Source organism: Scyliorhinus torazame, chromosome 17, assembly GCF_047496885.1.
Source record: "Scyliorhinus torazame isolate Kashiwa2021f chromosome 17, sScyTor2.1, whole genome shotgun sequence".
NCBI classification, from domain to species: domain Eukaryota; kingdom Metazoa; phylum Chordata; class Chondrichthyes; order Carcharhiniformes; family Scyliorhinidae; genus Scyliorhinus; species Scyliorhinus torazame.
In genome coordinates, this window is record NC_092723.1 from 7559555 (window position 1) to 7822684 (window position 263130).

At 45.2% G+C, this 263130-nt stretch overlaps 1 protein-coding gene and 1 long non-coding RNA gene across 6 annotated transcripts; one reads left to right on the top strand and one right to left on the bottom strand.

Annotated features, from left to right (window-relative positions):
- The first annotated feature begins 41714 nt into the window (after positions 1-41714).
- On the top strand, positions 41715-224204 carry LOC140393675 (plasma membrane calcium-transporting ATPase 1-like). Of its 5 annotated transcripts, none has more exons than XM_072479964.1 (22): positions 41715-41898; positions 51702-52166; positions 121541-121738; positions 122789-123043; positions 127022-127147; positions 128523-128648; positions 135645-135680; positions 142874-143035; positions 145962-146176; positions 158244-158486; positions 159046-159287; positions 162877-163105; positions 170772-170951; positions 176444-176531; positions 181226-181332; positions 194781-194972; positions 196655-196868; positions 201170-201381; positions 209751-209858; positions 210291-210473; positions 211202-211288; positions 223190-224204. In XM_072479964.1, the coding sequence occupies exons 2-22, from the start codon at positions 51971-51973 to the stop codon at positions 223493-223495; spliced, it is 3705 nt and encodes a 1234-aa protein (XP_072336065.1). In that variant the 5' UTR covers positions 41715-41898; positions 51702-51970; the 3' UTR covers positions 223496-224204. The 5 variants fall into 5 exon arrangements, with proteins under 5 accessions (XP_072336065.1, XP_072336064.1, XP_072336062.1 ...); XM_072479962.1 differs by having other exon boundaries at positions 41720-41898; positions 211202-211370; positions 223190-223373; XM_072479963.1 differs by lacking the exon at positions 135645-135680 and having other exon boundaries at positions 41718-41898; positions 211202-211370; positions 223190-223373.
- On the bottom strand, positions 213470-214901 carry LOC140393678 (uncharacterized). The gene is made up of 2 exons (XR_011935712.1): positions 214096-214901; positions 213470-213901 (listed from the first exon to the last, which is right to left on the bottom strand). It is a non-coding gene; the product is annotated as an uncharacterized lncRNA (long non-coding RNA).
- Positions 224205-263130: the final 38926 nt, after the last annotated feature.

Below are 263130 nucleotides of genomic sequence, written 5' to 3' on the forward strand. Positions count from 1 at the left end.
TGCAGTCATTCAGTTCTTGCTGCAGATGTATACGTCCTCTTCTCTTTCAACCCTTGGAACGGCCAGCAAGCTGTAGCGCAAATTGAAAGGGTAATTGTAATGCACTTGCCATGTTGCTGTTGTGCATCAAGAAATAGAAACACAAAATGCTGTAGATTGTGGGGATAGGGGAATGGATGAAGTCGGGAAAGCAGAAGTTATAGACCTAAGACCATTAGATATAGAGGCAGAATTAGGCCATTCGGCCCATCGAGTCTACTCCGCCGTTCGATCATGGCTGATATGTTCCTCATGCCCATTCTCCTGCCTTCTCCCTTTAAGCCCTGATCGATCCCATTACTAATCAAGAAATCCCCTTATAAATCAGGATTATTGCTCACACGTGATGCTGCTCCAGACAAACATGTCTGAGTAACTCATGATGATATACTGATCTTAGTCAAAAATGTGCTAGACATTTCAGGACATGATTCAGCTTCAACCATGGCGCACTGGTAACATTCTCACTATTAAGTCAAAGCCTTTCCTTGGTTAAGTGAACTCTGAAGCCAGGAGGAAAGCCCAGCATTTCACTGGGCAGCTCTGGTAAAAAACTGGGCGGCATGGACTGGTTGGGCCGAAGGGCCTGTTTCCATGCTGTAAACTTCTATGATTCTATGATTCTATGTTGATTTCAACTTTGATGCATCACAACTCTTTTAAAAAAGAAAATTAAATTTTTTTTTTTTAACTGCCACTTGAAATCTGAATGAAAAGCAGGAAAAAGACTGAAGATAGATACTCTGTTGGCATTTTGAAAGGAACACACATTTTATCTATAGACTATCAGAACCAATTCTCATGGAATTGCACCCGGAATGTTTCCCACCCAAGGTTGCTGGTATATCTATTCCTAAACAGGAGACTGGCCTCAGTCAGAATGAACCTAGGAGTAGTTTTTATTATTCCAAATTTGATGGAATTCCTGGTCTTGCATACCAATCACTTTCAGCAGGATATGCCACACTGGTGTTTGATAGCATGATCCATGACAATCTGGTGTCATCACCTCTGTTTTCTATATACCTGGGCAGGTATGATAGCACAGTGGTTATCACTGTGGCTTTACAGCGCCAGGGTTCCTTGTTCGATTCCCGGCTTGGGTCACTGTCTGTACGGAGTCTGCACGTTCTCCCTGTGTCTGCGTGGGTTTCCTCCGGGTGCTCCAGTTTCCTCCCACAAGTCCCGAAAGAAATGCTGTTGGGTGAATTGGACATTCTGAATTCTCCCTCAGTGTACTCGAACAGGCGCCGAAGTGTGGCGACCAGGGAATTTAAACAATATCTTCATTGCAGTGCTAATGTAAGGGTACTTGTGACAATAAAGATGATTATTATTAGAAAGAGCAGCAAAGTGCATATAGATACACTGTAACAGCATCCCTGGGCGCAGTTTATGATATTCGAGGTAAAGGATTTGTTAACGGAACTCTTTCACGATTCCAGTCAATCGCAATATTAATCGACTGAGAGTAATGACTTGAAAATGTTAATGCAAGCAGTTGTATTCTTCAGCTACTGTCAATAATCTGCCCTAAAAGCCTGTTAGTTTCTTCTGCCTCAAGTAATTGTTAGCATCTGGTTGAACTGCAAAGAATGTCAGTCCTCTGCTCTCTTTCCCCCCCCCCCCCCCCCCCCTGAAGAATTCATTGCAGCAAGCGCACAGCTCTGAACTGGAATCGCATTCCTATTTAAAAGCGGCACTTGTAAGAATTCTCTTTTTAGTATTCTCCAAAAACGTACTGAAGATCTATTTCTCCTCGTCACCAGTTTGCCTGATCTGACAATGGAAAATTTCCCTGTTTCGAGATGAAGGGCCCCTATGTCCAGAACTACGCCTTCTCAGTGCCGGCATGCAGGAAACCAAAACTAGTCGCTTACTTGAAAGATTAAATACAATTGCTCGGGAAACCAGCCTTCTGGGAGTGGGGGTGCAAGGGGTGGAATCTCTTCACATTAGTGACTTTGTAGGAAATCCACCCACACCTAACCACACGGGTGCCTCCCAGTATCGGAAAGAGAGAGAGCTATTCATTAAAGAGCCCAATGTTCCTATTCCACAGATCGCAATCACTACTGTTGCTTGGCGGGTTTTCCAGAACATATGTTTAACATTCCTTGCGACGTAGCACAACTTAACCCAGTCATCAACCTTCTAATGGCCATAATGTGACAATTATTGCTCTTGCTGACCAATTTTAGTCTCTGTGGTTGTTTGAAGAGGATATTTGGCCGCTCTTCTCACTGAAGTGTAAGCTCTGTGTGCATTGGGGAAAATTGTATCAAATCGGATAAAAGCTTGAAGCATTGCAGATAGCATTCACTTAATCCAGAAATTCCAGTTCCTGCTCACGTTGTCGTCCGTCATAAATTTATTGACTTTTGAAGTTTGTTCCAAAGGCTGGTGATCCAAAATATGTGAGTGTTTAATAGTTTGTAAAGGGATTTCTCGAACTGCCTTAACTGTTAATCAAAGATTCCGTTTTAGATCTCTGAGAAGCATCTGGGTACTTCAATGCTGAGGCAAATTCAAAAATGGCTAAATTGATCTGAGCATCAATATATTAATTAGATGGTTAGTTTTCTTTCAAGAAACTTTTGAAACTGAGAAGTGGTTAGTTAACAATGCTGGTGTATAGAATGCAGTTTATATTCTGATGACTTGACTGAATTGGCTGCTGGTTTTAATTCCATTGTACATTATAATCCAGATTCGGTTGACCCTTCTGGTCGAGGTATGGTTGGATTGAGTAAATTGCTGTGGGCTTAAATCATGCATTTCCATTTGAATATAAAGTTTTCCGTGAAAGCAACAGATGTTTAAATAAGCCATTTTACGTGCATTTCAGTTTCTAGATGATTTTGACACTGTCTGGATCTAAAACTGCTGGTACATTGCAGTTGGGGGAAATGATCATGACTCCTTTATCAGGACACTGGTCATAACCACTTAATGCAGAGCCCTTTGCTGTGAATCATAATGCTTGACCTGGTAATTAGTTATTCATTTTAGTAGTGAAGTGGTGGCATGTGTTTATATAAAGTTACTGACTTTTGAACCGCAGATAGGGACTCTTGTGTTTTTGTTCTTTCCCACTCTCGTCACCATCACCTTGGCCTGCCTTGATTTATCTTGTTAGATGAGCTGATTATGTATTATCTGGAACGGGAAGTCCTGCAACTTGGCACACCATCTCCTACTTTATTGGTTTAAAGCATAAAAATCTCAATTCCGTTACGTGTGCACGATGTCCAACCAAGTAGGTTCAGAAGCCTGTTTTGCAGCGTTCAATTTTAATGCATTTTAAAAGCTAAAAATTAGGCCAGCACGGTGGCGCAGTGGTTAGCACTGTTGCTTCGGTGCTGAGGATCCGGGTTCGACCCATTGGGGTCCCGCAGAGATCCGTGTTTGGGGCCCTTGCTGTTTGTGGTTTATGTAACTGATTTAGACATGTATGTAGGAGGGTTGATCAGAAAGTTTGTGGATTTTATGAAAATTGGTGGAGAGGATAGCCAAAGTTTACAGGAGGATATAGATGGGCTGGTCAGTGGCAAATGGAATCCAATCTGGATAAATGTGAGGTGATGAAGTTGGGCAGGAGAAACAAGGTAAGGGAATACATGATAAATAGCAGGACCCTGGGAACACCGAGGATCAGAGGGACCTTGGTGTGCATATACACCTGTCCCTTAAAGGTAACAGGCAGGTGGATACAATGGTTAAGAAGGCATATTTAGATTTATTGTCACATGTACCATGGCACATGAAAAGTATTGTTCTGCATAACATCCAGGCAGATCATTCCACACATGAAGCACATAGGATACAAGATAATACACAATGTAAATATATAGACATGGGCATCGGCTGAAGCATGCAAAGTATAGTACGGTGTACTTGCCTTTAGTAGCTGAGGCACAGGGTTTAAGTGCAGAGAGGTTATGCTGGAATTGTATAAAACGCTGGCTAGGCCATGATTAGAATATTGTGTGCAGTTCTGGTAGCACTGGAAAGGGTGCAGAGAAGATTTACCAGATGTTGCCTGGGCTGGAAGAGAGGTTGGATAGGCTGGGGTTGTTTTCCATGGAGCAGACGAGACTGAGGGGTGACATGATTGAGATGTATAAAATTATGAAGAGCATAGATAGAGTAGACAGGAAGAAACGGTTCCACTTGATGGAGGGGTTGATGACCAGGGGGCATAGATTGGAGGTAAGGGGTAGGAGGTTTGGGGGGGGGGGGGGGGGAAACCTTTTTACCCAGAGGGTGGTGGGAGTTTGGAACTCGCTGCCTGAAAGGATGGTGGAGGCAGAGACCCTCAGAATATTTGAAGTATTTAGATGTGCACTTGCGATGTCAAATCATACAAGGATATTGGCCAAGTGCTGGGAAATGGGATTAGAATAGTTGTGTTTGTTCTTAACCTACGCAGACCTGATGGGTCAATGGGCCTTTTCTGTGCTCTGGACCCCAATGATTCAGATCTAGATTTTTAGTGACGCAAGTTTTTTAAAAAAGGCATTGTGGACAGGGTGGTTACGTACATCGCTATGATGTGGACATGGGAAGTGACGTGTCAGTAGCGTGGGAGTTCTTTAGCATTGGCAGACAAACGCATGTAAGAGCCGCTAAGATTGTTGAATAAACCGTTCCCTTGTCGTCAACCTACACAACCTAGCAATCTCTACAGGTCCCTCTCGAATAGTCAAGAGGCACAGCCTTTCAAACATCAAAAGATGAGAAATCTGGTACTTTCATACAACCTATTTTATCTGTTGGGAGCATTGTTTCCTCAAACTGATTAGGTGGCTCCACAGAAGTTGGATGTAGCCTGCCCACCATTCCTATGGTGTAATATTAATCCAAGAATCATGCCAGGATTTTTTTTTTTTTTTTTTTGCAGTGGTTAATCTAGGATTGATTGCAGTGTAATGGAGTTCGAGATGTGAAATGTCCTCTGCTTGATGGACACCTGTGCCTTTTTATTCTGCTTTGTGATCTACATCGAATGAACATTACCTAGCTTCAACTTTTCCTACAGTATTGCCCTTGCACAAGCTGAATTGCTGCAGGACAGAATGAAGAGGAGCACATCTCGAGCCTAACAAAAACGTCAACCTGCGTGTCTCCTGAATCGTTTGAATGCATCCTATTTGGGAGACATAATATAATGTGAATTGTGTAAACTTTTAATACGCGGCTATGAATTCATTGAACAAAGAACAATACAACACAGGAACAGGCCCTTCGGCCCTCCAAGCCTGCGCTGACCATAGTACCTGCCTAAACTAAAACTGTCTGCACTTACGAAGTCCGTATCCTTCCATCCCACCTTATTCGCATATTTGTCTAGATGTCCCTTAAATGCCGCTATCGGACCACCTCCCCAGGCAGCGCGTTCATATATTTATCACCCCCTGTGTAAAAAGACTTGCCTCGCACATCAGTTCTAAACTTTTCCCTACGCACTTTAAACCTATGTCCCCTAGTACTTAACTCTCCTACACAAGGAAAGAGCATCTGACTATCCACTCTGTCCATGCCACTCATAATCTTGTAGACCTCTATCAGGTCGCCTCTCAACTTCCGTCGTTCCAGTGAAAACCGACCAAGTTTATCTAACCTCTCCTCATAGCTAATTCCAACCATACCAGGCAACATCCTAGTAAACCGCTTCTGTACCCTCTCCAAAGCATCCACATCCTTCTGGTAGTGTGGCGACCAGAATTATACACAATATTCCAAATGAGGCCTAACTAAGGCATACAGCTGCAACATGACTTGCCAATTTTTATATTCAATACCCTGACCGATGAAGGCCAGCATGATGTATGCCTTCTTGACCACCTTCTCCACATGCGTTGCCACTTTCAGTGATTGGTGGACATGCACACCCAGATCTCTCTGCCTCTCGGTACTCGCAAGAGTTCTACCATTTATTGTGTAATTCCTACATGCATTGGACCTTCCAAAGTGCATTGCCTCACACTTGTCCGGATTAAACTCCCATCTGCCATTTCTCCGCCCAAGACTCCAACCAGTTTGTATCCTGCTGTACCCTCTGACAGTCCCCTTCACTATCCACAACTCCACCAATTTTTGTGTTGTCTGCGAACTTACTAATCAGACCAGCTAGATTTTCTTTCAAATCATTTATATACACGCTTTTATTCCATTGCCTTGTCAACTAAAGTCAGCCGTGAGACATGGCCGTAGCAGAATTTTAAAATTGAAATTCTATGACAAAAGATTCATTGTATATGTCTGCAGTCTTTGTAGGCTTTGCCTGCTCAAATCTAATTGCTACTTATGAATATAACTAAAATAAATTGAAGTTGAGACGAATAAATGGTACAATTCTAAATGGTGCAAGAGTGGAGACCTAGGTGTGTAGACACAAGTCTTTTGAAGGCAGGAAGGGAAGTCAGAAGGCAGTTAAAAGGCACACAAGACCCATGGCTTTGTGATTAGAGGCCAAAGTTACAATAACCATGGGAGTTATGACAAAGGTAGCACAGTGATTAGCACTGTTGCTTCACAGCTCCAGGGCCCCCAGTTCGATTCCCGCTTGGGTCACAGTCTGTGCGGAGTCTGCACGGTCTCCCCGTGCCTGCGTGGGTTTCCTCCGGGTACTCCGGTTTCCTCCCACAAGTCCCGAAAGACGTGCTGCTAGGTAATTTGGACATTCTGAATTCTCCCTCTGTGTACCCAAACAGGCAGCGGGAGTGTGGCGACTAGGAGCTTTTCACAGTAACTTCATTGCAGTGTTAATGTAAGCCTATTGTGACAATAAAGATTATTATTGTCATTATTATTATTAATAAGCACTGGTTAGGCCTCAGCTTGTAGTATTTTAGCCAATATGCAAAGGCCTCCCGGAGTAGAGGAGACTTGGAATGGTGCCAGGCTAAGGGGTGGCGGCTACATGGAGAGAATAGAGAAAGTAGGGTGGCTCTCTTTTGGGAGTAAAGCAGATTAAGGGGTGATTTGATAGTTGTTCAGATCTTGAAACACTTTTTTTGCACAGTGACCTGGAATGAACTGTCTGAAAGGGTAGAAAAGAGAATTAGCCAACTGCTCGAAAAGGAAAACATTTACTGGGCTATGGGGAAAGGCAGGGGGTTGGAATTAATTAGATATGTTTCAAATAGCTGGCAACAATGCAATAGGCCAAGTGGACACCTGTGCTGTGCTTATTCTGTGATTCTATGAATTGGTGCAATGGGTTTTAAATACCTGACCTTGTGTTGCGTTCCCAGGGTATGTGATGATCAGCAGAGGTGGCCAAGCTTAATCTTGAGCTCGGAGGTGTAGAATATTTGTTTTGATCCGTTTCCCTGCGTAGATCTCTCCTCTCAGCACAGCATGTCACGGGCCAACCGGTCAAGATTTCAGCCATCTTATGAAAACACAAGAAACATTTTGTCCCCCACGTATGTCATGCATTGAACCGCTGCAGCGGCGTTGTGTGAAATGTGTGTCTGCGTGTTTGCACTACCCTCTGCTAAGCGGGGGAGTACTCAAACTCTTGTGACCAGGAATTCATGTTTTGCTGAGGTTCCGATCGCTTTGAATCAATGATCAAAATGGGTGTTTCCACTTTAGCAGCATGTTTTCCCACATCCGTATGGAGATAGATATAACGTATACCGTGACTAATTCCAGACGGACCAAATACTGGTCAGACCAATATATGTTTTTTTCATTTATGCGTATTTTAAAAGCTTTTAAGTTGTGTGAAACAGGTATGTATCCATCAATCTATATCACTCTAATTGAAAGTTTTCAGCTAAGCCGTTTTTTAGTGTGGAGGGTGATTTTATACCTTGTAACACAATGCGATAATCCATTTGCCAACTCGATTGCAGTGTCTGTCTGCTGATGGTGATACTCTAATATGGAACTGTACAACAGCCAGTGTTTCTGTGAATATTTATTCATAAAGACCTTCAGAGGTTGTGCCAAACAACCGTTAAGGGCCCACGGCCTGTTGTGTAGGATTTAAAGACCATTTGTTGTGAACCCTGGGAAGCGGAAGATTCTGGCAGTGTCTTGACAAGAGCAGTTTAGAATGGATTGGGAGGTGGTATGAGGCTGTAAGGTACAGCGACGAGACACCGAGCCACTAAGAAATGTCAATGTGTTTTCTCCATTTTCTCTGGACCCTTGCGGGCGTCTTCTCTAGACTTATGAATGTCATTGTGTAAGGACTGAACTGCTGTAACATCTCCAAATTGGCGCTTGAGAAGTGGAGAAGGGTGGTTTATCGGGCAGCTTGCTGTGCTGTAGAATGGTGGCATATTCTCAGTTGCAGAGCCCTTTTTGATCTGGACTCGTGATTCCGAGGCTTTGACTAATAATCTGGAGGTCTCCGTTCAAATCCCGCCACGGCAGCAAGAGAATTTGAATTTGGGTAACTGCCGCTTAATTCCAGATGTACTTCATTATCAGAAATGGTGACCACAAAACTACTGATGAATCCATTTGGTTCACAAATGTCCTTTTAGGGTTGTGCCAAACCTGAGGAAGGAGCAGAGCTCCGAAAGCTAGTGACATCGAAACAAACCTGTTGGACTCTAACCTGGTGTTGTAAGGCTTCGTACTGTGCTCACCCCAGTCCAACGCCGGCATCTCCACATCATGGTCCTTTAGGGTGGCAGTCTACATTGTGGGTGTTTCTACCATACACTGAGTACATTTTAACCAGTGGCAGCAATTAATAACTTCTTATGTCCATAACTTAAAGCACAATGATACTGATACTATGTTCAAGTTACACTGCCAGAAGTTTTGCTTTGTAGGTGATGATCGTAATATAGCTGGTAATCTTTTTTTTGTGGCAAGAATATTGTCCATTTAACTTCATACTTCCCTGGATCTTTAAACCATGTTCATTAAAGAAAATTCTCTGCATTTAAATCACCATAATGTTGCCTTTTTAAAATCGACCAGAACATGTTGATATCATTGAGTTCTGCAGAAGCTGGCTGCCGTTTCTCACTGAAACAGACTACGTAGCATCATAAGAATTGAAATGTGGATTGTTTTTTTGGAATAGGTGGCTGTGTGACAGCTGGAGGATTTTTACTTCCTAATCTGGAAAGATTCCCATGGTTGGAGCTCCTGAGCTCCTCTTCCTTCACTTGTGCGTGCACCTTTTTTTTCCGGGGCATTTTGCCAGCACAAGAAAAGCATTTGACGAAACATGGTTTTGTTCCCCACTGGTTTGTGGAGTAGTCATGAATTCTAATAACATCGTTATGAGGCTTTTTCCCAGGTTAGAGGGGTCAATTACTAGTGAGCATAGGTTTAAGGTGCGTGGGGCAAGGTTTAGAGGAGATGTAAGAGGCAAGTTTTTTTTACGCAGAGGGTAGTGGGTGCCTGGAACTCGCTGCCGGAGGAGGTGGTGGAAGCAGGGACGATAGTGACATTTACAGGGCATCTTGACAAATACATGAATAGGATGGGAATAGAGGGATATGGACCCAGGAAGTGTAGAAGATTTTAGTTTAGACGGGCAGCATCGTCGGCACGGGCTTGGAGGGCCGAAGGACCTGTTCCTGTGCTGTACTTTTCTTTGTTCTTTGCCGTCTACTGTTAACCCTGTTGCTGTCCTGTCCTGCATTGCAGCCAGGATGTTAACGGAAGCTAAAAGTACTGGCAACATTTATTGAAATGGGCAGTTGGTTCTGTAACCTAAGATGCCTTTCAATAGAATGTAACTTGTGAAGCTAGCTGTGCCCACAACCATTAGCACATCTGCTGTCATTTTCATATTCCGGTCTCTAGCATACGCACTGCAGCTGTGGCCTGAAGCAGTAGCTCTGTGGCTGGCTGTTGTGACTCAGTGGGCACTATTTTTTTTCTAAGTAATGGATGCAGTGGGCTATGTCTTACGGTGGCAAATGCAGTGAGCAGTGTCCTCCATCTGGTAATCACTGAAGCGAGTGGTGTTGCTGAAGCACTTCCTTCATTTCTGAATTATCCCGGGCATTTCCTTTTCTAGCCCGCCTGGTGAGAATCTTAAAAAAAAAATGCTGATTAGTTACCTTTAATTTAGAATACAAATGAGGAAGATCATTCTGAGCTTGCACAAGCGAAGATGCAGTCGGAGCACCGTCAGGTTTCATTGCTCCACATTAAGAAATATTAAAAGAATGGAAAAGGTGCAGGTTCGCTAAAATGTTCCCACGGGTGAAGGGTTGCAGCGATGACGAGGATCTTGGTAGACTTTGTTGTCACGAGCTAAGTTATTTTGATGGGTTGGAGTTCTTGAATGTTATAATCTAAATTGATAGCTTGTTTGTGCTGCTGGGTGAGATGGTAATAAGAGGGCACAAGTTTAAGATAATTAAAGTGGTGCTCAGAGGGGGTGGGGGGGAGAAAATCTCTGGAGTGGTTAGAGTGTGTAATTCTGTGTCAGAAACCAGTATTGAATCAGAGTCCTTAGGGGGTTGCATAGTTGCTTGAAAAAAAAAGGAATATTAAAGGCTCAAATGATTTGAGGAAGAGTAGAATTAGGTTGGACTGTTCATTTGGGGGGGAAACCGCATACCTGTCATGGATGAAATTATATGTTTCTGTATCTTTTGGTATTGTGATTCAGCTGTTTCAATGTCGTCGAAGGGGAACTTAATTTCCATGGCAGATGTAGTATTTGTTTTCTGAAACTGTTACCATTTAAATTATTTGAAGCAAAGCTGAATGTTAAATGGATAAACTGCAGTTGAATCCAGTTTTGTTTTTGAAAGAGGAAACTGTTGATTTAATGGGATTTGGACTCTTGCGAGGATTTAATATAAGAAGCTCGCTTTGGAATGTTGGGATTTTGCAATCTCATGAGTTGAGAGAATGTCTGTTTGCCGGGAGACCCCATTGCTGCTTATAATTTATGTACCATGACGTATTGATTTTAATTACAGTGTGTTCCAGCCCAGTGCATACAGACAGCTGCAAATGTTAATCTCCGATATAATCAAGCTAATTTTACAGCATCTGCACAAGCAGCAAATTGGCTGCTGACCTTGTCTGCTTTGTGTTATTTCTGCCTATTTATGACCTGCATGGTGGCTGGGCCCATACACATCTGCATAGTGTGTAAAGAGGAGGAACTGCACTCTGCCTTACAACCGTTTTAAAAGCTATTTGAATGTTGAATGTGTTGAGCGTAAAGACACCAACTGACCCCATCTTCAGTTATTTCAGTTTAATATTTATCAGTTTTTGTATTTTAAAAAAAATCCATTTTCTGGTGGCTGTTAGCCAGAGACTGGCTCTCTTCCTGCTTCCATGCTGTTACCTCTGGAGTCTCCCAAAGATCTAGCCATGCCCCCCCTCCTCTGAATTCCATCTGCCCGCTGAATCTTGCAGACATCTTGGAGATCAGGATGTCCGGGTCCACGTAGACTGAAGACAGCCAGCTCACCCACGCCACCACTTCTCTCAACCCCTCAGTCTCCGATTCATGATGCTGCATGACTGGCATTCAGCATTGGATGAGCAGAACTGTCCTCTCCGTTACGTATTGGGAGGATCAAAGCCATTGTTGGATAGAGCCCGAGGGTTAACCAGGCTGTAAACGAGGCTGTTCGCAACCTTGGTGTCCCATTTGATCCTGAGCAGACCATTAAACTCCTATCCTATCCATCCCCATCCCCAAGATTGTTTCTGTTCCTCTCCTTTGCACTATTCATAAGCTTTACTTCAACCCAAAACCTGGCTGCCAGTATCTTAACTCTCTCAAAGCCCAGTTCACCCATCGCCCTTGTGCTTGCTGACTTGCTGATTGGTGCTCCAGGTTTGGCAGTGTCTCCTTTCTAAGTTCTCGCCCTTGTTTTCCGGTCCCTTCATGGCCTCGTCTCTCCGTATCTCTGTGACCATCTCCAGCCCTTATACCCTTTTGAGATTTTGGTGTTCCATTTCAGGCCTCCTGCCAATCCCACCACTGACAGCCCTGAATTCTGGAAATTCCCTCCCCAAACCTTGTCTACCCCTCTCTCCTTTTAAGGTGCTCCTTTCTAAAAGCGGACTCTTTTCGACCAAGGTTCTTGTCTATTTCCTTCTGTGTCTTGGTGTCACGTTTTGTTTGATTAACATTCCAGTGAAGCACCATGGGATGTTTTGTGACATTAAACAGTGATGTGGATACAAGTGGTAGTCGGTGGTAGGCACAGAACAGTTTGAAGATAATATAGCATAAGTTCTGGAATTGGAGGTTTAAGATTTGTTTTTTTTTAAAGTAGCTGTTACACCATCCTGTAAAACAGGCGTTGCATTTTATTTCATAGACATAGACATAGAATTTACAGTGCAGAAGGAGGCCATTCGGCCCATCGAGTCTGCACCGGCTCTTGGAAAGAGCACCCTACCGAAGGTCCAAACCTCCACCCTATCCCCATAACCCAGTAACCCCACCTAATCCCCATAACCCAGTAACCCCACCCTATGGGCAATTTTGGACACTATGGGCTATTTAGCATGGCCAATCCACCTAACCCGCACATCTTTGGACTGTGGGAGGAAACCGGAGAACCCGGAGGAAACCCACGCACACACTGGGAGAACGTGCAAACTTTTCCACAACTGTCTGAGCTGGTTTAATTGAGTGGCTATCCTATGATCCATGCGTAAATTGGAACAGGTTTTTTTTTAGTATACACTAATTCATTATTCTTACTCTACAAATCCCCATGGCGGTTTCCATTTAAATATTTGGGATACCAGCAGCATACAGGTGTCATCATTTAACCTGTCAATGTAGAAGGAAAAAATCCTACAAATCTTTGCCTCTGGGTATTGCAGCCTGAGCTTATCTGGAAGACTGGCATTCCTAACGCACAAGGGTCTTAATTCATCCTTTAAAACATTAACAATGAGGTGGGTGTAATTTTTGTGTGGTAAACTCTTCCATTTGATCATCAAATCTTTATCTGCTCTATAGAGCATTCTAATCAATGAGGCAGTGATGGTGGGGAAACTATTGATCATCAACGTTGCCCAAAAGAAACATTTGCTGTTTAATTTTTTTAAGATCTACTTTCTTTTTGGCAATCGATCACGAACAGTGGCAGCCGTGTGGACCATCTACAAGGTGCACTGCAGTAACTCACCAAGGTTCCTTCGACAGTACCTTCCAAACCCACGACCACTAACATCTGGAAAGACAAGAGCAGCAGATGCCTTGCAACCCCACCACCTGGAGGTTCCCCTCCAAGTCACTCACCATCCTGACTTGGAAATATATCGCCGTTCCTTCGCTGTCGCTGGATCAAAATCCTAACTTCCTCCCTCCCTAACAGCACAGTGGGTGGACCTACACCTGAAGGACTGCAGTGGTTCAAGAAGGCCACTCGCCACCACTTTCTGAAGGGCAACTAGGGGTGGACAATAAATGCAGGGCTAACCAGCGACACCTACATCCTATAAATGAATTTTTTAAAGTTGAGCCTTTGGCACGTACCCACTGCTAATTTATTTGACGATGCAGAATTCAGCACCTGAGGGAATTGGGCGTGTTTTTGTTTATGGGTACAACAATTTTCTCATCTTACAATTTTATGACACTTCCTGTGAATTACTTGGCAACTCCACAAATTTGGGGTTCTGCCGAATATGAATTTACTGTGGTTTGATAAAATGTCCAAGTCATGCCCTAGTTTGACTTCAAGACTTTGACTCCCTGCTGACCGTCTGTTTATGTGGGCTTTCCTGCCATAACACGGGAGCATTCTGTTTTAACTTGGTTATTGGCAATACTGTATTCTGAAGTTTTGGTAGGAAGAAAAATAATATATTCTTTGCCCTCCCAGGAGAATAAAAGAATCCAAAAATAGTTAGCTAGCACTGCTACCTGACAAAGACAGCTGATTCCAGCTCTGATAAAGAGACCAATATCCATGGCCATCAGTATAGAAACAGCTTTCTTCATCTGACTGATCTGGACTTAGACATCGAAATGTCTTCAGCACTTCTCGTACCGTTGCTTTTGGAGACTTAATTTGAACCGCAAAACTGAAAGTAGCAAGCAGTCCTACCATAATAAAACCTATTTTGGATTAGATTAGTTTTCACTTGTGAGCCATTCACTAATTTAAACATCAATGCTACATACAAGGCTAGGAATCTTGGGAAAAGTATTGCAGGTTTTTAAAACTTACTATGTTGACATTTTTAAGGTATACATGAGATTTAATGTCTTTAAAGTAGAACTTTAATATATTAGTTCTCTGGTATTTCTCGACTCTGATTTTCACAGATGTGCGGTGTACATCTTTTTGTGCATTTTTGTTCAGGTGGTTGAAGGGTGGGGGTGTTGGGAATTCTTTTAATAGTCTTGTCGACTATATTGGTACTCGTGGAAAATTGAAACGGCCGCCTTCTATTTTTAAAGTTAATTCTACTTTGGGAGGTTTTATCTGGTTCTGTACTGCCACATTAAGGATTCATGTTCTGTTTTGGAATATGGTTGCAGACGTTGGCTTTTAATTTTAGTGTAGCTTAACCACTTTCCCGGATCCTTCCCGTAAATTAGTGTCTCAAGATTTAGAGTCTGTAAATGGGTTTCAGTGTATTTCGACGCAGCATGTGCTTCCAATTTAGCTTCTTTAGATCTTGACTGGCCTATAGGTTATCACTTTGAGCTCATTACCATTGCCTGTCTGGTACAGAATTGAACCTATTAAATGTTTTTGAATGTTGACCTGCGGTTAAGATATTGGTGTTCCCAACAAGACCCATGTGAAGGATAACTGGAGAGCGCTCAACTTAGGAGCTAGTTTTCTCCAAGAATTCTATTTTGCGTCACAGTCTTTGATACTAAGTTTGGTTCTGAGTGCCTGGAACACGTTGCCAGGGGAGGTTGTGGAAGCAGATACATTAACGGCATTCAAAGGGCGTCTCGACAAATACTTGGATAGGATGGGTTTAGAGGGATACGGCACTAAGAAGTACTGAGGGTTTTGGCCAAGGGTGGTATCAGGCTTGGAGGGCCGAAGGGCCTGTTCCTGTACTGCATTGTTCTTTGTTCTATTTGAAAATGAAATGAAAATTGCTTATTGTCATAAGTAGGCTTCAAATGAAGTTACAGTGAAAAGCCCCTAGTCACCACATTCTGGTGCCTGTTCGGGGAGGCTGGTACGGCTATTGAACCATGCTGCTGGCCTGCCTCTACTTTAAAAGCCAGCGATTTAGCTTGTTGTGGAGGTTTGAGGATAGAATTGATCGAATTCAAAATTAAAAGTCTTAGAAAGAATAATGCTGCAGGAAGTTAAACCTGTGTCATGAGAAATGTCACTTTAAGAAATGTTTGGCTGCTCATGTTACTGCACTGATGTCAGAGTGTGGGTGGAGCTGAGCTCTGGTTCGGTTCTGCTTTTTAGTTTCACTTTGAGAAGCTGGGTGTGTCTGTTTTTTTTGGTTTGGTTTTTCAGTGTGTTGCAGCTGAAGTCAGAAAAAACAGCTGTACTGTTGAGCTCTCTGCCATGAAAGACAATCTCTGGATCATTTGGTGAATTCAGAATTATAAATGTTCTCAGTAGTGAATGTAAACCCTGATGTGCTTCTGTTTAAAGGTTTGTTAAGTCTTCTGGGTGTTAAAAGGACAGCTTACAGATTACTTTGTTGTATTATTTGGGGGGTGTATTTGATTTACTGGTTGCTAAGATGTTCACTGTTTGTTTTAGAAAGGTTAACTTGAGTTCATAGAATAAACATTGTTTTGCTGTTTTTAAAAAATACGTGTCCATTTCTGCTGTACCACACATGTAGAGTGGGCCGTGTGCTCCCCATACCACAATCTATTAAAGGTTGTGGGTCAGGTGAACTCCATGATACACTTTGTGATTCTCTAAACCCTGGCCCATAACAATTGGGGGCTCTTCCGGGATAAAAGTCTATCTATTGGATTGGCTTAGTGAACTTAAAGACAGTGAGGGGTGAGCATATTGTGGTTACTTTTCAGGTGTGGTATTCTAGTCAGTAGGGAGTGTGTTGTGGACAATGGCTCTTTCAGAGGCTCTGACGTTTTTGGGGGTGGAGACGGTCACACGCAGTACCTTACGGACAGAGACTAAAAGCAGACTGTTAGATTTGGCAAAAACATTGCAATTAATATTACCTGACAAAATGCGAAAAGATGAGGTAATTATGGCGGTGGCTAAGCATTTAAAGTTGCCTGAGATACAGTTTGACTCATTTGAAATGGCAAAAATTCAGTTACAACTTAAACAAATGGAACATGAGAAAGAATTAAAGCAGCTTGAATACGAAAGAGAGGAAAAAGAGAGCGAAGAAAGGAGAAAAGAAAGAATGGCCCTAGCAGAACAAAAAGAAAGAGAAAGGGAGATACAGATCAGAGAAAAAGATACAGCGAGAATTTGAACTTCAGAAAATGGCCATGAAACATAACAGTCAGTTAAAATTGGCAGATGTAAAGGGAAACGTACAGTTGGATGATAGTGATGAGGATAGTGTTAAGAGCGTCAAAGTCGAAGGCGTGGTGGGGATCTATTTAAATATGTCCAAGCCATTGCCACGGTTTGACGAGAAGGAGGTAGAAGCCTTTTTCATTTTATTTGAGAAGATGGCTAAACAAATGAAATGGCCACAGGACATGTGGGTATTATTGATTCAAACAAAGCTGATAGGTAAGGCTAGTGAAGTGTTTGCATCACTACCGGAGGAGGTATTTGAGACGTATGAGGAGGTGGAAAAAATCCATCTTAGGTGCATATGAACTAGTGCCTGGAGCTTGCAGACAAAGGTTTAGAAATTTAAGGAAAGAATTTGGTCAAACATACATGGAGTTTGAAAGGCTCAAACAGAGTAATTTTGATAGGTGGATAAGGGCTTTGAAAATAGGTCTTTGAAAATAGACCAAACGTATGAAGCTCTCCGAGAAATTATACTTTTGGAGGAGTTAAAAAATTCAATTCCTGATGTAGTGAGAACTCGTTTGGAAGAGCAGAGGGTTAAAACTGCAAGATTAGCAGCAGAAATGGCAGATTATGAATTAGTTCATAAATCAAAGCTTGGTTTCCGACATCAGTTTCGGCCTGTGAGGGATAGAAACTGGGGACATGCGAAATACTCAAGTTGTAAAGGTGATCTGATGGGAGATAATAAGGAGAGGGTATCTCAGATTAAAAAAGAAATCCAGGAGGGTGGAAAAGAAATGAAAAGTTTCAAATGTTTTCACTGTAATAAACTAGGCCATGTAAAGTCACAGTGTTGGTGGTTGAAGAAAAGGCTGATGTGGTAAAACAGGATAAGACTGGGGTTTGTTAAAGTGGTAAAGGAAAGCCAAGTGAAGCGAAGGAAGTGCTGAAGATTTTACAGCCTGTTCAAGTGGTGATTGATAAGAAGGTGCCAGATCTCTTTAAAGAATTTACTTGTGTGGATAAAGTTTACTCGTGTATCAGGAGGAGCAGGTAAAGAAGTCACAATTTTAAGAGATACGGGAGCTAGTCAATCTTTAATGGTAAGAGATGAGTGGTAATATGTGGAATTCAGGGTGAGAGGAGTAGCGTTCCATTATATAAGGTATGGTTGGAAAGTCCAGTGAAGAGTGGTGAAGTGGTGGTAAGAGTAATAGAGAAACTTTCTTGTCCAGGAATACAGGCAATGATATAGCTGGATCGCAGGTGGTAGTGATGCCTACTGTGGTTGATAAGCCAGTGGAAAATCAGACAACTGAAGTGTTTGTTTTTTAAAAAATAATTTTTATTAAAGTTTTCACAAAATATCAACAACCAAATGTAAAAGGAACCCAATAGAATTAAATACAAAGCAACCCAGTGCCCCCTCCCCCCCTATACATAAAGAATATATTAACACCCGCCGAAACACATAGCAAACATAGCAAATATATCCACCCCTTCAGATTCCCCAGTATAGACAAACAAAAATAAAACAGAACCCCCCCCCCTCCCCCCCCCCGGGTTGCTGCTGCTGCTGACCATTGTCTACCGTTCTGCCAGGAAGCCCAAGAACGGTTGCCACCGCCTGAAGAACCCTTGCACCGATCCCCTTCAGGCAAATTTCACCCTCTCCAATTTAATAAACCCCACCATATCGTTGATCCAGGATTCCACGCTTGGGGCCTTGCATCCTTCCACTGAAGAAGAATCCTTCGCCAGGCTACCAGGGACTCAAAGGCCAGAATACCGGCCTCTTTCGCCTCCTGCATTCCCGGCTCCTCTGCAACGCCAAATATTGCGAGCCCCCAGAGCGGTTTGACCCTGGTTCCTACCACCCTCGACACAGTCCTCGCTACGCCCTTCCAAAATTCCTCCAGCGCTGGGCATGCCCAGAACATATGGGTGTGGTTTGCTGGGCTCTCTGAGCACCTAGCACACCTCCACTGCGCCTCCGCCTTCCTGGTGGTCAACAGGTCAAATTCAGCCTGGCGGCTTCGCCTCTCCCTCAAATGTCCCTCCTCCGGCACCTCCGCATACCTCCTGTCTACCCTCACCAGCTCCCCCACCAGCCTCTCGCTCTCTCCTTGTGGGCCCTAATGGAAATCAGCTCTCCCCTAACCACCGCCTTCAGCGCCTCCCAGACCATCCCCACTCGGACCTCCCCGTTATCATTGGCCTCCAGGCATCTCTCAATGCTTCTTCGGACCCGCTCGCTCACCTCCTCGTCTGCCAACAGCCCCACCTCCAAGCGCCACAACGGGCGCTGTTCCCTCTCCTCCCCCAGCTCTAGGTCTACCCAATGCGGGGCGTGATCCGAAATGGCTATCGCCGAGTACTCTGTATCCTCTACTTTCGCAATCAGCGCCCTGCTCATAACAAAAAAGTCGAGCCGGGAATAGGCCTTATGAACGTGCGAGAAGAATGAAAATTCCCTAGCCCCCGGCCTTGCAAATCTCCAAGGGTCCACCTCTCCCATCTGGTCCATAAACCCCCTCAGCACTTTAGCTGCCGCCGGCCTCCTACCCGTCCTAGACCTGGAGCGGTCCAGTGCCGGATCCAACACCGTGTTAAAGGCCGTCCCCCCCCCCCCCCATTATCAGGCCCCCCACTTCCAAGTCCGGGATCCGACCCAACATGCGCCGCATAAAACCCGCATTGTCCCAGTTCGGGGCGTACACGTTGACCAGCACCACCCTCTCCCCTTGCAGCTTACCACTTACCATTACGTACCTGCCACCATTGCCTGTCACAATGCTCGACGCCTCGAACGACACCCTCTTTCCCACCAAGATCGCCACCCCCCGATTTTTGGCATCTAGCCCTGAGTGAAACACCTGGCCTACCCACCCCTTCCTCAATTTACCTGGTCTGCCACCTTCAGGTGTGTCTCCTGGAGCATGACCACATCCGCCTTCAGCCCCTTCAAGTGCGCGAACACCCGGGCCCGCTTAACCGGCCCGTTCAGCCCCCTTACGTTCCAGGTTATCAGCCGGATCAGGGGGCTACCCACCCCCCTCCCCTGCCGACTAGCCATAACCCCTCCTCGGCCAGCCACGCGCCCACGCCCCACGCCCGGCCCATTCCCCACAGCGGCAGACCCCCGTCCCAACACCCTCTACTCGCTCCAGCTCCCCATTGACCATACCAGCAGCAACCAGCCCCCCCTCCCCAAGCTAGGACCCCTCCTAGCTGCATTGCTCCCCCCATGGCACTCCCGCAAGTCAGCTGACCCCGGCTGCTCCCGCCTCTCCTTCGACTCCTCCCATTGTGGGACTTCCCCTTCCCCTCCATTACCCACCAGCAGGCTCTACGCCTCCCCCTCCCATCCCAAGCGCGGGGAAAAAACCCTCGCTTCCCCGCCCCGGCCCTGCCCCCTCCAGTCTTCAGCGTGGGAAAAAGCCCGCACTTTCCACCTGCCCGGCCCCGCCTCCTCTGTCGCAGCTCCTTTTACAGGCCCAGTCCCCTCACCCCCGACTCGGGCCTCCCCCTCCCCCGCGGGACCCCATCTCTCCCCCCCCCCCCACCGGCCATCCACCCCCTACTCCGTTTACTTGCGCCCCTCCAAGAGCCCACCCGAAAGTCCCAACCAAAACGGTGCCCAACCCACCCTAACCACCCACACCGAACCAAAACTGAACAAGAACAAAGAACCCCCCCCTCAAAATGTAACACAATAACAGCAATCCCCGACCATCCCCACGCCCGACCCCCCCCCCCCCCCCCCCCCCATCCCGACCCTCAGTTTGTGTCCAGCTTCTCGGCCTGAACAAAGGCCCAAGCCTCCTCCGGGGACTCAGAATAATGGTGCCGGTCCTTGTAGGTGACCCACAGACGCGCCGGCTGCAAAATGCCAAACTTCACCCCCTTCCTGTGCAGCAGCGCCTTCGCCCGGTTGTACCCGGCCCTCTTCTTCGCCACCTCCGCACTCCAGTCCTGATATACTCGAACCTCCGCATTCTCCCACCTTCTGCTTCTCTCTTTCTTGGCCCACCTGAGTACACACTCCCGATCAGCGAACCGATGAAACCGCACCAGCACCGCCCATGGCGGCTCGTTAGCCTTGGGCCTCCTCGCCAGCACTCTATGGGCCCCTTCCAGCTCCAGGGGCCCTTGAAGGACCCCGCTACCATCAGCGAGTTTAACATGGTGACCACATAGGCCCCCACGTCCGACCCCTCCAGCCCCTCCGGGAGGCCCAGGATCCGCAGATTCTTCCGCCTCGACCAATTCTCCATCCTCGAACCGTTCCTGCCATTTCTTGTGGAGCGCCTCGTGCGCCTCCACCTTTACCGCTATGGCCCAAGATCTCGTCCTCGTTATCTGAGATCTTTTGTTGGACCTCGCGGATCGCCACCCCCTGGGCCGTCTGGGTCTCCAGCAGCTTATCAATAGAAGCCTTCATCGGCTCCAGCGGGTCCGCTTTGAGCTCCCTGAAGCACCGCTGGATAACCTCCTGCTGCTCCTGTGCCCACTGCATCCACGCTGCCTGGTCCCCGCCTGCTGCCATCTTGCTCTTCTTCCCTCGCACTTTCTTTGGCTTCACCACCACTTTTTTAGTCGTCCTGCTCCTGGTCCAAGCCATACACTGTCGGGGGAATGTTGCAGTCTTCTTCCCACACCGGGAAATGTCGCAAAATTCCGTTGGGAGCCTTGAAAAGAGTCCAAAAGTCCGTTCCAAGCGGGAGCTGCCGAACGTGCAACTTAGCTCTGCATAGCCGCAACCAGAGGTCGACAACTGAAGTGTTGAAGGACGAATATCCTGGGATTTTTCCGGATTGTGTAGTAACAAGGTCGCAAAGTCACAGGTTAAGACAAGAGGAGAAATCAAAGACTGAAGATGAAGTTAGAAGTGCAATTATCAGAAACAATTTTTGCTCAGATGGTTGAAAAAGAACAGGTGGAGAATGAGGCGGATATTTTTAGTTCAGGAAAATTGGGGGAGTTACAACAGAAAGACGTAGAAATAAAACGGATGTATCAGAAAGCATACAGGGAAGAGGAATCTGAGTGTATACCGGAGTGTTATTACTGTAAATGTGATGTCTTGATGAGTAAATGGAGACCTTTACATATGCAGACGGCTGAAAAGTGGGCAGAAGTTCATCAAGCAGTATTGCCGGTAGGGTATAGAAAGGAGGTGTTGCGAGTTGCACATGAGGTACCAGTGGGAGGTCATTTGGGAATAAGGAAAACTCAAGCTAAAATGCAGAAACATTTTTAATGGCCTGGACTACATAAAGATGTAGTTAAATTTTGTCAATCATGTCACACATGTCAAGTGATAGGGAAACCTCAAGCAGTGATAAAACCAGCGCCCTTAATACCCATTCCAGCATTTGAGGAACCTTTTCCAAGGGTCCTAATTGATTGCGTAGGACCGCTCCCTAAAACGAAAAGTGGGTATCATGGGGCGCGATTCTCCGCTCCCGCGCCGGTTGGGAGAATTGCCTGGCGCGCCATTTTTCCCCGCGACGCCGGTCCGACGCCCTCCCGCGATTCACCCAAGCAGCGAGAACGGCCCCGTCGAGCTCTGCACGGTGCAGGCCGGAGAATCGCCCGGGACACCCAAAATGGCGATTCTCCGCTACACTCGCTATTCTCCGGCCCGGATGGGCCGAGCGGCCTGCCCAAAATGACGACTTCCCGCCGGCGCCATCCACACCTGGTTTCTGCAGGCGGGAACAACGCGGGAACGCTGGGGGGGGGGGCCTGTGGGGGGGGGGGGTTTCTTTCACCGGGGTAGGACTGAAAAGGGGTCTGGCCCGCGATCGGTGCCCACCGATTGGCGGGCCGGCCTCTCTGAAGGAGGACCTCCTTTCCTCCGCGCCCCGCAAGATCCATCTGTCATCTTCTTGCGGGGCGGCCTCGGGGAGGACCGTCATGAACGTCGACGGTGTTCACGATGGCGTGGGCACTTAGTCGTGGGAGCGGAGAATCGCGCCCAATATCTTTGGACGATAATGGATGTGTCTGCTAGGTTTCCAGAGACCATTCCAGTACGTAATATTACAGCTAAAAAGATTGTGGAGGAGTTACTTAAATTCTTTACTAGATATGGACTACCCACAGAAATACAATCGGATCAAGGATCAAATTTTACCTCCAGGTTATTCAAAGAAGTTATGGATAGCTTAGGAATAAAACGATTTCAATCAACTGCGTACCATCCAGAATCGCAGGGAGCATTAGAAAGGTGGCATCAGACATTAAAGACAATTTTGAGGGCTTATTGTCAAGATTATCCAGAGGATTGGGGTAAAGGAATTCCATTCGTACTGTTTGCAATTAGGGATGCACCTAATGAGTCAACCAAATTTAGTCCTTTTGAACTAATTTTTGGTCATGTGGTAAGAGGACCACTTAAATTGATTAAGGAAAAATTGGTGAGTGAGAAATCGGAAATTACATTATTGGATTACGTGTCAAATTTAAGGGAACAATTAAATCGAGCAGGTGAATTTGGCTAGACAGCATTTAAAAGTTGCACAACATGTGATGAAATGGGTAGCGGACAAGAAATCTAAAGTTCGTAGTTTTGCCAGTGGGGATAAAGTTTTAGTGTTGTTACCAGTGGTAGGGGAACCTTTAAAAGCCAGGTTTTGTGGACCTTAACAAATTGAAAGGAAATTAAGTGAGGTGAATTATGTGGTAAAAACACGAGATAGAAGGAAGACTCACCGAGTGTGTCATGTGAATATGCTTAAAAGGTACTTTGAAAGGGAAGGAGAGAAAAAGGAGGTTTTAATGATTCTAACTCAGTGATGAACCAAATCCAGATGACTGTGAATTTGACATACCTCAAATTAAATTGGAAAATGAGGATGTTCTTAAAAATTGGGATAAATTGTTGAGTTATTTTCCAGAGGAAAAACGAACTGACCTGAAAGAGTTATTGATATCACATGGGCAAGTTTGTAGAGATAAATTGGGAAGTACTGGAATGGCTATACATGATGTAGATTTGCGAAATGCTGTTCCAATTAAACAATATCCATACAGACTTAACCCTTTAAAATTGGCACAGGTTAACAAAGAGATTGAGATTATGCTTAAAAATGGCATAATTGAAGTGGGTTGCAGTCAATGAAATGAAATGAAAATCGCTTATTGTCACAAGTAGGCTTCAATGAAGTTACTGTGACTGGAGCTCACCCACAGTGATGGTACCAAAACCAGACGGTACCCAATGGTTGTGTGTGGACTATGGAAAGGTTAATGCAGTTACAAGAATGGACTCTTATCCTATCCCACATTTGGAGGATTGCATTGAGAAAGTGGGACAATACGCTTTTATTTCCAAACTGGATTTACTTAAAGGTTACTGGCAGGTACCTTTATCCGAAAGGGCGAAGGAGATTTTAGCTTTGGTGACTCCAGATGGTATATACCAATTCAAAGTTATGCCATTTGGCATGAAAAACGCCCCAGCCACATTTCAACGGTTAACTAACAAAGTTGTTTCAGGATTGTGTTCAGCACCTATCAAGGTGTTACAGTTAAATGAAGGTAACTACAGGGGCATGAGGGAGGAACTGACGAAAATCGACTGGGAGCAGAGCCTAGTGGGAAAGACAGTAGAACAGCAATGGCAGGCGTTTTTGGGAGTAATTGAGGACATAGTACAGAGGTTCATCCCAAAGAAAAGAAAAGAAAGGTTATCAGAGGGGGGATTAGGCAGCCATGGCTGACAAAGGAAGTTAGGGAATGCATCAAAGCAAAAGAGAAAGCCTACAATGTGGCCAAGAGTAGTGGGAAGTCAGAAGATTGGGAAGGCTACAAAAACAAACAGGATAACAAAGAGAGAAATAAGGAAAGAGAGGATCAAATATGAAGGTAGGCTAGCCAGTAACATTAGGAATGATAGTAAAAGTTTCTTTAAATACATTAAAAACAAACGGGAGGCAAAAGTTGACATTGGGCCGCTCCAAAATGACGCTGGTAATTTTGTGATGGGAGACAAGGAAATAGCTGAGGAACTAAATAAGTACTTTGCGTCAGTCTTCACAGTAGAAGACATGAGTAATATCCCAACAATTCCGGAGAATCAGGGGGCAGAGTTGAATATGGTAGCCATCACAAAGGAGAAAGTGCTAGAGAAACTAAGAGGTCTAAAAATTGATAAATCTCCGGGCCCAGATGGACTACATCCTAGAGTTCTAAAGGAGATAGCTGAAGAAATAGTGGAGGCGTTAGTTATGATCTTTCAAAAGTCACTGGAGTCAGGGAAAGTCCCAGAGGATTGGAAAATCGCTGTTGTAACCCCCCTGTTCAAGAAGGGAACAAGGAAAAAGATGGAAAATTATAGGCCAATTAGCCTAACCTCAGTTGTTGGCAAGATTCTAGAATCCATTGTTAAGGATGAGATTTCTAAATTCTTGGAAGTGCAGGGTCAGATTAGGACAAGTCAGCATGGATTTAGTAAGGGGAGGTCGTGCCTGACAAACCTGTTAGAGTTCTTTGAAGAGATAACACATAGGTTAGACCAAGGAGAGCCAATGGATGTTATCTATCTTGACTTCCAAAAGGCCTTTGATAAGGTGCCTCACGGGAGACTGCTGAGTAAAATAAGGGCCCATGGTATTCGAGGCAAGGTACTAACATGGATTGACGATTGGCTGTCAGGCAGAAGGCAGAGAGTTGGGATAAAAGGTTATTTTTCGGAATGGCAACCGGTGACGAGTGGTGTCCCGCAGGGTTCAGTGTTGGGGCCACAGCTGTTCTCTTTATATATTAACGATCTAGATGACGGGACTGGGGGCATTCTGGCTAAGTTTGCCGATGATACAAAGATAGGTGGAGGGGCAGGTAGTATGGAGGAGGTGGGGAGGCTGCAGAAAGATTTAGACAGTTTAGGAGAGTGGTCCAAGAAATGGCTGATGAAATTCAACGTGGGCAAGTGCGAGGTCTTGCACTTTGGAAAAAAGAATAGAGGCATGGACTATTTTCTAAACGGTGACAAAATTCATAATGCTGAAGTGCAAAGGGACTTGGGAGTCCTAGTCCAGGATTCTCTAAAGGTAAACTTGCAGGTTGAGTCCGTAATTAAGAAAGCAAATGCAATGTTGTCATTCATCTCAAGAGGCTTGGAATATAAAAGCAGGGATGTACTTCTGAAGTTTTATAAAGCATTAGTTAGGCCCCATTTAGAATACTGTGAGCAATTTTGGGCCCCACACCTCAGGAAGGACATACTGGCACTGGAGCGGGTCCAGCGGAGATTCACATGGATGATCCCAGGAATGGTAGGCCTAACATACGATGAATGTCTGAGGATCCTGGGATTATATTCATTGGAGTTTAGGAGGTTGAGGGGAGATCTAATAGAAACTTACAAGATAATGAATGGCTTAGATAGGGTGGATGTAGGGAAGTTGTTTCCATTAGCAGGGGAGACTAGGACCCGGGGGCACAGCCTTAGAATAAAAGGGAGTCACTTTAGAACAGAGATGAGGAGAAATTTCTTCAGCCAGAGAGTGGTGGGTCTGTGGAATTCATTGCCACAGAGGGTGGTGGAGGCCGGGACGTGAGTGTCTTTAAGACAGAGGTTGATAAATTCTTGATTTCTCGAGGAATTAAGGGCTATGGAGAGAGAGCGGGTAAATGGAGTTGAAATCAGCCATGATTTGAATGGTGGAGTGGACTGATGGGCCGAATGGCCTTCCGCTCCTATGTCTTATGGTCTTATTACCCAATTGTGCGGTATACATCGACAATCTGGTAATTTTCAGCCAGACATGGAAACAACATTTAAAACATCTGATGGGAGTTATTCGATCGACTTCAGGAGGCGGGTTTGGTGAGAAACCTAGCCAAAAGTGAATTTGGAAAATCCCAAGTCACTTTCCTTGGCCATACAATCGGACAAGGTCGAATGGTCACACGGGATGTGAAACCAACAGTTATTGAGGAGTTTCCGATACCCTCAAGACGAAGGGAAATAATACGATTTCTTGGCATGAGTGGATTTGATCGAACATTTGTACAAATGTTTTGTAGCGTGATTGCTCCACTGATGGACTTGCTGAAGAAATGTCAAAAATTCCAATGGAAAGCAGAGTTTCAACAGGCATTTGACTGCCTGAAAGCTGTGATAACCAATGCTCCTGTGCTGGAGAATTGCAAGGGACTCTGTGACCAGATTGAACTAAAGTATCTGACTTTAAAGAGAAATGCCGAGGAGTAGAGCAATGGACAGATCGTGCAGAGACCTCCTTGTTCAAAGAGACTGTCAATCATGAAGGATTTCAGTTGGAGGAAGAAGAACAAAAAAAAGGACTATATTATTATACCTGTTTGCGCGTGTTATTTTTTTTGAAGCGATAAAGTATATTTACTGTGTGCATTTCTTAAAGGATGGTGAAAAGGTGAAAAATGAAACCATCTTGAAGTTGATTGTTTATTTTTTTCTTGGGGGCTAAGTGTCATGAAAATGTCACTTTCAGAAATGTTTGGCTGCTCATGTTACTGCAGTGATGTCAGTGTGGGTGAAGCTGAGCTCTGGTTCTGCTTTTTAGTTTCACTTTGAGAAAAGCTTGGGTGTATCTGTTTTTTTGGTTTCGTTTTTCAGTGTGTTGCAGCTGAAGTCAGACAAAGCAGCTGTACTGTTGAGCTCTCTTCCATGAAAGACTATCTCTGGATCATTTGGTGAATTCAGAATTATAAATGTTCTCAGTAGTGAATGTAAACCCTGATGTGCTTCTGTTAAAAGGTTTGTTAAGTCTTCTGGGTGTTAAAAGGACAGCATACAAATTACTTAGTGTTGTATTCTTTGGGGGGTGTATTTGATTTACTGGTTGCTAAGATGTTCACTGTTTTAGAAAGGTTAACTTGAGCTCATAGAATAAACATTTTTTGCTGTTTTAAAAAATACTTGTCCATTTCTGAAGTACCACATTTGTAGAGTGGGCCATGTGCTCCCCATAGTACAATCCATTAAAAGTTGTGGGTCAGGTGAACTCCATGATACACTTTGGGGTCGTTGAGGAGGGAGAGTTGTTGAGGAGTATAGTAGCTGTGGGGAAGAAGCTATTCCTATGTCTGGAGATGCGGGTCTTCAGACTTCTGTATCTTTTGCCTGATTGAAGGGTGTGGAAGAGGGCAAAGCCTGGGTGGGAGGGGTCTCTGATAATGCTGTCTACTCTCCTGAGGCAGCAGGAGGTGTAGACAGAATCAAACAGAGGAGGGTAAGCTTGTGTGATGTGTTGGGCTGAGTTCACCACACTGCAGTTTCTTGCGACCTCGGGCCGAGCAGTTGCCATATCAAGCTGTGATGCAGCCAGATAGAATCATAGAATTTACAGTGCAGAAGAGGCCATTCGGCCCATCAGGTCTGCACCGGCCCTTGGAAAGAGCACCCTACTTAAGCCCACGCCTCCACCCTATCCCCATAACCCCACCTAACCTTTTTTGGACACTTAAGGGCAATTTAGCATGGCCAATCCACCTATCCTGCACATCTTTGGACTGTGGGAGGAAACCGGAGCACCCGGAGGAAACCCACGCGCACACGGGGATGATGTGCAGACTCCACACAGACAGTGACCCAAGCCGGAATCGAACCTGGGACCCTGGAGGTGTGAAGCAACTGTGCTAACCACTGTGCTACCGTGCCGCCCACAGCACAGGACAGGATGCTCTCTATGGCACACCTGTAGAGGTTTGTGAGAATTCATGCAGACATGCCGCAATACTTTAGCTTCCGTACGAAGTAGAGACGTTGGGCTTTCCTGACTGTTGCATCAATGTGAGTGGACCAGGACAGGCTGTTTGTGATGGTGACCCACAGGAACTTAAAAACTATCGACCATCTCCACTTCGAAGCCATTGGTGTTGACAGGGGTGGGTGTCGTGCTACGCTTCCCGAAGTCGTTGATCAGTTCCTTGGCCTTTCCAACATTTAGAGAGAGGTTGTTTTCGGTACACCATGCAACCAAGTGATCTATGGCCGTTGGAAAATGCTTGGATTGAAAGTAACTTTAAAGTACTCATCTCTTCGCAGATAAATGGCGTGATATTTTACTTGTGGGCTGGGCCTCAGAATTTCAGGCTATATCTTGCGGCTTCATCGAGCAGACAATGTGATCCAAAATGTATTTTACTAAAAGCACTATGTATTGATCACTTGGGTGATCGATGAATTGGAGACAATTAATGTGTTGTGCCATTTGGTAATCATCGTCATCACATTTGGCACTTTGGTTTATGTTTTGGCTTCAGAGCAGTGCTTTTGTCTACTTTGTCAGAACGTCATTGAGTGAGAGGTCGCTGAAATACTAGGAAGGGGAATTTATTGGGCTGATGGGCTTGTAGGTTATCTGCTTTGGGCACCTTGTACACATTTTACATGTTTTTCTTCTCTGTTGTCAGACAGCAGGCCCCTGCTTTTTACTCCTTAAGTGAATGGGTTTTGAGTGCATTAAAATGCCACCGTAGGTGTATGTTAGTGGAGTGGTGGGCTTTTCTATTGAAGCATTCTGGTGCCCTGCTGGGATCAAATGTGCAATGAGTAATGGACTGACTGCATGGGAAGGCAGCACTGCAAATTCTTGAGCGGTCACATGCGGACTTTGGTCACCGTGGAAGGCGATGCGTTACTCTGCCCTGGCCAAGCAGGGCATCAGCCACTTGCTTCCTCATGCAGCTGTATACTGCAGGCTGTGGAGATGCCCCTGCAGCAGACTGAAAGGAGCTACTTTGAAGAAGGTGGTGACCCTGACTGCTCCTGACCTGCTGGCACGAGGCCTACAGCAGCCTGCCTGGGGAAGTGCAAGGCTCCTGACGCACTCCCCTTCAGACAGCTCCAAGAAAGTGATTGTTGGCCTGAACACTCTGTGCTCAGTATGTCTTGCTACAGGCAGCACCATTACCTGCTGTCTTTTAATCGGTTCAGCTGCTGCAGGTCCTGGTTGTTCAAGCTGCTGTTGCAATTCCTCCTTTTCAGTAACTGTTCCCCCCCTACAAATGAAAATGACAATAAATAGCACACATTACAAGCAGGTAAAAGCTTACCGAGGGTGACGAGGCAAAATCGAACGTGAAAGAGGCAATTTGGAAAGTAGAAGCTCCAATTATCTACAGGCAAGTGTCTCTTTGAATACTGCCTCGACATCTCTGAGGCACCGGTCAGACCGGGTTAAACTAGCTGGTTTTCCACTGGTTGAGCTTCTATCATTTATCCCTGACTGTTGTTATAGGTCCCCCCCGTCTGCCTGAGTTCCTCAGCGACCTCCAAAATATACATGGCTAAAGTGAGGCTGGGTGCAGGTTTTATCAGTGACACCAGTAAGGTACTAACATTAACGACCTGTCTGCTCTACCTTCCTGTACCAGCCTCCCCGAATAGGCGCCGGAATGTGGTGACTAGGGGCTTTTCACAGTAATTTCATTGAAGCCTACTTGTGACAATAAGCGATTATTATTATTTTGTTTGATGGTCAGGGTTAAAATTGTGCTTCTCATTTGTCTGCTCCTGTTCAAATAGAATTTTGGATAACTACCGGATGAAGCCTTTTATATCAATTGCCAAATCAACCTTGCCGCTTGCATTGCTGATGCAGCAGATTAAGCACATTGGTAGTTTTTAGCCATCCCAATAAGTGTGTTATACAAATGATTGTGGGCATACTTTATCAATATTTATAAACCAAAGGAAAATGAGAAGTTTATATAGCTGATTAAAAGCACATACGTCTTCTTGAAATCAAATTTGCCTTTCTCAATTTCCATCAGTATCCATTCTATTAATTGCAAAACAAAATGGAAAATGTTGGTTTGCAGGCAAGTTCTAGAACCAGCGTTAACCTTTGTACATTTAATATTTTGCTGTGTCTTATCCTTGACGATTTGGGGAAATGTGCCCTTACCTTTGTGTGGACCTCCTTCATTCTTTCAGGCACATGTACTGTTTGGATCTATGCAAGTAAATCCTCTTGATTTTATAAATTGTCATTTTGAAGGACGAAATTTAATCATGTGTTTGGAGATAGGATGTAGTTTATAAGTAGATCAGTGGAACAGGTATATGTGCAATTATGAAATCTCTGAACTGGTCTAACACTTTTATGCAAACCTTGCAACTTGTATCTTTAATGTAATAGAATGACTCATTCTAAAGCAAAATTCAACACTTAGTTACATGAGATATTGGAGAAGACCAAAAGTGTTGATTTTTAAGGAGTGTTTTAAATGAGAAAAGTGAGTTGGAAAGATGGGTAATCTTTATTATTGTCGCAAGTAGGCTTACATTAACACTGCAATGAAGTTACTGTGAAAAGCCCCTGGTTGCCACATTCAGACACCTGTTCGGGTACACAGAGGGAGAATTCAGAATGTCCAGAGAGTCGTGAACACAGCCCACTCCATCACACGAACCTGCCTTCCATCCATTGACTCCATCTACACCTCCCGCTGCCTGGGGAAAGTGGGCAATATAATCAAAGATCCCTCCCACCCGGCTCACTCACTCTTCCAACTTCTTCCATCGGGCAGGAGATACAGAAGTATGAGAACATGCACGAACAGACTCAAAAACAGCTTCTTCCCCGCTGTCACCAGACTCCTAAATGACCCTCTTATGGACTGATTTCATTAACACTACACCCTGTATGCTTCATCTGATGCCAGTGCCTTTGTAGTTACGTTGTATATGTTGTGTTGCCCTATTATGTATTTTCTTTTATTCCCTTTTCTTCTCATGTACTTAATGATCTGTTGAGCTGCTCGCAGAAAAATACTTTTCACTGTACCTCGGTACACGTGACCATAAACAAATCCAATCCAATCCAATTCTGCTAACAAGCACGTCTTTCGGGACTTGTGGGAGGAAACCGGAGCACCCGGAGGAAACCCGTGCAGGCACTGGGAGAATGTACAGACTCCGCACAGACAGTGACCCAAACCGGGAATCTAACCCGAGTCCCTGGCACTGCAAAGCGATGGTGCTAACCACTGTGCTACCGTTCCGCCCTGTCAAGATGGTATGGGTGGGAATTCCAGAGGGTTGCCAGTTCCACAGGCAACTGAAACATGGCCACCAATGGTAACGCAATTAAAATCGGGGATGCTCCCAAGAGGCCAGGACTGGAGGAGTGTGGTTATCTTGGAAAGATGCAGCATTGGAGCAGATTGCACAGATGGGAGTGGAGTTGCCTTGGAGGGATTTGAGAACAAGCTTGCGAATATTGAAATAAAAATGCTGCTTAACTAGGGATCAGTGTGGATCTGTGAGCACAGTGGTGATAAATGAATGGGACTTGGTGTAAGTCAGAATAAAGTCAAAATTTTGGATGAACTCAAATTTATGTCCGTGCGGCTTTCACAAGTTAGAGCTGAATTCATTAAACCAGTAGAGTAGGACAGCATGCCGATGATGAGTTGACTAGACTGAATTACTAGCAGGGCTTTTTATAAAGAATCTTTTTCTCAATTTTTGTAGCCGCGAAACACATGAATACTTTTCGTACATGGGTGGAATTCCAGGTTTTTGGACAGTTACATTTGGAAAGTCATAGCTGCTTTAGAAATATGAACAAATCTGCTACAGGGGTATTATCACCTAATGAAAAATACTTTGGTCACTTGCTGAAGTAAGACATTGATTGTGTGTCTCTCACCTCCAAATTCATGGTTCAAGACTACTGGTCATTTGTATCCATTATTCAGGTGGAATCTGTGGAAAGGCTCTGAGTTCATCTACTTCTACCAAGCCTGATGTTTCTATTGCCATCCCATGTCTGTGTTGTTTGTGGTTTTCCGTTCTAATTTGTGTAGAAGTTGTGGTGGTTGAACATGAGTTAATTGTTTTCAACATCATAATTCCTGGATTGTATCCATTTATAAATGCAAGTTTTTGACATTTTTATTTTAAACAAAGTTGGAATGGGCCTAGGTCGGGGAATTCCTCTGGCAAAGTCATGCTGACTATCCCTGATCAAACCTTGCCTGTCCAAGTGGAAATAGAGTCTCTCCTTCAGAATTTTCTCCAATAGTTTCCCTACCACTGATGTGAGACTCTCCTGGTCTGTAATTCCCTGGTTTACCTCTACCACCCTTTTTTTTTTTTTGTTGAAAAGAACCACATGAGCTGTCCTTCAATCCTCTGGCACCTCCCAGGTGACCAGAAAGGAATTAAAAATTTGCGTCAGAACCCCTGTAATTTCCTCATTTGCCTCCCAAAGCAGTCTGGGTGCAGCTCACCTGGACCTGCGATTTGTCAACTTTTAAGCCCGCCACAACGTTCAATCCTTCTTCACACTCTACTGGCTTTGAGAGGCAGGATTTACCTTTGGATATGATCCTGAAACACCTCTGGATGAGGTAAGGCACCATTTGGGATTGTTAAAAGTGGACATAAATGTGTGTAAAAAGTGCATAAAGGCATTGGAACTGTCTGGACTGCCAAAAACAACTGTCAAGCTGTCAAAACATTTAAACACCAGTTTTGAAGCGTTTTTTTTTAAATTGTGTGCCAGCTCACTGTCAATCTGTTGGCACAAGCCTACGGCCTATCATTACTGGATTTGTGCTGCATGACTGATTTTGCAAACTTCTGTTATCATAGTGGAATGCTTTTCATTTCACAGTTTGGAGATCCAAGTGACTCCTTGAAGTGGCCCGGTGAATTCCAATGCTTGTTTTCAAAAGGGATTAAGCATTTCAATTAAATATTTGTTCTTTCGTGTGGAGTTTGCACATTCTCCCCGTGTTTGCATGGCTATCACTCCCATCCGAAAGATGTGCAGGCCTTGCTAAATTGCCCCTTAATTGGACAAAAGAATTGGGTACACTAAATTTATTTTTAAAATATATTTGTTTTTGTATGGGATTATGTAGTTGAAGGAATATAAATGCAGTGAATGGGTTTTTAGGAAAGAGTTTTTTTAAAGTAGTCTGAAGTAGCTACTTTATTTTATTTAATCTCAGCATGGCTCCTGAGATCTTTCCATGTATACTGGGTGAGTTGTCATGAAAGATGCAAAAGCAAGGGGTGGTAAGTGGGCCATATGCATGCGTCATGTCCTGACTGTTGCTCTCTTAATCAGGGAATGATGATTTAGGCCAAAGGTTATGTCTGTGGGTTGGTTTAAATGGCATTTAAGCTTAATAATAGACTAAAGAAAATAATTTTCTTTTGGAAGAAACTTTGCGGTGTTGTGTCACTTGTAGTCCAAGATAAAAGCAGAGGAACGCGGCCCAGTTTTACTCCCAAATATCTAAGGCGTCGGAGGATTTGACCGGTTGTTTGGATTTTAAGCCTTTCCCTCATTTGTATTTGGAGTGTTGCTAGTAAGGCGAGCATTAATTGTCCATCTCAAACTCGCCTTGAGAATGTTGTGGTGAGCCATACACCTAAATTGCTGCTGTCCATGTGGTGCAGATACATCCAAAGTGCTATCAGAAAGTAAAATGCCAGGATATTGATCCAGTGACTGAGATGGAACCATAAAATGCTTCCAGGTCAAGCTAGTGTGTGTAACCTGGAGGTGATGGTGTTTACCGCAGTGTCAGCTACTCTCGTTATTCTTATATTCTTTGGGATGTGGATGTCGCTGGTATGGCCGCATCAAGCTGTGCTTAGATACTCAGTACCCAAACACCCAAGTGTCAGTACATGCTGAGATTCTACCTATCCTCGGTGTTGCACAGAATGGGCCTGGCCACATTGCCATGGAACATTTATTTGGACCATGCCATACCACCACATGGAAAAGGTTATGTAATGATATGTATACATGTATATAACTAAAGGGTTAATTATAGCATCTAATTGGAACACTACCACTGGGCACCACTAGATCCCACTATAAGTATGAGCTCGCAGAGGATCTTGGTCTCTTTCAACCCAGGAGTGACTAGACCGCAGTAGTGTATGAGAGATAGATCACACCATAGCTATTACTTGTGGTTTTGAATCAGTTAATACATTAATATTTAATTACTTGATTTTTAGTGATAGTTCTGTAGAGTGTCGAACTCAAATATAATTAATCGTTACTTAATAAATTAGTTTACTTTAAGTTGAAGACTCGTGGTTTCTCCAGGATCACACCATCAGCCCATCTGCATCAACAGCAACTAGTAACCATACATATTACTAGACCCAGTAATATAACCGGTTATGCAGAAAAAATCTTTCATCACAAGTCCATCAGGCAGTGATCTGTACGTAATGTTCTAGAGGCTCAGTGTCAAAAGGAGGTGGTGAGTCAGATGATTCCCTGAGCAGATGAGTTATTTAGTATAATGTCTCATCGCCAGAACTTTCAAACCAGCACCAAGGTGTAGCGTGGCTGGTGGTGAGAAAGACTCTTCCTGTTAGGTGCTTCTTACATGCCCAGAGTCTTATCCCCCTCTGCATATTGCCTTTGAGGTGTCTGGTGTTGAAGAAACTGTTGGCCGCCTCCTCTGGAACATGCCTTTGCAAATAAGGTCTGTAGAACGAGACGCAGTAGCTTTTGGGATTCATCCCGAGCAGCCATGTGACGCAGAGCTCTGTGCCCTACGGGCTGTTCCTGGGGACGCGCATGAGATGAAGATCAACTGCGGGAGGAGGATAATCCGCTCAAGAGAAAAATGCTCTTCGGTCTGCCTGAAACCTGCTGGTCTTCTACTGCAAAGAGTTATCCTTGACTGGCACATTCCAAGGTCCAGGACAATGTGCTGAGGGACACACTTAAGCCTTGGGGCAGCCACTACCGAGACACAATGGGGAAGGTCACAGTCGAAGCCCTTTCAGCCATGTACACAGAGGCGAGAATCCGTGTAGGCCCCTTGACCGCATGGAGGCCTGTCAAGGAATATGTATTGTAAATATCAAGATGATGACAATTATTGAAGGCACCTTGGGAGTTGTACATGCTGTCTGGAGATGAGTTGAATCTTATTGAACTTGCTATAATTTCCAAATCCGTGTTTTGTGTGTACTGTTGATAAAGTCTCTGAGTAAAGCATATTTCTGAAAAATTGTTGCCCATCCCTAATAATCCCTTGAACTGAGTCTTGCCAGGCCTTTGCAAAGCGAATTTAAAAGTCAACCACATTGCCCTGGATCCGGAGTCACATGCAAGGATGGCAGATTTTCTTCCCTGAAGGACGTTGGTAAACCAGGCGGGTTTTAAGGCAATCGATCGTTTTATGGTCCCTACAACTGAGACTAGCTTTATATTCCAGATTTATTAATTCAATTAAACTTCCACCAGCTGCTGTGGTGGGATTTGAACCTGTGTCCCTGAAGCGTTATTCTGGGCCTCTGTCATACCACTGTGCCACCTTCTCCAATACCACTCTTCTAGGTGGTGGAAGTAGCAGGTTTGCAAGGTGTTGTCGACCAGTCCACTATGTGTTGCCGCAGTGCATTTTGTCGATGGGTGTCGCTGCTGGTGGTGTTGGGCGTGAATGTTTAAGTGAATGGATGCTGATCAAGCGGGGCTGCTTTGTTCTGGGTGATGTCTCACGCCTATCGAATGTTGGAGCTGCACTCATCCAGGTGATGGCAGAATGTTCCATCACACTTCTGACTTGTGCCTTGTGGATGGTGGAGCTGCAGGTTTTGGGAATCAGGAGGTGAGTTACTCTCCACTGAATTCCCAGCTTCAGATCTGCTCCCCTCGCCACCGTATTTATAGGGCTGGTCCAGCTCAATTCCTGGTCAAAGGTAACCAGCAGGATGTTGAAAGTGGGGGATTCAGTAATGGTATTGCCGTCAAGCATCAAGGGTAGACGTTGAGATTTTGTCTGGTTGCAGATGGTAGTTTCTTGGTGCTCGTGTGGCATGAATGTTACTTGCCGCTTAACCAACCTAACCCTGCATGTTGACCAGGCCTTGCTGCACATGGAAACAAGCTCTGTCAGTATCTGAGACATTATGATTTGCTCTGAACAGTCTTGCGTAATCATCAAATAAACATTTCCCTTTCTGACCATAAGATGGGAGGAAGGTCATTGATGAAGCAGCGGAGGGCGACTGGGCCTAGCGCACTACCCCACAGGACCTCCTGCAGAGCTGTCTTGGGGCTGAGATGTTTTCACTTGCTGCTGCTCCTGCGAACTGCACAAGTGTCATGCGTGATGACTTGTTTCCAATGGCATGTCTGTTCATTGCTCTTCAGCTTCTGAAGTTTAAAATGAGTTTATGTTCTTTGATCAGTCTACAGCAGCGCACGTTCAGAAGCGTGAGAATTTAATTCCTGCCGGTCTAGCTGTCAGGCTGAGGATATGGATCGTTTAGCTCAGGATCCATTTTTTCTAGATCGATCGAGAACGATCAACATCTGTCGGATCAATTTTTAATTTGAGTATTCCCATATGGATTTTTTTTAAAAGTTGCAGTTAGTGGATTCCATTAACATTAGTTTGGCGGATACCTGCAGGATAACTACCCCTCGCACACGCTAGGTATTGAAAATTCAGAAGTTGCGTTGGTCGCTCGGCAAAAAGTGTGTTCCAGAAATAGAGTAGAATGGTTATCTGAGAGCAATTGGCGAGAAAGTAATCTAATCCATCAGTTCAGATGGCATTATAAACTGCAAGAATGAAGGTCAAGCAGTGTGTAACTATTATCTGAATGGCAAGTAAACACTGCAGCCTTGAAATAACTTTAATTTCATAGGGAAGGGTTTTGGGTAACTCTCTCAATGCAGTCAGTCACTACAGCTACAGTGATTTTTTAAAAAAGCCAATGTTTGAGAAATGTGCAGCTGATTCCGAGGAGTCGTGCTCAGCAATAAACGCTGTGTCGGAGAAGCCGTCCAGTGTGTTGACGATGATTGTTCCTTCAAACAATTCAGTGCTTCTTTTCCCCGCTTTCTTCTCATTCGCCCCCCCGCCCCACACCACTAAGTTGATTTTTAGTCTTGATATGTTGAGGTTTGTCCAGTATCACCACTATACATTTCAAAGAAACTCTTGAGTTGAGTGAATGTTTGTAACTTGCAGTTCAGCTTTTGCATATTTTAAACACCTGAACGTGGGGTGGCACGGTAGCACAGTGGTTAGCACTGTTGCTTCACAGCGCTAGGGACCCGGGTTCGATTCCCAGCTTGGGTCACCGTCTGTGCAGAGTCTGCACGTTCTCTCCGTGTCTGCGTGGGTTTCCTCCGGGTGCTCCGGTTTCCTCCCACAAGTCCCGAAAGTCGTGCTGTTAGGTGAATTGGACATTCTGAATTCTCCCTCGGTGTACCCGAACAGGCACCGGAATGTGGCGACTAGGGGCTTTTCACAGTAACTTCATTGCAGTGCTAGTGTAAGGCTATTTGTGACAATAAAGATCATTATTATTAAATATGTGATTTCCATCAATGTTCGCGTTTTGTTAAAAGATGAATTTCGGAAATATTAAAGTATTTAACCAAAATGAATAGTTCTTTTTGAATGTATTGATCTCATTATGTAAGTGACAAGTGTCACTTGTAAATGGTTATGCATTAATTCTTTATTTGTTTCAAAGTTTCTATTCAAAACATCAGGGCTCTTTGAAATGCAAACTACTGGATAAGGACAAGAATGGTCGTTGAGTGAGGGTACTAAATTGGGGGAAAGAATTTTGCAAGATCTGGAGAATGTGGGTTGGGAGCAGCTCTTTGAAGGTAAATCCACATTTGATATGTGGGAGTCTCTTAAAGACCAGTTGATTAGTGTGCAGGACAGGCATGTCCCTGTGAAAATGAAAGACAGAACTAGCAGGATTAGGGAACCATGGATGATGGGAGAAATTGTGAGAATAGTCAAAAAGAAACAGGAAGTATGCATAAAATCTAGACATCTCAAAGCTTTTGAAGGATAAAGGGAAAGTAGGAACACACTCAAACGGGGAGTTAGGGCCAGAGGAGGCCATGAAATGTCATTGGCATGCAGGGTCAAGGAAAATCCCAAGGCCTGGTAGCTGGGGAAAGAGTAGGCCCATTCAAGGACAAAGGAGGGAAGTTATCCATGGAGTCAGAAAATGGGTGAGATCCTTAATGACTACTTTGCATCGGTATTTATCAAGGAGAGGGACTCGACGGATGTTGAGGTTAGGGACACGACGGATGTTGGGGATGGGCATGTGAACACTCTGAACATGTCAGCATAATTAGGAAGGAAGTGTTCGTTATCTTAAAATGCATTAAGGTAGACAAGTCCCCTGGTCCAGATGGGATATACCCCAGGTTAATGTGAGAGGCAAGAGAGGAAATAGCTGGGGACATAACAGACATCTTTGCATCACCTTTGACCACAGGTGAGATTCCAGAGGACTGGAGAATAGCCAATGTTGTCCCTTTGTTTAAGAAGGCAAGTGGGGATAATCCAGGTAATTATAGGCCGGTGAGTCTGACGTCAGTGTGGGGAAGCTGTTGGAGAAAATACTGAGGGACAGGATTTATTCACACTTGGAAGCAAATGGACTTGTTAGTGATAGGCAACATGGTCATGTCTCACCAACTTGATAGAGTTTTTTGAGGAGGTGCCAAAATTATTTGATGAGTGAAAGGCTGTGGATGTCGTCTACATGGACTTTAATAAGGCGTTTGACAAGGTCCCTCATGGCAGACTGATGCAAAAGGAAAAGCCGCTTGGGATTCGGCGTGTGCTAGCTAGATGGATAAAGAACTGGCTTAGCAACAGGAGACAGAGTAACAGTGGAAGGGAATTTTTCAGAATGGAGATCTGTAACTAGTGATGTTCCCCAGGGATCAATGCTGGGACCACTGTTGTTTGTAATATCATAGAATATTTCTTTTTAGAATTTACAGTGCAGAAGTATATATAAATGAACTGGAGGAAAATGTAGATGGTCTGATTAGCAAGTTTGCAGATGACACGAAGATAAGTGGAGTTTCAGATAGTGCAGGGGACTGTCAGAGAATACAGCAGAATATAGTTAAATTGGAGAGTTGGACAGAGAATTTACAGATGGAGTTCAAACTGGACAAATGTGAGGTGATGCACTTTGGAAGATCAAATTCACGTGTGAATTATCCAGTAAATGGCAGAACCCTTAAGAGCATTGACATACAGAGGGATCTGGGCATTCAGGTCAATTGTTCCATGAAAGTGGCAATGCAGGTGGATAAGATGGTCAAGAAGACATGGCATGCTTGCTTTTATCAGCTGGGGCATTGAGTACAAGAGTTGGCAGGTCATGTTACAGTTGTATAAAACTTTATTTAGTTAGGCCACATTTGGAATATTGCGTGCAGTTCTGGTCACCACACTACCAGAAGGAAGTGCATGCTTTGGGGAGAATGCAAAAAGGTTTACCAGGATGTTGCCTGGTCTGGAGAGTGTTAGCTAATAATAATAATAATAATAATAATAATAATAATAATAATAATAATAATAATCGCTTATTGTCACAAATCAGCTTCAATAAAGTTAATATGAAAAGCCCCTAGTTGACATATTCCGGTGTCTGTTCAGGGAGGCCGGTACGGGAATTGAACCCGTGCTACTGGCATTGTTCTGCATTACAAGCCAGCTGTTTAGGCCACTGTACTAAACCAGCCCCTGTATGAGGAGAGGATCAATTTACTCTGATTGTTTTCGTGGGAAGATGGAGGCTAAAGGGAGACCTGATTGAGGTCTACAAAATTACGAGACATTGAATAGTCAGTAGCTTTTTCCCAGGGTGGAAGAGGGCACATGGCCAAGGTGAGAGGGGGAAAGTTTAGGGGAGATGTGCGGGGAATGTTGTTCACTCAGAGGGTGGTGAGTGCCAGGAACACGTTGCCAGTGGAGGTGGTGGAGGCAGGCACGATAGCAACTTTTGAGATGTATCTTGATCAACACATGAACGGGCGGGGAATGGAGGGATACAGATCGTCTGGGCAATAAGTAGTAGGTCTAAATCAGAATCTGTATCGGCACAGGCTTGGTGGACTGAAGGGCCTGTTACTGTACTCCAATACTCTTTATTCTTTATCTTCAGCTGTGTAGGCCCCACGCTCTGGAATCCCCTCCCTACACCTCGCCATCTCTTTAACTCTCTTTCCTCATTTAAGCCACCACTTAAAATCTGCCTCTTTAACCAAGCTTCTAGTCATCTGATCTAATATCTCCTTAATGTAGCTCAAAGTTATACTTTGTTTTATAATCCTGTGAGTGAGTGCCTTGGCAGGTTTCATTATTAAAGGCGCTATATGCAAGTTGTTGTCTATGCTGCACCCATGATTGTAGCTGTGGCAGTCGAAACAGCAGTCACTTTAATTTGGAGGATCTCAGTTGCTGCTGTATAGTTGCGGAGGGCGTCCCACTACTAAAGTAACGCAGTAGCGTCAGCAGTAGAATGGTAAGACTGTCACCTCGAGCTATGGTTCAGATCAGGGTTGTGACTGACCTTGAATCCGACTTGTCGTCAGTGGGTGTGTTTTTCTAGTTCTGGAGCCTGGCTGCCAGATGGAACACTTCATTTCAGCCAGAGAGGGAGGGAAAGGGGAGATTATGCCAACCGAAATAGATTTCCTGCTTGACCACAGAATGTAATTGATAGTAAACAGAGGAGAAATCCGGCTGTCGTCTCTTGAACCGGTGTGGCAGGCGGCATTGGGGTTGACAAACTAAATTTTACTGCATAAGTGTTTAAAATATAGAGGCTTTGAGATCAGGTTTGATGGGGGAGGGACAGTGAAGAAGGTGGAGGGAAGGAATGCAAGAAAGCAAACAATTGCAGCCAGCATATCTATTTGCTTTCAGTATTGAATAGCGATTCGCAATGACGAGATGCTGACTTTGAGCATTTCTGAACATTAATTGATGTCGTCATTCATCTCAGCGCGCATCAGCTGTCAGCATGTTAATTGAGTTTCTTCTAATATTTGGCTGCATATGTCCTCTGAGCAATCTTTTACTGCCCCCCCCCCCCATTCCGCCTGGAAACAGGGCTCACTATTTAACTAGTTAAAGTGGGATCAGATCAAACAAAACTGAAGGATATTATTTAGTTCTTTGCAACTGACCTTTCAAAATAGGTATTGAAATTCTTTAGCCCATTTTAAGGAGTGCTAACATTATCCTTGATCTTCTTAACTGTGTGAATAACTGTTCTACTCGGTGTGTCTTTTAAGAGCCAAACAGAGCAGTGACCGGGAAAGGAGGATGTTGAATGGTTTCAATGGCCCTTCCTTTATTAGAACGTCAAGTATTTTCTACGGAATTGCCTGTGCTTGAATTGCAGCCATGCCTTGCTCGCCCCACACTGCGGAGTGATGCTTGCTAGATTTTTCCAGGCTGCTCACATTACACGGAACAAAATGATTTTTCTCTGGCCCACGGCTGACTCACTTTTTCATCCAAACATAAACAAACCCCATCAGGAGTAGGGAGTGGGCGATGTGGGACTCGAGCTCATCATGACTGGCCTCTGGGCCTTTGTCATTGACGGTGGAGGTGAAGAATGAGCACTTATCACTCGGGAACAGCAAATGTTCTGTCAGTGGATCGTGATTTATTGATTTGAGGCAGGTGCTGGCAGGTAATTTTTAATTGCTTACTATTAAATTTGTTGAATGGATGGAGATTACTGTTGTGTCTATTTCATTGTGTAACATTTCCTGTTTCCAGTCCTCCACAAGAGTACTGTGTGTTAAATAGAGAAACCTTGCTAAATGTCCTGTCCCATTCCTGTCCTTTATATTGCATATATTTTTTTTTAATGTTTCAATTTTCTGTTGTGTATGGCCGTAGTTTTAAATAAAAAGACATGGTTGTCATTCTCAGAACATTTTTGGTCAAAATCCTTGGCGAGGTTGCATTGAGGACAATAGCAAGTATTTTTTTGTTTTCTATTCAGGTGGCTTGCCTGTGCTTCAGTAGAGATGTCACGCTGCAACATAGCATCGAGTTTAAATTCAACAGATCTTTGTGTTTTTGGAAATGGGGCTTCTGAACAGCACGTGTGTGTGTGTGCGAAAGTTGCTTACTCAAACATATAGTTACCGTATATACACACACACAGGCTAGCTCCATGTTTATTCAACAAATGCAAGCCAGGCGCTTGTGCAAGATGTCAAACCTTTTGGCGCTGGAAGGGTTACAGGAGCTGTTATAAAAGTGACGAACAGGTGGCTTGATAGCTGCTACACCAGCCTGTTTGCAGATTCTCAGATGAGTGACTCAGCTTTGAATTCTGGTTACGATTTACTGTTTGCAGTTGTCCTCTTGGGGAGTGGGGGGGGGAAAGAATTATTGACAAGTGTGCCAATTTGGCCAGGTGTCTGAGGCAAGGGAGGGAGACCAGGCTATTAAGGGCTGCTGACTATGCAGTGCTCATGTGTGTGTGCCACCTGTTGGCTGGGCCAAGCAACTGTGTTGACATGTCCCTGAAGGGGGGGGTGTGGGGGGAGATTGCGTAGGCCTCAGTTATCAATTGGTGAAGGAGCAGGACTTTGCCACAAATGTGTTTCAGAATTAAAACTTTATTAATTCTATATATTCTATATACAAACCTAACGTGTTATTGCTCCGTTCATCCAGGAACATTTGCTCGTTAAACCTTTTTAAAATGGTGTCTCCCTTGCTCATTGGATGAAAATATATTGCCATTTCTGCATTAAATGCTGAAGCTCACATGAAGGAGCGTATTTTCGTGCATTGCCCTGGTTTGAAATTTGTCTCTCTGAAAATACTGAAACCAAATTGAACTTCGTTGGCGTTAGAATTATTAATGTTGCCCTGGCGGCCCCTGTATTTGCACAAGGATAAAATCAGACCGGATCAGAATGGGAAAGTCCATTGTTTAGAAACTCGCACTTGCTTTTGTTCAAAATTATTATTTTTTACACTTCACAGAATTAACTCTGTGGTTTCTGCCTCGGGATCTTAATTTAGGAGCAATGACCTTTGGGATTAAATGATGTTAGCTTCTGTGTTGAAAAAGATGGGGAATGTACTGAGTGAAGTGTGGGATGGAGAGACTAGATTGAATACTGCTTCCTTTCATTGGTCTGTTCAATGACGAGAGGTGGGCAGGGCCTCTGGCTCCTGGGAAGTATTGCTGCCAACCTCTGGGTGGCACGGTAGCATAGTGGTTAGCACTGTTGCTTCACAGCGGCAGGGTACCAGGTTCGAATCCTGGCTTGGGTCTCTGTTTGTGCAGAGTCTGCTCATCCTCCCCGTGTCAGCGTGGGTTTCCTCCAGGTGCTCCGGTTTCCTCCCACAAGTCCCGAAAGATGTGCTGTTAGGTGAATTGGACATTCTGAATTCTCCCTCCGTATACCAGAATGTGGCGACGAGGGGCTTTTCACAGTAACTTCATTGCAGTGTTAATGTAAGCCTGCCTGTGACAATAATAAATAATATTATTAATTTGGCTTTGCAAACCAGAACTTCAGTTGACAAAACGATGAGTATTACTGATCATGCCTTAATCCAGTGCTCTGTAATTATGAAATTGAGGAAATGTTTGGATGTGGGCGTTGATGGTAGGGCTAGCATTTATTACTTATTCCCTGCAAATTTAATAAATTTGTATTCCAGCCTCGACTTCAGAATACAGTGAAGTATGTCCAAATCTGGTCCTCATTTGCTGCATGCATTTGGGGCCAAGGTCTCCATAATGTGAGGAAAGGTCAGGGAGTGATACTGCTTCATTACAAGCCTGTCCAATTCCATCTGGTGGATCAACTCGCTGATCCCAATGATGGGTGGGATGTGTGTGGCTGCATATTAGTAATTGGCATTTTTCAAACCAGCTTTGCACTGGCATAAATAGTGTTGTGAAAAATATTGAAATAATTCAGTTGACTTGGCAATAGAGTTTCTTTTCAACTCGTTTAAAGGAACAGTGTTTCCTTTCCAAAAAAAATGTTTTATTAAAATTTGCAATAATTCAAAAACAATTTTGGAAATATTGAGTTTTTAAACATTTTATACACAAGTAACAGTCAAACAATAAAGCATGCATCAACAACGTCAACAACCATCCCAAACAAAATCAACCCACCCCCAAACCAATTATAACTTCCTGCCCCCCTCCAAATGGAACAGCCCCCTCCCCAAAACAGCTAACAGTGACCAGATATAAACGGATGCCATCTACAATAGAACCCGTGAATGATTCCCACATCGTAAACTTAATCTTCTCGAGATGCAAAAGCTCCAAGTCACCCAGTCGTACAAATCCACCACTGGGCCATCAAGAAGGCAAAAACCAACGCATCCACCATCACACCCATCCTCGATTCCGGCTGGTCCGACACCCCGAATATTGCAGCTAATGGACAGGGCTCCAAATACACATTTAACATTGACGTTGTGGTGTTTAAAAACAAAAATGACCCCCAAAAACCCACCAACTTGGGGCAAGGCCAGATCGTGTGCGCATGGTTTGCCAGCCCCCCGAGCACCGCTCACACCTATCCGCAACCCCCTCAAAAAAGCGACTCAGTCTGGCCTTGCTGAGATGGGCCCTCAACATTACCTTGAGTTGGATCACACTTAACCTCGCACAGGATGACGTGGCATTCCCCCTATGGGGAGCCTCACCCCCCGTCACCACCTCTAAAATGGGACCCAGTTCTTCCTCCCACCTAGCCTTCAGCTCCTCCACAGAGACCTGCTTCTTCCCCATGATCCGTCCGTATATCCCGGACATGCTGCCCTCCTCCGAACACGCACTGGAAACTATCCTTTCCAGATAAGTGAACGGCGGTCTCCAGGCAGGACCTGTAACATGACCCTTCCTTGCCCAGACAACATCCTGATCCCCGAACCATCCCAACACCTTCTCCGCATTGGCTGTCCAATAGGAAAACAACAGGTTTGGCAGTGCCAACCCCCCACCCCTCCCTCTGTAAGACCCCCCTCCGAAACCAAGGTGGGAACCCCGCCCATATGAATCCCGTTTATAAGCCATTTCAGCCCCCAGAACAATGCTTGAGGCAGGGAGACCAGAAGACACTGGAATAAGAACATATATCTTAGTAGTATATTCATCTTAATTGCCTGCACCCGACCCATCAGAGACGATGGTGGGCTGTCCCAGCTCTGCAAATCCACCATCACCCTACTCGCCAAACTAGTGAAGTTCAACTTGCGAAGCTGCACCCTATCCCGTGCCACCTGGACACCCAGATAGCGCAAGCTAGTCGCGGCTCAGAAAAAAGGCAGGCCCCCCCCCCCCCCCCCCCCAACCGAGGGACCAACCACCAAATACTCACTCTTCCCAACATTCAACATATACCCCAAAAAGAACCATACCTCTCCAATATCCCATAATATCACTGTCCCCTACATACAACAAGAGAACCAGAGGACACCATCCCAGAACCTTTAATACTGAGATGAGGAGGAATTTGTGGAACTCTTTACCGCAGAAGGCTGTGGAGGCCAAATCACTGAGTGTCTTTAAGACCGAGATAGATAGGTTCTTGATTAATAGGGGGATCAGGGGTTATGGGGAGGAGGCTGGAGAATGGGGATGAGAAAATATCAGCCATGATTGAATGGCGGAGCAGACTCGATGGGCCGAGTGGCCTAATTCTGCTCCTGTGTCTTATGGTCTTATCATCCGAGTACAAAGATACCCTGTCCTCCTCCACTTGTCCAAGACCCTCCAGGCAATTGCCAATGGCTCAATGCCAACACGAACAATAATGGAGACATAGACCCTCTATACAACCTAAAGGGCCCCGAACTCATGGTGTTAGTTTACACACTAGCTGACAGTGCCGCGTACAGCAGTCGTACCCAGGACCAAATCCAAACTTTCCCAGAATCGTAAACAACTAATCCCATTCACCTCTGGGTGCTCCGGTTCCCCCTCACAGTGGTTAGCGCTGTTGCTTCACAGCGCCAGGGACCCGGGTTCGACTCCCGGCCTTCGGCCACTGTCTGTGCGGAGTCTGCACGTTCTCACCGTGTCTGCGTGGGTTTCCTCCGGGTGCTCCGGTTTCCTCCCACAAGTCCTGAAAGACGTGCAGGTTAGGTGGGTTGGCCATGCTAAATTGCCCTTGGTGTCTAAAAATGTTGGATGGGTTTACTGGGTTATGGGGAAAGGGTGGAGGTGTGGCCTTAAGTAGGGTGCTCGTTCCAAGGGCCAGTGCAGACTCAATGGGCTGAATGGCCTCCTTCTGCACTTTAAATTCTATGAAACCCTATCAAAGGCCTTTTCAGCATCTAACGACACAATTATCTCTTGTTCTGGCCCCAGCACCGGAGCAAGAACCACATTAAGTAGCTGCCTCACATTAGACAGCAGCTTCCTGCCCTTTACAATGCCTGTCTGGCCCTCGCCCACCACCTCAAGACACTGCTCCAATCTTAATGTCAACACCTTCACTAGGAGTTTTGCATTCACATTAAGCAGAGAAATCGGCTGATACGACCGGCACTCTGTGGGATCTTATCCTTCTTTAGAAGGAGGATGATAGTATCCAGAAGAGAACCTCGTGTCAGTGAATCATTAAACATCTCTAACACCAATGGAGCCAACTGATCCACAAACATGTTATGAAATTCTACTGAGAGCCCACCTGGCCCCGGCACCTTCCCAGCCTGCATCTTCCCCAAAGTCGTACGCACCTCCTCCGACCCCAACGGTGCCTTCAATTCCTCCCTTAACTCTCCCACCTGCGGAAACTCCAACCCCTCTTAAAAACCCTAACATCCCCTGTCCTACATCGGCCGCTCTGACTTATAAAGCTCCTCATAGAAGGACCAAAACACTCCATTGATCTTTTCTGGGGAAGACACCAATTTCCTCCCCGGACCCCTGCACCTGCACAATTTCTCTAGCAGCTTCTTCCCGTCTCAACTGATGGACACAAAGATGACGAGCCTTCTCCCCATACTCGTGCACCGCCCCCTTTACTTGATTCACCACCCGGCCCGTGGACAACAGGTCAAACTGCATTTGCAGCTTTTTCCTGCATTCCTGAAGCTCTGGCATAGGATCACTCGCATACTCCCTATCCACCACCAAAATCTCATCCACCAGCTCCTGGCTCTCCTGCCTGGCCTCCTTATCCATTTCAGCCTTATACGAAATGACCACGCCCCTGATCACCGCCTTTAATGCCTGCCACCACGTGGAGGGCGAGACTGTCTCTTCATCATTCCCTGCCACCTAGTCCCCTTTGACCCTCGGAATCCACATCCAACTCCCCAGTTCACAAACTGCCACAGATCCACCCCTCCTGCCTTGTCCATAAATGCAGACAAAACCTTCGCAACCCCCGAAATAACCAGCGACTTTGGCCTGGAACGGTCTAACTTTGGGTCTAAAACACACTTTTAAAATCATCCCCCCCCCCCCCCCTAAAATCAGCTGGTATGTATCCAACTCCAGTATGGCAGCCAACAACCATTCTATAAACTTAATACCGTCCCAGTTTGGGGCATATGTGTTCACTCGCATCACTGCCTTCCCCCCCCCCCCCCCCCTCCCCCCAGTGCACCTGTAACCATCACATTACCACCCTCTTGGTCCGCCACCATCATCCCCGCCTGTCAACCCCCCCCCCCCCCCCCCCCCCCCCATGTGGAAAAACCCTGGCTCGCCCAAACCTTCCGCAACCTGATCTGGTCCCGTGGCTGAAGAGGAATCTCTCGCAGGAAAACCACAATGGGGAAAACACCCTTGCCCACGTTCCAGGTAATCAGCCTTGTCGAGGGTCTCTCGCCCCGCCCTCCCCCTCGGGTCACCCATCACAGCACCATGAGTTAAAGTTCCTGCCCAAATTCCCGGATCCCAGGCCCAGTTAAGATGGCTGCCCACCCTACTACCACCCCTAAGGTGAGACAAAGCAAAGCCTTTAGACGCTGTTAGCACTCACCTCCCCTGCCAGGCCCGCAGACTGCCTGCCGGCCCAAATCATCCACCCCCCCCCCCCATTCCCCACCACACAAACAGTTACGCCCATTGTAACCATCCCAACAGACCACAGCTGGTCTTCTTTGACAATATTTTCGACTTGACTTCGCCGAGGAACGGTTCTCTAACCCCATGCCGGGCGTGAGGTCATCAACGTTCCCGAAAAGACGGGTAAGTGGGATCAAAAACAAAGACCCAGCCGGGAGCCACTTTCCGTGTGTTTTGCTCTTGCATGACGTCACCGGAAGTCCAACAGTTCAAATTTCACGTTACCTGCGGCGTAATACAGATGCATTTCTTTTGGCGCATTACATGAGGTGCGTCATTGCACTTTCCGTTTTACGCATTTAAAGAAACTGTTCATTTATTTTTGAAGTAACTGAGATTTAATTAGACAATGATCAAAAATAATAAACTTGGGGGCTTTTAAGGGGTGGAGGGAATGGTACCGTCGGGTAGGACTGTGTTTGTCAGTGAGATGAAACAGGATACAAAGTTTACACTAACCGGAGAGATGCTAATTACTTAATAGCGGGAGTGCCCTGAGGTTGCTGAGTGCATTGGAGCTGAAGTGTTATGATTCTACTTGTATTTTCTAGTCTCCATGCATGGACATTGCATACAGCCCCGTGTTTGAAGTAGAAGGCCGAACTGGAAGGTTTGCAGTAAAAGTTTGCAGTAAAAGTAGTGGTATTTTGATTATAGAATCACATGTGGTTTTTGTATAGCTCTTGATTGGTGAGCATGTATAATTTAAGATATCAAATTTGCCTCCTTGATGCACTGGAGGACCATATTTGCTTGTGCATGTATATATACAAAGAACAAAGAACAAAGAACAAAGAAATGTACAGCACAGGAACAGGCCCTTCGGCCCTCCAAGCCCGTGCCGACCATACTGCCCGACTAAACTACAATCTTCTACACTTCCTGGGTCCGTATCCTTCTATTCCCATCCTATTCATATATTTGTCAAGATGCCCCTTAAATGTCCCTATCGTCCCTGCTTCCACTCCCTCCTCCGGTAGCGAGTTCCAGGTACCCACTACCCTCTGCGTAAAAAAACTTGCCTCGTACATCTACTCTAAACCTTGCCCCTCTCACCTTAAACCTATGCCCCTTGTAATTGACCCCTCTACCCTGGGGAAAAGCCTCTGACTATCCACTCTGTCTATGCCCCTCATAATTTTGTATACCTCTATCAGGTCGCCCCTCAACCTCCTTCGTTCCAGTGAGAACAAACCGAGTTTATTCAATCGCTCCTCATAGCTTATGCCCTCCATACCAGGCAACATTCTGGTAAATCTCTTCTGCACCCTCTCTAAAGCCTCCACATCCTTCTGGTAGTGTGGCGACCAGAATTGAACACTATACTCCAAGTGTGGCCTAACTAAGGTTCTATACAGCTGCAACATGACTTGCCAATTCTTATACTCAATGCCCCGGCCAATGAAGGCAAGCATGCCGTATGCCTTCTTGACTACCTTCTCCACCTGTGTTGCCCCTTTCAATGACCTGTGGACCTGTACTCCTAGATCTCTTTGACTTTCAATACTCTTGCGGGTTCTACCATTCACTGTATATTCCCTACCTGCATTAGACCTTCCAAAATGCATTACCTCACATTTGTCCGGATTAAACTCCATCTGCCATCTCTCCGCCCAAGTCTCCAGACAATCTAAATCCTGCTGTATCCTCAGACAGTCCTCATCGCTATCCGCAATTCCACCAACCTTTGTGTCGTCTGCAAACTTACTAATCAGACCAGTTACATTTTCCTCCAAATCATTTATATATACTACAAAGAGCAAATGTCCCAGCACTGATCCCTGTGGAACACCACTGGTCACAGCCCTCCAATTAGAAAAGCATCCCTCCATTGCTACCCTCTGCCTTCTATGGCCTAGCCAGTTCTGTATCCACCTTGCCAGTTCACCCCTGATCCCGTGTGACTTCACCTTTTGTACTAGTCTACCATGAGGGACCTTGTCAAAGGCCTTACTGAAGTCCATATAGACAACATCTACTGGCCTACCTGCATCAATCATCTTAGTGACCTCCTCGAAAAACTCTATCAAGTTAGTGAGACACGACCTCCCCTTCACAAAACCGTGCTGCCTCTCACTAATATGTCCATTTGCTTCCAAATGGGAGTAGATCCTGTCTCGAAGAATCCTCTCCAGTAATTTCCCTACCACTGAAGTAAGGCTCACCGGCCTGTAGTTCCCGGGATTATCCTTGCTACCCTTCTTAAACAGAGGAACAACATTGGCTATTCTCCAGTCCTCCGGGACATCCCCTGAAGACAGCGAGGATCCAAAGATTTCTGTCAAGGCCTCAGCAATTTCCTCTCCAGCCTCCTTCAGTATTCTGAGGTAGATCCCATCAGGCCCTGGGGACTTATCTACCTTAATATTTTTTAAGACACCCAACACCTCGTCTTTTTGGATCACAATGTGACCCAGGCTATCTACACCCCCTTCTCCAGACTCAACATCTACCAATTCCTTCTCTTTGGTGAATACTGATGCAAAGTATTCATTTAGTACCGCGCCCATTTCCTCTGGCTCCACACATAGATTCCCTTGCCTATCCTTCAGTGGGCCAACCCTTTCCCTGGCTACCCTCTTGCTTTTTATGTACGTGTAAAAAGCCTTGGGATTTTCCTTAACCCTATTTGCCAATATGCACTGCTTCAGGTATTTATAACCGAAAGATGCAGTTTATTGGGGAGTGGAGGGCTGACCGAGAGCGGGTGGCAGCAGTACCAGTGGTGAAACTGGCGCAGGTCGAACACCCTTTAATTGTACATCTGAAAACCGAACACATCCAAAAAGAGAACCTTTTTTTGAATGGCCATGCAGTTAAAGCAACGTAATCTCATATTGCGGGTGTAATAAGTGCTAGCAGGTAAGAAGTACGGGTGGTGGAGAGTTGGGAAATGGAGAAACAACCTATATTTGTAGGCCATAGCTCGCCTAGGCATAGGCTATTGTCATGTGAGAAGGCCTAATGTATACCTTATATTTGGTAGATCTAAAAATATCTGCATACCAAAACACTATCAATCCCAAGGGTTTGGGATGAAGGATATGTGACCTTTAGTACAATTGTTTGTGGCAGAAATATTGATATTCTGACCCGCGTCGGACATTATAGGTTTGCATAGTTTTATATCTTGAAGTAAGGTATGTTAATATTATTCGGTTTCAAATGTTTGACTTCCGCGATTTATCTTTTGTACAATTAACATTTTTTCCAACACCAAAACTAAGAATGGGAACGGTGAGCAGTGATGTGGAGTGTTATTTCGAAGTTCCAAAACTTTCTATGCATTGCACCACAAGTGTGAAATTCTTGATTAAGCTCACTTTGGTTTGTAAAAGTTGTTTGCGGTTTTTAAAAAGTTGTGTGTCGAGTATCAGTCAAATCATCTGCTAACACGTTTTCCCCTTCTCTTTCAGACTTTCTCAGCAGCTTGCTGGCTGCAAGAGATGCAAGAGCAGAGGTTAAGCTGTGGGTGCTAGGCTGCTGCTACAGTAGTATGCACTTCCTCACGACACCTTGACCTGGAGAAGTTGGACTCTTGCTGATGTTCGCGTCACTGCCACGAGAGTTCAAAACCAATTTGGAATTTGCAGACACCCGCCAGCGCTGCCAGTAGGACTGCCGTGTCTGGTGTGGATCCTTCCAACTTTTAGCTGCAAACTTTTTCATTTCCAAGGGGGAAAAAATGACTAGCAACACAACAGGTCACCATCCTGGCAACTCTGTTGCAGAGGGCAATCATGAGGGCGAGTTTGGCTGCACTGTCGGGGATCTGCGCACCCTTATGGAACTGCGATCTGGTGAAGCAGTCAGTAAAATACATGAAACTTATGGTGATGTTCAGGATATCTGTAGAAGATTAAAAACTTCTCCTGTCGAAGGTAGGTTCTGTGTGTGTGCGTGTGTGTAAACTAAGTATGTATTTTTAATGTGGTCTGAATTTGAACATTCTGCGACGTGTAGAATAGCGGGCTCCATGGTGAGGATTCCCGAAAGGAGGCTTTATAGATACAAAAGGTCTTGGCAACTGACTGTCCCATCAAACCAAGAAGGTCTTTTTCCAGCATCCCATGTGCCAACTGTGTGTACATTTCTGCAGTGTTTCCGCTCTATTGTTTATCACTAAACTACTTCTGCAGCTGACCAACCAGTGAACTCAGACACTTTGGGGTGTAAACGTTTTGCCTGCAGGCAAATAGCTATTGCATGTTGCACCATTTTCCTTGAGTAAAATGTATATATTCTGGGTTCTGAAAAAACATCTTCCAAAGCATCTACTTTAGGACGATGCCACCACAATTATTCTTCCCAATCATTATGATCGGAGCACGCACAACAGTCTTCAGTCGTGTCTCTGTGGATCACATTCTGGTCAACCTGATGGGGTTAAAAATTGCCTCGTGTCATAGAGCTTGACTGGTTTACCACTGGAAGCCATCTATGAGAGTTGGTGCTGATCAGATTCTCAGTGCATTGTTCAATGCTGCAACAAAACCAATATAGCTACTTTAACATAGAAAATATATATCCTAAAGCATTTAAATAATTGATTAAATGCCACCTTTCCTAAAAGTAATTGAAACAGCACATAAGTTAACGACAGTCAATTGCCACCTGGCATGTGTGCAGTTTTATTTGCAAGTAATGGTAATTTTTCTTTTCGAATGATCGGTCTTTGTTTAGTGATAGCCTCTTGCCTCCAAATTAAAAGGCTGTGGGTTCTAACCTCAGGCCAGAATGCTAGTGCACAACCAAGGCTGTCCACATCTGTACAATCCTCAGGTAGTGCTGCTTTGTTGGTAGTGCTGTTTTTCAAGTGATGCATTGCCCCATCTGCCTGTTTTTCCCGAGCATTTAAAGTGCATGACGTGGACCGAAGGTTTAAAGCCTATGTATGAACTGCCTGTCACCAACATTCTGAGTTTAATTTGGTGATCTACCTGTCCAAGATCTGCCTGGTCCAACTTCAATTGCTACCATTAAATTCTGGATAGATTTGACATTTGCGATGTTTCAGGGTTTTTTCCCCCCCCCTGAGTAGGAGTTAGATAATATCAAATGAGCTGTAATTTAAATGGTCCATCACTAATTGATGAAATGATGCTGACCATAATCCTGGCAAAAGTCCAGCCCGTGGGCGTATAATGCAAAATACAGGATGGCTAGCTTACCCAAGTGTTCTACAAACCAGTTTTAATATCTGCTTGCATTTCCTGTAATAAAAGAAAGGAAATGCACAACATGTCAATCAGCATTTAGTCATAAAAAATAGATTAGCAATTCGATTGACCTTTGATGAGACTGGAAAGCTCTAATGTTACAGGTCCTGTTCCCGGACTAGGTTGGCTGGGAGGGGTGGAAAGGATGAAAGTTAGGTAATTTCACTTCAACTTATTTTTTCTGGAGCATCAGTGATGTGAGCTTGCTTTTTAAATTTACATTGAAACAGGGCGGAACGGCGGCACAGTGGTTAGCACTGCTGCCTCACAGCTCCAGGGTCCCGGGTTCAATTCTGGCCTCGGGTGACTGTGTGGAGTTTGCACGTTCTCCCCGTGTCTTTGTGGGTTTCCTCCGGGTGCTCCGGTTTCCTCCCACAGTCCAAAGATGTGCGGGTTAGGTGGATTGGCCATGCTAAATTGCCCTTTGTGTCCAAAAGTTCAGGTTGGGTTGGGCAGCACGGTGGCGCAGTGGGTTAGCCCGGCTGCCTCACGGCGCCGAGGTCCCAGGATCGATCCCGGCTCTGGGCCACTGTCTGTGAGGAGTTTGCACATTCTCCCCGTGTCTGCGTGGGTTTCACCCCCACAATTCAAAGATGAGCAGGGTAGGTGGATTGGCCACGCTAAATTACCCCTTAATTAGAAAAAATTAATTGGGTACGCTAAAAAAATTTTTTTAAAGTTCAGGTTGGGTTACGGTGATAGGGCAGAGGCGTGGGCTTGGGTAGGGTGCTCTTTCCAAGGGCCGGTGCATGCTCGATGGGCCGAATAGACTCCTCCTGCACTGTTAATTTTATGATTGAGCCGAAACATTTTCGCTGAGATATAATTTGGCACTTTCAAAACTTCAGAGAAAGCAACTCCGACTTTGAACAGTTCTCATTTATCCTTCCCTTTGTTTTACATAGCAAAATCTTTTGTCTAAACTTGCATATCAACGTATAATAGTGCTGCAGGCACAAATCAAGTGCGTTTCATTGATCTAAAATTGAGATCCCCCTGTCTCCCGGGACCTCCCAGTGTAATGCAGTGGAAACCCGAAAAGGAAATGCCAGATCCCACTTCACAGTGACACTTGCGTTCAAGGAACATGGGCTTTGTCCTTGAGAAGAAGGTGGTGAGCTGACACCTTTTTAAAAAATGAATTTAGAGTACCCAATTCATTTTTTACAATTAAGAGGTGTTCGTGGACATCTTTAACCTGTCCCTACTCCACTCCGAGGTTCCCACCTGCTTCAAGAAGACCACCATCATACCGGTGCCAAAGAAGAACCAGGCAACGTGCCTCAATGATTACCATCCGATGGCCCTGACTTCAATCGTAATGAAGTGCTTCGAGAGGTTGATGATGAAACGCATCACCTCCATACTCCTAGAACGCCTTGATCCACTGCAATTCGCATACCGTCGCAACCGGTCCACAGCAGGCGCCATTTTCCTGGCCCTACACTCATCCCTAGAGCATCTCGACAACAAGGCCTCCTACATCAGACTCCTATTTATTGACTACAGCTCCGCCTTCAGCACCATAATCCCAGCCAAGCTCATATCAAAGCTCAAAAACCTAAGACCTGGCTCCCCACTCTGCAACTGGATCCTCGATTTTCTGACCAACAGACCACAATCAGTAAGAATGAAGAACAACACCTCCTCCACAATAGTCCTCAACACCGGGTCCCCGCAAGACTGCGTACTTAGCCCCCTACTCTACTCCCTGTGCACACACGACTGCGTGGCAAAATTTGGTTCCAACTCCTACAAGTTTGCTGACGATACAACCATAGTGGGCCGGATCTCAAATAACGCTGAGTCAGAATACAGGACGGAGATAGAGAACCTAGTGAAGTGGTGCAGCAACAACAATCTCGCCCTCAATGCCAGCAAAACTAAAGAGCTGGTCATTGACTTCAGGAAGCAAAGTACTGTGCACACCCCTGTCAGCATCAATGGGTCCGAGGTGGAGATGGTTAGCAGTTTCAAATTCCTATGAGTGCACATCTCCAAAAATCTGTCCTGGTCCACCCACGTCGACGCTACCACCAAGAAAGCACAACAGCGCCTATACTTCCTCAGGAAACTAAGGAAATTCGGCATGTCCACATTAATCCTTACCAACTTTTACAGATGCCCCATAGAAAGCATCCTATCGGGCTGCATCACAGCCTGGTATGGGAACTGTTCGGCCCAGGACTGAAGAAACGTCAGTGAGTCGTGAACACCGCCCAGTCCATCACCCGAACCTGCCTCCCATCCATTGGCTCCATCTACACCTCCCGCTGCTTGTGGAAAGCGGGCAGCATAATCAAAGACTCCTCCCACAAGGCTTGCTCACTCTTCCAACTTCTTCCATCGGGCAGGAGGTACAGAAGTCTGAGAACACGCACGAACAGACTCAAAAACAGCTTCTTCCCCGCTGTTACCAGACTCCTAAATGACCCTCTTATGGACTGACCTCATTAACACTACACCCTGTATGCTTCACCCGATGCTTTTGTAGTTACATTGTATATGTTGTGTTGCCCTATTATGTATTTTTTTTATTCCCTTTTCTTCCCATGTGTTTAATGAACTGTTGAGCTGCTCGCAGAAAAATACTTTTCACTGTACCTCGGTACACGTGACAATAAACAAATCCAATCCAATCTAGCGTGGCCAATCCATCTACCCTGCACATCTTTGGATTGTGGGGAACACGGGGAGAATGTGCAAACTCCACACGGACAGTGACCCAGGGCCAGGATCGAACCTGGGACCTCGGCGCCATGAGGCAGCAGTGCTAACCATTGGGCCACCGTGCTGCCAAGCTGGCACCTTCTTGATTTAATTCAGCAAGTTGGGGGGCAATCCATCATGACTGCAGAAAAATGTTTTCGGTGCGCCAAAATGAGTAATTTGCTAACCAGTGTAACAAATATACAAACAATAGAAATTTTGAGGATCTTATCATAGAATTTACAGTGCAGAAGGAGGCCATTCGGCCCAACGAGCCTGCACCGGCTCTTGGAAAGAGCACCCTACCCAAGGTTAACACCTCCACCCTTTCCCCATAACCCAGTACCCCACCCAACACTAAGGGCAATTTTGGACACTAAGGGCAATTTATCATGGCCAATCCACCTAACCTGCACATCTTTGGACTGTGGGAGGAAACCGGAGCACCTGGAGGAAACCCACGCAGACACGGGGAGGATGTGCAGACTCCGCACAGACAGTGACCCAAGCCGGAATCGAACCTGGGACCCTGGAGCTGTGAAGCAATTGTGCTATCCACAATGCTACCGTGCTGCCCTCTTGGTTTTCTCGGGATCTCTTTCGAAGATACCAGCTGGATGATCTGGTTTTGATGTGGTTGATGGCTATATTATGTTTAAAGGGATTTTGGTTACTACTCAAAATAAGTTGGTTCTTTAAAACTATTTTGTCTGTGCATTGAGTATGGAGGGGCGAGCGGAATAAAAGAAACTGGATTTTGAAAGGGTGTATTATTTTGAACCACCTCCATTTTTTTCCCCTTCCCTCAAATCTCCGTTCCATTTATAGAAACAGCAGTCAATGGGAAAGATACTTTTTTTGGTTTTCAAGAAACAGGATTATTGACATTATCGCATTTCTGGTTTGGTACCCCAACCGTTCCTTCTTGAAAATTCCTACTTCCTGTCAGAGTGAAACTTTCTTTCCTGCTCTTTCAATTATAAAGGGGGGCGAATGAATGGAATCAAAGGCCAGAGATGGTTAAACAATGGATGATTGTTGGTCCTGATTCCTGTACCTCCTTTATAAGCTGTGCATTTGTAATACAACCAATGTTGATCCTGTATTTCTCCCTCGGGCGCTGTCTGACATGCTGCCTGTATTTCTGATTTTTGAGCACATGTACAATGTGGTATGGGGGAGGAATTAGTGGACTGGAAGATATGCACTTTATATTTGGGGTGTATTTTGCAATCGGGTGCATGGTGATAGTGTTCAGTCAGTGTGTAGATGTAAATCAGGTTTACTAAAAATCTAGATGCCTATTAAAACCAAAATAAGTATCGAACTTTGCTTGGGTGAGGCAATGTTTTGGATATTCATAGAATCCCTACAGTGCAAAAGGAGACCATTTGGCCCATCGACTCTGCGCCGACCCTCTGAAAGACCCTACCTAGGACCACGCCCCTCCCTATAACCATAAGCCCACCCAGCCTTTTGGACACTAAGGGGAAATTTAGCATTGCCAATCCACCTAGCCTGCACATCTTTGGATTGTGGAAGGAAACCTGAGCACCCAGAGGAAACCCACGCAGACACGGGGAGAACGTGCAAACTCCACGCAGACAGTCACCACGGGCCGAAATTGAACCTGGGCCCCTGAAGCTGTGAGGCAGCAGTGCTAACCAATCAGATGACATTTCAGGCTTCATATTATAATTTAATTCATTGGTGAGACACACGACAATAATAATAATAATCGCTTATTGTCACAAAGTAGGCTTCAATGAAGTTACTGTGAAAAGCCCCTAGTCACCACATGGCGGCACCTGTTCGGGGAGGCCGGCACGGGAATTGAACCCGCGCTGCTGGCATTGTTCTGCATTGCAAGCCAGCTGTTTAGCCCACAGATGACAGCAGTAAAGCTAATAGGAGATAATATGTGGGGATTATAATCCAGCCTTTTGAAATGCTGGGCATGGGGCTGGTTTAGCACACTGGGCTAAATAGCTGGCTTTGAAAGCAGACCAAGGCAGGCCAGCAGCACGGTTCAATTCCCGTTCCAGCTTCCCCGAACAGGCGCCGGAATGTGGCGACTAGAGGCTTTTCACAGTAACTTCATTTGAAGCCTACTTGTGACAATAAGTGATTTTCATTTCTTTTTCATTTTTTTCATTTCATTGTAACTCGCCACCCGTGTCAGTTGTGGCTCAGTTGGTAGCAACCCCCCCCAGAACCACAAGTTCCTGCGTTCAAGGCCCGCTTCAGGGTCTGAGCTCGTAAAAATGAAGGCTGGCATTTCAGTGCAATACTGAGGGGGTCATTGCATCACCAGAGGTCCATTAGCCTTTTCCAGGTAGATGTGATGGATATAGTGGCACTATTGTGAAGACGTGCAAGGGGTGCTATCCACGTTGTCCTGGCAATAACTACCCCTCAATCAACAGCATCACAAAAGCAGATGATCTGGTCATTATCACATTGCTATCCACATTCATAATTTTAAAAAATGTTGGGGCAATCCGGATGTCAATCTGTGATGCCAACACAGACAGAGCAGAAGTCATAAACAGCTTGTTAAATTTCAAATTTGATTGTAAATCTGAAAGACAAATTTTTAAAAATTAGCAAGCCTCTTCAGGGCTCATTAGGATTTTCTTTTCCTTTCCCACTGGGCAGAGAGATGTCATATTCTATTAGCTATAACTTTATACAAAGCTGAACAAATGGCGGCTAATAGTGGCATTGAAGATTGTAAGGATGAGCCCAGATATCGTGTTGTGCTGTTGCAGCAATCAATGATATGTTCAAAGGCAGGTGACTCTTGGGCAGGCACAGGGACAGCAGTAAATTGAAGGGGTGTAGGTTAGGTTGATCTTCGATGAGGATAAATGGTCGGTACAACATCGTGGGCTGAAGGGCCTGTACTGTGCTGTACTGTTCTATGTTCTATTCCAGTGGAAGAACAGAAGTGGAAACATCGCATTTTAGTTTTGTTTATCCCCTGTTTGGGAGAAATATGGGTTTGTTTTCTTGACTTTTGGTCTGTAGTTGGGCTAGTCCTTCAGAATCTTGAGAGGTTGGGCCAATACCATGATAGAAGATTGCACAGGGTTAAAGGATGTTTTTTTGTGGCTTCCTCCTTGTAACGCACAGATTCTTAAAGGGGGGGGCACCAAAATGAAAGTTTCTTGCACGATAGATGAGATGTGTTGTGTGTCAGATTGCAGAGCAGACTGTTTACTGCCTGAATACAAAGCTTCCTTGCAACACTGAATTTTGATGAATCTTGGCCGTATATTTCATTAATCCCAAAGTGGCTTTTACCGTTGCTCCATCCCCTAATCTGGAGCATCAGTAATCAACAATGATTGCATTTAGCTAACTCTTTAAATGTACTGCACCATCCCAAGGCACTTCCAGGAGTGTTATTAAATAAGACATTGACACTATAAGACACAAGTATTAGGACAGAAAAGCGAGCTCCGATGTAGTTCAAAGAGCTTTTGGAGCTTGGGGCATGGACACGGCCAACAATCATTGAGAAATTTAACGACACAAATGTGGAAGAGGTCTGATTTGAAGGAGAGGCGAGATCTCACTGGGTTGTCGATCTGGAGGATGTTGGACACGAGGAGGGGGCAAGGCCATTGGAGGAGTTTGAAAACCAAGATGAGAATTTTCAAATCGGGTGATTGCAGGACTAGGGGCCAGTGAACACGTTTGGAATAGTACCTGGGAGTATGATGTTATTGCTATTACTGAGACTTGGTTGAGGGAAGGGCATGATTAGCAACTAAATATCCCAGGATATCGATGCTTCAGGCGGGATAGAGAGGGAGGTAAAAGGGGTGGAGGAGTTGCATTACTGATCAGAGAGGATATCACAGCTGGACTGAAGGAGGGCACTATGGAGGATTCGAGCAGCGAGGCGATATGGGCAGAGCTCAGAAATAGGGAGGGTGCGGTAACAATGTTGGGGCTGTACTACAGACCTCCCAACAGCGAGTGTGAAGTAGAGGTACAAATATGTAAACAGATTATGGAAGATGTAGGAGCAACAGGGTGGTGGTGATAGGAGATTTTAATTTTCCCAACATTGACTGGGATACACTTAGTGTCAGAGGTCTAGATGGAGCAGAATTTGTAAGGAGCATCCAGGAGGGTTTTCTAGAGCAGTATGTAAATAGTCCAACTCGGGAAGGGGCCATACTGGACCTGGTGTTGGGGAATGAGCCCGGCCAGGTGGTTGAAGTTTCAGTCGGGGATTACTTTGGGAATAGTGATCACAATTCCGTAAGTTTTAGAATACTCATGGACAAAGACGAGAGTGGTCCTAAAGGAAGAGTGTTAAATTGGGGGAAGGCCAACTATACCAAAATTCAGCAGGATCTGGGGAATGTGGATTGAGAGCAGCTGTTTGAAGGTAAATCCACATTTGATATGTGGGAGGCTTTTAAAGAGAGGTTGATTAGAGTGCAGGACAGACATGTCCCTGTGAAAATGAGCGATAGAAATGACAAGATTAAGGAACCATGGATGACAGGTGAAATTGTGAGACGAGCTAAGAGGAAAAAGGAAGCATACATCAGGTCTGGGCATCTGAAGACAGACGAAGCTTTGGAACAATATCGGGAATGTAGGACCAATCTGAAACGAGGAATCAAGAGGGCTAAAAGGGGTCATGAAATATCTTTAGCAAACAGGGTTAAGGAAAATCCCAAAGCCTTTTATTCATATATAAGGAGCAAGAGGATAACTAGAGAAAGGATTGGCCCACTCAAGGACAAAGGAGGAAAGTTATGCGTGGAGTCCGAGAAAATGGGTGAGATTCTTAACAAGTACTTTGCATCAGTATTCACCGAGGAGAGGGACATGACAGATGTTGAGTTAGGGATAGATGTTTGATTACTCTAGGTCAAGTCGGCATGAGGAGGGAGGATGTGTTGGGTATTCTAAAAGGCATTAAGGTGGACAAGTCCCCAGGTCCGGATGGGATCTATCCCAGGTTACTGAGGGAAGTCAGAGAGGAAATAGCTGGGACCTTAACAGATATCTTTGCAGCATCCTTGAACACAGGTGAGGTACCGGAGGACTGGAGAATTGCTAATGTTGTCCCCTTGTTTAAGAAGGGTAGCAGGGATAATCCAGGGAATTATAGACCGGTGAGCCTGACGTCAGTGATATGGAAGCTGTTGGAGAAGATACTGAGGGATAGGATCTATTCCCATTTGGAAGAAATGGGTGTATCAGTGATGGGCAACATGGTTTTGTGCAGGGAAGGTCATGTCTTGCCAACTTAATAGAATTCTTTGAGGAGGTGACAAAGTTGATTGATGAGGGAAGGGCTGTAGATGTCATATACATGGACTTCAGTAAGGCATTTGATAAGGTTCCCCCCCATAGTAGGCTGATTGAGAAAGTGAAGTCTCATTGGGCCGAGGGTGTACCAGCTAGGTGGATAAAGAACTGGCTGGGCAACAGGAGACAGAGAGTACTAGTGGAAGGGAGTTTCTCAAAATGGAGAACTGTGACCAGTGGTGTTCCACAGGGATCCGTGCTGGGACCACTGTTGTTTGTGATATACATAAATGATCTGGAGGAAGGTATAGTTGGTCTGATTAGAAAGTTTGCAGATGACACTAAGATTGGTGGAGTAGCAGATAGTGAAGGGGACTGTCAGAGAATACAGCAGAATATAGATGGATTGGAGAGTTGGGCGGAGAAATGGCAGATGGAGTTCAATCAGGGCAAATGCGAGGTGATGCATTTTGGAAGATCCAATTCAAGAGCGAACTATACGGTAAATGAAAAAACCCTGGGGAAAATTGATGTACAGAGAGATCTGGATGTTCAGGTCCATTGTAACTTGAAGGTGGCTACGCAGGTCGATAGAATGGTCAAGAAGGCAGACGGCATGTTTTCCTTCATCGGAAGGGGTATTGAGTACAAGAATTGGCAGGTCATGTTACAGTTGTATAAGACTTTGGTTTGGCCACATTTGGAATACTGCGTACAGTTCTGGTCGCCACATTGCGAAAAGGATGTGGATGCTTTGGAGAAGGTGCAGAGGAGGTTCACCAGGATGTTGCCTGGTATGGAGGGCACTAGCTATGAAGAGAGGTTGAGTAGATTAGAATTATTTCCATTAGAAAGACAGAGGTTGAGGGGGGACCTCATTGAGGTCTACAAAATCATGAGAGGTATAGACAGGATGGATAACAAGAAGCTTTTTCCAAGAGTGGGGGACTCAATTGCTAGGGGTCACGAGTTCAAGGTGAGAGGGGAAAAGTTTAAGGGAGATATGTGTGGAAAGTTATTTACACAGAGGGTGGTGGGTGCCTGGAACGCATTGTCGGCGGAGGTGGTAGAGGCGGGCACGATAGTGTCATTTAAGATGTATCTAGACAGATACATGAATGGGCAGGGAGCAGAGGGATACAGATCCTTAGAAAATAGGCAACAGTTTCAGATAGAGGATCTGGATAGGCGCAGGCTTGGAGGGCCGAAAGGCCTGTTCCTGTGCTGTAATGTTTCTTTGTTCTTTGAATGGAACTTGATACGAGCGGAGCCAAGTCCAACTAAAATTTTCACCCTTGAGAGTGGCTACTTGGAACAAAGAACAAAGAAATGTACAGCACAGGAACAGGCCCTTCGGCCCTCCAAGCCCGTGCCGACCATGCTACCCGACTAAACTACAATCTTCTACACTTCCTGGGCCCGTATCCCTCTATTCCCATCCTATTCATGTATTTGTCAAGATGCCCCTTAAATGTCACTATCGTCCCTGCTTCCACCACCTCCTCCGGTAGCGAGTTCCAGGCACCCACTACCCTCTGCGTAAAAAACTTGCCTCGTACATCTACTCTAAACCTTGCCCCTCTCACCTTAAACCTATGCCCCCTAGTAATTGACCCCTCTACCCTGGGGAAAAGCCTCTGACTATCCACTCTATCTATGCCCCTCATAATTTTGTAGACCTCTATCAGGTCTCCCCTCAACCTCCTTCGTTCCAGTGAGAACAAACCGAGTTTATTCAACCACTCCTCATAGCTAATGCCCTCCATACCAGGTAACATTCTGGTAAATCTCTTCTGCACCCTCTCTAAAGCCTCCACATCCTTCTGGTAGTGTGGCAACCAGAATTGAACACTATACTCCAAGTGTGGCCTAACTAAGGTTCTATACAGCTGCAACATGACTTGCCAATTCTTATACTCAATGCCCCGGCCAATGAAGGCAAGCATGCCGTATGCCTTCTTGACTACCTTCTCCACCTGTGTTGCCCCTTTCAATGACCTGTGGACCTGTACTCCTAGATCTCTTTGACTTTCAATACTCTTGAGGGTTCTACCATTCACTGTATATTCCCTGCCTGCATTAGACCTTCCAAAATGCATTACCTCACATTTGTCCGGATTAAACTCCATCTGCCATCTCTCTGCCCAAGTCTCCAAGCAATCTAAATCCTGCTGTATCCTCCGACAGTCCTCATCGCTATCCGCAATTCCACCAACCTTTGTGTCGTCTGCAAACTTACTAATCAGACCAGTTACATTTTCCTCCAAATCATTTATATATACTACAAAGAGCAAAGGTCCCAGCACTGATCCCTGTGGAACACCACTGGTCACAGCCCTCCAATGAGAAAAGCATCCTTCCATTGCTACTCTCTGCCTTCTATGGCCTAGCCAGTTTCTGTATCCACCTTGCCAGCTCACCCCTGATCCCGTGTGACTTCACCTTTTGTACTAGTCTACCATGAGGGACCTTGTCAAAGGCCTTACTGAAGTCCATATAGACAACATCCACTGCCCTACCTGCATCAATCATCTTAGTGACCTCCTCGAAAAACTCTATCAAGTTAGTGAGACACGACCTCCCCTTCACAAAACCGTGCTGCCTCTCACTAATACGTCCATTTGCTTCCAAATGGGAGTAGATCCTGTCTCGAAGAATTCTCTCCAGTAGTTTCCCTACCACTGAAGTAAGGCTCACCGGCCTGTAGTTCCCGGGATTATCCTTGCTACCCTTCTTAAACAGAGGAACAACATTGGCTATTCTCCAGTCCTCCGGGACATCCCCTGGAGACAGTGAGGATCCAAAGATTTCTGTTAAGGCCCCAGCAATTTCCTCTCCAGCCTCCTTCAGTATTCTGGGGTAGATTCCATCAGGCCCTGGGGACTTATCTACCTTAATATTTTTTAAGACACCCAACACCTCATCTTTTTGGATCTCAATGTGACCCAGGCTATCTACACACCCTTCTCCAGACTCAACATCTACCAATTTCTTCTCTTTGGTGAATACTGATGCAAAGTATTCATTTAGTACCTCGCCCATTTCCTCTGGCTCCACACATAGATTCCCTTGCCTATCCTTCAGTGGGCCAACCCTTTCCCTGGCTACCCTCTTGCTTTTTATGTACGTGTAAAAAGCCTTGGGATTTTCCTTAACCCTATTTGCCAATGACTTTTCGTGACCCCTTCTAGCCCTCCTGACTCCTTGCTTAAGTTCCTTCCTACTTTCCTTATATTCCTCGCAGGCTTCGTCTGTTCCCAGCCTTTTAGCCCTGACAAATGCCTCCTTTTTCTTTTTGACGAGGCCTACAATATCTCTCGTCATCCATGGTTCCCGAAAATCGCCGTATTTATCCTTCTTCCTCACAGGAACATGCCGGTCCTGAATTCCTTTCAACTGCCACTTGAAAGCCTCACACATGTCAGATGTTGATTTGCCCTCAAACATCCGCCCCCAATCTATGTTCTTCAGTTCCCGCCTAATATTGTTATAATTAGCCTTCCCCCATAAGGGCAATAATTTTTCAGTCCTCCTTTGACTCTCCTGCCAGAGGGCTTGGGAAGTTGCATAGTGTTCATAAAGGTTGTAAAGATAAGCCCAGCAACTACAGACCAGTCACTTCTGGAAAAACATTTGGGACAAAATTAATCGTTGCATGCACAAATGGAGGATAATGAAGGAAGGTCAGCATGGATTTCTTAAGGGGGAATTCCTGTTTGACTAACTTGCTGGAGTCTTTTCATCATAGAATCATCATAGAATCCCTACAGTGCAGAGGAAGGCCATTTGGGGCAGCACGGTAGCATTGTGGATAGCACAATTGCTTCACAGCTCCAGGGTCCCAGGTTCGATTCCGGCTTGGGTCACTGTCTGTGCGGAGTCTGCACATCCTCCCCGTGTGTGCGTGGGTTTCCTCCGGGTGCTCCGGTTTCCTCCCACAGTCCAAAGATGTACAGGTTAGGTGGACTGGCCATGGTAAATTGCCCTTAGTGTCCAAAATTGCCCTTCGTGTTGGGTGGGGTTACTGGGTTATGGGAATAGGGTGTAAATGTTGTCCTTGGGTAGGGTGCTCTTTCCAAGAGCCGGTGCAGACTCGATGAGCCGAATGGCCTCCTTCTGCACTGTAAATTCTATGATTCGGCCCATCGAGTGCACCATCCCTCTGAAAGAGCACCCTAACCTAGGCCCACTCCCCCTGCCCTCGCTCTGTAACCCATTAACCTAACAAACACATCTTTTTTGGCACTTGAGGGGCGGTTTAGCATGGCCAGTCCACCTAACCTGCACATCCTTGGACTGGGGGAGGAAACCGGAGCACCCGGAGGAAACCCGCGCTGCCAAGAGGCGACAGTGCAAACTCCACACACCGTCACCTGAGGCCGGAATCGAACCGGGTCCCTGGAGCTGTGGGGCAGCAGTGCTAACCACTGTGCCACCGTACCACCCAAAGCGATAACAGAAACAGTTGATCAAGGCAATGCTGCTAATGTAGTTTATATGGACTTCCAAAGGGCATTTGACACAGTGCTGCGTGGTTAACCTGTGAGCAACGTTACAGCATATGGAATAACATGGAGAATGGCTGAGTGACAGAAGTAGTGATTAATGGCTGTTTTTCAGGCTCAAAGAGATTTGTGATGGAGTTCCCCGGGGTCAAATGTTGGGACTTCGCTTTACGTGATATTTATTTCAAGCGTAGATCTTGGTGTGTAGGGCACAACTTCAACATTTGCTGATGCTACAAAACCTGGGAGCATTGTGAACTGTGAGGAGGAAAGTGTCGAGCTTCAAAGGGACAGAGGAAGTTTGGCGGAATAGGCAGACAGGTGGCAGATCGAATTCAATGTGGAGAAATGTGAAATAATTTGTTTTGGTAGGAAGAACATGGAAAGAGAATAAAAGGCACAGTTCTAAAGGCAGTGCTGGAGCAGCGGAACATGTTTATATACGTACATAATTTATTGAAGTGGCAGGGCAGGTTGAGAGAGCAATTATTAAAACATACTCTTACGATCCCGGTTGATATAACTGGATGGGAAGATCCCAGAATAGATCCCTGGTTCAAAAGACTGTAAAAATAAACCATGGAGGAATGGAGCCAATGGGCCACTAATTAATTTTAACAATAAGATAAGAACATTTATTTAGCATGAAAAAATTGGATTACGATACAATATGCCTTTACTCCACCCCTTCGTTTAACAATTACAGAGAGCTTTCAGTATTAACACTGATTACAAAGTATACCTTAATCGATAATGGCCTCATTAACACAGTCACTTTAGAAAATGTTTAAAACATTTATTAAAGTTTTCACAAAATATCAACAACAAAATGTAAAAGGAACCCAATAGACTTAAATACAAAACAACCCTGTGCCCCCTCCCCCTATACATAAATAATATATTAACACCCGCCGAAACACATAGCAAATATATACAACCTCTCAGATCCCCCAGTATAGACAAACAAAAATAAAATAGAACACCCCCCCCCCCCCCCCCCCCCCCCCCCATTGTCTACAGTTCTGCCAGGAAGTCCAAGAACGGTTGCCACCACCTGAAGAACCCTTGCACCGATCCCCTTAAGGCAAATTTCACCCTCTCCAATTTAATAAACCCCGCCATATCGTTGATCCAGGATTCCACGCTTGGGGGCCTCGCATCCTTCCACTGAAGAAGAATCCTTCGCCGGGCTACCAGGGACGCAAATGCCAGAATACCGGCCTCTTTCGCCTCCTGCACTCCCGGCTCCCCTGCAACCCCAAATATTGCGAGCCCCCAGCCCGGTTTGACCCTGGATCCTACCACCCTCGACACTGACATCGCTACGCCCTTCCAAAATTCCTCCAGCGCTGGGCATGCCCAGAACATATGGGTGTGGTTTGCTGGGCTCCCTGAGCACCTAACACACCTGTCCTCACCCCCACAAAACTGGCTCATCCTTGTCCCGGTCATGTGTGCCCTGTGCAGCACCTTAAACTGTATGAGGCTGAGCCTCGCGCACGAAGAGGAAGAGTTCACCCTCCCAAGGGCATCTGCCCACGTCCCCTCATTCGCGTTCAACTGCCTCCCCTTCACAAACTCTGTCTGGTCTTCGTGGATGACCTGCAGCACACAATCCTCAATTCTTGTCGCTAAGACCTTCGCCAGCTCCTTGGCATCTACATTTAACAATGAAATCGGCCTGTAAGACCCACACTGCAGGGGATCGTTGTCCCGCTTCAGGATCAAGGGAATCAGTGCCCGGGACATCGCCGGGGGCAAAGCCCCCCCCTCCCTTGCCTCATTGAAGGTCCTAACCAGCAACGGGCCCAACAGGTCCACATATTTTTTGTAATATTCGACCGGGAAACCGTCCGGCCCCGGTGCCTTCCCTGCCTGCATGCTCCCTATCCCGTTGGCCAGCTCCGCCAACCCAATTGGGGCCCCTAATCCCGCCACCAGTCCCTCCTCCACCTTCGGGAACTTCAGTTGTTCCACCCATCCCTCCCTCCTCCAGTGGGGGCTCTGACTGATACAGTTCCTCATAAAAGTCCCTGAAGACCCCATTGATGCCAACCCCACTCCGCACCCGCCCCCATCCTTAATTCCCCCAATCTCCCTAGCTGCATCCCGCTTCCGACTTGCCTTTTCCCCATATTCATAAATCGCCCCCAGGGCCTTCCTCCACTGCGCCTCCGCCTTCCTGGTGGTCAACAGGTCAAATTTGGCCTGGAGGCTACGCTGCTCCCTCAACAGTCCCTCCTCCGACACCTCCACATACCTCCTGTCTTCTCTCACCATCTCCCCCACCAGCCTCTCCCTCTCCCTCTGCTCTCTCCTCTCCTTGTGGGCCCTAATGGAGATCAGCTCTCCCCTAACCACCGCCTTCAGTGCCTCCCAGACCATCCCCACTCGGACCTCCCCGTTATCAAAGGCCTCCAGGTATCGCTCTATGCTTCTTCGGACCCGCACCTCCTCGTCTGCCAACAGCTCCACCTCCAAGCGCCACAATGGGTGCTGGTCCCTCTCCTGCCCCAGCTCTAGGTCTGCCCAATGCGGGACGTGATCCGAAATGGCTATCGCCGAGTACTCGGTATCCTCTACTATCGCTATCAGTGCCCTGCTCATAACAAAAAAGTCGATCCGGGAATAGGCCTTATGAGCGTGCGAAAAGAATGAAAATTCCCTCGCCCACTTTGCAAATCTCCAAGGCCCACCCCTCCCATCTGGTCCATAAACCCCCTCAGCACTTTAGCCGCCGCCGGCCTCCTACCCGTCCTAGACCTGGAGCGATCCAGTGCCGGATCCAACACCGTGTTAAAGTCTCTTTCTGCCCCCCCCCCCCGCCGACTAGCCATAACCCCTTCTCGGCCAGCCACGTGCCTGCGCCCCACGCCCGGCCCGTTCCCCACGGCGGCAGACTCCCATCCCAACCCCCTCTACTCGCTCCAGCTCCCCCTTGACCATACCAGCAGCAACCCAGTTCCCCACCCCCCTCCCAGCTAGGATCCTTCCTAGCTGCATTGCACTCCCGCAAGTCAGCTGAGGGTCACCTGGCCACTCCTGCCTCTCCTTCGACTCCTCCCATTGTGGGACTTCCCTTCCCCTCCATTACCCACCAGCAGGCTCTCCGCCTCCCCCGTCCATCCCAAGCGCGGGAAAAAAAAACCGCGCTTCCCAGCCCTGCCCCCTCCAGCCATCAGCGTGGGAAAAAGCCCGCACTTTCCACCTACCCGGCCCCGCCTCCTCTGTCGCAGCCCCTTTTACAGGCCCAGTCCCCTCACCCGCGTCTAGGGCCTCACCCTCCCCACGGGGCCCCATCCCCCTACCGGCCACCCACCCCCTACTCCGTTTACTTGCCCCCCTCCAAGAGGCCACCCGACAGTCCCAACCAAAACAGTGCCCAACCCACCTTAACCACCCACACCGAACCAAAACTGAACAAGAACAAAGAACCCCCCCCTCAAAATGTAACACAACATCAGCAATCCCCGACCATCCCCACGCCTGACCCCCCCCCCCCCCCCCCCCCCCCCCCCCCCCCATCCCGACCCTCAGTTTGCGTCCAGCTTCTCGGCCTGAACAAAGGCCCAAGCCTCCTCCGGGGACTCAGAATAATGGTGCCGGTCCTTGTAGGTGACCCACACTCACGCCGGCTGCAACATGCCAAACATCACCCCCTTCCTGTGCAGCAGCGCCTTCGCCCGGTTGTACCAGGCCCTCTTCTTCGCCACCTCCGCGCTCCAGTCCTGATATACTAGAACCTCCGCATGCTCCCACCTGCTGCTCCTCTCTTTCTTGGCCCACCTGAGTACGCACTCCCGATCAGCGAATTGATGAAACTGCACCAGCACCGCCTGCGGCGGCTCGTTAGCCTTGGGCCTCCTCGCCAGCACTCTATGGGCCCCTTCCAGCTCCAGGGGCCCCTGGAAGGACCCCGCTCCCATCAGCCAATTTAACATGGTGACCACATAGCCCCCCACGTCCGACCCCTCCTGGGTGGCCCATGATCCGCAGATTCTTCCGCCTCGACCGGTTCTCCATCTCCTCGAACCGTACCTGCCATTTCTTGTGGAGCGCCTCATGTGCCTCCACCTTTACCGCTAGGCCCAAGATCTTGTCCTCGTTATCTGAGATCTTTTGTCGGACCTCGCCGATCGCCACCCCCTGGACCATCTGGGTCTCCAGCAGCTTATCAATAGAAGCCTTTATCGGCTCCCTGAAGCAGCGCTGGATAACCTCCTGCTGCTCCTGCGCCCACTGCATCCACGCTGCCTGGTCACCGCCCGCCGTCATCTTGCTCTTCTTCCCTCGCACTTTCTTTGGCTTCACCACCACCTTTTTAGTTGCCCCGCTCCTTGTCCAAGCCATACACTGTCGGGGGAATGCTACAGTCTTCTTCCCACACCGGGAAATGTCGATAAAATGCCATTGGGGGCCCTGAAAAGAGCCCAAAAGTCCGTTCCAAGTGGGACTTAGCTCAGCATAGCCGCAACCGGAAGTAACACAGTCCCTTTTAAGCACACAAGATGACTGTGGTCAAATACATGCACTCCACAAGTTAGTGACTGTGGATTTCTTCTCCAAATCCCCCCAGATGGTTGCCGTGTGAGCTTTTCAAAACTTCCATTCCCAAAAGCACACTCTTTAAAATCTTCTCTCAGAAATGGGCAGCACGGTAGCATGGTGGTTAGCACAATTGCTTCATAGCTCCAGGGTCCCAGGCTCGATTCCCCGCTGGATCACTGTCTGTGCGGAGTTTGCACGTTCTCCCCGTGTGTGCATGGGTTTCCTTCAGGTGCTCCGGTTTCCTCCCACAGTCCAAAGATGTGCAGGTTAGGTGGATTGACCATGCTAAATTGCCCATAGTGACCAAAATTGCCCTTAGTGTTGGGTGGGGTTACTGGGTTATGGGGATAGGGTGGAGGTGTGGACTTGGGTAGGGTGCCCTTTCCAAGAGCCGGTGCAGACTCGATGGGCTGAATGGCCTCCTTCTGCACTGTAAATTCTATGTCTATGTAAAATTATGCTTTTCCTTTGGTTTGCATTCCGAAATCCAGACCAGGTTTTCCAAATTACACTTTTTTTTTGGTTAAACAAAGCTGCACTTTTATCATGATGGGTGTGAACAAAGTAGACGGGGAGAAATGGTTCCCATGTGAAAGCCGAGAACGAGAGAGCACAATTTTAGATAATAGGTAAGCAAAAGCGATATGAGAAGAGCTTTTTCACGCACCGAGTGGTAAAGGTCTGGAATGAACTGCCTCGAGTGTGGTGGAGGCAGGTCAAATTGAGGTGTTTTAGGCTGTTATTTGAAAAGGGGAGAGTGTTAGGGAGAGAATGGCACTCGATAATTGCACATTCCAAGAACCGGTGCCGACACGAGTGATCCAAATGGGCGCCTCCTGCGCGGTTACAATTCTCTGATCAAACAATATTTGTTTTCAGTGTTCCTTTTTGATTATACATCCTCTGCCATTCTTCATCTCCTGGACTAAATTTGTGATTGAGCAGACTTAATGTTGCTTGAAAGAATTGTATTTTATCCTGATTTACGCTAATGAAAAACTTGCACTCACTCACTCCCCCTTTCCTTCACTCATCCAACATTCTCATTTTCTACTTGGGCGCCACATTGAAATGTGGTAATACTAAGATAGGATGTTTCAAATTGATGTGACGTTAGATGCCATTAGATGGGCAGCACGGTCGCACAGCAGTTAGCACTGTTGCTTCACAGCGCCAGGGACCAGGATTTGATTCCCGACTTGGGTCACTGTCTGTGCAGAGCGGCACGTTCTCCCCGTGTCTGCGTGTTAGGTAAATTGGACATTCTTAATTCTCCCTCTATGTACCCGAACAGGCGCCGGAGTGTGGCGACTATGGGCTTTTCACAGGAACTTCATTGCAGTGTTAATGTAAGCCCACTTGTGACAATAACGATTATCATAGAATTTACAGTGCAGAAGGAGGCCATTAGACCCATCGAGTCTGCACTGGCTCTTAGAAAGAGCATCCTACCCAAGCCCACACCTCCACCCTATCCCCATAACCCAGTGACCCCACCCCACCTTTGTGGACACAAAGGGCAATTTAGCACGGCCAATCCACCTAACCTGCACATCTTTGGACTGTGGGAGGAAACCGCAGCACCCGGAGGAAACCCACGCAGATATTATTGTTTAACTGTATTAATAAGTGGCATTTGACCTGTGTGTGTGTGTGGATTTTGCTTAATTGGAAGTTTAGAACTAGATGGAAAAATAAGCTCAAAGACCTTTATTTTTTTAAAACTGATAATTGAAAAGCTGTCTTTGCTTGAATGTTAATGAGGTTAATCCTGTGTTAATTATAAAGTTTGTTTTAAACAAAAGATCCCTAGTTGTCAGCGGAATTACTCCTGGAGCGAGGAATCCTTCTCCCTCCGTTTACAAATTGAAAAATTCTTGGGGTCTCTTCTGGTTTCCTAATAAAAATTAGGGTCTGGTCTGGGCATCGTAACGCTGGGTAATAAAAGCTGACATTCCATTTCCACCATCTGCAGTAGTTTAAAAGCCAAATACTGTGGCTGTTGGAATCTGAAACTAAAACAGAAAATGTTGGAAAAACTCAGCGGATCTGGCCGCATCTCTGAAGAAGAGTCATACAAACTCTTTCCTCCATAGATGCTGCCAGACCTGCTGAGATTTTCCAACATTTTCTGTTCTGTTTTTTTATCTGCAGTTGTTTGTTCTTTGGTGTACCTGAGAGTTTATTCTTCCCTTTCACCACTTCTGGGGAATGCCTGGTGGTAATTCTTCATCGAGCTTGCTGCTTAGACACCTGGCTAATAGAACTACCACTAATATCATCCCAACCCAGAAGTTCCAAGGTTCAAGTCTCGCTTGAGATCTTGATGGCCATGGAAGGTGTGCTCTTAATGTGGTTGATCATCAGCCTCCAAATACTTCCCAATATGCCTGATGGCAGACAGTAAGAGTGGGAGAATTTCCTGGTTCGCCATATTGCAAAGGTCAGCAGCAAACCACTGAAGTACTTTGCCAAGCGTAATCCTGGACGAAGCCCATGGTGGCCAAAAACCTCTTTGTGCTTTGGAGCTGAACGAGGGGGAATGGAGCGGAATGGAAGTTAAAACTCTACGAGTTGAGTGAAAGTGTGGAACCTGTGATTGGACATTGTTACTAATAGATTGTACCTGAAAATATCTATCTCTCTTGCGTATTAAGCATTATCAGCTTGTAGTAATATCTGTTGAAGGCAGCGTTTCTATTTGGATATATGAAAGTTAAGTTCAATATTTGGTCTGCAAAAGTCAGTTGTACGTTTTACTTTGAGTTCTAGAGGCTTGTGGTTGAACAATAACTTTATTAGTAACACATAACTGTATCCATTTATATGTATAAACAGACAATCATGGACTAGGTGCTAGCTTCATGCCGCCTTCTATCAGTCTCACTACTACACTCTACTACTCCCATGTGATGCTCTACATCACAATGTGGGCAGTACTGTTTCTTAACCCTTACATTCCCAACACCCTATTACTACAAGAGCCTCCCTGCGAAGATGATGGCTGAGTTTTCTGACCCGGCCATGGTGGGATCTGCTGCTGGAGATGCAGCAGGCCAACCGGAGGTCCATTGACCTTTGGCAGTGTGGTGGTTTTTCAATGAAGCCATCAGGTCTCAAATGTTCAAACAAATGAAAAAGTCTATCCAGGAGATGCTAATACAGGTTGTGTTAGACTTCCCATTTGCCTGGGCAAACGGCCAAGATGAAGTAGCACGATCGGCCTCAAGTGCCCCTGCTCACCTGCAAGGTTGTTCGTGAGGAAATACCAAGAATGCACAACATTTGTCTCTCCCTTTTTTAAGTCAAAGGCTCCTGACAAAATAAACAGTTAACAATCAATCAGCGGCAAGAGTCAATGCACCCGGCGCTTTGGAGGTCATCATTCTCGGTGTGCTTATGGGTGAACCTCGATTGTCTGTCTTTTGGTGCTTACTGCAACCTCTGATGTCTTTGGCTTGGTTTGGACGTCGCCTGTGGTCACCTTAACCAGAGTCGGCGTAGTGTTCTGAGGTGACTCGGTGCCTGGTTCTCAACTTTCCCCAATTGGTTCAGATAAAGTGTCGGGTTCTCCGGAAGGTCCGGATTGTCTCTGGGCACAGCTGGATTTGGACTCCTGTCAGTCCTGTCTCTGATGGATTGGTTCTTGGCGCCAAATGTTAATCCGTATGTTTCCTCCGTATTATATCATCTTGGGTTTGTACAGTGCAGGAGACCGGTTCTGTCTGTGCCCACCTTTCACTTGTGCGTTGTCAGAACTTCTTGACCCTGTCACCTTGTTCTTCCACCGTATGACCTAATCCTGCTGTTTTTCTTTCCAGACAATTTCTTTTGTCTGGGATGCTTTTAACAAATCGAATTCAGTGTCCAGTTGACATCTAACCATTAGCAACACTGGAAAAATTTGGGTTGTTGAGTGCACCGTGTTCCTGTACGTTGAGCAGCAATTGACTCAAGTGTTTCGACAATGAACCTTGTTCTCTAGTTGCCTTCAACAAATGTTTCATCCTCTGTACAAAACGTTCTGTCAGCCCATTTGTAGCAGGCTGATAAGCAGTGGATCAGACATGTTGAATTCCATTCTCCAAGTGGTCTACAAATTCCTGCAAAATGAACTACGGCCCATTATCGCTAATCAATTGCTCATGGTAACAGAATCTCTGGAAGATTTCACCCAATCTCTCAATTGTTTTCTCCGATGATGTCTTCATGATGGCAACTCCAAGCCATTTCGAGTGAACATCGACTAGAATGAGAAACATACGCCCTTCAAGCAGTCTGGCGTAATCAACCTGCTGCCGGGCCTCTTCTGGCCATTCCCACTGGTGTAACGGGGCTGATGGCGGCAGGTTCTGCACTTTTGCACAAGACAATCACATTCCCGTCTTCTCCTCAATTTCGGCATCTAGCCCCGGCCACCGAAAATAACTTCTGGCTTTTTCCTTTATCCTTCCAATACGGTGGTGGCCTTCGTGTAATAGATTTCAGGCCCGTCTCCTTAGTAGTGGTGGAATGATGACTTTCATTCCCAGAGGAGAAAAGCTGCCTATCTGGATAATTCAAGTGGTCGAGTGGAATATGCCTTTAACTCGGGGCTTGCTCCTGAGGTCTTTCCTCGCAGCACCATGTCCATGACCTCTGACAGTACTGGATAATTTCTGGTACGCTTCTTAACATGGCCTGTGGTCTACTTGCTCGAAGCAGGAAATGTTTCCACACGAGCTGCTTATCGGTGAGCTATTTGGGTAAGTGTAGTCTGGAGAGTCCATCTGCGATCCCATGAAGGTTTGACTGACGATACTTGATCGTGTATGTGTGTGCTGACGAGCAAGGCCCACCTCTGTATCCTGCTCACTGTTATTGATAGAATCCTGGTATGCGCTGCAAAGATCATTGTTAGTGGATGATAGTCATCAGTAAAGCGAATTTCCTCCCTTACAGGAATTAGTAGAAGCATTTTATGCGAAAAATTATTCCCAGGTCTTCATTCAATACCTGTGCGTAATTGTTTTGGGCCTTATTCAAGGTCCTCAGTCTCAGTGTGAAGGCTATCAGCTTCTCTTTATATGGCAAATCACTGCCCCTAACCCCATAAAGTGATGTGTCACATGCCAGTTGCAGGGGTAAAATTTGATCCAATTGTGTCAGAGCATCTCATGTAAGGAGCGTCTCTTTGGCTCGCACAAAGGCTTTCTCACATTGATTCCCTCCCATTTCCCCTTTTTATTTTGACACAGTGTAAGAATAGTAGTCAGATTAGTGTTTCGTAATAATTTAGTAAACCTAAGAAAAGATCGAAGTTGGTTCACATTCTGTGGTGCAGGTGCCTCGGAAATGGCTTTGACTTTCGAAGGCGAGTTATGCAGTTGGTTGGCATCGATGACGTGACCCAGAAATTCAATTTAAGCTCGGAAAAATTCACCTTTGCCTTTTCGGACTCTTAATCCATAACCCTCTAATCGTGAGTGCGTTAACTCGATTGCCGAGGTGTTCTTCCTCATTCTTTCCAGTAACTAAGCTGCCATCTAAGTAACTCCGTCTAATTCGCTGAAGATTTGGCATGTAGCTCGTTGAAACAATGCTGGTGCAGAAGTGATGCCAAATGGTCATCTTTTGTATCAGAATAACCCTTTGTGTGTCAACAGTCAAGAACTGTTGGGAATCTGGAGCCACGTTCATTTGAAAATGCGCTCGACTGGTGTCAATTTTACTGAACTTTTAGTATCCAGTCTACCCAACGATAAGTCTTCAATCAAGGGCAGAGAGTACTGTTCTGCACACAGTACAGCATTAGTGACTTTAAAATCACCACAAATGTGTACAGACCCATTTTTTTTTTTCATCCCTGGTAAGGTCGATGTGGTCCAATCACTTGCATTAACAGGTTTAAGGACTCCCCTTCTGACCAGCTGTTCTCATTCTACCTCTACCTTGGAGGTAATAGAGGCACTGACTTAACCTTTAAGCATCTCTGTTGACTTCCTTCATTGTTCTTCAGCTTTACTGAGAGATCCTCCGTGCTTCCCAGCTCACCGTTGGAGACAATGGAATGTTTCTGCAAGATTTTGGGTAGACCTGATTCGGAATCTGTCACGAGCTTTACCTCGGCCCAATTTAATCTGATCTTTTCCAGCCAAGTTCTTCCCATTAGTGCCAGGTAATTTCTTTTGACTATGTGCATAGACAAATCTGCCACCTGTCCATTTAATTGCACTGTTAACAACAATAATGCCCCTCAATGGAACCACTCCCCTAGTATAGGTTTTTAACACTATCTTTTGAGGGTTTCAGAGCAATACATTGGAGTTTTTCTTGATAAACAGTTTCTGGTATCAACAAGACTGTTGCCCTCGTGTCCATCTCCATCTTCACCAGCTGACCGCCCAATAGTGGAGTGACCCAGTAATTACTTATTTCACCAGTAATAGCCAGTACCTTTAATGACAGTTCATCTTCGGACTGTGAATCGAGGTTTCTTCTCCTGTCCTTTTTGTACACTATTCCATTTCCCATTTGATTTATTTGGCTTTTGCCTTTTGCGACTTTTGCCTGAAACCTGTTTCTTTTTCCACCAAGCACGTTCAATTAAGTCCTTTCTGCCGCAATTCCTGCACATGGTGTCTTTTTGCCAACAATCTGCTGCCGAGTGCCCAGTTTTTACACCCCTTTGGCAAGTCTGACTGTGTTTGTGTTTGAATTTCGGCTGCCATCGTGTGAATTTGTGTGCTCAGCTGTTGAGCATCTTTGGTCGGGCTAATTCCATGGATACAACAACTTCCAAAGCTTCCTTTAAGGTCAGGTTGCTTTCGGTTAACAACCACCTTTGAAGATTTGCTCCTTAAACCACAAACTAATCTATCTCCGATAGTATCGTCTAACACATCCCCGAATTTGCAGTGTTCAGCCACTCTTTTCAGGGTAGCTACAGACTGTGCAATTGATTCTTCTTGGATGTGGTTATGAAATCTAAACCTTTCTGCGATGACAAAGGTTTCGGTGAACAGTGGCCCTTCAATATTTCCACTGTTTCATCTTGTGTTTTCGTCCCTGGCTTTTCTTGCTGTACCAGACTCCTCAGGAGGTTAAATGTTTTCCCTTCTATTATACTCCAGAATGCTATAACTTTTATATCTGCTGCTGTCTTGTTCGCTTGAACAAAATAGTCAAACCTCTCCTGTATATGAGCTCCATCGCTCTGCACTCTCATCAAACCGTCTCACGGTTCCAAAAGCTCCTACCATTTTTTCGCTATGTAAGGATGATGTGCCACGCATTTTTAGCACTGCTTTGCTTTCTTTTCCCCCCCAAAATGAGCCTGTTTTCCTTTTTTGCAACACCCCCAGCTCTAAATGTGTTTTTGCAGGACGCTTGCTGCCCATGGCTACCGGGCTCCTTCTGAGCCTGTGGCGAGCTCCTTTGCAAAGTTGCTTTCTTTGGATTCCTCAGTAATTTTTCTGTTCCTCCAGTGGATGTCACCGTTGTTTGGCCCAACCTTTGCCAATGTCGTGTAGTGACAATTTTGATTCTTTTTCAGTTGTCTTCAAACGCTGTTTGCCTGCCTCGGTGCCAGTTTTTAACGTGGTGGTTTTAAAGTCAGGCCCGCAGGCCTCCGAGGTTCAAATAAACAAAGAGCTTTATACAGGAGATGTTAACACTGCAGGCTGCTATGTTAGACTCCCCGTGCCTCTAGTAAGCTTCTAGTGAGGAGACGCTAGGAATACCATGAATACACGAGAGGCGGGGCCAGAAGATTCCAGCCCATAACTTCAATACAGAGCACTACTTTGTACACATGCCAGTGCACACCCTAAACCATTTGCCAGATCTGACAAAATGCCATAAACTTTTTAAAATCTGATCTAAAATGATTACCATTTTAGTTTTGTCCTATCACGGTTTCTTGGTGCATTGTTTGGTGTAAACATCACGGCAACTTGTGGGTTGTCAGGTTTTTAAATGAGCTCCTTTGCGGAGGACCATAGTATCTTCAATTTGCGCCAGTTCAAAGAGCCTTGATACAGAATTGGAATAAAGCGTTGTATTTAATTTTGATTCTGCGTAAGAATTTTAAGTTTATTTGGAGTCATCACAGCCTGCGTATTAGATTCTGCGCAGTTGCTTGTAAAGTTGCTTTTTTTTAGTCCAACTCTTTTATTGAATGGGTGCAGAGTTTCCAATTGTTTGCATAGTCAGCTGAAGAGTATGGCTACAGAATTCCACACCGTCACTCCAGGTGAATATTTCCGGTCACTGTAAAGGCTCCACGGAAGGTACTGTTACTCTGGCTGATGTAACGTTGTAACAGCAAGTGGCCAGTCCCACTATTTTTAGCAATTCTATATATACAGCTCCGGTCTAACTTGACTGCTTTCTGCTCGGGTCGGAATTTCTAAGAACAGAAGTTGCAAGGTTTTCAAAGCTGTGTTTGCACAGCCGCCCAAACAGAAATGAGCAGCTAAAAAAAACCAACCCCATCGGAAATGCCGGAAGTGCTCAGCAGGTCGGCCTGTTGTGGAGAGAACAGTGAAGTTAAAGTTTTGAATCGGGATTCTTGTCAACACTTTCCACAGGAGATGTTTAAAGCCAAGTAGAACCGTTCTAAATCTATTTTAAATATCACATTGCACAAGGTTGAAGTTCCTATGAATAGTCTTTTTGTAAACACTTGTTTTGTGATGGAACTAGTTTATTTATATTATTGACTTTTTTTTCCCACTCTTGATTGCTTAGTTGCTATCCCAGAGCGTTGGAAATTTTTCCAGTTGCTGTTTTAATGGTCACCCCTCCTCCTTCGCATGCTTGTTGGGTAGTAAATATGTAGTTGAAATGCATATGATTTTTTTAATTCTTGGGAATTCTTCATCCCCAGGAAACTTAGGAGGACGAATTCTTGAATATTTTCAAGGCTGAGACAGATAGGTTTTTAATCAGTGGGGGAGTTGAGGTTTACGGAGATAAGACTGGAAACTGGACTCAGTGAGGGTTACATCTTATTAAATGGTGGAGCAGGCTCGAAGGGCTGAATGGCCCACTCCTGATCCTATTTCTTATGGTGGTATTTAATTAAAAATCTTTCTACATATACTTGCAGTTCTAACGTTGGGTGGTGCATTGTCTAACGTTTAGCTCCTGAAAACTCTTTTGTGGAAGTGTATGCTCTTTCCAGATCCAATTTCTCTGCTGTTTTGTCGATCGAGCCTCAATGATGAAGCATGGTACGGTTCCTATTACATGACATTGTCTTGCTCACACTGCAAAGGGTTAAAAGTATTTCCCCCCTTGTCTGCACCGTTGCTGTTGCCCACGTGACAAGAGAACCGGGCAGAGGAAATCAAGTGCAGATCTTTCATCTCTTTGCCCCCATCTGGGGTTTCTCAACACACGAACCAGCAACAACGAGAAACAGTAAATGGTAGCGGCATTGTAAACGGGCAAATGTCAGGGAAGCTCTGAAAGTTCAAGCATTACATTGTGTCGAGAGACCAAATGATGGTTGGAGTTGTTTAATGCTAATTCCAGTAAAGACTGTATAGTATTTCTCACAAATCCAGACTCCATCCTGCTGTAAATAAGTTTCTCGGGTAACCTGGTATGGAAGGCCATTTGAATTCGAAGCAAGTTTTTGTTATGCAACCTTTGATCAAACGGCCAACTGACCTCGCTGTTTGGATACACTTAATCCAACATAAAACCAATTTGTTACGTGTAGCGGGGATGATGGTGAAGTGTTAATGATACTGGGTGAGCAATCCAGAGTCCAGGCTAATACTCTGTGGACATGGGTTCAAATTCCATCACTTCAGCTGTTGGGACTTAAATTCAATCAATAATCTGGAATTTAAAAATTAACTACATTGTTGATTGTTATAAAAATTCACCTGATTCACTTGTGCCCTTTTAAGGAAGAGCTCTGCTGACCTTGCCTGGTCTCACTGACATGTGGCTGTAGACTCAGCAAGCCGGTTAATTTTTAAATGCCTCAACGGATTACCCAGGTGTTTCAAAGGTAGTGAAACTGGACCGATCACTGCATTGGCCTATGCATCGGAAATGGCAATAGCAAATCCAGCCCTGTCAATGCTGCAAAAGTCCTCCTTACTAAATTGAGCTTGTGCCAAAATTCTGCCATGGACTAGTCAAGCCTGACGGAATCTCACTTTGCGCGAAATGTCGCAGACATCACCAACACTATCATGTCCGATTGGCAGGACGGACCCACCAGTGGTGACGAATCAATGTGGCGGGAGTCCTCAACATTGATTCCGAATTCTCATGTTGCCCGGTCAAACATGGGCAAGGAAACCTCCAGCTGGTTTCTTGTCCGCTTCAGCTGCTGGATCAGCACTGCTTTTTATGTTGAACATCACATGGAAGAAGAACTGATGGGGGATGGGAAGGGGAAAGAGGTGATGGGCAAGAGCATAGAATGGAGGGAATTCAATGTCCAACAGTAAGTGGCTCAGTAACACCATTGCTGACTGAGCTGGCAGAATCCAAGAGTCCAGCTGCCAGATTGGGTCTGCGGCTAGTGGTAAGGGAACCATCCAGAGGGGAAAACCTGCTTGACCTGTCCTCAACCAATCTACTTGCCGCAGATGCATATGTCCAAGGCGGTGTTGTGAATACTGTACAGTTCTTGTGGAGACTAAGTCCAATCTTCGCATGGATACCCTCTATCATGTTGTGTGGCACTACCACCGTGCTAAATAGACTTCAAGTAGATCTAGCAGCTCAAAACCAGGCATCCACGAGGCACTACTGGCCATCTGCAACAGCAGAATTTCTATAATTGTATGCAAATCAAAATCTCTAATGTCACGTCCCAGCACATCCTGCACTGTACCATCAACCGAGGATCAACCTCATTCAGTGAAGATCAGAGGACTGCATGCCGGGTGCAGAACCAGGCATGCCTAAAATTGAGGTGTCAATCTGGTGAAGCTACAACACGACTACATGCATGCCAAACAGCATAAGCAGTATGTAATAGACGGAGCTAAGCAACAGATCACTTGTAGACTTCAGTTGTGCCTATTGAATAAAACCCCAAAACGCCTGCCATTGCTGTTCCACTGTCTTCCCTGCTAAGCTCCTTTTCCAATCAACTCTGGCCAGCTCCTCCCTCATGTTTTTGTAGTTACCCTTATTTAATTGTAATACATCTGATTCCAGCTTCTCCCCCTCAAACTGCAGGGTAAATTATTCTGTCATATTGTGGTCACTGCTCCCTAAAGTTTCCTTCACCTTAAGTTCCCTAATAAAGTCTGCCTCATTACACATCACCAAATCCAGAATTGCCTGTTCTCTAGTAGGCTCTGCCATAAGCTGCTCCAAAAAAACATCCTCTTGGACACTGCACAAATTCCTTTTCTTGCAATCTACTACCAACCTGATTTTCCCACAATTCTCACAAATGTCCCCATTCTCAACGATGGAATAGAAAAGACCAAGCTGAAACATTTGCAGCCACCTTCAGCCAGAAATGCCGAGTGGATGATCCATTTCGGTCCCCCTCCGGAAGTCCCCAGTCTTCAGTCAATTCGGTGCACTCCATGTGATATCGAGGAATGGCTGAAGGCACTGGATACTGCAAAGGCCATAGGCCGGGGGAACGGTTTTGGTAATAGTACTGAAGACCTGTGCTGCTGAACTTCCCGCAACCCTAGCCAAGTTGTTCCAGTACAGCTACAACACTGGCATCTACCCAGCATTGTGGAAAAGTGCCCAGGTATATCCTATCCACAAAAAGCAGGACAAATCCACCCTGGCCAATTGCTGCCCATCTTGATCATCAGAAAAGTGATGGAAGGGGGTCATCAATAGTGGTATCAAGTGGCACTTAGTCAGCAATAACCCGCTCAATGAATGTCAGGGCCATTCGATTCCTGACCTCATTATAGCCTTGGTCCAAACGGGGACAAAAGAGTTGAGTTTGAGGAGAGTATTGAATACACCTCCTATGGGACTGTAACGATTGTGTGATTCTGATGAGTACGTGCCTTGATATCCAAGGGCGTTGAGCATCCTGCAGGTTTGCCATTGACCAGAAACTGAACCATTACCAGCCATATAAATACTGTGGCTACAAGAACGCATCAGAGACTTGGAATTCTGAGATGAGTCTCCCCTCCTGAATCCTCAAAGCCTGCCCACCTAATGCACAAGTCAAGAGTGTGATGGAATACTCTCTTGGATGAGTGCAGCTACAACAACATTCAAGAAATCCAGCATCATTCAGGACAAAGCAACCTAGTTGATTAGAACCCCACCCACCACCTTTAACAATCACTCCCTCCATCACCAAAGCACAGTAACAGTAGTGTGTGTACCATCGGCAAGTTGCAACGGAATCAACTTGCCAAGGCCTCTTCGACAGTATTTCCCAAATCTGCAACTCTACCACCTAGAAGGAAAAGGACAGCATATACATCGTAACATCACCGCCTGCAAGTTCCCCTCAAAGTCAAACACCATTTTGACTTTAAACCACATGGCTCTTCCTTCACAAGCGCTGAGTCAAAATCTTGGAACTCCCACCCTAGCAACACTGTGGGTGTATCAACAGTGCTATCAAGCAGCACTTACTCAGCAATAACCTGCTCACGGACACTCAGTTTGGGTTCCGCCAGGTTCACTCAGCTCCTGATCTCATTACAGCCTTGGTTCAGACATGGCAAAACAGCTGAATACCAGAGGGAAAAGTGACTGCCCTTGACATCAAGGCAACATTTGACCGATTATGGCATCATGGAGTCCTAGCAAAACTGGGGTCAATGGGAATCAGGGGGAAACTCTCCGCTGGTTGGAGTCATACCCGGCACAAAGACAGAGGGTTGTGGTGGTTGGAGGTCAATCGTCTCCGCTCCAGGACTTCACTGTAGGAGTTCCTCAGGATTGTGTCTGGGCAGCACGGTGGGGTGGCACAGTGGTTAACACTGCAGCCTTGGGCAGCACGGTGGCGTAGTGGTTAGCGTTGCTGCCTCGCGGCACCGAGGGCCCAGCTTCGATCCCGGTCCCAGGTCACTGTCCGTATGGAGTTTGCATATTCTCCCCGTATCTGCATGGGTCCCACCCAAAAAGATGTGCAGGATAGGTGAATTGGCCAAGCTAAATTTCCCCTTATTTGGGGGAAAAAAAGAACTGGGTATCTAAATTTTTAAAAAAGGAGAATGTCCTGGGCCCAACCACCTTCAGCTGCTTCATCAGTGACCTCACTTCCATCAGAATGTCAGAAGTGGGAATGTTTGTGGGTGACTGCACAATGTTCAACACCATTCTCAACGACTCAGATAATGAAGTAATTCATGTCCAAATGCAGCAAGACCTGGACAATATCCACGCTTGGGCTGACAAGTGGCAAGTTACATTCGCGCCACACAAGTGCCAGGCAATGACCATCTCCAACAAGAGAGAATCTAACCATCGCCCCTTGACATTCAATGGCATTACCATCGCTGAATCCCCCACAATCAACATCCTCGGGGTTACCATTGATCAGAAACTGAACTGGACTAGCCACATTAATAATTGTGGTTACCAGGGCAGGTCAAAGGCTAGGAATCCTGCGGCGAGTAACTCACTTCCTGACCCCTCAAAGCCTGTCCACTACCTACAAGGCACAAGTCAGGAGTGTGATGGACTGCTCCCGATTTGCCTGGAGGAGTGCAGCTCCAACAACGTTCAAGGAGCTGAACACCATCCAGGACAAAGCAGCCCCGCTTGATTGCTCCCCCTTCCATTAACATTCAAACCCTCCACCACCGACGAACAGTGGCAGCTGTGTGTACCATCTACAGTATACACTGCAGTAACTCACCAAGGTTCCTTAGACAGCACCTTCCAAACCCATGAGCACTACCATCTAGAAGGACAAGAGCAGCAGATACCTGGTAACCCCACCACCTGGAGGTTCCCCTCCAAGTCGCCCACGATCCTCGCTTGGAAATATAACGCCGCTCCTTCACTGTCGCTGGGGCAAAATTCTGGAACTCCCTCAATAACAGCACAGTGGGGGTGGGGGGGGGGGGACCTACACCTCGTGGAGCGCAGCAGTACAAGAAGACAGGTCACCACCACCTTCTGAAGGGCAACTAGGGTTGGGGGCCACGCCCACATCCCGTAAATTAATTTTTAAAAAATCTACACCCATTGCAATGGTTCAAGAAGGTGGTTCACCAGCACTTTCCTTCGTGCCTACCCCGGGGCAGCACGGTAGCATTGTGGATAGCACAATTGCTTCACAGCTCCAGGGTCCCAGGTTCGATTCCGGCTTGGGTCACTGTCTGTGCGGAGTCTACACATTCTCCCCGTGTCTGCGTGGGTTTCCTCCGGGTGCTCCGGTTTCCTCCCACAGTCCAAAGATGTGCAGGTTAGGTGGATTGGCCATGATAAATTGCCCTTAGTGTCCAGAATTGCCCTTAGTGTTGGGTGGGGTTACTGGGTGATGGGGTGGAGGTGTTGACCTTGGGTAGGGTGCTTTTTCCAAGAGCCGGTGCAGACTCGATGGCCGAATGGCCTCCTTCTGCACTGTAAATTCTATGATAATCTACCCAGTGAAGCCCCATCCCGTGAAAGAATACATTCAAAAACTCTGAAACCGGTATCCTGATCATAGAATCATAGGATTCACAGTGCAGAAGAAGGCTATTCGGCCCATTGAGTCTGCACCGGCTCTTGGAAAGAGCACCCTACCTGAGCCACACCTCCACCCTATCCCCATAACCCATCTAACCCAAGGGCAATTTATCACGGCCAATCCACCTAACCTGCACATCTTTGGACTGTGGGAGGAAACCGGAGGAAACCCACGCAGACACGGGGAGAAGGTGCAGAATCCGCACAGACAGTGACCCAAGCGGGAATCGAACCTGGGACCCTGGTGCTGTGAAACCATAGTGCTAACCACTGTGCTCCCCTGTTCCCCACAAGTGCTGATCTTTACCGTGCTGATCATTCTCTCTCTTTCCTGTAGACATTGAAAATTAATGGTGTCTTATGTTCTTTAATTATTAACATTTGGTGGGTGGTAGAAATAGTCTGGTAATGCTTATCTTGGTATCTAGAAGGTTGGGATTGCACAACCAAGGAATTTGGACCAAACAAATGACAAAGCGCCAAGCCATTGAAAGAGGACCTTTTGACAATTCAGCCAAAAAATTAACTTTCAAGATTGAGAGCAAGATAAGTTAACAAGGCCATAAAAGTTCAAACAAAGCACTGGAGTTAAAATTGAGAGGAACTTAATTGAAAAGCATAAAAGCGATGTTAAACCTGTATCGAACAGTGGTTAGATAACGCTTGGAGAACCGTATCCAGTTCAGATCTCCAGACTAAAAGGACGTGCAGGCAATGTAGAAGGCATAAAGATAGATAGAACAAAGAACAAAGAAAATTACAGCACAGGAACAGGCTCTTCGGCCCTCCCGGCCTGCGCCGATCCAGATCCTTTATCTAAACCTGTCTCCTATTTTCCAAGGATCTACTTCCCTCTGTTCCCCGCCCGTTCATATATCTGTCTAGATGCATCTTAAATGATGCTATCGTACCCGCCTCTACCACCTCCGCTGGCAAAGCGTTCCAGACACCCACCACCCTCTGCGTAAAAAAACTTTCCACGCACATCTCCCTTAAACTTTCCCCCTCTCACCTTGAAATCGTGACCCCTTGTAATCGACACCCCCACTCTTGGAAAAAGCTTGTTGCTATCCACCCTGTCCATACCTCTCATAATTTTGTAGACCTCAATCAGGTCCCCCCTCAACTTCCGTCTTTCCAACAAAAACAATCCTAATCTACTCCACCTTTCTTCATAGCTAGCACCCTCCTTACCAGGCAACATCCTGGTGAACCTCCTCTGCACCCTCTCTAAAGCATCCACATCCTTCTGGTAATGTGGCGACCAGAACTGCACATAGTATTCCAAATGTGGCCTAACCAAAGTCCTATACAACTGTACGATGACCTGCCGACTCTTGTACTCAATACCCCGTCCGATGAAGGCAAGCATGCTGTATGCCTTCTTGACCACTCTATCGACCTACAAGAAGATCAGAGGATTGGATAGGGGGGACAGTGAGAGCCTTTTTCCTCGGATGGTGATGTCTAGCATGAGGGGACATAGCTTTAAATTGAGGGAGATAGATATAAGACCGATGTCAGAGGTAGGTTCTTTACTCCGAGAGTAGTAAGGGCATGGAATGCCCTGCCTGCAACAGTAGTGGACTCGCCAACACTAAGGGCATTCAAATGGTCATTGGATAGACATGGACGATAAGGGAATAGTGTAGATGGGCTTTAGAGTGGTTTCACAGGTCAGCGCAACATCGAGGGCCGAAGGGTCTGTACTGCGCTGTTATGTTCTATGCGTTGCCACCTTCAGGGACGTGAACTCCCAGATCTATAAAGATATCGCCTAAACTGGTTGGTTACAACGAATTAGGAAGGATTGACCCGGTTTCGGTGTCTTTTATCCAGAAAAGAGAACTCTGAAGGATGACATAATCGATGATTTAAGATTATGAAATGGTGCGATAGAGTAGATAAGAGATAAGGGGCTGGATTCTCTGCCCCGCCGCCCCGCTTTTCTGCCTCGATCCGCCGGCGGGGTGCTCCGTTATGCCAGCCGGTCAATGGGGTTTCCCATTGTGGGGCAGCCCCGCGCCGTCAGGAAACCCCAGGAAGCTGGCAAAACGGAGCATCCCGACGGCGGAGAATCCCGCCCAAAGTTTCTTCTTTACCCACAAACTGGTGCGAATGTGGAATTGCTACCTCATTGAGTACCTGAGGCAATTTAGAATCTTAGAATCCGTACCAGTGCAGAAGGAGGCCATTCATCCATCAAGTCTACACCGACCTTTCAAATGAGCGCTCAACCCATGGAACATAGAACATACAGTGCAGAAGGAGGCCATTCGGCCCATCAAGTCTGCACCGGCCTACTCCACTTCCACCCTGTCCCTGTAACCCACTAACCCCTCCTAACCTTTTTGATCATTAAGGGCAATTTATCATGGCCAATCCACCTAACCTGCACATCTTTGGTCTGTGGGAGGAAACCTGAGCACCCGGAGGAAACCCACGCAGACACACTGAGAACATGCAGACTCCGCACAGACAGTGACGCAGTGGGGAATCGAACCCGGGACCCTGCCGCTGTGAAACCACAGTGCTATCCACTTGTGCTGCTATGCTACCATGCATACCCACTCTCTCTCACACACACACATCCCCACCTCTCTCCCCACCCCCCCCCTCCCACTTCCCCATTCCCATAACCTCACCTGGACACTAAGGGACATTTTATCATGACCAATCCACCTAAACTGCACATCTTTGGACTGTGGGAGGAAACCCACGCAGACACGGGGAGAACGTACAAAAGCCACAAAATCAGTGACCCAAGCGGGAATTGAACCCGGGTTCCAGGCACGGTGAGGCAGCAGTGCTAGCCGCTGTGCCACCGTGTCGCCCGCATTTAGCCTAGTTTTATTAAAGAAGGTGCTCGGTCTGTCCAGGAGGGGAAACAGGAATAGAAGGAAATGCAGATGGTGTTAAATCAAGAGGGTTGGGCGGAAACCTTTGTGGATCATAAATACCACAAGCATTATTTAGCTGAAAGCTGTCTTTGTGCTGCTAATTCGATGTAAAGGTCATAAATGCCGATTGGACAGCATTAAGCTGTTTCAAAGATATATTGAGGCCTTATATGCGATAATAAAGTTTTCCATTAGTTTGTTAGCGACCTCATGGACCTCCAGTAATTTCCTTACTCTGCACAGTATCACTACCCCCGAGGCGAGTGCGCGGTCAACTCCAGCCCCACTACGAGGCGGCATGGTGGCCCAGTGGATTAGCACTGCTGCCTACGGTGTTCGATCCCGTCTCTGGATCACTGTCCGTGTGGAGTCTGCACATTCTCCCCGTGTCTGCGTGGGTCTCTTTCCCCCCCCCCCCCCCCCCCCCCCCACCTGCCACAACCCAAAGATATGCAGGCTAGGTGGATTGGCCACGCTAAATTGCCCCTTAATTGGGAAATAAAATAACTGGGTACTCAAAATTTTGATGGAGCTCAATAAACTGCACTCACCAGGTTTGTAACTTTAACACAAGTAACCATTTATTAGGTACAGTATTATAATAAAATGTACAAATCTGTATTTGGAGGAAGTGTTCGCCAGTCTGGAGGAGCTAAGGGAGAGGGTAGAGCTGCCGAGGGGCAGTGAGTTCAGGTATCTGCAGGTTAGGGACGTTGCACAAAAGGTGGTCTGGAGGGGGTTCCCTAGGTTGCCGGGATACACCCTGCTGGAGTGAATGATGCTCCCGGATGCGGAAGGGGAGCGAAGAATTGGGGATAGATACAAGTGGCTTGGGGGGGGTGGGCAGGGAGACGAGCGAGTGGTGAAGATCAAGGCGAAATGGGAAGCGGAGTTGGGAGGGGAGATCAATTGGGGAGCATGGAGTGAGGCACTGCGAAGGGTAAACGGGACCTCCTCTTGTGCAAGGATGAGCCTGATACAGTTTAAGGCGGTGCACAGGGTGCATGTGACTCAGGCGAGAATGAGTGGGTTCTTTCAGGGGGTAGCAGATGAGTGAGAGAGGTGTGGGCAGGGTCAGCGAATCACGCGCACATGTTTTTGGGTTGTAAAAAATTGGGAAGATTCTGGGCAGGAGTGTTCGCAGTCTTAGCCAGGTTAGTGGAGGAGGGAGTGGACCGGGACCCTTTGGTGGTGATATTTGGGGTTTCACAGAAGCCGGAGCTCATGGAGACGAGGAAGGCCGATGTCATAGTCTTCGCCTCTCCGATTGCACGGTGGCGAATTTTGCTGGGGTGGCGGTCGGCATCGCCACCGGGGGTAGCAGCTTGGTGGGTGACCTGTACGACTTCCTGCGATTAGAGAAGATAAAGTATAAGTTAAGGGGCTCTTCAGTGGGTTTGAGGAAAGGTGGGGGATGTTTGTGACCGTGTTTGAGGGGCTGTACATCACGGGTGAGGGGGGGGTTGAAAAAAGAGGAAAACTCTGTACAGACTTTATAGTTGATTGTAGAGAAGCATGTTTCCCGGGGTGTTTGATCGCTGTAACTTGTTTTGATACATGTTTGGATACATTTTTTTTTAAGTAATAAAATGGACAGAAAATGTAACTATCTAATATTCCTTTCCAGCTCTCCCCATTCTCCCTCTCTCTCTCTCTCTCTCTCTCTCTCTCACACACACTCTCTCTCTCACTCTCTCTCTCTCTCTCTCTCTCTCTCTCTCTCTCTCTCTCTCTCCATATATATATATTTTATATATATATATATATATATATACACACACACACACACACAAACAATAGGGAAAGACAATATTAATAAAAATAAAATGATAGAGATCTTTGCACTGGGATTACTTCCGAGGACCCTGGGAACTCTTTCTGAGTTGAGCTTTCATTTTGATACTTCTTCCTTACAGGCTTGAGATGGTTTTCTCTTGCAAGGTTGTCTACCTTCTCTGCAGACTCCACATCAATTCAGGTTGCCAGCAAAGGATGTGCCTGGCACACTGCTCTGAGACCAATGAAGCATTTCTTTCTCTTCGGTAAGCAAGAGAGAGAGAGGAGGAGGTGTTCCTTTCACTTCCAAGCTCTAAATGCTTCTGCCCAGTTCTCTCCGAAAGCGTCACACAGGAGCCAGCCCTGACCATCCTCAGGCAGAACACTGTGCCTGGCCAACACACCGATCGTCAGTTAAGCAATCGATCTGGCTCCCTCCAAAACTGGTTCCTAAGATCCACTTGGTGCCAAGGAATATGGTTATAAACAAAACCTGAGAATCCTAGAATTTACAGTGCAGAAGGAGGCCGTTCGGCCCATCGAGTCTGCACCGACCCTTGAAAAGAGCACCCCACTGAAACTCACACCTCCACCCTATCCCCGCAACCCAGTAACCCCACCTATCCTTTTTGGACACTTAAGAGCAATTTATCATGGCCAATCCACCTCACCCGCACATCTTTGGACTGTGGGAGGAAACCGGAGCACCCGGAGGAAACCCACCCTGGCTGGGCGAGTTTGTCCCTGAATTGGTCTCTAAAATATTCTGGAATTACAGCAAAATACTGCTGATGTTGAAAACTTGAAATAAAAACAGGAAATGCTGGAAAAACTCAGCAGGTCAAGCAGCATCTGCGGAGAGCGGAAGAGAGTTGATGTTTTGAGTCCATATGACTCTTCCTCGGAACGTGTGAAGCCTCCTTTGACGGCACCTTCCTAACCCACGACCTCTGCCACCTCGATGGACAAGTAGGTCGAGTAGTACCACTACCTGCAAAATGCACACGATCCTGACTTGGAATTGTGTGGTTCCTTCACTGTTGCTGAATCAAAAACCTGGAAATTCCTCCCTACAGCACTGTGGGAGTACCTACACCACGGTAACTGTGCAGTGGCTTCAGTGAAAAAATGAAAATCGCTTATTTTCCCAAGTAAGCTTCAAATGAAGTTACTGTGAAAAGCCCCTAGTCGCCACATTCCGGCGCCTGTTCGGGGAGGCTGGTACGGGAATTGAACCGTGCTGCTGGCCTGCCTTGGTCTGCTTTAAAAGCCAGCGATTTAGCCCTGTGCTAAACCAGCCACTAGGGGCTGCCCAAAGGCAGGTCGAACCTACAGTGCCGTGATCTCCGCCTCGGTTAGCGTTGAGGAGGCAGATCCCGAATAGGTTGGAGATAGCAAAGCAAAATGAAGGATTAGCAGTAAGTTGACATCAGTCAGAAAGTAGATTGCGATGGAGGTTGGGCATCCTAAGTGAGTGCATTTTGCATTGATTTATTTTATGAGCTATTGCTGGAATTTGGTGTCCTTGTAGTTATCGTTGTCATTGCCTTTTGTGAATCGTTTGTTTCACTACCCCAGATCTAAAATGGAAACTAGCTGGTTTAGCACAGTGGGCTAAACAGTTGGCTTGTAATGCAGAACAATGCCAGCAGCGCAAGTTCAATTCCCCTACCGGCCTCCCCGAACAGGTGCCGGAATGTGGCGACTAGTGGCTTTTCACAGTAACTTCATTGAAGCCTACTTGTGACAATAAGCGATTATTCTTTTTTCTTTGTGTATTGTACAAAATTGTCAGTTGAGTGCAGTAAATGATTTATATCACAATGTTGGTAATTAGCCAAAATCCAATCCTTTTGAGAGCAAAAGGACAGTGATGTTTCTGTGCCCCTGCTTTGATATGTGTACTCGCATCAATATCACTGACCACTCACTGTATGGCCTATGCTCAAACAAGTCCATGAGTTTTAGCATGTTCCAATTTCTACCAACTGAAAATTGAAGCTGGGCATAGGGATGACTTGGAGAAATTAAGAATGACCAGAATCCTCCTCCCATCCCTTATAAGTTCTAGGAGCAGAATTAGTCTGCTCTGCCATTCAATCATGGCTGATCTCATCCTGGCCATAACTCCACCGTCCTGCCCATTCAACACCGGCGCCCCGCAAGGCTGCGTACTTAGCCCCCTACTCTACTCCCTGTACACACACGACTGCGTGGCAAAACTTGGTTCCAACTCCATCTACAAGTTTGCTGACGATACGACCATAGTGGGCCGGATCTCGAATAACGATGAGTCTGAATACAGGCGGGAGATAGAGAACCTAGTGGAGTGGTGTAGCGACAACAATCTCTCCCTCAATGCCAGCAAAACTAAAGAGCTGGTAGTTGACTTCAGGAAGCAAAGTACTGTACACACCCCTGTCAGCATCAACGGGGCCGAGGTGGAGATGGTTAGCAGTTTCAAATTCCTAGGGGTGCACGTCTCCCAAAATCTGTCCTGGTCCACCCACGTCGACGCTATCACCAAGAAAGCACAACAGCGCCTATACTTCCTCAGGAAACTAAGGAAATTCGGCATGTCCATGTTAACTCTTACCAACTTTTACAGATGCACCATAGAAAGCATCCTATCAGGCTGCATCACAGCCTGGTATGGCAACTGTTCGGCCCAGGACCGCAAGAAACTTCAGAGAGTCGTGAACACTGCCCAGTCCATCATACGAACCTGACTCCCATCCATTGACTCCATCTACACCTCCCGCTGCCTGGGGAAAGCGGGCAGTATAATCAAAGATCCCTCCCACCCGGCTTACTCACTCTTCCAACTTCTTCCATCGGGGAGGAGATACAGAAGTCTGAGAACACGCACGAACAGACTCAAAAACAGCTTCTTCCCCACTGTCACCAGACTCCTAAATGACCCCTTTATGGACTGATTTCATTAACACTACACCCTGTATGCTTCATCCGATGCCAGTGCTTTTGTAGTTACGTTGTATATGTTGTGTTGCCCTATTATGTATTTTCTTTTATTCCATTTTCTTCTCATGTACTTAATGATCTGTTGAGCTGCTCGCAGAAAAATACTTTTCACTGTACCTCGGTACACGTGACAATAAACAAATCCAATCCAATCCAATTCTCCATAACCCTTCAACCCATTACCAATCAAAAATCTGTCTAACTCCTCCGTAAATCTACTCCCTGTCCCAGCATCCACTGCACTCTGAGGTAGCCAATTCCACAGATTCACAACCCTTTGGGAGAAGTAGTTTCTTCTCAACTTCATTTTAAATTTGCTACCCCCTTATCCTAAGACTATGACCCTCCATTCTAGAATGCCCCACAAGAGGAAGCATCTACTTTATCCACACTTTTTACCATCTTGCATACCTCATTTTGATCTCCCGTCATTCTTCTAAACTCCAGAGTTATAGGCCTGTTCAAACTCTCTTCATACGACAAACCCCTCATCTCTGGAATCAATCTAGTGAACCTCCTCTGAATTGCCTCCAATGCCACTACATCTTTCCTCAAATAAGGGGACCAAAACTGTGCCCAATACTCCAGGTGTGGCCTCACCAATGCCTTGTATTGTTGCAACAACACTTCCTTACCTTTATACTCTATTCCTTTAGCTATAAATGCCAACATTTCATTCACTTTCTTTATTATCTGCTGTACCTGCATGCTCATTTTCTGTGACTCAGGAGCCAGGACCCCCAGATTCTTCTGCAACGTAGCACCCTGAAGTCTCTCCCCATTTAGATAAGTTGTTTTCCCATTTTTCTGACCAAAATGCATGATCTCCCACTTATCCACATTAATCTCCATCTGCCACATTTTGGCCCACTCTCCTAACTTATATGCATTTGTAAGGTTCTTATTTTCTCATTGCAACTTATTGTCCCACCTATTTTTCTGTCATCTGCAAATTTTGGTCTAGATCCTTCTATCCCTGTATCCAAGTCATTAATATAGATTATAAATATCTGGGGCCCAAGGACCGAACCCTGTGGAACCCCGGTAGTTACAGCTTGCCATCCAGAAAAAGACCCATTATCCCTTCTCCTGGTGTCTGCTGTTCCCCCCTGAAGGCGTGGCCTTTCGCATGTTTTTTTTTCTTTGTTCTTTCTTGGGACGTCCAGGCCAGCATTTGTTGCCCTTCCCTAAATGCCCTTGAACTGATTGTCTCGCTTTCAGCGGGCATATAAGAGTCAACCACATTGCTGTGGATCTGGAGTCACATGTAGGCCAGACCAGGTAAGGCTGGTGGATTTCCTTCCCTAAAAAGGACATTAGCGAACCAGATGGGTTTGTACAGTAATCAATGATAGTTTCATGGACATCATTACAGATTTATTCATTGAATTTGAATTCCACCAGCTGCCATGGTGGGATTGGAACCTGGGGCTCTGGGTTACTCGCCCAGTGATATCACCACTCTGCCACAATCAACCTGATGTGTATATTTTAAGTTGGCCCATTTGTTATCGCCGTTACAGTTGCAGGCGAGTGTCAGGCATCTCTGACATTTGCAACGGCATGGATATGGATGATTGTACAGCACTGCACAGATGGGTGAGCAGCACATGACAGTGGCCTTCGGGTTAAGCTTTTAAGATGATTTTCCGAATTCGACTGGGTTTTTAATCTAAGTAATTCATTGAAATCTGTTGTTGAACAGACTAAAGTGGCTGTATTTCAGGCCAGGCTTTCACAAACATGTATTGTATTGGAATGGTTGCTGCGGATAATCGAAGTCTCTGCTCCCCCTGATACTGAATTCATTTCTTCTGACCTGTGTTTTCAGCCAAGTAATTCTTCATGGGCTATATATTTCAAAGTCAATATGTGCATGTTGTTAAACTGTCTTGCTGTGCATTGTAGCAAGAATTATTGTAATGTAGTAACTTGAAGTTACATTTATGCTTTGTTTGCCTCTCAAATGTTCCCTGCGATTGTAGGAGGGCAGCTTGTCAACTCCTCCTCTTGGCAGTTTCAAAGGATCATAGCATCTGTGTAGCGGATGATGATGCATTCTCAATCATTTGATTCTAGCTGAGGGTTTTTTTTGACTTTGTTCCAACAGATGTCACAGGATCTTTTGAAATATCCAACAGTATTGAATTTTCAATAATACTTTAAAGTAGCAATCTAGCATCGGTACCTTCCCTTCTAATCGGAGGACTTGACATGTGTCTAGAAATCAAAGTACTTCTTTCGCATCCTCGGGATGACTCGAAGTGCTTGCAACCATTGAATTATTTTTGAAGTGTAGCTGCGCTTCCTTGCAGTTTGCATGGGATCAGCAATAGGGCATTCAGCCTCCAGCCTGATCCTGCATTCAATTAGATCAGGCTAGTCCCACAAGTAAGGATAAATGGCCAACCAATCTGTTTTTGATGGTTGGTGATAGATGACCGGCGATCATCTTATGTGAGGAGTGTCGTGGGATCTTTTAAATCTACTTGTACTACTTTAAATCTACTAATTTAGCATCTCATCTAAAATGCATCATCTCCTGATGATGTAGCACTCTTTCAGTACACTGAAGCATCAGTCTGAATCTCTAGAGCTGGCCTTAAATCCACTGCCTTCTGATTCTACTGCAGGTTGTTTACCATTGAACAAGTTGGTACTGCCTTTTTTAAAAAATATATATATAAATAACGTTTTCCTATCCCTGTCGTGTAACTGTGTTAAGTCAACGTCTGGAATTTAAAACTAAAGAACTCACTGGGCGTAATTGCTGAGTCTTTATGTGCATGAGTGAGGAAAAGTAACATCAAAAAGTTCAAACACGACATAAGAGTCATAGAGATCTACAGTACAGAACAGGTCCATGCGCCTATCGCGTCTGCGCCGGTCAAAAACAAACACCTAACCATTCTAATCCCATTTTCCAGCTCTAGGCCCATAGCCTTGTCTGCCTTGGCATCGCAAATGCACATCTAAATGCTTCTTAAATGTTATGAGGGTCTCTGCCTCCACCACCCTTTCAGGCAGCAAGTTCCAGACTCCCACCACCCCCCCACCCTCTGGGTGAAATGGGCTTTTCCTCACATCCCCTCTAAACCTTACTGCCCTTTACCTTAAACCTATGTCCCCCATATCATTGATCCCTCCTTCAAGGGGAAAGGTTTCTTCCTGTCTGCCCTCTCTCTCTGCCCCTCATAATTTTACACATCTCAGTCATGTCAATTGTATCCTTTGTTAATCATCTTATCTGATAATTGAGCACATTTGTGCTATCGGGTTCGGCAGTGACTTCCAATTAGTGGCCTGTATTGTGCAGCTTTTATCGACTTGCTTTGGCCATTTGGACTGGAGAGAGTTATTAAGTTGCATCGCTTTTATTGACCAGAGTTTTACTGGCTTTGCACATTAAATATTGTCTTCCTCGGAAATGTGGGACATCTATTTGCAATGCATATCTTAATGTAATGTAAACTTCGCCACCAGTATTTTGTGCTGGCAAGTATTCTAACATCTGTATGCAGGAGCATGACATTGCATGTCTTCTGGCCTTTGTCAAATCAAGTGTTAAACAGGAACTGATAGAGCAAAAGCATCATCTTGCAGAGGACATAGTACCTGTCAGCACAAGTGACGGTGACAATGTTGTATGCTTAATCTGCAAACTGTTATACTGCCAACCTCATTTCACACTGAACTCCACTTCCAGATGGCTAATTTTTAATGCTCCGATAGAGGAAACTAGAGCAGTGGTGTCTCTCAATATTAAAACCGACCACCCCAGCGGCATCAGAAAGACATTAGACAGGGGCACGACAAAGGCACACCCACCCCAATTGATCCTGCAGTATTCTCCTCGCAATCATCCAGACAATTGCGAGGGCTTGTCCCACGACCCGAGGGTGGTTCCCTCCGAATCAGACCTTCCAAGCAATGCTCCGGGCTAATCCTTTACTGACCCTGGTATGCCCTGTGCCAGCAGCAGGACGGACCTACCAGAGGTTGCAGCATGGTGTTACAGTCGAGTAGAAGTGGTCCCGGAAGTCTTCAATGTTGATTGCAAACTCCATGAAGCTCTATGGCATCCAGTCAAACGTGGGCAGAGACGTACTCCAAATTGTTCTCTCAGTTGATGAATCGGCACTCATCTATGTTAAACAAAATTTGGAAGAGACATCACGGGCAACCAGGGCACCATGTACTCTGGGGACGGGACTTCATCGCACATCATGGCATGTGCCAGAACCACCACTGACACAGCTGGTCGAATCCTGAAGGATATTGCTGCCAGACAGAACCGTTGACCTGAAGCTGAACTGGAACAGCCACATACTGTGGTTACAAGAGCGGGGTCACAGGCTGGGTGTTCTGTGGTGTGTGACTCTCCGAAGCCTCTCCACCATCTCCCAGGTGCAAGTCCGGAGTGTGATGGAATATTCTTTACTTGCCTGGGTGAGTGCAGCTCCAGTAACGCCTCCAGAAGCTCAACACCATCCAAGGCAAAGCGGCCCACATGATCAACACACCATCCAACACCTTAAACATTCACTCCTATCATCAGTGCAACATGTCTGCATGTGTACTATACGCCAGATGCATTGCAGGTACTCGCTCACCAAGGCCTCTTCAACAGCCACTCCCAAATCCGTCATCTATATTACCCACAAGTACAAGAACAGCAAGCAAATGGGAGCACCTGCACGGTTCTCTAGTTCCGCTCCAAATCATACATCACCCTTACTCGGACATTGCATCATTCCTGACCAGTTTATAGACAGATTTGTGGGGAGTCCCTGTCTAATAACGCTGAAGCAGCATATATACAGAGGTTCATTCAGGACACTCAAAACCACCTTCTCAAAGGCAAATGGGGATGGGCATAAATGCTGGCCTTGTCATGGGCGGGGGAGAGGAAAGACCCCCTGACATTGTACTGCAGTAGTTATATCAATGCACATCCATTAACCCTTTATGCTGATGGTAATGTCACTGCATTTATGATTCTATCAATATTGCTGGTCTTACGGTTGATTTCTGAGGTCTAGGTTTGGTTTTTACATTTTCTGCTTTGCTGCCACTGTTAAGCTGGCGAACAGCACTGTCCGTGACCTACCTGCCTGTAATTTTGCAGTCAGTTAATTTGAATAATTGTCCACCACTTGGACCTTTAATGAAGATGTGCAAAATCTGGCCAGCAACTTGGTGATCTTGAAATTAAGATGCAATCTGAAATGTAAAACAATTAGCACTGTGGAAAAAAAATGAACAGTTTCAAATAAAGCTTTGCAGCCTTTCTAATCTATGTTTGGAACAAAATGGGCAGGGACCCTCATGGGAAATAGAATTTACCAGATAAGATTTCTTTCATTGCATTCAATTGATATGCATGCCTCCGGGAGGACAGAAGTTTTAAGGTGCAAACATCCATTTGAAAGGCACGCCACACCTCTGACCTCTCATCGTTTCTCTTTCCAAGAGCCGGTGCAGACTCAATGGGCCGAATGGCCTCCTTCTACACTGTAAATTCAATGATAATCTAGGACAAGGGTTCGGCACAACATCGTGGGCCGAAGGGCCTGTTCTGTGCTGTATTTTTCTATGTTCTATGTTCAAGACAGGGTAACACCACTGAGCAAAATGAGACACGGGCAGTTTTTCACCTTGGCTGTTTGAATGGCAACCAACCTGGAGCAACTCATCGTGTATCTATCGAACCTGCCAACTGTTGCCTCACTGACTTAAAGGGAATGAAAATCAATAGGCAAACAATCTGATGAGTTGAAATTTGCCCTCAAGGCTGTAAAACATGTTGATTGCCAAAAAGGCAACAATCTCGGAACTGAAGAGTTGGATGTCATTGAGGCATTGGGCGCACTCATCAGGGGGAGCTGTTTGCTTCTCGAGTTTGGCTTGCTTGTGCTAGTGACGTGGTCTTGGCTTACAGCTCATTGATTTTAGCAGGACTGCACATATTGGTAGATAATCAAATGGATGTTGAGATACAGTCTGGCTGCCGGTATGATTTTGCCTTTTATTGAGGAGCATTATACCCTGAAAGTCAGTTTATTTTACTGCTTTCTAGAGATTTTACAAAGCCAGTTTATGAACTGCTAAATCATTTTTTAAATGCCTGTCGTCATGTGGAATAAATGTTTATGACTCAGGTGATTGCAAAATGTGAGATTTTCCCACTTTTACACGTTAGGGAGGGAGGAACAAATGCATTATTTGGTTTATTTATAATTGATCATAGAACATAGAACATTACAGTGCAGTACAGGCCCTTCAGCCCTCGATGTTGCGCCAACCTGTGAAACCACTCTAAAGCCCATCTACACTATTCCCTTATCGTCCATATGTCTATCCAATGGCCATTTGAATGCCCTTAGTGTTGGCGAGTCCACTACTGTTGCAGGCAGGGCATTCCACACCCTTACTACTCTCGGAGTAAAGAACCAACCTCTGACATCTGTCCTATATCGATCTCCCCTCAATTTAAAGCTATGTCCCCTCGTGCTAGACATCACCATCCAAGGAAAACGTCTCAGAACAGCTACTTAAAGACAGCACTAAGAGATTGAACACATATGATACATTATTGATCTGTACTTTAGAATGTTAGTCTGAACTGGGCTAGTCAATGACCTCCATTGCAATCCATTGTCTAATGGTATAAATGAAATATAGTTCTGGGTTCCAAGCAGTATGGTAGTATGCACAGCTTCCAGCTTCCAAAGTGGTCCATGAATATATGAGTGAAAGTATAATGAGTATATTTGATGGTACAATAAAGGTAAGGATGCTACTCTTGCTCCAGCTCTCCCAAAAAGGTATCTATGACCATGCTACCTTAACTTTCCTACTTTCTGCTGTCTCCAATGCTCTTCAGAGAAAGCACGGTACAATGTTTTGTCGTGTGAAAGGCCCTAAATAAACATTGGAAGTGTCTTCAAGTCTAGGTAACATTTGGTGCTGTTGCAACGTCCTGGGTTGCTTCGTGTCGACTCCAGCCCCGAGTCACAACGCAAGTGAATCAACCATTAATTCTTATTTTTAAAAATCTGAAATCTTTGACCCATGGCTGTCCAACAATTACAGTCACCAGGTCTGTAAGTTTGAAGACAATTGCTGTTTATTTATAGCTAGAACAAATATGAAATATGCAGTAAATACAGCTGCTTAACATTAAGCTAATACCTGGCCTCCCCCTTTAACTGCCCCACCCTCTACCCACACACAGGACAAATTAACACAGAGGTGGAAAGGGGTACAAATCAAAAGGTTAGTGGACAAGTGTTCTTGCGTCAGATATGAGTTCCTCAGTGCACTTTCTTCACAAGAGTGTGGTTTAAAGTGTCTGATCTACAGCCTGTAATGATCATCTTTGCAATTTAGCAGTATATCTTGCAGCAATTCCAGGAGAGCTTCAGTGCAACCTGATCTGCAGAGAGAGTTAGCAGATTCTGGGCTCGGCATGCACAGCCATTTCTGCAGATATGTGTGGTTCTGACAGTGGCCTTTTGGTGAGAACTGGATATTCCTGGCGTGGGTTGGTTAGATTCCTCCATCCAGCCTGCAGGATCAACAGTGGAACCTCGTGGCTCTGCGGAACATTCCAGTGAGGTGATATCCAGTCACCACCTGTTATCGGGCAGAGCACAGCCCTCTGGTCCCATTCATTGGCCGCCAGAGAAATCAATCAATCCGAGTCATCACTGACATCACTCTAAAACAGCACAGCCTTCTATTCAGATTAAAGGCACAGGCCCTCTTCATTAAAGACACGTGTCCACAAGTCATCCACGGATCAATAATGTAACAGCAGAAACGAGAGAATAAACGGGAACAAACAGGAAGAACACTTACCGTGTGAAACGTTTTGTTTCATTATTTTGCCCTTTTTCCTTTGAATGAGCTAGAGGTGAATTTACAGACCCTGAATTGCTTTTATTGGTCAGCCAAGAGTCTGTACTCATTTCCCTCCTCAACATTCCCAGTGGGGAATTTATACCCCGCGTACTATAGATACACAAACTCGTTGTGTTGCAACACACACTATTTTGGGACATTATATTAAAAGATAGCATATATGAACAAGTAAACTGGATTGGAGTAGTTTGGTCAAATGTGGAGCCTACATAGGCAATAAGCAGAACAGGTTGAAGGGCTGAAATTAACTTTGTACAACTCCCTGCTTTGCTATAACAGCAGGATATTGGAAAAAGTGTTGGCAATAATTGGACAGGAGTTGTATTTCAATGCTAAATATATCTTGCTCTTTCCTAGAATGGTGTGAATCGAGTTGCAATTCTATAATTTTAGTTATTTGTGAAATGTGAGCATTGCTGGCGAGGTTGGCATTTATTGCCCATCCTTAATTTCTCTTGACGAGGTCAGGGTGAACCACCCGCTTGAACTGCTGCAGTCCAGCTGGTGTAGGCACACCCACCGTGCTGCTAGAGAGGGATTTCCAGCATTCCAGGACCCAATGATTATTGTGTATGAAATCCTTTTTAAATGTGTCAAGTGTCACCATGAGTTGAAAGTAATTGATTGCTTTTGGCGCTGAAAGGGTTAATATGACGTGAAACCATTTTATACATCACCCTTTTAATATTTTTAGCTTCACTTCAGATTATGGCTTGGAAATGATTAATGTAAGTGGTCCTGAGTAATGCAACGGCACATTTCCTTTCCATTCCACTATTACTGGGTGCATCTGCTATGGTTTAAAAAGTTTGAAGGGGATTGGATGCAGGAAGATTTGGTAACTGTCCAAAAATCAAATGCAGGTTGAGGTCCTCACAGAGATCCCCATATGTTGAAAAATACTCTGATGTGATTTAATAAGATAACGTGCCTCCAACCTTTGCATTATGTTGGGTAATGACTGGCGGCGCGGTGGTACAGTGGTTAATGCTGCTGCCTCAGGGACCCAGGTTCGATTCTGGCCTTGGGTGACTGTCTGTGTGGGGCATTTACTCGTTCGCCCCATGTCTACGTGGGTTTCCTCCGGGTGCTCCAGTTTCACCCCACAGTCCAAAGATGGGCAGCACAGTAGCATTGTGGAGAGCACAATTGCTTCACAGCTCTAGGGTCCCAGGTTCGATTCCGGCTTGGGTCACTGTCTGTGCGGAGTCTGCACATTCTCCCCGTGTCTGCGTGGGTTTCCTCCGGGTGCTCCGGTTTCCTCCCACAGTCCAAAGATGTGCAGGTTAGGTGGATTGGCCATTCTAAATCGCCCCTTAGTGTCCAAAATTGCCCTTAGTGTTGGGTGGGGTTACTGGGTTATGGGGATAGGGTGGAGGTGTGGCCTTGGGTAGCGTGCTCTTTCCAAGAGCCGGTGCAGACTCGATGGGCCGAATGGCCTCCTTCTGCACTGTAAATTCCATGTGCAGGTTAGGTGGGGTTACTGGGATAGGGTGGGGCAGTGGGGCTGGGTATACTGCTCTTTCCGAGGGTCGGTGTAGGCTCGATGGACTGAATGGCCACCTGCTGCACAGTAGGAATTCTATGGATGGTATGGCAACAAATTAACTGGCTCAGTCATAATGGGCTATGTCACAAAGATGGGAACTTGCGACTGAGTGAGGTCTACCCATAACTTCACCTGCTAACCAAAAACATATTGAAGTGTTTAAAGTGGATTTGCTTTTTTACAAAATACAAGACGTGGACCATAGATGGCTGCCACCAACTGTCTCATGTTTGTTATTATAGGTTGGTCACTTTTCTGGAAAGTTCCCATATGCATTGCACTGTTGACCATATTGCGTGGAATTTCACACCAGGCAGAGGTCTCCAGATCCACTTCAAAAGGGAACATTTGAAATCAAGGCATTAAAATGCAAAATGTTAGACTTTAATTAATGGTAATTCTGTCAAGACAATGGGAACCTCTGAGCAGTCAGATGCACTCAAACCCCACTATGGGGTCTAAATGCCCCCATCTCCTGCAGATTTCTACTATCTTAAAATGTTTCTGAGATGAAAAATCAAAAAGGTGATTACTTGTTCAGAAGCGATGACTACAAGACACATTAGTCAAATTCCTTTCCTGGGATATACAGACAGGATGTTTAAGAATTGCCTGGACCAAGCCAGAAATAGAGGTCACTGGGGAAAAATAGCTTAACAAACAGCAAAGATTTTCTTCCCCCTCCCTCGTGCTCTCCTCCCCCTCCCTCGTGCTGTCCTCCCTCGTGCTCTCCTCGCCCTCCCTCGTGCTCTCCTCGCCCTCCCTCGTGCTCTCCTCCCCCTCCCTCGTGCTCCCCTCCCTCGTGCTCTCCTCGCCCTCCCTCGTGCTCTCCTCGCCCTCCCTCGCGCTCTCTTCCTCCCCCTCACTCGCGCACTCCTCCCCCTCACTCGCTCTCTCCTCCCCCTCCCTCGCGCTCCCCTCCGCCTCCCCTGCGTTCTTCTCCCCTTCCCTCGCGTTCTTCTCCCCCTCCCTCGCGTTCTTATCCCCCTCCCTTGCTTTCTTCTCCCCCTCCCTTGCGTTCTTCTCCCCTCCTTCGTGTTCTCCACCCCTTCTTCGCGTTCTCACCCCCTCCTTCGCGTTCTCACCCCCTCCTTTGCGTTCTCCCCCTCCTTTGCGTTCTCCCCCCTCCTTTGCGTTCTCCCCCCTCCTTTGCGTTCTCCCCCCTCCTTTGCGTTCTCCCCCCTCCTTTGCGTTCTCCCCCCTCCTTTGCGTTCTCCCCCCTCCTTTGCGTTCTCCCCCCTCCTTTGCGTTCTCCCCCCTCCTTCGCGTTCTCCCCCCTCCTTCGCGTTCTCCCCCCTCCTTCGCGTTCTCCCCCCTCCTTCGCGTTCTCCCCCCTCCTTCGCGTTCTCCCCCCTCCTTCGCGTTCTCCCCCCTCCTTCGCGTTCTCGCCCCCCTCCTTCGCGTTCTCCCCCCCCTCCCTCGCGCTCTCTCTCCCCGTCACGCTCTCCCCCTCCCTCGTGCTCTCCTCCCCCTCACTCGTGCTCTCCTCCCCCTCCCTCGCGCTCTCCTCCCGCCTCCCTCGCGCTCTCCTCCCGTCTCCCTCGCGCTCTCCTCCCGCCTCCCTCACGCTCTCCTCCCGCCTCCCTAGCGCTCTCCTCCCGCCTCCCTCGCGCTCTCCTCCCGCCTCCCTCGCGCTCTCCTCCCGCCTCCCTCGCGCTCTCCTCCCGCCTCCCTCGCGCTCTCCTCCCGCCTCCCTCGCGCTCTCCTCCCGCCTCCCTCGCGCTCTCCTCCCGCCTCCCTCGCGCTCTCCTCCCGCCTCCCTCGCGCTCTCCTCCCGCCTCCCTCGCGCTCTCCTCCCGCCTCCCTCGCGCTCTCCTCCCGCCTCCCTCGCGCAGTCCTCCCGCCTCCCTCGCGCTCTCCTCCCGCCTCCCTCGCGCTCTCCTCCCGCGCGCTCTCCTCCCGCCTCCCTCGCGCTCTCCTCCCGCCTCCCTCGCGCTCTCCTCCCGCCTCCCTCGCGCTCTCCTCCCGCCTCCCTCGCGCTCTCCTCCCGCCTCCCTCGCGCTCTCCTCCCGCCTCCCTCGCGCTCTCCTCCCGCCTCCCTCGCGCTCTCCTCCCGCCTCCCTCGCGCTCTCCTCCCGCCTCCCTCGCGCTCTCCTCCCGCCTCCCTCGCGCTCTCCTCCCGCCTCCCTCGCGCTCTCCTCCCGCCTCCCTCGCGCTCTCCTCCCGCCTCCCTCGCGCTCTCCTCCCGCCTCCCTCGCGCTCTCCTCCCGCCTCCCTCGCGCTCTCCTCCCGCCTCCCTCGCGCTCTCCTCCCGCCTCCCTCGCGCTCTCCTCCCGCCTCCCTCGCGCTCTCCTCCCGCCTCCCTCGCGCTCTCCTCCCGCCTCCCTCGCGCTCTCCTCCCGCCTCCCTCGCGCTCTCCTCCCGCCTCCCTCGCGCTCTCCTCCCGCCTCCCTCGCGCTCTCCTCCCGCCTCCCTCGCGCTCTCCTCCCGCCTCCCTCGCGCTCTCCTCCCGCCTCCCTCGCGCTCTCCTCCCGCCTCCCTCGCGCTCTCCTCCCGCCTCCCTCGCGCTCTCCTCCCGCCTCCCTCGCGCTCTCCTCCCGCCTCCCTCGCGCTCTCCTCCCGCCTCCCTCGCGCTCTCCTCCCGCCTCCCTCGCGCTCTCCTCCCGCCTCCCTCGCGCTCTCCTCCCGCCTCCCTCGCGCTCTCCTCCCGCCTCCCTCGCGCTCTCCTCCCGCCTCCCTCGCGCTCTCCTCCCGCCTCCCTCGCGCTCTCCTCCCGCCTCCCTCGCGCTCTCCTCCCGCCTCCCTCGCGCTCTCCTCTCTCCTCCCGCCTCCCTCGCGCTCTCCTCTCTCCTCCCGCCTCCCTCGCGCTCTCCTCTCTCCTCCCGCCTCCCTCGCGCTCTCCTCTCTCCTCCCGCCTCCCTCGCGCTCTCCTCTCTCCTCCCGCCTCCCTCGCGCTCTCCTCTCTCCTCCCGCCTCCCTCGCGCTCTCCTCTCTCCTCCCGCCTCCCTCGCGCTCTCCTCTCTCCTCCCGCCTCCCTCGCGCTCTCCGCTCTCTCCTCCCGCCTCCCTCGCGCTCTCCGCTCTCCTCCTCCCGCCTCCCTCGCGCTCTCCTCTCTCCTCCCGCCTCCCTCGCGCTCTCCTCTCTCCTCCCGCCTCCCTCGCGCTCTCCTCTCTCCTCCCGCCTCCCTCGCGCTCTCCTCTCTCCTCCCGCCTCCCTCGCGCTCTCCTCTCTCCTCCCGCCTCCCTCGCGCTCTCCTCTCTCCTCCCGCCTCCCTCGCGCTCTCCTCTCTCCTCCCGCCTCCCTCGCGCTCTCCTCTCTCCTCCCGCCTCCCTCGCGCTCTCCTCTCTCCTCCCGCCTCCCTCGCGCTCCGCTCATGCTCTCTCACTATCACCTTCCCTTAGGGAAGGCAGTTGCATAGCGGTATTGGCACTGGACGAGTAAGCGAGTGACCTAGATAACGCTCTGGGCCCCCGGGATCAAATCCCATCTCTGTAGCTGGTGAAATTTAAATTTAGTAAAAATCTGGAATTACTAATCTAAAGATCATGAAATCTTTGTCGATTGTCATAAAAATTAACCTGGTTCACTCATGTCCTTTAGGGAAAGAAATCTGCCATCCTTACCCGGTCTAACCAACATGTGACTTGAGATCCACATCAATGTGGTCAACTCTTAGCTCAAGGGCCATTAAGGATGGGGATAAATGCTGGCCCAGCCTGTGAGCCCATGTCCCATGAACGAATCAAAAAAAATCATCTTTGTTTTTGGAAGAATCATTCCAGATGCTCCAATCCATAGAATCCTTACAGTGCAGAAGGAGGCCATTCGGCCCATTGAATCTGCATTCACTCTCCGAAAGAGAACTCAAGGCCCACTCACCCTGCCCTATTCCTGTAACCTCGCTCATTGATCGTGACACTAGCATTGCCAGTCCACCTACCTGCACATCTTTTGACTGTGGGAGAAAACCGGAGCACCCGGAGGAAACCCACGCAGACACGGAGGAGAAAGCGCAAACTCCACAGGTCACCCAAGGCCGGAATTGAACCTGGGTCTCTGGCGCTGTGAGGCAGCAGTGCTAACCACCGTGCCACCTTATCCCTTACTATCCTTTTTCTCCTTATTCCTGATTAAACCCTTTCGAAACAAAATGTGGTGCTCAGAAATGTCCACATTAGCAATTTGTAAAAGTTACAACGTCCTTGTTTTTTTAATTCAATGCTGCTGTTTGAAATCAAAATTTGGAACGCTTACTTTTAAAGTCTGTGGAAGTTTTGAAGGTGGAGACTGGAGGATAAGGAGGCAAAGGCTGGTAAATTGAGTTGAGAGTACACGTCAGCTGGATGATGGAACAGGCTGAGTGGGCTTATTAGACCGCTTCAGTCCCCTTGTTTTCATGATATTGTTTCTTCTTTACAAATGGACAAGGTACGAGCAATAATGGGCTAATAGCTGGCGTATCTGTGGAAATAAGGCCTTCAATATCACAGTTCCTTCTTTTCAAATTTCTTTTGGAATACCAGTGAGTTCCAAGTGGCCGAAAATAGAAGTAGTTTTCAGAGAAGTGGTTATTAGAAATAAAGTATAGCTTTAAGTAAGGTTAATTTTGTATTTCTATAGTTGAAAGGGTTAAGGACTTCCGACAATCTCTTTAAAAGGTGTCTATTGTAATGAGGATTTTCGGACCTTATAACAAATGCCATTTGAAGAAAAATTAATCTGTTGCTTAGCAACATAGGGCCTCACTGAGACAGCAAGAGCTCTTGAGTTGGTTGCGACCTGTACCAGCAGGAGCTGGACACAGGACCGGAAACTGCAAAGGGCCAAAAGAACAAAAGTCCTAAAAACCAGGGGATGGGTGAAAAGAATATTTCAGGTAGACAGTTAAGTCGGAGGAACAAAATCAACATGGATAATCACCTTTTGTATTTCCTAGTTTGATCCCAGATATAGCTCTGTGACTGAAATAACTCTTTCCGATCACTCTGATTTTCTTCTGGGAGATAACGCCGTAACGTATCCAAATTTCTTATCAAAATATCTTTTGAGCATATTAACATTTTTCCTTCTATCTGGCGTTTATATCAAATAATTCACCTACTCAATTTCCTTTCAAGGTGCACTAAATATTGCTTTTAATGGTTCAGCTATCACTGATAATACTAATACTTTCTCCCCACTAACAAAACTACAAGTTTTTAATTTCTTATCCGCCACATTTTTCATCACATGCTGTGACAATATTAAATGCTTTGTAGCCAACTCCTCAGCTCTAGTTACGCTCTCCCGAATGTTTGGCATATAGTCCAAAATTGTAGTCTCAGAACTCTGACTCACCAATTTCTCCTTAATCAATTTAAATGGTCCTCTTACCTCATGGCCAAAAATCAATTTGAGCAAACTGAATTTTGTTGATTCATTAGGTGCATACCTAAATGCCAATGGAATTCCTTTATCAAAATCCTCAGGACTTAGGTCCTCACCATGATCTTAACATTATGGCGCCAGAGTGTGGCGACTCTGTGAGCTCTCCCCTGCAGATCCTCTTCCGACATCTTTTTATTTTTTTTATTTATAAAAAAAAAAATATCTAAGAGGACCCAATTATTTTTTCCAATTAAGGGCCACTCTGATCAGGCCAATCCACCTAGCCTGCACATCTTTGGGTTGTGCGGGCAAAACCCGCACAGACACGGGGAGAACGTGCAAACTCCACACGGACAGTGACCCAGGGCCAGGATTCGAACCCGGGTCCTCCGTGTCGTAGGCAGCAATGCTAACCACTGTGCCACCGTGCTGCCCTCCTACATCTTTTTCTAACTATTATCACTATGTACTATAATTATTAATTATTATGGTCTGTTCTCTGTATTTATGTTTGGAACGATCTGCCTGGACTGTACGCAGAACAATACTTTTCACTGTACCTCGGTACACATGACTTCTGTTGTAATTTGCCAACTTTTCTGAACTAAAGTTTTCCACTTCAACCTCCATCTGCTCTTGTTCTTTCCCAACCATCTGGTCAAAGGTTTTTTTTCGATAACTGAACCTCAGCCTCCCTATCTTTACTCCTTGAATTCTCCTCCTCCTGGACTTCCGGTGGCGACATGTAGGAGGAGGTCGCACATTAGGTAGCTACCGCTAGAGTCCTTTTTACCTGGTTTCCGAGGATAACTTTGGTACAGACTTGTCCCAGTTGAGAGCTGTTTGCCAAAGGATGTCAAAAAAACTAAGAAGGAATATTGGGGAGAAGGGTGTGAACGTTATTCCTCCTGCAGAATCGAGCAAGGTGTGGAGTCCATTGGGAGGGACGATGACGGAGGAAGACTGGTCGAGTGGGGTCGCATCTCTTATGGTGGATAAGCTGGCGGAGGTGATGGCGGCTGAATTCGAAAGGCAGTTCAATAAACACTTTGAACGGCAAGGTGGGGTGATGCTGGAGACCCTCAAGCAGTCGATGGATGATGCACTGTTCTCCATTTTCACCAGTACATAATGCACACTCGCGGTTCGATTACTTTATATAGGGGTGATCTTTGTTGCCGGAGGTGAGGAAAGCAGACTATTCCGCGATTGTTATCTCGGATCATGTCCGCACCTATAGGATGTGGTGTTGGAGAGGGGGCCAGCGAGAGGTTTGAATGTGGGGCCGTTGATGGATCTGTGATTCTGTGTGAAGTTGGTACGGGAGATTGCCGAATATGTGGGTTTTAACAAGAATGGGGAGGTCTCAACATTGGTGGTGTGGGAGGCGGTGAGAAGAGAGGTAATCTTGCATAAGGCGCAGGTAGATAGGGAGGCAAGGGAGGAACGTCACCGGTTGATAGGTGAGATCTTGGAGGTAGATGGCAAATATTCGGAGGATCCCACCTCCGAGCACCTGGTTAGCAGGAAGAAACTGCAGACACAGTTTGACTTGTCCACTGATGGGTCGGTACACCAGCTGCGGCGTTCAAAGGGCGTAATGTACGAATACGGGGCGAAGGCCAGTCATCTTTTGGTTGGCCAGCTGAGGCGGCAGGCGGCCTCCTGAGAGATCGTTCCAGTTCAGGATATGGGAGGTGGATTAGTACCTGCGCCGGGCAAAGCGAATGGGACGTTCGAGGCTTTTTGACCAAAGGTTGCTTGGTCGGAGCCGGCTGGGGATGAGTCGGATATGGTAGAGTTTCTGGAGGGATCGGAGTGTCCTACAGTGGAGGAGGATTGGGAAGGGATGGAGGAGCCACTAGGTGGGGGTTGAGGAGATTTGGACAACGATAGGAAAAGTGCAGACTGATAAGGCGCCAGGACAGATGGGTTCCTGGTGGAATTATAAAACATTTACTGACCGGCTAATACTGTTGTTGGTAAAGATGCTTGAGGATTAATTTGAGGTACGGGGGACTCTTCCGGGCACGATGCAGTCGTCCATTTCGCTTCTAACAAAGAAAGATAAGGACCCGGTGGATTGCGGATCATACTGACAGATTTCCTTACTGAACGTGGACGCTAAGATCTTGGCCAAGGTACTGGCGCTGAGTTTGGGGGAGTGTCTCCCTCGGGTTGTTGGGGAAGAGCAGACAGGGTTTGTATAGGAAGGCTTTTCTGCTCTAATGTGCGGCAGCTGTTAAAGGTGGTACTATCCCATTCGGGGGTGGGGTGGGGGGAGTGGAGACAGCAAGTTATTGTGGCTTTGGATGCAGAGAAAGCTTTTAGTAGGGTAGAGTGAGGCTATTTGTATGCGGTGCTGGAACAATTTGAAATAGGGCCCAAATTTGTGGCGTGGATCTCAGTACTGCGTAAGACGCCTAAGGCTCCTGTCTGCATGATCAGCGTAGATTGAGATATTTTCAGCTACACGGGGGATTGAGACAGGTGCCCTATGTCCCCTCTCCTTTTCACCTTGGCAACTGAACCTGTGCCCTGAGGAATTTGTATAGTGGAGGGGGATAGTGAGAGTTGTAGAGCACAAGAGTGTCCCTGTACCCTGATCTGCTTTTGTACGTCCCGTAACTGGTCTGCAGAATGGAGGATAGAATGGGGCTGTTGAAATGGTTTGCCGCTTTCCTAATTTGGAGAAAAGTGAGTGTTTTTCGGGAAGGGAGCCGATCTGTGGGTGTTGCCATTCCACTTAATGGACACTCACTTCAGGTATTTAGGGGGGCAGGTAGCTCCGAATTGGGCCCGGATTCATAAGTTGAACTTTACGAGCCTGGTGAGTAGGGTTAAAGCCGAGTTAGAGGTGGAATCGCCTCCCTCTGTCTTTGGCGGGCCGAGTCCAATCAGTGAAGGTGAATATTCTACCGAGGTTTATGTTTCTATTCCAGTGTTTGCCTGCTTGTTTTGCCGAAAGCGTTCTTTGTGGGTGTGGGGAGATTGATTCATCCTTCATCTGGGCAGGCAAGGTAGCAAGGATTCGGAAAACCGTTCTCCAGAGGGACCGGCAGTCAGGGGTTTGGCGATGCCGACTTTGATATATTACTATTGGCCAGCGAATGCGGACAAGGCTGTTGGCCTGGTGTGGGGGTCAGGAGGCAGTGTGGGTGCAGGTGGAGTCAGCGTTGTGTAAGGGGTTGGGGTTGAGGGCATTGGTGACGGCCTCATTTCCATTTTCCCCAGGGACGTATTCGGGTAACCCTGTGGCGGTTTCCACTTTGAGAATATGGAGACAATTTCGGCAACACTTTAAATCAAGGGCAGCTCGAAGTTGGTGCCGATTTGTGTGAACCACATGTTTGAGCCGGCGAGGTTCGATGCCAAATTTAGAGGGTGGAAGGAATGAGGGGTTTGCTTTTAGAGGGCCAATTTGCGAGCTTGGAGGAGTTGTCAGAGAAATGTGGATTTTCGCAGTCAAGAACCTTTAGATATTTTCAGGATCGTAACCGCGAGGAGGATTTTCCTGACATTCCTGGTAGGGCCGCCATCCCTGTTGTTGGAGGGGGTGTTGTCACTTGTGGGGACGGAGAGGGGAGTACTTGGGGGATTTATGGCAGGATCCTGGTGGAGGATATCATCGCTGGAGGGGGTTAAGACCAAGTGGGAGGAAGAGCTGGGGGCAGAATTGGATGATGGAGTGTGGTGTGAGGCACTGAGGTGAGGAGGGTGAATGCTACATCTTCGTGTGCGAGACTCGGGCTAATGCAGTGTGAGCGTTGTGGAAGGGGCCCAGCCAACCATGTGCACATGTTCTGGTCATGTCCTGAGCTCGTGAGATTCTGGGCCTCCTTTAGCACCATGTCGGCGATTCTGCAAATTGAATTGGAGCCATATTTGGGGTGTCAGACCTGTTGGGAGCGGGGGCGGCGATGTTCTGGCCTTTGCCTTGCAGGCGGATTCTGTTGGAGTGGAGTTCAGCTTCTCCACCCAGTGCCTCTGTATGGCTGGGTGATCTCACGGAGATTTTGCACCTCAAGAAAGTCAAGTGAGGGGGCTATTGAACGGTTCAAAATTGAACAACAAACAATGGCAGCCTTTTATTGTATACTTTAAAGAGCTGGTCATGGTCAGCTGTTATGGAGGGGGGGGGGATTGAGAGTGTGGCTTCTGTTGCTTTTATTAATTTTAATAATTGGGTGGCACGGTAGCAGTGGCTAACATTGTTGCTTCACAGTGTCTGGGTCCCAGGTTCGATTCCCGGCCTGGGTCACTGTCTGTGTGGAGTCTGCACGTTCTTCCTGTGTCTGCGTGGGTTTCCTCCGGGTGCTCCGGTTTCCTCCCACAAGTCCCGAAAGACGTGCTGTTAGGTGAATTGGACATTCTGAATTCTCCCTCAGTGTACCCGAACAGGCGCCGGAGTGTGGCGATCGGGGATTATCACAGCAACTTCATTGCAGTGTTAATGTAAGCCTACTTGTGACACTAATAAAGATTATTATTATTTGTTTTACTGTTTTATTATGTATTTATCAAAAATGTTGACTAAAACTATTTTTTTTAAAAAGAATTGTCCTCCTGTCTCAACTTGTGGCTTTGTGATCTTGTTGTTTCTTGCAAAACCTCAATTAGACTTTCCATCGGTTTTTCAACTATCGGTTAGGCATCATGTCCATCTGTAATCCAGATATATCAATACCCAGGACATACTTCCTCCTGAGAAAGGTAATTTCTCTATTACTCCTACAACTTTTCACTGGATTCTCTAACTTTATTGTACATAATGGAATGCTACTGATTTCACCTTTAATCCCACATATTACCACCTTTACTGGTAATACTCCTATTGAACTATGTATCTCCTTATCTCTGACCATTAAAGATTGACTTTCTCCTGTATCCCTTAAGAGCTTAACCTCCTTACCTATTCCACCTTGTACACCTGAGTAAACCATACCCTCACAAATACAATCTTTTAAAAGCTCTGACACCTGCTTATCAACCATCCTCTGAACAGGCTGTACACACCCGCAACCACGGTGTTAATAAACCCCACGGGCTTGTTCTGTTTTAAAGACTCAGTTTTCCCAGTACTGTACAGTTTTTAAATTTTGCTTAACATACACTTTTCTAATGACATGCCAGTTGCAAAATTGACGTTCAACGTTACTCCACAGCCTTGTGAATTGACGATGTATGTTATAAAGCAGAGGCGCAAGTGCCTAATCTTTCTGTTAACCTGACTAGCTTTCCTGTGACATGCACAAGCTGCAAGTAGTCCGTGCCGGGTGTTGGTATTGGCAAACTGAGAACTGCTGGCAAATGTCAGGCCATGAACGGCAAGAGCTCCGACCTTGCAGCTGTAATCGGAAAGGCAAATTGAGTCAATTCACTGATTCAATGGTTAAGATTTGGCAGCTGACTTTCCAAATAGGATTTAAGTGGATTAAACGCCTCTTAGTTGCTGGGCAAGAAGCAAATGGAGCCAGTTTACAAATCAGACAATGAAACCGACTGCAAGACGATCTGCGAGGTGGAGATTGGCCGTTATTTACGTACTATATTTAGAAACTAGTTGATTTTCTAATCGCTGCAGCTGAAATCATTCGGAATGATCCTGAATTCAGTCGATGATTTGTGGCGATGCTTGTAAAGATTGCGTTATTAATCTGCCCCGTTCATCTGCGCATCTCGTGCCTTTAACTTGGTAAATTCAGAGCATCCTCAAGATAGAGACTTGCTTTGGCATATCAATAATGTGAAATAGCCCAGCCCCTCGAGCCTATTTATACCACCCTGAGATCTGGTGACCCGCTGAGCGGTGTGATCAATGTTTTTATTGTTACACTCCAGCCAAGGTGCAACACCGACCAGACTTGAGGTCAAAGGGAATTCTCATAAAGCCAAAAGAAATGTTGCTGTTGTATTGATCAGAAAATAACCCGTAACAAGTCCCACTGGCTGAAATATAACTAGAGAACCAAGTGCTCAATCGTATGTGTGAATTCTTTGGCAGGCATTGTACTCTTAACAGCAGGTACAACTTTCTACTTTACTGTTACTGAGATTATTTTTCACTTTTGTCACCTGTTGATCCTAAACTTCGTAAGTGCACTATTTACTTTAATGTCTCAAACCAAATTGTAACGCTATTCTGTAGTGTTTGACCTAATTATGATTTTATCCTTTAAAACCATTTTTTTCCTTCCTTCTTCTGGGAAAGCTTTATAAAAATTTTTAAAATGAGTGTGTTGAGCAGTATTTGATGGGGGAGAAATATAGGTGAGTGACCAACATTCATGTTTAATTGCCCAGCTTTGGCAATCTTCCAAAATGTTTCCAGTCAAGTGGCCATCCATTGAGATAAAAATGTTGAGAATGCTTAACAGAAGCATGGTACACTTTTGTTAATGCTTTTGAAGTACTCCTTTGTAAAGTGTAGCCATGGCCTTATCCCAGGTAACTCCTTAAACTAATTCCATATTTGAGATTAGGTTGAGAACAGTTTGCATAAATTTGAATAATTCCCTTTGATAGCAGTTTGAGATGTTTAAAATGTCCACGGGAGTTGGGATGGATACCAAGAAAGTATTTCCTCTGAAAGGGAAGTCAAGAACAAACAACGAGACATCTTAAAATGTAGGAAGCACAGCACAGGAACAGGCCCTTCGGCCCTCCAAGCCTGCGACGATCAGATGTCCTATCGAGACCAACCGCCTGTATTCTTCTATAACCCCGTCTGTTCATGTGTCTATCTAAATAAATCTTAAAGGACGCTAACGTTTCTGCGATGAGGAGGCCAAAACACAATACACCATGCGCTGTCTCACCAAGGCTCCAGACAGTTACAGCATGACATCTTTACACATGTACAAGAATGCCCTTGCGAGAAAGGCCAACATACTGTTGCCCTTCCTAATTACTTGCTGTACCTGCATGATTGGATTGGAGTGGCTTTGTTTGTTGTCACGTGTACCAAGGTAAAGTGAAAGGTATTGTTCTGCGTGCAGCTCAGATAGATCATTCCGTACATGAAAAGAAAATACATAATAGGGCAAACATAAAATACACAATGTAAATACATAGACATAGGCATCAGATGAAGCACACAGGAGTGTAGTACTACTCTGTAGAGAAGATGTGAAGAGATCAGATCAGTCCATTAGAGGATCGTTTAGGAGTCTGGTAACAGGGTGAAGTACCTCTATCCTCCATATTTTATCAATCTCTGAAATTGAAAATTTCAAAACTCTGAACTTATTTTGCACTTAAACAATTTGCAGAAACAAAGATATTGGTCAAATCTTATATAGTGCTGTTTTAAAAAAAAAAACCTCTAGCAACAGTTTACAGGAGCTTAACCTTCTAATTTAACCTGCTCGAGATTCAAGCTCTTCAGTTGAAAGTCTTCCAAAAGGCACCAGAAATCTGTTTTGCATGCATGAAGTCTCTCTCTTCGTGAGAACCGTTTTAAAGAATACATTTCCCTTTCAAGGTAGAAATGTTCACTTTGATTTCAATTGCGTAGCAAAGTAACCGTGGTGTTTTTGTCCTGTGACAATAATGTCAGCTCTCAATATTTACCTAACACTTCTGGACTAATTGCTGGAAATTATTAAGATTGGATGCTTTTTAAAGAGGTGGCCTAGTTTATAGTTCCATTGACGCATGTTTGCTTCTCTCACTGCACATTTGCATTAGCATTTTAAACTCAATGTCGCACTTGATAGTAAAAGCATTTGATTTTGAGTCGATGTTTTGATCTTAAATCTGAGATTTATATTGTTCCATTTACCTAAGATATGGGGCAAAGATGGGTGTATGGAAAAAGGTCACCGATTAGCCATGATCTCATTGAATAGTATACAGGCGCAAGAGGTTCAATGGCCAATTCCATGTTTCTACATTCCTAAAGTAATCGTTTTTAATTCTAAATAAAGCAGTCATCAGCAGGTACCACAGGAATGGTGCTGATACTCAATAAGTGCATCATTCTCCTGTAAAGTGCCTTGAAATATTTTATTATTTTAAAGGCGCTATACAAACAAAGGAGATAGCCATCGTATCCATTTTTACTGAGACAAAATTTAAAGGTGGGTGCACAACTGGATCAGTTTTCAGTGGCTCGTGTTTATGTTGAGAACGATTCCTGTGATTTCCCATGTCGGGACAGGCTTTGTGTTGCAACATAAAGAACAAAGAACAAATAAAAGTTCAGCACAGGACCAGGCCCCTCGGCCCTCCAAGCCTGCGCCGACCATGCTGCCCGGCTAAACTAAAATTTTCTACACTTCCGGGGTCCGTATCCCTCTATTCCCACCCTATTAATAAATCTTTAAAACGGTATTTGTCAAGATGCCCCTTAAACATCACTATCGTCCCTACTTCCACTACCTCTTCCGGCAGCGAGTTCCAGGCACCCACTACCCTCTGTGTATAAAAAAAAAAAAAAAAAAACTTGCCTCGTACATCTCCTCTAAACCTTGCCCCTCGCACTTAAACCTATGCCCCTTAGTAATTGACCTCTCTACCCTGGGGAAAAGCTTCTGACTATCCACTCTGTCTATGCTCCTCATAATTTTGTAGACCTCTATCGCTCCTCAACCTCCGTTCCAGTGAGAACAAACAGAGTTTATTCAACCTCTCCTCGTAGCTAATGCCCTCCATACCAGGTAACATCCTGGTAAATCTCTTCTGCACCCTTTCCAAAGCCTCCACATCCTACTGGTAGTGTGGCGACCAGAATTGAACACTATACTCCCAAGTGTGGCCTAACTAAGGTTCTACACAGCTGCAACATGACTTGCCAATTTTTATACTCAATGCCCTGGCCAATGAAGGCAAGCATGCCGTATGCCTTCTTGACTACCTTCTCCACCTGTGTTGCCCCTTTCAGTGATCTGTGAACCTGTACACCAAGATCTCTGTGACTGTCAATACGTTTGAGGGTTCTACCATTCACTGTATATTCCCTACCTGTATTAGACCTTCCAAAATGCATAACCAGAGGAAGGTGGTTTTTCACCTTTTTGAATTGGTCCGCAGGACAAAACCATACTCGGATTTGAAAAGGTGGCACTGCCGTTGTGGTGAAACTGGTGCTTCCTGTGGTGTTCTTTGTGATTCTGATCTCAGGGTGGATGTCGTTGTCTTCACAAAGACCACACCGAAGCTAAGTTCATTAACAAAGCTAACTTTTATTTCCACGACTTAAATTAAACTCCTATAGCAAACAATAATTATAGTAACCTACACTCTACAAACACTAGTCTCTACATTCTAACTCTCACTGTACTCTATCTCCTCTAGATCTCTCCTATGCACTCTACTCCTGCCTTCCCTCTCCCAGAAGCCTGAGAGTCAGTGCTTCATATAGTACTGCTTCTAGCTCCATCTAGTGGTTAATTGTAACACGACATTAACTCTTTGTGTACTGAACATTTCTATAACTTCTCACTTCCATTTACACCATTTGCCTTTTATTTTTTGAGTGAGTAATCCGTTTCACCTGCTGGGTATCCATGGCATAAAGCAATAAAACATAGGAACTTTGTCAGGAACCTCAGTAAAATTGAGGAGAGATCGACCTGCGGGTCTCGGGTGATTATTGCTGCGTTGGCTTTTGTTCAAGTCCCACAGCAGTACTTCACCCTCTTGCAACATTAGTTTTGTACGCCCTCACTTAAAAGTAAGCTTGCTTGGAGTCTCAAAATCGTACACGAGTGTTGGCACAACGTAAGAGCAGCTTACGCCAAATTCGCTAATTCATGTTGGCTCGGGTCAGGGACCTCCCATGTTAAAGGTCAATAGAGCACAGTTTTTGTATGTGTTCAGTTTTCAGATTTATGGATGAAGAATACTCCTCCGAGTTATTGGTGGAAAAATCAACAAATTTTTTTTTTTAAAGATCCCCTTCTATTTGAGCCCAATCGATGTAGTAAGTAACAGATAGTATTGAAGAAACCGATTTGATTTGCATCTTATGTAATGCTAAAACTTCAAATGGGAGCAGTCATGTAATTTACTTTTATAATAAAAATCATTATTGTCACAAGTAAGATTACATTAACACCGCATTGCAGTTAACTGTGAAAAGCTCCTAGTCTCCACACTCGGGTACACTGAGGGTGAATTCAGAATGTCCAAATTACCTAACAGCACGTCTTTCGGGACTTGTGGGAGGAAACCGGAGCACCCGGAGGAAACCCACGCAGACACGGGGAGAACGTGCAGACTCCGCACAGACAGTGACCCAAGCCGGGAATCGAACCCGGGACCCTGGAGCTGTGAGGCAATAGTGCTAACCCTCTGTGCTATCGTGCTGCCCCACATTTTATACATTTTATGAATTAAATATTTTGGGAACCAATAAAATGTCAGTTTTTCTTTTTAAATGGGTAAGTTATTTGGTTGGCCTTTTTCTAACACTTGAACTTGAGGGAGTAATTCCTGCATAATCAGAATTGATCGTTGATTAGGTTCAAATAGAAGGAGGGTTGTTGTTTTTTTTTTAAAAGAGATTTTCTGTACATTTTCCTATGAATGACTTTGTGTGGAATCTTTCAGTCAGATTACAGATAGAGATTTCAAGCACCCGTAAACCCAAACACCGAACACCTCCAAAAACCACGCTTTGTTAGAGCAAGAAATCTAGCTGTTTGCCCCACCTCGTGTCCAGCTGCAGTGAGGGTTTTTGCTCCTGATCCCTGATTCAAACCCTATCAACCAAGGAAATGCTGCCCCTCGGAAATGAAATGGAATCGGCAAGTCTTTGAAAGTGCCAGGTATGCCTGCCTAGTCTGGTCTTCCAGAGGTCGCTTTCCTTCATTCACCAACTCGTTAACGTTTTCCTCCGAGGCACTAAATATTTTCTCCGACTCATTACTAGCAAGATTTCCGCAAGTCACCGCTTACTCATCCCAACTAAGCAACTAATAGCCAAAAATATCCTAGTCCCGAAACACAATCAGTCCCAGGAGTGTCAGGCAGGGATGTACTAGAGATGTACTTCAGAGGCTGTACAAGGCTCTGGTCAGACCCCATTGGGAGCAGTTTTGGGCTCTGTATCTAAGGAAGGATGTGCTGGCCTTGGAAAGGGTCCAGAGGAGGTTCACAAGAATTATCCCTGGAATGAAGAGCTTGAATGAGGAACATTTGAGGACTCTGGATCTGTACTCGTTGGAGTTTAGAAAGATGAGGGGGAATATATCTACAAGATACTGCGAGGCCTGGATAGAGTGGACGTGGAGAGGATGTTTCCACTTGTAGGAAAAACTAGAACCAGAGGACACCATCTCAGACTAAAGGGATGATCCTTTAAAACAGAGATGAGGAGGAATTCCTTCAGCCAGAGGGTGGTGAACCTGTGGAACTCTTTGCCGCAGAAGGGTGTGGAGGCCAATTCACTGAGTGTCTTTAAGACAGAGATAGATAGGTTCATGATTAATAAGGGGATCAGGGGTTATGGGGAGAAGGCAGAAGAATGGGGATGAGAAAATATCTGCCATGATTGAATGGCGGAGCAGACTCGATGGGCTATGTCTTATGGTCTAAAGGATACTCAACCTGTATCCCTCTATGGTCGTATACAGTACAGCCTGTGTACCTCATAAACTTTTTATTGGATTTAGGTGTTCTGATGCTTTGGCGGCAGTGGAAATGAATAGACAGATTGCCTGCCTGTTTCAGCATAGCGAGTGGGGGTGGCATTGTAAGTTCCGTGCCACGGCAGGAAGCAAGCAGACATGGCTTGTGTGGGCTGAGTTTGTTTCTAAACATTTGAGGGACTAGATGGGCTGCGTCACATCCTACTCTTTCCTCACGTCGCTCAATCGTATCAGCCTAAAATGTTTCCAGCCTGTAGCAGTGTTGAACTTGGGAGATGCTCCTCCACATGCAGATGCGCTATGCCCTAAAGTTTGCAATGAAACCTGTTTTAAAAAGTTTTATTTTTGCGTCTTGTACTGTAGCATTTTTGAATTGTAAAATGGTCTCAGCCTGGAACACGTGCACAGCTAAAACATTCACTGGAGCTGTGAATCTTAATTTTTTTTTTTTTTTGCAAGGCGAGATTAAATATTGCACTGTCTTCGGGGGAGGAGAGACAGCTTGTGTGACGGTTTCATCTCCACCAGCACGGCATTTGTTCAAAAAATATTGTGCATCTTCAACCAAACAAACACATGCTACTTTTTCGCCACTGCCTCAGGTGGATTTTCTCGGCGATGGGAAAGACTTTGACCCATTTCTTTCTGAGCTATTGGCTAGACTGTGTTTGTCAAATGAGAATTTGTTGCATTGATTTCTATTTGCTTATCACCAGTATGCCTGCATCCTCAAACAAGGCATTCTGGGATATTGTCTCAGTCCGATCTGTTTACTGGATCAACCAAAACTATTTTTGGTGCTTAACTGTCGAAATGTTAATGGAAAACCCCGGCTGTTTTTAGATTTGGTTTAGTGGTGTGCTAATGTCCCCTGCCACGACCGTGTTAGTCCCACGGAATCTGTTCATGAATCAAGCCGATTACTTTTGAGTTCTAAAGCTGGGAGCTGGAAAGATTGTTCTTTGTATTTAGGGGGGAAAAAATAAAAGTTTCTCCTAGTTGTCAATTTTGGTAAATCCAAAATGAGTGAGATTCACATAAACATGCTGGTGGGAGATCTGGAGTTCTGTTTTCCCCCAGGAGAAGTGAGAATAATTGAAATATTTAAGACTTGAGTTTGACAGATCAAGCAGGTTAATAATATTGAATGGAGAAAAAGCGTTGATATGCTGAATTGCCTATATTGTCTCTCTAGAATGGGTTAGAGATGGTGACTGTAAGAGGGGCTAACAAAATGAACTTCCCCACCAACCCATGGTTTGTTTAGATTGTGTTGTAAGGTTTAGGGAGATATTCCAGGATTGGCTTCAGTGACTTCCGTTCATCACCGAGTAAATTTCCCATTCTGTACCTTGATGATGGTTTTGTCTGAAACTCGCTGTATGGGAGTAAGTCCACATTGTAGCCCTCCACAAGACTGTACGCTGGAGTTCTGTGCTGCTGCATTACCTAACAACAGTTAGGTCATTTTTCTTTTCATTTCATTTTCATTTCATTTCATCTGATCACTTTGGATATACACTTCTAAACTATTCACTGCCAGCTTAAAAACATTAGTGATTTAAGGCGGACAAAATGTTTTGGCTCAGTTAGAAACCGCATTATTCCAGAGGGCAAACATGTGCATCTAGCCATGAAATCTGAACCATTGGCATCTCTTTTTTTTTAATTTAGAGTAGCCAATTATTTTTTTCTGCTTAAGGGGCAATTTAGCGTGGTAAATCTACCCACCCTGCACATCTTTGGGTTCCCACGCAGACATGGGGAGAATGTGCAAATTCCACATGGACAGTGACCCAGAGCTCGGATCGAACCCAGGTCATCAGCGCCATAGGCAGCAGTGCTAACCACTGCACCGCCATGCTGCTCTCATTGGCATCTCTTTAATGAAAATGAATACGAGGTATGGGCGACACGATAGCACAGTGGTTAGCACTGATGCTTCACAGGGCCAGGGACCCGGGTTTGATTCCTGGCTTGAATCACTGTCTGTGCGGAGTCTGCACGCTCTCCCCGTGTCTGCGTGGGTTTCCTCCGGGTACTCCGGTTTCCCCCCACAAACCCCGAAAGATCTGCTGTTGGGTGAATTGGACATTCTGAATTCTCCATCAGTGTACCCGAACAGGCGCCGGAGTGTGGCGACTAGGGGATGTCCACCCTTCATTGCAGTCTTAATGTAAGCGTACTTGCGATGCTAATAAAGAGTATTATTATTATTACTGGGAATGGTCTGATTGTACATTAACACTTGACTGCTTGAAACTCTCCCACCTGAAGTCGTCTGTTTTCTTTGGTAATAATTATTTTCCCTCTCTCTCTTTCTCAGGTTTGTCTGGCAACCCGACTGATCTCGACAAGCGAAAACTCGTGTTTGGTCAGAACTTTATACCACCCAAAAAGGCAAAAACATTCCTGCAGTTAGTATGGGAAGCGCTACAAGATGTAACTTTAATTATACTAGAAATCGCAGCCATTATATCTTTGGGCCTTTCCTTTTACCGTCCTCCTGGAGGGGACAGTGAATGTAAGTATTCCAGACATCTATTAAAAGACCTAAAAGATTGTGGTGGGGGGGACGACTTTTAATTCCAAGAATTAGCGTGTAAATCCATAGGTTCATATGCTCCAATGAGAAGAGTTTTTAATCGTCTTAACATTGACTGTTCTTTCCGATTTTCCACACCTCTGTTGGTGGCCAGGGGTTGTACAGCTGTTTGTTCTCGGGTGCCAGGTAATGATGCACTGTAGGAAATATTAGACACTCCAGAGCAGCGAGGTGTTGCAAATGCATCCAGTTTGCACGTTAAAGATCAGAGGATGCTGGAAAAACTGAGCTGATTTCGCAGCTTCTTAAGGGAGCAAAATTAGTTTCCCCAGCATCCTCTGTTCTTGTTTCAGACTCTAGTATCCAGAGCATTCAGCTTATTTTTAAAGATGCTTTGGGGTCGGGGGGTGGGTCGTCCAGTCCTAACAATGGCTTGTAAGTAAATTAATTCAGCCTCTGGCATGCGTGCTCATCAGAGCAACTGTGTGCAAAGGGGAGCCAGGATTGTTGGCCTGCACACGGAGGGCAATGACTTGCTTTAAATTTAACCCAGTTCCAAAATTGCATTATATTTCTTCTCAACTTTAAGAAGCAGGAATAATTGATATTGGAAATGTGACCCTTTGGGTTTTCCATCCTTTTAATGTTTTACAGGTTCCACAGGATCTCGGGGAAATCAGTTAGCGCAGAGAAAAGTCTCATTTAAAATCCGTAGCCCAGTGATGGGTTATGCCCCAATTTGGTTTGAGCTGATCTAGTTTTTTTGCTCGGTCCTTGATTTAAGTAGCTTGGCGCAAGGTTGATGATCACTCATTTATTTATAAACCAGATGCTTTGATGCAGAATTTATAAATTGAAGGTTATATTTTTTTTCCCCAGTTAGAAAAATGTGCTACTGACTAACACCAGGTGAAAGACTGGAACATATTTCTCTAACTACGATGCACATTGTGCCACTGGATCTTAATTGTAAGCTACTAAATTCAGTCTGGTCTTTACATCTACAAATTATGTCTACCTTTCTTGCAGTATGTGGGGAAGTCGCAAATCAGGAGGGTGAAGGGGAGGCAGAGGCTGGCTGGATTGAAGGTGCAGCTATTCTCCTCTCCGTCATCTGTGTGGTGCTGGTGACCGCGTTCAATGACTGGAGTAAAGAGAAGCAGTTCCGCGGACTGCAGAGTCGCATTGAACAGGAGCAAAAGTTCACGGTGATCCGCAAGTGTCAGGTTATCCAGATCCCGGTCGCGGAAATCGTAGTGGGCGACATTGCTCAAATTAAATATGGTGAGTAGTGAGCAGAGGCGAGGTGCTAAAATATTGCAGCTTGTTTTCCACTCAGCATTATGATGCCGGATTTCAGAGTGCTCACGGCTTGATTCTTCATTTAGCGACGCTGGGCTTTCAATCCCTGAGATTGTGTGCGCTGCAGAATGAACCTTATTCTATCTCACCTACATTCGAGAAATCATAAAGTTTTCTCTTGACCGTTAGGTTTGTGGGCATTGGGTCTTGTATAAATTTCCTTTTTGCATTAACCCACTTCCTCTTTGATTAAGCCGGTTTAGATTAGAGGGCTAGACAGCTGGTTTGTAATGCAGAACAAGGCCAGCAGCGCGGGTTCAATTCCTGTACCGGCTTACCCGAACAGGCTCCGGAATGTGGCGTCTAGGGGCTTTTAACAGTAACTTCATATTGTGACAATAACGGTTCCTAAATTATGTTCAACTGAGTGCAATGCTGACCTCTTTGTTCTCGACACTTGACTGAACGTGTATTTTGTATAAAATGTAAGTTTGGGTCAAGCAAATGGGCTCATTTGACTCGAACAAGTGATGGCACTGAGGTAGAGGTATTGAACACGAAATTTGGAAGATATCAGTTCACCACCGAGATGCCATTTGGTTTCTGGCATTTGCAACTTCCTCCACAGAAGAACTGGCTTCTTTCCAAATCTTGCATGTGGAACTACTGCAGTGAGAAATATACTAACAAGGCAACAGATTAGGGAAATAACATGTATGAAAGCTGTTTGTGCCAGGCAAAGGATAAGTGGGTTGATAAATTTCTTGGCAAATACACTTCCTGCAAATTGCACATGTAATTTTGTTGTTGGGTGTGTAACTGTCCACGGGAGAGGTGCTGGAGAACTGGAGGATAGCCAATGTGGTACCATTATTGAAGGAGGGAGGAAGGGATAAAGCAGGAAACTACAGGCCAGTCAGTTTAACCTCCGTGGTGGGGAAACTATTGGAAACAATTCTGAGAAATAGGGTTAATCTGCATCTGGAGAGGTGGGGATTAATCGGGAACAGTCAGCATGGTTTTGTTAAGGGGAGGTCATGTCTGACCAACTTGTTTGAATTTTCCAAAGAGGTGACCAGGTGAGTGGATGACGGAAATGCATTTGATGTAGTCTACCTGGTCTTTAGCAAGGCTTTTGATAAGGTTCCACATGGGGGACTGATAGCGAAGGTAGGAGCCCATGTGATCCAAGGAAATGTGGCAAATCGGATCCAGAATTGGCTGAGTGGCAGGAAGCAGAGGGTGATGGTCGAGGGGTGTTTTCCTGACTGGAAGCCTGTGTCCAGTGGGGTCCCACAGGGATCAGTGTTGGGGCCCTTGCTGTTTGTGGTTTATATAAATGATTTCGACATTAATATCGGAATGTTCATCAGTAAGTTCATAGATCATACGGATATTGTTGGGGTGGTAAATAGTCAAGAGGATAGACTTGAATTGGAGGACCATATAGATGATCAGTGGCAATGGTGTTCAATCCAGATCAGTGAGAGGTGATGCACTTGGGCAGGACAAACAAGGCAAGGGAATACATGATAAACGGCAGGACCCTAGGAAGCACCGAAGATCAGAGGGACCTTGGTGTGCATGTACACTGGTCCCTTAAAGCAGCAGAGCAGGTGGACACAGTGGTTAAGAAGGCTTATGGAATACTTGCCTTTATTAGCCGAGGCATCGAGTTTAAGAGCAGGGAGGTTATGCTGGAACTGTGGAAAACGTTGGTTAGGCCACAGCGAGAGTATTGTGTGCTGATCTGGAATCCACATTGTAGGAGGGATGTGTTAGCACTGGAAAGGATGCAGAGGAGATTTACCAGGATGCTGCCTGGGCTGGAGAGTTTTAGCTATGAAGAGAGATTGGATAGACTAGGGTTTTTTTTGGAGCAGAGGAAATTGAGGGTGGACATGATTGGGTTGTATAAAATTGAGAAGAATGGATAGAGTAGACAGGAAGAATGCTTTTCCCTTGGTGGAGGGATCAATGACCAGGGGGCTTAGATTTGAGGTAAGGGGCAGGAGATTTAGAGCGGATGTGAGAAAAAACCTTTTCACCCAGAGGGGGGGGGGGCGGGAGTCTGGAACTCGCTGCCTGAAAGGGTGGTGGAGGCAGAGACCCTCATGACATTTAAGAAGTATTTAGATGAGCATTTGCAATGCCATGGCTCACAAGGCTGGCAAATGGGATTAGAATAGTTAGGTGGTTGTTTCTGATCGGTGCAGACACCATGGGATGAAAGGCCTTTTATGTGCTGTAGACCTCGATGACTCGCCTCCCTGATCAACTTGCATTATTACTGTTCCAACGTATAGCAGCGAAAAATATTGTTGGATTCCCTGGATTGTTCATTCCTCATGAGCACTGAGCTGCTTGATATTCACTGCTTCAAACCCCTGTCCTACAGCAGAGTTAATCCTGTGCGCCACCAGTAATATTGAGTCCATGCCTCTTAATGAATGCATGGCCACGTCCATTTGCTCAACTGTTCTTGAGCAGAACTGGTTACTTTCTACGGAAGTGCTACTTTGCCAAAGAGCGCTTCCTGATCAGTCCTTTGGCTGGTAAAATCTGGAAATGGGTTGAATGAGAGGAACCAAATATGTCTTTCAGTTTTAATACCATTCTCTCTTGTCCAAAATCAAGAAATTTGAGGATTAATATTCTGCCTCGTGCCCATCTCACTGGAGACTCATTCATTTCTTCTAAATTTTAATGAGCTGGTGCCTTTGATTCAGTTGAACAGAAGGGGAGCGAGGATAAATCTGGACTGAAATAATTTTGTGCGAGAGAACTTCGAGTCTTTGGAGGTTTGAACATTATCTGCTGGAAAAGATGAGAAATCATTTTACTTTTTGGCAACAGGAAGTGGTGTTTGTCTGTGTGCTCTTCATCGCACCTGATCTGCATTATCGCTCAATGAAAGGGGACATTAAATTGGCCACCTGAAAAACACTCCAATCAATGTTGCCTCTTTTATACTAACTGAAGGTTAAAATAGCTTCCACTCTGATTGTTTAATTTTGGGTAGAAGGAAGAATTATATTGAGCAGGGACTAAAGCTTTTGGATGCAGTACACTTTGTACATGTTTTTTTTTAAATTTGATCTTGGGATATGGGCATCGTTGGCAGGGCCTGCATTTATTGAGTCAACCATATAGCTCTGGGTCTGGAGTCAGACATGGGCCAGACCAGGTAAGGACGACAGATTTCCTTCCCTTGAGGACATCAGTGAACCAGATGTGTTTATATGACAATCGATTCATGGTTTCATCTTTAGACTTTAAAGGCGGCGCAGTGGTTAGCACAGCTGCCTCACGGCGCCGAGGGCCTGAGTTCGACCCCAGCCCTGGGTGACTGTCTGTGTGGAGTTTGCACATTCTCCTCGTGTCTGCGTGGGTCTCATCCCCACAACCCAAAAAGATGGGCAGGGTAGGTGAATTGGCCACGCTAAATTGCCCCTTAATTGGAAAAAAAAAATTGGGTACTTTAAAATTATCATTTTTTAAAATCTTTAGACTTTTAATTCCAGATTTTTTTTTTTAAATTGAATTCAAATTTCACCATCTGCCATGGCGGGATTTGAACCAAGTCTCCAGTGAATGACTCTGGGTCTCTGGATTAATAGTCCAGCCTCAATACCACTACGTCACTGCCCCTTCCCCCATGTTGCACGTATACAATTGCCTGCCTTAAAGAGCATTCCATATGTCGCAGTGCCCTGCTCTAGACACGGCTGACAAGAATATCAACTTCTGGAAATGCTCAGAAGATCAGACAACATCTGTGGAGGGAAACGGAGGTAACCTTCCAGATCGAGACTGAAACATTAACTCAGTTTCTGTGTGTGGATGCTGCCCAACCTGCTGGGGATTTTCAGCACTTTCTTTGCTTTATTTCGTATTTCAAAGCATCTGCAGTATTTTGCCTTTTGCAAGGGTGTAAACTTAATGTTTGTGCCTCCACAGGTGACCTTCTGCCAGCTGATGGTGTTCTCATCCAAGGCAATGACTTAAAAATAGATGAAAGTTCTTTGACGGGAGAGTCAGATCATGTGAAAAAATCATTGGCGAAGGACCCCATGCTACTCTCTGGTAAACTGGAGCAACTGTTGTGTTTGCAAACTTCATTTAAAGATCAAAGGGCTCCTCTTGAGACACAAGTAGGTTCTGGGATGTTCTTGGCTCCCTGGAGCAAGTTTTCTCTCTCGATGAGAAGCCAGCAAGAATGGATGATAATCAGCCACAGGAATGAGGGAGCCACCAGTCAGTGCCTTGAGAAATATGGTTGCCAGTATCAGGAGAACACTGCCAGTAAAATTTGTGTTCTTGGGATGGGGGTGTTGAGATCGTGCTGTGGCTGGTGGTGAGGGAACCTAGTTTGGTAGACACCTGGCCTTCACTTGTAGTATTTGGTGCATTCTCCTGCCTCCAGTAAACATTTTTGTTCTGTTTAAAAAAATTTAAAAAAACTTCCAGCATTTTGCTGGCTTTGTGATGGCTTTACTTGGCGAGACGACAAGAGCAGCCGACTGCTCAGAGGGCTAAAGTATCAGAGGATCCCGGAATGACCCCAAATCGCATTGCGGTAGTGAGGATTCCAATTGAGTCTTGAAGGACACTCCTCCACCATTAAAATGGAGAGTCTGTATAAATGGAGCTGCCCCACTTTTAAATACTATCTCCTTATCCGCAGATCAGCGGGTTTTCAAAATCAAGTCTTGTTGGTTTGCTTGAACTCATTTACTCATATTTCAGATACTTTTAGCTTGTTTTCAATTCACTTCCTGACAGATTTAACTTAAAATTAACGTCCTGTGTCTCTAACGCATTTTTTTCCTTTGCTCCAGGTGTTGACTCGGTTTGTTAGAGTGAAGTGTTGCTTTTCTTTTTCTTATTTTGCGGAAGGCTTTGCATCCGTGCAGGACGGCTTACGTTTTGGGCTGCGTTTTACGTGCCCCCGCTAGGCATGCTTTCAGTGGGAGATGGGGACAGCACTTAAAATAGGGCCGTTCCAACCCCACCACCTTTGTTCCCACCCTTGAGTTCACCCCCACATTGGGGGGGGGGGGGGGGGGGGAGATGGCGGGGAGGGGGAATGGGCAGGGACCAATATCACAGTCCAGCCGCTATATTTAGAATGACGATCAAGAACCAATTAGACTTGTTACCAAACCAATTAACCCCAATAACACGCTGCCCGTGCCACAAAGTGGTTGGCGTGGGCAGTCGGGTAGGAGTGGGCTAATTGATATTTTGAAGTTTGTGAAAGAACAGGAGGAAAAGGGAAATGAGAGTAGGTCAACCTTCCCAAAAGGGAGCGAGCGTGAAGTCGGAATGCCAGTGACTTATGTCTCAAACAATCTCCTACTAATTTTGCAGCTCGTGCTTAAGAATCAATAATGGGCTAACCGATTTCAATGATCTGAAATGGATGGTGTAACCGTTTACCAACCTCTTTCTTTTCTAGGTACCCATGTAATGGAAGGCTCTGGGCGGATCCTTGTAACAGCAGTAGGTTTGAACTCCCAGACTGGTATCATTTTCACATTATTAGGAGCAGGTAGCGATGAGGAAGAAAAGAAAAACAAGAAGGGTAAGTACACCGCTTCCTGCCTCTCAAAACAAAGTTAGAAAGGACTGACCATTACGCCCCCCCCCCCCCCCCCCCCCCCCCATCCTGTTTCAGGAATATTCATGCATATTCCAGTTACCCAGCAGCATATCAGTCGAAACAAATTTGTAAATATTTGAGTGGCACGGAAATTTCTGGCCATGTACTGTGAGAGCGCTGTAGCCTTTTGTTGCATTCTGCAGTTTGTAATACAACAATTATAAGTGATAAGTTTTTCGACATCCTGGACTGTGCTATGGAAATCAAAAGCATTTGTTTAAGAAACAATATTCACGCTTCCCAGTTTGTTATTGCCCTCGGTTTTAATTGCTTTTAGTTTCACAACTGCAGCCAAGATCCAGATTTCTTTGTACGAGGATAGACTAGGCGATAAATGCGAGCCCAATTTAATTTCTCCCCCCCCCTGATTTGTTGACTACACAATCAAAACACAGCCACAAATTACTTTCTTGGCTTTAAATCAAGTTCAATTTTTCCAGGATGGAAATGTTTTAAAGTGATAAGGGCATGCTTTAGTGTACTAGCGTATGTGAGTGATTGTATTTATAAGTGATGCTGCCTAAAAACTGCACTGTATTTCAAAATGTTTCATCGGTTTTCTTTGTGGACCTAATTCAAGATAACTCTCCTGATGAAGGAGCTACGCTCTGAAAGCTAGTGATTCCAAACAAACCTGTTCGACTTGAAGCTGGTGCTGTCAGACTTCTTACTGTGCCCACCCCAGTCCAATGCTGGTATCTCCACATCATGGCGAATTCAAGATCATAAACAACAATAATCAGAATTTCCTCTTGTGAGAAATGGATTAAAACTACATTCAAGGTGTCACAATTAATTTTGCACATGCGCCACCAGCTAATGAACAAGACGTTCTCCCCAAAATGTATTTGTCCTTTTTATCAGCAAATCTAAAACTTTTATTTCCAATTGACATCATTATTGATGGTCAGGTTTAGCCTCTGCTTAAAATGATCTTTCATTCACTCACTGAGTGCGGATGTTGCTGGAAAGGAAGGTATTTATTTATTTATTGCCCATCACCAGTTGCCCTGAAAGTGGTGTTCGGCTACCTGGAATTGCTGCATTTGTGCAACTTGAGTGCCTTTCTGGGGCACGTCATGAGGCAAATAATAGTCAGGCGCATTATAATGGAGCTGGAGTCACTTGATAGGCCAGGCTGGATAAGGACAGCGGGTTTCCTGCCCAAAAGAACGTTAGTGAACCAGTTGGGTTTTTATTCCCTATCACATTTTATTTCACGTTAAATGCGATTCACTTCTCAAACAGTGATGAGCTTTCAATGTTCTCTGGGTGTTTAGTCCAGGCCTCTGGATTATTAGTCTATTAACAGCCACTACACTACCATATCCATTTTTAGGTTAATCGTATTAGCTGCTGCCCCTAAATGTAAGTAAATTGACATTTATTGGCGGAGGTTCTAGATGTGCTATCATTTGTGTGATTTACAGTTTTAAATTGGGGCTGAAGTGTTTAACTACAAAATAGATTGATTTGAGGTGTTATATCATTAGATCCCGCATTATAAATCTCTTTTCACCTTGAATTTTGAGATTAACTAATGTTCAGAGCTACATCTAAAAATGTCACCTGTAGAGCCGGTTATCAGACAGACCTCCCCAGCAAATAAACCCATTCTAGCATAATTTATAATCCTATGCGATCCTTTTGCAGGACAATGGATAAGCATTAGTTCCTGGTAACGATTGATCGTAGTTGAAGTCCATTGAAGTACAATCTTGTGACATTGTGCTGTATAAAACTTAGCTTGTCTCGTATATTGTGGCCTTTTAAGTACCACGCTTTATTTTTAATTGGCAAAGTAACAAGCATTTTGTTAGATCTCGGAAAAGCTGCTTAACAGCCACTGAAAGATAAACCTAATTGCACATTTGGAACTAGTGCAAAATAATAATGCAAATGTTTGTGCATTAGTACCCTATCATTAATCATCTTGAATTCATGACTGCAATCAAATCATCCGGTAGGCTGTCCAGCAATGAATATCTGCATCTTTTTCTACTCCCTCTCGCCCCCCCAAAAAGTTTTAGATTTCTAGTCTAAGCCAAGTAGTGCAAAATGTAATAATAATCGTGGTACAGATACACGATGTGGTGATCGATGTTTCTGACATAGATTTTTTTTAAAGAAGTAATTTTCATATTTTATTTGTATTTAACCCAACTTTAAAATGGTTTATGCAATGGTTCCTAACTTTGTTTCCTTCCTTTTCCCTGCTATTATTCTCAGTAGGCTATTTGATATGCAGTGATAGTGCATAAAACAACATCCTGCTGCTTCCTTATAGAATTTCCACTAGGTCTTAAAGGGTTGAATGCTTGGAGGGGAAGCAGTTTGTCTAAATACAATGTCCACTCTTCAAAATAAAACTGACTGGAAAGGAAGAAGTATTGTGGATGCTGTAAAATGCCATGACTTCTCACTTCAACTTAAGAATCGGATTGTCAAATTAGAGAGATCACCTCTTCTGTCATTTGTAAATCTTAGATGCCCAATATACCAATCCCAGAAGGAATGGAATGGATTGGACACAATGGTACTTGTAGAAATGCTTTTTAATTTGAATAAACATTTAACAAATCTGCTTTTTAAAAATAATTATTTAAAGCAAGTATCTTTATCGTTAGCCTACATAAGCTGATTTTTATTTTTTTTAATGGTTGTTCTTCAATGTCCTGGTCCTAAAGGTAAGAGTAATGCTCCACAAATTGGGCATGGTTTTCTGGTTAGTTGAATCTTATTAAAACAATCAAGACAATCTATGGAGACCTCGTGCATATAACAAAATCTTTTATAAGGATGGACATTTTCACTTGCCTTAGAAATATTTATGCTCAAGTTAAACTATTGCCTAGATATGGCCATCTGAACGGATCCTGTGTTCATGATAGCCCTTGTACTTTGCAGCACATATAAGGCCAGTAATATATCTTAACCAGAGAAATGCCTTCACCCATTTAAGGGCCTTGGTTGCAGAAATGGTTTTGCAAATGCTTCACCATCCTTTCCATGTGCTTTAGGATGCTGCTGTTATCTTCTGTAAAAGGCTTTCTCGAAGCCCCATGTATGATTAGAAGATAATTGAACTTTAGCCATCTCCCATGTATTTACTCCCACTTCTCGAAATATTTACTCACTATTGTAAAAAGTTTTGTAGCTGACTTGTGAAATGGTTAAAGTTGAATGAAGTTTCTTCTGTTTGATATGCTGTAAAATCATTACGTTCTTTCAGTGTTATCATTGCAATTGTTTCTTCTGAGACCGGTTCCTCTGTATGATATGCCAAACATTTAACTTTCAATTTATTTTCTCTTGGCTTTAAGGGGGGGAAAAATCGTATTGACCAGCTTCTTTTGCTGGAATACGATCCTTTATCCAATGTGATTGTATTAGTCATCCTTCATTTGGGTTAAGGGGTGATTGCAAAAGCAGAACCCATAAATACATTCAGGGTTGAAATTCCAAAAGAGCTTTTGTATCTTTTTTCCACTTGAGTCGATGGATTTCTTTTCACCTGAGGACTTTCTGAATTTAGAGGGATTAATAAAGGTTTTGTTCTCTGATGTGAGCGGAGGGAACGAGCGGGAATTGTTCCCTTTGACACGAGTGAGTTTCATCGGTAATGCGTCGTCCCAGCAAATCAACTACAGACAACTCTCGCGCAAATAACCTAGCGTTGTAGTTCATTGTGAAGCAAGTAACAGACTGACAATAAACCAGTGGGAATCCATTTACGAATTTGTAGGTCTTGGATTCTGCAGACGAATTGTGCAGTGAAATCTTACACTGTTCAATGAAACAGATCACCACAAAAATGTGCACTTTAGAATATTGGTATCCAAATACCATTGGAAATGAGTCACTTTCCAACAGCGCATTAAATTCAAAGCACAACTCCTTTTTCTTTTTTAAAAGAAAAACAACTACCACGGTGAACCCTTTTCCATTTATTTGGCGATCCTGTGTATATATATTTCTTGTTTCCGCGACTTGACGGGGCAGCATGGTAGCACAAGTGGATAGCACTGTGGCTTCACAGCGCCAGGGTCCCAGGTTCGATTCCCCGCTGGGTGACTGTCTGTGCGGAGTCTGCACGTTCTCCCCGTGGCTGCGTGGGTTTCCTTCGGGTGCTCCGGTTTCCTCCCACAGTCCAAAGATGTGCAGGTTAGGTGGATTGGCCATGATAAATTGCCCTTAATGATCAAAAAGGTTAGATGGGGTTATTGGGTTACGGGGACAGGGTGGAAGTGGAGTAGGCCGGTGCAGACTCGATGAGCCGAATGGCCTCCTTCTGCACTGTATGTTCTATGTTGGCCAATCTTCACCAGTGATTAAAATTCAAGTAAGACTGCATGAAGCATAAATGACTTGGAGGGTTTTTTTGTTCAAAATTGCTCATCTTTATTGCAGGAAACGCCTCCACTGGACAGCCCAGCTAAAGAGGTTAGAAATTCAAAAGGGAAAGCGGGCACTCCCGGTTTAAATGTGGGGGGTTGTAATTGTGGTTGCAGGCGATTAACCTGCTCAGCAGAGGAGGACCTTAATTTAAATATTTTTATTGAGGCTGCGAGCTAGGTTTCCCAGCTCTTAACTCCGGTAGCTTGATGGGAGGTGAAAATGGTTTGATCCAACAGGCAAGTGCCGTTGCAAGACTCTGTGAGCCAGAAGCAAAGCTGTCTCCCACTCAGCAATCTGACCCCTCGTGGCCCTCGACTCCAGACCAGTCCCTCCTCACCCTGGCCACTGAGTGAGCTCTCCATGTCCCTGACCGCTCTGCGCCACTCTCATCGACCCATGTCTCTGCTCACCGGTTGTGGCCCAGTGTTGCAGGCCTCCTTGCTCTACAATCAAGCCAACCTGTCAACCTGGTTGGCTGCCTCGAGTCCAAAAATCTCCGTCATGTTATATTCGGCAGGACCTCTAAAGCAACCCGTGCTTCTGGTATTTCCCAACTGCAACACCATCTCCCAGTGTTTGTCATGGACCGATACAGTAGTGCTGGGTTTTTCAAGTTGCGAGTTGTGGGTGGGTGTCAGGAGGGTCGGTCGCGGAGCCGTTCCCGCATTGGCCCGATGGCAGGAGGAGCGTCCAATCGCCACTATCGACTTTTACTTCAAGAATGGCAGCCACTGCCCCCTTTTCAATGGAAATAAATGTGCGAAGTCCTCCAGCCAGAGACGGCAGCAGAGAACAGGTTATGTTCGCAACAAGGACCCTTGACGTCCAGCATCTCCAGGTACGTGCTTTTGGCGACAAATCAGGGAGCCATGGTACTTCCATTTTCCAGCTGCTGGCAAGCAAGGCAAGTGAATTGTGAAGATGAATGGTTTTCTTAAAAGTAAGAGGCGGCCGAAGACGCAAATATCCAGTTTGCCTATTGGACAGTATCTCGCAACAGAATTTGCTGGATAGAGCTGCATAGGAGAGTCCAGGGCAGGGCACAGCAGTACTCGTGTTATTTCTGCACAGAGCTCCAGGACCTCTGATCAACAGCCTGCCAAGAAGAAATTGAACTCTGGAACAAAGCAGTATAAAGATGATTTCTTGAAGTATGGGTTTGTCAATTGTACCAATGCAAATAAGAATGCAAAGCCCATGTGTGTTATATGCAGGGAAGTACTCACAAACGAGAGAAGTTTCAGATTTTGAAAGAGAAGTGGTGGGTGAAACATTATGACCCCAGAGTTACTTGCATCTGACTCCAAATTAAAAGACTCCGCTGTTGGAGCTGACCTGTGATACCGCATTAAAAACACACCAAAAGCCCATGAGGCTGTCAGCAGTCTGGAGTAATATCTTCCAGGAGTATCCAGTGCTGAGTAAAATGAGCATTTTGTTGCTATTGCCCTTCACGACGACCTACATGTGCGAGGTTGGATTTTCCGTTTTCATAAAGATGAAAACGGCAGAAAGGAACTGGCTGAAGTCGGCACCTGATATGTGCATTGTCCTCTCTTCCTTTGAACCTGATTCAAGTGAGATCATGAGGACCAGGCAGGCTTCCCTTTCGCATTGAAAGGTAGGTGTGGGCCGCGAAGGTCAGCCAGCGTGGGCCACGAAGGTTGGCCGGTTGACAAAGTGGGTCTCGGGTTGGGGGGGTGCGGTTCCAAGTCCGAGTGCTAAAAAAGGTCGATACAGCGTGCCCAAGAGATGTTACCTTTTTTATCACGAGAAGTGTACAGGTATCAGGTTTTTCTTGACCAAAGCATCCGCAATGGGAAGGTAACCAAGTTCATTGGCAAAATGACTTTTGACTTCTGCTCCGTCTGGAATTTCAATCACAAAAAAAAAGCCCATGCCTAAAGAAAAGTGTGAGCACGATGACAAGATATTGTTCTGCTTTCCAGTATCAACCAAAAACAATTTCACATGGCCAGTGTTGAAAGTGGTTGGCAACATACAGATGACCCAACTAAGTCTAAAATTAATTATTGTTGGCGCCCATTGTAAAATGTTTAACTAGACTCAGACCAGGTGAAGAAACACTTCTCCAGATTGAATTACCAAGGCTCCAAATTTAATATTTTTGAACTAAACTCTATCTCGCATGACCCAGGCTATTTGACCGGTGACAAATGTGAAATCTGTCAACTATTAAGTATTATTGCGCTCTTGAGATGCTAATTGGAGGAGCTGTCTTGCGCTGAGGCTGGTGTGTCAGGAGCGATTGCTGTCGCCTTACCATAGAAATTTACCAATTTTATTCTGGGGAACAACCTGGACCGACAAAGCTTTTAACTCAAAATAGGTCAAACAAATAAAGTTTGCGGAACTGAAATGATTTTACAGTACTCCCTTGGCATGTACTAACAGTCAACATTTCATTCCCAGTTTCCGGCACAACTAAACATGAGCCTTACATTATAGCATTTATGAAGTCATGTGACGAGCATTCCACCCTTTTTTCTGTTTGAACAGGTAAAAAACAAGGACCCCCAGAAAATCGCAACAAAGGTAACCCTCATAAACATAGAAGAGCACACTAACTGGAAACATTCTTTCTTCCTTTTTTGTTTTAACCATTATCCTTGTTCTTCAAATTCGCTAACACAGTGGGACCTTCACCTTCTGTTTTAACGGGGGTACAACGATTATTATAAAACCAGGACCAGAGGCAGCACTTTAATGCAACTGGTATGGTACAGCTGTTCTGGATAAGAACTCTTAATGTGGAACTGCTTCAGTATTATTGTTTTTTTAAATAAATTTAGAGTACCCAATTATTATTTTTTTTCCAATTAAGGGGCAATTTAGTGTGGCCAATCTACCTAACCTGCACATCGTTTGGGTTGTGGGGGTGAAACCCACGCAGACACGGGGAGAATGTGCGAACTCCACACGGACAGTGACCCAGGGCCGGGATTCAAACCCGGGTTCTCAGCGCCGTAGTCCCAGTGCTAACCACTGCGCCACCGTGCTGCCATTATACTTCTACTTTAAGCATTGGCCATAACTGTCTCTTGCACCTACAAGAGATGTGAAGTAGCTATTTTAAATGGTAACCCCCCCCCCCCCGTGCTTTTTTTTGCCACTATTTTCATTGACCATTTACTGTTACGTTGTTGGGAGAGGCAAAAAGACATGAAATTGTAATAGGTATCTCCCAAACACCTATGAGATTTACATTGAAGAAAAATTTGTAAGATTTCTGTCCATTCAAGTCCATTAAAATCTCCACAGATGTGAATTTGCTCCCTCATTTAATTACCATTAAATGGGCTAGCTACGTCGCTCGTTTTGAAGTTTTAAAATAAATTACTGCCTTTCACACACGTTCCACATCAATTAAGCTGAGAACATGCCGCTCAAACAGAAATGCTGGAGGAAAGCTGCCACCATAAGCGTGGTGAAAAAAGACGTTCGATCAATTTCTCTTGACCTTCTTTAAATTTTAAAAAAAAAAAACAGTAATCGTTGAACCCCCTACTTTTTCCTTCATAGTCTCAACATTCACGTTGTGGTTTCACTGTTCCTTCCAGGCTTGTGTGTGGAGGACCTCATTCTTCACCCGCTCTGCAGTTTAGCTTGCCTTCCTTCAGCCTCTCTGACATAGTAATTGTTGTTTCCTCCCCACCCCGCCCACCTTTCTTTGTTGCTCCCAGCTCTCCACTTTAGGAAATGTACTTGCTAAAATAGGATATAAAGGACGTTGTATCCTTGCAAAACTTGTTGACTTTCAGCGCTAGCAGCAACGTCATTGTGCTTTAATACAGATGGTCACCATTGTGTTAATAATGGACAACTAATTGTGTATCAAAGCCCAAGCATATCTTTGTATGGAAGCTGCAATTCAACAAGCAGACATTTGAAAAATGAAGCGTTTAGATTTGTGGGTATACAAGGCCGTTAATTTCAGACTGCCCAACCAGGAGAAGCATCCGCCCGTCACCAACCCTATAAAGCTACTTAAGAATTTTATATTTCAGTGCGATTCTTATTTTTCTTTAAGGCCTAGGGAATATAGGCCAGGCACTTAGTGTAGTGAACCTTCATTTCACTTCCTCCAAAGCAAGAATATTCTTCCTTGAGTAAGGAGACCGAAAACACAGTGTTTCAGCTTTAGTCTCTCCACTAAGGCCCCACATAATTGCTGTAATAATTCTGTACGTTTATGTTCAATCCCTTTGTAATACATATCTTTTATATTCCTCATTGCTTGCATGTTATCTTTGTGATTATCGTCCAAGAACACCCAGGCCCCTCTTAATGCCAATGTTTCCCAATCTCTTGTTTAAAAAAAACCAACCTACTATTTTTTTCCTTCCTAAGTGGATAACTTCACACTTATCCGTATTATATTCCACATTCTTGTCCATTCACAGACCCCGCCTATTCCTTTGCAGCCCTTTTCTGGTCTGACTTTAAGTCATCCGCAAACTTGGATTCTGTTCCTATTTAATTCCATCAGTTGAATACTTGAGGAGGTCACTAGGATGTTAGGCAAAGGAGAACCAGAAATCTATTTGGATTTCCAGGAGACCTTTGCCAAGGCGACGTTCAGGAGGCTGCTAAATAAGATGAGAGCCCATGGTATTATGGGCAAGGTACTGGCATGGATAGAGGATTGGCTGACTGGTAGAAGGCAGAGAGTGGGGGAAAAGAGGTCTTTTTCAGAATGGCAGCCAGTGACTAGTGGTGTTCCACAGGAGTCTGTGTTGGGACCACAACTGTTCACGATGTACATCAACGATCTGGAAGAAGGAACGATCTGGAAGAAGGAACTAAGGTGCATTGTTGCCAAGTTTGCAGATGATACAACGATATGTAATGTTGAGGAAGCGGGGAGGCTGCACAAGGATTTGGACTAGCTAGGAGAGTGGGCAAAGAAGTAGCAGATGGAATACAATGGGGAAAGTATGAGGTTATGCACTTTGGTAGGAGAGGAAGAATATTGGCATGTACAATTTTTTAAAAGGGAAAAGGCTTTGGAATGAAAGGAACTTAAAAGAGTCCTAGTTTAGGCTTCTCTCAAGGTGTACCATGCAGGTTCAGCTGACAGTTAAGAAGGCAAATTCAATGTTGGCATTCATGTTGAGAGGGCTAGAATACAAGAGCAGGGATGTACGGCTGAGGCTATATAATATTCTGGTCAGACACCATTTGGAACATTGTGAGCAGTTTTGGGCCCCGTATCTAAGGAAGGATGTACTGGCCTTGGAGGTCAAGAGGAGGTTCACAAGAATGAAGGACATGTCATATGAGGAGACCTTGAGGTCTCTGGGTCTATACTTGATGGAATTTAGAATGTTGAGAGGGGATCTTATTAAAACATACGGAATACTGAGAAGTCTAGAGAGAGTGGATGTGGAGAAGATGTTTCCACTAGTAGGAGAGACTGGAATCCGAGGGCACAACCTCAGACTGAAGGGATGATCCTTTAAAACAGAGGTGAGGAGGAATTTCTTCAGCCAGAGGGTGGTGAACCTGTGGAACTCATTGCCGCAGAAGTGACTGAGTGTCTTTAAGACCTAGATAGATAGGTTCTTGATTAATCGTGGGATTGGGTTATGAGGAGGAGGCAGGAGAATGGGGATGAGAAGCATATCAGCCAAGATTGAATGGCGGAGCAGATCCCGATGGGCCGAATGGCCTACCTGTGCTCCTCTATCTTGGGTCTTGTGGACCAATCCTCATCCATGTTAACATATTACCCCAATCCCATGGGCCTTAACTTGATAACCATTGTGGTGTGACACCTTACTGAATACTTTCCAAAAATTCAAATGTCCTACCTACATCGATTAGTTTCCCCATAATCTACCCTGTTAGCAAAAGCTCAAAATGAACCTTAGATGCGTAAAACATGATTTTTCTTTCATAAATCTTTATTGACTTGATCAACCCATATTATTATTATGTTTTAAATATTCTGTTTCTGTGTCTCTAATAATAGATTCTACAATTTTCACTACTGACTACAACCTAACTAGCCTATAGTTCCCTCCATTCTCTCTACCCCTCTTGAATAGTCTCACTTGGACTCCTCTCAAATGGCGCAATTGGCTTGATTTTGGAAGTATCTTCATAACTCAAAACGAATGAATGATGGCCAGTTTCCACGGCTCCAGACACTTTTGTTCCGCCTTTAACTCTACTCGACGTAACTCAAATTTCTGAATAGAATTTATATGATTTTTATATGATCCTCCAGAAAATAAATCTCTCCCTCAACTGCCAGGCATTCACTACAAGGGGGGGGGTAATGATATCAGCAGCCTGAAAAGTGGACAAATCAAATCTTTAGAAATTAAGTTCTTTTCTCCCTTAACTTCTGCAGCAGCTACATCCTGTGATGTCACTTCAATACCTCAGCTTTTTGCCACTGTTTGAGCATTGATAGTACTTGTATACTTTCGTAACATGAATTTTAACTAGAATGTAAAGAAATGCTTAAATTCCCTCCTTAGGATCTTTCTGTAGGTGACTGCCCCCATGTATGCCACTGCAGCTGTTTAATGATGGCCTGTGCATAAGTACAGACAGGGTATCTTCATTGAGTCCTGTTTGCATTTGTAGCACGGTCTGCCCTGAGTACTTAGGTATACCATGGGAAAGCTGACTCTTGTCATTCTGGACACTTGCAGCAAACGTCATTTTTTATTTTGGATTATATATCTAGATGTGAACTTTGCTTAGTTAGTAGCATGCTCAGGTGGTGATGGGTTGTAATCCCACAACTGATGCAAATAATATAGACCAACGCTTCAGTGCAACACCGAGGGAGTGCTACGCTATTGGAGCAGAGTTTTTTTCAGACGAGTTGATAAATCTAGGCTCCCCTGCTTGTCAGTTAGCTGCAAAAGATCCATATCACTCGTTGACGAGGAAAGCGTTCTGCACCCTAGCCAACATTCCTCTTTCAATTATTGTCAACAAAATTAAATTAGCAGGTTGTTATTTTTTGTAATGTGTGTACCTTGCGAATAAATTGCCTGCTGTTTGTTATCAATGACGACTCTTAATACGTAATTTGGTCGGAAGTACCTTGGGATCAGCTGAGTTCGCCCTCCCTTGTTCCTTCACCCGGGTTGATGAATGTTGAACGGGATGTCTCTTTGGCATCTATTTTTGCTCAACCAAGGAAATTATTTTTCCATGACACACACGCAGGATGCTGCGGAAATTATCTTCAAGTTGGGACATGGTTTAGGTTCAGTAGACGCCTGACTATGAATTGCTTTATTGCTGGCGAGGGAGGATTCCCCTTCTGTGTAGATTCTGGGACACAATGACTCCGCGCAGACCATCCTGTCTTCAAGGAAGAAAAGTTGTGAACGGAAATCCGTTACCATGGTAGTTAAGAATGGAGACTCTATGGAAAAAATGATGCCTGCAACTTGTGCTTTTAAATAAGGTGGCACGCATGGGGCCTTCGCGTCCGCTTTGCTTGCACAAATGGAACTCTCACTTCAAGACTAACAACTCTTATTTCCTCATTTGGAAAGGTGTAATCTGTGTGGCTAGAGCAGGCTACTAGCAATTTCAAAGGCTCCTACACCAGTGTCTTCTGCCCCAGACTCCTAATGTAAGACCGGAGACTGGTCATTAGCACTGACGCCCAATAGAGTTGAATAAAAGTAATTAACGTTTGCAGTCTTTGGCTGCTAAAGATGCCCTTCTTCCCCCAAGTAAGATGATTTATCCTCTTTTTGGGGGGGGATCAATTGCATTTGTTGAGAAAAGGTTTGCTCCCGTGCAGAAGACTTCCAGAGCCCTCACCAACAAACCCTGACATAGTGAAAATGGTCAGAAGTATTATTCTTGCATCCCTCAGCAGAAGGACCAGAAATGAGTGCTTCTCCATATTCCAAATATCTCCTTACTCCTGGAATTGAGACAATGGTCTGGGCAACATATCACCAGAACCCTTGGCACGTGGACTAAAATAAATCTGATTTTAACGGACAGCTCTAGTTTTTGTTTTCTATATTTATTAGAGATTCCTGAGGATTGGAAGTGCTCAATATACGCAACCCAGAAATAAAGACCAGAGATGATTACCATCTAACAAAGAAACCCTTTCGACAATTTGAAAAGATCTAGCGGATAGATGGAGGGAGGGGCGGTGGAGGAGCAGGAGAGGTGCAGATTCAGAAAGAGGAGGTGGCGCTGCCCATTTGTCGGTCGGTGGTTTAGGTAGTTGATGTGATGACCAGTCTATGGCTACGATAACTAAATGTCTGCTCTTGATTCTACGTCGCTCTCAATCTTAAAACAGCGCGTTAATTTTCCCTAAGGACTGCAGTCTGTCCACTATTTCGCCTTCTCCTTTTCGTAATTGATTTTTTTAAGGGTTCTTTGTTTGAGATTCCTCGTGCTTCTTTCTTCCTGCTTCCTGTGACTCGACCGTGTGCGCGCTCAGCAATTGCTTTTATTCAGACTGAAGGTGAAAGGAACATCACTGGTAGTAGCTGCTGCCTCAGGGGTTCTGATTTCCAATGGAATTTCCCTTCTGTGTCTTGGGTACACCTGGCTTCCTAATGTTGCATGCCAAGAGACTAAGGAGAGGGGGTAGAGGGAGTAATATCCCATAATATATGGTCAGTAGTACAGCTTTAGTTATAAGCAACTGTTTCCTCCTCCTTTTCATAATGAAGTATTGGACATTGTACTTTTTTTATTTGTTGTGTGCTACATGCTTCATTTACAGACGCGAGCTGTCCATGGTTTGTCTGTTTTTGCTGTCTTAAGAATGAGATACTGTAGTTGTAACATCATTTGTGAGTGTGGCAAACTTGATACTGAATTTCGCTATCTACACCTTTTTTAATCTGATCTTTTTTTTGTGGTTTAACCAACAAAGTGATACTTTCGACAGTGAAATTACAATTTTAAAAATGCTTATAGTCTCAGACAACTAATTTCCTTAATTGCTGATGTGCTGGGATCCATCTGAAAGCATCAATGATATTGGCATGTAATGTTTACAGTGAGAGTCAAATATAATGACACCATTTGCGACCTCAGTGTCTGATGCAGTTGTTGGCTATTTATGAACTGCACATAATATTATTGGTTAGCACAAGGACAGATAGATGATATTACAATGCATTAGGGTCGTCTTTGATAAATCATTGCCCTTGTGTAATCCAACCAAGGCAATATAGTCAAATTAATTATATCCCCTGTTTCAACAGTACACATTTTTGCTTGATTCATTTTGTTACATTAAATACAGCTTGGAAAAGTGACAAAATATTTCCATTAAATGGAATAGTCTATATAAATCTGACATTTTCTCAATGGCTGCTTAGTTTTATCTCTTGCAAATGACTTTTCAATTGAACCTTTGGAAACAGGAGGATCAAATTGGGCCAAATGACGTAGTTTGACTCAACTGCTCAGCAGGAATTATCAGTGCAGTATCCAATGTACCTTAAATATAAAAAATAATTTGTTTCCTCTTTTGTAGGGACTGAAATATTATCTAATAGTTTCATACACTTGTCACTTTGCTGGAAGACCTTACATTTTATCAGTGCTCCCACATGGCTATTATAAAAGCGTTACTTAAGCGCTCACTCCCAATATTCTATTCACACATCAAATTTCCCCACTATTGTCTTTGTCTAAATATTTGTACAATCGGTAGTGGTTTTGACTGATTATGGAGTGTTTGCAAATCTGTTTCAATCTGTTGGACCCAGCTAAAGCTCAGGACGGCGTGGCGCTGGAGATACAGCCATTGAAGAGCGAGGAGGGTGGCGACCCGGAAGAAAGAGAGAAGAAAAAATCAAACATACCAAAGAAAGAAAAATCTGTCCTGCAGGGAAAGCTCACCAAATTGGCAGTGCAGATTGGAAAAGCAGGTAAAAGGAAATTAAAAAGTATATTGTTGCCTGCTTTTTTTTCCCCATTTCTGTACACCACTCTTCTCCCCCCCCCCCCCCCCCCCCCCCCCCCGCCATCTGTCTTTCCAGACCACCCACAAAAAAAAGTTTGCAACAGACAAGATCCATAAGTATCGAAGCTGTATGTTAAAATTGGAAATTACCAGATGAAATCCTGACAAGTGAAAATAGGAATGAGATGTAAACTAGCAAATTGTAAGCAAGTTAGGTGAACATCTGGAATGGGGAAAGTAGCATTCATGTTCATTTGTAGAACATAGGCAACAAGGAAGGAGCAATCATAATGTTAGAAGTAATTGGTTCCTTTGTTCTCTACTCCTGTATTGTTAGTGGAGGAGAGAGGTCTAGGGTCTGTCGTTTACTTGCTTTTTCAAGTATTTGGATAAAGTTTAGTGTCCGAGACTTTGAAAGATTAAGGCCCATGAAGTTGGGTAGGTTGGCTAGTTGAAACAAATTGGCTTGAGAAAACGAAAGATGGGGAATGGGAAAAGATTTTTGAGAATGGCGACGAGTAGAGATCCTCCAGGGACGGCACGGTGGTGCAGTGATTAGCACTGCTGCTTCATGGCGCCAAGGACCCGGGTTCGGTCCTGACCCCGGGTCACTGTCCGTGTGGAGTTTGCACATTCTCCCCGCTTCTGCGTGGGTCTCACCCCCACAACCCAAAGATTGTTGTGGTGGATTGGCACGCTAAAATTGCTCCTTAATTAGAAAAAAAAGGAATTGGGTTCTTTAAATTTATTTATTTATTTTTTGAATTTAGAGTATCCAATTAATTTTTTCCAATTAAGGAGCCATTTGAGTTGGCCAGGGGGGGGGGAAGCGAAGCCTCAGTGCTGTGCGGCATCAGTGCTAACCACTGCGCCCCTCTTTAAATGTATTTTAAGAATGTAAAGATTTTCCAGGTGTGCAGTTGAAGGGATCCTTCTGATTGTACTAGCATAATCATTCCGGAATGTCCTGCTCGGTGAATGCTGTGAGGATGTTTGTTAGTTGGACTGATCCAGACAAGTTAGGGTTTTGAAGGGTAAAATCAATATGGATTGATGAAGATGTTGTATTTTTTTACCGTAGTTCTTTTGGTGTTGAGGTGATCAGTGGAAAACCTGTGGAATTAAATTGTGAAGGGTTGAATAAGTTAGCTTTAAGATCAGATCAACACCCAGAGTTTTGTTTAAATTTCCGGCTCCTTTAACTTCGGGGTCATACCTGTGTTTATTGTCTAGAAGAACCTGGGTCGATTCTCTAGCCAGACTGATTGTGGAATATCTGATCAATACTTTTGTTGCCCCTTCAGTGAAGATGATGGAACAGTCTAGTTCTTGGCCTTCCAACTTCAATTAGTGCCAATCCACAATTGTCTAATGGGGTTTGATTTTTTAGGAGTGAGCTCCTCTTGCCCCCAGCCAAACTAAGTGAAACGACTGACCTTTGAAGAGCATTTAGACTTGCATTTACGGTTAACAGATTCTCATTCAGCAGACCAGCTTAAGAATTGATGTTAGAACGGGAATCCAACAAGTTCAGTAGTGGGTTAATTCTCTTGTCTGGAAAATGCATTTTGTTGATCTGTAGATGTTGAGGGTATATTGTAAAATTGGTGCCAGGGGGTTAGGGGGGTGATGAGAAAGGTGGATCTACAAGCTGTGTCTTGATGCTGTTCATGCTGAAGAAACTGGTCAATATAATCTCACCTGCCAGACCGTTTTCATGAAGTGAGATTCACCTGATTGATATGGTGAAGCAATAAATGACCTTGCACTATCCTCAATGTGTGTACCCGCATAGCAAACCCACACACAATTACGTCTTGCCTTCCTACTGAGAAGTGAAACCATGGTAACTGTCGAGAGAACAAATGCAAAAGTGTTCTTTGTTCTTCGAACATTTGACTAGTTCAGTGTATTCTCCTGAGATGAATAGTTAGCTCTTAATTAAATAATGCTTTTCCTTCTGACCTCTCTCCCCTCTCAATTAATGAAAGCAAGTTGAACTGGAAGTGTTGCTGTGACGTTTGCTGGAAAAAGTGCTCAAACCTTTTGGCCATGTTCGTTGATTTTTAAAAAGTCTTTGTCATTTAAATCTATGGTACTGACCAGAAGAATAAGAGGTCCTCCTCTTACCTAACGTCAATAGTAACTTCAATATATTGAATAAACTGAATACATTAATCATCTTTTCCCATATTGGTTCAATGTGAGTAGTAATTATCCAATCTGAAGGCTGCTTGACTGTTTCTGCTGGTGGAGAGATTTTGGGCGGGATTCTCTGGACCCCAGCAGCATGTTTCTCGGTGGCACGCCATTCGCTGTCGTCGGGATTCTCTCTTCTGACGCTTGTCAACGGGATTTCCCATTGAAGCCACCCCACGCCACCGGGAAACCCACGGGCAGTGGTGCGCTGCCAGCGGGAAAAGAGAATCCCAACGGTCAAAGAATTCCGGCCTTTTTACTTTTTTTTTCATAAATTTAGAGTACCCAATTATTTTTTTCCCAATTAAGGGGCAATTCAGCGTGGCCAATCCACCTAACCAGCACATCTTTGGGTTGTGGGGGTGAAACCCACGCAAACACGGGGAGAATGTGAAAACTGCGCACAGACAGTGACCCAGGGCCGGGATTCGAACCCGGGTCCTCAGCGCCATAGGCTGCAGTACTAACCACTGTGCCACATGCTGCCCGCCATTTTTACATTGGAAGTGGAACTAAAACCAAAATCATCGTAATATGCAGTGTGAAAAACAAGTGTCGATCTGTTTCTAAATGGATAATCAGTTTAGCTATATGCTGCGTGAACGACAATGACTTCTTAACTCTTGCTAAAAACGATCGATAAAGCTGAATTTTGCTTTTGACTCTTTTTTCCCCCTTTTTGTTGTCCACAGGTCTGCTTATGTCAGCAGTAACCGTCATCATCCTTGTGTTGTTTTTCGTCATTAACACTTTTGGGTTCCAAGGCAGGCCGTGGCTGGCAGATTGTACCCCAATCTACATCCAGTACTTTGTGAAATTTTTCATCATCGGAGTCACTGTGCTGGTAGTGGCTGTACCAGAGGGCCTCCCACTGGCTGTGACAATCTCTCTGGCCTACTCTGTAAAGGTGAGATCTATTTACGTTTGAGAAATCCAGGCTCGTGGGGCAATGCAGAGTCAGGGTTGACAGAGGTGGACGATACCGCGAGGCAGGTGGAAACGCCGCAGGATTGGCACGCACTTTATCTGATCAACGTGTCCTGCATTAGACACAAGATCCCCATTTTGTATAAAATTATGCAGCTGTTTTGGGGCTGTATTTGTTTTCTGGATTTGACTGTGTGGAAAGGAATTGAAGGCTAATGTGAATTGTACATTAGTTTTCAGTACACTTTGCACTCAAGAACACAAAAGAGGTACTTGATCTTCGATACAAATGCATGAAATAATTCCTGCGTAACTGCTGTAGTACCGCTTTTGTATGCGGGGTGTAATAGTGATCATGACTGGTATTGATAAAGCACCGTCAATGTGGTAAAACATCCCACAGCGCTTCACTGGAGCACAAAACATAACACGACACCGAGGCACATAGCGATATCAGGTCAGCTGACCAAAAGCATGATCCAAGAGGCAGGTTCCCTGTCTTAAAGGAGGTGAGCAAAGTGGGATTAGAGGGGTGGCACTATGCAGGGAGGGTATTCTAGAGTTTAGGGCTCAGACAACTGGAGGTGTAGCCACCAGTGGTGTGGAGCAGTTAAAATTGGGGATGCTCAAGGGGCCAGAATTAAGTGAGCATGTATCTCGGAAGGTTGTAGGGTTTGAGGAATTTATGGAGATAGGGACGGGCAAGGCCATGGAGGGATTTGCAAATAAGGATGAGTGTTTTAAATTCAAGGTGTCGCTTGATCGGGAGTCGATGTATATCAGCGAGCACAGGGCTGATGGGGGATCAGAACTCGCGTTAAGACATGGTCAGTGGAATCTTATGTGATCTCGGGTTTACAGGGGATAACATTTAACAGACCAGGAATGCATTGGAATATTAGAGTCCAGAGGTAATCTGAGGCATGGATGAATGAGCATTTCAACAGAAAATGATCTGTGATCTGAGGCTAAGATGGCTGTTGTTACGGGCGGGGGAATAGATGAACTTGATGATAGCTACCCGTGCCAGCGACCCACTCGGCAGCCCCTTGCTGCGCACTTCCATGGGGTCTACTGTGGGTGTCCTCCTTGGGTGGGCCGTGTGCTATCGATGGTGCCAGGATGGGTGGCAAAGATCACAGTGCATGCGTCCGCTGTTTGGGGTGCGCTCTACGCTTCCCCGCTCCCCCTGCAGTGGGGTAGTGCCTCGGATGGGTGCACTGAGGAGTGGCAGCTCCTGGTGAGCCACTGGCTACCCTTCCCGTTGATGGGTTGGCTGGGGTCTGAGGGTTCGGGGGAGGGGCATCCATGCAGCTATTGGCACTCCGCACATTTACGGGTCACAGCGGGCAGCCGGTGGAGTACGCAGCCTGATGGCAGCCTTGCAGGCCGCGGTAATGGCGATCCGTGCCCGGACACCTCGAACCCACGACCAGTCTCCTAGTCACCCCATCCCAACCCTGGCAGACGTTCCCAGCGAGTGGCACCTCCTTTGGGCCCGTTTCTTACCTCCTCTCTCACTCAGCGGCCGCGCCGCCGGTCCCCATTTTTAAATACCACAAGTGAACCGCGATGGCGTCACTTCCGCGAGGCAGAGCATCGCAGGAGGATGGAGACGGTGGGGTCGGGCCCGTTAATGTTAACGAATGCTGCTTTGCGTTTTGCATTGCCACGTGGGCATGGAACACATTCACGCCGTCATCGAGGCACCGGAGCATGGCGCCCCATTGAGTGCCCAGCGCAGAACTCTATTTTTGGCTGACACTTGATTCTCCGCCTGATCGCGATTTGCAATTCCGGCATCAATAGACGGCGAATCAACCCCAATATCTTTCCTTAATTAAGGAGACCGAAACTGCGCACAGTATTCCAGACGTGGCCTGATCAGTGCCTTGTGCAGTTCAGTCAGACTCTTGAACTCCAACCCCCTTGGAGTATGGGTCAACATTCCATTAGCCTTCCTCATTCCCTGCTGCCCCTGTGTGCGAGCTTCCTGTATTCCGTGCACAAGTACCCCCAAGTCGCTTTGAGTTGCAGCTTTCTTCAGTTTTTCTCCATTTAAATAGTACTCTGTTCTTTCGTTCTCCCTTCCAAAATGAACAACTTCACTTTCTCCCACATTAAACTCCATTAGCCAACTTTTTGCCCACTTACCTAACCAAAAAGTCTCTTTGCAAACTGTTTGTATCCCTCTCGTAACTTGCCTTTCCACCTATTTTTGTCATCTGCAAATTTGGCTACAATACATTCGCTTCCTTCCTCCAAGTCATTGATATATATTATAAACAGTTGTGATCCCGGTACTGATGCCTGTGGAAACCCACTGGTTACAAGTTGCCAACCTGAAAATGAGCCTCTTTTCCCCACTCGCTGTTTCCTGCCCTTTGGCCAATTATGTATCCATGCCAATATACTACTTTCAACATGCATGGACCTTACCTTCTGATTTAACCTTTTGTGAGCTACCCTATCAAATGCTCTCTGGAAGTCCAAATACACCACATCTACTGGTTCCCCTCTCTCCATTCTGGTCGAGATTTCCTCAAAAAACTCTTAATAATTTATTGAGACACGATTTCCCTTTCATGATGCCATGTTGACTCTGTTCATAAATTCATAAAACATGGGAGCAGAATTAGGCCATTCGGCCCATCAGGTCTGCTCCGCCATTCTTTCATGGCTGATATGTTCCTCATCTGCTACCTACAATGTTACAGGCTAACCGCTGGATTCGATTATGATTTTCCAAATATGCTGCTGTTACTTAATTGATTCCAACATTTTTCCAACAATAGAAGTTTGGCTAATTGGCCTGTAGTTACCGGTTTTATGCCTCCCATCCCATTTTGAATAGAAGTGTCACATTGGCAATTTTCCAATCCTCCGGTACTTTTTGGAAAATTACAACCAATGCATCCACTATCTCTGTAGCTACTTTTTTTTTAGGATCCTAGGATGCAAGCCATCAGGGCCAGGGCTATCATGACATCAGGCCCATTAGTTTGTCTAATACTTCATCTCTACTGATAGTGATGGTATTTAATTGCGCCCCCGTATTCTTTAGTATTAATGGGATATTTGAAGTATATTCCTCCTGTTTTTCCTTCCTTTTGTTTCCATTTTGTTTGTTTGGTTTTATAATTTTTGGGTCCATGGACCAAACTCAGCATGATCCTATAAGAAATGGACTCCAGCTGAGGCAGCCTGTTAGTCAGGACAGTGTGTTCAGGTTTTGTTTTTTGGAGAGGAGAATCTCTCTCCCTCCCTCCCTCTCTCCCTCTTCCCTTCTCCCTCGCCCACTCTCTCATGCTCTCTCTCGCTTGCATGCTGCAGAAAGAACTGCTTTATTGTTCTAAAACCGGTGTGTGCCTGGCACATCTTTACTATATAGTTGAAATGACCTTGAACCTACAAAGAAAGTAGACAGCCTTGCCAGGGAAAATACTCAAGCTAAGAAGGAAAAAGCATCAAAGTGAAAGCTTGAACTCCTGAAACATTTTAACTGGAAACCATTATAGTGCATTGGGGATCTTGTATGCTTTTTACTTAAGCATAATCTTTCTTCCCTCTCCAGCAGTCACGCAGGATGTTATTTGTGACTTTGGTAAGAGCTATTTTCTGCTCTGTGGCAGAGGCAGAAACCTGTTTGGGGGAATTCAAACATGTAGTTCCAGGAAAGAGGGGATTTGGGAATTGACAACACATTCAATGACTTTGGAGAGGAAAAGGGAAATTGAAAATGTAGCAGTAGTTCACAAAAACGGTGGCACCAAGGGCTGGTTTATTTTTGAGGAGAGAGGTAATGGCAGATTTAAAGAAGACGGCACAACCTTTAACAATATCAGCTGACATGGAGACCAGGACAGGAATTTTGTGCGATTAGCAATTTAGTAGAAGTTAGCTTGAGGCAGCAGGAGGTAGTTCTTATGGGCAAGATAAGCTGAGAGGTGATTGGAGAGAAATTAGAGACGGATATGAGTTCAAAGCTAGGGCAGATGCGTTTTAGAGGAATTTTGGCCCATTGGGCTAGTTGAAGGGAGGGATGTAGATGGTCTTGATTCAGTGACAAAGAAGCCCATGATATCCATCACATTTTTTCAAATTGGATTGAATTTGGATTGGATTTGTTTATTGGCACATGTACCGAGGTACAGTGAAAAGTATTTTTCTGTGAGCAGCTCAACAGATCATTAAGTACATGAAAAGAAAAGGAAATCAAAGGAAATACATAATAGGGCAACACAAGGTACACAATGTAACTACATAAGCACTGGCATCGGATGAAGCATACAGGGGTGTAGTGTTAATGAGGTCAGTCCATAAGAGGGTCGTTTAGGAGTCTGGTAACAGCGGGGAAGAAGCTGTTTTTGAGTCTGTTCGTGCGTGTTCTCAGACTTCTGTATCTCCTGCCCGATGGAAGAAGTTGGAAGAGTGAGTAAGCCGGGTGGGAGGGGTCTTTGATTATACTGCCCGCTTTCCCCAGGCAGCGGGAGGTGTAGATGGAGTCAATGGATGGGAGGCAGGTTCGTGTGATGGACTGGGCGGTGTTCACGACTCTCTGAAGTTTCTTGCGATCCTGGGCCGAGCAGTTGCCATTCAAGGCTGTGATGCAGCCCGATAGGATGCTTTCTATGCTGCATCTGTAAAAGTTGGTACGGGTTAATGTGGACATGCCGAATTTCCTTCGTTTCCTGAGGAAGTATAGGCGCTGTTGTGCTTTCTTGTGGTAGCGTCAACGTGGGTGGACCAGGACAGATTTTTGCCAATGTACACCCCTAGGAATTTGACATTTGGACAGCATGGTAGCATAGTGGTTAGCACAATTGCTTTACAGCTCCAGGGTCCCAGGGTCGATTCCCGGCTGGGTCACTGTCTGTGTGGAGTCTGCACGTTCTCCAAGTGTGTGCGTGGGTTTCCTCCGGGTGCTCCGGTTACCTCCCACAGTCCAAAGATGTGCAGGTTAAGTGGATTGGCCATGCTAAATTGCCCTTAGTGTCCAAAATTGCTCTTAGTGTTGGTTGAATGGGGTTACTGGGTTTATGGGGATAGGGTGGTGTGGGCTTGGGTAGGGTGCTCTTTCCAAGAGCCGGTGCAGACCCGATGGGCCGAATGGCCTCCTTCTGCACTGTAAATTCGATGATCTCTACCTCGGCTCCGTTGATGCTGACAGGGGTGTGTACAGTACTTTGCTTCCTGAAGTCAATGACCAGCTCTTTAGTTTTGCTGGCATTGAGGGAGAGATTGTTGTCGCTGCACCACTCCACTAGGTTCTCTATCTCCGACCTGTATTCTGACTCAGTGTTGGTTTGCACTGAGTGCTGAATTTGGTGCATTTGAGTGCTATAGTGAGAGTTTGGTGACTAAGGGAGTTAGGTGAGGAGGGAGTAAGGTGCTCCTTTCATTTTGTTTCCTACATTTCCGCAAAGAGTGAGAAGAGAGCCAGGAGTTTACAGAGAGTGCAGCTGACTGGGAGCAGAGTCGGAGGGCGGAGATCCAGTTGGTCCACAGGGCAGCTATATTCTGTAAGGTAAGAGGGGATGGAGGCTAGGCCAGTTGCATGCTCCTCCTGTAGGATGTGGGTGGTGAGGGATACCACCGGTGTCCCCGCTGACTATACCTGCGGGAAGTGCACCCAACTCCAGCTCCTCAAAGACCGTGTTAGGGAACTGGAGCTAAAGCTGGATGAACTTCGGATCATCCGGGAGGCAGAGGGGGTGATAGAGAAGAGTTACAGGGAGGTAACCACACCCAAGGTACAGGACAAGAATAGCTGGGTTACAGTCAGGGGGAAAAAAAACAAACAGGCAGACAGTGCAGGGATCCCTCGTGGCCGTTCCCCTTCAAAACAAGTATACCATTTTGGATGCTGTTGGGGGGGTTGACCTACCGGGGGAAGCCCCTAGTGGCCAGGTCTCTGGCACTGAGTCTGGCTCTGGGGCTCAGAAGGGAAGGGGGGAGAATAGAAAAGCAATAGTTGTAGGAGATTCAATGGTTAGGGGAATAGATAGGAGATTCTGTGGTCGCGAGCGAGACTCCCGGAAGGTATGTTGCCTCCTGGGTGCCAGGGCCAGGGATGTCTCGGATCGTGTCTTCAGGATCCTTAAGGGGGAGGGGGAGCAGCCAGAAGTCGTGGTGCACATTGGTACCAACGACGTAGGTAGGAAAAGGGGTGTGGAGGTAATAAATTAGTTTAGGGAGTTAGGCTGGAAGTTAAAAGCCAGGACAGACATAGTTGTCATCTCTGGTTTGTTGCCGGTGCCACGTGATAGCGAGGCTAGGAATAGGGAGAGAGTGCAGCTGAACACGTGGCTGCAAGAATGGCGTAGGAGGGAGGGTTTCAGGTATTTGGATAATTGGAGCGCATTCTGGGGAAGGTGGGACCTGTACAAGCAGGACAGGTTGCATCTGAACCAGAGGGGCACCAATATCCTGGGAGGGAGATTTTCTAGTACTCTTCGGGAGGGTTTAAACTAATTTGGCAGGGGAATGGGAACCGGATTTGTAGTCCAGCAACTAAGGTAGCCGATATTCAGGACGCCAAAGCGTGTAATGAGGCAGTGGGGAAGGGAACACTGACAAAGGAGAGTACTTGCAGGCACGGAGATGGGTTGAAGTGTGTATACTTCAACGCAAGAAGCATCAGGAATAAGGTGGGTGAACTTAAGGCATGGATCGGTACTTGGGACTACGATGTGGTGGCCATCACGGAAACCTGGGTAGAAGAGGGGCAGAAATGGTTGTTGGAGGTCCCTGGTTATAGATGTTTCAATAAGATTAGGGAGGGTGGTAAAAGAGGTGGGGGGTGGCATTGTTAATTAGAGATAGCATAACAGCTGCAGAAAGGCAGTTCGAGGAGTATCAGTCTACTGAGGCGGTATGGGTTGAAGTCAGAAATAGGAAAGGAGCAGTCACCTTGTTAGGAGTTTTCTATAGGCTTCCCAATAGTAGCAGAGATGTGGAGGAACAGATTGGGAAACAGATTTTGGAAAGGTGCAGAAGTCACAGGGTAGTAGTCATGGGTGACTTTAACTTCCCAAACATTGAGTGGAAACTCTTTAGATCAAATAGTTTGGATGGGGTGGTGTTTGTGCAGTGTGTCCAGGAAGCTTTTCTAACACAGTATGTAGTTTGTCCGACCAGAGGAGGGGCAATATTGGATTTAGTACTTGGTAATGAACCAGGGCAAGTGATAGATTTGTTAGTGGGGGAGCATTTTGGAGACAGTCACCACAATTCTGTGACTTTCACTTTAGTAATGGAGAGGGATAGGTGCGTGCAACAGGGCAAGGTTTACAATTGGGGGAAGGGTAAATACGATGTTGTCAGTCAAGAATTGAAGTGCATAAGTTGGGAACATAGGCTGTCAGGGAAGGACACAAGTGAAATGTGGAACTTGTTCAAGGAACAGGTACTACGTGTCCTTGATATGTATGTCCCTGTCAGGCAGGGAAGAGATGGTCGAGTGAGGGAACCATGGTTAACAAGAGAGGTTGAATGTCTTGTTAAGAGGAAAAAGGAGACTTATGTAAGGCTGAGGAAATTTGGTTCAGACAGGGCGTTGCAGGGATACAAGATAGCCAGGAGGGAACTGAAGAAGGGGATTAGGAGAGCTAAGATAGGGCATGAACAATCTTTGGCAGGTAGGATCAAGGAAAACCCCAAGGCCTTTTACACATATGTGAGAAATATGAGAATGACTAGAGCGAGGGTAGGTCCGATCAAGGACAGTAGCGGGAGATTGTGTATTGAGTCTGAAGAGATCGGAGAGGTCTTGAACGAGTACTTTTCTTCTGTATTTACAAATGAGAGGGGCCATATTGTTGGAGAGGACAGTGTGAAACAGACTGGTAAGCTCGAGGAAATGCTTGTTAGGAAGGAAGATGTGTTGGGCATTTTGAAAAACTTGAGGAGACAAGTCCCTCCGGGCCTGACGGGATATATCCAAGGATTCTATGGGAAGCAAGAGATGAAATTGCAGAGCCGTTGGCAATGATCTTTTCGTCCTCACTGTCAACAGGGGTGGTCCAGGGGATTGGAGAGTGGTGAATGTCGTATCCCTGTTCAAAAAAGGGACTAGGGATAACCCTGGGAATTACAGGCCAGTTAGTCTTACTTCAGTGGTAGGCAAAGTCATGGAAAGGGTACTGAAGGATAGGATTTCTGAGCATCTGGAAAGACACTGCTTGATTAGGGATAGTCAGCACGGATTTGTGAGGGGTAGGTCGTGCCTTACAAGTCTTATTGAATTCTTTGAGGAGGTGACCAAGCATGTGGATGAAGGTAAAGCAGTGGATGTCGTGTACATGGATTTTAGTAAGGCATTTGATAAGGTTCCCCATGGTAGGCTTCTGCAGAAAGTAAGGAGGCATGGGATAGTGGGAAATTTGGCCAGTTGGATAACGAACTGGCTAACTGATAGAAGTCAAAGAGTGGTGGTGGATGGCAAATATTCAGCCTGGATCCCAGTTACCAGTGGCGTACCGCAGGGATCAGTTCTGGGTCCTCTGCTGTTTGTGATTTTCATTAATGACTTGGATGAGGGAGTTGAAGGGTGGGTCAGTAAATTTGCAGACGATACGAAGATTGGTGGAGTTGTGGATAGTGAGGAGGGCTGTTGTCGGCTGCAAAGAGACATAGATAGGGTGCAGAGCTGGGCTGAGAAGTGGCAGATGGAGTTTAACCCTGTAAAGTGTGAGGTTGTCCATTTTGGAAGGACAAATATGAATGCGGAATACAGGGTTAACAGTAGAGTTCTTGGCAATGTGGAGGAGCAGAGAGATCTTGGGGTCTATGTTCATACATCTTTGAAAGTTGCCACTCAAGTGGATAGAGCTGTAAAGAAGGCCTATGGTGCGTTAGCTTTTATTGGTAGAGGGATTGAGTTTCGAGCCATGAGGTCATGTTGCAGCTGTACAAACCTCTGGTGCGGCCGCATTTGGAGTATTGTGTGCAGTTCTGGTCACCGCATTATAGGAAGGATGTGGAAGTATTGGAAAGGGTGCAGAGGAGATTTACCAGGATGTTGCCTTAGTATGGAGGGAAGATCTTATGAGGAAAGGCTGAGGGACTTGAGGCTGTTTTCGTTAGAGAGAAGAAGGTTAAGAGGTGACTTAATTGAGGCGTACAAGATGATCAGAGGATTGGATAGGGTGGACAGTGAGAGCCTTTTTCCTCGGATGGTGATGTCTAGCACGAGGGGACATAGCTTTAAATTGAGGGGAGATCGATATAGGACAGATGTCAGAGGTAGGTTCTTTACTCCGAGAGTAGTTAGGGTGTGGAATGCCCTGCCTGCAACAGTAGTGGACTCGCCAACACTAAGGGCATTTAAATGGTCATTGGATAAACATATGGATGATAAGGGAATAGTGTAGATGGGCTTTAGAGTGGTTTCACAGGTCGGCTCAACATCGAGGGCCGAAGGGCCTGTACTGCGCTGTAATGTTCTATGTTCTAAAAGTGGATCTGTTGGGGAGAGCTCGCAGAGAGTCGCCTCGCTCCGGCGCCATCTTCTGGAAACCTTGTAATAAACATCTGAAATACCTTAAATCACGAGTAGATTGTGTGTTTGGAACTGTTTGAAAATTCTTGTGGTTGGATTGGCTAGGAGACGGTTCAAATCCTAGCCTTGGAATTCCCCATAAAAGAGCTTGATGGCTTGACTGATTGATTCATGCAGTGGGAAAGAGGAGTCTCGCCAAAGGAACTGAGGATGTAGTTCAGCTTTCTGTGCCAGCTCGTTACAGAGCAGTATGGCAGTCGGCTGTTTCCTCAACTGAATTATTTGTCTATGAGAGATAAATGGAGGATGGAAATGGCTGTGGTTTTTACGGATCTGCATGATGCTGCCTGTCCATTTTCCAGACTGGTGAATTCGTTCTTGGTTTCATGAATAAAACTTTCGAAAACATTTTAAATTTCTTGGCTGTGCATTTCAAACATTTTGTTTTATCTAGTAATTGTAGAAAGCTATTCGCTGCAGTGATTGTAACATGTCTGGCAAATGTGTATCTGCCCAGTCCAACAGCCAGAGCTCCCTGTTCCAAGAATGTATACATTGAAAAACCAACAGAGAAAATGCTGCAAAATCTGTGCAGGTCTGGCAGCATCTGTAAGGAGAGGAACCGGGCCACGCCCTTGCAATTCCTGTTTGCGGCGCACCTTCACGCCGATGTCCGGGAGAAGCAAACTAAGTCGAGTATGAAGCCTACCACCCCAGTTACTGCGTGCAGCGATGCCCTGTGCAAGAATAAAAATGTAACAGCCCGAAGTCTGCTTCTTTAGCCTCCATTTAACCGTCTGCAGGACTTTCTCTGCCAAGCCATTTGGTGCCGCATGGTATGGGGCAGTGCGGACATGCCGCACCCATTGCCTTTCATGAGAGCAGCCCCGTTATCTGTTCCGAGCTACTTCCATGGGTGGAAAAAGAAATGCGGAATCACTCGATAGCAGCCCGGGAGGTCATCGCTGCCACCTTGTGGCCCTCCAGCCACTTGGAGTGGACATCCACCAGGATGAGAAACGTTGACCCCAGGAATGGCCCGGCGGAATCAGCATGTACGCAAGCCCAAGGGTGTATGGATGCCACCACGGAGAGCTTCTGTTGCTCTCAGCAGATGGAGCACTTTTGGGCCAATGTTTCGATATCAGAGTCCAAACCCGGCCACCAGACACAACGTTTCGCCAGCATCTTACATTTTTGACACTCTGGTGTTCCCATTGTAAAGGTCCTTCAACTGGCCCTTCAGAACAACAACCCCCGTGCCCCACAGGGGGATCCCATCCTCCATGGTCAGCTCCGAGGAGAAACCCTTCAACTCCCCTGGATGCCCCTAGATGCTGCACCTTGGCAAGGACAGGGTCTGTTTGTGTCCAGTCAGGAATGCATGCTGCAGTGATGGGCAAGGACTCCATAAAATTCAGAATAGCAACCACTTTGTCCATTTGCAGATTCGGTCTGCAGAGGAAGACTGCTCTCGCTTGTATCGGAACATGAGTAAGGGCCACACGGGTGCTGCCAAGCAGTTTAATGGCATCTCCGCTTCATCCTCCAGGTCATCCAAATGCAAGACCCAGCCCCAGGGCTGACGCCTACCTCGATGGGCGTGCCTGGAACAGTGGCGACACCCCCTCTCCTATCTGCGGTTGCGCCTGGACTGGCGCCCACACATCACACACAGGCCAGAATCTCCTTCAGCCAAGTCTGGGGCATCCCACCTCTCGCTGGCCGGCCCTTTGTCCAGAGGCCAGAGTCGCTGCGGCAGTCAGTCCAGGCCTAGCTGGCCCATGAGGGCGACATCCCAAAATGTTCTACTCCATTCCTTATGTTTCTCAGTCGCCATGTTCCTCGCGCTCTCTCGGGACAAAGAGATCTGTAGCACCAGGTGAAACGTTAGGGAGGTTTCACCCAAACTTTTTTCTGTATTTCCATATTATTTATACAGTAAACCAAACGATCGCAGAGCAGTTCCATGCTCTCAAAACTTGGCTATCTTCTGCAGCCGTGATACGAACTCGGCGACGGACTCACCGTATTACCTCCCCACCCTATTAAAATGATACCATTGAACGATCACTGACGAGACATGTCAAAATAATTGGTTCCCAACTGGGTCCAGAAAATGGGTGAGGTGGCTGAGCCGAGTATGTTGCAGCTTACTCCTCGTCGCCGGTTTAATAAGGAAACGGGGAGTCCACGCCGTGTAAAATAAAGAACTTTGACTTGTTTACAATTACGGCATATACACTTCTCGAAGGACCCTTACCGAGTCTCTTTCTGCTTGGTGTATTACTGGCTGGCCATTTTTAACCATGCCAAATGGAGTTCCCTCACCCTTAGTGGAGTAATAGCAGTTTTGTAAAACAGTTTTTAATTGAGAGAAGTAAATGTTTAGTATTGAAAAGTAGAGTATGTGAAAGGATGTTTTCATCCCTATGACTTGCCCATCACCCAGATCATTCCACTATCGTACTGAATGCAAGCTCCCAAGTTGAAGTGCCTAATTTAGCTCCAATAATTTCTAACATTTTAAAATTTGTTTTGACAGAAAATGATGAAGGACAATAATTTGGTCAGACATTTGGACGCCTGTGAAACTATGGGCAATGCCACAGCCATTTGCTCAGACAAAACGGGTACCCTCACCATGAACAGGATGACTGTAGTCCAGTCATATATTGGAGAAACGCACTACAGGCAAACACCTGCCCCAGATGCACTTTTACCAAAAGTTATGGAGCGGATCGTCAATGGAATTGCCATTAACTCTGCTTACACGACCAAAATACTGGTAAGCAAGAATTTGGGGGGGAAATTCTTTTGAAATGTTGACATTTTCCAGGTTTTAAGAAAGCTGAAGTGTTTTAGCCTAATTTCCTACTGGCCATGGCCATAAACGTGCAGGTTTAAATAAACATTTACAAAACACTGAACATTTTTGAAAGTTGAATCATTGTTTCTTGAGTAGAAATGTCCTTTTGTGGCAACATTTGCATCTGGTCCACGTTTCTGACTTGCACACACTAGGTAAACAGGTCGCTCCTACGACCAAGAGAAGTCCAGTCAGTCTAGTTTCTGACTTTTCCATGTCTTTATGAATGTTGGAAATATTCATCCTGATTTTACACCACGCTGAAAATATATATTTTAGTTCTGGTGTTTATGGAAAGCAAGAAATGATGAATGGCTTTCCACCGTGAACTTCATTAATAAATGGAGATATTGCATAGACATATTCCTACAAAATTTATTAATTGTGATACTTTGTGCATTATGGCTAATATTGACAAGATACTTTAACTGCTTTTATTACCGTTGACCTTTCTTTTATTTGTCCCCTTGTTCCCCAGCCCCCTGAGAAAGAAGGAGGCCTTCCTCGTCATGTAGGGAACAAGACTGAATGTGCTTTGCTTGGCTTTGTGCTGGATTTGAAGCAAGATTATCAGGCTGTTCGCAATGAAATTCCAGAAGAGAAACTTTATAAGGTGTACACCTTCAACTCTGCCCGCAAGTCCATGAGCACAGTACTGAAGAATGCTGATGGAAGCTTCCGCATGTACAGCAAGGGTGCCTCTGAGATCATTCTACGCAAGTGAGTGGGTTTCCTTCGTCATTGTCACACTTGACTAAGTAATATCACTTTTGTCAGTGGGAATGAGAATTTGAAAGAGATAACAATGAAATCTCGACTTTCAGTGAGCTATAAACGGGTCATGTTTCTTCTCACGCTCTGAAAAAGGGAGAGCAAAATATCAATCCGGTTTTAGCTGATATTGGGTCAAATCTGAATTGCATAATGTATACAGAAGCCTTTAGGAATGATTCTGAAGATGCATGGTTCTTTTATATGTGATATATATATCTACCTTTAGCGCACTTAAAGTTTTTTTTAAAAATTCAAAAGACAATCTAGTTTTTAAAATTTTAATTTTGTTCCTTCTCTGCTGTCGTCAAAAAGAGTTGGTGAGCAGTTCCTTCCTAGATGTTTACTAATGCTCCCATGAATTATAGAAAAACAGAATGGGGCCACTATTTTCCATTCCTGGTCAGTATTTTTTTCCAGAGCTGCGTTGCTGAAATCATACTTGTCAACATGGACCGGCAGCCATTTGAATACCACTGGAATCATCCAGTCTACCAGGCCCACCACGATGTCTGTGCCACCTTATTTCAAGGCTGAATGTGATTGAACACAAATGACTCAATTGTTAGGACTATCTATTTTGACAAAACAGCCAAGTGTGTGTAAAAAAGGGGCTTCTGCCTGTGTTGTGATGGCTTAAGTATTTCATTCTATTAGATTAGAGAACGAGGGGAAGATGAGGAAGACAAAGGGGTGAAAGTGATTGAGGCGATGACAATTAATCCAAAAAGCTACAACTTGCTGCTGTATCCTGGTGATTCTATAAAGAATCTAAGCACACTAAGAAATGGGTTGGACAATGTACAGTAGTAGGTAAGTAGGAGGCTGGTTTAGCTCAGTGGGCTCGACAGCCTGCTTGTGATGCCGAGCGAGGCCTGTAGCGCGGGTTCAATTCCCGTACCGGCTGAGGCTATTCATGAAGGCCCCGTCTTCTCAACCTTGCCCCTTGCCTGAGGCGTGGTGACCCTCAGGCTAAACCATCACCAGTCAGCTCTCCCCCTCAAAAGGGGAAAGCAACCTATGGTCATCTGGGACTATGGTGCCTTTACTTACTTTTTACTCCGTAGATAATGCAATTGGTGTGATCAAAGGCAGAGTTTCATCTTAAAAATGTTGCTATCTTCTCCATTCAGTAAACTCAAAACTTGAAGGCGAAAATATGAAGGCGAGGCTGCTTCTCATTTTTTAAGCACGTCACTAGTCTTATAATCTCTGGATAATCTATAAATTGTTAACAAAGTTATTCAACAAGAGTAATCCATTTTCTAGCCAAGATTCAGATTTGAACACTTCTGCGTTTTCGTTTGTTTGTATATATTTAACTGATATCTTTAGTCAGCTATTGACCTAGACTTATCATTAAATACTATACTGGAGTGCAAGTTTATTCATAGCTAAAGCTATATTTCAGAACCATATAAAGGAAAGTTAGACTTGGGGTGATCCAGCAGGTTATGCTAACACTCTCTGCGGCAGAGTGCTGTGCTGGCAGTTCTTAGATGCCACATTCCACTCCTGGTTAATTCCTTATTATCGTCAAAAGGTGTCGATAAATTGTAGAGATGAAGCATATTTCTTCCTCGCCCTTCACTTAGGCAGTGGTGTGTTGAAGTGGAACACTTTGCCAAATGGAGAAGAGTGAAAATGTGGTTAATTTAATAAATTGAAGCCATTCTTACTAGGTTAGTAACACCATGATATATAGTTGGGTGAATAATGCAGATCAACTACTTTTATTCTTAGTTATGCACTTTGGTGAAGTTCTGTTCATTTTAAGAGGTAGTTAAGAATATCAATGACACGCAACTCTAAGACAGATAAGGCACTAGTCAACTTTCAGTGGCAATAATTGTCACTTCACCAGCTCAGAACTTTATAAAGGCCAGTTTTCAGCCTCCCTGTCTGATGACACCTTTTTGAATGATGGCTATAGCTAGCTAGGTTTGTATTTTTTTACTGTCCAGTTTGAGATCTAACTAAATATGCTGACCCGATAGCTGGTGCATCTTCTCCCCATCCCCCAAAATCAATTCCAGTTGGTTGTGATGAATCCAAATTATTTTGCAGTATTTCCAACGTTGGAATGTTTAGGAGGGAGGCGGTGGCATAGTGGGATTGTCACTGGACTAGTAAATCAGAGACCCAGAGTAACGCTCTGGGGACCCGGGTTCAAATCCCGTCACTGCAAATGGTGAGATTTGAAGTCAATAAAATCCTGGAATTAAAAATCTAGTGATGACCATTGTCGATTGTCATAAAAAACCATCTGGTTCACTAATGTCCTTTAGGGAAGGAAATCTGCCGTCCTTACCTGGTCTGGCCTACATGTGACTTCAGACGCACAGCAATGTGATTGACTGCCCCCTCAATGGCAATTAGGGATGGGCAATAAATGCTGGCACAGCCTGCGACCCCCACGTCCCATGAACAAATTTTTAAAAATCAGAAACCGAATATTGATTGGTATCTAATTATGGTGATTACCTCAGGTGGTACTCTTCCCTAACTGGCTGGAGGAGGGGGTGTGTATATCTCAAAACTGTTCAGCATTTGATCTTGCAGAGTTCAGACGAAAGCCTTGAGAGCGGCCTTCTTGGGTTATTTGGCAAATCGACATTTTATTCCTATTTACCAGGGATTCAGTTGCAGTCAAGGGTATATGAAATAAGGTTCCATGGGTGCTGGGTTGTTTTTCACAGGTGAGCTTTGGCAAATGATTTAATTTGGGAGGGGGGTGGGTGGGGGAGACTGGCTGCATATCTTTGTCAGCCCTGTCCTTGCTCAATATCCCCATGATGCAAATGAGAGAACATTATTCTGCCTGATACTTTTCTGCCTCACCAACCAAATGCAGAGGACATTCACACTGTGACAACTGCTGACCTGGGAAATTCCTGCTCTGAATGATTTGGCGCTCACCAGACCAGCTTGCTAGATCAGTCTGTTCTTCTACTTCTAACTCTGTTAAATGCTTGACTACCCACCAGAAAGCATGGAGTCGGAGATCTAGATTTTTGCAGTCAGCCCATAACTGCATCGAGTCCCTACAATGTAGAAGGAGGCCATTCGGCCCATCGAGTCTGCACCGACCCTCTGAAAGGGTATCCTATCTAGGGTCAGGCCCCAACCCTATTGCCGTAGCCCAGTAACCCCACCTAACCTTTTGGACACAAAGGGACAATTTAGCACGACCAATCCACCTAACCTGCACATCTTTGGACTGTGGGAGGAAACCGGAGCACCCGGAGGAAACCCACACAGACGCGGGGAGAGCTGATTTGACGTCTGGATCTTTGTGGCACGGAAGGAGGCCATTCGGCCTTACAATGTGGTTGACTGTTAACTTTGACCTGAAATGGGGTGGCAAGCCACTCAGTTCAAGGGAAACTGAGGGTGGGGTACAAACGCTGGCCTTCCCAGGAAAGAAGCAAAGTGAATGACGAGACCGTCCTTTTGCTCCTTTTTGTTTACTGCAGGTAACAGATGCTGATAACTAATGTGTATCATGTCCAAGAAAATGCTTGTGAATATTTTTCAGGTGCACTAAACTACTAGGTAAAAACGGAGATGTAACAGTTTTCAAGGTGAGGGACCGTGATGAAATGGTGAAGAAGGTGATTGAACCAATGGCTTGTGAAGGGCTGCGTACCATCTGCCTAGCCTACAGAGACTTTGTCAAGGAACCCGAATGGGACAACGAAAATGAGATCCTGAGTGACCTGACTTGCATCACTGTTGTGGGGATTGAGGATCCGGTGCGACCAGAGGTAAATTGGGTTTTTGGAGAGTAACTAACAAAAATGTCGTCTTAACATTGTGAATATCTTTTTTTTTTAAATGAGCAAGCTTCTAGCTGATTTCCTCCCTTACTTGTCAACCTGATGCGAGCTTTTGTGTGGGATTTTCTTTTCTTGCATGATCCAAAACAGTTGCTGGTCTCAAATTATAAATTGTTCTGGGGCAATCTTTTTGTTTGTGTTTCCCAGATCGCAACTGCTTACTGTCAATGTTCAATTGTCAGATGTTAGGGGTATCCCACCCATGATGCTGCATTGTCGCTAGTGTCTGCGAACAGCAATGTGGAGGCATCTGCAGCATTGGGTAACATGCTGTTGTTCCTGTGGCTGCTGTGTAAAATTTCATCAAAGTGCTTAATTTTAATTTTTATTGCCCTTTTTTTCAAAATTAGCAGCGCCTCGAGGCTGAATGTAAACCAAGTGCTAATAATGCAACGTTTTCCCATTTGGCATCTAATTAGCTTGCAGTGTATTCACGAATGCAGCCTTCCTTCAGCCGCACTGCCTTCACATCCTCACGTGTTCGCAATTAGCTCCTCCAAGCTTGCAATTGGAGATAGTTGAGCTTCAAACGCTGAGTCCAGCATAACCGCATACGATAGCTGATCGAGAAAGCCAATCGGAGCTGATGCAGAATTTTCCTTAGCTTCAGAAAACTCTGGGCCTATCGTAGAACCACACCATCTATATCTCTCCCTTCAAGCAAATAATTTTTCTTTGGCAGGGTGGACACTAGAATGGCCATCCTGTTCCTAACGCACTTTGGTGCTGTGATATTTAAATATGTTTTTTCCTCTTAAACGTCAGAGAAGGTTTCTGCTGCCGCTTTAATCACTGAGGTCACCCAGCAAGATGCGTACAGAGCAAGATTTCAAATTGACAGTCTGGTCTGGGAGGAATCATTGCTATTTTAAATATCACAGGAGGAGTGGAAAAACTACACTGAAATGAGAAAATTAGCAAAAATGTATTTGTCGCTGTCAGTCATGTTGAAAAGGTTAAATTTGGAGCGAGGCGCTTTGTAATTCCATTTTTTTTTCTGTAAGGGAGTCATGGGTTTGTTTCGGGTGGGTTTCTTTCAAGTGATCTTGTTTGTAGGAAGCCTTGTACGCCTCAGTATTTTTTCACAATTGACAGTATTTGCAATTACTGGACAATTTATCATTGAACTTCTTTTTCCTGCCACAATAAATATCTAACCTTAATGTGAAAGTTGTAGTGAGACCTGCAAGCAAGCACCTCATGGTGCATTAAAATCTATTTTGTTTACACTAATTCTATTCAGCTGCTATTCATAGAGTTTTTATCGCACGGAAAGAGGCCTTTGGCTCATTTTGTCCATGCCGGCCATCAAGTACATATGTACTGCAATCCCATTTTCCAGCATTTAGCCTTGTGTGCTATGGTGTTTCAAATGCTTCTTAAATGTTGAGGGTTCCTGCCTCTGCCACTCTTTCAGGCAGCGAGTTCCAGATTCCAACCACACTCTGGGTGAACAAGTCTCCATTCACGTCTCCTCTAAACCTCCTACCTTAAATCTGTCCCACCTGGTTGTTGACCCCTCCGCTGAGGGGAAAAGTTCCTTCCTCTCCATCCTGTCTATGCCCCTCATAATTTTATACATCTCAATCAGGTCCCCCCTCAGCCTTCTCTGCTCCAAGAAAAAACACTTTTCACTGTACCTCTGTACACGTGACAATAAACAGATCCAATCCAATCCAACAGCCTATCCAGTTTCTCTTGACAGCTGAAACGCTCCAGCCCAGGCAACATCCTGGTCAGTCTCCTCGAATGAATGTTCAGATAGATATCCAAGACGGTCAAAACATTCACCACGGCGCCCAACTTGGAAATCAATTCAAAATTGCTGATGTGGAATTTCTAGCTTGCTCTGTTCCACTAATAGCGTGGAAAATATTTGTGTTTTCAAGTCATTGGATGAAGGGAGGGGAAGAGGGAGATTTGGAGTGGTAATCCCACTCTTCCCGGGGTAACTATGCTCCAGGGAATCTATTCTGGGTGCAGGATCATGGAACTGCCTTTAAATTACTGTCTTGATTTAAGTTTGTAATTTTCCTCTTGTTTTGAAGCAGTCTTGAGCAGCAGAATTTGAAAGCTCAAATTAGAAAAAAATCTCCCAATGACAGCACACTAAATCATAGCTTGACAGCCACTCTTACTGTGGCAAATCATAGGCTGTTTAGTCTCAATTTAAATTTAGATTTGGAAGAACAGACACAGATTTCTTTAATTAGGCTGCAAAATATATGGTGTCAACAACAAATGGCAGAAAACAGTCTGCAGATTTAAAGGGTGCAACAGTTCAAAAGGATTCTGTGAAATGAAAACCGCTTATTGTCACAAGTAGGCTTCAAATGAAGTTACTGTGAAAAGCCCCTAGTCACCACATTCCGGCGCCTGTTCGGGAGGCTGTTACGGGAATTGAACCGTGCTGCTGGCCTGCCTTGGTCTGCTTTCAAAGCCAGTGATTTAGCCCTGTGCTAAACCAGCACCCTGATTTATTCTGTTTGTCATCTGTATCGTTGCCTCTCCTGCAACGGCTGTCAGCGCCTTAGGCAGAAGATTTCTAATGGTTTAATTTGCAGGTTGATATGACCTTGCTGATTTCTGTATTTCACTCTGTAATATCGGCTTAATAGCTTTCATGGTTTTGTTTCTGGATCAGCCAATATCATTCTAATTCTTTTTTTAAAAACTTTTTGGTATAACTCAGCTACCATAGAACAATGCAACATTTAATGGGTTCCACTTCATTTTATTTATTATATTTAAAACACTAAAATCATTGCAATCTATTTTTTAAATTGATGACCTTGCCCTGTTTTAGATCGCCTACCCTTTTCCCCTTGTTCCAAGGCTGACTTGTAGCATATCCATCTGATGTTGGGGTTGACCCCCTGATTCTCTCTCAGCTGCTGTCTCTTTCCCTCTCTCTCTGTCTCTCTCTCTCTCTCTCTCTCTCTCTCTCTCATTTCTTTAAAAAAAATATTTTTATTGGCATTTTAGAGTTTTGTATATAAATAACAACACAATGGTGATGGTAAGTAACAAAATAAAAACAACAAGACGTTAGCCCCTTGCTGTCACCATAACCGTGACTGAGGTCCGAATACTATTTTGCATTTTTACAGTTGTGTTAATTCTCACAGAATTTGGGCGGGTTCTTACAGGGGCTCCTACCGCTTGGCAGTGGGAGATGCACCGAGCTTTACCCACAGATTCACAAATATAGCTGGGATCCTTCCCCTCTCTTGCTGGTTGTTGTCGTTTCGCTGGTGGTGTTTGGGGTGGGGGCGTCCCCTTGAGTTTGGGTTTTCGAGGGAGGGTGGGTCGTTAGTTTCCCCGGTTCAGCCTGTGTGGGAGGGGTTTGTGTTCCCTCCTGTGGATGCCCCTCCCCCACTCATCCTCTGTTCTTCGCCAGCTCCCCTCCTTACAGGCGACATTCTCTGCCCCCCACCTTTTTCTAACCCCCCCCCCCCCAGTTATCACCCCCTTGCGAACAGGTTTGGGATAGGCTTGTGAATTCTTTCCAAGTGACATGGAATCTCTCCTTGGACCCTCTTATCTCAAATTTTATTTTTCCCAGCCTCGGGATCTGAGAGCCACTCCGAGGCTCTGGGTGGCGCTGCCGACTTCCATCCGAGCAGAAGTCTCCGCCTGGCGATCAGTGAGGCAAAGGTCAGAGCGTCCGCCCCCTTCCCTCTCCAGAGCATTGGGTGCTCTGGCACCCTGAAGCCCGCCAGAGACGGGCACGGCTCCGTTTCAACCTGGACATGGCCTCGAAGAAGGCCATCCAGAACTCTGAGGCAGGACCAGTACATATGGGTGTGGTTGACCCCCCCCCAATGCTCGCACTCATCTCTCTCTCAACTTTCTGGATCTTGACAATGCAGAAGGTAGCTATTCAACCCATCGGGCCTGCACCAACCTCCCGAAAGAACACCCTACCCGGGCCCTATCCTCCGTAACCCCCACCTAACCTGCGCATCTATGGACTGGGAGGAAACTGGAGCATCCGGGAGAAGCCCACATGGACACGGGGAGAACGTGCGAATTCTGCACACAGGCCGGAATCGAACCTGGGTCCCTGGCACTGTGGGGTAGCAGTGCTAAGCATCGTGCCACAGTGTCTAGCCGAAGTTGTCCACTGCTCATCAGTGCCCTCACAGACTATGACCAATGACAGGCGAATCATAAATTTTAAACATGTTTATTTTGGCCTAATGGTGACAGCTTTGTTGTAACAAGCATGCCATCAGCATAAAAATCATTCACTGTCTGTTTACCAACCTTTTTGAACTCTTGTCAGTGTGATTTAGCTATCTTGAACATAACCTTTGATTTGAAATGGAGAACTGTTAATACCCAAAAGGCTGGGTTTGCCCCTGCAGTACAATGCAAAGTAGTCTCCCTCTAACCAGTTGCACTTTTGAGACGCACGTCCTTTTCTGATAAGTTACAATTCTGCACTATTGGCTACTATACTTTGCAAACGCCGCAGTTATTCATAAATGGAACATTTTATTTTTGTAAACATATGAAATCGGAGCAAAAGTAGGCCCCTCGACCCTGCTCCGCCGATCAACAGGATCATGGTTGATCAGTTTGTGTTTCAAGTTCTACATTTCCAACCATGCCATGATTCCCTTGCCCAACGAGAATTTATCTACCTCCACCTTAAGAAACTATTCAATGACCTCCACCTCAATTGTTACTGAGGCAGAGTGCGCCCAAGTCGCACGAGAGAAAAAAACAGATGACCCCTAAGTTTAAAACTGTGCTCCCTAGTTTCGGATTCGCCCATGAAAGGAAACATTCTCTGCAGTTTTCCTCCCTCACTAACGGCTCTGGCCTCCATATTATCAAAAGGATGTAAAGATACTGCAAGGGCGGCAGGGTTGCGCAGTGGTTAGCACTGCTACCGTTTGGCGCTGAGGTCCCAGGTTCGATCCCGGCCCCGGGTCACTGTCCGTGTGGAGTTTGCACGTTCTCCCTGTGTCTGCGTGGGTCTCACTCCCACAACCCAAAGATATGCAGGGTAGGTGGATTGGCCACTCTAAATTGCCGCTTAATTGGAATTTTTTTAAAGTAAAGGTACTGCAGACAGTAAGTCATTTGTACTGTGGTGATACCAGAAATGAGGGGATGGTGAATTTTAGGCCCCCACCGGTCATGTTTTTGGCGGGCGGCACAAAAATGGGATGGGTGACTGGCCCCACCACCCGCTTGATCTTTTCCCCCATAATACAGTGGGCGGATAAAGCATCAGCCAGCCCACCTGCCCCTCGGCCTATCGAGTCCTTTAACTACCCAGTCATGAGCATAAATCCACCTTCGCCCCAAAATATGGTGGTGGAAGGTGGAGGAAACTGGTATCTGGGGTAGGAAGGAAGGGGGTTCCTCCCTTTGGCATATGCCCTGTACACACTAGTGGGACCCCACCTCGATATTACCTCCTTTGTGCCTCTAAACCCCTAACCTTAACTCTCCGCCCCACCAGAATGTCCAATCCTTCCCTGCCAAAAAACACCACCATCACTTAACAGGGTGGTGGTGACGGGGCTGGGCAGTAAGCAAAATCCTACCTAGGAGGTTATTTCTACCAAGAAACATTGAACAGCCTGGGAGGATTCTCCCCAGGAAAGGGAAGGCTGAGGAGTAACCTGACCAAGGCTTTGAGACCACAAAAGTGTTTGATGGTAGGGGGGGGGGGTTAGCTGTGAGAAGATGGTAATACCTGTGGGGGTGACCAGAATAAAGGACAATGAATCGGAGATCGTCACCAATGAACCCAGTCAGGAATTCAGGAAAAATCTCTTTGCCCGCAATATGGCCAGAATTAGGAACTCACCACAAAAGTTGCGGCGGAGAGCAGAGATGCAATTGAAGGGAGATTGAAGCTAGAGGGAGATGGGAGGAGAAGAATTTGTTGATGGGCTTCGATGACAGAGTGAGTAACGGTGTATGTGGAGAGTGAACGGGCAGGAATCAGCTGGACTGTTTAGGTGCTGTAAATACAACGGAATTTACAAGTTATCCACGTCACCCCAGTTGGTGCGGCATTGCCACTCTGCCGGTGGTTAGGTGTGTGACAGCAGTTGCTACCATTGGCCAATTCTCATTGTTCGTCTCCTTTCCCAAATCACACCGCAAAGCTCAAAGTCTGTCTATTTTTTTGAAGTCTTTAGAAACCTACACATCTTGCAAATGGGCGCATTGGTCAAAGGCACATTGGTTAACTTGCATTGAACACATTACTGAGCTGTCTGTATGGGGGAAAAACAACCCGAAATGCACCATAAGGAACCCTGAGGCAAATGTATATTGTCTAAACTGATAAAGTTATGATCAGTTTTGCAAACCCTCCATTTTGGGATGATGGATGTCTTTAAAATCGTGTATTGAAGTTGAGAGCTAGTATAATTGTGCCTGTCGAGTTGATAATTTATGAACGATGCTTAACAATGCAGTCCACTTTAAATAATGTATAACACTAAGTACCTGATATCTTATACGAGTCTATTCCTAATTTAAATTCTTCGAAGTCACATGCTGAACAACTTGTTCACAGTATGCCTAGAGATGCTTATTATCTATAAATAAACAGTCCTTTTCTGAAGAGCCACAAACAGTTCAGTTGATTCCATTTTCTTGGTGAAAATAATTACACCTCTGTCAGCTAATTTTATTGCTTGTGTTGAAAGGCATTTATTATTATTCCATGTCAGCTTACGTCGCTGTTTATTGCATTTAACCCATTCGCTGTTGCCAACTATACGTCCTGAATGACCTAAACATGCACAGTGAAATCTATTATCTTTCCTTCTCTTTTTCTACCCCACAAAACATACATACGTATCTATATACACACACACACACACACACAATTTATACTTGCCCAATTTCTACCGTTAAACCCAGCATTTGCCCCACTTTGCATCTCTCAGACTGCAGGACATTAAGCGTATATCGAATGTCATGTTCTCATCATTGCTACTCTGCAGTTGAAGTTTGTGAAAGCTTTGTGACTCTTTTTTTATTTCGGAATGGGATATAGTTACGTGTCCATTCTTTGACCTGCTGTTACTTGTAAGAAACACCCTATGAAATGGCCGACCGGTTAGTTTCTCCACCCGAGTGCACATCTGTGTTTTGGTTGGAATAGAATCCTAGGTCATAAACTGTTCTTGCTTTATTCGCTGTGACAAACTGAAAATAAAGTTTTCTCAGATGTTTTCATTGGGTCGGCCTCCGTACAAATCAATGATGCATTTCTAGGTAGATTAAAGTATGTTAGTGGAGACTCTGGTGTTAAATGCTCGGAGGCATCATTTGGAATTGTAAAAGTTATTTTTTCAGAAAGCAACTAATTTTGTCAGATTCAGCAAGATATCCAAATGAAAATGTTCAAAAAATAACCCAACTTCTAGGAATTGATCATTATCCTAAAGCTGCAAGGATCAGCTGATGGAAACATGAAACAAGTTGATATTGGAAAAAGTTCTGTGAATTATTAATTTGGATTTTTTTTTTTACAAGGATTATGCCATTTTGAGTTATACCAGTATACCCCTGGCCCAATTCATTTACTGAAATTGGTTCATTGCGATTGCAGGTTCCAGATGCCATAATAAAGTGTCAGCGAGCTGGTATAACTGTGCGAATGGTGACTGGAGACAATATTAACACTGCCCGTGCCATTGCCACAAAGTGCGGCATCCTCAACCCAGGAGAAGACTTCCTGTGCCTGGAAGGAAAAGAATTCAACCGGCTTATCCGCAATGAGAAGGGCGAGGTATGGCGCATGTCAAATGTGAGCTGCAGAATAACGCCTAGATTAGTGGGAGGTTCGGGTGCAGGGACCGCATTCTCAAGCTGACCACGTAGAAGAATGAAGCTGGAGGAACATATCAACGCTTAATGCCTTGAGATCACTGCAAAATTCATGTAGGGGCAAAATGTACAAAATATTTTCTCCCCCCACCCCCACCCCCCCTCCTCTTTCTAAATAACCATGAGGACAGCTGAGCTATCAACACTGGAAATGTCATATTGGAACTGACCAATAGGATGTGAAGGGGAACTTCTCGTGTGTTTTGGGTTTCCTCTAACCTGTTAACCGAGCTAAGCGTGCAAAGTTGCTTGCGGCACATTTTGGAGACCCGGGCTGCATTCTAAAACTATTAGAATATTTTTATTTATCAACGGTGTACAGCGCGTTTTAAGTCCCCCACTGAACAGGCAAGACTCGGGACAGCCTCTGGTTCTCGCCCTGTGAAATAATACCGACTGCATCTTGCAGGCCTTTGTGATGTAAATACTCCACATGGTTCACAGAAGGATATTGCAAGGTTATTTTTTGTCCGGGTTGTTCTGTGTTGTAAATAATATGAAGCTGTATTACTGGCAAAACAATGGAATGGTTTCAGGCACCTTTGTAAGTGTGCAATAGGTGGCAAGTGTCGCAGTGAGGTCACAGCCATTCCAAGCTAACTCTTAACTTGGGGCTGGCAAGAGAGGTTTTTTTATTTGCCATTTTCCCTCGTGCAAATTTTGTTTTTTGTGTGGCTAAGCAGATTTGGGAATCATTGCCAATTTTATAATGCAACCATATGATGACATTAGTAATGAAATCAAATAACTATCTTATTCTTGTGTTCATGAAATTACTGGTTTAAAACAAACATATGGGGGGGAAATACATTGTCATGCCTTATCACATCTCAGTTTGATTGTTTAACCTGCTGTTCTGTGACCTCGATGTCCCCAAAATAGAACTAAAATGAATAATCACTCATTCTGCCTTTGACCTTGTTTGAGGGAGGAGACTATCCTTTCCATCCAAAGAGACCTTTAACCTTCAGGAAAGGCAGACGGTTTAAACTATCTGTAGGATATGAACTCTGACAAGGACTTGCTCTGGAGTGTCAGTCTAGTCCTCCAGTCACCTTGAGCCCGCAGCCATCGTCCCCACACACCTGCTGAGCCAAGACGATATTGGTCAGTAAAACGGTGACCTGTTGCGCATAGCAATCTGGGCCGGTTTTCAAAGTGAGCAATGACGGATAACAGATGACGGGCCTTGCGTGTTTCAAGTCTTGTTTATTGTCCTATCACTGATGCAATTCTTCTGGGACTCTAACCTTAACTTGGAGCAGCTGGGTCCTGTCTTCTGATAACTACAAGCAAGAGTATTTTTAGCCGGCTTGCTTCTGGCATTTTCCTGGAGGAGAGTGATCTTGGCCGGAAGGATGGAAATTCATGTCGTACTAGAGGAAAATTACACCATAAATGTTGAGTTCTGACAGTCTTACATCTTGTGTCCCTCGGTAACTAACTAGCCTAGTAATAATTAATCGTTGCTGTAAGGCCATTGAGGAGCACTGCTTGCTTGTGCTTCAGCGTGTGTGTAGAACCCACCTTTCCTCAATTTCACAACAGTGCTGTGGAGAACTGGATGATTCCAGCATTGCAGTGAATTAGTTGAATGCATCTTTACTCTTCAGCCTGTGACATTGCAATCCTCAGGCTGGAGAGAGACTGTGATTTCACATGCCAACATTCTCGCCTATGAATACCTTGGACGTTTTTCTAGAGCCGCTGTGATATTCCAACCCTCTAATGTGAACCAAGTTCCCCACATTAACTAATAATGTGGTCTACCCTGTATGGGTGAAAACCCCAGAGCTTTCAACGAGCAGCTCCAGCACCTTGGCCGCTGCTGGGACTGGAACTATGGACTGGTTTCGGACCCAGAGGTTAAGACATTGAGAACCAAAAGCCACAGTGGAGGCTTTCAAGGATGACAGTTGACCCATGAGCTGTAAATTGAGCGCCCTATGTCAGATACAAATGTACTAATTCATATTAGGGTGTTAAAAGGTACATTATATTCTCTAAATACTTTGTGCTTTCCACCAGTCACTGACATCGAACTCTTGCCCAGGACTGTGTGGTGACCTGTCAGTCTCTCTCTCTGACATTTAGCAGGTGAAATAGCGCGTGCTGGTTCCATCAATCGTTTACTTTTGTTATGGGCGTGGTGTTTTCCGAACCCAAAGTGTATCACGGAGTTCAACCAACCTCTCCCTTTAATGGATTTGTTGCTTTTCCTAGCACACGGCTTTTTCCCTAGGTGTGGAATTACAATTATGGACACGTGGGTTTTTAAACACGAAACACTGTTTATTCCATGAACTCAACTTAACATCTTAAATAAACATTGGATCTCTTAACACCCCTTACTTCAAAGGTAACTCAGAAAATATTGCACAGTAAATAATTCCTTAAAATGTTCCTTCAAACTTCCAAGAGACTTAACATCTTTAAACAAAATCACATCAAGTTAAAGGCTTCACTATTATAAGTTTAAATCACCCAAATGATCCAGAGATAGTCTTTCATGGCAGAGATCCAGCTCACTGCAAAACACATACACACACCAAGCTCTTTTCCTCCAAACTGCAAAACTAAACTGCAAAATGGCTGATCTAAAGCCCAGCTCCACCCACTCTCTGACATCACTGTTTTCTTAAAGGTACATTGCTTAAATATCCATGTCTTAAAGGTACTCTCACATGACACTTTGCTCATTCTTAAGAGCGATCGGCAGTGAACTCCGAACAGGAGCAGTTCAGCCACTTGCACGTTGTTCTGTTCAATTTTTCAGAACAAGTGCTGACGCGGCTAATGCAGATTCTGCTGCTCAGCAAAGATGGCACTTTTAAATGATTTCGGCACATTGGTTTATATTTAATATGTGCATGCCCCAATGGTAGCAATCATGTTTGAAAACTAGAAATATGTTAAATACATTGCCTTGGCCACTTCGATATCAGATCAGGCGCGTGGTCTAGAGTTCCGCGGTACCGCTTGATTTTTGAGGTGATCGCAAGAGGCCACGGGAAGCTGCGAGGCCGTTAATGCTGGGTCTTGCCTTGCGTTAGTACCCCGTCAACAACTCTTGACACCTGGTGGAAGCATCTGCCCTTTATGGACAGGCACATACAGATGAGACGGTGATGAAATATGATCACCATAAGTTCAATTTCTCCAGCTGAGAACATAAGAGGAACAGGCCATTAAACATTTTACCATTCGGTGAAATAATGGATGATCTGAGCATCATTAAATGCTTTTGATCCATTTCCCTTTTTTTGCCTAATCCTAATAAAAATCTACCCATTCTCATCAGTGTAAAGTGGGTGTTCAAAGTTGATGACTCGAGACTGGTGAGGGGAGGGGTGGGGGCGGAGAGAGAGAAGGGCAAGGGCTCGTGGGGTGGATGAGGAAGTCGAACAATGGAAGGGCGAGAGAAGCTGTATGAGAAGCTCAAAGAAGGGGCTCAAAGAGATACCACCTCGTTTACTGGAAGGGGGTGCATGAAGACCAGGTGTGGAGGGTAGAGGTCAAAGTCGGGCATGGGTGCCTCTAAGGCGATGGGTTTTGAGGGAGGGCGGTTGAATCAAGGAATAGACTTTTTCTTGAGGCAGCTAGCTTTTTTCCTCAGTTGTTGACATCCTGATAGTCTGGTGAAGACAGGTGGGCCGGAGAGTGAAAGGAGTGTGTTGGATTGTATTTCAATATGGCACCAGGACCATTGAACCATAGAATATAGGAGCAGGAGTGGACTATTCCACCCTGCTCCGCCGTTCATTATGGTCATGGCTGATCATCCAACTCCGTAACCTGTTCCTGATTTCTACCCCTCTCCTCCCCCCCCCCCCCCCCCCCCCCATTACCCTTTAAACCCATCAGCTGCCAGCCAGCCAGGTGACTCCGTGGGGAACTTTCCTGTGCATATCGCAGAATTGTTACAGTGGAGAAGGAGACCATTCGGCCCATCGTGTCTGCACCAACTCTCCAAACGAGCATTGTGACTTTGTGCCATTCCCCTGATAACCATCCCCTTCAATGCCTCGATTGAGCCTCCCTGCACCAAACTTGAGAATTCCGCCCCACATCTTCACTCTTGTGCAGTTGCCTGGGCAACATAGCCCTCCACTCTTTCAGCAGCTTTCAAGTATTGGAGGAGAGTCTTCATGTCTCTCTGCAGAGAGCACTGTCCTGCATACGCATTAACTCCAATGGATTGCAGTGTTGTGAAACTATTCAGCATAGCACTGCAAATGTAAATAATGTTTTAGAAACTAGGTCTTTGAGATCAAAATCTCCGAACTCTGCAGCCAAGGGATGACCTATCTTCTCTCTCTTGCCAGCAATGTCTTTCTTTCCATGTTCACAGCTGGTTCTTGCTCATTTGTGCTTTTAGTCACTTTCCTCTGGGTCAAACGTTCAGCTAGGCTTTTTGGCGTTGCTCAAGATAGTTCGAGATGGCCAGCGTGTACTGTATGCCCTGCAGTGCTATTTGAATCCGTTCCACTGGTGCCTGGCTCTCCTCTACAGGAAGAAGTGAAGGTAGAGTGGGATGCTGCAGATGTGAGTGTGCGTCGCATGTACATTACGTGGCCTCTCTCTCTGAAAACATATACACAGCTATGGTGTGTTCCTTCAATAAATACTGTCATGATATTCATATAAACATATCATGGTGCAAACACACACACACACTGATGGACAGATCAACAGACCAATCAACACACACGCAACATCACAGCCAATCACCAGTTTGAGCACATGCACTATAAAACAGGGAACACCACAGTTCCCGCTCATTCCAGCAGGAGATAGCTCAGAGCACAGAGCTCACAGCGTGCCACTCAGACATACACCATGTGCTGAGTGCCTCTCTAAGATAGTGCAAGGGCTGGGTCCACAGGTTAACTGGTAAAGTACGAACCACAGCCAGAAGTATACAGTAGATGTTATCAAGAATAATAAAACCGAGTTGTACCATCTACAACCGTGTTGGTTCGTTTGTATAGCGGAACACCCAACACGATAAATACGAAGGCAGTAATTCAAGAACACCACAGACCAGGATCTCACCCATTTGTGGGTAGGAAATAAAAACTGATTTCTCGTTGTAAAATGGGAAACGCCCTCTCAACACCATCAAAAACAATGGGTGAATTCTGCTCTCCACATTGCAGCAAACCCTCCGAAAGCTATTCCTGTACCAGCACAAGAGGTGATAGAATGTACGGTAATATGTCTGTTATAATGTATATAAGTAACAAACATTTTGATGAACAATACTTTTAGGATGCTTCCGAACATTAATTACGACAGTTTTAAATACAAAGAGAGCACACTGAACGATTGCATTTTCTGGCTTTTGTCATTAACTGATTGCATCGATGTTTCACATTTATTTTTTTTTCTAAGGTGGAGCAAGATCGTCTGGATAAGGTCTGGCCAAGTCTCCGTGTCCTTGCACGATCTTCCCCTACAGATAAACACACACTAGTGAAAGGTATTTGAATCAAGCTCTGTTCAGTAACACACCTGCTTTGTTTCCGACTGAAATAGATATATGATCAAATTGAATGCGCACATCTTAGTCTGCAAGTGTTTTGATTCTTGATTTTGGGTTGAAGTTGTGTGTGTGCGTGTACTGTCAGTCACTCAATGTTGCAGGTCAACAGTTGGTGATGGTAAGGATGGGGTACGGGAGGACTGAATGACGATACACATTGTTTTCTACCTGTGAAATTGCATTTGAGAAGCATGGTTATAAGGAACGCTGCTTTAATGTTAATTATATCGCTATGGTTTAATATTCAACATTGTGAAATGCTTTTGTATTGTCTAATGTTGTCAGTAAGTGTTACAAAGTACAAATATCAGCCTCGTGCAAAGAATCCAGTGAGTGTACAGATAGAAAAGTCCAGCCATTTGTACAAAATTGAGCACGATAAAATTAAACAATTTAAAAGCTAGAACCTGCGCTTGAAATTTGCATAAATAACCAAAACAGAAAATGCTGAACAATCTCAGCAGTTCTGATAGCATCTGTGGAGAGAGAAGGGAGCTACCGTTTCGAGTCTGGATGACTCTTTGTCAAAGTTTGCATATTTGATCTCAATCCAGAAATTAAACATGTGAAGCTGTCTCCCTATTTGAGTTGAACTAATTTGGTTTGCACTAGTTTTTAAAAAGGGTATTTCTGTCCATACAATACAACCATTGAGCACAAACTTGTTCAACCTAAGTGTATCTTGTTCCGATGTATTTAGGCCTCTGCATATGAATCATGCTAATTGCTAGAGGGAAGAATCTAAACATTAGATTACTATCACATTGGAAAAATAGGTTAGTCTTTTCATGGGTGACCAATGCCCACACCAGCCTTTTGAAAATAACTAGTGTTCCTTATCTTGTAGGAAACTTCTAAATCATTTCCCTGCTGCATGTACAAAGCTAAGTTATGTCTGAAGCTCCGTAAAGATCTACGCAAGAAGAGGAATATGTTGACTGACAGCCTCTCGAATCAGCACTAATCCTTGAGTGCAGTTTTGGGGACTTCAATGGATGGAAGTTCCTCATACCACTTACGGTTCTTTGGAGGAGAGGTCTGCTTTTGTGCATCAGATTTACCTTTTAAATCCAAAATTATCTGAATGTCTGAGGGAAAGGCCCCTTCCATTACGCTTTCAGAGTAGCCTTTTCTTAAATTAACTCATCAGCTTGCACACACGGCGCCTTGCATCCAGAATCTTATCATTCCAAACTGCTTATGGATTGAATTTCCCAACTTCAAGGCGAGCAATGTTAGAGAGAGCTTCAGTCTGCAACGTAACATCCTCCTGCAAATCTGCTCATTAAAATTCAACCTCGAGAGTTCCCCGTCCCTTACTGTGCCAACAGGAAGCAAAGAAACAGCTTTATTCAGTCGAAAAATGGATCCTTACATTGACCGGAATTCTCTGGCCGTCGGGATTCGCTTATCCCGCCGGCCACGGGTTTCCTGACAGCATGGGATGGTTACAATGGAAAATCCCCGTGACAAGCGGCGGGAAGATAGAATCCCGCCGCCAGCGAACGGCGCGCTGCCGAGAAACACACGGCTGGGGAACCGGAGAATCCGGCCGATTGTGACTAAAAGTCAACATTCAGAATCACTTTGCTGTCCTTTTAACTCAAATTGATGAGCTCAGTTGGTGAAATAGCAACTTGGGGAAGCTGCTGCCTTTGGAGTTAATAAGTGTGCTTAAAAGCATGTCATGCAATGATTTCTGATCCTTGCTTCAGCATACTCCTCTCATTTTCTTTTAACTCTCTCCCTCCCGGGAGACCTTGCTATTGGAACAACAAGTTCCACTTCCCCTCTGTGATTCTACAAGTTAGTGCACATAGTGTCGGAGCCATACAAGCCAGGGGCGTGACAGCTTGGATCCTCAGTCTCTGCTGCGTTATTGCAATGTTGGGGACATCGCAATTGGTCTTTGTATCTTTTGGATAAGAGTGAAAAAGTAATTGATTATCGTTCAGTGGCCACTACTGGGAACCCTTACGGGTACTCACTGTCAAGGATCACACAAGAATAAAGGATAGTCATTGGGGTATGGATCTCACCAGTACCTGTGGTACTGCAATCGAGAACTGATGGGGAGAAAAGCCGTTTGAAGGAAAACTGTTTCGCTAACAGCTGAGAAGACGCCAGGCAGCATGGTAGCACAGTGTTTAACACTGTTGCTTCACAGCGCCAGGGTCCCTGGTTCGATTCCTGCCTTGGGTCTCTGATCTGTGCAGAGTCTGCACATTCTCCCCGTGACTGCGTGGGTTTCCTCCGGGTGCTCCGGTTTCCACCCCACAAGCCCCGAAAGATGTGCTGTTAGGTAATTTGGACATTCTGAATTCTCCCTCAGTGTACCCGAACAGGCGCCGGAGTATGACGACTAGGGGATTTTCACAGTAAATTCATTGCAGTGTTAATGTAAGCCTACTCGTGACAATAAAGATTATTATGGATAGTCATTGGCACCTTTTTCCAAAGGTGCTCAAAGCGAAACACCCTTTAAGAGGACGCAACCCTTCGGGACAAAATTCTGATTCAATATTTTGTTTTTTAACTGAGTGCAGTGACTTTAATTTTGACGGCCCGATGGGAATTATGTTGCTGGCCCCCTTCCTCTCTTTCTAGTTTTCAAGCATATTTCAAGAGTGCAATGCTCCTTGAGCCATTTTACATGGTCAGAAACTCTACACTGTGAGCTCCACACTGAGAACAAGGCTTAAACTGGTTACGTGAAAAGGTTTAGCGATCAGAATTTGTCTAGGATAATACCCAATGCTCCCTACATGTACAGATTTGACTGCGGAGTTTGGGACTGCACCTTTTGCTACTGCCCACTAGAAGCAAACATTTCACTTTTTCATGCTTTTATATATTTATTTTCTAAATGCGTGTTGGGGTTAGTTCTTGAAGTAGGACATGTTGTCAGGGATGCTCTTTGTGCTTGGAAGAAATGTAAAATAACACCACATGGGTCAGAATAAGCAGGAGCTTAAAGTTTAATTACCCAGTGTTGATTACTCCAATAAAAGCAGGAAACTCTGGGAAAGTGCAGCCAACCTGGCAGCATCTCTGCAGAGAGAAATAGAGTTAACATTTCAGACCAAAGAAGAGTCATATTGGCTTGAAGCATGGACTCAGTTTCTCTCTTCACAGATGCTGCCGGAACGGAGTTTTTCCAGCACTTCCAGTTTATATTTCAGATCTCCGGCATCCGCAGGATTTTGCTTTGATTACACCACTATTGCTAAATTCATTCATCCCTAAATAATTATATATGTGTCAGTCGTGCATGACCATTTCTACAAAGTGCTACCTTGTGGATCTGTAGGTATGCTGACACAATCCGTGCCACTTGGTTAATGGTCATGGGGTGTTTACTGTACGCCTCCCAGAACGATGTGGAGGCTTTTGAGAGGGTGCAGAGGAGGTTTACCAGAAGGTTGCCTGGTCTGGAGGCTGTTAGCTATGCGGAGAGGCTAAATAGACTCGGACTGTTTTCATTAGAACGATGGAGGTTGAGGGCTGACCTGTTAGAGGTCTACAAGATTATGAGAGGCATAGATAGAGTGGATGGGCAGGCACTTTTTCCCAGGGTGGAGGAGTCCATCACCAGAGGGAATAGATTTAAGATCTGTGGGGCAAGGTTTAGAGGAGATGTGCGAGGCAGGTTTGGTTTTACGCAGAGGGTGGTGAGTGCCTGGAACGCGTTGCCAGGGGAGGTTGTGGAAGCAGATACATTAATGGTGTTCAGAAGGCATCTCGACAAACACATGTATAGGATGGGTATAGAGGGATACGGCACAAGGAAGTGCTGAGGGTTTTGGCCATGGGTGGTACAGGCTTGGAGGGCCGAAGGGCCTCGGCCTGTTCCAGTGCTGTTTTGGTCTTTGTGCTATTTTTGGAAGTACTGAGGAGACGGGATTTAATTGTCAAAGCACTTTTGACTAATTATGTTGTAAGTTTTTATAAACCTATTTTAACAGGCTAGTATTTGCTTTAGCCCAGATGTGATGTGAGATTTCCTTAGACGAGTCTTCATAAAGCTCTTTGCTAAGGGGGCATGCTTCCAAACTAAACTGATTACATTGGACACTCCTCCACCTTGTGGGTAAGAGTAGGAAACATCAACATGTGTGGCCAGAGATAAGCAAAACTTGGCAAAGGTGAACAGAATCAATGGGATTAATCTGGGTTTCAGTGCCCCAGTGTGAGAAATTAAGTTATAAACCTGCAACATGTGCAAACTTGAACCAAAGCAAATGCTCAAATTTTCATTCCTGATTTTCATCAATTTTGAATAGAGAAAATAATACATGTTTAAGAAAGAAATTGGGCTATGAAGATAGAAATCTATATAAAAATGTTTAAAACCCCTATCTGCCTTTAGTGTGTCTGGTATAAGATATAACCGTAAAATGTACAGTAATTGCTGGAAAGATAATATGGAAGGCATTTTGCATTATTTGTCATTGATGGGCAATGATATTGAGATGTTTTTTGCTAATTATAGGTAAAGTAATAATTGAATTACTAATACAACTTCTCTGCTTTCCAAAAGCGCCAGTACTTCCTCATTAAGAATTGCACATCGTCAGATCATCATGAGGTAGTTGCGAGGCCTCGGTTGAACTTTCATTTTGTTTAAACAGGTATCATTGACAGCACAATTGGAGAGATGCGACAGGTGGTGGCTGTGACTGGAGACGGGACGAATGATGGTCCGGCATTGAAGAAGGCTGATGTCGGCTTTGCTATGGTAAACTTTTATTATTCTCAGTCCATCAAAGAATCGCTAAATCGCAGCCGGTATTCATTTAAGAAATACTTGGTCCAATTTGGAAGTGTCTGTCTGGCCTAATGGTTGCTTACGATTCAAAAGGTCTTGGGTTCAAACTACAGTCAAGGGATCTGAGCACAATCTAGTTGAGCACTTTATTGGAGTACTGAGGGAGTGCAGGGTTATCGGAAGTGCTGCCTTTCAACTGAAGCATGAAACTGAGACCTCCTTTGCCTGTAAACATGGTGTCCTTTCTCACCAATAGACAAGCATCTTTCAGGCTTATTTACGCCCTGTTCGAAAACTGGCCACTCCTGCAAGACAAAGGTGGGGGGGGTATTCTCCAGGGTCACCAGCCAGTGGCAGGAATCGCTAAGGCCTGAAGCGTCGGCCGGAGGAAAAATACGGGTTTCACACCGGGCATCAAACTCGTTGCAGGTCTCCCAGCCTGCCCCGCCTGCTTCGACAAGGTTCCCGCCCAAACCAGGCAGGAACATGCAAATACCTGACTAAACCTAATTTTAATATCATTATCGGGCAAGACACCCAATTCACCTGCCTCCTGGCATACAACAGCTCTTCCCCCACCAGCCGGAGTACCGGTGGCATGAATTGACAAAGGTCTTGGGAAACAGGGAGTGCTGCCCCCTCACCTCTTTATAGGAAGCTCTTCAGCCCAAAGAGACATCCTCTTTAAAAATAACTCTAGGCAGAAAACTGGCTGCTCAAAAGAGGGAGTACTTCAGAGTTAATGGACACCTTTAGAGCTATATAAATAAACAATGGTAATTCTCCCTTTGAAACTGCCTGGATCTGTCAATCAAGAGGCTTTTACTGGTCTGTAAAATTCAATGTAAACAATGCAGTTGAAAGCTTTCAGGCTTCCAGGAGTGCAGAGAGGCTTCAATGAGTTAAAGGGCAATGAAATTGACTATGAAAAACCACATCAAAGGTTTCCACCGCATTAAAGGGAAGACTTTTGCCTTTATCTCACAGATCTTTGAACTTGACATGCTGGAGACAGCTTAAAGGGTTTAAGTCTACAGATGGGAAGATTTTCACTCTTCTCTGAACCACCTCAGGTCCAGCGAAAATCCCAATGAGCCATTGAATAGCACGAAAACCCTGATCCTAGTTTAAGCGTTTTCCAAGTGCCGTTGAATGTCACATCAGCATTGCTCCCAAGGACCAGCTTGAAGCATTTAGTCTTCAAACGGGAGAATCACAGTCAATGTGTTCCTTGCAGTGTTAGAAATTAGAGGTCTCTCATGTTCAGGTCATGCATCTGGTGGAATAAAATTGTTGCCATGTACTCAGCATTTGTGAAGAACTTAATGTCAATGTATCTGCGCAAAATCACAACCTGGGAGTGTCCGACTGCTCTCCTTAAGCAGGAGACTCAAACTGCCGCAGCGACAATGGCCAGGATTTTCGAGTCCTATCTGTGGTTGGAATCGTCGTGAGGTGACCGGAAAACTTAACGGACCAGCCAAGGGACCGTTGAGTTTGGGGGGGAATTCAGGGACCGGAAAATCCTGGCCCCAATATTTTCTAATTACTCTGAATATTGACGGGAAGAGTATCTGAAATCTTCAGTGTATTTTTAATTACCAGCCTCCCCGAACAGGCGCCGGAATGTGGCGACTAGGGGCTTTTCACAGTAACTTCATTGAAGCCTACTCGTGACAATAAGCGATTTTCATTTTCAAGTGTCTTTTTATTATTCCCCTCTGTGTCAGAATTTGATATTTGCCTGGATGCATGGATTTATTTTATATCTTCACTTGATTTTAATAACGTTGTTAGATTTTGTTAAGCAAGGGTAATAACGGTTATGCAACCAAGACCAGTAAATGGAGTAAAGTCGCTGATCAGCTGTGATTTCATTGAATGTTAAAGCAAGGTTGGGGGGGTAGGGTGGAAGAAGGGGCTGAATGGTACTCCAGTTCCTGTGTTCATAGTCGCTGATCTAATAGTCAACATCACATGGTAAAGACACCAGGCTAAATGTTCAAATCTTCCCTTTTTTAAAGTTCTTGCATACAGGAGGGGATTATGGTCTTGCCTACATCTTTTGAGTCCTTGAAAGAAGGTTTGTTAGTTTAACTTTGCTAGCAAAGCGAGGATAAAAAGCAAGTGATGTCACTTTCTGTCTCTGTGTCCCACTCAATTAACCGACCACATTAGACGATTGAGCTTCCTGTTTGGTCAAATGATGCTTCAAAGGGATCCGATCCCTTCATTGCTGGGCAAAGCACTAGTATCTGGAGTTTTATAATAGTGAGGAGAGTCATATCATCTTCTTTCAGATTTAAACTAGTCATCCACAACAAGGAAATACCCAACCGTCTCGTGGCTTTTGAGAACTTGCAGATGCATTTCTAAGGTCCAGACCACTTCACTCATACAAAGAAACATACTTAGAAAATCAAAGCAGGAGGAGGCCATTCAGCTCTTCGAGACTAGCCCGCCATTCATTAAGTTCATGGCTGATCATCAAGTGCTGATCCCACCTCCCCCCCCCCCCCACCCCCACCCCCAAATCCCTTTAGCCCCAAGAGTTATATCGAACTCCTTCTTGTAATCGCACTATATTTTGGCCCCAATGATTTTTTGTGGTAGTGAATTCCACAGATTCACCACACTCTGGGTGAAGAAATTTCTCCTCACCTCAGTCCTAAAAGGTTTACCCCTTCTCCTCAAACTATGACCCTAGTTTTGGACTCCCCCACCACCGGGAACATTCTTTCTGGAATCTACCCTGTCGAATCCTGTTAGAACTTTAAGTTTCTATGAGATCCCCGTCTCACTCTTCTAAACTCCAAAGAATATAACCCTAGCCGACTTATTCTCTCCTCCATATGACAGTCCCGCCATCCCAGGAATCAGCCTGGTTAACCTTCGCTGCACTCCCTCCATAGCAAGAACATCCTTCCTCGATAAGGACACCAATATTGCACACAATACTCAATGCCCTATTCAATTGCAGTAAAACATCCCTATTCCTATTCTCAAATCCTCTCGTTATGTAGGCCAACATATCATTTGCCTTCTTTACTGCCTGCTGTACCTGCACGCTTGCTTTCAGCGGCTGCAGAACGATGACGCCAAGGTCTCGCTGAGTATCCGCCTCTCTCAATTTACACCCATTGAAATAATAATGTCTTCCTATTTTTGCTACTGAAGTGGATAACCTCACATTTATCTACATTATACAGCATCTGCCATGCATGTGCCCACTCACTCAGCCTGTCCAAATCCTGCTGAAATATCTCTACATCCTCCTCACAGCTCACCCTCCCACCCAACTTTGTATCATCTGCAAATTTGGAGATAATACATTTAGTTCCCTCGTCCAAATCATTAATATATAGTGTGAACAGTTGGGGTCCCAGCACCGATCCCTGTGGTATCCCACTAGTCACTGCCTGCCAATCAGAAAAAGACCCATTTATTCCAACTTTTTGCTTCCTGTCTGCTAACCAGCTCTCTGTCCATCTCAAGACACTGCCTCGACTGACAATGCAACATGAGCAAAAGAAACTTCAAAGGGGTTAAATTTGGTAGAACTGCAAATGCTAGGTCTGAATGTTTTAATGTTCCAAGGCCATTGTGTATTTGTACCTAAAAGTCATTGCAATGACTGTCGGGAGATGACTTATCAGTTATAACAAACACTACCCTCAAGTTACTTCTCTATTGTAAACTGATCTCTCTGCCGCTCATGCTAAGGAAAGGAAAACTGGCCATAGATGTCCTTGTTTGAAAAAGGTTAGAACATTTTAACCAGTGTTGGAGTATCTTCAAGTTTAGTAGCAATGGAATATTGTCCTCCAGGAACACACTTGGGTTAGCTACCCCATCCCGATCCCTAACAATGAGAGTTTCTGATTCATTTAAACAAAATTACTTTGAAATTTGAAGTAATCTCAATATTGGTCCAAATTTCAGTGAATACTTTCTACTCTTACATTCCAATTCTTGCCTCCCATAAATTACAAAACATTTGTTGTAGCACTGGTCATATTTTTCCATTTCAATCTTATGAATGTGTAGAGCATTAGCACAGAATAAGTAAAGTCAAGTCGCCATAGCCCCAGATGACCACAGGCTGTCGAGGATTATTGATGAACAGCTGGATAATAGCATTCACTATGTTGTTTGGAAAGGCCAAAGCCATGACAGGATCATCAAACAGCCTCAGGATCTCTCAAAAATTCCATCGAACGAAGCACCTTCACCACTGCATTGACATGGCCCCAACGCCCAGACAACTTCGAACCCAGGCCCCGCCCGGACCGGGGGGCCGGGGGGGGTGGGGAATAACTCGACACAATCAGCCACCTCCAGCACTCACGACAAACATTAAGAACAGGATAATATAATAGTAAGAAGTCTTACAGCACCAGGTTAAAGTCCAACAGGTTTGTTTCAAACACTAGCTTTCGGAGCACTGCTCCTTCCTCAGGTGAATGAAGAGGTATGTTCCAGAAACATGTATATAGACAAATTCAAAGATGCAAGACAATGCTTAGAACATGAGTGCGGCCTCAACCGGGACCTGGGATTCATGTCGCATTACATTCACCCCCCACCATCTGGCCTGGGTTTACGAAATCCTACCAACTGCCCTGGCTTGACACAATTCACACCTCTTTATAACCTGGGATTACCCCTCTCTCTGGATCTGTAAAGACTTAATTACCTGCAAATGCTCGCATTCAAAGCATTGTCTTGCATCTTTGACTTTGTCTATATATATGTTTCTGGAACATACCTCTTCATTCACCTGAGGAAGGAGCAGTGCTCCGAAAGCTAGTGTTTGAAACAAACCTGTTGGACTTTAACCTGGTGTTGTAAGACTTCTTACTGTGCTCACCCCAGTCCAACGCCGGCATTCCACATCAAGGATGATATAAGACAGTAGTTCGGGGCTCCATCCTACCCCAGGCCTCGAAGACTGGATACAATGTGCTGTGTCGAACCTGATGCGCCCAGCCTGCAAATCAAGATTGCTAAACTATGGCAGCCAATTTTCAAAGTCAATCGTGGGTTTGCCTCCCACATCTCAAGAGACCGGGCTCTCAAACACTCCTCGTCTGGCTCCCAATTCCCGAATCGGTCAGCATGGGGCAAGATTTCTACGAATGGTAGGCGGCCCTCACCAGGGAGATTGCCCTGTCAAATTCTCTTCTGCACTCCCCCATTCTCCCAATGATACTTTGTGGTTCATCAGAATGAACGCAGAAGACCTGCGTCACTGAGCTGAAATCATCATCAAAAACAATGGCAGCCATCATCCCGATGCAAACAGCGTTGCCGGAGTTCGAGTAAACCCAGCCGCTCACATCACGTGGCTCTCTCCTCTCCTCCTCTTCCCCCCCCCCCCCCCCCCCCCCCAAATAATGTACAAATTGACAGTACCGCGGGCGGCACGGCTGCACAGTAGTTAGCACTGTTGCTTCACAGCTCCAGGGTCCCAGGTTCGATTCCCGGCTTGGGTCACTGTCTGTGCGGAGTCTGCACGTTCTCCCCGTGTCTGCGTGGGTTTCCTCCGGGTGCTCCGGTTTCCTCCCACAAGTCCTGGAAGTTGTGCAGGTTATGTGGATTGGCCATGCTAATTTCCCATAGTGTCCCAAAAAGGTTAGGTGGGGTTACTGGGTTTATGGGGATAGGGTGGAGGTGTGGGCTTGGGTAGGGTGCTCTGCCCAAGGGCCGGTGCAGACTCGATGGGCTGAATGGCCTCCTTCTGCACTGTAAATTCTATGAAAGTATTATTGAGGGAAAATGTTCAGATGTGCTTATTGTTAGTGTCATCTACAGATTTTAATTTGAAGTTTCAGTAACGCTCACATTGAATTGGGGGTAGATACCACAGAAAAAATCTTTACTGATAACAATGTCACTTGAAACTTGGACAGCATACAGATGTGACACCCTCACATTTTTGAAAAGAATGATTAATTGTACAATGGAATTGCTCCTATTAATCCCAAAATAAAATGTTAATATAAGCTGCTTGTATGATTTATTTTGTGAGTAATTTGATTTGTCAAAGCTGTTCTGCTCCGAAGTTATACTGGGATCAAAGAACAAAGAAAAGTACAGCACAGGAACAGGCCCTTCAGAGTGGGGGGTGCCCCCCCCCCAGCCTCGCGGCCCCCCCCACCCTCGCGGCCCCCCCACCCTCGCGGCCCCCTCCCACCCTCGCGGGCCCTTCCCACCCTCACGGGCCCCTCCCACCCTCGCGGGCCCCCCCCACCCTCGCAGGCCCCCCCCCCCCACCCTCGCAGGCCCCCCCCCCATCCTCGCAGGCCCCCCCCCACCCTCGCGGCCCCCCCCCACCCTCGCGGCCCCCCCCCCACCCTCGCGCCCCCCCCCCCACCCTCGCGGCCCCCCCCCCACCCTCGCGGCCCCCCCCCCCTCACCCTCGCAGCCCCCCCACCTGAAGTCTTTAGTCCGGACCTTTGCCGTCCCTTTGTAGTATGTGGTGCAGCTAATGAGCGGGGGGCACGTGGCGTAAAGGATAGCACTGCTGCCTACGGCACTGAGGTCCCAGGTTCGATCCCGGCTCTGGGTCACTGTCCGTTTGTTGTTTGCACATTCTCCCCGTGTCTGTGTAGGTTTCGCCACCACAACCCAAAGATGCGTAGATTAGGTGGATTGGCCATGCCAAATTGCCCCTTAATTAGAAAAAAACATAATTGGGTACTCTAAATTTATTTTTAAAAGCCTTTGTTATAGGCGGGAAGTCTGTTTTCTGCAGGCAGGACTGCGCACTTGCTCAGAAGTCCTGGTAATCGTTGGTTAAAAATCCTGGTATTAGTTTTCTAAGCAGTTGTGTGCGGAGATCTTGCCCATCGGGAGTTCGGCTGGGGCCAGGCTGTATTGTGACGGGTGAACCTGTACGTGACCAGTGTTGTGTAAAAGTCCTCATTCTTCTTCAGTGTGAGATGACCAATAACTGCAGTGCCTGCATTCCAATATGAAAATCCGGAATCTTTGACCTCGCCCAACAAGCAAATCATTGTATCCTCTTCGTGTGTCGTCTCGACCTCACGAAGCATCTTTGGATCTTCTGTTTGTTGAGCTGTTTTAGCCTTGCACAGTTTGCTGAAGTGTCTAATTCTGTTACGTTGAAAGTTATGAATGAGTCAACAGGTTCTTCTGGCTGCTGGACATGATCATTAAATTTAGCTCTTCTGAGGAGTTTGGTGCTGCTTAGGTTAAGGTGGTTGAATGATTTTAGATCTTATTCAGATGTAGCAGGTGATCGATGATTCTTTTCTAGCAATAATGTTGTCTGCTCTTAGGCCTACCAAATAAAGCAATGTGTTAACCTGTTGAGCTGTCATTTTACTTGACCTGAAGCAATCATGAACCTAAGGGACCTTTTTCTCCAAAGTCCCCAAGTATGTGATTGACCCAGCGATGGGATAAGTCCAAATTGATCGGGATGAATCGTTTTAAACTGTTTGTTCGGCTTTAGGAAGTTGCTGCAATTCAAGATCCCACTGCCGTTCATTTGCAAAGGTTTTACCTGCACGTGCTGGTTTTGGTGAGCTCCCATCGCAGCGCTGCTCGTGCCAGCCTTGCAAACATCTCAAACAACGGCTGTTTGGATTGACTAGTTGTTGACTTTGTCGCTCCAGTGCTATGCTTTAGGGTTGTGAAAGCATCGAATCTTGGCCTCTGCTGGTCTTTAAAGCCGTCCTTTAGTCTGTTCTTTCAAATTAATTATTTTCTTTCAGCCTTTTTGGAGCAAGTTTGGATATTTTGTGTTCAGGTACTAACTTGGGAATGTTTTTCCTGATGGAGCTTTTAAACAGCAATTTCTGACCACTGAAGATTTGCTTTATCCTGGAATTTTAAACTTTGAGCTCACCCTTGCTGCAAATGCTGACTTTGCAATCTGCTAATGGGAGCTGGACTTGCAAGAGTTTCCATTGGTTCTTCTGCAGCGAGGAATTTCTGCTTTCAGCTTCCAGCCTTTCTTTGCAATTTTCCCACCGCACTTTTCCTCTGTCTTTTGATTTTTCTCTGCATTTCTTGTGGTTTGGGGTTTTTCCATTTGCAGAAACCATGTGATAGTGTGTTGTAATCATTTGGTAGGTCTAAATAGAAGTCTTTATGGTCTTAGATAGGTTAACTGTATTTATTAACTACAAGAATTATGTACATATATACAGTAAAGGGTCCAAGCTAAGAGCTGTCTCCATGCTTGCTTGTGAACACAAAGAACAAACAAAGAACAAAGAAAAGTACAGCACAGGAACAGGCCCTTCGGCCCTCCAAGCCCGTGCCGACCATGCTGCCTGACTAAACTAAAATCTTCTACACTTCCTGGGTCCGTATCCCTCTATTCCCATCCTACTCATGTATTTGTCAAGATGCCCCTTAAATGTCACTCACTATCGTCCCTGCTTCCACCACCACCTCCGGTAGCGAGTTCCAGGCACCCACTACCCGCTGTGTAAAAAGAACTTGCCTCATACATCTGCTCTAAACCTTGCCCCTCGCACCTTAAACCTATGCCCCCTAGTAATTGACCCCTCTACCCTGGGGAAAAATCTCTGACTATCCACTCTGTCTATGCCCCTCATAATTTTGTATACCTCTATCAGGTCGCCCCTCAACCTCCGTCATTCCAGTGAGAACAAACCGGGTTTATTCAACCGCTCCTCATAGCTAATGCCCTCCATACCAGGCAACATTCTGGTAAATCTCTTCTGCACCCTCTCTAAAGCCTCCACATCCTTTTGGTAGTGTGGCGACCAGAATTGAACACTATACTCCAAGTGTGGCCTAACTAAGGTTCTATACAGCAGCAACATGATTTGCCAATTCTTATACTTAATGCCCCAACCAATGAAGGCAAGCATGGCGTATGCCTTCTTGACTACCTTCTCCACCTGTGTTGCCCCTTTCAGTGACCTGCGGACCTGTACACCTAGATCTCTCTGACTTTCAATACTCTTGAGGGTTCTACCATTCACTGTATATTCCCTACCTGCATTAGACCTTCCAAAATGCATTACCTCACATTTGTCTGGATTAAACTCCATCTGCTATCTCTCCGCCCAAGTCTCCAGACAATCTAAATCCTGCTGTATCCTCTGACAGTCCTCATCACTATCCGCAATTCCACCAACCTTTGTGTCGCCTGCAAACTTACTAATCAGGCCAGTTACATTTTCCTCCAAATCATTTATATATACTACAAACAGCAAAGGTCCCAGCACTGATCCCTGCGATCCCTGTGACCACTGGTCACAGCCCTCCAATTAGAAAAGCATCCTTCCATTGCTACCCTCTGCCTTCTATGACCTAGCCAGTTCTGTATCCACCTTGCCAGCTCACCCCTGATCCCGTGTGACTTCACCTTTTGTACTAGTCTACTGTGAGGGACCTTGTCAAAGGCCTTACTGAAGTCCATATAGACAACATCCACTGCCCTACCTGCATCAATCATCTTTGTGACCTCTTTGGAAAAACTCTATCAAGTTGGTGAGACACGACCTCCCCTTCACAAAACCATGCTGCCTCTCGCTAATATACAGCTCTGTCCAGCAATAGATGAACATGTGCTCTCTTGCATCACTGCGTAGGTGGTACTGTATTCAGTCCCATGTTAACCCTATATGTGCCAGACCCTTGTACCACACTAGGTAATCACTGGCTCTATGTCCAAAGCGGCATGAATCCTTTTACACAGCATTTGTTTACGATCTGGAAATCGGAGGCAGATTCAGTCGTGACTTACAAAGGGAATTGGATAAGCATCATAAGAGAAAGAGAACTTGGCAGGTTTCAGGAAAAGGGCAGGGGTATGGGACTTCGATGATGCTCTTACTGTGAGCCAGCAGGAAACCTTTCTTTTAATTCATTTTTATGGCGGGTGGGCATCGCTGGCTGGGCCAGCATTTTCTAATTGCACTCGAGAATGTGGTGGCGAGCTGCCATCATGAACCGCTCCAGTCGGTGTGGTGTAGGTACACCCACTGTGCTATTAGGGAGGGTGATCCAGGATTTTGACCCAGCGACTGAGGAGGAGCGGCGATATATTTCCAAGTCAGGATGATGAGTGATTTGGAGGGGAACCGCTAGGTGGTGGGGTTTTCGTGTATCTGCTGCCTTGTCCTTCTAGATGGTAGTGGTCATGGGTTTGGAAGGTGCTGCCAAAGGAACCTTGGCGAGTTCCTGCAGTGCATCTTGTAGATGGTCTACACGACAGCCACTGCGTATCATGGTGGAGGGAGTGGATGTGGAAGCGGTGCCAATCAAGCAAGCTGCTTTTTCTTTCATGGTGTCGAGCTTCTTGAGCTTTGTTGGAGCTGCACTCATCCAGGCAAGTAGGGAGTATTCCATCACACTCCTGACTTGTGCCTTGTAAGATGGTGGACAGGCTTTGGGGAGTCAAAAGGTGAGTTTCTTGCTGCAGGATTCCTAGCCTCTGACCTGCTCTTGTAACCACAATATTAATATGGCTAATCCAGTTCAGTTTCTGGTCAATGGTAACCCCCCCAGAATGTTAATAGTGAGGAATTCAGTGATGGTAATGCCATTGAATGTCGAGGGGTGATGGTTTGATTCTCTCTTATTGGAGATGGTCATTGCCTGCTACATGTGTGGCAGGAATGTTACTTGCCACTTGTCATCCCAAGCTTGGACATCGGCCAGGTCTTGATACATTTGCACGCGGACTGCTTCAGTGTCTGAGGAGTCACGAATGGTTCTGAACATTCTGCAATCATCAGTGAATAGCCCACATATGACCTTGTGTTGGAAGCAAGGTCACTGATGAAGCAGCTGAAGATGATTGGGCCTAGAACACTACCCTGAGGAACTCCTGCAGTGACGTCCCAGGACTGAGATGATTGACCTCCAACTACCACAACCATCTTCCTTTGTGCCGGGTATGACTCCAACCAGCGGAGAGTTTTCCTCCTGGTTCCCATTGACTCCAGTTTAGATGGGGCTCCTTGATGCCATAATCGGTCAAATGTTGCCTTGATGTCAAGGGCAGTCACTCTCCCCTCATCTCTGGCATTCAGCTCTTTTGTCCATGTTTGAACCAAGACTGTAATGAGGTCAGGAGCTGAGTGACCTTGGCGGAACCCAATCCGAGGGTATCCGCGGGCAGGTTATTGCTGAGTAACTGTTGATGACTCCCTCCATCACTTTGCTGATGATGGAGAGTAGACTGATAGGGCAGTGCGGGTTGGATTTGTCCTGTTTCTTGGGTGCAGGACATAACTGACCAATTTTCCACATTGCCGGGTAGATGCCAGTGTTGTAGCTGTACTGGAACAGCTTCGCTCGGGACCTGGCAAGATCTGGAGCACAAGTCTTCAGTACTATTGCTGGAATGTTCTCCGGTCCCATAGCCTCTGCAGTATCCAGTGCCTTGGTCATTTCTTGATATCACACGGAGTGAATCGTATTGGCTGAAGACTGACATCTGTGATGGTGGCGACCTTCAGAGGAGACCGAGATGGATCATCCACTCGGCACTTTTGGCTGACGATTATTGTGATTGACTTAGCCTTGTCTTTTACACGGATGTGCTGGGCTCCTCCATCATTTGAGGATGGGGATATTTGTGGAGCCTCCTTCTCCAGTGAGTTGTTTAAATGTCGTCCACCATTCACCTGATAGACTGAATGACCTCCTTGTGCTCTAGCTAATCTAGCCTCCTATGGTTTTCATTAGTAAATTAATTTTCTCTTCAAACTTCAACTTGTCTTGTACAGTTTTTGACCAATCAATAAAGCGCAAGACTTTGAGAAGCTGAGGCCTACAGTTGAATGCAGTGATTACTGTTGCTCTTAAACTGTGTTGGAGAAACAGTGACTTGATTAGATGTGGCATCTGCAAATTGAGCATCAAAGTGGAAACTATTTTCACATGTGCTGTCTTTAGGCGTGTGATTCAGAACTCCTTTCCCAAGATTAACCAGTGAATCCAGGTATGTCCCGGAGAGAATTTTCTAGATTTCTTCGGTACTTTTTCCAGATAGATCTAACGGGCAATCTCAATCATTGAAACCTTGTATTTGACGTGTAAGCACCTTTTCTTTGCACACTGTGGTGAAATATACTTTTACAAATTAAATCGCTGCCACCTGACTGGAGTCTACTTAACATCTTGAGGTGATCTCTTCTGAAGCTTGTATTAACGTAGCCACTCAGGCTAGCTGTCGGGGGCAGATGCAAGAGAGTGCCTTCATTTTCTCCTGTCTTGCTGACGTCTGGCTGATAATGTGGTATTGTGAGTGTGAATCCCTGTTGTGGTGCTTGTTCTAAATGTCTCCCAGACGATGTAATGTACTGTGCTGTGTGAACGAAACTTGTAATGTTTATTTCCGTGAAAAGTCAAGACTCCAGGATAGTCTGCAGCGACGCCTATTCACCGCGCCCTGCATGTGCAGCGCATTGAATCATTTCTTGTGATTATAACACTGATCTTGGCATTTTTAGCTTCCATTGCAATGGTGCCAAGCTGCAACAGACGGAATTAAATATTGGTGCCCGCTGCCACCTACAGGTGTTATATAGCGACAAATGGTTTCAGAGGTTTTAATTTATTCCTGTTTTCTTAAGCAGTACAGCTGTGCCTTTTTTCTCATTCATGAGAAGTCATTTCAATATTTGGTACAGAATGTCTTGATTGGCAGTAGTGCATAATGGAAATTAAGAGTATGTGACGAGCAAGGCTTCATGCCAGAAGAATGAAATCACAGAATATGCAAGGAAAATTCAACTTGACCCCATTTCATCTTAAAAATTACCCTTTACCAATGCAGGTACTATTTGTATAGGTCAGCCATTTAGAACCTCAAACTAATGTTGGCTCCATCACTCACAAGTTCCTAATTTTACTTTGGGCCCTGTTATCTCTGCTATGGTTCTTAAAACAATGCAACCTGTCACTTGTGTTAAAATAAGATTTTCTACTTATCACACTGCTGTTTGTGGGCTATCGTGTTTCCTCGAGCAGTGACATTTCAAAACATTTCCGAAGACCCTTAAGATATAATAATCTTTATTATTGTCACAAGTAGGCTTACATTAACACTGCAATGAAGTTAGTGTGAAAAACCCCTAGTCGCCACCCTCCGGCGCCTGTTCGGGTACACTGAGGGAGAATTCAGAATGTCCAAATTATCTAACAAGCACCTCTTTCGGAACTTGTGGGAGGAAACCGGAGCACCCGGAGGAAACCCACGCAGACACGGGGAGAACGTGCGGACTCCACAAAGACAGCGACCCAAGCCGGGAATGGAACCTGGGACCCTGGTGCTGTGCTAACCACTGTGCAACTGTGCTACCCCACTGTTCTGATGTTCTGGGATCGGGAAAGGTGCCGCATCAATACAACTCCTATTGGATCGAATCTCTGACTCCTTTTTTGCTTTAATCCCAAAGGGCATTGCAGGGACAGATGTGGCAAAGGAGGCCTCGGACATCATCCTGACGGACGATAATTTCACCAGTATTGTTAAGGCAGTGATGTGGGGCCGTAATGTGTATGACAGCATCTCCAAGTTCCTGCAGTTCCAGTTGACAGTAAATGTGGTCGCAGTCATTGTCGCCTTCACTGGTGCTTGTATCACCCAGGTATGCTTTTTATGAAGTCATGTTATGTTGAATGAACTGTGCCTCAAACTTCCTCTGTGACTCTGATGTCGAGCTTTATAGATGTTGTGCACCCTGTGTTTTCTAGATTTTTCCCTGTGTCTCGTTTTCATGATCAGAATGTTACCATTTTTGCATCATTGGGTTTCCATTGATAAGTCCCTAAATGCCCCTTATTTGCTGGTTACCTGTAATGTTAGCCTCATTCTTTGAAGTAGTGTTGGAGGATTGCAAGAATCAGTAAAAAGGACTTCTGCAAAAATAACAGTAATTAACGAGGCAACAACAGGTCAGGGGACAAAGGATAGGTGGGCCCTTCTGTACCTTATTTGTGAGCGCATTCCGAGGCAGTGTTAACAAAGTTACGGTACAGATCTTTGTGCCCAGGCTCAATAGATTATCATAGAATTTACAGTGCAGAAGGAGGCCATTCGGCCCATCGAGTCTGCACCGGCTCTTGGAAAGAGCACCCTACCCAAGGTCAACACCTCCACCCTATCCCCATGACCCAGTAACCCCACCTAACACTAAAGGCAATTTTGGACATTAAGGGCAATTTATCATGGCCAATCTACCTAACCTGCACATCTTTGGACTGTGGGAGGAAACCGGAGCACCCGGAGGAAACCCACGCAGACATGGGGAGCACGTGCAGACTCCGCACAGACAGTGACCCAAGCCGGGAATCGAACCTGGGACCCTGGAGCTGTGAAGCAATTGTGCTTCAATTGCTTTGAAGATGCTTTTCAAAAAAGTTTATAATAACCAATATTCACATCTGCTATAAACTGGGCCATGCATTGGGGAGAGAGGAAAGTGAAGTTGGTGAATATTCTTTGGTTGGCCTTGTTGAAAAGTCCACATGATGAGGTTGGCATGTGAGAACAGGGGTTTTTTTCATTCTAAATTCTGCTGACACCGCACTTTGTCATGTCACGGAGTTCTGAAGAGGTTCCTGATTTTGGTTCAAGGATAGACTTGGGTGAGCTCTGCAGATAAACCACCATCAATGAACTGTAGTTAGCTCCAGGGTAATGCTGGCACTGTGCTTACTTGTCGAGGAAAGGCACACAAGGAATGGGAAAACTGGATAGGGACTTCAAGTGACCCAAGTCAATAAAATAGTGAAGATGGGACCCAGGGGATAAACAGTAAAGGATTCACTCACTTTGAGAATAACAAACACAGTGGGCAGCACGGCAGCACAGTGGTTAGCACAATTGCTTCACAGCTCCAGGGTCTCGTGTTCGATTCTCTGCTTGGGTCACTGCCTGTGTGGAGTTTGCAGTTTCTCCCCGCGTCTGCATGGGTTTCCTCCGGGTGCTCCGGTTTCCTCCCACAAACCAAAGATGTGCTAGTTAGGTGGATTGGCTATGCTAAATTGCCCTTGGTGTCCAAAAAGGTTAGCTGGGGTTACAGGGATAGGGTGGAGGTGTGGGGATAGGGTGGAGGTGGGGGATAGGGTAGAGGCATGGGCTTGGGTGGGGTGCTCTTTCCAAGGGCTGCTGCAGACTTGATGGGCTGAATGGCCTCCTTCTGCACTGTAAAATTTATGATTCTATATGATGCAATTGCTTTTGAATTTGTGACACGGGAAATGTCATTTACTCAAACCACGAAAAAAACTGGTGGATTTAATTCTATCCTTTTAACCTCAAAACCAGGATTCGCCACTCAAAGCTGTTCAGATGCTCTGGGTGAATCTGATCATGGACACATTTGCTTCCTTGGCTCTAGCAACTGAACCGCCAACAGAATCTCTTCTGCTTCGCAAGCCTTACGGCAGGAATAAGCCACTAATCTCTCGGACAATGATGAAAAACATCCTGGGTCATGGAGTTTATCAGCTCACTATTATCTTCACACTTCTCTTTGCAGGTATGTGGAGTTGTTTGTACATTTGGTTTTCATGTATTTCATTTCCAATACAGTGCTGAACTTGAGTAAAGCAATTAATTTGGTGCAGTGCATATATCCTGAGGGAAGTGGTTAAATCGTCTCTTAAGACAGCTCTCCAGAATGATAAAGCATCAATGTACACAGCTTCTCATTCAATGTTATTCAAACCTGTTTACCAATCTGGAAGCAAAGATCAGTGGCTGCTTTTAAATTTTCAGTTAAAATCTTCATTAGTGTTGTCAGAAGCTCCGACATTCTGATGAAGTATAACCGCAGGTAATTCAATAAAAAGCCTGTTTGCTTCAATGGCATTACCATTGCTACGTGCCCGCTATCGGTATCCTGGGGGTTACCATTGACCAGCGATTGAACTCTTACCAGCCTTACAAATGCTGTGGCTCTGAGAGCCGATCAGTGGCTGTGAATTCTGCAGCAAGTATCTCGCCTCCTGACTCCTCAAAGCCTGACCACCATCCGCAAGGTACAGATCGGGAATACGATGGAGGACTCTCCCTTTGCCCGGATGATTGCAGCCCCATTAACACTCCGAAAGCTTGACACCATCCATGACGCAACATCCCATTTGATAGGCACGCCATCGAGCATCTTCAACATTCACTCCACACACCAATGCACAGTAGCAGCCGTGTGCACCATCTACAAGATGCACTGCAGCGACTCATCAAGGCTCCTTTGTCCGCATCTTTCAAATCGTGACCTCTACCACCTCAAACGACAAGGGGAGCGAATGCAGGGGAACACCGCCACCTGCACGTTACCCTCCAAACTCTACGCCAACCTGATTTGAAGCTATATCGCTGTTCCTTCACTGTCGCTGGGCCAAAATCTAGGAATTGCATCCCTAACAATACTGTTGGTGTACCTACACCACACGGACTGTAGCGGTTCATGAAGAAGGCACACCACCTTCTCGAGCGAAATTCGGAATGGGCCATAAACAGCAAAACATCCCGTGAAAGAATGAATAAATAAATAAAAACCTAATAAAGTTGTTCCCAGTGCAAGCAGCCAGGTCAAACCTAATCTACCTACAGGCACTGCGCAAAGCGTAAATGTATGTACTTCTGCCAACTCTTGTTAAAACTAACCAAGGTCACATTCCACAATTGTAGAGACCGCAGCCATTGCTTAAACTTATAACCAAATTAGTCAATGCCTTTCCAGCCTTAAAAGTAAATTAAAATAGCAATTGCGTGTGAGGCAAATAAAGCATGCAGCTTCAATGCCAAAATTAGCAATCCAGGTGAGTACCACAGCAGACTTGTGGCCAGTGACTGCACCATTATAGATTCCACCAGGAACCTTTTAACCTTTGTAATCAAGTACAGAATAGAAATGGAAACTTAAGTCAAACTGACTAGGAAACACGGAAGCCTTGTTCATATCCCACTGGGCGTAATGCAATCAGCTTTAGAGTCTTGGGCCCCTGGGATGATGCCTTGGAATAGGTGCACTGCAGATTCACCAGAATTAAACCAAGGCTCAAATTATGAAGACCGATAGCATATACTTGGCTTGACCATTATATTTAGAGGGCCGAGGGATGGTCCAATCCGGATGTTTAAAATGATAGGAATGAACTTGATAGAATGGGTGCAGATAAATAATTTCCTCTGGCAAGGGAATCCAGAACAAAGGCATTCTATCTTCAAAATATAGCTGGGCTGTTTTGAAATGAAATAACGAAGCATGTTCTTTATACAAGAAAGATATAATGGGTCTCTCTCTCTCTCGCTCTCCCAAAAGCTTCAGCACGCTGAGTCTGTTGCATTTTATTCAAGACATGATTTTTGTTGAATAATGTTATCAAGGGATACCATGAAGTATAGAACAGTCATGAGCCAATTAAATGACAGAACAGGCTTGAGGGCTGAATGGCCTCTTGTTCCTATGTAGCGAAGTCTTTTGAGCCATGAGATGAAAGGTTTAGGGAGGTAGTTGGAGATTTTGGAGCCTAAATGGCTGAAGGCATGGCTGCCAGGGGTAGGACAAAGGAGGTGAGAAGTGCACCAGATTTGGAGGAACGTAGAGTTTTCAGAATATTTCGGGACCGGTTGAGGTTTATGACAGGAGAGTTGGGAGAGTGGAAGTCCGTGTAGGTCAATGAGGGAAGGGGTAATGGGTGAGAGCAACTTGGTGCAGGCTCGGATTAAGTCAACAGGGATATGGATGAGCTGAAATTTATGAAAGCTTGAGCATAGGAGGCTGGCCAGGTGAGCAAAGGAATAGTTGAATCTGGAGCTGACCGAGATGGATGAAAGTTTGGTTCAGATCACCAATATTAAGGGGGATGTGGGGGGGTTTTCATGGCTGAGTGCTTATGAGATCAGATGATCGACAAGGACTCCCAAGGTTGTGAATAGTCTGATTTAACCAGAAATAGGGAATTGGAGAGGTGGAATCGGCAGAGAGGGTGTATAGTTTGTGAAGCAAGCCGAAGGGTCATCCACTCTTCATAATAATCGCTTATTGTCACAAGTAGGCTTCAATGAAGTGAAAAGCCCCTAGTCGCCACATTCCGGCGCCTGTTCGGTGAGGCTGGTATGGGAAATGAACCCGTGCTGCTGGCCTTGTTCTGCATTACAAGCCAGCTGTTTAGCCCACTGTGCTAAACCCTTAAAATATAAAATAACACCTTGCTCAATGCTCAGGTCTCAAACATCAGTGAGAGAATCGGTTTGCGATGCTTGTTGAGGGTTGAATTAGGATAACTTGGCCAATAACTGACAATGTGCTCAGTACGTACTTCTGGAAACAGAATTTTACATTTTTCCAGTTTTTGTTATTTGAAGATTTATTTCCCTCTGTTTATCTCCCTTTTTCCCAGTCCATAAATTAATGTGTACTTCCTCAGAAACCTTTACCGGGGTTAAGTAATTGTGCTCTTTTGAAATTAATTTCCTCTCCCGATCCCACATTAATGAAATGTCCTTAATCTTGTTGCTTCCTACCGCCCTGGAACCTCGCGCTCATTGCTGTGCTTCCTATGATTCCTGGTCCGGTGCTACAAAGATTTTCTATGTCAGTACATCACAAAGTTAATTGCTTAGCTGTTAAACTTTTTTAAAGAAGGTTGAAGAGGACAAGGACAGTCAGCTATTTAAAAACCCCTGGTCAGCAGATTTTACTGGAGGGACAGAAAGGGGCAAAGCGAATGCAGACATGACTGGCTAGACTCACTTGATTTTAAGTTTCTAATAGTTAATCTGAGGTTGGCATTCATAGGTCACCGAGCTCATGTCTAGTTGCTGTCACCTAATGGCAACAAGGCTTGGGAGGAGAAAGCTGCCCATATCGGTTTAAGCAAAATGTGTGGGCAATTCAGTGGAAAGTAGTTTTGTTTGTTATATTTTGAATGTAATTACTGCAGGTTAATAAACTTAGAAAATAGTTGTAAAGGCTGAGTCTAGACATGACTTACTGCAGATTGATGTTTTGATTGCAAGGAACTTTTTTTATTACCATTCTTAATATTACCACTGATTAGAAATGTCTCCATCGACCGCAATTAGACATGCAAAACCTTTACATTAAGGCTGTTGCTGAATTTGCTGGATTTACCAGTTTTGCATCTGCCTGATGATTAATTAGGAACACCTCTGGATGGAGAAATGGGAAGGTAATATCTGGTCAATATTATTGACTATCTCCCAAAAGCATAACATTAACCCGAATGTTAAAATGAAGGCAGAAGCATAATCGATAAGTTGTAACATAAAGAAACCATCCTAATGAACCATTTAATACACTTGAGTAATGCGAGGGCAAAAATATTTGTTGGATTTTACCGACCACTCCACCGCGTGGATCTACCGAAAACCGCCATTGTCAACGGGATTTCCCGGTGACACCACCCCTCGTCGCCGGGAAACCCGTGCGCCGGGATGGGACCGGAATTTCCCGCCGGCGTGAACAGTCAGTAAATCCCACTTTTTTTAATTGCCTTTCCTTCTATTAAGTAATCTAATTTTATTGGAGTTATTCTTGTCTGCATCGACGGGAAATTGGTTTGGAATTTCGCTTGTTTATTGGGTGCAAATTTTGGTCAACCAATATGATGTTGCTCTTTGACAAATTCTTTCTAATCGTTGGTTTAAAACCGTTTCTCACATGTTCATCTCCAGTTTGGGTTTGGTCGTGTTAAGTGGGGCCCTTTCTTGATCAAGTAAAACATATACAGAGAGTTCAAACTGAAGAAATGTCATGGAGAGGACGTGGGGTTACGTTGCAAGTTGTTAATCTGCAAGCGTTCTTTCCAGGTGAGAAGTTTTTTGACATCGACAGTGGGAGGGATGCTCCGCTCCACGCTCCCCCTTCAGAACATTACACCATTGTATTCAACACCTTCGTCATGATGCAGCTTTTCAATGAGATCAACGCTCGTAAAATTCACGGGGAGCGGAACGTGTTTGAAGCAATTTTCCGGAATCCCATCTTTTGCAGTATTATTGTGGGCACTTTTCTAATTCAGGTAGAGCATCTTTCTGGTTGTATCCATGTTTTTTTTTTAGAAATTGGATATTTAGTTTTGAGCTTTTGCAAATCCATGCTGCGGAGAGTGGATAATGGAATAGGTGAAATAATTATATGGGAATAATGTCAATCTCCTGCCGTCCAATGTTTAATTTACCACTATCTCTTAAAATATAGTGATGTTGGCTCTGGACTAGTAATCCAAAGGGTTCAGATCTCAGCATGGCTGCTTAAGTAATTTGAAAATCGAGAATTGAAAGCCAGTTACAATAATGTATCATCGATTGTTGTAAAAATCTGTATGATTGACTCATGTCCTTTAGGAAAGGAAATCTGCCAACCTTGCCTGACCTGTCCTGTGTGTGGCTCCAGATCCAGAGCTCTGAACTGCCCTGTAAAATGGCCTAGCATGGCTTTCAGTTCTAGGTCAATAGGGAATGGGCAACAAATGATACCCATATCTCATGAGATAATTTAAAGATAAATTTAAAAAACTCATGTCAACGTACAGCGAGTGTAGATCACGTGCCATTCTATCTGTCTGATTTGAAGGTACTTGTATTATGGGCCAGGATTTAGAGAACACCAAAGTATATCATGGAGTTCACCTGACCCACAACCTTTAATAGATTTTGGTTATGGGGAGCACAAGGGCCCACTTTACAGGTGTGATGCAACAGAGAACTAAAGTATGTTTAAACAAAAACAATGTTTATTCTATGAATCCAGTTAACATTTTATAAACACAGTAAACATCTTACCAACTACCAACACTGATACCCCCCCCCCCAAAGATACAGTACTCCATAGGTAACCCTTCGTAACTTTCCTAACAATATCCAGAAGTCAAAGACCCTTTTTAACAAAGACAGTAGGTTTGCATTCCTTGCAGAAACAGGTATTACTTTGAAATCATCAAGGGCAGCACGGTAGCATAGTGGTTAGCGCAATTGCTTCACAGCTCCAGGGTCCCAGGTTCGATTCCCGGCTGGGCCACTGTCTGTGTGGAGTCTGCACGTTCTCCCTGTGTGTGCGTGGGTTTCCTCCGGGTGCTCCGGTTTCCTCCCACAGTCCAAAGATGTGCGGGTTAGGTGGATTGGCCACGCTAAATTGCCCTTGGTGTCCAAAAATTGCCCTTAGTGTTGGGTGGGGTTACTGGGTTATGGGGATAGGGTGGTGTGGGCTTGGGTAGGGTGCTCTTTCCAAGAGCCGGTGCAGACTCGATGGGCCGAATGGCCTCCTTCTGCACTGTAAATTCTATGAAAATCTATGATCTGGGGACATTCTTTAGCAGGCAGAGAGAGAGAGGGACCAAAATACACCACCTTGGTTTAAATGTAGCTCTCCAACTGAAAGCAAAACTAAAGCTCGGGGCCAAAAACAGCTTCCAACTCAAAACGCAAGTAAAAAGCAGAGCCAGAGCCCAGCTCCACCCACACTCTGACATCACTGCAGCCATTTGAGAAGACATATTTCTTAAAGTGACATTCCCATGACACTTGGTCGATTAATGCTTAGTACAACATCTTTGAGTTGTATTCCCTGTGACTGGTTGAGCGTGCTGGCTTCTCAAATAACACCCATTTTGAGCAAATGGATCTGTATAAGGGGATGAAGAGAGGGTATTACTCCATGCAGTACAGACAGAAGATACATTGCAACATAATTTAGGTGGCAAATCTAAGACTAAGTGGAGGACTTGTGTGGGGTTGGTTTGCTTTGGACACGGTGTGTTTCCTTAAACTGTAAGTGACCTCTCTGTAGTAATATAAATGTTAGTTTTTCAATAGCAAGTGCGAGCTGTTATGCGTGCTGCAATATGGCAGGGAACGACAGTGGATATGGTTTGCATTAGGAAGTACATTTTGTGCCCATGGCAACAGGCAGACGTGTATGTAGTGGTAAACCTGATGCTTTTCCACCTAATGAAATTTTACTAATTTTAAAATAAGTAGAAACTGAGAGGATGTTTAAGATTATTGACTATAATTTTGTATTTTGGCAGTAGGAGGTTTTATACGTAGAGTATCAAACTCTTATAAGCATTGTCCTTTTAATCTGGCCTCCTTGAACCTCTTCCTGTTTACCGTATCTATTTGGAAGATATGAAATGAAAATCGCTTATTGTCGCAAGTAGGCTTCAAATGAAGTAAGTGAAAAGCCCCTAGTCGCCACATTTCCGGCGCCTATTCGGGGAGGCTGTTATGGGAATTGAACCGTGCTGCTGGCCTGCCTTGGTCTGCTTTCAAAGCCAGCTATTTAGCCCTGTGCTAAACAGCCCCATGCAGTACAGACAGAAGATACATTGCAACATAATGCAACAGATATCAGAACTGTTTTCTCGCTCATTAAGTCTAAGTTTCCTGTGGACAATTACTGAAAGGTTAGACATGGTCTGGACGTCAAATTAATCGTTTGTCATTTTGAATTATTAATGTGTGTATTACCATTCTTCAAACTGGTTGATATCTGCCAGAAAAGAAAGTGGACTTTTGGGAAAAAAATCGCTCCTCGTTGGCCATGAGGGGTAACTTTAGGGGGGGAAAAAATTAATTTATAGTGGGCACCTTGCCTGCAGGGAATGCACATCAGGTTTCCGGACACGCCTGATCCACGATTTCCCGTTCATTGATTTTAGTGGGGGGGAAAAAAACACATTATGATTTCTGGCCTTTTCCCCAAGTGGCAAATCTCCCAGCAACAACCAGGATCTGCAAATTTACCCATTTAATGTAAATTTTAATCGTAAGAACTTTGTACCAATGCAGATTTTTGCAGCAAAATCTCTCTCATACTGTGGGGGAGGCTTGTGCTGTCCAGAATTAGATGGCAGCTAGTTCAAATGGTGTGTGGGTGGGGCACAGTGGTTAGCATTGCTTCCTCACAGCGCCAGGGACCCGGGTTCGATTCCGATCTTAGGTAGATTGGCCGTGATAAATTGTCCCTCGATGAGGTTGTGGGGATGGGGCCTAGATGGGGTGCTCTTTCAGAGGGCCGATGCAGTCTCGATGGGCCTCCTCCTGCACTGTAGGGATTCCATGAAAACCAAAGAGGTTTCAGTGCACTCGATCACACTCCTCAGCAATTTCCCCAAATTATGCTCTCCTTATTACGGTCATGTTACTGAACATAATTTTGCATCAATGTGAAAATAAAGGTAGCACTGGAAGATAACTAAAGGCATTGCATTGGCTGTTGAGTCTCTGCGCCATTGGTACCTCTAATCAAAGCAGTAAGAGATGTGAATTTTGTGGTTGAAAGAAGTGGCGAATCCCAGAGTTTAGTTCTTGTGCTCTGCGGGTCACTCATCGGAATGTCAAAATCCTGATGTTTGCTGATGAAATCACTGCTCACGTGCTTAATTGATCAAAATATTGATTGTGGCTTTGGAGTGATGGTAACGAACTTGAGATTGGACTCAAATATCAGTGAAACATGTCTTGAGTTTAACGTGGAATTGCAGATGAACAAAGTTGTTGACATGCTGGTGAATTTAAGATTTAAATAATATGTTGGTGTAAGATTTGGATTCATCAAGCTTTTTGTCAGCTTTATGCGTGAGGGAACTAGAGGAGGTTATTTTAAAAATAGTGTGTAAGTAGTACATAGATGTAAAAGTCATGCCTCTGTTTCAAATTCCCAATAATTCTTCTGGGTGTCGAAATGTTTGTTTGGAGAGTTCCATGAAAGTGAAACTTGTACACCAGGCTTTAGGTTCCTATATTTTGAAAATGAATGCTGTCTGGAAATTAATACTTGTGGGGCACACTTTAATAGAAACATTTCGAAGTGTCATTTTGGGTGTGATTGGTAGGGTGTTTCTTGACTGACAGCCGGGCTGGTGCGATCGCGGCCTGTATTTAACGCACTTGGTGCCGGAAATGATTCCCCACGAGCGTCTCGCCATTATTGGCGGTCTCGCATCTCAGCGTCTCGCTTCTGACAAGGGGAAGCTGCTTTTAAACGCTCGCTCACTCACTCCCAGTCAGCACACAAGCATGGCAGCGCACAGACATGCTCCACGCTTTGGGGATGCTGAGCTGGACAGGCTTCTGGATGTCGATGATGTGAGACGGGGCACACTGTTCCCCCGAGGAAGTCGGAGGACCAGCAGCAGGCTCACCAATACCGCCCAGGAGGTAGTGGCAACGGCTGTCAGTGCGGGCAGGAGGACCAGCATTCAATGTCGGAAGAAGACCAATGACCTCCAAGCGAGTTTTGCAAGACGTTTGTAGGTCAGTTGAGCCCATTGATATTGGATATGTTCAAGAACTCTTTGGCCCAGGGTTCATTGCCTGTTACACTTGTGCAGGCCTCCATTTCCCCGAAGGACATGGGCCCCATGGAATTTGCAGAAGACACTAAAGTCGGTGGAGTTGTGGACAGTGCAGAAGGATGTTACAAGTTACAGAGGGACATGGATAAGCTGCTGTGCTGGGCTGAGAGGTGGCAAATGGAGTTTAATGCAGAAAAGTGAGAGGTGATTCATTTTGGAAGGAATTACAGGAAGACAGAGTACTGGGCTAATGGTAAGATTCTTGGTAGTGTGGATGAGCAGAGAGATCTCGGTGTCCATGTACATAGATCCCTGAAAGTTGCCACCCAGGTTGAGAGGGTTGTTAAGAAGGCGTACGGTGCGTTAGCTTTTATTGGTAGAGGAATTGAGTTTCGGAGCCATGAGGTCATGTTGCAGCTGTACAAAACTCTGGTGCGGCCGCATTTGGAGTATTTGGAGCATTGGAAAGGGTGCAGAGGAGATTTACCAGAAGGTTGCCTGGTATGGAGGGAAGATCTTATGAGGGAAGGCTGACGGACTTGAGACTGTTTTCGTTAGAGAGAAGAAGGTTAAGAGGTGACTTAATTGAGGCATACAAGATGATCAGAGGATTGGATAGGGTGGACAGTGAAAGCCTTTTTCCTCGGATGGTGATGTCTAGCACGAGGGGACATACCTTTAAATTGAGGGGAGATAGATATAAGACAGATGTCAGAGGTAGGTTCTTTACTCCGAGAGTAGTAAGGGCGTGGAATGTCCTGCCTGCAACAGTAGTGGACTCGCCAACAATAAGGGCATTCAAATGGTCATTCGATGGACATATGGACGATAAGGGAATAGTGTAGATGGGCTTTAGAGTGGTTTCACAGGTCGGCGCAACATCGAGGGCCGAAGGGCCTGTACTGCGCTGTAATGTTCTATGTTCTAGTTGTCGACCAATATACTTTGGCTGTTAAATATTAACCTTTATCCCTCATCTGTGCCTGAACCGGAGGTGATTGTATCTGTGGACGCTGAAAAGTGTTTGATAGGTTGGAGTGGGGGGTACCACTTTGAGATTCTTAGGTTTGTGTTTGAGCAAAGGTTCATTGGATTCGGTCATTGTACAGGGCCCCTAGTGCGAATATACGCAACAATCCCTTAAGCTTGGGTCATTTTCCACTAACTGGGGATGCGAGGCAGGGATGTCCACATTCTCCGCTTCTATTTGTTTTAGCAATTGAACAGTTGGCCATTGCGTTAAGATCTTCTAGTAAGTGGAAGGGGATAAGTTAAGTGGGAGGGAGCATAGGGTGTCCGTGTACGTAGATGATCTGCTTTTTAATATTACAGACCCAGTCTCCACTGAGATAATGAAGCTATTTAGGATTTATGGCTCCTTCTCTGGGAATAAGTTGAATTTGGACAAGAGCGAATACTTTCCGGTTAATCCCCCAGACCGGGAGCCAATCTGGGGATGTGGCCTTTGCACCTTGTCAGGCCTACCTTTCGTTATCTGGGAATCTGGATGTCCCATGATTGGACATCGCTTCCAAAATTAAGTTATACTAGTTTGGTGAATGGGGTCTAATCTAACTCGCAGAAGCGGGTTAACCTCCCTGTCCTTGCCGGGCAGGGTTCAGACTATTAAAATCAGTGTCCTCGGAGGTTTTTATTTCTTTTTCACTGTCTCCCCATTTTCTCTCCCTAAATCCTTTTTTGTCAGAGTTAACAAGTTAGTATTTGGGCAGGTGAAACCCCAAGGAATCCGTAGGTTGTTTGCCCAATTTGTTATTTTATTATTGGGTGGCCAATATTGAGAGAGTGCTGGTGTGGTTAGTGATCCGAGTTCCGTTTGGGGACTAATGGAGGCGAGTCCCTGTAGGGGGCTCTAGTTTGGGTGTTTTAGTGACTGTCTCGCTTCTGTTCTCTCCTGCGAGACTTTCTTTGAATCCGGAGGTGGTGTCCATCCTGAAAATCTGGAAGCAATTCAAACAGCATTTTAAATTTACCATGTCGTTCTGGGCCCCTACCTGTAGCAATCATCGCTTTATGTCGGGGGGTTTAGACTCCACGTTTAGGTCATGTGAGGGGTAGGGTCTGAAGAGGTTTGGAGTCTTATTCGTGGCGGGAAGGTTGGCCAGCTTCAAGGAGCTGTCGGAAAAGTTTCAGCTCCCTGGAACCAAGTTGATTCGTTATTTCCAGATCGTGATTTTCTGCAGAAGGCCTTGTCTTCATGCCCCATGGCACCACCGGCCTCCTTGTTGATAAGGATTCTGCCTTTGGTTGGGTCTGGTGGGGGAGGTATTTTGGGTATTTATAGCCACATCTTGTCAGCGGAGTCAGCTCCATTGAATGAGGTTAAGGAAAATGGGATGGTGAATTGGATCCTATTCTGGGTGAGGAGGTGTGGAGTGAGGCTCTTCGCAGGGTTAACTCCACGTCCTCCAGTGCCCGGCGTGATTTGGGCCAGTTCAAGGTGGTGCACAGGACTCATCTGACCAAGGCAAGGATGAGTGGGGAGTTTCAGGGGTAGATGACAGGCGTGAGCGGTGTTGTCGAGGGGGGAGGGTGCTAACCTTACTCGTATGTCCTGGTCTTGTCCTACGTTGTTGAGCTTTTGGGTCTCCTCCTTCAATACCGTGTCAGAAATTCATAATGTCGAACTGGAGCCATGTTTTCATTCTATTTTCGGGGTATCGGACTCGGCAGTGCTGCAAACCGGGATGAAGGCGGATGTCCTCGCCCTGGTCTCATTTTTTAAAAAAAATAATTTAGAGTACCCAATTCATTTTTTCCAATTAAGTGGCAATTTAGCGTGGCCAATCCACCTGCCCTGCACATCTTTTGGGTTGTGGGGTTGAATGTGCAAACTACACACGGATAGTGATCCAGAGCCGGGATCGAACCTGGGACCTTGGCACCGTGAGGCAGCTGCGCTAACCACTGCGCCACTGTGATGCCCTAGCCTTTGCTTCATTAATAGCCTGGAGGCGAGTTCTGCTTGGGTGGAGGTCTCCTACTGCCGCCCAGTGCCTTGGCCTGGTTGGGTGGCCTGGTTGGGTGACCTCATAGAGTTTCTACAGTTGGAGATGGTCAAGTTCACCGTCAGGGGGTTAGGAGAGGGGTTCTACCTAAGATGGCAGCCGCTCATTTCCTTTTTTAAAGAGCGAGTCACCATCAGCTGTTAAGGGGGTTTTATTGTTGGAGGGTTAGGTTTGGATGTGTTCTTGTTTGTTGATTATGCTCTTTGTATTTTGAAACTTGAAGCATCTGTTTTATTTATTATGTTATTCTGTTCAAATGAATATGTTGTCAATAAAGATATTTATTCGTTACTCCTGGCGCGAGTATCCTCCTCCTCCACAGGGTGTCAAGTCCGTGAGGATGTGGCACAGGTGCTGCACTGCCTCTTTGTGGAGACAGAGTCTCCTGTGGCACATGCTCACAGGCATCTCCTCTAAAGACCAACGTTACCTGTACACCTTATGCCGTCGCTGGCGTCCCCCTCTGCCTGGGTGGTTCCTCTGCCTGATGGGTGGCCAGGCCTTCAGGGTGTGCAGCGGCCCCCTGCACATGGGGAGCTGCCTCCAGTCCGCTCCGACGCTGCTGCCGCTTTCTCTGGAGTCAGGCCGCCTGGGCGGCCAACAGCACTGCAAGGACATCTTCTGCAGGACCAGCACCACCATTTGGTATCTGTAAGGAAATGTAGGAAGCTAGAGGCTGCTCACAGTCAAAGGGAATTAAAGTGACCTTCAGCCTATGACCAAGAACAGGACGTTTGCTAGGACAGACCGGCGGCAGCAGTAGTTACCCCTGTTATGGGCATTCACAATATTTAAAGATGGTTTGAAAGAGCCCCACCGGCCCAGGGCCAGCTCCCAACTTGGAACGCTTCAGCACCGCGCCCCCCCCACCACCACCACCACCACCAAACCAAGCCCTGATCCCCTGAGGGGTCCACCTCCTTTTCGCGCCCAGCACGAATATTGATTTGGCCTATTTAACTGGCATGCCCAGGAGTGAAGCGTTGGTTCAATTGCGCCCTTGATTTAATAAATGTGGCTCTGTCTGATGAGGAATATAACGTTGGGTTTTCTTTTTCACTGCAGATTATTATTGTGGAGCTTGGAGGGAAACCGTTTAGCTGCACGGGACTAACTCTCAATCAATGGTTGTGGTGCATCTTCATTGGGGTTGGAGAGCTTCTTTGGGGACAGGTAAGATGCAGGGTCCATCGCTGTCCCATCAATCACATGTGTACATACTTCAAAATGTGACCAGCGTAATCCAGACCCGAGTCCACCAAGCGTTGTAAATTATTTTCCTGCTTTGATTGCTTAGTGTTACTTCTTGATGGGGTTTTTATGTTTGCCCAAGGGGCACTGTGCAATGTCTGTTCAAATTGAATTAGGAGATGACCTGAGAAGGTTTCACCTTAATATGGAACCCCTGATATAATAAAATGTCCCAGGGCTCTTAATAGGACTGTTAGCAAAAATATCCTATCGCAGTGACTTAAGTTTATACCGTGCCTCGGGACTGTTTTATGATTCCGAACATTCGCACACTCCCACATTCTGCTCTCTAATATTCCAGATTGGAATTGTGCACCGCTTACAGATTAAAGCAAGTCAAAATGTTTTCTTCAGGTAATCTCCACGGTTCCGACAAGCCGCCTCAAGTTCTTGAAGGAAGCTGGCCACGGTACTACGAAAGACGACATCCTTGAAGGCGACTTAATGGAGGATAATGACGAAATTGACCATGCTGAAATGGAACTTCGCCGGGGGCAGATCCTCTGGTTCCGAGGTCTGAATAGAATCCAAACTCAGGTATGCTGACAAACTCATAGCCCACCACAGCAATGGATCGCCGACTGGAAGCTTGTCGTTCAAAATGAACTAGACAACTCTTTCCCCCAAAAAGCTGCCAGTTCCCACTATCTTTACCAGTGTCTTACAGTGAGCTGTATTTTTTGTTTTTTGTTTTAGATAAAATAGTATTTACATAAACCGTCCCTCCTCAAGGTAATGTCCATTCAAACTTATATCATGTGCTTAGACCCAATCTGTATTCAGGTTTCTTGTTTAACTGGCCAGAAATAACCTCTGCTTCAGGAATTCTACTCTTCTGTCTCTCTCCTCTCTTTTCAAATGGCTGTTACACATTCTCATAGTGCCTTTTTTTCCTTTTATACCGTTCTATTCTTGTTGTGGGGCGCTTGATCTTGTCCAGTATAACTGGGACTCTACTATTTTCATTTATTTTCACTGTTTTGCTTTATTTTCCTTGCCTTTCCACCCACTTCCTTCCTTTCTCCATTCACTTCCTCTCTTTAACTCTTTGTTCCCTTTTATTCTCGGTCTTGATTTCCCCCCTGGCCTGCAACCTTTCCCTCCTGTTCTCCTCCTGTCTTTCCCCCCCCCCCCCCTCCTCTGTCTGCCTCTCTCTCTCTCTCTCTAACCACCCTTGCCTGCTCGCGCGCTCTCACTCTCGCATTCTCGCTCTTTCTACCTTTTCGATGTGGAGCAAAGCTGTCTTACTCTCTGATTCTTTGCAGATGGGCGTTGTCAACACATTCCAGGGTGGACCTTCCTTGCAGGGAGCTCTGAGGCGGCAGCCTTCCATAGTCAGCCAACACCACGATGTAAAAAACCTTTCTACCCCAACACATGTAGTGCTTTCTACTGGCAATACTACTCCTACTACTTCTGCTGCTACTGTGGGGCGTGAGTGCCGGTTTCTTAAAAACTGCATGAAATTAATATCATCTCCGTCCATGCACTTAACTTATTACTATCCTTTTTTCCCCCTTTTAGTTTCCTGAATGTTCTCTCATTTCAGCCTTTTTTTGTTTTATTTTTTATGGAGCATCTAAACGTTTCCTTTTTCTCGCAGGGATGGAGGTTTTCAGATAAATACTCAAAAGATGTCATTTTAAAAGTTACATATATATAAATATATATATATAAATATGTCTATATGAAGTGGGGGTGCAACGACTATTGTGCAGTTGGACCAACATTGAATGATTTTTTTTTTTTGGATTTTCTAGATAGATTGAATCTGCTCTAACTTTAACCAGTACATTCCCCAAAAGCAAAGCAAATACATTAACGTCCTTTTCTTTTTTCAGACTGATTTATAATATTATTCTGAAGGGCATTTAAACTCTGCTTGGAAGTTGGAAAGGTTTGACATCAAGTGCCTGTTTAGCAGAGATCCTGAAATTCTCTCCCAAGTTTATTACATAACAAATCCCCCTCAGCACAGATACAGTTTTAAGGTTTCAGCACTTTGGGTTGTCTATTTAGAAGGGACAGTGGTTCAGTCACGTCGTACCTGCCACTTTCACAGAGATTAGCAAGATCGGCCTGTGCAACTTGCTGGAAGCTGCGGGTGGAGTGTAAAGTGAGCTTTCCACAATCTATCTATGCCTGTAGGTCAATTTAATTTTGGTCCTCTGCTCTGAGAACATAAGGAACAGGAAGCAGGAACAAATGATCCAGCCCAACGAACCTGCTCCCTTTAGTCAGTAATATCAGAACTGATCATTATCATAGAATTTACAGTGCAGAAGGAGGCCATTCGGCCCATCTAGTCTGCACCGGCTCTTGGAAAGAGCACCCTACCCAAGGTCAACACCTCCACCCTATCCCCATTACCCAGTAACCCCACCCAACACTAAGGGCAATTTTGGACACTAAGGGCAATTTATCATGGCCAATCCACCTAACCTGCACATCTTTGGACTGTGGGAGGAAACCGGAGCACCCGGAGGAAACCCACGCAGACACGGGGAGAACATGCAGACTCCGCACAGACAGTGACCCAAGCTGGAATCGAACCTGGGACCCTGGAGCTGTGAAGCAATTGTGCTATCTGCAATGCTACCGTGCTGCCCCAAACTACCTCATCTATCTCAACTCCACATTCCGGCCCTATCTCTCAATATCCATTCCATCTATAATTCCCAATTATATTGCACAGCATCGGGTGTGAAACATTTTGCCAATGTTCTATAGTTAAAGCGAGTGTTACATTCATCTCTAATCTATAATTTCACCAGAGGTTTGAAATTTCAATAAAGCTGGAACACTTTAAAGGTCACCCTGTTTTTAATTATCTTTAGTATTGTCACAAGTAGGCTTGCATTAACACTGCAACGAAGTTAATGTGAAAATCCCCTAGTCGCCACACTCCGGCGGCTGTTCGGGTACACAGGGAGAATTCAGAATGTCCAATTCATCTATCAAGCACGTCTTTCGGGTCATGTGGGAGGAAACCGGAGCACCCGGAGGAAACCCACGCAGACACGGGGAGAACGTCCAGACTCCGCACTGACAGTGACCCAAGCCGGGAATTGAACCTGAGTCCTTGGCACTGTGAAGCAACAGTGCTAACCACTGTGCTACCGTGCTGCCCTGCAGCACAACACCATGCACCAAATGACATTAGCCAGTGCTTTAAGGGTTCACTACGTACTTCCTTCTAGCTAATTTTGTTCTTCTGCGTGGCGTCCCTTTGGAAATCAATGAATTGGAAATTTTATATTTGGATTTGGGACAGGGGCAGTGATGTCAGCACAAGGCCACTTCATTAATTACAGGGATGTCACAATACAACTTTCAACAGCTGGTAACTGAATCATTTTATACGCGTACACTTTCTCGTAGCTTGCAGCTATACCTGGTTCTGTGTAGCACTAATCCCATTTTACTGTATGAAGGGCCAGGCAAATCGAGGTTGGATTGGACCTATGCTGCTATGTCATCCTATGATACTGGAATTGTCAAGATAATTAAACATTTCTTGCAGGGGACAAAAGTCAATCTTCCGTCCTTTATTGTTCTGCTGTAATTGAGTTTTGCAATTCCAATTCCGTTGGACGTAATATTGTGCAAAGTGTGAACTTGCCTGATTGTATTATGACATCCCTCTAGTGGTTCAGCAGTGAAAGCCTGTACGTGCTCAACGAGACTGTGATTCCACTGCTCAACTTCAAATATTCTTTGCACCTCTGATAGACGAGTTTCATTGTCTATTAATCCGGCTTTCGTTCACAGTGTAAATGTTCGAGTGTAAGCCCAAGTATTGTTTTAGGTTTTTCAAGTGTGTGATGCCTATGGTACAAATGCACAGCGCAAAAGCCGTGAATTGACTTGACGAGTAGAACTGGGAGCTTCTGTTTTCATCTCTAAGCATCCTTAGCAGCAGCACATTCAGTGCAAAAGTGAGAGATGCTGGCTGTACTCTAAACCTGTGGGGGGGGGGAGAAATTGTAAATTGGATTCAGTAGTTAAGGCCATCGGTCATGATTTAAGTATTCATTTTGATATTATTTGTGAAACAGTCCAGTCTTCTATCTGAACTTCTCCAGCACAGGCAATACAAGAAAGGTTCTTAAAACCAGTTAGATAATAGATAATTGTGACTTTTGGGTCAGTGGGGTACCTTTTCTGAAGTTAAATGTGCAGTTAGTTGGCTGCGTCGCAGGAAATAACTGTAGTTTATTGATCGTAAGGTCCAGGCTGCTGTTTGCTGAAGCTGAGGCCATTTATTGAGTTTACCATTGTGCTGCTATCATCATTCAGTCTTCAAAGGGGAGGAAAGCACTGTTCAATCTTCCTGAAACGTGATTCTAAAATGCTATGATCGTTTCCGGGAAGAATATTCATTTGTAACCTGTGACAGATAATTACTGGAAGCCAGACTCTTTCCAGGTAAACTCATCTTTCTTTTGCAGCAGGAGACCGGGCCTGTGAAGTGAAAAGGAAAAGTATGTTATTTACTGCCTAGCGATTGCGCTGTGAAGACTGCACCCTTTTCACTCCCTCGTTGTCTTGGAATTGAGCTTTCAGCTTTGCTTCGTTGCCTTGGCAACAGTGATGTTGTATGGAATTTAAAGCCATCATGGGTTTTTTTTTGAGCTGGAGTTAGTCGCAGCGACGCATGTCAAAAAGTGTTTTCATTTTAAAAACTTGTGCGTGGGTAGCTGTCCATTTCTGCTCTTGAGCTGCGAACGCAGGTATGTTTGAGCTTGTAAACTGCTGCCTCGAAATGGAATGGCAAGTGTGGAACCTTTGACAGTTTGTGCAGTTTGGTTCTGGTCACACAACATCATCACCCAGTCAGTCGAAGCTATTGTCATTTTAAAATCTACTGAAGGAGCTATTAGTATCATGTCATCTATCACTGTATAGTTGGGCAGCACGGTAGCACAGTGGTTAGCACAGTTGCTTCACAGCTCCAGGGTCCCAGGTTCGATTCCTGGCTTGGGTCACTGTCTGTGCGGAGTCTACACGTTCACCCCGTGTCTGCGTGGGTTTTGCTCCGGGTGCTCCGGTTTCCTCCCAAAGATGTACGGGTTAGATGGATTGGCCATGATAAATTGCCCTTGGTGTCCAAAAAGGTTAAATGGGGGTTACTGGGTTACAGGGACAGGGTAGGACGTGGGCTTGAGTAGGGTGCTCTTTGTAAGGGCCGGTGCTGACTCGATGGGCCAAATGGTCTCCTTCTGCATTGTAAATTCTATGACTCTATGACCGTGCCAATGAGAGTGCCTTTAATCAGCCTCCCGCATGAGCGTGGGAGAGCCTTTTCAAAGTGTTTAGTTGGAAGAAGCTATAATGTAGTGGGCAAGGCTACATAAATCTTGGTCTTGATATTTTGTTCCTGCAGTGCAGCTTGTCGGGTGCCTTAGTCGAGGAATTCCCATCGGATTCTGCCTCATCTTGAATTTTCTCCCAAGGTAGTTTAGCTGTGTTTCAGGGCATCTGTTGCAGAGTTTGACAGGAGGGTGTAAATTACTTGCTTCTTTTCCCAGAAAATTTGAGCACAGCAGTTTCAATAGTTGAAAGAAGGAGATGCATGTGGAAGCTATATTTTGTCACATTGGGCTTGGTTATGTAGACTGTCATTACACATGGAGAGTCTGCCTGAAAGACAAGTGCAGCCATCAATAAATTGTTGATCAACGGCTACTTGTGATTTAACAAATATGTTGATGGTTTTCCACTCCTGTATGGAGTGAAGGCTGCACTCAACTTAAAATTAAAATGAAGAGTTCAAACTCATGCAGTAAAAGGAAATCAGTGTGAATTGAACAGATAGCGACTGTGACACCCATTCTGCTGTGAAATGTACAGTTAAATAATCTGCACCTCTGAGGAATTTAGTTTCTCAACATTTACATTAGGCTTTATGGAACTACTTTGTTGCATCTTTTACCAAAGTTCACAAACTCATCCAGCAAGTAGCTGGGCTGTCGAGACCCAGCAGGCAAGGTCTGGGAGAGGGGGCGGAGGGTTGTACAAGGTCCAAAACACCAGAGCTGTGCTCTACCGGGGGTACAATGAAGGCAACAAGCATGCGCCTGAAAAGGTAGCATTGTGATGTGCGAGTGATGTAATTTCTGGTTGAGCGGTGTGAAACACTTGTTAATCTATGAAGTACCAGTGGTGAGAAGGAAGGAGGGGTGGTGGTTGCTGAGGGGGTTTAATGGGGTAATAGGGGGCCAGAAACAAAAGAAGCACCAGCAACCATGGTTTCTCTCCCTGGTCCTGTGTAAAGGTTCCAGGTTTAACCTGCTCTCTGCACATTGGCACCCTAATAATAATAATAATAGTGGGCTGGTTTAGCTCAGTGGGCTAGACAGCTGGTTTGTGATGCAGAACAAGGCCAGCAGCGCAGGTTCAATTCCCGTACCAGCTTACCCAAACAGGCGCCGGAATGTGGCGACTAGGGGCTTTTCACAATAACTTCATACTTGTGACAATAAAAGGTTATTATTATTATTATTATTCCTTTTGTCCTCGGGATTATCAGATAGGAAAGGAACTGCAGTTTGCCTCAATAACACTAAGATCGGGACCAGGTACACTCGATCAGTATCCATTAATCCCCCTCAGTAATGTGGTGACCAGAACCAAACTCACAATCCACCTGTGGCCTAACCAGCATTTTATACAGTTCCAGTGTTACACCTCTGCTTTTATACTCAATACCGCGCCTAATAAAGGAAAGCATTCCATATGCTGTCTTAACCACCTAGTCCCGCCTGTCCTGCCATCCATAAAGACCTGTGGAAATGCACTTCAAGGTCTCTCAGTTCCTCAACCCCTCTCAATATCTTCCTGTTTATTGAGTGTTCCTTTGCTTTGTTTGCCCTCCCCAAATGCATTACCTCACACTTTTCCAGATTGGATTTCATTTCAAATTCTCAGCCACACAGCCAATATTTGTACCATCTGCAAATTTCCCAATCACACCTCCCACATTAATATATACAAAAACAGCAAGGCCCCAACAATGAGCCCTGTTGAGCACTTCTGAAAACAGATTTTCATTTGCAAAAACACCCACTGACCATTACCCTTCAGTTCCTGGCACTGAGCCAATTTTGGATCCACCTCGTCACCTTCCCGTGTATCTCATGAGACCTCATTTCTCTGACCAGACTGCCATGTGGGACCTTGTGAAATGCCTCACTGAAATCCATGTAAACAACAGAGGAAATTAACCCTAACCCTTAATGCAATAGTGAGAAAGGATATTAACTCCAACAATGTGGAATCTGTATGGGTCGAGCTGAGAAACAGCAAGGGGCAAAAACGTTAGCGGGTGTTGTATATCATAGAATTTACAATGCTGAAAGAGGCCATTCGGCCCATCGAGTCTGCACCGGCCCTTGGAAAAAGCACCCTACCCAGGCCCACACCCCCACCCTATCCCCGTAACCCCACTTAACCTTTTTGGACACTAAGCGCAATTTAGCACAGTCAATCCACCTAACCCGCACATCTTTGGACTGTGGGAGAAAACCAGAGCGCCCAGAGGAACCCGCAGACATGGGAGAACGTGCAGACTCCGCACAGACAGTGACCCAAGCCGGGAATCGAACCTGGGACACTGGAGTTGTGAAGCAACTAACTGTGCTAACCACTATGCTACGATGCTGCCCCCAAACTGCAGTCGTGGTGTTGAAAATGGCATTATACAGGAAATTAGTGATACATGCGATAAAGGAACATCTGTAACTATGGATGATTTTAATCTGTCCTGATCAGTCCTCCTTACTACTTCCTCCAAAGATTCTGTTGAGTTATTAAGACACTGGGCGCGATTCACCCCCCCCCCCCCCCCCCCCCCAAACGCCGGGTGGGAGAATTGCCGAGGCGCCGCGCGAATCATGCCACGCTGCCCCGACCCCCGCACGTGATTCTCCCACCTCCCCGAAAACAGCGCCGCGCGATTCGCGCCGGGCCGCTCAGAGAATCGGCGCAAACGGCGAGCGACGATTCTCCGGCCCGGATGGGCCGAGCGGCCGCTACGACACAACAGGTTCCCGCCGGCGCCGTCCACCTCTGGTTGCTACCGGCGGGAACTCTGCGGGAACGCTGTGGGAGGGGGGGGCTCCGATGGGGTCTGGTTCGCGATCGGGGCCCTCCGATCGGCGGGCTGGCCTCTTTCCCCCCTCCCGGGCCTACCTCCTTCCGCGCGCGGCCCCAGAACATCGGCGCCATGTTGGTGAGGGGCCAACGCGCGTAAAAAGTTCCCCGCGCTTGCGCAGGATGTGGGGGCCAGAATGGGCCGTGCCCGGGCCCTGTTCACGCCGGAGTGAAACGCGACGGCGTTCACGACGGCGCGAACACTTAGTCTCCATTTTGGAGAATCGCGCCCACTATCTTCACCTGAGAAAGCCATGTTGACTGTCCCTGATCAATCCGTGCCTTTCTAAGTGACAATTTATCCTGTCTCTTAGAATCCAATAATTTGCCCACCACCGAAGCCAGACTGGCCAGTCTCTTAGCTTTCTGGCCTATCCCTCGCATTCTTTTTGAAACATGGGAGAATTAACGGAGTCAATATTTTTATAAAAGAGGAAAGGTGGAAAATTGGTCGAAAGGAGAATTTTTTTTTATAAACGTGACATTGTCTCCCGTTGATATTCATCCTCCAAAGAAACTAGATGTGCACAGGATTTCAACTAATTAAAACTAAAAATTTGGTTCTTCATGGCACCTTAATTTTTTTTTTTTTGTAACGCCATAAGTTTTTGTCCAGTTTTATTGCAGGGAGCAGCGCAGCTGGGGGAGGGGGAGATTGGGGGTGGGGGGGGGGGTGGTGAGAGAGGAAGGCGGCCTGCACTGAAGGAGTAGAGAAAAATGAGAGGTTGCAACCAATATGGGGGCAGAGCCGAAAGATTTGAAAATTACAAATGGGGCAAGATTTCTACGAGCCTTTTGCCATAAGAGGTTTTTTTTTTTTTTTTGAGCGTTCTCAGAAATGGGAGCAGTATTTAAGTCTAAGACTGCAAAGAATTCAATAAGAGAAGGATTGTTCATCAAGAGAAAGAATTGCTTGAAGGTAGCTTCAGCGATGGAGTGGATGGAGAGTTGTGTTTGAGGTCAAAGGCAGCATGAGGCCACAAATGCCTGGAAGAGAACAAAGGATAAAGCTATCAACGTTAAGATGTGATGGCATTTGATGAGATTTTTAAGAAGAAACTAATGTTGAAGATAACTGGAGTTTCACAGCCCCTTCTCAGGCAGTTGAGACGAGGATAGAGTGATTTAGCTTTTACACTGCGGAAGGTTGTGTGCACTGAAAACATATGGGCGAGTTGGGATTTGAGTGGAATCGGCAGAGGATCACATTTGGTCAATGAAGAAGATACTTTTTATTGAAAGGAAGGCTACTCCCTGGGTCGCTATTTTCATAGTTACATGCCCCTTCAATTACAGCACAAGTGGTTTCAGTGGCAGCTGGGTAGCCATGGAAGATCATAAGATAACTCGTTTAAAAGCACAATACACCAATCCTTATTCAAGGTACGAAAAATTATGCGCCAGAGTATTCAAGACAATATTCCAAGAGGGTCGTAAAATAAGAACAAGAGTATGCCATTCGGTCCTTTGACCTGTTCTGTTAGATCAATGCTGATCTGTTAATTTGCTCCATCATATCTCTTGATAACCTGATCTGACAAAAATCTGTCTATCTCAGTCTTGAAAGTTTTCTGCTCCAGCTCTCATTTCATTTTGAGGGAGGTAGTTCTGCTGCCAATTGTGAGAGAAAAATGATCCCTGATTTCATGCTTCAAAAGTCTCTACTCTAAGTTTAAGATTAAATTTTACGCCCTTGTTCTGGTTTTCCTCACCAGAGAAAATACGTTTTCTCTCTCTCTCTCTCTCTCTCTCTCTCACTGTTATTGAAAACTATACTGATCATAAATTAGGCTTAAATATTGATGTAAAGACAAGGTGCAGTCATTGAAAAAGTTGCTGGATGATCCTTAATATAATTGAATGTAACATTTCCTAGAGGGAACAGATGTAGACACTGAGAATAAGATTGAAGCGTTGACATGAATAGGAGTAAACCTGAATGGACGAGTAATCCAGAGTAATGCACTGGTGACATGAGTCAGCCCTACATTAGTGTGCAGTGAATCATGGAATCCCATAGGGATTAATGTTAACGCCAAGTTGGTTCCTTCAAACATTTCTTGCCCAGATAAAAACAATGTATAAGTCAAAATACTGTACCGTAAATGTGCAGCACTGCATTCCGAGATGGACTAACTTATGCAATACATTGTTAAATATACAAATTCAGTTATTAAAAAGATTTACAGCACTTGTTGTCACCTCCGTACACAGTGCTGTTGAATCGGCCTGTCTCCATCTAGTGATAGAAGTCGGCTGGTGCAGTTAGCAGCTATCACTACGGCCCAACGGTTTAAATGGAGCCCAGGTCTTAGTACAGGTTCAGGAGCAAAGCCAGAAGCAGGAGTTGGTAGCCACTGAAGAACAGACCCCAAGGACTCTGATAAGAACCGATGCCTGGAGGCCAAAGGAATATAGGGGAGTCAGCAAGACGGGAGTAACGGGAAGAGGCAATGAGGGCGAGAGTGGAAGCACTATGGGAAATATCATGTGGACGGGTCATAGAAGAGGAACTCTGTGGCAAATAACGTTAAAGTGAAACTGACGTTGAATTGAGATATTGACCGATATTAACCACATTGAATGAGTTGATGTTAAACCAGGACTTAATAAAGTAATTAATATTAGTCTCTAGTTCCATTCCATTTCCATTTCAGTCACAAATGAAGATTGAAAGAAGTCAACATGTGGTTATGTTATTGTATTTACTTTCCCTCATCTAACAGGATGACAAGGGCTAAAGTCTGTATTACATGTTTTTGGTGCCTTGAGAGGGAGGGGAGGAACATAGGGAAATGTGGTGAATCCGATTTTAAAGAATTCTGCATCTTCCTGATGCCCTAACTTCACCAACTTAGATTTTTAGCTATGCACAGTGAAAATGTTATAATAAATCATAATTAAATCCCAGGTGAGTTCACTCTTCAATTCAATGCAGCACAAGGAAGCAAAGAAGCACAGACTATCTTTCCACTGGCACAAATCCTCCCCAAGAATAATACAATAAATGGAGCAGTTTGGGCTGAGGCTATTTATTCCATTGCTTTTCTATCGTTCACTAATGCCTGTTTTATCTGATGCTCTTAATGGTCAATCTTTATCTCATGTATGTATTGCTGATCTGCCCTTCTGAGAATGTGTATCCAATTCTACCTCCTCTTTCCCACCCCCTCCCCCAATCATTCTAATAGTTTGCAGAATTTGTTAGGCTGACTAGTTTTCTCATCTTCATTTGACATGAGGCCCGGAAGAAGAAGGTATCAAAACGGGTACGCCAGAGATGCAGACTGGCCAGGCTGTTGTACGAGATGGCATCTGCAGGTGGAGCCAGTCTTTTAGAGATTTGCTTTGATTCAACAAGTTTGCAGCTGTAGTCTTTTGAAAGTGCCCTTAACGTGCTGCAAAATCGAATATTGGGCCTATACTCGAATGTTTACACGTTATCTTCTCCGCTACACTGCATGCTTGCGTCTTGCTGATTGTGAGCTTGTGTGTTGTGATGTTCAGCTTGACCTGCTGGTTTTACCTATAAAATTACCTGCGATGCAAAAAGATATTTTGATGGCTAGCATGGGATGATTTGGTTGTTATGCATCATGGTTCCATTGTGTTGTACAGTTTAGTTGGATTGTGGCAATCTCCCCCCCCCCCCCCCTCCCCACCCCACCCCCACACCCTGTTGTCATTGTTGAAGCGATACATTCTTTTACACTATGTTTTGAAAGGCAATGTCAAACCTAAGTGATCTTTGGTCCATTTTATTTCAGTGCAGTAAGTGGTACCTTCACAGTAATCCAGTGCTCACATCTTTAGAATGGCAATTGCAGCTGTTGGTGGACCCCCCTCCAGATGGAAAAGTAAAACTTAGTGTCTACAGTGCAACCCATTTATACTCATTTGTATTCCTGTCTGCTTATTAGAGAATCCAATACACTAATTTTCTGTTATTTCTGTGTCATTTATTCAGTTTTGCCTCCTAACTCTACCCATTAAATGCCCTATATTTCTTGGGTTACCTTTTGCCATTCTGTACAGGTTTGTGGTGTGTGTGTGTGTATTTGACAAATGCTGTGAATGGCATTTTAATCCCCTGTGTTAGCCTGCAAATGCACTTAACCAAAGGAATGCATCAATAGTGTTGATTAACCTCAACAGTCATATCAGTGGTACAGCTAGACTTTGGTACTCCAGTATGTTGCATCGTGGAGTGGTAAGAATCCAATCTTTACACTGCCATGCAGGCTACTGCCTAGTTAGGCTGCTTGCTTTCCCTCCCATGAAAGGAGAGTCTAATGTCACCTAGCTCATGACCGAGACTTTAATTCTGGTCACAGATAAAGTGACTTTCAGCTGGAAGGTTTTACACCATATTTGCAGGTTTGGGTGGAAGAAGGGTAGAAGGCAATAACATTTCAAGAAGGAGATTCGCCTTTGCTTAACTCAGTCTTTTCAAATTGATTATTTCACCCATATGATTTCTACAATCTGTTCCATCTTATTTTTGTTCTCCTATGTGGATAGTCCATCTGAGTCTTTCGTTGTTTTTGATTCTGTTTTTCATTTTTGTTTCCAATTCTGTTTGTACTTTATAATAGCCCCTACTTGACCTAAATCTTGATGTTAAATTGGGTTTTATAATGAGACACCTCCGCTTTTTTTTTCAAGTTTGTTAGTGGCCTATTCGGAGGTTCTCGTCTTCCGGCTGACATCAGGAATTTAGTTCTAAGTTTTGCTCATAAAGGAAAAATTTTAAACTATTTAACTTAAAGAATGGAATGTCGCGAAACAACCAATTTGTTGCTCTAAATCAGGCATTGCCTATTTTAAGTATAGTCGCCATACAAGCATGGAAAAGCCATATCTTTGTTGCAATTTTTTTGTTGAATAACTAATTTTATTTTCTCTCCATTTGTCACAAGTTACATTTCTGGTGTGTGATTTTTATTTACAGCTTCCACTGCACTCAGTCCCGACCTCATAATACCGGCAACATGTATGATCTCCATTCTCACAGCACATTGCCAAAAACAAACCCACTGTTTTATCACCAAGACCAAATGTCTTTCTAACTTTTTTCTTTTGGCTCCTCTGCCCCACAGATCAAAGTGGTGAATGCGTTCCGTAGTTCCTTGTATGAGGGAATAGAAAAACCGGAATCTCGAAGCTCCATCCACAACTTCATGACCCACCCAGAATTCGGAATGGAAGATGATGAGCCTCGAATCCCACTGATCGATGAGACTGACGTAGAAATCAATGGACTTGCCAACTGTGCTGCTCCAAGCCCACCCAATAAGAATAACAATGCTGTTGACAGTGGAATTAGCCTACCCCTCACAGACGCTAGCAAGTTTACCTCACCCACTCCAGGAAGCCCCCTACACAGTCTGGAGACATCAGTCTGACCCCCACCCTCCACCCCTCCAATCCAACCCCCCCCCCTCCCCCCATCCCACCTTGAGCTCCAACCATTTGAACTTGCAGCTTTCACACTATTTTGTCTTGTCTTGCAGGAAGCAAAAGAATTGTATGTTAGATGGTAAATTGATGGGAATTCCTCAGACCCTAAAGCATCTTGTGTCGGGTGAGGGGATGTTCCTGGCACTGTGCCATTCAAACACAAAACACCACCTAAGGTTTAAAAACTGACCAGCCTGTCACGCCAGAAGAATGTACAGGATGATAATGGTTGAGAGTAATTTATAAAGGCTTTCAGTACTTTTGCCATCAGCACTTTGGAGCTTAAGAGATTTCAGGTTCAATTTATTTAAATTGGAAAGGCCACAAATTTCAATAATGGTTAAGTGATATGGGGAAAAAAGGCTTTCACATATATTTCCTGGAATCTGTGGTTTCCAGTCTGACGAACCAGATTTGATTCCGTAGTCTGGGTTGTATAAATGGGCGGCAGGGAGGAAAGACTTTAACTTATTTAAAGTATCAATTGACAGCTGGATGTGGTTTGATTTTGACCAATTTCATGTCTTTGTTTGTAGCCAGCTGCTAAGTGGCTTCCATCATTGCACTGTTACACAAGAGGCAAAGTCTCCTAAATTTTAATCTGCTGGATGTACGCTTGACATCACTTGTACACTAAAGCTTTTTTGTCTCCTAGCAAGGCGTGGTGCATGTCCATGATAGCCCGCCCAACGAAGCAGTCGGCAGTGATTCTTGTCTCGATGGGAAAGCTGCTCCGAATCCTTCCGAAACAATCTTTAAGATCAGCAACTTTAGCCAATTTGTTGTGGGGGGGGGAGGGGTGGTGGTGGGTGGAGGGGATGCGCGGAGAGGGGGAGAGATTGTGTACTTGTATATTTTGGTAGGGCAGGGTTTAATTGCCTGGTTTAATGGCTACTGGTGGTTGCCAGACTTGCAGCTTCCTGTTAAAATTGAGCGGCAGCAGAATCCAATCATTGTCAATATGCTGGTAGCGTGGCAACATCAGGTGCACACTGAAGCTATGTTTTGTCCTCTGGCAAGGTGACCGGTGTCGGGGACAGTCTAATGAGACAATTGACAGTGATTCCTTCAGTCCCACAGCTGATATTACTGCTGTGCAGCAGAGTTACTTTAATCTCAATTTCTCAGAAGACCTGTGACCTAAGTTTTCTTTCGATTTGCACCTTTCTTCAATGAAAGTGGATAACCAATTTGGTAAGAATTTGGTTTGGAATGTACATTTCAGGCAGCTTATTTGCTACTTTCATTTTAAATCTTGCTGTAAGGGCTGCAATCCCACAGTGGTAGTATTGTCTGTTAAGTTGTAATTTGGGAATCTATCTAATGATACATACACTTAAACTAGAATAGAATGCGTAACTGGTCAGCAATGAGGTAAGCATAATGGCATTCAAGTATAATGTGTGTAAAGTTCTCTCTCAAGCTTTTTTAAAAAGCATTAGCAAACCTGTTGTATCATCGTGCTCCTTCCCTTACATAACTATTTAACCTGTTCACTTGCCTGTATCTGATTTTGCACATGATCCTTCCTCAAATATTGGCCATGCATTGATGTCTTCATAATTCCATGAAATCAATGCATTTAGCCAGTGTAGTGTTCTAAAATAAAAATCAAAGGAATTTGCGAAGGCTCCGCAAACGTTAAGTGAAATTTCCAGGAAGGAGGGCTAATTAGTGATCAAGCATTCGGACGTTTTGCTCCAGGTTGGTGAACGGTTTGAAGCTCACGATATCACGGAAAGACTTAAGTGCAGAAATTTGAGTGAGGAGAGATCCTCTGGACAGATCAGTTGCTTGAGACGGTGGAATCTTTTGAGATGCTGGCACCAGATTTTGTATTTAATCAGCTGCCTCAACTTTGGTTCAGCTTCAGCTTTTCTGAGGTCCAGTGAGAAATTCCTTTCCATCCCCTTTGTAGTGATGACATCTGCACAGATAAAGTGTACCACTGCATACAGGCAATATTTCTCATCATTTTCTGAATTGAAAACTTTGAGATATTGGTCTGTGTGTTTATAACCCTAAGATTATACAGATGCTTTGCTTTTCCGTAATACTAAGGGGGCAGCTGGGGGCAGTGGGATGGGGTGTCACATAGAACAACTGCCAAAATTAATTTCTGAAGGTTGCTGTATTCTTACGGTGTAAAGACAACAAAAAAAAACTCTTTTAGTTCTCACTAAATGGTGAGGTTAGCAAGAGAGATGAGTTGTCGTTCATCTTTGGTCATAAAATTGTACTCAATAGACCAACCAAAAAGGGATACCACAGCTTCAATATAAAATGTTGAGTTGATAAAGAATGTGACAGACCAGCTTTCACTTAATTATCTTTTCTTTTTACCACCATGCACTAAGTGTATCCTTTGGGTTAACTTTTTGTACCCAAACCAAAATCTATTCTGTCAACTTCTTGCCTGCAGAGCTGTTGAACAATGTACATTGCATCCTTTGTAGAAAAGATGGAACCTACAGCTGTCGTTAATTATTCTAGATCCTCCACATGGATTCACTAGTGTTCAGACAATTCGGCTTTGTCACAAAGCTTCATTAGATGCATTTACCCATTTTGTTGCCATTGCATAGGAGGGAGGTCGAGAAGGGTCTATAGTGATATCAGATGAGAGAAACTGTCTTTGTTGGTAAGTAAGAAATTGGAGAATATAAATTGAGCAAACCCTCATAGAAACGTACACATACTTATTTTGCGACTGAACCTAACCAGCAAACTGACATTTTTCGCCCTCTTTATTTAATCCTGTGATGCTGAGTGTTTGTGGCTTTGGGCTGAGTTCTGAGCCTAACTGGAAGAGTCTAATAAGTAGATGCTGTAAATCATTTTTACATTAAAACTTTTCACTTTATTTGCTTAGAGATTTCACTTCCAAGTGGCATCATGTAAACGGTGACTTTTTCACGTAAGCACCCCACTTGCTCTGCAACCTCTGCTCGCCGATTTTTGCTGGCTGCTGAAGGTGCAATAACTAACCTGACTACTGAGTTCCTTTTGCCTCATCTAAGAATCTTTTTTTTAAGAAAAGCCTTTGAATTTACTTATCTCGATCTTGCAGTAGAGCCCTGAGTCACACTATATTTATTTCCTTTCAAACAAGATGTCCTTGCGTATTTCATCGCTGATTTGGACAGATAACATTTGCATTGAAATCTGTATGGCTGTCCCTGCTGCAATGGTTTTGTGGTCTTGTAATCTCAAGTTCCCACAGAGGCGATAGGGAAGTAGCTGGGTGTCTGGTAAAGGTAATGCTGCTTGAAACTGCAGTTTGAAGTTCTCAACTTAATTAATTAACTCATCTTTAATGTCTACATTTGTATTAATGTTGTGTTATACTAAAGGTCCTAATCTCTGCAAAGATGGCCAGAGTGAATAGACACTAACTGAGGTCTGAATCAGCAGCTGTAATATCCACATCTGCTGCAGTCAAATAGTGTAATATATGTTAGTTTTTTTTCAAGCCTGACTACTTGGGGTGTGTCTGAAGCAAAAGTTCATTATCCAAATCTGCAAAGGCTAGTTTTGAGTTCCATAGGGTTTAAAATCTCTCATCATGAAGCGATGTGGATTGGGCCGAGCAGGAACAAAAGCAAAGCCAGTGGGGGTCGGGGTCACTGTCATAAGTTTTATTTTAGGGATGAATCCGTGCAATTGCACTAGCAGTAAGGCATTTTCATAATCAAATGCTTCGATAGAGCAGCTGTTCTGTGCTGAGGGATTCCAGAATGAAGAAAGCAAGTCAAAAGTTAACGTGATGGTTCATATCAAAAATGTCGTTATTATTAAAATGACATTTTGTGCACAGGAAGTTCAAGGTGATATTATGGTTAATCTAGCTTTTGGATTGAAACGTTGGTAGATAGCTTCAAATCTGTGGGAGAATTAGTGTTTGGTGCCTGTTAATTGCTGTATCTGGAAATAGTTTTCAGGAACTTATCGATAGCACAAGGATTGTCATCTGCTGCCCCTATAAAGGTAGCCATTGTGAGACAAATGAGTCCTGTTCTTAAGTAAAAGCCAAGCATTCTGCTGCTGAATGCAGTTTTCAGGTTTGTAGGTTAATTTCCCTCTGTCATTATTCAACTAACCTTTTAAGTATTTCATCTTCAGTCCATCATTTTAGTAACACATGGGTCAAGAGTTGACACTCATCTTCCACTGCAGTTACTGTCTGTGCCTTTGTACACATCCACAGCTCCACAGAGGAATTACGATCATTGATTACAGTTGTCTGGTGTTGTTGAAAAGTCTTGCATGTACATGAGGCTTATTAGCAATTTATTCTTGTGTGCGTTTGCACTTTTATGTGACCTCACTATAAAGCAATGTGGACAACAAATTGTTGCAATATTAATGATGAATTTTCTTTCTCTTATTTAGAGCATTCATCTGCAGAAAAGATTTTTTTAAAAAGACAGCATATGGACTTCTCGTTAGATTGTTAGTGAGGCTGTCGGAATAAAAACAATTGGCCAACTTTTTCAGTTTTGTTTTCAGATTTTCAAAGTGAGGATATTCTTCACTTTAAGATCTCTGAAATGACAGGTGAAGCCATGTGCCTCCACAGCTTAGCCTGGGGTTTCCCTCCATCTAACAGGGCCCACAACGTGAAGCTTCATTGATTGGCAAAAAGAGCAGGTTCGTGATTAATATTCAAACTCCAGTCTCATTTCCTAAATGCTATGGGCTGAAGATGTTTTAACGTTAGCAGCTGGCACCTTTTGATGATCCGGCATTATTGGAACTTTGCTGCTCCTGCTCAATAAAATTGAACCCCCGGTTAAAATCATCGAATTTGCATCTAACTCTGTTGAGATGCAGATTTTAAACAGAATCTTAGACTTTTCTCTAATCTCCTTCCCCTGCCCTCTCACCACCGCCAGTGTTTATAACTACCCGTGTCAATGTCTGTCAGCCTGCACGACAGATCACGACGAGTTAAAACGGATTGCTCCTTTCTGACCTGACTTCTCTCATCTCCCACCCTTCTATCTTTCCGGTGCGTACTTGAGATATTAACACACTGACCTCTTCAGCTGTATTTTTCACTACTTTATTTCCCTGCATCCAGACAGGTCTCCTGTGTAAAAGACCCTAAACCATGGAAAAAGTGAATTACCAATTCCAATAGAAGAGCTATAAAACTGTCAACCCCCCTCAGGAGTGCAGATTGATTGGTAATAGCAAAGTCTTCAACTAATAAATTAATCATAATTTTTTATAAAGTGCAATACTCGCCTCCGTTGATATCCTGTACGTTGACCACATCATGACTTTGGGATAAACCAGTTGCCGGCTGCTCAGTGTCCAATTTAAAACAATATACCTTTATAGATTAAATTAATTTCATGGGAAATGTGCAATTGAGAACTGTGATGTATTAATGCAAGTCACGCGGGGGCTGCAATTCTCCTTTAAATCGGTCATTTCTGTAATGAACTAAACTGATGGTGTGTTCAACTAATGTTCGCTCTTGTTTAGAGACATGTCAGTTTGAATGGATATCTACCACCCTTCTCACTGCAATTCAGATTCACGTTAGTGTGGCTGGCTGCTTGATGAGGGGCATCTGTACATCACTGGGTAAGACTGGAGAGGCAAAACTAAACACAAATAAAAATAGTTCATAGGTCCATATAATGTAGCTTTATTTTCTTGGTTAGTTGTGGGCTGCCTGATGAAGCAAAATGAGAGTAGTATTACACACCGTGTTCTGTTTAGAACATCTGTTATATACCAATATAAGTTTAGAGTGATAACTGCCAATACTAAACAATAAAAGACCTTTGATTCCACTAAGAATCTGGATTTGTTTTAACATGGAAAGGGATACATTTTCACAGTTTTGGGACCACAGATATTATAAACTTTTTAAAACTGTGCATTAAAAAGCGTCCACAATCCCCATCTTTCCTAACACCTTATCATCTAGTCGGGTAAGCTGCTTGAAGAATGTACATTTTAATTACCATTTTCCCAGAGGTATGGTCTTGTGGAGCAAGTGATTGTGCGTGCTGACCTTGCTTGGTAATAGTAAATGATGGATAGATGTGAAGAGCCAGTTAGTGCTGGCACAGTTGTGATTGTAGACTACCGGTTTCCTGACAGCTTTTTGAGAAGTTTTCAATCAACCTTCGCCTGGCCCATATATATATATATATATATATATATATATATTTATATTTATATATATATGCATCTGGATGTTGTCTGTGTGGGTTAAGAGATTTTTCAAACAAAGTTAAAGCTTTTTCTGTGTGCCACTTGTGTTGCTTATTAGCAACAAGCACTCAAACCTTGTCAAGCCATGCTTACATTTAAAGATTATGGGATTTAAGAAGAAATCTACCAACAAACTTTGACCTCTTCATCGTAGAAACACTTGTATGATTTTAGACAATTCTAAAGTTAATGAGTTCGAACATAGGACACTAAAAACTTTCTCTCCATTAGATTTGATAGTAACTCGGGCAAAGTAAATGACCGACACTTCCTTTGTTCAATCTCTTTCATCTTTGCAACGAATATCCTTCCCGTTTGCTTAATTTTTTTGAAGCCTTTGTTTTAAGTGGGAAAGAAGGTTCGCAAAAATTTGAGGCAACGGATTATGCAACGGGATATATGCATGTTCGTGTCACAATACAGAGTCATCACCTTGGTAACAAGTCCTTGATTTGATAATTATTGATAGACATTTTTATTTCCTATCTATAGACAGTCACTCGGGACATATTTGCTATCACAATAAAGTTGGGCTCATTTCTGAATTTTTTTTATATATACGTTTTGTTGATCTTAAAATTTTGTCTGAGAATTTTGCTTTTGTGTATAATTCCGTTTCTATATATAAAATGTTCAGTCTTCTTGGCTTAATTTAAAGTGAGCAACACTAGAAAAGTTTTTTAAAAACACACTATGGCTTAAGTTATTGAATAAAATGTATGGTGCTGTAGCTTAAAGGTATATATCCTGTTCGATGATAAGTTTAAAAAATAGTGCAGCTTCGCTATCTTATGCCTTGAAAGATGGGATACTTATTAACTCTATTGTGTGTGCCCTTTGTGTGTATGTGTGTGTGTGTTCTTGTGTCTCTCCATTTGGGTGCAATTTCAAACACACGTTACTAAGGAGTTGTGTAATATCTTGGTTGCCTTTCTTCACCTCTTGATTTAGGAGCTAAGGGAATCCTGTTAATAGAATACATCCAACTCTTCTGCCTCCACAGTTTACCATTTTCAAGGAAACAAAATGTTCCAAATGTTCTCAAAAGTATAAATGCTGAATGAAAAAGGCAAAAGTGTTGCATCAATTTCTCTGTGTCTCGGCGACATTCGTGTAGTCCACTTTCATCTGATTCAATGGGGCTGGTTCTTGCTCGGTTGAGAAGGCACCGTGGTATAAAAAGTAAAATAAGACTTGGAAGGAAGTCTAGTGATGCAATTCCATTGCACAAGTGAATGTAGAAAATGTATTTTTTGGTTCTGGACAATTCCATCCTTCAATAAATACACTAGTGAAGCTAAACTATTTCTTTTAAAGCAGAAGAGAGCAAGATTATGAAATATCCAGTAGCTAGTGTAACACACACTGGTATTTTTGTAGAAAAAAGAAAAACTTTAAGAAAAAATTTAGAAAATGACTGAATAATTATGTGGTATGCATGACTTACTGTGGTGGATCAGAGCAATATGTACCCTGGTGTGTTTGCCACATTAGAGTTCAGCTTGAAGTGCTGATGCTTTATCTTGCATTTTGATATTTTTCTCTTATTACCAGTGACATAACCTCTATGTAAAATGTTTTGCATGTATTTATATGGTTCTTGTGATGGAATGATTAGTCTAAACAGCTTCTTCCAGAACACACAACAATCTGACTAGTACAGTCAGTTGAGAAGCAAAGACACAATTTAAAAAAAATTGGCGATGATTTATCAAACCTTAAATGCGTGATTCTAGAAGCTTCAGAGTATTTTTTTACAAGCAGCCTGCATTTGTGAATCATGAAGACTAATGTATCCTGCAATCTTTGTGTATTAAAAGAAAAGAATAAATATTTCTCCATCAGTTGTTTATGGATAACTTTTTTATCCTGTTGTAAATAAAACTTTTTTTTTGTTTGTTTATTTTGAACTATGCAAATGGGGTCCGTAACTGTTTTCTTTTTATTTTCTCTTCAGTTGAATCTGTGTTTTGGTGGAATGTGTCTTGTTTTGGACGATGTGTAAACCATTTTGTAGTAAATGAACATGTGGAATGCAGTCTCCTTTTCCTGTCGAGCAAAGTTCAGACAAAGATGTCGATTGAGTAACTACAAATAAAGAATCTGGGGGAATGGAAACCTATTGTGTGTCTCAGTTACTAGTGGGCTGTGCCGTGGATCCAGTGGCTGCTTTAACTTAACTGAATGTTTTTTACGTATCGGCTGAGCGTGACTGGCAGCAAAAGTATCCAATTTGCATAAAGCTTTGACGAGAGGCATCCAGACTGGAAGCGTTAGCTCTGTTCTCTCTCCATAGATGCTGTCAGACCTACTGAGATTGTCCGGCATTTTCTATTTTTGTTCCAGTTGCACATTTTGGTTGTGCTAGCAGCCACTGCGCACTCATTTCTAATGCAGCTAATTAGAAGTAATATAAGCAAGATTACTGGAATCTGAAACAAACAGAATGCTGGAAAAAAAACCTCAGCAGGTCTGGCAGCATCTGTAAGGAGAGAGAAGAAAGTTAATGTTTCGAGTCTGTTTGACTTCAGAGGGCGGGGGATTCCATTAGAAACTACTGTAGCTGGATGAGATTGCAACAAAAGGATAGCACTGTTTTTTGCATTCGGACAAGAATGTTTGGGATTTGTTTTAAATGGGTTAAGATGGAGGAGGAGCGGTCGCAGTCTAAAGTTGAACTCAACGTCGAGTCCCGAGTGACTCCCATTTCCCTCCCTACCAGATGCTGCCAGACCGCCTGAGCTTTCCTGCCATTCGCTATTTAATTGGAAAAAATATGACATGAGTAATTTGTTGGTTAATAATCTAAATATTGTGCAGTGGGAAACAGTTTCAGTGAAATAAAGATGAAGTGCTGGAATTACTCAAGTGGGTCGAAGCAGCGTCCTGAGAAAGACGAGAGCTTCAGGTCTGTGACTTTGCGACAGAACTGGAATGTTTTGGGGGGGGGGGGGGGGGGGTGGAGAAGAACCAAACGAAAAGGCTGTGATAGAGTGGAAGATGGGAGAAGATTAAATAACAAATACTCGTCTTGCAGAGCCAAAGGAAGTGGTAATGGGGCAAGAAAAGAAACAAAAGCTGTACCTGAACAAACAGAATTGTTACAGAAGGAGGTGGTTTGGAGTAGGAGGGGTGAAAGGCAGAATGATTAAAAGCTGCCATCCAAAAGCAAAATACAAGAGAAATACACGTGCCAGACCAAAATGTGTAAAGGAGAGGGAATGAAATGGGGGCAGAGATTACAGTCTGAAATGGGTAAATTCCATGTTGAATCCGGAGGATTATAAAGTGCCGAATCCTGGCCTTATGTTGAGCTTCAATCGAACTCTGCACGAGGGTTAAGATGAGAGCAAGATAGAAAATTGTAATGACCAGCAAAAGGTGGCTCAAAGGCTTGCGAATTACACCGAGATATTCCACAAAGTGGTCACCTCCAACACAATATATATATAACGGATAAAAGCAAATTACTGCGGATGCTGGAATCCGAAACAAAGAGAAAATGCTGGAAAAACTCGGCAGGTCTGGCAGGATCTGTAGGGAGAGAAAAGAACTAACGCTTCGAGTCCGATCACTCTTTGTCAAAGCTCAAGTTGAGCTTTGACAAAGAGTCATAGGACTCGAAACGTTAGCTCTTTTCTCTCCCTACAGGTGCTGCCAGACCTGCTGAGATTTTCCAGCATTTTCTCTTTCACCTCCAACACAATCCCTTACTTGGCTCGCTAAACAGCTCGAGGAACAATCTTTGAAGGACAACTTCAACTGGTTCAAATAGATCCATTCTTGTCTGAGTCAGAATTTTCTAAATTTAAGCCCCAAAATCTGAGCATAATCTGGGTTGATGCTATCATTATGAGTACTGAGGGACTTGCTCTGCTGTTAGCGATGAAATGTTAAACTGAGGCTCCAAATGCTTGTTTCATTGCAAATCCTTTGGCTCTATTTGAGTCCCAGTCTCCTGACCAATGTCCCTTCCTCACTGATGCCAACAAATACACTCATCTCATTGTTATTATGGGATCGAAGGCCACGTCAGGGTTAGTGTTTGAAAGTAATTTGCTATAGCCCAGGTGTCGTAAAGTGATACTCTATATAAATGGAAACCTTGTGTTTTGTGGTAATCTGGCCACAAAAAAAGTCGAAAACACTCCTTTCATATACACAAATAACAAAGTTTAAAACACAGTATAGACTCAAAAACGGGAGCAGTTAGTTAAACGTCAAAATAACAGTAACAGAATAGAATCAGCACTATTGGCATTCATAAATATATACAGGTAACAACAACTAATAACTTCACAGCATAGAACATAGAACGATACAGCGCAGTACAGGCCCTTCGGCCCATGATGTTGCACCGAAACAAAAGCCATCTAACCTACACTATGCCATAATCCATTACACAAATGCTTATCCAATAAACTTTTAAATGCCCTCAATGTTGGCGAGTTCACTACTGTAGCAGGTAGGGCATTCCACGGCCTCACCACTCTTTGCGTAAAGAACCTACCTCTGACCTCTGTCCTATATTTATTACCCCTCAGTTTAAAGCTATGTCCCCTCGTGCCAGCTACTTCCATCCGCGGGAGAAGGCTCTCACTGTCCACCCTATCTAACCCCCTGATCATTTTGTATGCCTCTATTAAGTCTCCTCTTAACCTTCTTCTCTCCAACGAAAACAACCTCAAGTCCATCAGCCTTTCCTCATAAGATTTTCCCTCCATACCAGGCAACATCCTGGTAAATCTCCTCTGCACCCACTCCAAAGCCTCCACGTCCTTCCTATAATGCGGTGACCAGAACTGTACGCAATACTCCAAATGCGGCCGTACCAGAGTTTTGTACAGTTGCAACATGACCTCCTGACTCCGGAACTCAATCCCTCTACCAATAAAGGCCAGCACTTACTGATGACATCAGCAATAGATTCAAACAATAAGATGCATAATCATAACACCTTTAACCCCCCAACCCCTGTAAATTTTTATCCCCCTTAAAGATGAAACGCAGTGAAATTAACGCCTTAATTAGTCTTCAGCAACTCTGTGATCGGTGCGGTAACACTGGTGACTCCGTCGACTCCTCTTCCACTTCGCCCTTCATGGCTTTGGGCACTGCTCTCTGTTGGAAAAAGCAAGGGATAGCCTGAGAATCCACCAATGGTTTAACTGTAATACCGTGAAAACCTCAGGATATTTTGAATGATATCTCCAGTCACTTTTGTGGATATTTCTGAATGATAATCCCCTGTCACTTTTCTGGATATTTCTGAATGATAATCCCCTGTCACTTTTGTGTAATTTATCTCACCCCAGTTCAACTGAATTTTCCTGAGCCAGTTACGCCCAAGTAGATTAAGCCCAGGCTCTTCTACTACCAGGAGCCGTGCTCTTGCTCCTTGGCTGTTTATATGCAATGTCCACCTCTGAACCTCAAAGCAATGGTTTAATTTCGCCAGTGTACATCCAAAGGTTGATTTCTGCCAGAGTAAGAGCTGGCACCTCCTTAGAGTCTCAAATCTCCTCACTGATTACTGATGCAGAGACTCTTGTGTCCACCTCCATCTTGATTTTCTGTCCACTGACCTCTATTGTAACATAAATAATGCTCCTCTGCCTGGTCTAAGCTTTCCAAGTGATCTGCCATTGATTGATGCTTCCTTGCATTTGAATGAGCCAGAAAAGGTCCACTGCAGGACCAAATACTCCAATGAAGTGGAGTAGCCAGTCAGTCTAATATCAGTGGGTTTGCTGGCAACTGTCTGGCAGGATTCTGTACTGTCCAGAAGAGTAAGAAGAGACTTTCTGAAGGTCAGTAAAGAGCGATGGAGGATGGCGGTTACTCATCGGTTACAACAGTCTGAATGAAGGGCAGCACGGTGGCGCAGTGGATTAGCCCTGCTGCCTCACGGCGCTCAGGTCCCAGATTCGATCCCGGCTCTGGGTCACTGTCCGTGTGGAGTTTGCACATTCTCCCCGTGTCTGTGTAGGTCTCGCCCCCACAACCCAAAGATGTGCAGGGTAGGTGGATTGAACACGCTAAATTGCCCCCTAATTGGAAAAAATTAATTGGGTACTCTAAATTTTTTTTAAAGTCTGAATGTGACCACCAGCCATTATCTCAGACCAGTAAATGTTCTGTTTTGATAAACAGGATTTAGATTGGAAAACATGGTAGAGGGACGGATTTTTTTTTTTGATTTTCTTGCTTCATCAGTTGTTTGCAATCCATGAGACCGATTTTCTTTTGCACATTTTCTCAAGTTCACAAAAGTATCAATCATATCATCGTAGGTAAAATCTTGTAAGGTTGCATTTTCAATTGTCAATATTGCTGAATTTGTCAAATGTTCCTGACCAATTGTACGTCACAGATTGTTTTTCATTTTTCAAAGAAAAAAGAACATTCACTTGAAGCGTTTGTGACAGCTATTGATAAAAAGGTCTTCATAATGGTTTCCACATTTGGAAAGGTTGCCTACAAACCATCATGCACAAGTCTGTACAAATTAGCGTGTGCTCTCAAAATACAGAGTTCATTGTCGAGTAAATGAATGAATTGTTTCACCTCATCTTCAAAAACAATTGTGCCATGTCAATTAACCCCTTACTGCAGTGGCTCTTCGCTTTCTCATCCAAACTTTTGTCGAAACGCACACAATGTTTCAACAGTCCTCTTCAGATATTCACTTTTATTCTGAATTGCACCATTATTGTGTCACAAATAACTGACAGTCTCAACAATGATCTTCTCTTTCCTTTTTTAGGTGATTTCATTGCCTCTAATTTGATCAAAAAATTACATCCTGCGTTTTGTATGCTTTTCAGCATCAGAGGGACCTGTATTCTTAATGTTTGTGTCTCTGCTTCCACTGAGGTACAGTTAGTTTGAACTTACATGACAAAACGTCTAACTGAGGCTAACAATTATGAAGCATTCTAAAAAGTTGCACCAATGTTTTGCAGCACTGCTGCCAACATTAATTCTTTGAAGTAAACGGTTCCACAAAATAGTAAAAAAACAGCAATTTTGTACTCCTCAAACTCTCTGCTAAGGATTTTGCTTCAGCTTTCACACGTGGCATCTCTGAATTTGATGTGGTTATGTCTGACATGCATTCCTTTATATCAACAAAGTTCAAACGTGAGGACATCTGCCTTCACCCCAGGTTGAAGCACCGGCAAACCCCACACCCCAAAAATAGCCACCTGCCGACATGGGTCCAAGTCTACATTCAGTATCTCCAACATGGTATTGAAGAGGCCCAAAAGCTTATCAACTTGGGAAAGCACTAGAACATTTGTGTGTGATTAATCAGGCCCCAAGACAGCTCTAGTACTTAGCCGCAACCCCGGAGAAGACTCCACTCAGCCTAGGTCTGGTCGGGTCACCCTGTGCAAAACTTTGAATCAAACTCAGCCAAGCACATGAGGATGTAGAGTTGGCCCTCTGGAGGGCCTCACTCCACACCTCGCCATCAAGAATGGGACCCAATTCGCCCTCCTATTTCATCCTCCACTCCCTCAACAGAGCAGAGTCCGTTGAAAGGCTATGGCCATAAATGCCCAAAATAGACCCCTGTTCTGCCTAGCCAGAGTCAAAATCATCTTCACAGGGAAAAGAGCAGTACCAAAGGAAAGTAGGGGAAACCTTGCATGAAAAATCACAAATTTGAAAATATATGAAGAGACCAGAACCAGGCAGTTGGGATTTCTCAGCCAACTTCTCAGAACTAGCAAACCTCCCTTCCACAAACAGGTCGCCAGACCCTTCCCCCTTCCAAGACTTAAACATCAAATCCAAAACAGCTGGTAGGAAAAGATGGTCATTGCAGATGGGAGCTAGCGAAGACAGCCAGCAGAAGTTGAAATGTTGCCTGAACTGCTTCCAAGCCCCAGGATGGAGACCACCACTGGATTCGAGGAAACTCTCAATGGAGAGAAATGCAACAGTGCCGTAACTATTGCCCAAAGACTAGAAGCAGAGCAGGAGCTCGCGTCCATTTGTCCCCATACGGAACCGGGGATGCTAAACCACAACGATAGCTTCAGGCCCCCAGGCGGTCTATGTCTCTTTGGAGTAAAACCCCATGGATTCTGGGTGTCTTACCTGCCCAAGAAGGACATCAATTGGTTGACTTAAGCACAAAAGGTCTCTGGGAGAAAAATGGGGAGACACTGAAAGAGAACTAAAAATCTCAGGAGCACGTTCATTTTAACAGTCTGAACCCTACCCGCCAAGGACAGGGGGAGGTTATCCCACCTCTGCAAGTCTGTTTTGACACTGTGACACCTTGCTCTAGACTCCCCCAGCCAGAGAAACATCATCCCTGCGTCCAGTCTGTCCGGCCCTATCAGAATTTTATAGATATCAGTGAGATAAAGAGATACCAACTGGTTGGCAGCATTTTGCCACTTGAATGGAGATGAACTCCTGCAGGCTACAAGGCCTGGGACTCACCAAGTTTGTCAATATGGCCAAGGTTAAAGAGCCTTTCCCTGGATATTTAAATACCATTTCTGAATGCAATCTCATCCTGACAGAGCAAGTAGAATGAAGAGTCTGTACCTACAAAAGGAATCTGAATAGGAAATCTGAATTTAATCTTGTCAGATGTTTACAGCTTTCATGGTATCCTCAGGAATGGAAATTGGGCTTGTACAAGAACATTTGTAACTCCTACCTCGAAATTTTAAAGAGAACTATTAAAACTCCAAGCTGTATTCCAATGTAATTTTTGCCCATTTTAACTATCAAAAATAAAAGAATCAGGGTATTTTCCTGTTGCAATTCCACCTCTTGCTGCTATAAAGTGATACTTGGTTATTGTCTTAATGTGTGGCATATTAAGGGCAGGTCCCAGGTACCATTAAGCTATTTTGCTGGTAGGGACAGCTGGTTTTCAAACAGTCATGCCAGATTGGCTTCAGCACCTTGGACCTCATTCTAGGGGAGTCCGCGTGATGTGAACAGCCAGGTGACCAGAGACCAAGATCTGCCAACATGGTAAGTGAAGCTAAGCTGGGAGTCAGGAGATGGGAGCCCAGGTTGGGGATTGTGCGAGGTGTTGGATTCTTGAATTCAGAAGAAGCAACATTCGGGTATGGAAATTTCAGAAACTTGCAATGTTGGTAGCAGGTGATTCAGATCAGATTTAACTGGGCACAGACTACTGTCAATGGTGGCAATCCTGCGATGGAGTTCAGATTGTACGATGAAGGGTCAATTCATCTGAGGAAGGAGCTGTGCTCCGAAGGTGATTCGAAACAGACCTGTTGGATTTTAACCTGGTGTTGTAAGACTTCTTACTATTTTAAATTTGGCCCGGATGCTTTTTTTCTCATTTTCCCATCGCGTTTAGAAATTCTTACCCTCTTCCTTCCCTCGATGTTGAGCAGTTTATTAAGCCAGTAAACACCCAAAGAAGCACGGCTGAATAATTAGCCAGTGCATTTGAAAATCTGTGCTTCCAGCATTTTTGAGCTAGTTCTGAAATATGGAAGTCACTATGAATATCTTTTAAATAGCAGAATATGTATTTCATTACCCTTTAAATAAATCCCTGGATAGATCTAGGAAATAACAATTGAGTTAGACAATGGACGGGATTTGCCAGCTGTTCATGCCGTCGAGAAATTCCGGTCCCAGGCTGGCGCACAGGTTTTCCGGCGATGAGGGGTGCAGTCAACAGGAAATCCCGTTGGCAACAGCGGCACCAGTAGATCCCACTGGCGGGCCGTCTCCACCACCGGAAGACATGCAGCGGGGTGGTCGGTAAATCCCACAAAGTATCTGGACATTCCTCACTCTCTCCTTGTGCAATACAACCCCGGGGGGTTGAATCTGTTTTCACTGGTATTGAGCACTGGTGCTCTAATGTTTTAATGCAATATTTATTTAATGAACAGCCAATTTAATAAGAGCCAATGAATTATACTAGCAGAAATGCTTAATTCAATTCAGCGACACATCCCAACTGTGGGGACTCTTATTATTCTCTTCTAATAAGAATTGAGAGTCTGGATGGTGGAGGTTTCAAAATACAACTTTATTCTTAGTTACTCACTGGTATACACTTGAATAAGAACTGCAGAACTGAAGAAAAATTTAGAAACAAAAATATCAAACAATACAGAATAAAGTCAAGCACATGGCAAAAGCATTAAGCACAAAATAAATCACTAAACACAAACTAGCAGATAGATGATTCAAGAATTCAGGAACAAAGAAACTCGACCACGAGGTCCCATCTTTTTTTAAAAATAACTTTAGAGTACCCAATTACTTTTTCCAATTAAGGGGTAATTTAGCGTGGCCAATCCGCCTATCCTGCACATCTTTGGGTTGTGGGGATGAAACCCACGCAGACACGGGGAGAATGTGCAAACCCCACACCGACAGTGACCCAGGGCCGGGATTCAAACCCGGGTCCTCAGCGATGTAGGCAGCAATGCTAACCACTGTGCCACCATGCTGCCCACGAGGTCCTGTCTTTAAGTGAATTCTCATCTCTGGTTTAACTCCTCACTTGCATTCATTGACTTTTAATTCTTAGCTGGGACCTTCCAGTTTGTTCAAATGAATGTCTGTTACTTCGAAGATAACTTGTTAATCAAACATTGAGCATTACTTGAGATTGATTGGTGCCTATCAAAACTAGCTTGGCGTTTGCGTGCGCAGTCTTAGGAAATATACTGGATATGTTTTATCACACTTCGCTGATGTGTTGGGTAGGCTGGGTCGATGTGGACTGCACTTGATGCAGTGTAGCGAGAGACAGACCTCCAACACTCGATAAGGGGCAACACGATTTTATTTAACATCTAAACTATTATACATGTTCAACTGTGGGTTGACACTATGCTGACTTGACTGGAGACCTTGATACTAGCCTAACCAGACTTACTAGCTACCACATGGTGTTTGCAGTGGCCAGCTCACGAACTCTGACTGTCTCAGAGGCTGGGTCCCGAGAGAGCGGGAAAACTGGTGCCCTCTGGCTTTATAGTGGTCGTGTCCTGTCTGGTGATTGGCTGCTCTGTTCTGTGTGCTTACTGGTCATCCTGTGTGTCAATCACTGCCTGTCTGCACTCCATTATATACATAAATGTACATTATGACATTAGCCATGTTTCATAGCTTGGCAGAGACCTAACTAGAATTGATTAGTTGATTACACAAAGAACACTCCGTTCTCAGTACTGAATGCAATAGAAAACAATGGTTAATTCATTATATGAGAAAATGACTGGGTTCCCAGTCAATACACTTTTAATATTTTGCTTATGAGTGATATGCATTCAACTAGCCCCTATATGAATAAAACTAGTCTCTACCACCAACCTATTAATTTTTTTTGTTTTAGATGAATTGTTAATTAACAACAATCTAAAATGTGATAGTTTTAGATGTACACATTTTGAATAGTTGATTATTTCAATTGTTTTTAGCTCTCCAGTTTCCCCCTTATTCATTTTTGGATGAAAGATTTACGGCACAAATGTGGATAATAATAAAAATCAAACTTTCACCAGAGAAGCCGGATTCTGGTGATTGTACCTTCCCCTCTCCCCGGTACTCCAGGGAAGAGGGGAGCATGTTTAAGGTTTCACTGGTGAAATTAATATACAGTACTCCATATCTCCTCAGGACAGAAACTTCAAGAAAGTCCCAAGGAAAAGGTATTCAAATTGATATTGGTGAACAGCACCTGGTTTTACATGACATCTCATAGTCATGGTCATTCAGTTTTAGTTCCTTTGTTCAACAGATATTTATTATGCAATGGACTTCTTTCTTTGCTTTTCTGATTAACTGATATTACATGTAACCTATGGGTTTGTAGGAGTTTACAAAGGCTTTGTTAGAAAGTTTGCTTGATTTAACAGTTTAATTGAATGATTAACACCTCCTCTGTCTCTGACTTCCATTCTTGGTAAAGAGACAATGGGTGTGGTGGTTTCTCTCTGGAAGAGATTGGGACTGGAGTTCTATGTGTGATCCCTCAGGCAGTGCTGGGCAAAGGAGAATTTGTAGATGACTGGCTCACCAATCTGGATTGTCATCTGGATCTCTCGATGACCTCAGCATCTCAGACCTCTCCACTTGGGTGATAACTGCATCAAATGCGAGGAGGTTCCATCTGTCTGGGAACTATTGCACGTATGTTCCATCTCACATGACCACGTTCTGCTTGCGGTAGTGCTGTGGATGAGGTATTTGTTCAGCCACTTATCCATAACAAACTTGGTCTCTGATCCTGGTTGGAGGTCCAGCAGGTTGTGTATTTTTGTCATGGATGAATGGAATTGTTTGGATGGATTTGTTTATTGTCACGTGTACTGAGGTACAGTGAAAGGTATTGTTCAATGTACAGTTCAGACAGATCATTCCATACATGAAAAGAAAATACAACGGGCAAACATAAAATACACAATGTAAATACATAGACACAGGCATCGGTGAAGCATACAGGTGTGTAGTACTACTCAGTAAAGAAGATAATAATCTTTATTTGTGTCACAAGTAGGCTTACATTAACACTGCAATGAAGTTAGTGTGAAAATCCCCTGGTCGCCACACTCCGGTGCCTGTTCGGGTACACGGAGGGAGAATTCAAAATGTCCAATTCACCTAACAAACACGTCTTTCGGGACTTGTGGGAAGAAACCGTAATGCCCAGAGGAAACCCACGCAGCATTGACATTGTCTGGGATTACAAGGTCTGGGATTCCTGTCAATAATGTAATCACTGCTTTTGAAGTATGACCATGCAGTTGCTTGACTTCTATCCGTCTATTCTGATCAAGGACATCTTACCTCTGTGTTCCAAGAGGTCCCCCCCCCAAGATGTTCCCATGTCTCCTGATGAGGAATAACGCCGGTAATATAGTTTGATATTATTTCTTCCAATGCCGTTGAGACTCCTGGCCACTAAATAGAATATCTTGCTCTGGCGTGATGTTTTATGATGTCCAAATATCTTTGGTACAATTGTTGTTGTATATAAAGTCCCAGCACTCTCGAATTGACCAATCTCTCATCATAAGTAAATAAATTATCAACTACAATGAGGTGTCCCTTCTGTTCATAGCACTGTCTGAGAATGGGATTGTGTGGTCTGTATTCAGACCATCCTTTGATGCAGGGGAGGCAGTGGTGTAGGCTTAACGGTATTGTTGCTGGACTAGTAATCCAGAAACCCAGAATCATGCTCTGGCCACCTGGGTTCTAATCACACCACGGCAGGTGGTGAAGTTTGAATTCAATTTTTTTTTTAAATCTGGAATTAAAAGTCTAAAGATGACCATGAAACCATTGTCATTTGTAATAAAAACCTATATCTGGTTCACTAATGTCCTTTAGGGAAGGAAATATGTCGTCCTTACCTGGTCTGGCCTACATGTGACTCCAGATCCATAGCAATGTGGTTGACTCTTAAATACCCTCCAGGGTGGGCAATAAATGCTGGCCCGGCCAGCGACACCCAGGTCCCATGAACGAATGAAAAGAAAACTCTCTGTCCCTCAGCACATTCTTTATCAGATTTCTGTGCATCTCTGATTTTGATCAATCACTGAGTTGTTGCCAGTGGAATTGTAGTTGTTGACGATGAAAAGTTTTCTACCTCTTCAACAAGGTCTACATCATCTTGTTCAGATCTTGCCACTGGGATACACGACAAAGTTTCTTCTGCTGTCCCAGAGCGTATTCTGTCTTTGCATCAAATCTCATCATCCTGAGTCATTGTTACTCATGGAGGTATTTTTGCTCATTCTTTAGCAATTAAGAGCTTCACCAAGGGTTTGTGGGCTGGCTCTATGTTGCAGTGGGTACCAAGTACATGATCTTCACATTTCTCACAAGCCCATGTAGCAGTTATTGTTTCTCTTATCACTGCATATCTCTGTTTAGTCTCAGCCAGTGCACGGGATGTGGAGTAAACTGGTCTACACTTCCCGTCCATCTGTCCCTGAAAGAGTGCAGCTCCCAGTCCTGTAGAAGGTGTATCTGCAGCAAAGATATAGGCTAGTTCAGGGTCATAGTGAACTAAAAATAACAGGTGGTATCAGCATCTCTTCGATTTTATCAAAGGAGCTCTGAGGTGCTGCCTCCCAGCACCAGATATTGTCCTGTTGCAATAGGTGATTTAGTGGCTCATTGACGGCAACTAGATTGGATAAAAGCTTTCCGACTTGGCTTACCAAACCTATGATTCTCTGGAGCTCAGTTACATTGCAAGGAGCTGGAAATTCTTTGATTGCTCTTGATCCACGGAAGACACCTGATGCACCCACAGTATGCCCAAGGAGCTTGACAGTCCACTACAAGAATTTGCATGTCTTGTTATGCAAGTCCAGCTTTCTGTAGGTGTTGTAGCAACAGTTCACACTCGAAATGAAAAATGAAATGAAAATCGCTTATTGTCACAAGTAGGCTTCAATGAAGTTACTGTGAAAAGCCCCTAGTCGCCATATTCCGGCGCCTGTTCGGGAAGGCTGTTACGGGAATTGAACCGTGCTGTTGGCCTGCCTTGGTCTGCTTTCAAAGCCAGCAATTTAGCCCTGTGCTAAACAGCCCGAGTGTCATGTTCTGTTTGAGTGGATTCAGGAATCAGGGCATCATCCATGTGACATGCGACTCCATCCAGTTCTTGCAGAAGACAATGCCAAGTAAGCTGGAAGATTTCTTGCACTGATGTGATGCCGAAGGGGAATCTGTTGAAACAAACTTCATCAAGGAGTAGTCGCCAAAAAACACTATTTGTTTCTAACTTCGCGAAGATTGAACTCTTTCCCAATTTAACTAAACTCATCCACAGATGACATCGGATGAACTTTGCGTTCAACTGCTTTGTGCATCTATGCAAATTCTGATGGATTATTTGGATTTTGGCACTGGGACCGCCCCCAAGCACCAGCTTTTTGGTTCTGTCGGGTGAAATAAACCCTTGTTTCAAGACAGAGTCAAATTCCTTCTTTATCTTTGGCAAGAATGAATTAGGAACTTTTCTGTTGTTAACAGACAAAACTGGCTTTGTTTCAGGACGTACAATGCTGAGGTAAGCTGCCTTCTGCTTTGCTAGTCACCTCAGCAGCTGTGTGAATTCAGCTCTGAGGTTTTAAGGGTGATGTTCTTGACTTTCCATGGCAAGGCAGTACAGGCTCAGAGGGTTCAATGATCTTTTTTCTCTCTATAATAAATGCTTGCATTCAGCAACCATTGTGTTCTATACCACCCACCATGTATAACATACTGACCCGCTCACTGCCTTCCATCACATCAAGGCCCAATGTGCTGCGATATCTGGCAAATCGATGGCGCCAATTCAGCCAATGCTTCTCTTGAGACCTGTAACCTGTTCAAAGCTTTTGGGTAATAGCAGAGACTTTTCCATATTTGTTCTATCACTTGCTGCCATCATATAATATTCTTGGTCCCGTTGTGCTACAGAATACTTGCAGAGTCTGCTGAGGAAAGGAAAACATTGACTTTAGTGGACCATCTCTTACTGTTTTTACATCCTCTCACTTTTTGTAAAAATGTTAAGAGCACCCAATTATTTTTTTTCCAATTAAGGGGTAATTTAGCGTGGCCAGCCAACTACCCTGCACATCATTTTTGGGTTGTAAGGGTGAGATCCCCACAGCCATGGGGAGAATGTGCAAACATCACACAGACAGTGACACGGATTGAATCCTTGGCACCATGAGGCAGCAGTGCTAACCACTGCGCCATCGTGCCACCCTACATCTGGTCACAAAGTGCAAGAGAGAACACAATCATGACACATTGGCATCACTACCTGTAACAATGCATACTGTCTCGTTAGCACGTCACAGTTAGAGCTAACCCCTTATCCTACAGTGGACAGAAACATTGGTAAAGAAAGTAAAAGGTGTGTAAAAAGCTAAAGAAGTGAGAAGCCTAGGGAGGGTGAATCACAATTGTCATGGCGTAAAAAGAGGCCATGCGGCCCATTGTGTCTGCTCCGGCTCTCCAACTGAGCTTTATGGCTTAGTGCCGTTCCCCTGCCTTTTCCCTGTACCTCTGCACATTGTTTCTATTCAAATAAACATCTAATGCCATCTTGAATGCCTCGATCAAACCTACCTCCACCACACTCCCAGACAACGCATTCCAGTCCTGAGCACTCTAGTGAAGCTTTGCCACATCACATTTGCTTTTTTTGCGAATCACTTTAAATCTGTGCCCTCTCGTTCTTGATCCTTTTACGAGTGGGGACAGTTTAGAGTCATAGAGACATACAGCACAGAAAAGGCCCTTTAAGACAGTGGCTTCCAAACTCCCATCACCCTCTGGGTGAAAAGGTGTTTCCTCACATCCCCTCTAAACCTCCTACCCCTTACCTTAAATCTAAGCCCCCTGGTCATTGATCCTTCCACCAAGGGAAAAGGTTTCTTCCAGTCTCCTCTATCTGTGCCCCTCAGAGTTTTATACATCTCAATCATGTCCCCCCTCAGTCTCCTCTGCTCCCAAGGAAAACAACCCCAGTCTATCCAATCTCTCTTCATAGCTAAAACTCTCCAGCCCAGGCAACATCCTGGTAAATCTCCTCTGCATCCCTCTATAATGTGGATTCCAGATCAGCACACAATACTCTAGCTGTGGCCTAACATTTTATACAATTCCAGCATAACCTCCCTACTCTGAAACTCTATGCCTCGGCTAATAACGGTAAGAATAACATTTGCCTTCTTACCACTGTATCCACCTGCTCTGCTACCTTAAAGGACCGGTGTACATGCACACCAAGGTCCCTCTGATCCTTGGGGCTTCCCAGGGTCCTGCCGTTTATCATGTATTCCCCTTGCCTTATTTGCCCTGCCCAAGTGCATCACCTCTCACTTATCCAAATTGAATTCCATTTGCCACTGATCAGCCCATCTGACCATGCTGTCTATATCCTCCTGTAATCAAAGGCTATCTGCTCACTATTTACCACCCCACCAATTTCCGTATCATCAGCAAACATACTGATCAACCCTCCTATATTCATATCTAAATAATTTATATAAACCACAAACAGCAAGGGCCCCAACACTGATCCCTATGGGACCCCACTGGACACAGGCTTCCTGTCAGAAAACACCCCTCGACCATCACCCTCTGCTTCCTGCCACTCAACCAATTCAGGATCCAAGTTGCTAAATTTCCTTGGATCCCATGGGCTCTTATCAATCTCCCATGTGGGACCTTATCAAAAGCCTTGCTGAAGTCTAAGTAGACCACGTCAAATACATTTCCCTCATCCATTCACCTGGTCACCTCTTTGAAAAATTCAATCAAGTTGGTCAGACATGACCTCCCTTAACAAAACCATGTTGGCTGTTCCTGATTAATCCCCGCCTCTCCATAGGCAGATTAATTCTGTCTCTCAGAATTGCTTTCAATAGTTTCCCCACCACTGAGGTTAGACTGACTGGCCTGTAGTTTCCCGGTTCATCCCTTCCTCCCTTCTTGAATATAGGTACCACATTGGCTATCCTTCAATCCTCCCTACCCACTCTGAACAAGGACACCCAAGTCACTTTATTTGGATTCAATCACAGTCCAATTTCAGCATGATGGATCACTATTCTTTAGTACATTTTCACCTGTGTGTGTTCTGTACTATGGGCGGCACGGTAGCACAGTGGTTAGCACAGTTGCTTCACCGCTCCAGGGTCCCAGGTTCCATTCACGGCTTGGGTCACTGTCTGTGCGGAGTCTGCACGTTCTCCCCGTGTCTGCGTGGGTTTCCTCCGGGTGCTCCAGTTGCCTTCCGCAGTCCAAAGATGTGCAGGTTAGGTGGATTGGTCATGCTAAATTACCCCTTAGTGTCCAAAAAAGTTTAGGTGGGGTTACAGGGATAGGGTGGAGGCGCGGGCATAGGCAAGGTGTTCTTTCCAAGGGCCGGTGCAGATTCGATGGGCCGAATGGCCTCCTTTGCACTGTGAATTCTTCATCTTCATCTTGTTCACATGCTGGAAAGAATGAAAAACAATCTAGCAGTGAGGTACAAGACAGAAATTCATTCTGATAAACCGAGAGAACAGTCAGAACAATTTGCAACACAAAAGCAGGCCCCAGGATTCAATTGCTCCCTTAAATTTGCTGCCAAACATTTCTCATTCTCTATAATATGTTATCTATCATTTATTTTACGTCCCTGCAGGCTCAAGATCAATTTTACAACACTGTCTGCAGCTCCCTCGCAGCAAAGGCAGTTAAGGGAGCAGATGTTGCACCCTTTTCATGAATCTTCACCACAGGGTGAATTGTTGAAATGTCTCCTGAGAAAATGGAATGCAATTTGCTCTAATGGGACCTTGTTGTTTTTTTGTGCAGCACAAATCTCTGAAGATGGAAATTAATTTGAAGAGCAAGATAGTGTGCGATCATTCTCAAACACTTGAACCAGTAGGTTTATCTCTGCCTATTTGTTGTTTGTAGGCACGTTGTCATTTATGGCAGGGAAATTTTGGTGTAGTTTATTTCTGTCATCTGTGCATCTTTTGAAACGTTTTTGCCGCACAAGCCTGTGGTGTAAGCAGCTGCAAGTTTCCTCGCTTTCCATTCTGGCTAACAATACTGAAGTCACAACATCGTCCAGGCTCAGCTGATATAGATGGAAGCGAAGAGCATGGATACAAAAGAGTCGGAGATTTTGAATATAGATTTCTGCAGATGGCATCCACTTTTTTGGCCAGAATAACACGAGGGATCAGGACCTTTGATTAAGTGATGAGATAGAGTAGCTGAAGATTAGAGAAAGCTAAAGGGGATTTAGGAGAAGTATTTAAAATCGTGAGGAATTTTGATAAAGTAAATGAGGAGAAAGTGGGCGGGATTCTCCCGTCTGAAGGCAGAGTGTTGACGCCGTCGTAAAAACTGGAGTTTTTAACGACAGCGTCATCAGGCCACTATGTGTAGTGATCCTCTGCCCCTACAGGTCAGCACGGCACTGGAGCGACCCACGCCGCTCCAGCTGCCGATACCAGCGTCAAACGGGTGCCGCGGGTCTGCACATGCGCGCTGCGACCGGCGCGAATGCGCGCATGCGTGGCAGTCTCCTTCTCCGCGCCGGCCCCGACGCAACATGGCGTAGGGCTACAGGGGCCGGCGCGGAGCAAAAGTGGCCCCCGCCACGAGAGGCCGGCCCACCGATCGGTAGGCCCCGATCGCGGGCCAGGCCACGGTGGAGGCCCCTCCTGGGGTCGTACCCCTCCCCCCACCCCACCCCCCCAACCAGGCCGCCCCGGACAGGATGGACGCCGCGGTCCCGCCGGGTAAGACCAGATGTGAACGGCGGCAGTGGGACTCGGGCTTTTTTGGGCGTCCACTCGGCCCATCCCAGGCGGAGAATTGCCGGGGAGGGGGGGCCGCGCGCGGAGAGCGGCCCCCGACCGGCGCCAATTCTCCGCTCACTGGAGGACCGGCGTCACGTGATTCGCGCCCGGCCCAGCGATTCTCCGGCGTGGGCTGAGAGAATCCCGCTGGCCAGAGGGTCAGTAACCAGAGGACACATGATTAAAATAGACAAAAGTGTCCAAGGAAAGATGAGGAGAAAATCTGTTCTCCAGCAAGAAGTTTATGATCTGAAAGGACAGGAGAAGCAAATTCAATACTAACCTTCAAAAGGAAATTCAATATCTGCTTGAAATGGAACAATCTACAGGGTTCGGGGCAATGGAACCTCTTGGTTGGCTCCACCTGAGGGACACTGCAGGCACAAATGACCTCCTTCTGTGCCACATGATTCTACCATCTTATTCTAATTTCAGCACTAATTATGTACACGCTATCACATTGCTGTTCAATTTAGAATTAATTTTGAAGTGTTGAGCTTTATTTTCAAGTACGCTTAGCCGTAGCCAAGTGTCAACATCTATTTATGTAGCACCTATAAGGTAATAGAACACTCCAAGGTATCATGGAAACGGAGAAATTACATTTCTCCGCCTCGTGAGATATTAGGCCAAATGACTAAAAGCTTGATCAAAAAGGTAGGTTTTAAGGAGTGTCTGAAAGGAGGTAGCGAGGTGGAGAGAGTTCCAGAGCTGGGGGCTGAGGCAGCTGAAAGCAGTGCTGCCAAGGGTGGGACGATTACAATCGGGGACGTTCAAGGGACCAGAATGAGATTAAAGTAGACCCCCTGTGGGTTGTGCGTCTGAGTTTAGAGATGGGGAGAAGCAAGTCCATGGAGGGATTTGAAAATGAGGGCGAGCGTTTTTAAATCAAAACTTTGCACAGGGTGTTACGTTGTCACACAGTATTTTGGGCTACCTCAACTTTCCAGAGGGTAGAATGTAGGACACCAGCAGGAGTGTGTTGGAACAGTCAAGTGTAAAGGGGCTCAGCAGCAGATGAGCTCAGACCGATGTGAAGTCAGTGGTTAGCACTGTTGCTTCACAGCTCCAGGATTCCAGGATCGAATCCTGGCTTGGGTCACTGTCTGTGTGGAATCTGCACGTTCTCCCCGTGTCTGCTCTGGTTTCCTCCCACAAATCCCGAAAGACGTGCTGTTAGGTGAATTGGGCATTCTGAATACTCCCTCTGTGTACCCGAACAGGTGCCGGAATGTGGCGACTAGGGGCTTTTCATAGTAACTTCATTGCAGTGTTAATGTAAGCCTGCTTGTGACAATAAAGATTTTTTTTTTTAATTTAAAAGTCAGGCTATGTTACAGAGGTCGAATTAGATAGTTTAGTGATGGCACAGCTATATGGATAGAGGCTCATCTCGGAGTCAAATATAACGCTTACGGTTGTGCTCACTTAATCTTAAGACTGTTGCCAGGGAGTGGGGTGGAGTCAGTAGATGGGGAGCAGAATTCGGAGCAGAGACCAAGAATAATGGCTTCCCTGTGGCGCGGAGGACCCGGGTTTCAATCCTGGCTCTGGGTCACTGTCCGTGTGGAGTTTGCACATTCTCCCCATGTCTGCGTGGGTTTCACCCCCACAACCCAAAGATGTGCTGGTTAGGTGGAGTGGCCACGCTACACTGCCCCTTAATTGGAAAAGAAAAATAATTGGCTACTCTAAATTTATAAAAAATAAATAAATAATGGCTTCCATCTTCGCAATATTTAATTGGAGAAAATATCTGCTCATCTAGTCTTGGATGTTGGATAAGGAGCCTGATAAATGAACATCAGTCGGAGAGTCAAAAGAGGTGATGATAACTTAGAGCTGGGTGTTATCCGAAAACTAATATCGTGCTTTCAGATGATGTTGCTGAGAGCATGTAGATAGTAAATAAGAAGGGGTGTGGAGTGGGAAGGAAATTAGAGGTACAGCTCAGGAGCAGGATGAGACACCATTCTAAATGATACGCTGGCAACGATTAGATTGATAAAATTGGGAGAGGTGGGAACTGTTTCACTCAGTTGGGCACCAGTGGCGAGACGTTGGCGGAAGATGGTATTATCTGCCATGCCAAAGGCTGCAAACAGGTCATGAAGAAACGAGATTGACTAGTTTGATGGAGCTTCGATATACAGGTGCACATATCCTAAACACCAAAGTATAACTCTGCTAATAATGCTCATGTAACTATTTTGACAACAGTTGAAACTGTAATACAATCTATAGGTTCAGTATTAGAAGGACTTTGGAAAGAGGGCTGGTGGAGCGTGTGTAGTTGGAAACTGTTGGGTGGGGGTTGGATCTGATGACGTTTACTATGTAGGAAGTTCGCTCCAACTTGCTAACTTCCGGTTTCATTCCAGCGTGCTGAGCTGAAGAACCACATGACAAATCGGTCAATTGTAGCGACAGACGTTTTTCACTTCAAGATGTGATCCGAAGGATTTCTGTACTTCCTGAAATTGACCAGAGAAATCGGCCAGAATGGAACTTCAATCCCAGGGACGTATGGCACTGTGTAACTGAGTGCCCGCAGCAACTTCCATTCCTGTTAGTTGGAAAGAATATTCAAAGTTTTTTTGCTGATTTGCCATTCTACACAAGGATCAATCAAGATAGGAGCCACTTAGATTGGCACGCAGATGTGTACCAAGTTGACCAGCACACTTTTTGCAGACCTTCTCCACCCAACACAGGACATGGGGTTCGATTCCGACCTCAGGTGACTGTTTGTGTGGAGTTTGTATATTCTCTGTGTGTCTGTGTGGAGTTTGCATGTTCTCCCCGTGTCTGGGTAGGTTTCCTCCGGGTGCTCTGGTTTCCTCCCCCAGTCCAAAGATGTGCAGGTTGGGTGGATTGGTCATGAAAAGTTGTCCCTTCGGGTGGGTTTGCAGGAACAGGGTGGGGGATTGGGCCTAGGTAGGGTGGTCTTCCGAAGGGTCGGTCCAGACTCAATGTGCTGAATGATCTCCTTCGGCACTGTAGGGATTCTATGATTCTGTAGATCAGAATGAGACACATCCTCATTGAGATGTGCTTTTATTTAAGCTACAATGTTATGGGACAGAGGAGAGTCAAACTGAGCTTTATTTTTCTCGTCGGCTATCTGTAAACAGAGGTGTTTTAATTTTTGAAATGGGTTGTGGCATCCCCAAACCCTTTGAAGTCAATTTTAAAATGACTCTTAGCAAATTCTCTTTAGGGTAGACGTACTGTTCATTCATGCATTTAAGCTTGGGGGATGGTCATCGCAACTACATATACTTGCACACAGGGAGATGGGAAACAAAACTGTTTTACAACTAGGAATAACTTTCAGCCAAACAATCAGTTTCTAGGTTTCTGGTCAAAACTCATTGTTTGCCTCAGGAGACAGATGGGTGAAATGCTGAGGACTTTAGCTGGGTTATTCCTAAACTAGGTACAACCTCCTGAAACATTTTGGATCTCTCTCGGCAGGCCGCATCTGGTCAAGAACTGAGTTAGCCCTTCAAACACTACCTTGGCTGTGATTTTCCCGAGGGGAGGGGCTTCGTGGAATTGGGTGGCTAACTCCATTGCGGTGAGGAGGTATTGATAAGACGGTCTTGATTTTCGGTAGGTGCCCCCACAGAGACCATCAGCATTTGGACAAATGGTTCACCAGATGCTGGAATAGCTTTGAAAGGTGTCTGGTTTAACTGGGATCGGGGGTTCCCTGCACCCTGGCAAATATGGCAGGTTTGTAATACTCGCCATGTTGGACCGGAAATGAGGCAAATAAAAGGTGCTTGCATATGCAGGCTAAACATTTGCGGGTTCCCATATGTCCAACCACAATAGCATGGGCAACTTTTAGAATTACCTGACAGTTTTCTGGGGCACAACAATCCGGTGGAACATTGTCCACTCATTTGCAGGCCACCCAAGGGGTCTACACAGCCTCATCTTGCAAGAAGTAGCACTCCTGGAACTGGGTGGTTTCTGCCTCAGAGCAGGTAGTCAGTACTACGTCCTTTACTATTTTCTTTGTTTGGCTGATCTAGTTAGGGGGGGGGACGCGACCAGCTTACTGCCAGCCAAATCATTCCTGAGTAGGAAACCTATCCCTGCCAACATCAAGAATTGAGTGACCATGTCCCCGAGCAGATCAATAGACTTGCTTGCATCCGGAGAAGAGTATGGGCCACTGATTCTGGGAGGACAAACTCCAGTAGCTCTCAGGGACTTTGTCAAGTTCACCCAGACGCAGAGCACATGCTCTCCGAGGGGCTAGCTTCTGCAGCAAAGGTTCATGCCTGACCTGATGCACCACCTATTGGGGTATCGTCCTTGGGACTATTGTGAAGCCCTACAAGACCCACAGGAAACAGCTTCCAGCGTTCAGCTCTGGAGTGTCCTATTTTGTTAGCTTGAACATACTAGTCTCTGAATGATCTCCTTTTGGACTTAGGGAGACTTCTTTCACCCTCATTTGTACTTCGATATAAACATAGAAAATAGGGGCAGGAGGAGGCCATTCAGCCCTTCGAGCCTGCTCTGCCATTCATTTTGATCATGGCTGATCATCCAACTCAATAGCCTAATCCACTTTCCCCATGTCCTTAGATCCCCTTCACCCTAAATTGCTACATCTAACTGCTTCTTGAAAACATACAGGGCTGGATTCTCCGTTTCTGAGGCTAAGTGCTGGCACAAACGGAGAAACCACAGAGGTTCACAACAGGAAAATCATCGCAAACCCCTCACCAATTCCGGTACCGGTGAGGGGCTAGCACTGCTGCTGCGTGAAGCTCCCGCGGATCGCACCGAAAACGGCTGGAGAATGGCCGGGTCCCGGGCCGCGCATGCGCAGCACTGACGACCTGCACTGGCCGTGCCGTAAAACATGGCGCCCGCGGTGCTCAAACCCTAACCCGTCAACGGCGACCCCACAACCCACCCCCTGGTCACCGCCCACCAGACCCTCAGTCCTAGCAGAAACCCCCCAGGCAGTGGCACGAATCCCGGACACGTGTGGTGGCGCTGTACACTGTCCGCAGCCAGCACGCCGGGTTCCCAACCACTGGAACCACACGTCCCCCCGTGCCATCGGGAACTCGGCCCATCGGGGGCGGAGTAATGACGCACCAATGTGACGCGCGCCACACGTCACGATGATGCCGGTTTGGAGGGGGTGGAGCATTGCGGACCGGCGTCAGACTGTGCCGGCCGCAATTCGGGATCAGACTGTGCCGGCCGCAATTCTGGCTTTGGAATCCATTCTCCACCCAATCGCTGATCACGATTTAGGCGTCGGGCTAGAGAATCTAGCCCACAATGTTTTGGCCTCAACTACTTCCCGTGGTAATGAATTCGACAGGCTCACCATTCTCTGAATGAAGGAATTTCTCCTCATCTCTGTCCTGCACGATCTACCCCATATCCTGACTGTGACCCTTGGTTCTGGACACACCCACCATCAGGAACATCCTTCCTGCATCTACCCTGTCTAGACTTGTTAGAGTTTTATAGATTTCTGTGAGGACCCCCTCTTTCTTCTGAACTCCAGCGAATACAATCCTACCCGATTCAATCTCTCCTCATTTGTCAGTCCTGCCATCCCAGGAATCAGTCTGGTATACCTGGTAAACCTCCGCTGCACTCCCTCTAGGGCACATTTTCTAAGTGCTCTGAGAATGGATTCTAGAATTTGCCCCACTACCGATGTCAGACTTACTGGTCTATATTTCTCGGTTTTCTCTCCATCTCCATTTTTAAACAGTGGCGTTACATTAGCTACCTTCCAATCTGCAGGAACTGTTGAGTGCCTATAGAATCCTGGAGAATGACCACCAATACATCCACTATTTCTCGAGACGCTTCCTAGTAATCTGGGATGCAGATTCAGGCCCCAGGAATTAATCAGCCTTCAATCGCATCAATTTCCCCAACACCATTTCTTTACTTATATTGATCTCCTTCAGTTCCTCCCTCTCACTAAATCCTGCGTTCCCCAACATTTCTGGTATCTTATTTGTGTCCTCATTTGCGAAGATGGAACCAAAGTGTGTGTTTAGTTTTTCAACCATTTCTTTGTCTCCTAGTATATATACATTCCCCTGTTTCTGAGTGTGAGGGATATGCATGTCTTCACCAATCTTTTTCTCTTCATGTACCTACAGAAACTTTTACAGTCAGCTTGTGTTCCCTGCAAATTTACTCTCGTACGCTATTTTCCTCTTCTTCATCAATCCCTTGGTTCGTCTTTGCTGAATACTAAACTGCTCCCAATACTCAGGCTTTTTTTTCATGGCCAATTTGTATGCTTCTTCCTTGGATTGAATACTATCTCTGGCTCCTTTCCCGTTTTACTTTTGTGCCAGACAGGAATAAACAATTGTTGCCGATCCCCCATGCGCTCCTTGAAGGTTTGCCATTGCCCATCCCCTGTCATCCCTTTAAGTAACATTCCTCAATCGATCAAAGCTAATTCATGCCTCAAATCATTGTAGTTTCCTTTATTAAGATTCGGGGTGGTAGTCTCAGAATCAACTACTTCATTCTCCATCTTGATGAAAAATTCTATCATATTATGGTCGCTCATCCCCAAGGGGTCTTGCACAACTAGATTGCCGATGATTCCATTCTCAGTACGCAGTACCCAGTCTAGGATGGCCTGTTCTCTGGTTGGTTCCTCAATGTATTGGTCCAGAAAACCATTCCTCTACAGTATTGTGGCTAATTTGATTTGCCAAATCTATAAGCAGATTAAAATCACCCATAATTGCGTGGGTTTCCTCCGGGTGCTCTGGTTTCTTTCCACAAGTCTTAATAGACGTGCTATTAGGTAATTTGGACATTCTGAATTCTCCCTCTGTGTACCTGAACAGGTGCCGGAATGTGGCGACTAGGGGCTTTTCACTGTAACTTCATTGTAGTATTAATGTAAACCAACTTGCGACAATGAAGATTATTAAAAAGAAAAATTAATTGCAGATGTTTCTTCATCACCTTCCATAGAATTTGCAGACCAGAAGGAGGCCATTCGGCCATCGAGTCGGCACCGGCCCTTGGAAAGAGCACCCTACTTAAGCCCACCCCACCACCCCATCCCCGTAACCCACCTAACCTTTTGGACACTAAGGGACAATTTAGCATGGCTAATCCGCCCAACCTACACATCTTTGGACTGTGGGAAGGAACCGGAGCACCCGGCGAGAAAGTGCAAACTCCACAGTCACCCAAGGCCGGAATTGAACCCGGGACCCTGGACCTGAGGCAGCCGTGCTGACCACTGTGCCACCTCTAAGGCCCTGTTTAATGCCATTCTCAACATTACCACTGCAGTTTGGGGGTCTGTATACAACTCTCAGAAATGCTTTTTGCCCATTGTTGTTTCTCAGCTCTGCCCATAGTTTCCACATTGTCAGAGCTAATATCCTTCCTCACTGTTGCGTTAATTTCCTCTTTAAGAGCACTGCCACTCCATCACCTTTTCCTTTTTATCTGCCGTTCCTAAATACTGAATACTCCTGGACATTCAGTTGCCATCACTGGTCACCCTGCGGCCTGTCTCCGTAATCCCGATTATTTCATCGCATTTACATCTATTTGCGTGATTAATTCATTCAGCAATGGAAATGACATTGAATGTAATGGAGTGACGGTTAGGTCCTCTCTTGTTGGCGATGGTCACTGCCTGGCACTTGTGTGGCACAAATGTAATTTTGCACTTGTCAGCCCAAGCCTGGATATTGTCCAGATCATGCTACATTTGAACATGGACTACTTCATTATCTGAGGAATCGCGAATGGTGCTGAACATCGTGCAGTGATCTGCGAACATCCCCACTTCTGATCTTATAATGGAAGGTCATTTGATGAAGCAGCTGAAGATGGTTGGGCCTCGCTCACTATCCTGAGGAACTCCTGCAGTGATGTCCTGGAGTTGAGATAGTTGGCCTTCAACCACCATTTGTGCCAGGTATGGCAGCAGTGGTTAGCACCACTGCCTCGCGGCGCCAAGGTCCCAGGTTCGATCACAGCTCTGGGTCACTGTCCATGTGGAGTTTGCACATTCTCCTCATGTTTGCCTGAGTTTCGACCCCACAACCCAAAGATGTGCAGGGTAGGTGGATTGGCCACTTTAAATTGCCCCTTAATTGGAAAACATTAATTGGGTTCTCTAAATTTATTTTTAAAATCTTTGTGCCAGGCATGACTGCAATCAGCGGAGTATTCCCCCTGATTCCCATTGACTCCAGTTTAGCTCGGGCTCCTTGATGCCATGCTCGGTCAAATGCTGCTTTGATGTCAAAGGCAGTCACTCTCACCTCACCTCTGGCATTCAGCTCTTTTGTCCCTGTTTGATCCAAGGCTGTACTGAGGTCAGGAGCTGAGTGACCCTGGCGGGACCCAGAGCAGGTTATCGTTGAGTAAGTGCTGCTTTATTGCACTGTTGCTGACTCCTTCCATAGCTTTGCTGATGATGGAGTAGACTGATAGGGCGGTAATTGGCTGGGTTGGATTTGTCCTGTTTCTTGTGTAAAGGACACACCTGGACAATTTGCCACATTGCCGGGTAGATGCCAGTGTTGTAAGAGACTGTATGGGGGTGCGGCAAGTTTTGGAGCTATGTTTTCAGTACTATTGCCGGAATAATAATATTTATTAGTGTCACAAGTAGGCTTACATCAACACTGCAATGAAGTTACTGTGAAAATCCCCTGGTCGCCGCACTGTTCAGGTAGAGGGAGAATTCAGAATGTCCAATTCACGAAAACAAGCAAGTCTTTCGGGACTTGTGGGAGGAAACCGGAGCACCCGAAGGACACCCACACAGATACAGGGAGAATGTGCACGCTCCGCAGACAGTGACCCAAGCAGGAGTCGAACCTGGGACTCTGGCGCTGGGAAGCAACAGTTCTAACCACCGTGCTACAGGGCCCAAAGTCTTTGCACTTTCCAGTGCTTATGCTGTTTGGAATATAAGTAATCCTGTGTTGTAGCTTTCCCAGGCTGTCACCTCATTTCTAGGTATGTCAGGTGTTGCTCCTGGCATGCACTCTCACACTCTTCATTGAACCACGGTTGATGCCCTGGCTTGGTGATAATGGTAGAATGGGGGATATGCCAGGCCATGAGGTTGCAGATTGTGGTCTTGAGTACCATTTTGCCACTGCTGATGGCCCAGAGTGTCTCATGGGCGGCACGGTAGCACAGTGGTTAGCAGTTGCTTCACAGTGCCAGGGTCCCTGGTTCGATTCCCGACTTGGGTCACTGTCTGTGTGGAGCCTGCACATTCTCCCCGTCTGCATAGGTTTCCTCCGGGTGCTCCAGTTTCCTCCCACAGTCCAAAGAGGTGCAGGTTTGGTGGATTGGCTATGCTAAATTGCCTTTAGTGTCCAAATAAGGTTAGGTGGGGTTACGAGGATGGGTGGAGGTGTGGGCTTGGGTGGGGTCTTCAAGACTGGACATTGTCACAAGGACTGTGTGGTGCTCACTTTTCCAATACATGGACAGATGCATCTGCAACAGGCAGGTTGGGGAGGATGAGGTCAAGTATGGTTTTCCCTTAAGTTCCCTCAACATCTGCTGCATTCCCAGTCCAGCAGCTGTGTCCTTTAGGACCCGGCCAGCTCAATCTGTGGTGCTCCCCCACCCAGAGAATATTCTGCACCGTTGTCACTCAGTGCTTCCTCCCAAGTGGTGTTCATCATGGAAGAGTGTTGACTCATCAGCTGATGGTGGCCAGTAGATTCATAGAAGTACGTGGTAATCAGCAGGATTCCTTGCCCATGTTTAACCTGAAGCCGAGACTTCATGGGATCCAGAGTCAATGTTGAAGTTTCCAGAACATCTCCCTCCCAACTGTGTACCACTGTGCCACCATCTCTGCTGGGTCTGTCTTGCTGGTGAGACAGGAATGGTGCTAGTGGTGTCTGGGACATTTTCTGGAAGGTATGATTCTAAGTGTGACATTTCAGGCTAGTCTGTGACGACAGCTCTCCCAACTTTTGCGCAAGCCCCCAGATGTTAGTAAGGAGAACTTTGCAGGGTCAACAGTTTGCTGTTGTGGTTCCAGGGCTTGGGTCGACACCTGGTGGTCCGTCCAGTTTCATTTCCTTTTCGTGTTTTTGTAGCGGTTCAATACAACTGGGCAACTTGCTAGGCCATTTAAGAGTCAAGCACCTTGAGGATGGTTGAGCACCTTAGTCACATGTAGGCCAGACCAGATAAGGATGGCAGATTTCCTTCCCTAAAGAGCAACAGAGCACCAGGTGGGTTTTTCCGACAATGCTTTCATGGTCATCATTAGACTTTTAATTCCAGATATTTTATCGAGTTCAAATTTCACTGCCCGTTGTGGCAGGATTCGAACCTGGGTCCCCAGATCATTACCCTGGGTCTCTGGATTATTAGTCCTGCAACAATACCACTAGGCCACCGCCTCCCCTATCTCACCTTCTGCGCCGTGGGGAACCATTAAAGTGATTGTCGGGTAGAGGGAGGGGGATAATTTCCGAAAGTGCACATGGAAAAGGCAGCGAAGGCAGAACAGCAGGTGCACAGTCAGTACTCAAGTTGTTGGCAAGTAGGAAAAAAACTGCAGACATAATTTGAATTATCAACGGATAAGGCGGTGGGCCAGCTGCGACGTTTGAGGGGCGTATTGTATGAATGTGGGGAGAAGGGCAGTCGCCTCTTGGCTCGCCAGCTGAGACGGCAGGCGGCTTCCTGGGATATTGTGCAGGGATGGGCTTGACAGCCTGGTTTCTGTCCCGCCTCCGGTCAACGTGATTTTTGAAACAGTTTATGGGGATCTTTATAGATCGGCGCTCCTGTCAAAGAGTTCTGCCATGACTGACTTGTGAATGGATTATCCATCCCAGTGGTGGAGGGAGAGGTACAAAGAGTTGGAATCCCCATTGGGTCCAGAGGAAATTCAGAAATGCATTGGATTAATGCAGACAGGTAAAGCTCCTGGACCCAACAGCTTCCCCAAAGACATTTGCGGAGCAATTAGCAACTCCAATTTTAGATATGTTTAGCAACTGGGGTTTGTTGCCCTTCTCACTTGTACAGGCCTCTATCTCCTTGATCCTTTAAGGCAAGGACCCGAGAGTGTGGGCCGTACCAACCTATTTCACTTTTAAATGCAAAAGCAAAGTTACTTCCAAAAGTACTGGCACTGCTATTGGAGCCTTGGCTCCCAGGAAGACCAGACAGGTTTTGTCACTGGTCAGAAATTGTTGGCCACTATACGTTGTCTATTAAATGTTGTCCTCGCCCCCTTCTTCGGTGCCTGAACCAGGGGTGATTGTTTCCCTAAATGATGATAGAGTGGCAATATCTGAGATTCTTGAGAGGTTTGGATTGGCACAAAAGTTTATATCCAAGATTGTTTATTGTCTAGGGCCCCTACTTCTAGTGTTTGCACGAATGCTGTGAATTCTGGTTACTTTCCACTGAATAAGGGCACGAGGCAGAGATGGCCATTGTCTCCACTCGTTTGCTCTGGCAATAAAACCACTTGCCATAGCACTGAGATCTTTCGGTAAGTGGAGGGGATAAATCGGGAAGGGCCTTCCTTATAGTCCGGACCAGTATCCACTTGGGTGCGATAGTGAAGCTGCTTGGGAGTTTTGGCTCCTTCTCTCTCTTTCTCCCACCCCCTCCCCCTCCCCCCAACCACGAGGAGGGAAGCCCACCTGGAGATGTTACCTTTTCATAGAACATAGAGTGCAGAAGGACACCATTCGACCCATCGAGTCTGCACCGACCCATTTAAGCCCTCACTTCCACCCTATCCCCATAACCCCTCCTAACCTTTTTGGACACTAAGGGCAATTTAGCATGGCCAATCCACCTAAGCTGCACGTCTTTGGACTGTGGGAGGAAACCGGAGCATCCGGAGGAAAAATGCACGCAGACACGGGGATAACGTGCAGTCTCCGCACAGACAGTGACCCAGCATGGAATTGAACCTGGGACCCTGGTGCTGTGAAGCCACAGTGCTAGCCACGTGTGCTACTGTGCTGCCCAATTTCACCTTACCAGATCTAGCTTTTGGCTGGGAATTCGGGTGGTCCAAAATTGGGTTTCGCTTCATAAATAATAATCTTTATTAGTGTCACAAGGCAGCTTACATTAACACTGCAATGAAGTTACTGTGGAAATCCCCCAGTCGCCACACTCCGGCGCCTGTTTGGGTACACAGAGGGAGAATTTAGAATGTCCAATTCACCCAACAGCCCGCATTGCAGGATTTGTGGGAGGAAACCGGAGCACCCGGAGGAAACCCACGCAGACACGGGGAGAACGTGCAGACTCGGCAGACAGGGACTCAAGCCAGGAATCGAACCCCAGTCCCTGGTGCTGTGAAGCAACAGTGCTAACCACTGTGCAATTAAATGATAGTCTGGTTAATGGGGTCTAATCTGATTTACAGAAGTGGGATAACCTCCCTTGACCTTGACAGGCAATGTTCAGACTATCAAGATGAACGTGCTCCTGAGATTTTTATTTCTTTTTCAATGCCTCTCCACTTTTCTCCCCAAGTCATAATAAATTAGTGTCCTAATTTATTTGGGCGGATAATCCAAGGATCCATCGGGTGTTCTTCCAGAAAGATAGGCAACGGGCAGCCAATATTGAGAAGATGCTGGGGTGGTCCAGTGATCCGGGTTCCATATTGGGGGGGGGGGGGGGGGCAAAAGGAGAATTCCTGGGCTTCTAAGCCTTAGTGCATTCGTAACACCACTTTGTTGCTGTTCTGTACGGCAAGATTTTCTTTGAAACCTGTCATTTCCATCCTGAGAATCTGGAAGCAGCTCAGACAGTATTTTAAACTCAGTTCCATGCACTTGGCCCCTATCTGGAATAATCACCTTTTTTTTTTCCAGTGGGTTTGGACTTGATGTTTAGGTTTGGGGACCTGCTCGTGATGGGATGGTTTGCCAGCTTTAAGCTGTTGGACATTCAATTTCCTGGTTCCAATCTGTTTAGATACTTTTAGAGTCCCTATTTTTCATGGAAGGCTTTTCCCTCTTTCCCCTTGGCACCATCCTCCTCCCAGTTGAAGAATTTGGTCTTTGGCCAAGTCTGATGGGGGATTATTTTGTGCCAGTAGGGCCAGATCCTATCAGTGCCGTTGGCTCAGTTGAAAGAGATAAAGGTAAAATTAGAGGGTGAATTAGGTCCCATTCGGAGGTTTGAAGCGAGGCCCTTCACATGGTCAAATCCACATCCTCTTGGCGCAGTGGTTAGCACTGGGACTGCGGCACTGAGGACCCGGGTTCAAATCCCGGCCCTGGGTCACTGTCCGAATGGAGTTTGCACATTCTCCCCATGTATGTGTGGGTTTCACCCCCCACAACCAAAAGATGTGGTTAGGTGGATTGGCCACGCTAAATTGCCCCTTAATTGGAAAAATAAATAATTTTCTACTCAATTTTTTTTATTTTTTTAAAAACACATCCTCATGCACCAACTTAGTCTGATCCAATTCAAGATGGTGCACAGGGCTCATCTGACCAAGGTGAGGATGACTAGATTCTTCTCTGGGGTTTAGGACAGGTTCTTGGGAGCTGGGTAATCACACATGTTCTGATCTACAAGTTACTCTTTCTTCAAAGCTATGTCAGAGATACTCAAGGTCTATTAAGTACGGGCAGCACGGTAGCATTGTGGATAGCACAATTGCTTCACAGCTCCAGGGTCCCAGGTTCGATTCTGGCTTGGGTCTCTGTCTGTGCGGAGTCTGCACATCCTCCCCGTGTGTGCGTGGGTTTCCTCCGGGTGCTCCAGTTTCCTCCCACAGTCCAAAGATGTGCAGGTTAGGTGGATTGGCCATGATAAATTGCCCTTAGTGTCCAAAATTGCCCTTAGTGTTGGGTGGGGTTGCTGGGTTATGGGGATAGGGTGGAGGTGTTGACCTTGGGTAGGGTGCTCTTTCCAAGAGCCGGTGCAGACTCGATGGGCCGAATGGTCTCCTTCTGCCATGTAAATTCTAT

Bases quoted from the DNA above. Each gene is read 5' to 3' on its own strand.
- LOC140393675 (XM_072479964.1), top strand. From the start codon at position 51,971: ATGACTAGCAACACAACAGGTCACCATCCTGGCAACTCTGTTGCAGAG. The intron at 52,167-121,540 runs GTAGGTTCTGTG...TCTCTTTCTCAG, and splicing joins AAAAACTTCTCCTGTCGAAG to GTTTGTCTGGCAACCCGACT. The intron at 146,177-158,243 runs GTGAGATCTATT...TTGTTTTGACAG, and splicing joins CTCTGGCCTACTCTGTAAAG to AAAATGATGAAGGACAATAA.